The sequence below is a fragment of the Brachyistius frenatus genome, unplaced genomic scaffold, assembly GCF_029030835.1.
Source record: "Brachyistius frenatus isolate BFR_SWC_R1_liver_20210118 unplaced genomic scaffold, ASM2903083v1 Contig_131, whole genome shotgun sequence".
Taxonomy (NCBI): domain Eukaryota; kingdom Metazoa; phylum Chordata; class Actinopteri; family Embiotocidae; genus Brachyistius; species Brachyistius frenatus.
This window is the reverse complement of record NW_027210730.1, coordinates 884,587-1,123,308: the sequence shown is the minus strand read 5'-3', so window position 1 is coordinate 1,123,308 and position 238,722 is coordinate 884,587. Positions and strand designations below refer to the sequence as shown.

The 238,722-nt window shown below is 41.8% G+C and overlaps 6 protein-coding genes across 8 annotated transcripts; 2 read left to right on the top strand and 4 right to left on the bottom strand.

Annotated features, from left to right (window-relative positions):
- Positions 1-985: 985 nt before the first annotated feature.
- pdcd2l (programmed cell death 2-like) lies at positions 986-3,689 on the bottom strand. The gene is given in 4 exon segments (XM_069714471.1): positions 986-1,681; positions 1,684-1,791; positions 1,794-1,919; positions 3,137-3,689. Coding segments are annotated over 4 exon segments (1,113 nt in total). The 5' UTR covers positions 3,633-3,689; the 3' UTR covers positions 986-1,298.
- A 28,642-nt stretch (positions 3,690-32,331) lies between these two features.
- On the bottom strand, positions 32,332-153,552 carry immp2l (inner mitochondrial membrane peptidase subunit 2). Of its 2 annotated transcripts, none has more exons than XM_069714465.1 (6): positions 153,447-153,552; positions 139,359-139,500; positions 133,867-133,970; positions 44,615-44,680; positions 39,620-39,722; positions 32,332-33,695 (listed from the first exon to the last, which is right to left on the bottom strand). In XM_069714465.1, the coding sequence occupies exons 2-6, from the start codon at positions 139,491-139,493 to the stop codon at positions 33,558-33,560; spliced, it is 546 nt and encodes a 181-aa protein (XP_069570566.1). In that variant the 5' UTR covers positions 139,494-139,500; positions 153,447-153,552; the 3' UTR covers positions 32,332-33,557. The 2 variants fall into 2 exon arrangements, with proteins under 2 accessions (XP_069570566.1, XP_069570567.1); XM_069714466.1 differs by having other exon boundaries at positions 153,443-153,463.
- lrrn3a (leucine rich repeat neuronal 3a) lies at positions 48,472-70,617 on the top strand. Its single transcript, XM_069714463.1, has 2 exons — positions 48,472-48,762; positions 65,910-70,617. Exon 2 carries the CDS (start codon positions 66,276-66,278, stop codon positions 68,382-68,384), a length of 2,109 nt encoding a protein of 702 aa, XP_069570564.1. The 5' UTR covers positions 48,472-48,762; positions 65,910-66,275; the 3' UTR covers positions 68,385-70,617.
- Positions 153,553-164,134: 10,582 nt separating the features above from the next.
- On the top strand, positions 164,135-173,901 carry znf277 (zinc finger protein 277). The gene is made up of 12 exons (XM_069714470.1): positions 164,135-164,250; positions 165,604-165,805; positions 167,529-167,617; positions 167,823-167,905; positions 168,103-168,194; positions 169,018-169,128; positions 169,499-169,631; positions 169,960-170,027; positions 170,243-170,339; positions 170,725-170,767; positions 170,955-171,129; positions 173,493-173,901. Exons 1-12 carry the CDS (start codon positions 164,223-164,225, stop codon positions 173,674-173,676), a joined length of 1,305 nt encoding a protein of 434 aa, XP_069570571.1. The 5' UTR covers positions 164,135-164,222; the 3' UTR covers positions 173,677-173,901.
- A 13-nt stretch (positions 173,902-173,914) lies between these two features.
- LOC138630295 (uncharacterized) lies at positions 173,915-183,320 on the bottom strand. The gene is made up of 13 exons (XM_069714540.1): positions 183,201-183,320; positions 182,918-183,067; positions 182,390-182,509; positions 181,552-181,665; positions 181,067-181,180; positions 180,389-180,555; positions 179,084-179,741; positions 177,797-177,939; positions 176,981-177,041; positions 176,165-176,373; positions 175,871-176,057; positions 174,743-174,838; positions 173,915-174,265 (listed from the first exon to the last, which is right to left on the bottom strand). The coding sequence occupies exons 1-13, from the start codon at positions 183,318-183,320 to the stop codon at positions 174,110-174,112; spliced, it is 2,295 nt and encodes a 764-aa protein (XP_069570641.1). The 3' UTR covers positions 173,915-174,109.
- A 7,440-nt stretch (positions 183,321-190,760) lies between these two features.
- Positions 190,761-235,543, bottom strand: LOC138630254 (neuronal acetylcholine receptor subunit alpha-7). 2 transcript variants are annotated; one of them, XM_069714469.1, is made up of 11 exons: positions 235,362-235,543; positions 230,341-230,480; positions 220,319-220,363; positions 213,174-213,283; positions 209,305-209,384; positions 206,824-206,991; positions 200,149-200,343; positions 196,446-196,532; positions 195,957-196,066; positions 192,053-192,442; positions 190,761-191,658 (listed from the first exon to the last, which is right to left on the bottom strand). In XM_069714469.1, the coding sequence occupies exons 1-11, from the start codon at positions 235,414-235,416 to the stop codon at positions 191,518-191,520; spliced, it is 1,521 nt and encodes a 506-aa protein (XP_069570570.1). In that variant the 5' UTR covers positions 235,417-235,543; the 3' UTR covers positions 190,761-191,517. The 2 variants fall into 2 exon arrangements, with proteins under 2 accessions (XP_069570570.1, XP_069570569.1); XM_069714468.1 differs by having other exon boundaries at positions 191,588-192,442.
- Between the last annotated feature and the right edge of the window lie 3,179 nt (positions 235,544-238,722).

Here is a 238,722-nt window from a genome sequence, read left to right as displayed (position 1 = left end):
TATATAAATATATAGATATATAAAGATATAGATATATGAAGTTATATAAATATATATATAAAGATATATAAAGATATAGATATATGAAGTTATATAAATATAGATATATAAAGATATAGATATATAAATATTATATAAATATAGATATATAAATTATATAGATATATAAAGATATAGATATATGAAGTTATATAAATATATAGATATATAAAGATATAGATATATGAAGTTATATAAATATATAGATATATAAAGATATAGATATATGAAGTTATATAAATATAGATATATAAAGATATAGATATATGAAGTTATATAAATATATAGATATATAAAGATATAGATATATAGAAGTTATATAAATATATAGATATATAAAGATATAGATATATGAAGTTATATAAATATAGATATATAAAGATATAGATATATGAAGTTATATAAATATAGATATATAAATATATAGATATATAAAGATATAGATATATGAAGTTATATAAATATATAGATATATAAAGATATAGATATATGAAGTTATATAAATATAGATATATAAAGATATAGATATATGAAGTTATATAAATATAGATATATAAATATATAGATATATAAAGATATAGATATATGAAGTTATATAAATATATAGATATATAAAGATATAGATATATGAAGTTATATAAATATAGATATATAAAGATATAGATATATGAAGTTATATAAATATAGATATATAAATATATAGATATATAAAGATATAGATATATGAAGTTATATAAATATATAGATATATAAAGATATAGCTATATGAAGTTATATAAATATATAGATATATAAAGATATAGATATATGAAGTTATATAAATATATAGATATATAAAGATATAGATATATGAAGTTATATAAATATATAGATATATAAAGATATAGCTATATGAAGTTATATAAATATATAGATATATAAAGATATAGATATATGAAGTTATATAAATATATAGATATATAAAGATATAGATATATAATATCGTTGTGAACCTGAACAAAGGCTGTTTGTGTGAATGTAAAAACGATCTGATGTCAGCTGGAGGTCGAGACAACAGAGAGATTTACAGACATTCTGGAGATGCGACCGAGTTTAGAATATTTAATTCATCGTTTTAATCTCCAAAATCGATGAGTTCATGCGACTATGGTTGTATAGTTATATAACAGACTCGTGAGGTCAGCGGGACATAAAGAGCCGGGTGTCTGTAAGCAGCAGGATGTTTCTTGTTGTGAACACTGAGGATCGTCCTCCTCCGGTCAGTTGAAGAGCCGCTGGTCCGGGTCCGTCTGAACGAAGCAGAACTCCTCCACGGCCGAGCGCGACCCGCTCGTCCAGCAGCTGTCGGCGCAGGTGTAAACCAGCGCCGTCCCGAACTCGAGCCGCGCCTCCGCCCCGCCGTCCCTCCTCCGCAGCAGGCTGACCAAGGCGGGCATCAGCTGCATCTCGAAGGTCCTCGACGCGCCGCAGGAGCCGCACGCCGGCGCCGGCCGAGCCGCGGCGGCCGGCGGCGCCGAGACGAAGAGCGGCTTCCCGCCGCGGCGGTAGCGCAGGATCTGCTGCGGGCAGCGAGAGATGCTCTTCAGGAACCGGGAGAAGACGGCGTCTCCGTGCCGGGCGCCGCTCTTCTCGTACTTCTCCTCCCCCCGCCTCCCCCGTCCAGCTCCCCCACCGCGCCTCCCTCTCTCCTCTCGTACTCCCTCAGCAGCTCCCGGGCGTGCCGCAGCTCCTCCTCCCGCTCCTCCTCCCCCAGCGCAGATCCGACTCCTCCACCACGCTGATGAAGAGCGGACGGAAGACGGCGACGTCGTCCCGCTCGTCTCCCAGACGGAGGTCCTGAAGATGGCTGCTGACGTCCGTCTCGCTGACTGGAGGACTTCCTGCCGGTGATCCGGAGGAAAAGTTCAAACATCACGAGAACCTCATCTCAAACATTTAGAACTCAACATGTGAAAAACAACATTAGTTTTGACCGTGTGTTGCTGTGATGCAAAAATGACATCAGACACAAAGCATGAAGACTAAACAACAACAACAACAACAACAGGAGAGCTTTAGAAATCATTAATACAAACATGTGGCCACATGTGAGTAAATGGCTGTCAGATGATATTATCTGGGCTGATATGATAATATGGTTATAAGTTCTGTATCACAATATTAATAAGAATACGTTATTATTTTAGCCTGAAGCAGGTACATCGAGTAAAGCCTATCGGCTGGTTTTGGGTGAAGGCGGGGCACACCTGGACAGCATGCCCATATAAGGAAACATCATCTACATGAAGAAAATGTATCTTTTCTATGGAGACCAAATTAATGAGTTACAGATTTATATGATTCAACATTTGCGCCGCGTGATTGGACCAAAAAAACTTTAACCTTCAAATTGTAAACATGAAATTTAACAAGAAAAAAAATACCAACAAAACAAGCCAGCTGTGGATGTGACGTGTTTATGGTCCACTAGAGGTCAGTGCTGAGCCTCGGAGCTTTAAGTGGTCAGAAGTTACTGGACGCTCACCTCCTCCTCCGGGACACACTTACTTTAATTAAATCAGCAATACAAGAAGAAAAATACTAAAATAAAATAAACACAAGAAGAAAAATACTAAAATAAAATAAATACAAGAAGAAAAATACTAAAAAATACTAAAATAAAATAAACACAAGAAGAAAAATACTAAAAAATACTAAAATAAAATAAATACAAGAAGAAAAATACTAAAATAAAATAAACACAAGAAGAAAAATACTAAAATAAAATAAATACAAGAAGAAAAATACAAAAAAATACTAAAATAAAATAAACACAAGAAGAAAAATACTAAAATAAAATAAATACAAGAAGAAAAATACTAAAATAAAATAAATACAAGAAGAAAAATACTAAAATAAAAATAAATACAAGAAGAAAAATACTAAAAAAACAGTAAAATCAAATAAACCCAAGAAGAAGAAGAATCCTCCCTGAAACGTGTCTTATCAAGGTGATGTGAAGCTGATGATGGAGGCATCGATGATTAGTTTATAAATATTGATGCAGGGCTGAAAATAATGATTTCATTTTCCATATCGGCTCCCTGTCCAAACCTACCTGGTGCTTCACGAGCTGCCGCCTCCTCCTGAACCTGGACTTCCTCCGTCACACCTCCTCCCCCTCCGCCGTCTCCTCCCTCCCCCTCCGCCCCCCAGTCATCGGCGGTGTCACACCAGTCCGTGGCCGACAGGGCGGGCTGCTGCCCCGCGGCGGGCCGGGGCCGGCCGGGTGTCTGCCCCGCGGCCTCCGCCTCCAGACACTGGGAGCGGAGAACCGTCCAACACTCCGAGCGGCCGCTGCAGTCAGCACCTGCGCACGCGAACAGGTGGAGGTTCCTGTGGTACGGGGACGCCTCCAGGGGACAGTACACCTGCACCACGTGGACTGACGGGGCGCCGCAGCGACCGCAGCGGGGAGACTGGCGGGAGATGACCGGCGGCCAGTCCGGCTGTCCCCCGACCTTGTTGGTCAGATAGGAGGCCCGGTGTCTCCGGGGGTCGATGTCTCCGTCACACACACCGAGCAGGGTCGAGTCCTGAGCGCGTGAGCCCATTTCTCACGTGTTCAAAACACTAACCGGAAATGGAATATCACGTCCCTCACCAAAACATTACCCCCGGCAAGATCGAAGTTCAAATAAAAATAAATTGTGAAACTAAAACTACACACATGTCAATATGTCCGGAGCAAAATGTTAAATCAAGATACCACAATGAAAGCAAAACGACGGTTGAAATCATGTAAAGCTCCATGAATAACTTTATGTAATGATAGAGAACGGTTCCGGCCGGACCAAAATATCTGACAGGTTAAACTAACGGAACAAAACAAACGTCTGGGCAACTTCGCCTGTAAAACAAAGTTGTACAAATACAAATTGTAGTGTTTCACTCCCTTTATTCATGATTTTAAAGCTCGGCAAGGGAGTGAAGATGACGCTACTGCTTATATGGTCCAGGCATTTTTTTTCCCGGGAAAATAAATGACTTGCTTTTTTCGGAGAATCACTTTTATTTAGAAAGATATGAACCGGAAGTCTACATTTGAAGGCTTTACTAGTGATTTCCGGTTTGCGATCTTGTAACTTGAAAGTAATGACAGAATACCCGTTTCACTTAAACTGCTTTAGACAAATATATAGACAATATAGAGGAAAACAAGGACACGTCTCTTGAAAGGAGAAAAGGACATTAATTAAATCATCAAACTGATATTGATCTTTGTTTAACCAACCAGTACATTTGACCTTCATGCTGTCGACTGGTTTTCACTTTTGGTCTCAACACCTAAAATTCAGAGTTTTTGTGTCACATATTTTAACACAAAGTACCAATAATTATTTGTCTACTACAAACTAATGTTTCCAACTTCTCCAATAAAATTCAATGATTGATGTCAAATACAAGAACTTTAACTTTTTGACCACGCCACAAAACATGCATCTAAACAGGTTCATTATGCGCGTGGCGACACCTGAACAGGATGATTTGTGAGTAAATGTGGATGAGAATCAGAGGAGCGATCTATACATACATACAGTTACATCTGAATTGGAGGTAGACGAGTAAAACTCACCGACTTATGTATAAATTAAAACGCGCATGGACGCAAATCTTTCACTCCTCTGCTCCAGATGTGACTTAAAGAAAAGCACATTCTTGGTTTTGGTCTAAAAATGTATAGTTTTGGCAAAAATCATCCAACATCAGCTTTATTGTTGAGCAAGTTGTGTTAAATGTCAATGTCAGACCTCGTTTTTGACTCAAAACTACAGTAAATGTGCCACAATACTAAAACGGTGTTTTACGGATGTGTTTTTTTTTTCCTGAATATAAATTCAGTTTAAAAAAAAAATCAGTTAGTTGAGCTTCAGGTTCATCTTTTCTTTCTCTGGCTAAAAAGACAAACAAGCACATGGTTAGAGAAAGAAAGCAGCTTCAAACTCTCAAAATTTTACATCCTACCTTTAAAAAAAACAAAAAACAACATAGCATCGGCGCTCGCTGAATGTTGTGTTGCCTTTAAGTGCTTTGGGAAATGTGGTATTTACAATTTAAGCAGAAGTTAGTGAAGTAAATGCTGCTGGGAGACCTGATGATGAGACAGACTAATGAATAAATAAACACTGCTGGGAAACATAATGATGAAGTTAAATAACTGCAAAATAAATGCAACACGGGGATCATCACGATAACGAGGTACAATAAAAACTAAATGAGTGGCGAACACAACAATGAGAAGTAATGAAGAGAAATGGATTTTCTTTTGCATGTGACTCAGACGTGTGGGATTTAATGAAAGGTAAGTTTGTTATGAACACAGATTTTTTTGTTTTACTTCTATACAGAGTTTATTGTGTGTCAGCTGATGTTTGTTCTCCTGGCAGGAAGAAAACACGTCGTTTCAAACATACTGGATGTCTGAACATTGATGGACGTCGAGTGGAGAGAGATGTCACTTGATTGACGGCTCTCCTGTCCCGCCCTCCTTCGACCGCCTTCGAATGTGATAATAATCACAATAATATCATATGTCGTCTATGTAGTCCAAAATGTAAACAAAATTCATAGTATAGTATGTCATAAAAAACGGCACGATAATATCATGCTCACGTCGGGGAGCCAGCGGGTCAAGGAATAATTTAAATACAAAATAAGATAAAGTCATGTTTTGGACGACATCCTAAAGTACGACTTTTTTTTTTTTTTAGCACATTTTGGACGACATTAAAGAAGTATGACTTTTTTTTAGCTATTTCTGACGACATGCTGTAAGTATGACTCGTTCATGTTGTGGGAGGTAGTAACACAACAGTGCAGCTGTCAGCGTTGTCGTCTCAGTCTGAAGGTCCTGGGTTCGATTCCCACCTGGGACTTTCTATGTGTAATTTGCATGTTCCTGTGTAAGTAATAACGTAAAAGATGTCATCAAAAATATGGATGACTACCTTATGCATGTAGTCAATGATGTAAAACATGCAACAACATGCAATCCTCCACACGAAGTTCCAGGCCTCCTATTGAACCCAGAACCTCCTGATTATGAGATGACAACGCTGCCTTGGAACTTCAACATTTTGCTCCCTTTATGGGATGTTTGTCTGACTTACATGACTTTTAAACATGTTATGGAGCAGTGATCAATGGTGCATTGATCACTGCTCCATAACATGTAGCAGCAACAACACCAACCACTGCACCAATTGTTAGCATTGTTGCCTCCCAGTCAGATGGTTGCAGGTTCGAGACTCACCTGATGTCTGCATGATTTTTTATTTTTTTTTATTTTTATTTTATACACTTTATTAATCCCCGAGGGGAAATGTCTTCACTACAGCAGGGGGGCTCTCAGGGGGGAGATGCTGCAGCAGGCTGCCACTAGCGCGGCGCCAGGTAACCTGACCTGAGGTGCATGTTTTTGGATGATGGGAGGAAGCCGGAGAACCCGGAGAGAACCCACGCAAGCACAGGGAGAACATGCAATCTCCGCACAGAAAGGCCCAGGACCGGATTCGAACCCGGAACCTTTTTGCTGTGAGGTGACGGTGCTAACCACTGAACCACCGTGCCGCCCAAGATGTTTGTTTTACATTATGGACTACATGCATAAGCTAGTCGTCCATATTTTGGACGACATATTTTACTTTTACGTTATTACTTACGCAGGAACATGCAAATTCCACATATAAATTCCCAGGCGGGGATCGAACCACGGACCTTTAGACTGTGAGACGACAACGCTGACAGCTGCACTGTTGTGTTGCCTGAAATAATGTGAACAAAAGTCATACTTATAGCATGTCGTCAGAAATGTGGAAAAAAAGTCATATTTTAGTATGTCATTCAAAATATCATAAAAATGCCATAATATACTGTCACCCAAATTGTCAAAAAAAAAATCATACATATCCATAATATGCTGTCCAGGATGTCATAAAAATGTCTTAGTATATGTTGTCCAAAATGTCAAACAAATGTCACTATATGTCCTCTCCAATGTCCAAACATCTCCTATGATAGTATGTCTGTCTCTGGTTTGTCTTCCCTTCAGTCTGGTCCATCCCTGCGTTTCTAAAGAGCACTTCTCATGATGTCCATGTTTTCATCTGAATGTCTGCCTTCATGTCCCCTAAAACAGCAGACAATAACTTTAATATTAAGAATAAATACACTGAAAACCTGCAAGTTGCTTTTCAATGGCTGCAGAAAATGTATTGTCTATTACAAAAAAGTATTTTTACGTTCTGTGAGCTGAAGGACTGGAGGTTCAGGTGCTGCTCAGCCCCACCTGAACCCGGGAACCTCCAGACTAAGAGCTCTAGTCAACACAGAGCAAAATAAGGAGGGACAGGAACATGGCTTCAATTCAAAATATACAAATAGTTTATTTAAACAGCTGTTAATATTAAAAACAGCATCAACAATCAGACAAGATACAAATCAAAATGTTTATTTTTTCTTGTTTGTCTCCACAAATCAATGTTGAAGTAAAATAATGTCTTCCCCTGGTTTCCTGCAGGACAGTCTAACTAGCAGAACTGGATTTTAACACTGATTGTCTTTGTCACTGTAAACCAGCTCTGGTCTCGGTTGGCCTTCCCAGCATGAAGTCATATTTAAAATAATCCTTTGCTCTGCAGTAATAATTCCTCTGCATGCATAGATTCTTCTTTACGTCGACCAGTTCCCCCGAAGGCAGTTGCAGGAATTTTAGAATATATTTCCCAGAGTATTTAGCTGGCCCTGATGTCGTCTCTGCTTCTCGTATCTGCTTCTCTGTTCAACATCTGGTGCTAAAGAGCTTCAGTGCTGCGGAGCCTCTGAGCTGTGACTCCGTCAGAGAAACCACAGCTCAGTTTAGGAAAAGACACACCAGTGATTTTGCATGTTTTAGTCCATTTGCTACAAATCACCTGCACTTTATATCACTGCAGAGAGGTTGTTGTTGTTGGTTTTTTTTTATCCTAGATTCATCTCCTTCCTCAGACAGCTGCTGGTTTCTGCTCCCATCAGTGCACCGTTAAAATAAACCACAGAGACTTGACACTGCAGATAGAGAATCCATCACGGTGAACATCCTGCTTAGTGGAAGTTTTCACTGCAGCTTTATGTCTGCTGGACTTTTAAAACTCACTTCAAAATCCAGTTTTATCGATCTACTGTCCTGCATAGCTTCTGACCTTATATTTGATTCACTCTGTCATCTCCTTTTAATGCTTTAGTTCTCCAGATTTGTCATAATTACTGTTTCATTCTTTTATTTCAGCGTTATCACAGATTCATAAAGACAATTCTCATTAAAAAACACAAAGTTATTTTGTTGTTACAATAAAACATTAATACTAAGTGATCCAAAAATACGAAATGTTGCAGTTATCTCAACTAAAATCGAGTGTCTCATTGCACATACGGATCATTCAGGATCCAAACTGTTCACATCACTGAGAGCTGAGCTGTTAATGAGAGTGGCCTCAACTCATCAATGTTTGGAGGGAAGATTTTGTTGTGGGGCAACAGCAGTGTCTTTCCGTTGTCGAGGGACGACCTCTTCATTAAGCGAGCTGCTGATGACATCACTGAGAGGAATGCTGGTCTCATGCAAACTCTGTCAGTATTCTCGGGGGAACCATGTCTTCTCCAGGGGATTCGCAGCAGATGGAAGACAGTCTACTGGCAGGGCTCCAAAGTTTGTGAATTTTCTATATTTCTGCATAATTATGACCTAAAACATCGTTGGATTTTCACCTGTTCTAAACGTAAAGGGTTATTGAGGAGAATGATCCAATATTACACATCTGTGAGTGAAAACAGTGTGAAGCACGAGGAATAGCGGTTCATTTGAAGGTGGACTCTCAAGATAACGTGGGTCATGCAGCCAGAAAATGACCCAAAGCACACAAGTCGTTCCACCAATTATTGGTTCAAGAAGAATAAAGTTGATGTTGTTAAACAGCCAAGTCCTGACATGAATCCAACAGACCTGGAAGGACCTGAAGCAGCCGTTCGTATGAGGAAACCCATCCAGAGCTGAAGCTGCTCTGCAGGAGGAAAGGACTGAAAGTCCTCCGAGCTGATGAGCATGACATCGATATCTACTGTCAACCTTTAGTTGCAGTTCTTGCTGCACAAGGAGGTCTCAGCAGTCACTGACAGTAACTCTTCACGTACTTTTGCCATTTACAGAGATGTAACATTGGATCATTTTCCAATAAATAAATGACTAAGTATAATATTTTTATAGCATTTGTTTAATTGGGTCCTCTTAGCTAATTTTAGGACTTGTGTGAAAATTTGATGCTATTTTGGTTCATAGAATAGAAATGAAATTCTGAAGGGTTCCCAGACGTTGAAGCACCAGTGTGTCATACACATCCTGTACTGGAGGAGAGGGCAGCGGGAGGATGGCCGAGCTGCCCGCTCCACAGGCAGACAGGACTGGGACACAAACTTTGATGTGATTGTATCAGCTAAGTCCTGTATATGGTTGGTTTTCTTATTAAAAAGTGCTTTGGAAATTAAATATGTGTAGGCTTGTTATAAATAATTGTAATTTCTAATAGTTTTTGCCATTGTTTGGTAACAATTAAAAAAAGGACCAGATTGTTTGGAAGGTTTTGAGCTGCAGTTCAACAATAATCGGTTACCAAAAATCACATCATTCAAAAGCAATGTGAGTGTAATATTAAAACAAATACTAATAGTTGCATTAAAGAATGCACAGTGTTACATGTGAGGAGTTCATAGATGTGAAATATGAGATTACAGAATATGATGTGTCTATGAGTGGGACTGAGTCTCTGTCAGTGGGGGTCCCACACCTTGTTGATGGATGGGAGGGATTAAAAAACGTTGGGATAACAGAAGAGTTTTATTATTGGTAGGTGATCAATATGAAGACACTTTAATTAACCTGACAGGAAAGAAAAAAAAGTATGCTGATTCTTCAGCGGAAACGTAGTCTGTAATTTTAATAATTATATTGATAAAAGAAATGTGCTGTGATGAAGTTGGACTCATCCTGAGGACGGCTGCTGTGTTCCACATGAACCTGAATCTGTGTGGCAGCCTTCTGTGTGATATCACTATTGAAAGTTATAGTTGTATCGCGACTGGTCCCGTTATCTTGTCGGAAGATTTAAATCATTCATGAATTATTTACGCGCTGCGTCACGTGCGTAAAAGCGCGCAGCGCCTCTCAGTTTGGAGACGCTCACGTCGGTTCTGCTGCTGCGTGATCAAGTATTTCATGGATTCAAAAGAAAGACGAGAACAACTAAAACAGATCAGGGTCAGCATTTAAAATCTATACGAGGTAACTTTTAATGAAGAGGCAGCTGTGTGTTGTCTGAGTGAGAGCCGGAGACAGAGCGTCATATATGGTGTTGGCACGTTGGAGCCTCTGACATGTAAATGAAGACAATAAAAGACCGATGTGACTGAGGACACAGTCGAAGTGTCCTCAGCCTGATTTCAGGCCTTCGGCTGATCCGCAGGACAGATGTGACTGTAAAAACACAGATGTGCACAAAATGGCCGTCCGGGATTCTGTGGTTGCTATGGGTTGTCAGGTGCGACCGTCCGGGATTCTGTGGTTGCTATGGGTTGTCAGGTGTGACCGTCCGGGATTCTGTGGTTGCTATGGGTTGTCAGGTGCGACCGTCCGGGATTCTGTGGTTGCTATGGGTTGTCAGGTGCGTCATTTAAGGAATGTCGTCATTAGAGCGAAAACAAAGTTTCCTCCGGTGCAGAAAATAATTTTTCTCAACTTTCACTCGACGATTTCTTCCAAATAAACGCTTCTGCTGAGGATCTGTTTCATCCAGACAACAGCTGCAGACCCACAGAAACTGACCAAAGACACTCCGCTAACTTCCATCATGGAACATGTGAGAACTGAGCACTTTGAAAGCCTCTGGTGTTTTCAATGCGTTTTATCATTTACACTCTCAGGACCTGAGGGTCACTGATGTTTACACACTAACAGGAAATATACTGAAGTAGAAATGTGGACTAACACATCTGGAAGAAAACCTCTGAGTTTTAGAAGTAATGCAGCTGCAGGTCGTTTTTACTGTTCGTATCTACGGACTAATCATTAAAAAACATCAGAAATAAACACAAACATGTTTAAATAATGAGTTCTTTATGTGATTAAATAAGTTAAATGTATATTACACAGTTCCAGCTGGGATGTATATTAATACATATTGCTTTTGTGGAGCTGTTGAGGCCAGTTAAAGTTTGGTTGAAATGTGATGGATGTGATTTCTGATCATCAACAGGTGAAATGATCATTTATAATGTGGTTATAAGGTAAGAATAAATGAAATGCATTAAAATAAGAGACAGAAAGTTGCAGTTTTGTATTCATATTTTTCTGTTATGTTGTGTGCAGTTGATTTCTATTTTGTGTGGGTGGAGCGATAGAGGAAACATTTTATTATAAAGTTCAATACATCGTTATAAGACTTTAATGAATTGCTTACGATGATTAATAAATGCTTTGTTAACATGTCAGAAATGTGTTGAAAGTCATCTATAAAGTTTTAATCCTGAAACAATCACAAAGAAATCATTAGTGACGATTATTAAGTAATTATTAGTTGATATATTCTGAATCATTTGTAAGATATTTCACAAATCTGCAGCAAAGATCAGGATATAATTTGATGATGTATCATTCATTATTTGTAAATATGATTCAAGCTATGATTCAATAAATAAACAATGATTTGTTTTTCAGTGGTAATGTAAATAAACATTTGTAAATAATTTCCAGTCGGGAGATCAGAGGATCAGTGTTAAAGACTTTCAATCAGCACGAAGCTTTGGTTTCTGAGTGGAGTTGATGGATCTGACAACATGTTGAACTTTGAACCAGTTATGACCTGACTAATAAATGATAAGTCTAAAAACTGCAGTTTGTTTGTGACAGATAAGTAACATCAAAAACTGCATTTAAAGGCTAAATGTTGAAGAGTTTCCACGTTAGATGAGGAGAATGCAGAAAGGTTTGTAAATGACTTGTATACATGAACACGGAGGACTATTTTTGGACCCGACTTTTTTCCACTCTTGCTCTGATTTACAATTTTTGCGGCTGAACTTGAACACTTGATGTGTAGAAGTGATGATTTAGATGTTTGATTGTTTCTGTGTTTCATCCACACTTCCTGTGCATTATATCATATTATCACCTCTGATAAGTGACTGAACATGAACTGTAATGTTGCTGCGGGATACCAAAGTTAGAAATTGTCAGGAAGAATGTGCTATTATTATTATTATTATTATTATTATTATTAATTGTATCATATTATTGTTTTTTTTATGTATCTTTGTTTTTCTATGCTGTCTCTGGTTTCTGATGGTATATTGTTGATGCATTCACTGTATGAATTGAAAAGCAATAAAAAGTTTACTCACAAAAAATTAAATCTCATCCTTTAAATATAAAAGGCACTCGAGTTAACTACGATGATTCCTGAAGACTTTTGAAAATGCAATGGATTCAAAAAGTGGAAATATTCCAAATAAACTTGACCTTTCGGAGGTTTTTGGATCCAAACAAACAAACAAACAAACACAGGTTGTGGAGCAGAAACACTGGTTGTGAACAGACAATATTAAATGAACTAGTGAGTCTAAAGCAAGTAGCTGCTCCCTCTAATGAGGCTGTAGAAACTCTTCTATTCTTCCTGTACGTCAAACCAAACAAGGGAACGAGAATTGTAGAAACCTTTTCCTTCATGGACCGAACCTCAATGTTAAAAACAACTGGTTTTAATCACAATGAGCTCAACCAAACAGGAAGGAGGTCGTCTGACAGGAAAGCTGGAAGTCAACGGCCTCGAAGAGAAGAAATACTTCACTCTTCAAAGGTTTTCAGTCAAAAGAACAACATGGAGGGAAAGAAAAAGATCTTTCACCAGAAAGACAGTGAAAAATGGTTTCTAACTTAAAGAGGTGAAGCTGCTCTATATCAATGTTAAAGTAGAGCTGCTTATTGGTGATGATGAGCCTGAAGTTTTAAAACCATGGAAAGTAATTTACAGCAAAAACCGTCATAGAATGGAAGCTAAGAGTCAGACATCATTTGAGGCTTCAAAACAACCTTAAAAGAAGTTTGCAGCTTGTGTCAAAGAGAAACAAAAAAAACCCAAATGCTTCAATGCCAAAGAGGATTTCTTTTGTTATTGCCAACACTATAGTTGTAAAGCAGAAAGGGGAAAACAAGGAATCAAAAGAAAGAGTCTCATCTACAAACTTAACCGTGTACGTCAAGAAAGCATAATCACAACTGGTGTAGGATTAAGTAGATCTGCTATAACAGAGGAATCACAGCATCCCATAATCTGGTCAAATCCATGCTGCATTCATACCACAGCCTTGTTGCTGCAGGACGTGAACAGAGCGCCCCCTTGTGGAGAAACTACTCTCTCTCTCTCTCTCTCTCTCTCTCTCCTCTGTCAGGGCTTTTGGATACCTGCAGCACATTTAGCAGTAAAATGTTCCCGCTCTGTAACGTGCAGGAAAAATCAGGCTGAAGCTAAAGAGCTCCAAATGACACTGAACAGAATAATCGATGACAAATCCTTTCACTGACATATAAGGTCTGAATGACTTTGGGCCCGTTGAGGTCAAGAGAGGTCAAGAGATCAGATCTGATCATTTCACAAACTTAGTTGGAGCTGGAAAAGCATCGTGTGTTGACAAGCGTCATTTTTAAACCCTGAACCAGGCTGAAAAATCATCACTGCAGTAGATACAACTCAGAAGTACTTGGATGTAGTAGAATTTAAAGTACATACAGTACGTGATGCTATATTTTCATACAGTATTTAGTGAAATACTTTCCACAGCAGCATTGAAGCACAAAATCAGCTCCTGATCCAAAAGTTTTTTTTAATTTTTTTACTTTGTAATTACATGTTACAAATTTCTAAATGGGTGTTTCTAATCAGGTAATATTATAGCATGTAAAAAGTGTCCACTCAGCACAGTGTGAGGAACAAGCAGCCAGCAGCTCAGTTTTAAACTGGAGCCTCCTGGAAGTTCATTACAGCCTCCATGAACTCTGATAAACTCTCCAGTAAAATTGTCTTTCATCAAAGCCAGGTTTCCTTTTTTCTGCCCACGTTGACCCTCCTTCTAACACCATGTGTGTTGTTGCAGTCTGAGCTTCCTCTCCACCTGCAAACCCAAGACGACTGCGGAGGAAGGAGAATCTCTGCGCGCCAGGCAGAGAGGAAGAAGGCCGGAGCGTTCAGCAGGTGTCCGTGCTGCAGCGACAACCAGGTTACATTTCTGATTTCATATAGAATATAAACTCTACGACTCTAATCAAGAGAAAATCTACATCAGTTGCACTTCAGTGAACCACTTTGTAAAAAACATGAACAGACTCCTCACATGTTGTGTCCATTGTAGAGGTACCACTTGTATTTCATTTTACACCTGGATGGAGGGACATTTGAAATTTGAATAGATAATCTAAATGAACTTAGAAGACGAGCCCCCTACCGAACCCCCTACTGAGCCTCCCCCTGAGTTTAATCCTCTTTTGGACACCAGCTGTTATTTTGATCCAAAGTATTTGATGTTAAGTAAAGTTTACTAGAAGTGTGACATCCTCTGGTGTGTTTGACCTCCCAGCTGCCACAGCACAAGCGTCAACGAGGTGCCACTGCTGCTGAGCCTCCCCAGAAGAGGAGGCGGACCTCCGGGGCTCCTCCTACCGAATCCCTTGCTGAGCCTCCCCAGAAGAGGAGGCGGACCTCCGGGGTTCCTCCTGCTGAGCCTCCCCAGAAGAGGAGGCGGACCTCCGGGGCTCCTCCTACCGAACCCCCTACTGAGCCTCCCCCTGGGTTTAATCCTCACAACACTGCTGACCTGCCTAAGCTGCTGAATTTGGCCCCGAGACCTCGGTCCACCGTCCCAGATGTGGTCCCCGGCCCCCGGCCCTCCACTGCTCCACTGCACCACGAGGAGGAACCTCTGAAAATACACAACATGTCTGTGGAGGAGTACCAGCGCATCTACCACGAAGTAGTCGACGACATGCTGAAGTATGTTTGTGTCCATCATCGCTCCATATTTCATCTTTTTAATCCCGTGTATTGTTCTGAATTCATGTCTTCTGCTCCTCACAGAGACGAACAGGGCCACCGTCGTCCCTACAGTTTACAGCTCGGACGTCTCATCAAGCAGAAATTATGGGAGAGACTGAATCGTCCGACGGTTGCTTCGTCCGTCAGTGAAGACGGACGTGAGCAGGTGGATGTGTCCTTCGGGGTCGGACTCCTTCCTCCACAGTATAAACTTGATATATGGACTCCACCAAAGCCAACAAAGAATCCAAGCAAGAAGAGAAATCATCACTGAACAGTTCAATAAGATGAACTTTGTAAATATTGTAAATTTAACTCTGTAAATATTGTATATATTGTATAGAAGCTGCAGCCTCCAACCTGCAGCCTCCAACCTGCAGCTTCAAACCTGCAGCCTCCAACCTGCAGCCTCCAACCTGCAGCTTCAAACCTGCAGCCTCCAACCTGCAGCCTCCAACCTGCAGCCTCCAACCTGCAGCTTCAAACCTGCAGCCTCCAACCTGCAGCCTCCAACCTGCAGCCTCAAACCTGCAGCTTCAAACCTGCAGCTTCAAACCTGCAGCTTGTGTGTGAATAAAAATGTATAAAGTGCTTGTAAAATATTCCTCTCTGAAATGTTGTCTTTATACGGACCTATGAGTCGTATTCTTCTTGGAAACATAAACAGATGTAAAACAAAGAAAACAGATTTCCGGATGAATTACAACATTTTAGAATCCGTCTGGATGAGAAAGGATCTGATGATACTGATGATTATCATAAATTACTGGATGTAAAAGAAAAAGACTTTCATTAAAATTAGAAAGGCTGTATCAGCATACAATTACAGAAATCATGTGTAGAAGTGAAGCAACATGAATAGAACAAGGTGAAAAATGAACTCAACATTTCCTGCAACTTTAAAAATAAAAATAGACCTACAAACAACATTGTTAAACTTTTGAATGACCATGAAAAAGAAGTTCCATCTATGAATATGACATCTATAGTCAAAGAAGAACAAATTCAAACAAGTGATTTTTCTCAGTTTGACTCTGAGATTCTGTCCTCAATCTAAACTTACAGATGAGCAGCAGTCACAATAAACGAAGCACCATGTAATCCACTGCTTTTAAATTCTGTTGAGTGGTCCAACCTAAATGTTGGGAACTACTGACTTCACTACAAACTGTAAAACCAGCTCCACCTGCAGCAGCTACAACAGGGAAACGCTGCGTACACACTGAAGCATCAGTCTCAATGTCTCCAACAAATGTCCGACCCAATCAGAGATCAGAGTTTCACAAAATCAAGCAGGACGGAAATCTTCTGGAAAAATGGACAGAGTCTTTGTTCTTCTGCTGAATCCTGTCTGCTGTTTCTGGATATATCCAGGTAAGTACAACAAACAACAACAAGCAGCTGACATGCAGCCGTTCAGAATAAAGTGAGAGTCAGTATGAACTCAGCGTGTTTCAGACTCCCTGTGAGCAGCAGCTCTGATGAGATTAAGGTCAACGACCGAGAGGGAAGGTTCGAAACTCTCCAACTCTGTCTGACCAGGAGCTGCAGGCTCGACGCCAACGCAAGCAGTCCACACAACCTGCTCTAACAGTGTCATATATGTTTATATATATCTCTGTGGAGCAGAGAAAAACATTTTTCGACTCAACACTCAAATTGTATAGTTGATGATTCGATGTACATAAGCGTTGAAAGATGTCATTATATCATTTTTACCTTTTACTGATTATAATACTGCTTTTCTGATTAAATTCAAAGAAACCAAAGGGATGTAGGGATGTAATACAATGTGAGTTTTCATTTCAGTGAAATGCACTTAGGGAAAAAAGTGAATAAATTAAGAGATTTTCAGCAGGAAAGTAAAAAAGAGGGAAGTCAACAGGATAAATTAAAGAGAAGCTGTGATTCAAATGCAAAAAATATGAATCTGAACATTTCCAAACAAGAGAGTTCCAGGAAAATAAGATGTTCTTAATGCTGTAAACGGTTGGTTGATATCAGAGATGGGTTTATGGACCCATAACATGTCAACACGTTTCTTTCTTCTTTCTTTTTGTACATATAACTGCCGGACAGTAAAACACGGTATATCCAAACCTTTTTCCAGAACTTTCTACATCTCACGGTCGTCATGATTTTAAAGGTTAAAAAAATGAACATTTATCCTGCAGGATCTGTAGTGAGGTCATGATATTTCATTTTCACCCTGATCAGATCTGCGTCTGTCTGAAACACATCAGTGTCTTTTCATTTTTCAGACTACCAGTGGAAAATGAAGAAATACCTTCTGTTAATAACAGCAACTACGGACTGCTTTAATAATGTAGTTGGATTTTGTGGTTTATGAAAGCAGATGACAGATAACCAAAATAACAAAGCTAAAATATCCATCCAGTTTTATGTTAATATGACAACAGGCAAACAGACTCCATCCTAACTCCATAATCGTCCACTTCAATTTTGTTTTTAACAGATTATCTTAAATGACAAAAAGTATTTCGCAAGCTTCTGGTACCTTGATACGAGGATCAAAATGGAAATATGAACAATTTTCTATCTAAAATAAAACTGTAGAAACCGCTATTTTCATGGATGAGTAACTATTGGCATTTTTCAGCTGTGGATAAGAGCACATTTCCTCAAATTTGTGGTGGAGAGTGACATTAAAATGCAACATGTTTGTGAATACGGCCACTGAAGTGATCTGAAAAAAACAACTCAAAATTAACTTGAAAATTAGCTCATGAATTTCTAAATTCTTAACTGATGTTTTAGTGTAGAGAGGGTGTAGAAAACACTCGTGTTATTTTCTCTGTAGTTGGAAATATATTTACTTTTGCTATAAGTTATTGATGCTTATAATTAAACTCCTTCAGATGTGAGACATGCTGCATCCATGTTTATTTTACACTGTAGAAATTATGACATTTTTACTGATTTGTACATTTACTGAGCACTGATCATCCATCCACATGTTTTCCTTCATCATACAGAGACATCAGTGTTTCAGGTGGTGGAAAACTACAGATTCAAACTTTCCCATGCTTCGCCTCCTTGTGATGCTGGGAGGAACATTAGTGAGCAGCGGGTCCAGATCTGTGCAGGTTTATCAGACCGCAGGTAGCCAACTTCAGAGCTGAAAGGACTGCTGAAGGTGGAGAGCCACAGACCCCTGGATCTGCATTTCTCAGGGAGATTAGAGGCGATCTGGTGAGTTCAGTCAGGTTGTTTTTGGCCTGGACTCCATTGTTTCCCCCCGTCACACGTGAGGCGGTCCATAAAATGCAGTTGTAAGTCTGCGATTGTGGACTCATGCAGCAGCTTTAGAGGACTCAGCCTGTCGGTGGGCAGCGAGTTTCAAAGGTAAGAGCTGCGAGTGTTTAAAGTGGATGAAATAAACTGAAAATATTTTGAAAGAAGAACTCTCTAAAGCCACAGATACACATTCATAAAGGGGTTTGTTTTGGCTGAATACATTTGTGATTCAATACATTTTTACTGACTTTTCCCCCCGTCTTTAAAATGTGGTTCAGTTTTACAAACTAAATCTTATTTTTCAGTATAAATATAGCCTCAAGATGTAAATAAACGGACAGTGAAACATTTTCATGAAGTTTGTCCTCGTGGAAATAGTGAATAAAGTCTTAATCTTGTGTTCTGACTCTTTATAGGACACTTCCTCCGTTACTCCCGTCATAATAAATGCAGCCAGTAGAGGTCGCCTACATAAACATTGCCCGTTGTAACTGACCAGTGTTGTTGTTTGGTGAGCTCAGTCTGGTTCAGGCAATGCAAAATTCAGTTGTTTTCTAATGCGTGCACAGCTGGTGCAGCTCCAGTGTCCGATTTGTGTCACGTGGATCCTGCTCGTCACCTAAAACTCTGTTAAATCATTTTTCATTTTGAGACTGGGCGCACTAATGAACCAGATTATGTGACAATTTTTGTGTGAGGGTAATCTGAAGAAAACATTTAATACTGGTATGCAAAACAGGGCTGAATGCTGCATAAAGGTGACTTTTATATATACAGTGCATTAAAAGTGAATTCTTTATAGTTTTAATGTGTTTATAATTATAACTCATTAAGTAAACTATATAATGTTTAGTAGCTTCCACCTGCATTTGCATGCACTTAATATCTGTATTCAGGTGAGATTTAGATGAATATATTTAAAAACTAAATGAAACATGACTTTCCAGTTCTTTATCATCCTTTAAAGAAGTTGATGAAAGAGGGGACTACATTTATTGACTCTTCTTCAAGACTCGAGTCCTTTCACTGCTCCTACTTTGTATTTAAAGATAAATGGATGTAATTGGCGTCATATTTCTGTCTCCACTAGATTAAAACGAAGGCTCTGCTGCTACGGATCTGCAGTGACCTCCACTGATTCACCACATACATGTTAAAAGTGAACACAGGAGAGTTCATTTAAATCATTCTCATCAGATGGTATGTAACTCAACTCAGATTTCAGGGTCAGAGTCAGAGTTTGAATTTAGGGATTTGTAATCTACAAATTCACTCTGAAACAGTTCAACACAACTGCCTGAAAGAAAACAGTTTTTTTCTCTCTCCTTCTGTCTAATATATCTGAACTTTACACGTTACATCAGCCCTTGAATTTAAGAGCAGAGCAGTGGGGCGTCTCTGCAGCCCATGAAGGGAGGATGCAGATCCTTCACCTTCCTGAAAGACGGCATGATGAAACCACTGATCATCTCTTTTAAAATCAAGATCAAAAAGCTGAGATCAAAATATTTTGGATGTACGAAAAAAAGAGGACAAGAAGCTGGAGAGAGCGGAGATACAAGCTGAGACCAAAGACGTACACGGAACAAGATTAAAGAAAGCTTCTTTATGCAATGTGCAGAGAGACTTTCAGCATTTTAAAATGGTGGCTATATAATGGTACGGTGGGTCATTCTAACATCATTAAACTGTAAAAAGCCAGATGGAGATCAGACAGTCACTGCACATCTTCCACCTTAAAAATCATCTGGTATAACAGCATCAGAGATGTAAGAAGGACTGGATCTCTGCCGGACCTCCCTGATTGGATCTGGCACCTGTTTGACTGAATCTGCACATACTTTTTTAATCAAAATCTGCAACTACATTTTTTTGTAATACATAATGCTATCCCTTCTCTCATTTTTTGTATTTTCCATTGAGGTAACACATTTATTTTTTTATGCATTTTAAATCTCACGATGACAACCGAAGCATGTGGAGTCAAAAACATCGAATCGTGTTAATTGAAATACATTTTAAGATGAGCTCGTGTTTCGAGGGTCGTGACAATAAAAGCTCGTTTTCATCTTCTAACAAAACTCTCTCAGTGCTGCCTATTATTGAACCGCTTGACCTGGAGCTCCGCTCCTCTTTCTCATCCCTCTTCATCCTCTAAAGCACTTAGCCGAGGGCCTCGGGGCTAAACACACTTGCTGGCTTCCTCTGTGAGCGTCTGTGTCTCACTTGTCAGATGATGGTAGAAATCAGAATCCATAATGAAGACGGAGGAAGGCTCCCAGAGGACGAGCAGGTTTAAGAGCTGCTGACCTGCATCTTTAAGCAGCAGCTCTGCCGTCGTCATGACGACTCTAAATAATCACACTGCATGAATTGGTAATCTGTGGGGAACGGATTCAGCCGGCCGAGGGATTTAAACACACTGAATCTCTTATATGACGAATTGTGACTGTATTTTTTCGGTTATTTTTTTTGGGTGGGTTTTAAGCAACACAAATACCATTAATATTATTATTTATTATTATTACTACATCTCACAATCCCTTTGGTTTATCTTGTGACCCTTTAGAGGGGCTGGATCCCCAGCTTAGGAACCGCTGAACTAGACCAGCGAACTATAAAGTAGTTAAAACTAGCTCCACCTTAAACAGCTCCAACAGTCACATCTGCTCACACACTGATGTCTCAGTATTAATAATGTCATTTATCATAACGTGTGACTCACAGGAGCCAATTTCTGAAAAACACAGTTTATTGTTTAAAAACAGCACTTTACACTTCAGACGTACATTAGGTACCGATCAATAACACCCTCCACATGTGGTCTCCGAGTTGATTTATTTTTTCTGCACAGGGGAAATATGATTGTCCTATTCACTGAATGTAGGTTTCTGCTGTAAATCAGGGTAAATTCTGTTTCCTGATTCACATGGTTAGAAATACACCGAATTAGCTGTTAGCAGTTTTGCCATGTATGCAGTGATGTCCTGACAAATATCAAAGGATGACTTTGAAAAAAAAGACAACTTAAAAGGTGTTTTGTCTGAGAAAAGGTTTGTTAAGTTATGAGTATCTTTGTTCTGTGATTTCGGAGGTCATTTATGGATGCTACTTCACGATGGACTTTGAGTTAATTATATCTTAAAGATGCGTAAAATAACACTGAAACTAAAAACGTGTGTATCATGTGACCTGCCTTAAAAGATATGCTCGCAGAGTCAAAGAACTGACTATCCACCCTCACCCTACGCCTCTATTAAAAGAAAGGAAAATATATTAATATTAGAATTAATAGGCTGGGGTATGATATATGGTTAACTGTAAATATATCGATGTTTTCTTCAAACCACTTTTCACCATTTACAGACACCGAATGGAAACAAAACCTCATTTGACACGTTTATGTAACACAACGATTAGACGACAGACAATATCAATCAGGACCTGGCAAAAATCTTTACAATCCAGGGTTCAATCTCTGGTGTCCAAATCTGCTATTAGAGATGCTCAATAGTTACAAAGACCAAGCAAACTAACAGATTTGAGACATTTCTGAATCTGAGGCGTAAACTCGCTGTAACTTGCTGGATGGTGGGATTGTTGATCGCTGCAGCAGCTATTTCTGGTTCCCACAGACAACGTTACATGACTCACAGCAGGAGTCCTTCTATGGTTTGGATTGGAGTGACACTCCAGATTGAGTCATCAGTGCAATCTTTTGAATTGAGTCAGAAAATATCTCGTTCTGATAAGAGGTCAAATGTCCAAGCCGATGAACGTGAAGATGTCTGAATCGTTAAGTACAACTTCCAAGGTGAAAATATATTCAGCAGAATAAATAAATTCACAGTCAGATTTTGAATTATTGAGCAACAATGACAGAGTATTGTTCACAAACTCAACAATAAAGAGTTTTGAATTCACGCACACACTCACACCAACGGTACACCATCAGGAACACTCACACACCAACGGTACACCATCAGGAACACACTCACACCAACGGTACACCATCAGGAACACACTCACACCAACGGTACACCATCAGGAACACACTCACACACCAACGGTACACCATCAGGAACACTCACACACCAACGGTACACCATCAGGAACACTCACACACCAACGGTACACCATCAGGAACACACTCACACACCAACGGTACACCATCAGGAACACTCACACACCAACGGTACACCATCAGGAACACACTCACACCAACGGTACACCATCAGGAACACACTCACACCAACGGTACACCATCAGGAACACACTCACACACAACGGTACACCATCAGGAACACACTCACACACCAACAGTACACACTTGGCTTGGTCAATATTAATAAAACACCAACGCCCTCTTCTTGTTTGTTTGTCTCTCTAATTGTAATCTCTGAAGTCTAACAGCTTCCACAGCATCCACTGTGTCCTGTTGTCCTGTAGTTCGAGGTGACCCTTTGACTCTTCTGTTGAGCCATGAAGTTCGGCCTGCGACCGTCTCGGGCTCATGGGAGATGGTGTTCGTTAAAGGCTGAAGGTTAAAACTACGATGCTCACCTCAGCGCATGAAGTGAGGTAGAGTTTCTGTTCAAAGCTTCTGGACGACAACCTGCGTTTTCACCGGTGCTCTTCAGTGATTGTATTGTCTTTGTATTGATCAATGATTCAGAGGCTTCTGTATTCAACATTTTTAAAACGTATTTAAAGTTAAAAACCAAAGTATTGTTAAAAAGCATGTAATATTGTTGGCTTAACGAGCTTGGCCTGCTACCTCCAATGCCTCCAGTGCCTTTTCACCTGTTCTTTAGGAAGTACTATCTATTCAGAAAATCTACAACTTGCTCCTACAGAGCTTTGATAGGCTTATCACTGAGCAGCATCTCTGTAAAAGACAATGATAACAAATATATTGTTTTTTTGTATTTAGAAAAAATAGTAGGATTATAAAGAAACTGAAACATTTCTATCAACAGTTCTGTGACATTTTTAGCCACATTTCCCCAGACAGCAACTGAAGAGGTCAAAATAACATCTCAATTAAGAGGACGACTTGCTGCGCTCACCGTGATGAGGGATGAACGAGAGCAGCCAGAGCTGGAAGAGAATTTCTGTCTCCCACATGTTTGGATCTTTTCATGACTTTCATTGCTAAAGGAAATGAACCGTCCGACAGAGGAAGAACTGACACTTTAATATCACATATCAAATTCCAGGAGAAAACATTAGACATACACATGAATGAGCTCCTTATGATATATTTAATTATGTGTCTGTAATATTTATTTCATTATCTATTTTCAATATTGCATTACAGCTCACAAAGGATGGAGAATCTCAAAGAAAACTCTGCAATTAGAGTGGATTTATTCAAGCGAACAGATATAAATCTTTAAACCTGATTTTAACATGAAGAGTTTTTCTGGTACTTTAATGTTCGTACTAAAGGCGTTAACATCCAGTAAGGAGGCTTTTTTTCTCTCTTTCATTTGCCTCATCTGTCTACATGGATATCTGGAGATGAGGAACTTTAATTTGTGTCACAGCTGGGGAAAAAGAAAGTCCATTACAAAACTCAGCTCATCAGTTTTCATCTCACTACAGCAGTGTTTTTTATTTTACTGTTGGGGCATATTGATCAGCTGGAGAGAAGAATCGGCTGCGGTCTTGTCTGAGGAGCAGAGGAGAAACGGATCAACGCAGCATGTATAGAAACTTAAAAACGACCACAAGCTCACCAAGAGACGACAGCTCTCCGTCACTCCCTGACATCAGCTGTGCTGCCGCTGTGAATCCCTCAACCTCAACGAAGCTGAGGACACAATCCGTTTTGGCCATCTCCATCTCCATCTCCATCTCCATCTCCATCTGACCCCAAACTCAGCCAACTTTCAGTCCTCTCTTATGGCAAGCAAATTATATTATACGATGATATTCAAAAATGTAAGTCTATTTTTCAGACATTTAACTTTTCAGACAAACTCCTCTCCACAAGTAGTCTCAGATTTTTGGACCGTAACGTTTCTCTACCGGTTTCTGATTCATGTCATTGTTGTTGTGTCTGTATTTCTGAAAAAGTAAGAAGTAAGTAAGAAGTAAGAAAAATTCAATTTTTCTATATGAGTTTCCAATAAATTATTATTCACAAGGGGTTAGTCCTTTGTTCTTGACGTTATCTTTACAAACATGTAGCAAAATGACAAATGGTTTATCAGTTTTTTGAAGAAGGTTCAAACTTTACTTTTTGAATACATTTCTGGCACGGCTCTTCCAAACTTCATGGAGGGAAAACATTTATATAACATGTTAGTTAACAACTAAACAACATAAAACTCTGTGAAATCAAACAAACCTTGTAATGAATGATTGTTCTAATCTTACTGTGGAAATTCAGGTAATTGAGGACTCGTTTCAGGCTTCACCTGATAAACAGGCTGAAGTTTCACATTTGCAGCTGGTGGCTTTTCTTAAATTGCATATTTAAAACATTTCTTAAGTTCTGATCAGTTACTGTTAACATTATAAAGGTAATGAGTAAGTCATTTGAAAAAACATCCTGTAGTAACCTTTCAGGAGATGAACAGGTCGCCAGCAGCTCACTTGGTAGGTAGGCAGGTGTTTCACTACGTGACACTGAACTAATGAGCCACTGCAAATAACTTCTCATCTTATAACACATTCAGGGAACAGCAAAGCCCTGTGTGACTAAAGTGCTGCCAGCATTATATAAATACAAATATTATAAATCATTATTTACTTTCTTAGAAAAAAAACAGCTTAAAACCAGATGAAAATAAAAACAGCATTGATGCAGCCTGTTATGTGACACTGAATCTCCTCCTGACTAGAGCTGCAAAGTGGAACGAGCTATTTCAAAAGTCCCTTCTACCAAATATAAAAGTCCCATTTATATTTGTCCCGAGCAGACGTGAGACTGACTCAGCGTCGGAGCACTTGTACGGTTTGGATGGACATAAAGCTCGCAAGGATGAATCATGAGGACGGAGAACACAGCTCTGACAGATCTGGTTTCTTATGGTTCTTTGATAGAAAGTTGGAGGTCAAAGTCTGCAGACATTTGGGGAACAAGTTCACTACATTTTAGCATCAGCAGCTGAATTTGAGTGTGATAGTAATTTAGTGTAATGTGGCATGTTTTGTACAGAAGTTTTCAAAGACAAAGTATTTTGAATTTACTGCAAACAAGAAGCAACCGAGAGTGAAGTCACTGGTTGGTTTGTGGTCGCTCGAATTTGGAATTTGGTCATCGCCATCTTGCTAATTCGGAGCGGTTTGGAGCAGGTCTTCTTGAATCTTCTTTTCTAATGAATGAGGGATTATTTTCAGATGGACCTCCAGAAAACTAAGAAGAAGGAGTGACTTTAGCTAACAACACCGAGATAACTGATGGACACATTTTATTCACTTTGGATTTGATGAGAGAAGTTGAATGGGAGTCTATGGAGCCGGAGGCTTTTTGGAGCCGACCTCTAGTGGCACTCGCTGGTATTGCAGCTTAAGACATTTCTGCATCGGCCTTGTTTTTCAGACCTGAAAACTACGTCCACTTTTATATACAGTCTGTATATAATTATAAAACTTGGATAGTTAAGAACTAAAACACTCAAAACTTTAAGAAGCTGAATGCATAACTGATATTTGTTATTGTGGAAGTTTTGGTAAATCTTCTTAAATAAGATGGGTCAGCCTGAATAACAGGCTTTAATTAGTAAACAGTGGGAAGTTTCTCTTTATTGTTGCTGGCGGTTTGTAAAGGTGCTTTTGTTTGAAAGCTTTTCTTAAGTGCTGAGCAATTACTGTTATCACTATAAAGGTAATAACTTCGAGCAGCAATTTCACAAAACATCCTGGCGTAACCTTTTAAGAGATGAAAAGGTTACCAGCGGCTCATTTGTTAAGTAGATGTAATCCAGGTGTTTAACCACATGCAGTGTGTTTGGCCTGTCCCTGACACTGAACTAATGAGTCACTGCAAAGAGCTTCAAGACTCAGGGGGGACATCAGTGAAGACCTCTGAGTGCCACCAGGACCAAATAATATGGGGAGACATCCACTCCGTATTTTTATACTCAAACTCGTACTTTTATAATCAATGAGCACAAAATGCATCACGAAGCATCACATCACCTCTGCATCACGTTTCCTTTAACTGGAAGCATGTTGCAGCTGAACCGGACCAAGTTCACGAGGAGCCGAGCAGCTGACAGACAGACGGACGGACAGAAGGAACGGAAGAAGATCACCATCACAAGAACATGAGGAAGTAATCCTCCAAGACGTCCTTGCCGTGACCCTCCGGGGGCTCCGGGCTGCCCCCTGTAACGCTCTCTGGTTGGGTCACAGCGTCCTCCTGCTGCGGGGTACAGGTCTCCGGCAGGGACGACCCGGGGACAGATTAGTGGAGCTGAGAAAACAGGATCAAAGGATCAGACAGGCAGACGTGTGGCTTCTTGTTCAATGTCCTCTCGGGATATATATTTATTTAACATCAACAAATTCAAAATGTTAACAGCAACAACTCAAAGTGTGAAATCCCTCTCCAGATACCTGTTTCAAACACGTCTCTGGACTACATTCAACCACAAGTTACCAAAATAAAACTACAGATTCACACCGTCCTACTTCATCCATTCGTATACGTTGTAGTAATGTACCTCCATCACCTATGTGATGTGGTACCTCCGTGTTCAACACCAGCTGTTGACAGACTTGTAAAATGAACATGTGACTGAGATCAACAACACACTGAACATGTGACTGAGAACAACAACACACTGAACATGTGACTGAGAACAACAACACACTGAACATGTGACTTAGATCAACAACACACTGACAACAACACACTGAACATGTGACTGAGAACAACAACACACTGAACATGTGACTGAGAACAACAACACACTGAACATGTGACTGAGAACAACAACACACTGAACATGTGACTGAGAACAACAACACACTGAACATGTGACTGAGAACAACAACACACTGAACATGTGACTGAGAACAACAACACACTGAACATGTGACTGAGAACAACAACACACTGAACATGTGACTGAGAACAACAACACACTGAACATGTGACTGAGAACAACACACTGAACATGTGACTGAGAACAACAACACACTGAACATGTGACTGAGAACAACAACACACTGAACATGTGACTGAGAACAACAACACACTGAACATGTGACTGAGAACAACAACACACTGAACATGTGACTGAGAACAACACACTGAACATGTGACTGAGAACAAATACAAAATGGCGACCTTATATGAAACTTAATCACTGATTTTGGAAACCGTCCTCTAACACACAAATTAAACAAGGTGATGTGTAAACACTTGAAGTTATCTGGAAGGATTTTCACACATCACTAACCTGAGAAAACAGGATAAAATGATCACAGGCAGATGCTTGGCTTCCTGTTCAATGTCCTCTCCAGCTGTGACGTAGCAGGAGAAGAAGACACGGTCCAGTCACGAGGTGAAACCACAGCGCTGCACTGCCACCTGCTGGCCACTCAGGGGAGGGCAGACTTTTAAATGAGCTTATATTAGAGCACTGCTCTAAAATCAGTTCCTTTCAAAAGTCATAGAAACAATCAATATAAAACAAATTCACACTTAAACAACTTAAACAAAAGAAAATGCGACCATCCATTTTGTGCGCGTCACATGTGCACATCACAGTGCTGCGCTCCTTTCACGCACAACAGGAGAAGTCTCTGAACTTAACCTGTACAGCAGGTTCACAGAAACCTGAAAAGCCTGCAGTATGTATCCTGTTGATAAAGATAGATCTATCTGATCTAATACAGAAGTGTTAATTAAGGTGAAAACAATCTTCAGCTGCCTTGTTGTGATGGATGTAAAAGACATGTTAATGGTTTGAAGTGATAGTGGGAGTTTGTTTAAAAAGATCTATGAGAGCAAAGTAGTCTAAATATAAATCAAGTCCTCCAGACATTTATTAAGCTACTGCACATGACGATACATCTGCGACAGCTGGAGGAAGGAAAGGATTCAGTTTTTCCCTATTTGTAAAGAAGATCTGACAGCAGACTGACAAACATCTGAGGGAGCAGTTAAAAAAAAGCTGTAAGAGCAGCAGCCAGCAGATTTAAAGGTCCCATATTTTACACTTCTCTGTTGTTTGATATGCAGTCTTGAGATCCATAATTTATATATTCTTGTGGTTTAAATACTAAAAAACATCTCTATATATAATTATATATGTCCTTTCTTAAGCTTATCTCTGCAGCTCTACCAAGAACAGGCGGTTGTGTGTCAGTGTCTTCAAGGTGCACTGATATCAGCGACCCTCTTTTCTGATTGGCTGACCATTTTCTGAGTGACGGACACCCTGGCCAATTATAGGTTTTCTTTGCTCTTGCGGCTTGCTAGGTTCACGACAAAATGACCGTTTTTTTATTTGCTCCTACATAAAAGGTTAAACAGTTGGCCGTGGTGAGGTATGATGCTGTATACGGGCTGCGTGCATACGTGGACTAAACGTTTTGACACTTTCACAGTATCTGTATACTTTTGTAATAAAAAAGAAATGGAAATATCATGTTAAATAATATGGGACCTATATATTTTTTCAAGTTGAGCCACTCTGCTTTGTCAGGTTTTTGAAGATTTTGTGCCCCAAGCCTCAGTCATCATCATCAGGCTGACTCAGAGTTGGACGAATGATAAGTTTGCTGCTCCATCCCCCCGTGGCTCAGCGGGCAACCTAAGTTAATTTACATCTCTCTCCTACAAGCAGCAGCTGAGCGCTGTTTAATATCCATCACAGAGCTGGATGAAACACTTCCGTCCACCAGACTCCGGGGCTTAGTTACTCACAGGCAAGGTAAAGGCCCAAAGTACCCGACTGACCCTGCGAGGCTTTATCAGCATAATTGCTTTTCAAAGTGGTCAAGATCACTGTGAGAGAGCAGCAATCAAACAGTCAAATGAGCTGTGGAGTATTTATATACAGCTCCAAGATTTCATTAGGGATCCACGAAAACCTGATGCAGGGCAGTAAGGGGCCAAACTGCTGGAATATGCATGACCACATGACATTGATATGGGAATACATTTCTCCCCCAGATGGTTGGACTGATTCTCTTTCCCAGTGAGACTCACGCAGGGATCATCTCATGTTGTTTTTGAGGTCATTTGAATAAGGATTTATGCAAGATGAAGCAGCATCAGCAATAAAACAGAGTGAAGATAAATGTCATATTGATATGTTCACAATATGACACCCCGATCTGATTCTCTTACCACCTCTTAGATTATTTCCTGCAGATTCAACAAACCAAACAGATGCAGAGAGACAAGTTTGAGCTGGGTAATAAATTTAGCATAAAACTATATTTCCTGAGAAACTACATTATGATCTTACAGATTTATCCGACTATACATAAGTGACTTTAACCCAAGCAGCAACCGACAGCGGCGTCAACGGTTGGTTTGTGAACGTTATGAATCCTCCAGTTCAGATTCTGTCCGTCACCATCTTGTTAGTTCGGAGCGGTTTGGAGCAGGAAGTGACCATATTTGGACGAGCTGGGGGAGGAGCCAGCGGTGGATCTGACCGATCTAATTGGAAACCTGATACTACGTCCCGCCCACCGATAGCTGTAACCTGACTGCACCACAGGCCTGTCAATCAAACAGACACGCCCCCAAAAACAGGTCTTCTTGAATCTTCTTTTCTTTAGTAGAATACCTACAAATTTGATGAGTCTGGACATCTGCTGTGGTCACTGGGGCAAACTGAAGTATTTTGTAATTCCTATGATAGACTATGCTAGCAGGGCAGTAAGGTGTTTTTTTTATTTTTTATCTTGAGTTCTTTGTGTGTATTTTTTATATAACCTGGGAAATTCAATCCAGAGAATTATACAAAAAAAGCTGTTTTCAGCAGGAGTCTATTTGACTCTTAACAAATGGAGAAAGAACGGCCCGGCATGCGGCATCCTTCCTGTTTGTGTGCTAATCCTGAACGTCTAAACAAGGCATTATCTCACTGCGGCGACACCGATATCCTAGCAGCTGCAACCGATGGCGTTCGTTGGCACAGAAACAGAACAGAGGCTTAGTGCTACACGTACACAGAGAAAGACTGATGAGTCCCTTCAGCTCTCAGTAAATAAGGTAAATGCAGGATGCAAAGTAGCGAGGAATGTGCAAACACAAGCTTTATCACCCAGAGTGGATATTACTCTGTCAGAGATGACTAGTATAACAGCTAAGCATTTAAAGATGGTGTAGGAAGTTCTGAATATGGCAAAAAAAAAAAAAGTAGAATTAACACCTAGCGGTCTTACACCTCTACTGGCCAAGCAAATGGTTTACATGTACATCTGGCTAAACATCATACAGACTGCAAAGATATAAACTCTAAAACCTGGATGTTTCACACACAACTTCAATCCTGACAGCACATCTACAAAAACACCACAATTTCTAGATGGACACCAATTTATCTGCAATAAATATGAAATATGGTCTGAATCTCTTCTTCTGGTCCTCAGTTTTGGTGATAAGTAATGGACAGAAAAGAAGAACAATCATTTAATCATTAAATTAATCAGATATTTGAATTATTCAGTTATGGCCACAAATAGGTCACAGTTCCCTTTGACAAACCAAAATGTAATCAGTTCATCCTTCAGTCCAAGTGACTGTCAGTGCCAAATTTGAAGAAATTCCCTCAAGGCGTTCCTGAGATATCACATTCACAAGAATAGGACGGATGGATAGGACTGATCATGAGGTCATGTCATCCTTGACCTCTGACCTTTGATTATCAAAATGTACTCACTTCATCCTTGAGTTCATGTCAATGTGCCAAATTTGAAGAAATTCCTTCAAGCCCTAATATATCATGTTCACAAGACTGGGGAAGATGTGACGTCACAGTAATATGACCTCCGACCTTTGATCAACAAAATCGGATCACTTCATCGTTGACACCTCGGCAGCTTTGTGTACGACGAAGCTAATAGACGGCAACAAAAGAAAAGTCTACCTCAGCTGCAATCCCCACTGCACCAACATAAACATCCAAATCAGTTGACACAGACATGCGCTGCACATTTAAGTGTGTTAATTATGCAGAGCCTCAGTGAGAGGGTTGAGTACACCTGCATTTAGCCCCTTTGCTGCTTCAAGGGTCCCATTACGTCGCGACACAGCTGTCAGCATCACAGACTCAACAGCTACACATTCGAGCTTTATTTGTCTGAATGCTCCAGAGGTGCTCCTTCGGTTTGATTTATGCAAGTCAGCGATGCACCTCGTAAAATATGGAGCTTCTCAGCTGTTGGAGGGCTGAAAAGAAGTCAGCTGGCTGCCAACAGTTTCACTCTAACTGAGATAACCTGGTTAATGTGGGAAGCTAAAAGCTTGTTTTTCCTCTCAGAGCAAGAAAGGAGGGAATAATAAGAGTCTTTGTGAAATATCAGACTCCTCCTGCTCACACTCGACAACACCAGCGACATAAACAACAGGAAAGTGAAGATAGATGTTTAGATGACGACTAAGTGAGAGGCACTGAACATCGTGACCATGCTGAGAGAAGAGACATGAAAGAAGCTTTTATCCTAAAAACATCCTTAAATATAGGTACTGTAATTTTTTTTTCTGTCTGTAGGTAGTTTTAAAAAAATGGTTTTCACTGGAGGGTGTAATCAGGATCTGATGATATGAATGATTCTCACCAAAAGGCAACGTCAGTAATCTGAATCATCTGAAAATGAAAATATGTCATGAGTTTGTGGTGATGGAGGTATTTGTACAGCGATGGTTGAAGCAGTGATTTCAGACACGTATCTTCTTCAGGTTTCATTTGAATACATTTATTTGGAGACGAAGAGCCAAAGTGAAACCAGACCCTGTCGATTCTGTTCCAGACGTAAATCAGAGGAACAATGACATCTGTAGTAACACAAGTTATCAAAAATTAACCTACGACATCACTCAACCGCATGTTGTGTCGTTGAAACGACAGCTTTGTACAGAACAACACTGTCCAGACACTGAGTGTAAATAATACAGAAAGACAACTGTAAATTCATTTTAAAAGTAAAATACTGTGCTTCCACAGCGTTTCACTTTTTATCAGTAAAATACATAAAGCTTTGGAAAAGAATATTTATGCAGAAGTTGCTGTATAATTTCTACATACTGAAAGGATGCATGCACTGACAGTCTTTTCAATGGTTTTTCTACAATATCTGCTGATTGTAAATTATGACTGAGGTTTTTATGGCTGTTATGTACGTTTAGACGAGGAGTGTCCCGTTTTATTCCTGCTAGCAGACCTGCAGAGAGTCATACTTGTGATCTTGGTTTAACAGTGAAAATGTCCACAGTAACAAAAGCAAAACCACAATATTTCCTTAATTTTAACCAAAACTCTTTCGTTGCAGACTCTGAGCTACAAGCAGCACACAGGATGCAAACAGTTCCCAAGTCCTGCAATTTCTATGTTCACCAACAACACAGCTCTTTCTGATGTGGAAAACCTTTTGCCAATGAAAAAAAACATCAAAACATATCAAGCAAAACCATTTAGTAACTAATAAAACAGTGAAACCTTTAGGATGTTAGACATGGATGGCAAATTTAAAGACTCCATTTAAAATATAATTTTTTTATTTATTTAATATTTCTGGTTTTCAAGACCTTTCACGCTTTTTTCAACAAACTCAAGATGGTCACAGTTTAAATATAAGGCTGGGGATAGTTAAGGTGATGAATACAGGTTGATATCAGGTATTAGCACCACACAAGATAATTTACAGTCAGCACTGGAAAAACTTAATGGCATCTTCATTTCAAGACTTCAACTGTCTTTGTGGTTGTAGCTCAGACAAGATGTCTTCGAGAGAAATTTGTTCAAGTCATCTGTAACAACTGGACTGTGGCAAAATGAACATAACACAAAATCAGACTCGCACAAGAGAGTCTATCTTCCCCTGAATCAGAATTTTTGAACAAATAAAAGTGATGTGTGTTTGAGAATGTTTTCATACTGAAACAACGTGTGTGTGTGTGTGTGTGTTTCTTCATCCCTCATCCTCCTCCTCCTCCTCGTCGGTGTCCAGTGGCCCTCGGTTTGGGGGGAGGGATGGTTTGATTTGCTGCCAACGGTTTGGTGGCCAGATGATGTGAGATGCCCGACCGTGAAGCAGCCCCACAGACACCTGGGAAAAACAAACACACCTCAGCCTCAGATCGTGTCTGGAGGTCTCATTAAAGACGTCTGAAGGGCATCCTGTCATGGAAAACTCTAACAGACACTGAAAGCATCAGTAAATTAATACAAAACTCTCAAAACTTTATTTTACCATCTTTCATTGTACTGAGAAGTGTTTTCATTTTATGTAAAGCCCTTCTTTCTACTTAAAAAATAAATAAATATATATATATATTTTATTTACATGTAGACATTTACAAAACAATTTTCATTGCTAGTGTTGCCAAACAAAATGTCCTATTAGTGGTTTAAGCACTTTTACATTATCAGCAAAACAGTTAATAAGCAACATTTGTTATTAAAGTTGCTATAAAAAAATTAAAAGAACAAGTGGTTAGACACTGGTGTAAACATTTTTTAAAAAGGATTTTTGATTTTTTTTTCTATCGTTTCTAATGAGCTACTTGAATGAAAACAAATATGTCTCATTATCAATAATCAGTGTTTTTTCAGTATCAGTAAGATTTTGATTTCATATTATAAATAATTTTATTGCTGCTCCGAAATGAAGAGAGCCTCACTGTGTGCAGAGAAAAGCTGATTTAGAGGGATTTAAAACAGTCTGGTTTACATGCAGGTTGAGGTCCGGAGACGTGCAGACATCAACAGCTGAGATAATCGAAAGTGGCAAGCTGACAGCTGAAGATCAGGTCGCTCACTGTTGTCCAACATCGTCCTTACTGCATCAATTAGAGCTGCTTTGCATCGGGGTCGATCACACGAGCGCCAGCAAATATCAAATGCTTCTAATGATGTCTGTTATCTCCCCAAAGCTGGCAAATATGTTACAAAAAAAAAAATCACCATGTTGCCTTCATCTCCATTTTCAGAGCATCCTTTAGACCGTCTGTGTATCGGGCCGTTAGTCTGATCTGAGCTCGACTGAAGAGATTTGATTTTCAGGGTGACCTGGCAGCTAACGCAGAGTTGTAGTCTCAGCAACAGGAAAAAACAACTCTCAGACCTCAGAACAGCTGCATGTCAAGATCCAGTTTAATAACGTGAAGTAGTGAAGCAGCTGATTAACATTTATCTGTCTGCAGTTAAGGAGCAGGTCAGTGTTCTGTAGCGGCGAGAAATAAATCAAAATGTATTTATATTACACATTTCATACAACTGCAAACATCCAGTTTTCTACAAATGTGGTTAAAACCAGAACTAAAAACTATGATGGAAGACAATGGATGTCCAGGTCAGAAGAGATCTTTTTCTTCCTTTAATCTTATCATTTAAATCATTTTTTGCCGGTTCTGAGTCCCTTGGTTCTGTCATCTGGGTCACAAAATTACTTTGTTAGTTATTTATTTATTTCTCATTAGGGATGCAACAAAGTTACTTTTATATTTGATGAATGTCAATTATTTACTCCATTAATTGCTTAATTGCTTGGTCACAACAGAAAATCGTGAAATTGTCCATTTCATTTTCCAAGGTGACAACATCACAACTGCTTTGTCGGACCAATCGTCCTAAACCCAAAACAAGTCTTTCTAAAATTACTCTCTCATTGGAGAAGTGGAATGACAAAATGTTTTTCAGAAAATTATTGAAAGGATTATTCAAATAGTGTTATTGTGGATTAAGTATTATCCTGTGATGTTCGGGTGACTAAAGTGGTCTTGCTTTGTCCAACTGAACCCGCTAACCAGGATCTCGTCCTTCTTTTTCTCTTCAGACATAGAAACCGACGTCCATGGGTTTTCTATTCCAGACTTGACTTCTGGACCTCACTGGATAAGCTGGTTGGGGTAACTCTAAACCTCTTTTTCTGGTTCATGACTTCCCCCTTGGTTACTTGATTCTTTGTCCCTTTTCTTACTTCTTTGGTTCCTCTGTTCCTTCTTTGATCCACTGATTCTTTGTCCAGTTTTTGATCTTTAATTTGTTCTTTCAAAACTCCTTTGGTTCATTCATTGGTTCTTTGGTTCAGAGCGTTTTTATAGTTCGTTGTTTTATTCTGGGATTCTTTGGCTGCCGAGTTCTGTCAGTTTATTCTTTTCCTCTTCTTGGCTTAGTTCATTCTTCATCTTTATTTGGCCTTTGGCCTCTTCATTTTCGTGATTTCCTTCTTTGGTATTTTAAAATCATGTTCCTTGATATCTGTTCTGTAGCTCTCTCTTTGGTTCCGTGTCTTTATTTTATTTTGCTAAGATCATTGGTTAGCTGGTTCTTTTTTTGATTCAGTGGTTATTTGTCTAACTCCTTGGTTCATCCTTCAGTTCTTTGGTCTTTTATTTTCAACGATTTCTTTGGTTCTTTGGTTCATTCCTCTTCTCTGTTTCCGTCCTCGTCACGGTTGGGTATGAAGCTCTAAAAGCAGCTACCTGAGCCCTGGATGACTCCCTCATATCGAGCAACACACTCATCAACTCCACACAGATGTAGCGCGGTCGTTTTGTGCTTTGGGCGCAGTAAAAATCTTAATTACTGCAGCTTTAAATTCTTTATAGGCCGTACTTCCCACGGCGTGACTGGAATTCTGACTCATCTGTTTTCCTTCATTTCACAATTTTCCAAGTTTTAAATTTCTCCAAAAATGAAAATAAATAAATAAAACGAGAAAAAAAATTAAAAAGTAAGACACTTTACGTAAATTTCGGTCTCTCTATATATATTCATACTGTAGAATATATGCAGACATTAAGGGCTTTTTCTTTGTTTTAGTTTTTTAGTTTTTGACTATTTCTGATGGACCCACAGGCTGAATGCATCATTTGTGGGCGCTGTTGTATGTCTCAGTAAAAGGACAGCGAGGTGGGTGGCAGCGAGCACTGCAGGGCAGGTTTTAAAAAAGGAATATATTGTATTATTGAAATGAGACCTCACTGGATGAGATATGTCCTGAATATACCCTATTGATTGATTCAGCGGTTTTATGTTTACTCTTGCTTCCTCTATCCGGTGATGACATTAAACTGTCAGATGCGTAGACACAGCGTGTCGTGATGTTTTCCCTCCATAAAGAGAAGAAGAATGCAGCCAGGCTGGATAAGATGCTACTGCAGCTTCTGCCATTCAACAAGGATGAAGAGGTAATTGTGATGTTGTGAGGTGCATGATGGTAATGTGTTCTAGAAGGGATGGGAGCTGAAAGCTGCTCTTCAACTCTGCCTGAAAGTGCTGTCTAACAACATGTCTCCTTGGAGAACAACTGAGACAGACAGACCACTATATTCACAACGGCTGGTGAAAATTACTGTTTTCTGTACAGACCTCTGATTTCCACCGACAACTCCAGTTTGGTTTGTAGTGTGTTTGTAGCCCTGTACATCCTGCTCTATCTATCTATCTATCTATCCTATCTATCTATTCTATCTATCTATCTATCTATCTATCTATCTATCTATCTATCTATCTATCTATCTATCTATCTATCTATCTATCTATCTATCTATCTATCTATCTATCTATCTATCTATCTATCTGGTCTATCTATCTATCTAAAATTACTGTTTTCTGTACAGACCTCTGATTTCCACCGACAACTCCAGTTTGGTTTGTAGTGTGTTTGTAGCCCTGTACATCCTGCTCTATCTATCTATCTATCTATCTATCTATCTATCTATCTATCTATCTATCTATCTATCTATCTATCTATCTATCTATCTATCTATCTATCTATCTATCTATCTATCTATCTATCTATCTATCTATCTATCTATCTATCTATCTATCTATCTATCTATCTATCTATCTATCTATCTATCTATCTATCTATCTATCTATCTACCTACCTACCTACCTACCTACCTACTACCTACCTACCTACTACCTACTATCTATCTATCTATCTATCTATCTATCTATCTATCTATCTATCTATCTATCTATCTATCTATCTATCTATCTATCTAGTTCAGATATGTTTAACGATGGGTGTTGTGGTTGGAAAATAACTGAACTAATAGAACTTTGAAGGAAAGACTAGATAATGAGGATTTCATCTTTCTGTGTTAGATCCATTAAGTAGAGACTTAAAAATTGGTTGTGAAAATGGTGAAAAGTGTGGATGACATGGACACAGGTTTATGGTTCATATGAGCTAATTTCTTTCCAATTAAAACATTTGTAATAAAAGCCCTATTAACTCACAGTGTGGCTTGCTAATACAAAACACCATTAACAAACAGAGGCATTTTGTTTTGCAAATACAAAATGTACCTATCAAACAAATACACAGAATATTTCTAATAAATCGTGCCTCAGAAAGAAATCCAGCATGTCTTACAAGTAAAAAGAAATATATCCTACAAAGACACCATCTTTCACTAAGCTCTGGTTTACTGCATTGATAATGCTGAAGATTTTCTTAATAATTACTAATTCTTAGTAATTCACACTACACAACTGCAAACGTGAAAGCTCGAGAGACAATGATGCCTTTTCTTTTTCTCTGCACCCATTAATGATGAAATATTCAGAGCAATATCTGCTGTTTTGTGAGGGTGGGTGTATGTAAGGTCTGTAACAATGATTAATAATCAGCCAATTTGTAAATCTGTGTCTCTTGTGTAGTCACTGCTCTCTGCCTTTGTGAGGCAGAATTGGTTTTCTGTCCCTCTTTCTAAAGTAACAAGAAGCTGCGGCTGCTGTGGTACACAGGGAATTGTCTTGGGAGTAAAATGTAAAACCAGACAAGCTCTGCGGAGCTGTTGGTCCATGTGTTCTGAGTTTGAGCTCTGGGGGGATTTCTTTTGAGCTCCTCAGCTAGATTCATTTCAGCTGGAGATCTGGGCCTTCTATCGAGCCTGTAATGTGTCGCCCATAGCAAACAGCTACTTCCTTGGTGAACATTTTATACTGCTGAACCCAAGAGGGGCAAAACTAAAAACAGCACGCAGAGAACAGGAGTCAATAAGAGAATGTTAATAGTCTTTCTGCTGCGGAGAAGTGAGGAGGAGCCTGAAAACAGCCTTAGTTAAATATTTGTGTTTGGAGGAGAAGCAAACCAATTCTACAAAACCATTCAGATCTGTTAACGCACAAGTCCTCGTTAACGCCAACAAAAATACTGACAGACAACACACACACAGATGCACACAAAATGCAGAACCCATCACCTCCGTTTGCTTCAGACATACTGTAAATCCAAGAAATGTGGGTAAACATCATATTGGAGCTGATGACATATGATATACGGACACGTGTTGTGGACTTCTTATTCATTCATGAGTCTTCACGAAGCTCCTTGTTCTTTTTCAGCTTATTTCTGCTGCACTAACATGTTTTCCATCAGAATCAAATGGCCCCGTTTGATTTCATGCCTTGCACACAGGCACTTTGATGTTGTCATTTTGAGGCTTACTTACCTTCACATTCACTACTTTTTCTTCTATTTAAGCAATACTTTATAAACTAGAGATGGGACATGAATTTTGAGGATTTGCATAGTCGTTAGAATATAAAACAAAAATAACTTTTTATATGCAACTATCGTCCTTCCTTATTTCCCGTGTTTTTACTGCCGCCTGGTTGTCGTGTGTTACTCCCGTCAGAAGGTGGCGATAATGCACCTAAAAGCCAGCCGTCATTAAAAAACAGGGGAAGAAGAACAGGTTGCTACCAGGCTCTGGAGCGCTGCAGGTGAGACTGTGTGGTGCTGTGATGTTAGATGTCACGTTGTGAACAGCAGAAACGTGTAAAGATGACAACAAAAAGTTCTGCGTCTGAATTCTTTCAAAAAATAAATGAATATCCATAAATAATCGAATTTCAAATAGTATTTTTGCTTGAAATGCTCATCCCTATTATAAACCTACAAAACCTCAAATTCTTGGACATAAAATGTACGGAGATCTTTAGAGAGGCACAGTGTGGCCAGTTTGATTTATTTGACTGATATTGTGTAACTGCAGCGTGATCAGTTCATACCGGTCCGAAGCTGTTGCTGTCCAGACTGTGTCCGTGATGATCCCCCTCGATCCAGAAGTGACCGTCAGGAACCCGAACGAATTGGTTCTTGTAGCCCAGAGTCCTGAAGAGATGCCCAGGAGACAAAAGAAGAAGAAAAAGAAAAAAGGTTTTTCAATCAGACTTTTGTAGCAACGCTACAAGTTTCTATTTAAAGATGCCGGACAGAAGAAAACGATGTTGTTTCAAATATCAATAAAATATCAATAATGGGCTGAAAGATTATGTAGAGCTTTCTCAAAACATTTGACTGCCTTTTTCTTTAAATAACCAGAAATATATACTAGACAGACCAACCTGGCAAAACGTGAAATAGTCACGCTTTGGCCTGTCTAGGTGTGAAAGTTACACGTTTTCACGTAAACATGAAACATACTGCATGCGTGGAGCCGTGTGATTCACAGGAAAATGAAACTTAGAGCGACAACACGTGGTCGGATTAGGAAACAAAAAACAAGAAAAACGTTGTCAGACCTCATCGTCCCTCATGGCAGTCTGGGACTAAGAACACCAAGCCACCGTCCTGCCCCCTAATACCGCCTAATGTTGCCTATGTTGCAAGACCTTGGTCACATGATGCTGTGTCATGTGACATTTACGTGCATGTAAGTTTCACTCTTTCACATTTGCTGTAGTGGACTGGTGTGGCTATTTCACCGTGATACTGGGTTGGACAGACAGACATTACATTACAGTCAGACTCGACTACTGCAGTAGCATTCATGCTGCAACATCATCCAAAAATTTGCTATAAACTCCAGTAAATAATAAAAAAAAATCATCCTTAAATTAATGTTTGTCACATTTTGAGAAATTTCCAAATATTTCAGATGATGAAAAACCGGAAAACATTACGGCAGCCATCAGCGTGGACGCATGGATGGCGGATCAAATCTTTGGCACAAGTACTTCAATTTTATTATCGTTAATCATCCCCGTGGCGTCACTTCCTGTCGCCACCTAATCACTCCAACAGAGATCTGATACGAGGACACGTTCAGCCCAATACAAGTGGAGGAGGACGGTGGCGTTCATCTCATCCTGTAGCTGCTTCATCAGGTCGTCATGCTTTATGAGGAGGCGGTTCAACTCCCTTCATCTTCCCTCCGGACTCTTACGAGCCTGTTGTAGCCCTGATTTATCATTTAGCAGGGGAACATTGTGAATTATAGCCTCACTGACTTTTTAAATGGAAATTTGTCTGCAATTCTTTGTGCGTGTGTGTGTGTGTGTGTGTGTGTGTGTGTGTGTGTGTGTGTGTGTGTGTGTGTGTGTGTGTGTGTGTGTGTGTGTGTGTGTGTGTGTGTGTGTGTGTGTGTGTGTGTGTGTGTGTGTGTGTGTGTGTGTGTGTGTGTGTGTGTGTGTGTGTGTGTGTGTGTGTGTGTGTGTGTGTGTGTGTGTGTGTGTGTGTGTGTGTGTGTGTGTGTGTGTGTGTGTGTGTGTGTGTGTGTGTGTGTGTGTGTGTGTGTGTGTGTGTGTGTGTGTGCGCGTCTCAGTCTGGGAGGCCAGCTGACCAAAGAGGCCTTGGACACATAAATATTGATTTAGCCATAGCAGCTGAATTTACTGACTCACAAAGATGGGAAAAAACCCAGAAAACAAGCTGGGACCTTTTTACAGAAGTAAGAAGGTTACAGCCGAGACAGCAATTCTCTGCTGCGTTTGAGGGGAAACAACAATGAAGTCTTCACAGAACCAACGACCTCTGACCTCACATCATTCAGCCTTTCATTTAACTCGGTCTGGTCAATTGAGGTGGCACGAAAAAGTTCTCGTCAGTGTTGCGTCTCCCTTACTGCACCCAAAACCTTGTTAATGCTGTCACTGTTGAGAAGCCTTTAAAAGTGTTCCAGCGTCTCCAGACTAACGTGAGCTACGCAGACAGCATCTCGTTACTGAAGGTTTAACGCAGACACACTCATCTATAGATAGACTCATTAACACCTCACAACACACTGACGCCACAGATGAGCTCCAGATGACTGCAGGTTTATTTACTGAACAAAGGGTCAGAGTGTGTCACCAAGATGATGAAGAGAATTTTTTAACTGAGATACTTAAAACATTCAAATGTTTTCTAATCACAGAGACACAAAAACAAACACACACCTCCTTTCATTAGTGTTAACAGCACACACTGGACTGAAACAGGTGAATATGCTCTGACCTGTTGTGTGTGTGTGTGTGTGTGTGTGTGTGTGTGTGTGTGTGTGTGTGTGTGTGTGTGTGTGTGTGTGTGTGTGTGTGTGTGTGTGTGTGAATAATCGAACATCACTGGATGTAAATATTTTTAAGTGCAGAGATTTTTAAACTTTGTCGAGTTTTCCTCTGATTTTCCTCCTGAGTGACCATGTGTCTGACCTGTCGTCAGGAACTCCCGTGTTTCAGTGCTGAAACTGCACACTATGATGACACATCAATATTAATCCTGTATGTAAATACTAGACTGCAGTTGTCTTTTGTTAAAATGGAACGATCAATGTTTTACGTGCAAACATTTTGGGGCTGAAGTGAGGATTCTTTTAAGAAATAATGTCATTAGTAGGTTTTAATGTGTAAATAATCTCATAAAACTCAGCAAAAGGTAAAAACTGAATCAAATCCTATTTGTTCTGACCACAGCAGCAGGACCGGCCCAGTGCATGTGAACGTGCCACGGACTCCCCGCTGTGACACCTGCCTGCCTGTTCTGTGAGGGCGTCTCGGTTATTTCCAGGCTGCTGGGTGTGTTTGAGTTATGTCTGTCTGTTCATGTTCCTTTACCCCCCCCCCCCCCGCTCTCTCTCACTCTCTCTGCACATCTGCTCATCACCAGGAATGAAAACACCTGCCAGTATTCACGTCAGCTCCACTGATCCCTGCCGGATCGGCGCGCCGCCTACGGTTTGTGCCATGTTTTTAGCCACATTGTGTGTTAGTTTCTCTGACACCCGTCCTACTGCCTCCACGATGACCTGCCTGCCCGTCTGCCACGACCCCCCAATCAAAGATTCACCTTCCCAGCTGGCCTTGTGTCCGCCACGACGTTCTGAATCACGTCCTCTTTCTTGTTACTTTGAGTGCGTACTGCAGCTACCCTACTACTGTTGCATGTAGCATGTTAGCCTACAAAAGAGACATACTACTTCATCATAAGAATGCGCCTTGAACTTTGACCCTCTTGGTCACATACGTCGTAATCTGTAACGCGACATTTGAAGTAAAAAGAAAAAGGATGCGATTTGGAAATGAGTACACTTCCTTTTAATGCCTCTTCTTCTTTTCCATTATTTTGTGGGCGGAGCTTCAACATGAATTAAGGAGCGTCCCAGATGACTGAGGTGGGATACACTCTGGTCAGGTCACCAGCCAATCACAGGGCTGATATATAGAGAAAGACATCCATTTACATTCACACTCAAACCTGCAGTCAATGGACTGTGGAAGGAAGCCAGACATGGACGGAGCTAACCACTGCAGCATGGAGGTCAGCCATAACTCAGGTTTGAAAATGAATATATCATTTCAAAACTGCTGCTTTGTGTTTGTAAACATCAGAAGTACAAGTAACCTGCAGGAATCAGTAACTAGGATACTAGTATGTCTCACGGATCAGCAGAACCGGACTGAGCTTCAGAAGTACAACAGCTGATTCACCATGTCTTCGTGTAAACAGACTCAGTCTAAGATTCTGTGGTTTTGTGCTAAAGTTTCATGTTCTTTTGTTCCTGATTAAGATGAAAAAAGACTCGCAGGGAGAACGACTGGAAACACGACACTCTCTGTAATGAATAAAAGACGGTCCAACAATCAGATGGTGCGTTTCGGTGAAGTTGCTGTATCAGAGGCAGAAGCCCGGTTTGGTCCGTTCCCCCGCTGCGTCTCATTATCTGAACGGTGGAGCTCATTTCCTCACGAGAACACGCTGTCATGGAGAACAGCTCCCACTTCCTCCTGAAGGAAATATCCAGGGGGACGAACACACACACACACACACACACACACACACACACACACACACACACACACACACACACACACACACACACACACACACACACACACACACACACACACACACACACACACACACACACAGTCCCTGCTATCCAGTGCACTTCCACCAAGAATAAGAACACCAATCTTAACCTTCTGAATCCACCTTCCCATCTTTTTTTGATCACTTAACGTTTTCCATCGAGCTCAACGAAATGTGGTTCGGAGACGTCACAGTTAATGTTTTTCAATATTTGTCCGCAGCCAGTAAATATATTTAAACTTCCAGCTGTCCCTGCTGTCGCAGTCCAGACAAAAATAAGCTACAGTTCGTATTCAATATATACTATTATATATATAACAAATGTAGGAAATAAAACACTATAAAAAAATCAGAGCAGAAGCAATAAAAATACAAACATTTTGAAAATTGCTCATTTTGTTGTGGTTTTGGGGCATATTTTTGCTGGTGGTGATAAACTTGAAGGGTCGATCACAGGGTCTGTTTGAAACTTTAAAATATGAACCTTTCTTTGCTCACAAGGAATTCTCACAAAAGAAAAGTTCCCACTATACCCTAGTTATTAAAAAGGTTGGTAATTAGTTAGTAAATTATTACAGCAAAGGATGTATTCTGTCATTAAAAAGATTTTTAAAACTAGTTTTAAATCGTGGGTGTTTTTAACTGTACTGAGTGGTTTGTGTGTGTGCAGGAGCAGAGCAGGGATGTATTTGGACCACCAGGTGATAACAGCTCATCTGATCAGACGGCAGCGTGATGCGATTAGATGTGCGACCGCTGAGGAGTTTTCTGACTAAACAGGCTGCTGTTTCACATCCACCTGAGATCACGTTTGGTTTATTACATCAGAGATGTGATATAAAACACATCACTTTGTTTATCAGTGGTACGTAGTTCTGATGGCTCAGTGGGGTATTCAGTGATTTGTCACTGGAAGGAGAAAGAGGGCCACTTCCGACCTGATGAAGTCTCCCTCCAGGCCGATGACCCGCTTGATGATCTTCTGCTGCGGATTCCTGGGAGACCTGAGGGGACAATAAATATAAATATATAAAAGGCAATAAGAATAAAACCCGAACAGTAAAACAGCCAAATTAAAATTTGACAAGCGTGATGTAGTGAAGTCTGAAAACAGCTCTGTTTAAGGAGCTTGTAACAAGCCGAAGGCTGCAGTCGCTCCTCATTCATTTCTCCTCGTCTTGCTTGTGTGATGTAATCATCTGACGTTTTTAGACAGGCCAATAACCTACTTATAAAGGGGTCCAAAAGCCTGACACCACATCAAAAATCTGTCTTATTTTCAGATGTGCCTGGAAATAATCTGAAACTTCGAGGTTTTAAAAACATTTAAAAAAAAAGCTTCTGAAATTCTGACATAGAAAGTGAAGATGTATTTTTTTTTGATTCTGCACGATTTCTTATTCAGCAATCGAACTGAAGCAAATCAGAGGGTTTCATCATGTTAACTCTTTCACACAGAAAGTCACATCTTCATTGAAGCAGCGTTCAGATGACACTCGGGTGGATTCAATCAACTCATCAAGTAAATCAAGTTTCCAGCTAAACGTTGCTTACAGAGTATCATCGTGATCGTGAGAAACGTGACATCAGAACTCAGTGACTGAAGACAAACTGTTATTATAAACAAAAAGAGACTTTTTCAGCATTAAACCACAGAATGAAAGTTTCGAAAACAGTCCAAGGAAGGACGAGACAGACCAGAAGAGAGCATGGCATCAGAGGCTCAAAGCATTTTCACTTCGACATAAGAAAACAACTGTTACGAACAGATTTTCTTCTCTTCTATCTCTATGCTGTCCTTTTCTCTCTCTGCTCTCCTCTCACTCCAACCGGTCGAGGCAGATGCTCCGCCCACCTCTGATCCTGGTTCTGTTAACAGATGTTCTCCACCTCTGAGCCTGGTTCTGTCGGAGGTTTCTTCCTGTTAAAGGGAGTTTTTCTTCCCTCTGTTGGAGGTTTTTCTCCCTTAAAGAGGAATTTTTCCCTCCTAGCTTATGTGGGAATTGTTGAATTGTTGAATTGTTGAATTGTTGAATTGTTGAATTGTTGTGTTTCTCTGTATAATGTTGTAAAGTTCTGCTGGAAGGACTTTAATGTGTTAAGTGCCATGAAATAACCTGTTTTGATTTGGCGCTTTATGAATAAAGTTGAATTGAATTGAATTTTACAAAGTAAAGATGTCAAGACTCCAGTCAGCAACAGTCCAATCAAATGGTGGTCCAGTTGTGGACGAGCAGCGTCTCTGAACCACTTCTCAGACGGAGAAACGACGACAAACACCTGGACGAAGACATTCCAGCATTTCACAGTGGATGACTGAAACAAATCGACTGTAGTTTAAAAACCCTGCTTGCATCAACCTTCGCTCAGTTACTCTGAATCGTTCCTGTACTGTCACAAACATCTCTGTGGAGCGTCGTCGCAGCAACAGTTGTGGAGTGAACACCAGTTGGAGCGCTGCTGTCAGTGAAGTACGACGGTGGATCAATACGCAGCACCATGACGTGGCCGGAGCAGGAGGAAGGTGTCACCCTAACGAGTCAGTGTTACAGGTGCACATGCTTCAGTGAGCAACGCTGTCGTCGCTCCGCACCACTCCTGCTCACCGGATCGGACTCCTCGCTGCTTCTTTCTGTTCCCCAAACTTTGATGTTCGCTCTCTGCTCACGTTTTAGGTGTGTAAATCATCTCAGAGCGGGACTGCTCACAAAATAGTGTGTAGCTCAGGAACTGACGATGATTAAGCGTCGACATTTCTGACACTCGCTCACTAGAAAGCAGTCTCATTATTGATCCACGCTCGTAAGAAAAAGGGGAGCAGACCCAAATCAGATATTTAAAATGTAGGTACATTTTTCCGTCAACTTTTAAGGTGGACCCCTCTGTTCATGGCAGCATTTCGGTTTTCAGCAATCGATCTCCCCTCTTTCATCTCTGATTCACCGCCTTACTCAACCAACTGCAACACTAAAAACTAAACCATCCAAAATAATAAAAAATTCATCGCCTTACAGATTACACCAGAGCTTCACTGGCTACGATGGTCCAGTGCATAAAATTAGAACTGATGCAGATTTCTGATTGGATGAAAACATATACAGAACGTCATTACTGCATTTTGCATTAGATATGGCACATTTTGGTATTAGCTGCTCTTCATTTTAAACCACCTCCTGAAAACAGGATCCTGCAGCAGTGGGGAAAATAATTTACCAAAATAATGTCCACCAGGAAACACAACAATTGTTTTCTTAAAGTGTCGGTGCTGCAGTGAAGTGGAACATGAACCCATGACACCGGCGCTGAAGCAGCTTATTACCGGGATATAAAACACACTTCAAAGTATAAATCAATCATAAACACTGTCTCACTGAAATCATGTTGCTACACAACTAAACTGCAACAGCAGATATGTTTTGAAGCTCAGTGCTATATTGACTGCAGTTTTGTTCCTTAACTCACAAAACGCTTCATAATTCTGCCTCTCCAATGTTCAATAACATTTAACTAACACAGCGAAGGTGAACGTATCACTGACAACTGATTGTGCGTCTACACCTGCGGTGACTTCAGCATGAATCTGATGTCTAAACCACAGATGGGAGGAAAATAGAGGCAGACGAAATGAAATTGATACCGGTGCTGATCGATTCTTCAATTGTACCATTATTGTTTTGTACGCTTGTCTCTCTTCGGCTTCGTTGCTTTTCCAAAATCAGAGACAGTTGTCATTAAGAACACTTCAGCTCTTTGCATCACAAAAAAATAAACACGGAGATCTTGGTGGTAATTCAGAGATGTGGAACGAAGCTACAAATCAGATTCCTGAACGTCCTCGTGATGTTCCACAATGACTGAAGTGTGTTTTTGAGCAGCTGAAGGTCGTTACTGGAACCACCAGCATCTAAAGGTCCACAAGTTCTCAGTGCTGTTTTGGACCAGTAGAATCTGGATCTGGTTCCTAATGTGAACCCTAAAGAACTCTAACTAATCTAACCCCCCCCCCCCCCCCCACCGCTGCAGTCACAATGACCTCTGTCACGGAGACGGACGAGGCTTCACCTTCCTCCTCTCCTGCTTCTTCTTGTCTCTCTCCTTCCACCTGTTCTTCTGGTTCTTTTTCAACTTCCTCCTCGTACACCGTTTCTCCCTCATCTTCATCCTCCTCCTCCTCCTCCTCCTCCTCCTCTTCCTTCCCTTCTCTTGCTCATCCTCTATCCTCCTCTTTCAATCATCCTTCCTTTCCTCATCTTCTTTCTCCTACTTGTCCTTCTCTTGCTACCCCCCACCCTCCTCCAACATCATCTCCCCCTCCTCTCCCGTTGCCGTGGGGATACAGGGGCTCACGGCTGACAGGCAGCTTGCTAAGCCAATTGGATTCACCCACAGCTTCGGAGCTGAGCACTCATTGGCTGATTCCCAGGGGAGCTGGAATGTATCAATGTGTGGACTTGTGCGTGTGTTCGTGCAGTGTGTGTGTGTGTGTGTGTGTGTGTGTGTGTGTGTGTGTGTGTGTGTGTGTGTGTGTGTGTGTGCATGTGTAATAGAGTGATGGATGATCTCTCCAACAGTGGAGGAGAGGAAGGATCATTCACTCTCAGTGTCTCTCGCCCTCCCTCCCTCTCTCTCTCTCACTCAGTGCCCCCCTCCGCACACACACACACACACACACACACACACACACACACACACACACACACACACACACACACACACACACACACACACACACACACACACACACACACACACACACACACCACTCTCTCTCTCTCTCTCTCTCTCTCTCCCCTACATCTCTGTCGCTGTGGAGAGCAGAAGAGAGAAGACGTTTGTTCTTGGAGATACTCGAGGAAAAACAAGAAAAATAGCTGCTGCTGCTTCTGGATGTTAACATGCAGCGCTGTATGCCTTAAATAACACACACACTCTCACACTCTCACACACACACACACACACACACACACACACACACACACACACACACACACACACATGCTCCATGCTGCTGCAGCCATGCCAGGAATACCTGCTGAGTCTGTGTTGCTGCATGGTGCATGGGACGTGATGGAAACCGCTTCTGCTGGTGAGTGTTTGACTTCTATATGACTTGTTTGTGTGTGTGTGTGTGTGTGTGTGTGTGTGTGTGTGTGTGTGTGTTGGGAGGACTGCGGTAGTCCTTGAGCTCTGTGGCGACTCAGCCTGCGGCTCTGACAGCTGAGGGGAATAAGAAAAGAGGGCTGGGGATTTTTTTTGTCGCAGGTTTTGAATGAGTGTGAGGACGCTGCAGCTCCTCCATCAGTCCTCGTGCTGATGTGAACGATGAGTCTCTGATAGCTGTTTTTGCCTCTTTTTGTCGCGTGCTTTCTTGCTGAAAGAGAGGAAGATGTGTCGGAGGCGGCGGAGTCTTGTCAGTGTCACTCCACAGGTTCATCCCCTGAAGTCAGAGAAAGGTCTGATGTGCAACAAGAGCTGATAAAGCCGGTTTTAGCGGACAGGAGGGGGGCATTTTTTATCTTTCTGAAGGGGGTCAAAGTGATGAGAAGCAGGAGAGATTCAGGGATGAGATGCGTCAAAGGGTGAGAGGCAGGTTTAAAGACATTAGGAGAATACATGGCCCCCTGGAAACTGATGCCTCCGGAGCGCTTTGAGCCGGTGTGGACAGACTGGCGTGTGATGAGGCGACATGTGATGAGGCGACATGTGATGAGGCGACATGTGATGAGGCGCAGCGCTGCCCGCATGTGTCCCGGCGCTGCCCGCATGTGTCCCGGCGCCGGCAGAGTAGAGACGTGCAGGTCACCGGATCGGCTTCAGGGTGATCTGCGCGAACAGGAGGGGGGACGTCCACACCACCGGCTGCCTAATTCAGCAGATCCTCCCCGTGTCTCCCTCCTCACTACTGCTCTATTTAAACCTCGCTCATAATTAATAGCAGAGCTCTAAGTGCTCCCACTGACATCCAGCCCGCTGCCCCCCTCCTCCCCCAAATGGGGGTCAAGTGAAAGAGTTTGAAGCCTCCTGACGACAAACACGCTCTCGGGTTTGCTTACATCGACATGCAGCAGCGCCAGACTCCGACACTAAAGACGCAGCCGTCTTCTCTCCGGAGCTCCACAAGTCGTACGTCAGTGTTCATCCTTGATTTTCCTCTCATGATTTCTCAGAGGGCTCGCTTCACATTTGCTCTGATTAGATGGTACGAGGAAAACAGACTATCCTTATTTAAGTGACAAAAGCGTGAGAATTACTCCAACGTGACTTTGTGCTAATTAAGTAATGACAGTGCAGGCCATTTTCTCAGGGTATTCTCTCTGAATGAGAGATGAACAGAGGAGGATTTCTTTTAATGGGCACAAACAGTCACACAGGAGTTACTGTATGTCGACACAATGCCTCCCTTCAAGAACAAGGTTACCTTACAAATCTGGAGCTGGTATTTGACACACCGCCTGTTAATCACTGATAATCATTTTTCTATTGGAGCAGCCATACAGTAATTTGATGAGTTAAGCTCTCCGGTAATAAAATAAATCTCAATAGAAATTCTGTGTTGAATTGGACCCAGACTGTTCCAGGACACGTTGACCGGACCAGCCTGAGTTTACACCACAAATTACATCCAAGTCGATCAAATATTTAGCACTGAAACATTAAGAATTAGTTGCAGGACTGAAGGTCCAACAAGTAGTGGCAGAATATCAAAGTAAATCTACTCAAAGTAATGTACTTGACTGCTATTTTGTGTCCTTATACTTCAACTGAGTATTTCTCATTCATGCTGTATGTAATGTTCGACATGTGATAACATATGTCACACATTCAACATTAAAATTCCTACATTATTACAACTCAATTCATCAATAATAATGAGTCAATAATATGACGGGGAATATTCTGCACAATGAGCACTTTTATAGTCGCAACAATAACAAAGATATCAGAGAAAATCTGTTTTACAGAACTTTCACTTAAAAAGGAGCTTCCTCCACTCCAGATAATGAAGAAACCTGGAATAATGTAAAGGTTTATATAAATATAAATATAAATATCTTGGATAAGTTGGATTCATTCACCAAACCTATTACATTTACACAAACATGTGAATTTCTACATTTTAGTTGTATATTTTGTCATTTTTCTACATTCTAAAAAAAAAGTGGGTTTTTTTGTGTGTCTATTTTGCCAGGATTCAATTTTGGCAGGGAAATAAGTTGAGTTGTTTTCATGTATATCTCTAATTTTCTGGGCCTAAAAACATTGAATAAAAAAAACCTGTCTGACAATTATTTCTATATTTTTCAAATTTAGATGTAAAAGCAATATTTTCTAGAAAAGAAGGTCTATCTCAAACTTTGTAATAACTTTATAATTTTTTCTGCAATATTTACTCCATTTCCTTGAGATATGCTAAAAGGAGAATTTCTCAAAAAGCAAATGCAGTATGAAACAAATGGTAATACTGTCTATACCAAAACACTTCCGCAGTAAATGCCACTGCCAGAAAAATGAGGATGTCTCAAATGTGACAGTGTTTTGTATTTTCAATCCAAGCAATTTGATGTATTTGCATTTGTTGGGCGAATTTCAAAGAAAAACTGGGCAGAAACAGACACACTGTGGTGCTAATGGGATTCAGAGGACGAGAGCACAATATACTGCATCGTTTGGAAGCTATAAAGGGTTATAGAGCAGATATTAATATAAGGGAATATTCCTCGTTGGTATTCACGCAGAGAGAGAAATCGTAATGAGATGGAGTTGCTTCTGACAAACATGATCACCTTTGCTGAGTCTCCTATTGATATTGAGATGTCAACATTTAGATTTCAGCACGTCTGTTGTTTCCTCTCAGATCCTGATGTTGCTTTAGAAACAACAGGTTCACCTACATTCAAAACCTCTGACAGACCACAGCACTAAAACTCTGCTGTGTATATTTTAATGATCTAAGCACACGGTTTAAAGTGCATCCTGCAAATGCGTTTCAAATGTGTCCATGTCACCTTGTGCTCGTTTATCAGCGGATAATCTGAGCTCAAAATACGGCACATGCTTCAAAGCGGTGGTACTTATTCTCTTCATTAATCATTGGTGTGTTTTGGGCATAACATGAAACAAATCAATCATAGTGTCATCTCCCATTCCCTGTGAAAGCTCGGCACGCTCACACCTTGGCGGATTGCCATTATCACGGCGTATCTGCCAAGTAATAGAAAAGAACTCTGCAGAGGAAACAGATCTGCTTGTGTGCAGATTGATGTTCACAATAATAATCTTTCACACTGGAATCTTTTTATTTTTAGTGTGTGTGTGTAACAAGCAGAGTGTATTCACATAACTATCTTAATAATGTGCGCTTGAAATAACAGAAACAAACCATTTAAAAGCAGGTTTTTGTTGGTCAGTCGTGCATTAGCGTTCCCCTGCCAACAAAATAATAATATGCCGACAATGTACCGGATCACAGCTCCTTCAAAGTCCAACACCAACATGCCAAAGGGTGCTCAGACGGGTGTAGTTACATTTTGTTGGATGCTGGTGTAAAGATGGAGCTGTTAGAGTTGTCGGGCAACTTTCAAAAAAGTTATCTTTATCCAACTTTAAATGTGCAAAAATGTGTTCACTCTTTAAAACGCCATCACATTTATAGAGTCGATATGAAAGCAGCAAAAACACACAATATTCTCGTTTAAATCTTTCCAGCTGCAGCAGTTTTATATATATATATATATATATATTTTTTATCTCTAGTGCAAAAGAGATGAACACGATGAACCCTCGGTTACTTTCAGGGTAATTTCACGACCTTCACTTTTAAGCTCTTATCTTCATCTTTATAAGGGAAAGACATTCATGCTATATCTTGTTTTTTTTCAGTCGAGACTATCTAGATCTTCTATTGTTGGATATGATAACACCTGCAGATATTTTATTGTAGTCTTTTTGTCAATTATGTTTTTGCATGAACTATATCTGACCGTAAAATGTGCTACTGCAGAGTTATCTTTTTATAATTGACTGTGTAGAACCTGCTTACGTAGAAGTGATGGTGGAGACTGACTGAGCAATTTGATAAGAAAATACGTTCTATTTTTCCGTTGTGGCAGGTGAGGGTGTGGAGGTCAGGGTGGTGGTGGTGGTGGAGGTCAGAGTGGTGGTGGTGGAGGTCAGAGTGGTGGTGGTGGTGGTGGAGGTCAGAGTGGTGGTGGTGGTGGAGGTTAGGGTGGTGGTGGTGGTGGTGATGGTGGAGGTCAGGGTGGTGGTGGTGGTGGTGGAGGAGGTCAGGGTAGTGGTAGTGGAGGTCAGGGTGGGGGTGGTGGAGGTCAGGGGTGGTGGTGGTGGAGGAGGTCAGGGTAGTGGTAGTGGAGGTCAGGGTGGGGGTGGTGGAGGTCAGGGGTGGTGGTGGTGGAGGAGGTCAGGGTGGTGGAGGGACGTGTTTTGAAGTTTGTATCTTGTAAACGAGCATCAGGAGGTTTTACGAATACTAAAGTAGATTTCTTTTCTCCACCCTTCTCCACCCTGAACACCCACATGGAGACGGATCACTCGTCACCACACAAAGACCCAGAAACACTGTATGTTTACGTTGAAGTGAAAATGCCTTCGAGCAGTTAAGACTGTTTCCACGGAGAGTAAAAGAGCGACGTGGGACTTCACCGCTGGAGATTGCTGTTTATTTCTCATTTCTACTGACAGTCAACAATGATTTCTAATAATGGCTGCCGTCATTCCCAAACCTCAACCACCTGGTTTTTAGTGTAGCCCCAATGCAGCTACACTAACTTTGACAAAATATGATATTTTAACTACAAATATGATCTTTCCTAACCAACTTGGTCCGTGCCAAACCATCACCAGACCTTCACGACAGCAATACAAGATCAGAAAAGGATTTAATTTTTTTAAACTTAGCGGTAGGAGCGACATTTCTTCCACATATCTTTCTGGAGAGAATGGACCACTGATGTATGATGTTGTTTAATTTAAATGTTGTAGAGTTAACATGTGGAGATGTTGTAGACACAATATTTTAGGACATGTTACATAACATATCATGAAGAACTGGTGCTTTAGTACTGAGCCTCTCTTAAAGTCCTCAGTATGAACCAATGGGCTTTGAGCTGAGAGCCACAGACAGAGGATGGAAATATGTAGAATAAAACCTTTTTTGGACAGTAAGATATTGATGGATTTATTTGTTATGCTTCCGTGTCGGCGACTAACCGGATGTGAACCCGACCCAATATTCACGCATTCCATCGAGAATCGCTTTCAGTCGTTTCATCCAACTGGGCGTCGACCTCGTTAGTTTCAACCAATCAGAATGCGCCGAAACCGGCCGACGCTCTGCTACCGCTGCAACTACCTACGGCATATTTTTAAAATTGTTTTAATAAAAGCTAGAAGCTTCACGCTAAACGTTCGGTCTTTTTTTTCCGGTCAGTGAGAGCTTAACAATGTGTCCTCCTGTCTTCCTCACGATCACCAGCCGTCCAATCACAGTGAAGGAGTGGCGGGACAAATGCAGTTCACCACCGACAGCGGTTGCTGATCGGTCCGTGGCTGTGCAATCGCTAACACCAGCCGAGTTACCAGACTGTATTGAAAGCGAAGAAAACTGAAGCTTTGAGCGAAAGTCGGAGTTCGTTTCTTGAAGGATTTTCTTCAGGTTTGGCTCAAACATCCACCTGGCCACAAGCTCACCTGATTCAATTTTCTGGGGCCAAAAAGGTTACAGTGACCTCACAAACTCGTTTGTAGCCATAACTCCAGAATTCATGCACAAAGTATGAGAAAAGTACACAGAAACATCTGTTAGGATAAAATGATGAAGGTCAAATGTTCTGCAAAAACATGTTTGTGGCCGTTATTCATCGCACCAACTCAGGAACCGGAGACTGGTGACACTCATCTGGTGCCTAACTGGACAGAACGGACGTAAATGTCGGTAAAAGCAGACAAACAGTAATTCTTTGGCTCCTCGGCTGGTTGATTTTTGTCCCAACACTGTTTTATGTAACTGTATTGGTTGAATCTGCCGAAGGCGTCTGCAGCCTCCGGCCCGGCTCACCATCAGTCAGAGCCACACATGAAACCGAGTGTGAAAATATAACGCAGCACCGGCAGTTTTATATGCAGCGACCTGTCGGAGTCGATGTAAAAACCCATCTGCTGCCGCCTCCTCCACACTGAACACTCAGGTGACTGCAGCTTTACACATGTACCATCATGAAGCAACAAACAGAGGTCACGCTGTTCGCCCGTGTGTGTTTGCGCTGTGTGTTCGACATGCATGTGAACGTGAGGTTAATTAAAAGTAGACGGGCGGCTGATTAAAGAGAAGCGAGACTCGTGGGAGTGGAGGCTAAGTAAGAATGCTAATGCTAACGAGCAGGGTGGTGTAGCAGGGGTTGAGGAGGGGAGGGAAGGAATGGGCGGAGAGGTCGTTTAATAGTGAATTGATGGTGGATGGAGGCAGGAGAGAAGGAGGGAGGGAAGAGGGGATTCAAGGTAGAAGTTGTGATCTTATCTTGATGTTCTGGCAACAACAGCCTTTGTGTTTCATGTCAGTAACAGCCAGAGAAATCAATGAAAGAAAACAGAGTGGGAGGAAACAGGAAACGGAGATGTGCACACTGTTCTGCTCACGTCTCTGCTGTGAACTTGAGCCGGTGATAATGAGTCTAATCAATGTATTGGTTCTAAATGATGTTCATTTCAAAGCAAACTGAAAGTCGAACCATTCTCATTGAATGTATTGATATTTTTTCATTTAACCTGGCCGACCATCAACAGTCATTTGAGAGTAAAGTAACCAGTAGATGAACCAGCAATATTACTTGCACTGTCATGCCAATAATGACATTAAAGGACAACCGTGAGTGTAATATTGCAAATATACAAGAAGTTACCAACTAAATAAAACATGTAATCAAAATGTATTCAAATTGTGGAGCAATTCACTCTCAAAATATAAAAAGTTTTCTGTTTCCGTGGCAATACGTATGATAAACAACTGGAAAACAACCAGTTGCGTCTGAACACTCTTATGTAACCTATGCAATGTTTACTACTCCAGGAAGTAGTCCGACCCTTAGCAACCACCTAGCAACAGAGAGGATTTGTGGTCTCCAACTGAATAAATACAGAACATAGAAACACTAAACTGCACAGCTAGCTCAGTCTGGTTGGAACAAAGATATCTGATGAACAAATATATCTGATGAACAAAGACATCTGACGAACAAAGACATCTGACGAACAAAGACATCTGGTGAACAAAGATATCTGATGAACAAATATATCTGATGAACAAAGATATCTGATGAACAAAGATATCTGATGAACAAAGATATCTGATGAACAAAGATATCTGATGAACTAAAATATCTGATGAACAAAGATGTCTGATGAACTAAAATATCTGATGAACAAAGATGTCTGATGAACAAAGATATCTGATGAACAAAGATATCTGATGTACAAAGATGGGTGATTCGTGATTTTAAGATTTTAGCATCGTGTCATATGTTAAAACCAAACCGGTCCAAGTTATTCAAGTCTTCACTGCTTCCCTTCCTCACTATAATGAATTCTAACTGGGCAGACTGGTGCAACATTTCCCAGTCAGATGTCAACATCATTTAATGTTAGATATTCCTGAACCAGAGGAGGCAAACAGTCACATCTCTGCAGAGAGAAGATCAAGAAAAACAAAGATATCCCAAAACAAACAGCACAGATGGAAGGTCCAACACCCCAACCTGTTCGTGTGTGTGTGTGTGTGTGTGTGTGTGTGTGTGTGTGTGTGTGTGTGTGTGTGTGTGTGTGTGTGTGTGTGTGTGTGTGTGTGTGTGTGTGTGTGTGTGCGCTGCTTTTATTCAAGACTGAGTCCAGATTGCATTCAGTCTCATGATCACATAAAGACCTACTTATCTGGTTTGATCACAAGTTTATTAAAAGACGATTAATCAGTAATCTCATTTTATGAGGATGACAGCTGCTCAGTAATGTAATCAATCATAACTTTTAGCACGTTAATGTAGGAGTCTTTTTAAAAAAAAATTTTTAATTTTTTTTTTTAATACAATTTCTTTAAAATGTTTAAACTTTTCATTCAGCTGCCCATCAGTACAATCCTGTCTCCAAAAAAGGTGTGACGCTGTTGCTGCCATGAAATTCAAAATGAGCATATATTTTTCAAAGAACAATAAATGTTCTCATTTTCAACATTTAATATGTTGTCTTTGGTTTATTCTTAAATTAAATATGGGTTTACATGATTTGCAAATCATTGCATTCTGTTTTTATTTACATTTCTTTTACACAGCATCCCAACTTTTTTTGGGAAACGAGGTTGTACATCGAAACAGTTTCTGTTTGCTGTAATCATGTTCATACGGGTTAATTATAGATCCTCTTCTAATGCACTTTTAGAGGAAATCAATAGTCCTTGTTTAGTACAAATAAACATCCCAAACTTAGGCTCATAAAAGGCTTCAGCAGTCTAAGAAAGGAAAACAAGTCTTTACGTTGTAAAACTATTCTGAGTTTCACTTTTGAGCTGCAGTTGTGAGATGGTAGAAAATAAAAGGAAGTTTTGTACTAAACGCTGTAACTTTGAAAGATATCATCTCGATTTCTCTGCAGTCTCTCCTTTCTTAACTTCAATAGAACGTGATCTTTTTCTGATCCAGTGGAGAACAGGTGTTCAGTCACTGCTCAGGTATGAGAGCCGGTCTTTCTGTACATTTTGGTGCTTTTTTCGATGCACTTATTCAAACAGTTTCATTGAACAGAGTGAACTCCCACTGCTCCACTATGCCTCTTCGCTCTTCCCTCGCATGCATAAGTACAAGTTTAAGTAGATGCCAAGATGAAATCCATCTGCCTCCTTATGATTGAGCTTTGACGTCAGCATCATCCGGCGCTAAATTCACTCTCCGTATGAGACTCTCATGCCTACAGATTTACTGCAGCGCTCAGCAGGAACAGGTGGAGGAAATACTCCTCCTCTGCTAATGAATTAGTTCCAGCTTTCTCTTTTTATAAATCATCACTCTGTCTGCGAAGCAGCGGCAGGAATCTGTCAAATCAAACTACAAGGCAACTTTACGTAGTGGTATTTTGTGGAGTTGCTTACGAAGATCTTATCTCAAGTTTTAAATCGTAATCTTTCATTTCAGTACACCCAACATTTGATTTGTTGGTCTTCCTGTATAGATTCAAATAAAAGCAATCACATCCTGGACAGGTAAGACTAGATCACGAATACGTTTTAGAAATAAACCCAGGGTCTATCTATTCTAGTTCCTATTTATATTCTATATTATTATACATAGCCACATTTATACAAAACAGCATTCATCTAAAACAGCCTACATTGAAATATGCCCCAATGATCTGCATGATTATAGTAAATGATATTAGTATAAAGGAAGTTCTGCAAGGGAAATAAGTTTTGCAGAAGATGACAGGAGAAAAATAGAATAAATAAGTTTGAATTATTTGACACATTGCTTGTTAGTCGTTCTGTGTATTGATTTCATAACTAATTCAATGATTCTCATTATTTTTTTTAGTTTTTCAGAGAGGTTTAGTATTCATGTTTAATAAAGCCAGTAAACTGCTGTCCTCGTTTTGTGGGTTTGGAGGTTTCTTGAGTTTGTTGTCATGGAGACAGAGCGCTCCCTCACTCTGAAATTGTGGGAACTTCCTGGTTGGAGAACATTTTCATCAAGACTGAACAACAGAATCTGTTGTTTGCCAAAAGATTTGGCTGCTCATGTTTCATGTAAATCATGACATGAACATGGCAAAAACATACATACCGCGTCACTTGAAGAAACCCCAGGTGTTGTTTTTGTTGCGAGGACAGGCTCATTTCCCTCCGGTGTTGGAAGCACAAAGTCATTTGGACAAAGGGAGAATCCTCAGTCGGTGCCGACACTCTTCAGGCAGATAAAACGTATTATTTTTTACATCAAAATCTTGTCTGGAGCAGCTTAGATAGCACTTTAGAAATAAATTGGATTGAAGCTGAGATGTGCTGCATGAGATGTCCTTGAAAGGTAAAAGTACATGAGCTCATTTCGAGATATTTTTATTCTTTTTTCCACTGCTGATGTGCAAAAGAGAAATGTAGTTTCCTCTCAGCCACGGAGAGGTGAAAGGTCAGCTTACATGAAATCGGTGGGTGTTCGCTATGTTAGTCAGAGGCACTTTTCTCGGTAGGTTGAGGGGTTGAAGGACAGTAGCATGCTGCGAGGGGGGGGGGGGGGGGTCAAACTGAGACTTTCAGCCAGGTCTAATGGAAAAAAGACACAGCTGCTAATAAACATCACAGAGGATCTGACGGTCATTCAACCATCGGGGGGCAGCTGAGTTATTAACAAGATATCTCATCCAAAGGAAAGGTCAGGTGATCAGAGCCATGTTTGGATGCTTGAACAGTAAATGTGTCAGCTCGTGTTTATTTATTCATATTTATCTTCAGCACTGAGTGCTCCAGTCGAATAGAGCAGATATGTGATGAAGCAGATCTCTATTTTAGTTGCAAAAACAAACAGTTACATGACATTCACAGTGTTGTAACATGTGACATTTACCCATTTATAAAATTGCTCTCCCTGATACCGTGGGTAATCCACAGACCTGACGGCAAACAGCTTTTTACTGCAGCTTTTTTTATGGTCTTAAAATGGTCACAAGGAAAATGGCTCAGAGTGATGCAGTATCTACGGATTATCTGCAGCTAAGGGGACGTGTTTTTAGAAAAAGCCGTTGCTGTGCATGTTTTGATGTCATGTTTCCACGCTGTGAGAACCAAAACATTGATTTCATTCACCTGCATTCAACCACTAAAGATAGGCGGCTAGTCTCTGTTTGATGGAAAGCGCTCGGCGACGTGGCGACCTGAACAGAGCAGATCGGCCGGGAGAGGAAGTGTGTCGAGAAAATAAAATAAAATCCCGGTCAATTTTCTAAATATAATACCCATGTGCAAACTCCGGATAGTAAAACACATCACTAAATCACCATCTGCCCCTGCTGTCTTTTAGTTTGGAAAATAAATACATTGTCCTCCTGCTACAGACACTATATGTGAAATAATTACGCAATAAATGGGAGGACTCGTGCTTTTTAATGACTAAAACACAGCAGGCTGTTTTAACTTTGTCTGCAGGATGCAGCACAAAGTAGGAAATGACAACAATAACCACAAAACGGACCAAAAAGAAACCGTCCAACAACGTTTACCCACGACAGATGGAAAAACGAATGTTTCAGTAGGCGTTATAGCACATCGGTGAAGTGGTGATAACCTTTAATGGGACATTATGTAATCTGTGGAATATCTGCTTTGAAAGACTTTGACTCTTTGAAATGCCAACATGTCAAGAAGAGTTTTCATCTGAAGTGTTGAGTGGATCTTTCAGTGTCCTTTAATCACAAATCAACCCATAAATCTGAACCCTGATGATTACTCAGAATCGGAGTCACATGGTTTTCACCTTGCAGGAGCTCAGAGGGGAGTGATAGCAGCACGCCGAGTCCTGAATAAAACATCGGGGAATGGGAGCACTTTATGAAATGTCTGCCACGTTAGGACGGCAGCACCCCGGGAGCTTCAGCACTCGGCTTCTTTCTGCACTCTATAGGAAACATAAATATTTCACATTTGGGGTGTATTAAATCCATTCTCAGAATGTCAATACTCAGCATTTAAATAAGTGCCTCGTCTCACGGTGCTGCTGGTTTAAACACAGCCGCTCTCAGGTCTGTACGTAGGTTGTATAATGCATTACGAATACTTTTATCAACAACGGGATATTTCTTTTCTTTTTCTGTGTGTTGGAGCGTCTCTCGATGTGCTGCGAGTGGGAAAAGCTAATGCCACGGCCAGATAACGCTGACTGTTCCCTCAGTAGGAGATCCGCTCTTTCTCCACGCAGCGAAATAAATGCAGAGACTATGACCTCTGACCTCTGAGGTCATGACGTTTCAGGAAAATACAGCTTTGAGTGACGCTGTGGAGCTTGGGATGTCAAGTAAAAGGCTATGACTTGGAGCTTTACTGCCTCACTAGTCTGCATAGCGAGTAATAATCCTGCAAGGCTGGTGTTCAAAGATAGCGTTTGGTATTTTGGTAAAATTGGACAGTTTGGATTCAGAAAAGAGAAACATGAGCTAAAAGAGAGGGTTTGTATATGTGACATTACTCAATCTGGTTGTCATGTTTCAACCCGGTATCACGGCGAAACGTGAAATAGACACGCCCGTCCACTGCAGAAAAATGTCAAATAGCCACAATTTGGCTTCTGTAGGCGTGACAGTTTCACATTTTCCTGTAGTGAACGAAAATGAAACCTACTGCATGCGTACAGCCATGTGATTTACAGGAAAATGAAACTTTTGGGGAAAACACATGGTTGGGACAAAACTGCCCAGACAGACCAGAGCGTGGCTGTCTCACGTTTTGCTGTAGTGGACAGGCGTGTCTATTTCACGCTTTGCCGTGATACTGGGTTGCATGGTTACATGTTATCAGTGGCCAGTCAGACCATGAAACTACTTCATCGACATACAGAAAGTGGTGATTAACGCTTAGTCATGGCTAACTAACCTGGTCACAAACTGGACAATAAGTCAAACATTTTATTCAGAAGTACCAATAACTGACCAGTATTTTAGGAAAGCAGATGTGTACTTTGAGCCGAGGAAACCTGAATGAGCTCAGACACAAAGCCGACTGCGTGTTGAGTAGAGCTGGCCGTCTTTCACAACCTGTCTGATGTCATTAGAAAGAAGCGTCCAGGCGCTAACTCCCGGAGACAAGAATGTCAACAAACACTGGCGTCCAAAGCAGTGTGTGTGTGTGATACCGACTGTCATGTGTTCAGAGACACTGCACGGGTTGTCTGGCCTGTGTTTTGCTTCACTGTGTTCACAGCTGCTCCAACTGGTAGTAGTCATAAAAGGTGAGAGAAGATAATAAAAATATATATATATTGACAGGTTTGTCTTATTGTCGGGATATCATCCAGGAAACAACTGTGTTTTTTAACTTTCATGGGAACACAATATATTAATAGATAGAAAATTGCATAACTGTTGTGTTTGTGGAACCGAAACAAATTACACTGTTTTTTTTAAATGTTAAATCCACATTCACTAAATACCACAAAACCATACAAATACCAGCATTACCTTCAGGCTTTCTCCGTTTCACAGTTCATCTTATTATACCAAAGATGAAACAAATCTTCAGTTTCAGACATGTAGTGTCAAATTTAAATATACTAATGCTAAAATGACATGGGAATCAATGAATATACCATCCAGTAAGTGTTAGCTTGTATGTAGTATTAATTGTAACATGAAAAATCGCCCCAAGTCGCTGACAAATCCAAGAACACAAACGCAGTGTGAACGGTAGTTCAGCCCTGATAGATGAAGTTAAAGTGAACACAACCTCCGGGACACGTCGCACCTCCCGCTGGTTGGAATCTGAATCCCAGCTGCCAACTACTGTATGCTGCATATGTCGCTGTAAACATTGGATCAAATCTGGAGCTCATTTCCATAAAATTGGCTTTTGAGTAAAAATAAGAACATTTAAAACCTGATGAAGTTGACAAACAATAAACACAAGTTGCTCTTTTTCCTCATCCAACATACACTCATAACAATAACTATATTCAAGCTGTAGCATCATAAGTGTCATTCACCACTCTGCTCTCCATTTTATGTGTCTGCACGAGTGTGTGTGTGTGTGTGTGTGTGTGTGTGTGTGTGTGTGTGTGTGTGTGTGTGTGTGTGTGTGTGTGTGTGTGTGTGTGTGTGTGTGTGTGTGTAAAGGGGAAATGAAGGAAGTCATTGCAGGCTTTTAGAGTTAAGTAATAAGAGGGAAATGAGTGTGTGAGCATCGTGGAAGTAAACAGGAGAAATGAAATTAGCATACGGCAGCGTCTCCTGAGAGCAACGTCTCTCCAACCCAAAGAGAAAACATCCACTATTAAACAGTCCATTTAACATTCAAGCCAGGCTGCTTCATCAGTATGGACGTTGTTTTAGTTGTTACCTTAATACTATACATTAACCTGTTGTTTCCATCTCTGTTATGCGAGGTACAGCACTGCAGCTTCCTCCTCTCCAACGGAGATGGAAGGTTTTATTAAGAGCAAAACAAAGATGAATGATTAGAAATGGAGGGCAGCCTTGTAAGGATGTGTAAATGTGAAAGAAAAAACAAAACAACAACAACAACTGTCTAATGGAGCCTCATCATATATTGACTGGATGAGGAGTTCTGAGCTGAAATGGCGGATTAATTAGTTTTAACGTTATTGTCACTGCAGCTGTAGGGGTGTGTGATGCTTCACTCAGAGGGGAGAGACAGACAGACAGCTCTATATACAGACATTATGTATAGTGGCATGGAGCAGAAGGAAGCCATAACCTTCGTGAGCAAGAAGTCCATTTGACGTTGCTTGATCAACATCAGCACAGAGTTGTATTTGTGACCACCGGTTCAACGCATCTGCAATTTCACAATAGACCTCAGTCTAACTCTGGAAATCCGTCAACAGAGACCCTTGAAATGCTTCAGAAAGTCTCCAGCGATGAAGCAATGAGCCGGGCGAGGTGTTCCCGAAGAAGGCACGTCTGCTGGCGTTCATTAAAAACAACTTTAAAAATATGCTGTGCTCAGGAAAAAACACCTTTGGTGGACATGGCCCGTGGCCAGTTTCGCCGCATGCTGACTGGATAAAATGAACCCGAGGTCTACACCCAGCAGGATGAAATGGCTGCAAACGATTCCCTGTGGAGGGTGGCACCAGGCTACCTAAAATGTGGTGCAATGGCAACAGGGTTCTCCAACATGACATTGCACCAGCTCACAGCATGTTGAAAACACACGAGTTTCACACCCGCAACAACAGAATCGAAGCTCCCCGCCAGCTCAGTGCTTAAAATCTGATGTGTCTGCTCCAGTTTCAGGTCTACGGTCAAAACATAAATGCGCCCAAAGAAGCGCTCACAATAATGTGTGCAACTCAGGCACTGATGTTGATGAAGAAACGTAAAATTGGTACTCACGGCTCTGTGCGTGTCATGCTGCTGCGTTTACATGCAACAGGAACAATCTGGTAACGTTTCTGATTCCTCAACAAAAGTCCTGAGAAAAGTCTCTCAGAATCATGACATGTTCTTAAACCACAGATTTGTTCACACCTGTGTTCTTATATTGATCAATCCCAAGTTGAAAGTGGGTCCATTTTGTTCCTAATTAGCACAAGTAGACGCCCTGCTGAATCCTGTAAAAGGACATGAGAGCGCAGCGCCGTCGAGTCCCAGAAACTGGGAGAGGAAAAGAGAAGTTGAGAGAAACGTAAAGACTGCGGCAATGAAAATCTAAAGATGGTGAAGCACCAAGAGGAACGTTAGTAGTTCTAAGTAGTGCAGAAAGAGAGCAGCAAAAAGGCCATCATGTTTAGTAGAGTCAGTACTGGATGTAAAATAAAAAAGATGGATGGGTTGTGATGCTCCTTCAGTGAACGCTGCATCACGAGAATGGCGAACAGCTGATGAGGTAAAAACAAACAACCACCCTCAGAGGCAGAGACACTTCGCAGGCCGTTCCCTCCTGCAGCAGCACCTTCAGACCGCCTCCCACATCCTGTTCAGCTGATCCCACATCTGATCTCAGATGGAGGAAAAGTCCCAAACACTGACAAACGGCCTCGACACCGGTTACGACCTCCGAAACACTTGTGTTTGTAAAAGTCTTCTGTCAGAGCTCAGACACAGCACGCCGGAAAGTACTGAGAAACAGAGTGACACTGTTGGTCTTTGTGGGATTAAGAAGAGAGTATAAAAAAAACGTATGTTGCTGTAAAAACTACTTTACCACCTCAAATACTGGATGATTCAGCTGCAAGTTTGAGACGCAGACTTCAATGAAACCGTTTCTATTGTGTACGTTAAACGTGAAATACGGTTACATGTTATTTGTGCATCTTATCTTGTCTCTTGAAACAGAAACATTTTCTCTGACGTTGCAAGAATCTCCAGAAACTCCTGCAGGTTAAACTGGGCTAACTCAAACTCTGCTGACTTACACTGGAAGATTCACTAGAAACAGATTAAAAACATCCCCTCGTCCAGGAAACCAGAATTCAGCGCTCAGTTCTCAATCAAAATATAATTGTCTCGTCCTTGAATATGAAACGACGGACATTTAAAAAAAACAACAACATATTATTCAGTACAAATGTTGGATGAAAACTATCATGAAGTACAATGTACTTGAGGAAAAGTACTTAAGTTGTGCCTACTGATGAAGGGACAGATGGACATAGAGAGAGATGACGACGGGGGGCAAAAAGTGACAGAGGAACTCTTTCAGACCGCCATGAACAAGTTAATGTATGCATGAAGTGTCATAGCTCGTTCTCATCAGCAGCCGGCCGCTCCAGCCTCCACCGACAGCTTCATCTACTGTCCTAGACTCCGCCGTGGCTTCTGCACTCAAGGTCACAAATGAATCAAAACATCAATATGTGCAGTCGACAAAGGCAAAGCCCGCCACGGACCTATCACCTGTACCAACGTTGATTCAGCGCCTCATGAATTATGCAGAAAGCAGCTAAGCGGTAGAAGCACAAGCCTTCACAGCAGACATGGACGGAGGATGTACAGCACCATGAGGTGGTGTTCATCAGCTTGTGGAAAACTGTCTGCACGTTGTTGAGTGGATGATTTGATAAGTGCGCGCAGGTGCATTGTTCACAACAGAAGAGAAGTTCAGGGGGCGGCGAGGATCTGCTAATTACAACACGGGGGGAGGGAGGGAGGGAGGGAGGTGGAGACTTGAAATGCTTTTTTTTTTTTATTGATTCAATGACTTTAGAGCTTCCTCTCAGAGCTCCATCTTTTCTAGGACTCTTTTATTTGAATGTTTTGAGTGAAAAGTGATGAAAAACTTCAGCTCATCAGTCTTCTTGCCCCGACGGCCACATAAAGATGCTCCAAAACACAATTTCTGGAACCTGCCAAATGATATACATAACCTCGGGTTAATCATAACTTACAATTCAGATGGAATGAGGAAAGCAATAATGTCAAATGAGGCTTAATATGTCTCAATATTCCTAAATGTCAATATGCCTTTATATCTCAACAGCAGCATGTTATATTGGCCTTTTTTGTGTCTTGTCTCCCCAGATGGAAACTGACACCGGTGACAGCAACAGAGGATAATAATGATGGAAGGCAGAAGGAATCGTCCCCAGCCAGAGCCACGCTATACCTCAACCACCCCTTCACTTCACAGCACCGCTCCCTGAAGGATACATCGACCTTGACATATCGCAGTGTGCATGACAACCTGGCACAGACTGAACGGAAAAGGTTGCCTCCCTTTGCCAAGAGCTGGAAGACAACAGGGCCCGAAGCTTCAGGGACCAGGCGTCAGCAGAAATCCACTCTGTCTTGCTGCAGTAACAAATGAGCTTTTATTTGTGAAGTTAACAGCGCTAACAGCTGACTCCATACGGGCCAATTACTGGCTGAAGGGAATAAGGGGCCAAGATGAAGGAGACGGCAGTTGTGGCCTGTTTGCTGGCTGAACTGTCTCTGGTTGCTTTTGTTCTGGCCTCTGAGGGGCCCACTCATTGCCCCGCATTGTGTCGATGTGAGATACGACCCTGGTTTTCTCCCAGCTCTATTTACACCGAGGCTACCACCGTGGACTGTAATGACTTGGGCCTCTCAGCGCTACCGGAGAGGCTCCCCTCAGAAACACAGGTGCTGCTGCTGCAGACAAACAACATTGTTAATGTGGAGAAAACTTTGGATTACTTGGCCAACATCAGTGAAATCGACTTGTCTCAGAACAACATTTCCTCTGTGAGCGATGTTTGTCTGGGGTCTCTCCCCCAGCTGCTGTCACTCCACATGGAGGAGAATTGGGTTCAGGAGCTTCCTGACAGCTGCCTCGCTTCTCAGCCCAACCTCCAGGAGTTCTACGTCAACCACAACTTGATTTCCTCCATTAGCTCCGGGGCCTTCCAGGGCCTGACGAGGCTGCTGAGGCTCCATCTCAATTCCAATCGACTAACAAGCATCAACAGTCAGTGGTTTCAGCCGCTGCCGAACCTGGAGATATTGATGCTGGGAGAAAACCCCATCATCCATCTGTCAGACAGGAACTTTAAACCCCTGATTAACCTGCGGAGCCTCGTACTCGCCAAGGTGAATTTGACAGAAATTCCAGACAACACTCTGGTCGGTCTTGACAACTTGGAGAGCATCTCGTTTTTTGACAACCTGCTGAGTCGAGTACCCCGAGCAGCGCTGATGAGAGTCCAGAACCTGAAGTTTCTGGATTTGAACAAGAATCCCATTGAGAGAATCCAGAGAGGCGACTTCATGGACATGGCGCATCTCAAGGAGCTCGGCATCAACAGCATGCCGGAGCTCGTATCCATCGACAGTTTTGCCCTGAACAATCTGCCGGAGCTGACGAAGATCGAGGCCACCAACAACCCCAAGCTGTCCTACATCCACCCGCAGGCCTTCCACAAGCTGCCCAGGCTGGAGACGCTGATGCTCAACAGCAACGCTCTGAGCGCGCTGCACCGCAGCACCGTGGACGCCCTGCCCAACCTGCGAGAGGTGAGCCTGCACAGCAACCCGATCCGCTGCGACTGTGTCATCCGCTGGGTCAACATGAACAGGACCAGCGTTCGCTTCATGGAGCCGGACTCCCTGTTCTGCGAGGAACCCCCGGAGTACCAAGGCCGGCATGTCCGACAGGTGCACTTCAGGGAGATGACGGAGATCTGCCTCCCACTGATCTCGCCTGTGAGCCTCCCGGATCGGGTCCAGGTCGGTAAAGGGAGCTCGGTGTCGCTGCATTGTCGGGCGTTCGGTGAGCCGGAGCCCGAGATCTACTGGGTGACGCCGTCAGGCGACAGGGTCCTGCCTGGCAGCGTGTCCGATAAATATTATATGCACCCGGAGGGAACGTTTGACATTTATGATGCCACGGAGGAGGAAAGCGGCTCATACACCTGCGTTGCCCACAATCTGGTCGGGGCAGACCTCAAGTCTGTGCTGGTTTTGGTGGACGGATACACTTCCCTGCCTTCGCGACAACTCCTACATGTGTACATCACATCTGTCCAGACTCATTCTGTTATGGTTTCCTGGGAGAGCGCTGGTGCTTTCCTATCACAACTGAACTGGTCCAGTTCATCAGAGGGCAGCCACTTCTTGATGCCATCTGCAGCCCGGCTCCCTGCTGATGTCAAAGAGTATCGGATCACACAATTAAAGCCGTCCAGTCGCTACCAGGTTTGTGTCGCGACGCAGCCGGGATCAAGCAGGGAATGTGTCAATGTGACCACGAAGGAGACGGCGGTGGTCCCGAGTGATGCGAGCCCACCCTGGGACGGTCTGGTGATGGCTACCTGTGCTGTGTTATTTATCGTGGTTGCTGTGGCTTGCTCTGTGATCTACACGTCTCTGTACAGCCAAGTGTTTTACAGGAAATTGATAGCGGAGTCAACTGAACCGTTGCTGATTCCCGGCACTCGTTCCTCCTCTTCTTCTTCTTCTTCTTCTTTCCTTGACTTTGGTGTGTCCGGCATCAAGGTGAGGGCGACTGTAATAGACTTATCGGACAACTCCGAGTAAGAAATTAACTTTGGGATTAAGTGAAGATGTAGATTGAGGGACACTTGACCAGTTTAGGTGCCCTCTTTCCACAACCTTTGGTCGGTCATTTTGCACTGGAACTCTGCAAGGCGGCTTTAAAGGGAAAATTCATCCACACTCGCATAACTGGCTAAAAGCAGAGACTATTTTGTATTTGAAACTGTGTCATTAGAGTTTAATCAGGCAGATGTTTTGACTATAATCTACATGGCTACTGGTCTTTCATGCAGTGCAACCAGAGTAAAGCACAGCACAGGAACTACTCTGTCTTAAATACCTTGTCCACGCGCCTTTGATGTCTGCAAAAAGCATTTTCTTTGCTGTGTTACATTAAATGGTGCCAAGCAAGATAGTTTATAACAGCAAAAAAAACAAACATGTTAGCCTAGTGTACAATAAAACTGACTACAATGTAAACAATTTTATGAACAAACATTTTTCATTAAACCTGTGTGGTGTCTTATAACTACCATCTTTTCTCTTTAAATTTGTAAAGTTTCTACAACACAACATGTCTTTTGAGATATATCTAAGGCCTCAAAAAAAAAATGTTGTCCACAAAATGCAAAGTACAAATTTGTATGGATGAGACTCGTGTGTCTTGTTGTGTTCATGTCTGAATCATACGGCAGCAGACGTGAGTTCTGCTCTAAACACAATTACAGGGTTTTCCCTTCGAGGCCGTAACACTGTTAGAGAAATGCAATGCAATCTCAAACAGCACAACAAGCGTGAGATGGTTTGTTTTGTGTGTGCTTGTAGGCATGAGTGTAATGTACCTTAATGGGTGTGTACGTGTGTGAGGACACTAGCAAACCCATTGACTTTGAATTGCATTATATTCTCTTTCATTAAAAATCCAATATGGATTCCCAACACAAACCCGAGCGCCGTGATGAATCGGCGTCACGCGCAAACTGATGGGAGGCATTTATCAGCGGGATTCAGTCATAGATCAACCGAGTTTCAGCACCTCGGACAGGGCTTTTAGAGCGGGGCCATTTGTCAATGCCACGGGAGCTAAAATATGACCCATTAGAAGCAGGTAGTGAACAGGTCAGCAAGAACATGGAACCCGAGCCATCCCCATCCCCGTGTGACCCTGGAGAGACGCCGCCAGTGTCGCACAAGTAGCTCAGCAAGTGTTGGACTCGTTTGTTAAGTGCCTCACATCGGGTGGCGTTGGACTGCAACGCCGGGACGATTCAGCCCCAAACGGAACAGACAACACGAATGCCTGATGCCTCACGGCGCTGATGTTACACTCTCCTGTACAAGATAATCAGTCCTGTATTCATTAGAGAGTATACTGTATGGTGAGAAGATCATGGGTGAGAAAGGAAGGGTTTTATAAAAGAGGTGACTTTCTTCCTCGACTGTGCTGCTGCGTTCAGCTCTGGTTCACCCCCGCTGAGAGGAACGAATGGTACGACGGTGTCTAATCCTCACAGCCAAAGAAGATAAAAACTTTTTAAACTCTGTCAAAAAATAAAAACAAATGCCAATATACGACCAAAAGAAAAAGTGAATAATTGCTCACTACCGAGGGTGCACACACGATGTGTTGTGTCACAAGGGGAACGTCTTGGAAGAGGAACGGGTTTCGACACAGCATCCACTCCAACTGGCAGGTTGAATTAAATCCTCAATTCCCAGTGACACTGAAAGCAGGACTCACGAGCATCCTGTCAAGGTTGCAGAATACACGATACTCCACAGCAGCACTACGGTGTTGGATCGAAAATATAACATTTATAATGACACTTTGGTAAGCTGTTAGAGGCCTGAACTTAGCCATGTTGTAGAGAACATGTCACACGGTTATTAAAATCAAAGTGGTAATCAACTGAGGTGCATGAGCAGGCTGGCAGGTTTTGTGTTGAAGACAGGAGACGGCAGCGACTGTGTGGACGTATCCACAGAGGAGACGGAGGTCCCGACGGAGACAACCCAGATCTGGGACAGTCTGGTGATGCACAATGAAAATTTACCAGCTCTTAGAGGATTACCGGCTACCTGACTCGACATAAGTGCAACCTGAGTGGAGTCACGTAGAGGGGAAAGGTCACAGGGGTATTAAATCAACGCAGGAGCATGAGTAGGCTCTGTAAATTGAAATGCAATCGAACAAATATCATTTTTTTCAGACTTCTTGTGTGTAAAGTTGGAAAAATTAATTAAATAATGAATAAATCCTTTTATTTTTATTTGACATGCCTGCCTTAGTGTGGTCCTTACCTAAAGTTTTTGTTGTGTTCCTGTTGGAAAGGATCACCATTTAGGAATATGAGAAAACCTTCAGCACAATCACGGTAAAAAGATCGTGCTGAAAGTCACATGATATTTTTTTCTGTCTTTTCAGGATATAATTCTTTAACTTGTAAGACGTGCTGTAGTCGTTTCTGAAGCATGATGTATCAACATGTTAGGTATTGATGGGTATGATTTGTTTTTGCAGAACAACATGCTACAGTTGTTGGTGCTTTGTAGTCTCAAGCCACATTGTTTGTTTGTGAATTATTGAGGATTTGCAAAACAGGTTTCTTTGTTTGTTTTTGGCAGGAAATGAACTCCATAACGCCGGACCAAAATTAGTGCAGCAACATGCTCATTATGACAATTCTCACACTTGGTTTAGCAGGTGGCGTGTTTACCACGGTACCCATCCAAGGTGAGAAATTCAGTCTGGACTGAAATGGGCGACCGACCCACCAACAATCTCCATGGCAACACTTCAAATATTAGCAAACACAATATCTGAAACCACAAAACCACAAGGTGGTCCGTGACCTTTTTATTAGTCACAGTCTGTAGCAGACGTTTCCGTCTCTCATGACCAATCCAGGAATGGTCAAAAATAAAAAAAAAGTCATTCATTTGCATTTGTTGGTAAATTTCCATTTTACAGATAAAAACAGATCGGTGGTTGTTGTTAGGTGGACCGTTTTTACACTGGACTGCTTCGAGTGTTTTAGGGTGCTTGGTGGAATTTTCACTCATGACCTCAGTATTTATTAAGACTATTAATGTAAAAATAATATAATATAAATATTGTTCTTCTATTTTTCCCTGCTGATCCCTTTACTATCATTTCTCTTTTTACATTTCTTTTCTCTTTCTGTCCGTTGTTGTCTTTCCTGTCTTTGTTCCACTTTGCTTCACTCCTTAATGGCTTTTTCTCCATTTTAACCTTGTTCAATCTTTTCTTCCGTATTTAACAAATCTAAATTCATTAACAATTGAACTAACCTCTACTCTATACTTTTTAACATATTTGTAAGACTTCATACTTATAATAAAGAATAATTGTTACACTATGATTTGATTTGAATAGCTCTTCAAACAATACGATTTAACCATGAATGATACTTCTAAAAATTATTGAGCCATTTCTGAACTCTAAGCACATCTAAGTGTGGTTATTCTCTTTACTATAATATCAGGAAATGCAATGATTGGTTGAGTGAACATATGCAATTGAATTGCAACATTCAATATTTCCCTGCAGAGTGTTAAAACTGCTACTGTACTTCAAAACTGAAACTACCCTCCTCGATAAACTGCACGGAGACATTCACACCTACATGGATATTTTAAGGTTATGAACTGATGAGCTGCCACGGTGAGTTCTTTGCAGCAGCAGGATTTAGGTCCTGAGCGTTTGGATGAGCTTCACTCCTCCTCTACTAGCAGTGCGTGAGGACAGAAGCTTTGCAGCTTGATGATTGAAATTCTTTGGCTGGCGGGGAATCTTTCTTCTCGGAGATGCCACAGTATGTTTGAGAAGTAAAACAAAGGGGGCGTTGGTTGGAGATAGACTGCTTTGTGATTTGAGTCGATGTTGTCAGAGAGGAAGATCAAAACTTCAAAGAAAATGTACAGAGAGAGACTCTACGGAGAAATATAATGAAATGCAGGAAAACAAGCGGAGCTGCTGAGTTTAATGAGCTCTGACTGTACGTTTAGTCCCAGCAGAATCATATCTGAAGTCATTATATATGATTACACTGCCAGTGTTTACCCACCACTCTGTTCAGCTAATAATCCATGAAAAAAGCTTAACGATCTTGGCTGAAGTGAACTAATATTTCTCATTACAACACTTCCGCCTTTAAAATGTCCCATTTCTCTGCAACGTGTTAGCGCGGAAAATAAACCCGGCGAGAGAGCAAAACTGTTTTGTTCATGAATTATTACCCCATTACAGACATTTGGTATTTAAGCAAGGCCTGCAGCTTTTTGCTCGGGGTAAGTAATAAAAAAAAGGCTCCCATTTATCTAGTTTTCCTCAGGCAAAACCTCCTGGGTTTAAAATAATTATTCTCCCACTCACCGGCCGATTAGGCTAAAACAACATGGCTGACTTTGGGCGATCTTGGAACATTGAGCTTTTTGAGCTTTTATTATTGTTTCATGATGGAGAGTTGCAGATGGTGAGGCTGCACTTAACCTCTGCTGATAAACTGAAGCAGAGAGCAGTCACTTACAAGACAAGGTTATTTCCAGGAGAGGAGCAGGAACCATTCAGGTTGATTAATGGCTGCCTCCAACTTATTTTTTTGTTCTCCTTGGCTCTGTGGGTGCTGTTACTTTTTTTTCTATCTTTTCCAGGAAACACTGACTCGGGACATTCAGTTTCACATTAATACAGTTACACACAGTCACAGTGGAAGCTGCCAGATTCAGCCAATCCTCCAGTGATGGTTGCCGAGCCGCTATAACACGGTGTCTCAAAGCATTTACAAGTTTGGGTGCATAAGTGCGTTCACGCTGTGAAGTATGGAAACGTACAGTGCACTCAGACTGAATATAAAAGTGGACATAAATTACAGGTCTGAAAAATGAGGTCGATGCGGAACTGTCTTCAGCTGCAATACCAGCGGGCGCCACTAGAGGTCGGCTCCAAAAAGCCTCCGGCTCCATAGACTCCCATTCAACTTCTCTCATCAAATACAAAGTCAATAAAATGTCTCTAGCAGTTATCTCGGTGTTGTTAGCTAAAGTCGGGGGCGTGTCGTGTTTGATTGACAGGCCTGTAATGCAGTCAGGTTACAGCTATCGGTGGGCGGGACGTAGTATCGTCGGGTTTCCAATCAGATCAGTCAGATCCACCGCTGTCTCCTCCCCCAGCTCGTCCAAATATGGTCACTTCCTGACAGAGACAGCCTGGATCCACCAAAGAACTGCAGCAGGTTCTCAAAGATGGCTGGAACAAGTGTAGGGAGGAGAACTGGTGCCTGATGGTCTCACTCAGCATCAATTTGTATTGTTTTTTTTCCTCTCTTTTCTTCCCAGGCTAACTGAGAAATAAAAGTACACATGATATAATTTCAGAAAGAATCCTCACTTTGCTTTTAGTGTTTTTTGAACAGGACTGGATTTCCCAAATATGTTAGCTCATCCTCAAGCCCGGTGTGAACCGGTCCTAATTTCACTGCATGAATAAGGGTCCAGCCACGTCGTTCCATCCTACTGGGCGCAGACCTCGGGTTCATTTTAACCAATCAGCATACGCTGAAACCAGCTGTCACTCTGACACCGCTGCAACTACTTACCGTGTCCAGTGTTTTTTCCTGAGTACAGAATCTTTTTTTAATGCATTTAATGACCGGCAGCAGCTTAACAAGGTGCTGACTGTTTATCCTGCGCCGAACGCTGAAAGTTTTTGAAGCGAGAGTTGAAAAATATTAACGATGCGCTCGTCACTATCACCAGCCATCCAACCACATCGAAGGAGGGGCGGGACAAACGCGGGTAACCACCGACACTGCTCGCTGATTGGTGCGACTGTTCAAACCCGAATACGACCCGAGTTTCCAGACAGAAAACTGAAGCTGTGAGCGACAGTCAGCGCCGCAGGGCTACTCGTCCTCACCCTTTAATCTACAAGTGAAACAAACAAGCTCCTTCACCGACCACAATTCAGTGATTATCAACATGATGTCAGAGTGAAGTGTCTTAGCAATCATCACAGCAATTTTTTTTTTAGGTGAAACTACGTTTTTTTCTCTCCTGATTTTCGGGGAAGCAGCTTTAGGTCTGATAAATATTCTTGGAAATCTCCACCGACCCCGTCTGCATACAAAGTGACCACCTGTGTGGTTCAGACCACAAACGAAAGAACTAAAACCTCAGTGAGCCGCCGGAGCCAGTCGAGTCTCGGAGGATGTTTTCGAAACTAAAATATCACAGCTGAAAGTCGACATGCGAGTTCATCCGGGTTTTCATCTTCAACATAGAAAGTGCAGATGAGAGGAGGAACGGGTTCACCGCTCCTCCTAATGAGGCCTGCAGTTTATCACCTGTGGATTCCCTGCAGCTCCATCGGCTCTCTGGGCTCCTTTCATCTGTCAAGTTCCTCATGGCGGCCATCAGCAGTGCGGGGCGGGGGCGTGGCCTCGCTCCCGGAGAGCGGGCTGTGAATTTCCCACCGAAGGCTGCTCGGTGATTACATATTCTGTAATGAATAATTTACCTTTTCCTAATCACCCGGTAAGCTGATCCATTTAAACACTGGCTTCCTCCTAGTGCAGTGATTAGAGCTGGGAGCCAAGGTGAGGGAGGAAGATTAGAGGAAAATTAAGACCGGGCTGTTGTGAGCGGCGGCGTGCTGCCGACCGGCGCCACGCCGTTAGCGCTGCTCATTACTGCCTGGCTAAATGTCATCGCCACGCACAAGATGAACAACATCATCAGGACAAATAACACCGCTCTGAGGCTTCAACCTCAACTCATCTTCTAGATCTTCAAAAAAAACGAACCAAAACCTCTGGGCTCGGAGAGAGTTCTCCTTCCAGAGTAATCGCTTCTCTTATGGATGTATTTTGGTCTGAAGTGGAGCTTTTAAGAGCACGTTCAGCTGTGGACACTTCACTGATGCAGGACTACGTAAACACCGGTCTTGACATGAAAGCTTTCTAAAAGCGCCCATCTGACTCAGACCATTTTCAGCAGGCTGACTGGCAGCACTTTCCTCGGCCTCCACACTGACGTCACTCACTGTGAAGACGTTCAGGCCGGAGGAGAGCGCTTCGCTCCGAATCATTCCTCAGTGAAAGGTTTGTACTGGGAAGGTCCAGCTGACCAGTTATAGAAGACTGATCTCTGGTGCTCAGACCAGAAGCAGCACTGAGTGAAAAATAAAACAGAGTTGGTGAGCGTGTGTTGCCACGGCGACACCAGAGAAGATGAAATATGATCCAAGAAGTGCAGTTTTGGTCAAATATCCATAAGTACAAAGGCTGATGCCAAGGAGCAGCACTCACTTTATCATACTAGTTTACTTTTTACTCTACAATGTGTATATTTACATGGACAAATGTTACTTGGAGGTTAATTTGGATCTTTAACTTACAGGTAAAGCAAGTCTCTAGGTCGGCCTTTGTGCAACTGTAAAATGTTGTCAAAATGATAAACATCCTGTCTCAGAACAATGACAGTCCCACGAACCTTTAAACCTCGAGCACAGTAACATCAATATGGAACGACATCTGCCTGCAGTGGAAGGTCGGAGAACGTATAATAATGAGTACATTTCTAATGACCACAGGTTTCACTCTCCTCTCCACCGGGTCCAGACCATAAAACTTTGTACATGTTCATGTACCATTGGTCACAAAACCGCAAACAACACCAACAGTCTCCAAACGTTTCGATGGCACCTCGTATTAGCCTGCTGATTCTGCCACGACATCATCTACGTTATTTTTTGCACACGCAAGTGAAACCAGCTGCCAACGACTGTCCTCTTCCAGGTTTGTTTTGCTCTGAAGTCACGTTTGGTCATTGGAGTTTCTTTGAGATCCGCAGTCCCACTCAGAAACTGTTTGAGTGAGTGAGCTTGTGTCTTGACTGGATTGTCTGGTGTGTATTTTCCTGTGATTAAAATAATAAAGAACGGTTAAATCTGTCCCACGACTCAAGAAGTGTTTTTAGTTTTCATACTTTAAATGCATTTTTTCTGACAATACTTCTGTACTTTTGGTAAAGTAACATTTTAAATGTACAAATTATATATGTCTTATATAATAGAGTATGTTTACATTGTCGTGCTCGTACCTCAACTCAAGTAAAAGATGTGAGTACTTCCAACACAACAGTGTGAGCTGTTCGACAAAGTGCAAACGCCACCTCTTCGGCCAGAAATATCTTAGCGGATGTTTTTAACACCGGCCAGCAGGATTTATATCTAATATTTGTAGAAAACAGCATTTTATCAACTCCTGAAACTCTGCACAAACTGAGCTCATCAGCCAGAAAAACAAACAAAACAATAAAATGAACCACAAACCAATCGATGGACAGCTTAAGCCCCGAGACGGGCGTCCTCCAGACTTTAGCAGTCAAACAGATCATTCACACCAACGATCCATTTATATCCCACCAAATCCCCAATCTATTAGGCAGGAGTCCGGCTAAATATAGAAACCAGTTAATGAGACGGGCGTCTTCGTGCAGCGGCAGCTCAAACCGAGCGTGCGCGTTAGCTCAGCGTAGTTTAATTGGACAAGCTGAAACAGCAATTACACATGTTTCTGTTGTCAGACAATGGCAAAACCTTCTATTTCCAGCCTGAAGTTTCTGGTTGTTACCCGTAGCAACAGGGAACCCACAGATCAACATCTACTGATAGGTTTATAGAAACCTCCAGTGACAAACTTTCAACAAGTTTTCTTTGCTACACCTGGTATCTCCTACCAGACAGCAAAATGACCTCATGTCAGAAATCCAAACTCCACCTGCGTTCCCCGAGGAAACGACTGCTGGAAACAGACGAAGAGAAACAGAACAAGCCGAGTGTGTTTCCGCCGTTCCAGACTAGAGGACGCCGCGGCCGCTGTGGGCTCGCCATTCAATTTGTCACCTTTCGTAACTGCAGGCCTGCGTGATCAATGGGACAGTCTGGACTGTAGTGAATTCAATGCTCCAGGGATCGCTGACACAACGACTCGCCCGAGTTCATCTGCTCCAAGGTGGACTTTCAGAAGCAGAGGAGTCATTTCCTCGTCTCTGAGTAGCGCGAGCTGTAGCAGCAGTCAGTTCTCACTGCCGCCAGATATTCTCCACATTTCCCAGGGAGGCGATGCAAAAAGAAAATAGAGCCATTAGTCTCCATTTAATGCTGAAAACCTGATGAGAAAACATTTGGCCAACATCGAGCTGAGATGTAACAGTTGCTTTCCTGCGGTGAAAATGACCTGAATTCATCACCATGCATATCTAGTCACAGAAAAACCCTGCAGCGCTCCACGTCGGGTCGGACTGCTGCTGTCAATAAACGCTGTGAGGTTTTAGAAAAAAGCTAATTTGAACCTCTACAAAGTCCAGAAGAGGGTGATTTATCTTCGCATCGAGGTAGTGGAGCGTACAGAGAAGGGTGCATGAAGCTATAAACTCAGCTGTCTGGCAGCATCTCTTCCACCACCATGTTCACGTTGTTTCGTTTTCTAATGACATGAAAGATTCATTTTGGGACATTAAAACTGACTGAGCAGCTTCTCTGCACCTCTGAGAAGAGTTTTAAGGTGATTTCTGACAACTGAAACTCAGTCTGGCTGTTTTATTGCTTCTGCTCTCATTAAAAACTCTGTAGAAAGTTGTTTTATTGGTGTGTATTTTAGGATCATGGGAGCAGCTGCAGAATGAAGACTGATAATAAAAGATAATAATAACATTTATGTCAGTTGTAATGTGACGTTAAGGAAATGTTTTTCTGAATCTTTGGCTATCAGTTTTCATAATTTCATGTTTGTTTTAAACCTTTATGTATCCAGAGAACATGTACTTGGATCTTCTACCCTTTGTGCCGGTGATATTCTACACTTTTCCTGTTGTCAACAAATTCCACGAGAAAACCAAAACCAAAAAATAATCAATGTAACCAACTAATTCCTCACGGCAATAGATCTCCATTGTCCAAAAACGATTAAAAACACATCACACTGTTGCCCTGGGTGGTGCGTTACTTCATTACCACCAACACACACACACACACACACACACACACACACACACACACACACACACACACACACACACACACACACACACACACACACACACACACACACACACACACACACACACACACACACACACCGTAGTTTATTTAGATTCGATCCCACAGACTCCATCCTGCTGCTGTTCTCTCAAACACCAAATATGGATTTATATGCTACTGAAAATAGTCCCCAACAAATAGATCCCTCCTGTTTAAGGAGTGTTTATTTGCTGTTGGAGGAAACTATATACATATGAGATGTTTTTAATGTTTTTAGGAGGAACCAGTGGACTCTGAGCTGCAATCAAAGCCATTTTTAATGTAATGTTAAAGTCATGAGAATCTATCGTACAACTTTAATGACAATAAAAAAAAAAAAACAGACTTTGACAACTTCTGTTCAAAATGGAAAGAACATTAAAACGAAGATCTGACCAGGTGAAAGTGTGTCTCCCTTGATGTCAACCATCTGCCTCAGTGGGATCTGTGAGTGATTTTTTTTTTGTTGCTTTTTATTGGGTCGAACTCCAGCTGGCTGCTGTCAGCATCACCGTCAGATTTCAGACTCGGTGAGCGGCGGACGGCTTCACGCTGGACAAGCTCTACCGAGCTCAGCATAATGAAACCAAACATGTTTAAAACATGCAGTCTGAGAGGACAGTCTCCTGAGTCCCAGGGCAGAGCAGCGAGAAAACCTTCACTTGAATTATTTTGTGTTGACTGAACTCGCAAAAAAAAGAAGAAAAGAAGAACAAATTCAGGTGTAAAACACTCACATTTTACATTTGAACACCAGATTTCCTTTCAGCAGCTAGAACAACAAACTCAAGTGTCTACAGTTATGCTGGTGGTGAGGCTGTATGCTCACAATGAATTTATAGTTAGCTGGTAACACTATGTATGTTATCCTAATACACCAAAGTAAGAAACCACCTCGAACAAAGCCTTAGCATCGCTGTGAGAGCGTGCAGTATCTCACTGGTGTTTAACAGTTTGGACCTCGTGATGCAAATGTAAAATTAACCAAACGATATTCAAATTCATCCCGAGAGGAACATGTATGTCTGAACCAAGCGGCAACCAACAGCCTGTCAATCAAACAGACACGCCCCCAAAAACACCTCTTTGAGAAGTTGAATGGGAGTCTACGGAGCCGGAGGCTTTTTGGAGCCGACCTCTAGTGGCACACGGTGGTATTGCAGCTGAAGACACTTCTGCATCGGAACCATTTTACAGACCTGGAAGCTCCGAACTCTTTTTATATACAGTCTTTGGTCTGAACCAGAATTTATGAGAACTGATCAAATGGTTGTTGAGACATTTCACTCAAAACCAGAAACGTTACCGTCATGGTAGAGCTGGAGGAAAAGGTCAGATGATCACGTCACTGGAAGTCATCCTCTGGCGAACACACACGTCTGTACAAATGTCACGGCAATACATATATTGTGAGGGATGCCGAGGTATTTCCGTCTCCCATCATGCGTCATGTACTACTGGACTGTTCTGATACTTCATTTAAATGTGTAAGGAATTATGTGATGTCACATTGCATGTAATGAGACTGTCGAGGTAAACCGTGGAAGGTGATGAACGTATGCTCGGCGCCCTGCAGGATGTCGAGAGATGAACTGAAGGGCATAAGGGAGGAGATGCAACAATTAAAAAGAGTGGAGGTAATATAGAGATGACGGGTCAAAGGTCACACCGGCCCTGACAGGAGAGTACCAGCGACGTTGAAATGAATCAGCGCTGCCTGGAGGTCGGAGCAGATGGCAACCTAAAGCAAACTCCTCCTTCAGTACGACGGATGGACAAAAATTTGCCGACACTTTAACTTTAAAAAACTAAAAGAGCTTAAAAAGGATTTTAAACTTCCAGAGTAAAGTCCCCGAGCGGAGCGCCGTGGAGGCTGACGGGAGCGCAGACAGTTCTGCAAGCAGCACGTTAGAAGTTTTGACACGTTAATGAAAGATTTATCCACACGAGTTTAACATGTACAGTGAATTATGCAGTAAATGACGCACCTAATTAACAGGCTGTACTCTCATTACACAGCAGCACAGAACACAGCAATAATTCAATTTTTGAGGAAGTCTCCTTTTCCTGTGATCGCGCTGATCAAAGCTGCTAAAAGGCTTCAGCAGTAATTTAAGTCTTAAAGTTGCCTCATGCAGCTGCTACGCTGCTAATGCTAACAAAACCTGGTGAGATGGAAACCTGGCTGTATTTAATGTATATTCCACCTCCGTGATTGATTCTGATCGTCACCATCATCACATCCATCTGCATGCAGTCGCCTGCGTGAGGAAATTAAGAAAGGAGCCATCAATTCTTGCCTGAGACAGTCAATGACAGGCGGCCGAGACATGAAATCAATGTTATTAATACTTCACACGGAGGAAGGCGCCACGGCTTGAGTCTCTTGAAGAAAACTGTATTTTCTTGATTCCTGTTGTTCTGAGTTTGTACCCTCATGGCTGAAATGCACTTATTGTAAGTCGCTTTGGATAAAAGTGTCAGCTAAATGAAATGTAATGTAATAATGTAATCACCTGCAGAAGATACGTCACATCGACTGAGTCGCCAAAAGTTGGTGATGCTGATGCTCCGCCCACAAAAGGAACACGAAGAAGGAGCGTTAATAGGAAGTGTACTCGTTCCCAATCGCATCTTTTTTCCTTTTACCCCAGATGTCGCGCTACGGATCACGACAATATGACCAAGAGGGTCAAAGTTCAGGGTGTGTTTCTACGATGAAGTATGTCCTGACTGTAGGCTGTGGTGGATGATCAGGTTGGATTTTGTGTCTGCCTGCACTGAGGAGATTTATTCTGCACTCAACTAAACCTCACTTCTTTTTCCTCAAAAGAGCCCCTGAACACGAGGCATGTTTCCTTTCATGTCCCGTCACAAGTCAGAAAACAGTTTCCATCAGACAGAATAAGGCTGCACTCGTTCCTCTTCCTCCCGCGGGGGACAGCTTATTTATTCAGAAAGCCTCTTTACAGGCCGTACATGGCAGAGCTGTGAATTCATAAATGACAAATAGGCTCTTAACCATCAACCCCGGTGCCCAAAGGAGAGCCGGGCAGTTAGCCTGCTTTCTCAGTGCGTCCACACTTCTCAGAAAGAAAAACAGGAACAGAGCTTGTTCATGGTAAAGAGGGAGAGTGTGCTCGCAGAGAATCAGACGAGGCCTCCCGGGAGCTTCATTAGAAGATCTGCTGCCTAGTTTAAGACCTTGTTTAAAGCAATCATAGAAGCACAGAGCAGAAGCAGCGTCGGCTCCCTGCGGGGGGGAAAGCTGCGTCTGTATCTGCAACCAGCTGCTGAAGTACAGTCACATTCACTGTACATGTAGATGAACCCTGTTAACCGACAGCCTGACGATAGGATGAACTTTCACACTCATCCGGTTTGATTTCTCTGCGCTACCATTAATGGAACGAGACGAGAGTCATAATCAGTGAAAGTTGAAAATACGGCAGAGCGTCAAACCATCAATCATGTATCTCATCCATCATCTGCAATCACACCGTCTACTTGAAGCTCAGAATGATTGAGATCATCATGTGCAACAGCCCTAATTCAAAAGGCTCCACAGAATTTCTCCCCGTTTCATGTCTAGAAAACACATCAGGACTACGAGCTGACTGCTCAGTCCTCTGTGGAATAAAACACCTGATGAAACCCCTGCAGGTTGAACTGGGAACCGCTAAAACAATGACTCCTCCTGCTACATTTAGATTTGATCTGCTAATACAAAATACAGTTTGCAGGAAATGTATTTGCAGCCTTGATTACACACATAAACAATATTTATCTCCAGTACAGAAAGTGCGACATTTTTGCACCCCGGGGAAGTCGTAGGGAGACGTTTGTATTTCCCTCAGTTTGCACCACTTTAGTGAATTTATGTCTCCTCCCAGTCATTTGTTTTTCAATAGACTCAACATGTAACATGCATTCATGTAAATTTGACCGCTGGAGCTACTTGTGTTTGCTCACTGACGACAACTGAACTGCAGCTATGATTTAATAGGAGTAAGTGTGTTTTAGTGTGAAGAGGTTTGAGTGTTATTTTTCCTCCGTATGTATCAGGACCTTTAAATGTCGAGTGTTTCATGTTTTCTAGTATCGAGTGTTGCCTTTTAGCCACAGATTGCATGTAGGTGGTGTTTGTCATCGTCCTCCTGAAATGTTACATACATACACAGAGCTGCTGTTTGTTGTGCTGATACTATGTGTACAAAAATATACCAACATGTATGTGTATTTACAACCCCGTTTCCAAAATGGCGCATTATTAAAATGAAATATATGACAAATGAGACCCTGAACTGTTGAGCAGCTGAAATCCTATATCAGAAACGAATGGGACCACATTTCACTTTCAAAACTGTTTTCTTCAGTCCCCAAACGTTTACAGAGTGTTGTTAAAAGAAAAGCTGATGCAACACAGTGGTAAACATGACCCTGTCCCAACTTTTCTTAAACATGCTGCTGGCATCAAATTCAAAATGAGCACATATTTTTCATAAAACAATAACATTTCTCAGATTCAACATTAGATATGTTGTGTTTGGTCTATTTTTAATTAAATATCAGTTTATGTGATTTGCAAATCATTGCATTCTGTTTTTATTTACATTTTATACAGCGTCCAAACTTTTTTGGAAACGGGGTTATATAATTCTCTCATGATGTCAGTAGAAATCAGAAATAGCCGAGAGGCTGTAGATGTATTTGAATCCAAATGAACTATTATTGACACTAGGAGGTTTAAAAAGTTGAGTTACTTCATCAGTCTGCAGCAACGAGTCTGGTTGCAGGAATCTGGAGAAATATCCAACAAGCAGAAAGTCTGACTGACTCAGACAAACAGTCTGTCTGGTTCTTCATCGTACAGGTTCCGGTTCTTGTGTTCTTCATCGTACAGGTTCCGGTTCTTGTGTTCTTCATTGTACAGGTTCCGGTTCTTGTGTTCTTCATCGTACAGGTTCCGGTTCTTGTGTTCTTCATCGTACAGGTTCCGGTTCTTGTGTTCTTCATCGTACAGGTTCCGGTTCTTGTGTTCTTCATCGTACAGGTTCCGGTTCTTGTGTTCTTCATCGTACAGGTTCCGGTTCTTGTGTTCTTCATCGTACAGGTTCCGGTTCTGCAGTATGTGGGTTTGTTGCGGCATTGAACAGCCTCAGAAGAAAGCAGATCCAGCTGCAGTGAGCTCAGAGGGGGAAACATGCGTCAGTCACCACCTGCACAGTTTCAGGTTGTAATGGTGCCATTTATGTGGGAGGCAATTAGTTCAGTAACATATAAGAACTGAGGAGGCGGCAGAAGGAAAGATTGTATGGATGCTTCCTGAAGCCAGAACATATCAGTGTAAACCTGATGGGCTACGTGTCAAACTCAAAAACGTACAATTAAAAAGGATTTGTGTGTCCGTGTTCACTTCAGCCTCGAACTAAAGCTCCAGCGCTGCTTTTTATTTCCCTTCTCTCTTCTGTTTCCTCTTGTCAGTTTTAGGAAGCAGCTACATGAAGCTCCGGCGCATCGACGTCAGTTTTCATCACGTGGGGCAAATTAACCTGGTTCGAACCAGACCCCATTTCAGTCTGTGAATGTGGGTGTGGCTACGCTCCACAGAGAATAATTCGCAGTTGTTCCATCCTACTGTGCGTAGACCTCGGGTTCATTTGAACCAATCAGTATGCACGCTGCCACCAAAAGTGTTTTTTCCTGACTACAGCATCATTAAAAAAAAAGAAATTTTATGAACGTTCGGCGAAATATTAATGCTGCGCTCGTCACTGTCACCAGCTGTCCAATCACAGTAAAGTAAAGCCCTGCATCATTTTGAGGATTTTTTTTATATTGAATAACGTCATTGTGAAGTGTCACCGAAATCAAATCACATATCTACAATCTCTTGAAAACTCCAGATGAAGCTGTTCTCATTTCCATGTTTTTCTGTTTCTGTTGTCAGACAGAATAATGACTGAAACACTGAGCATAAAGACTTCATGTTAACCAGAAATCACTTCTAAGCTGCAAAGACTCAGATTTTATAACCACAAAATCACCAGATACAGAATTTAGCAACGACTGCTGTGCTGTGATTGAATCACTCGGAGGACAAAGCCTCCCTGTAGCTCGCTGAGTGGATGCAGAGAGAAGTGTTTCTCCCTCGCAGGACACGTCTGGCTCTTCTGCAGGCAGAAGCAAAAATATTTATCCCAAAACTCCCGACATTTGTCATTAGGGGAAATTTAAAACAACATTAAGTCACTCAAGGGGTCTGAAAAGATAATAAATCTGGCAACAAAGTCTAAGTTGGAGACACTGGACTGCAAACGGATGTTCTGACATGAAATGCAATACAAGGAGAGGCACACACACACACACACACACACACACACACACACACACACACACACACACACACACACACACACACACACACACACACACACACACACACACACACACACACACACACACACACACACACACACAGAAAGAGACACAGAAACTCAACAAAGGCCATGAAACAGTAAAAAGCTCCCTGGATGAAGCTCTTTATGATGTTCGAGAGTCTGTCTGGTGACAAAGTAATAACTGATGGACCGTCTGCTCGCTGCTTCACTCTCAAATAACTGCGTTTCTGTGGTCGACTTGAGATGAACCATCTTTACCTGGCAGAGTTTTTATATTTTGAAGGACTTCAACATAAGAACTTTTTGACGGCTGCGGTCGTCTTTGAAAGTTTCTGCTGTTTGCACACGGCACCACATTTGACCAACGCCTGGCAGTAACACCTTCTTCTCCTTCTTTGGTCGCTTAGTGCCAGCTGACAATCAGCTTTTAGGTGCATTACTGCCACCTTCTGGCGGAAGTCATGTGTTACTATCAGGTGCTGGTAAAAACAAGAGGAAAAATATCTTTTAAGAAAAGATGATAGAGGCATAAAGTATTCGATTTGAAAATGATCACAAGGCAGGTACTGTCGGGCAGAAAACACACCTGACCGACTCCTGTTGACCTCCAGCTCAGAGGTCACATGACCAGCAACATAAATCAATACTGGTGTCAGGGTGGTGACAGATTATTGATCTGCAGATTAGCTTTTGTGGAGGAGTAAAAAATACTACTGCTACTATCACCACCTCGACTACAAATACAACTGGTTGTATTGTAATACCACCCACCAGTAATAAGTCCACCTGCATTTACATTACAAATGAACTAAAACTGTAATAAATGTAATGGATTAAAAAGTACCACGTTTGCTTCTCAAACGGGGATCTAGTGGAGTAAAACTATAAAGGGAAAGTACCTCAAATCTGTGCGGCTGCTGAGTACATCTACCGTGAGGCACTTTCTTAGTGTTGAATTGTTTTCTGAAAAAGTAGAACAATGAGAATTTAAATTTGAGTCGGACTCTGAGAGGAAACCCTCAGCTGGAGAGTGTGAATGCTGTTTGGATAATGCAAGGAAGAAAAGGGTGGTGAGTGGGATGAGAGATGCGAGGAGGGAGAGGAAGAGGAGGGTGAGGAAGAAGACGTTCTGGAGGAGGTGGTTGAAGAAGAAGAGGAGGAAGAGGAACTGGAGGCCCCGGCAGGATGAGAACCGCTGTTTCTCTTTCACTGATGATTTCTCTCTGGGTTTAATTACTGCCCAGCATGCACACACACACAGACACACACACACACACACACACACACACACATGCACGCACACACAGACACACACAGACACACACACACACACACACACACACACACACACACACACACACACACACGCACACACACACACACACACACACACACACACACACACACACACACACACACACACACACACACACACACACACACACACACACACACACACACACACACACACACACACACACACACACACACACACACACACACACACACACACACACGCACGCACACACACACACACACACACACGCACGCACGCACGCACGCACACACACACGCACACACACACACACACACACACACACACACACACACACACACACACACACACACACACACGCACACAGACACACACACACACACGCACGCACGCACGCACGCATGCACACACGCACGCACACACACACACACACACACACACACACACAGACACACACTTAGAGAGTCATGCTGCTTCTTTCCCGTCTTTCTGTCAGGTTTTTCTAAAACATAGAGGAGAGAAAACTCGTTCTGGCAGGAAATTAAAGAGTTGGTTCTCAGTGGGGAACTTGATGGAGAGGAAGGTGGAAAATAAAAAATAAACAAACATTTTCCGATGAGTAGGTACACATAAACACTGTCCTCACTGAACTCTGAACAACTTCTTCTCCACGTCCCTCACAGTTTCATTCAACCATCATTTAATTTAATTCATAAAACGTGTACCCGGAGTTTGATGGCGAAAGCGACAGACACACATTTAACTGAAACAAATACAGAAATGCAGACAACAAAAAACAAAGCCTGAAGACTGAACCAGAAATCAATCAGCGTTCACGAAACAGATGAAACTCTATTGATCCACGTGGGGAAATTGGGCCTCTGCTACTGCAAACAGCAAGAGAGGAAAAAATTATAAGACAAATAGATGAGAACAATAGTGGATTCAATCATGAACACAACCGACAATTACAGCACCTCAGGATCGAATAGACTTAAAAAAAAAAAAAGAGGTAAAACCAGGCTGCGTAAGTAGCAGCAGGGCAGACGAGAGAACATCATGTTTTCAGACAAACTGATTACATGTTTTTCTTCTCATTTTTCCATCTTCAAGCTTCATTGAACGGTCGCCGTTGAATGAGAATGAAAGATAAATAAAAGATGATCTATATTACTGTTGTATTTAGAGTTGTTGCCCAAAACATGAATAGTTGTCACTGGCGGCCATAACATAACATATTGAAAGGGTATCTATGAGAGTGACATCAGTGATGTCCCAAAAAACAAAAATTCTGTACAGGACTTCTATTTTATCGGGAAAAAAAACATTTCATTTGAAGATTATCGAGCTTAGTAAAGATAATTCAACGTTTTAGACACTCACTCGCTTTCATTCGCTACCAAGAACTTTACTGTTGGATCCAAAAGTCAGATTTTACATCAGAAATCTGCAGTATTTTATTCAGTAGTCAGATTTTGTGCTCATCAGTTCGCCAGCACCACTTCCTGTTACATTTTCCTTTTTGTTCATGTTAGAAGACCTGCAGGTGTAAAGGAACAAAAGTTAAATTTAAACTGAACTGAACTCTTTGTATCTACGAGGTCTAACTAACACGCAGAATGTTTTAGACTTTAAAACCTTTATTGTTAACATTTATATATTCACTCACTACAGAAGCTTCCTCCTTCCAGCCTTTGTTCAATAATTACGGCGGTCTGTCAGTGGAACGGTGTGACAGCTACAGCACAGTGGGAGGCATCTGGTGGGAGCAGGGGGGCTGCCCACCTCCGATACCAGAACAATTTAAATATTAATGCATTGAAATACTTTGTGAAGTTTGAGTCAAAAGAAAGCAGAACTCCTGCTTGGTGTCAACCAGCAGCAGTGACGTGATGCGCTGTGATTTGGGTGTTTTACACCCAACATGTCCTGTGAACGTTTTAACAAAGAAACGTGCTGGAAGAAATCACAGATGGGACGAACAACAGATGGTTCACTGTCTGTGTTTTTTGGAACTGAATAATATCTCTAACTATTTCTAGTGTCTGCAAGTACTGACAGCGGAGAAGACTAAATGTAGGTTAAAAAAAAAAAAAGAAGATGTTTCTTTTTGGCCATTAAAATATGTGTGTTAATGGGAGACAAATTCTAAAGCCCTTTGAGAAAAAAATAAACGGTATAATTACAACCATTCACCTGAGGGTTAAATTAAAAACATAATAAAGAAACATGATAATTTATTTATTATGAATATAAAACATAGCCTACTGATGATAAAAAAAATATCAGTTTATCTCTCGTGATGTTTACGATGACGACCTTATCCATGTTAAGAAAAACACGCACAGTGCGGGGGTGTGGGCAGCACAATGGAGGCAGCCTCGGACACAGCTGTTGCTATGGAAACTGCTTGCAACGAGAGTCCACACACCAAAACACATAAACACACACACACACACACACACACACACACACACACACACACACACACACACACACACACACACACACACACACACACACACACACACACACACACACACAAAGTACTAGAGTTAAACAACATGCACTTCTTCCTGACATTTGTATTCACACAGGTCGTCCCATAATGCCTTGCAGCAGGGATACACTGGAGGTGCTTTTTGGATATATTCCTTGATGCGGTTTATTAAAAAAAGCCACTTCCAGCAGTGGAAGAAGCATCCATAGCCTTCACTTCATTCAAATAAATACAACAGTAAATTCCCTGCACTAATCATCTCACCAAAGTAAAACTCGTATTGAGGTTAAAAAGTACTCAATGTCCTGTGATATTCTCACATCTAATATTCATTATTTTTACTCATGAATTAATAAGTAAGCAGCATGTTACTGCAGCTATTTTGCATGTGACTGTAACTATTGATTATTTTCAATGTGTTGATAATGTTCTTGATTCATTTGTGTTTTTTATTTTTTTCTGTTTGGCTAAATGTGATTTTCATTTTTTCACAATTTTTCTGAATTATTACAAACCAGCAGCCAAAGTGACTCCTTCACAAAACTTATTCCATCCAACCAAACTGGAACATTATTAAATGTGAATTTAAATTAATAAAGAAAATTAACATTTTTGAAAGAAAAATGACTTTAGCTGTCAAAATAGTTGCCAAATTAATTCAGTCAACTGTTCAGTCGTCAGTTAATTAATCCAGCAACAAATTACTAGTGGAATACATTCATTAAGATGATTTCATCTTTTCTTGTTTACACTGTTGAGTAGTTTAAACTTGTGCTGAAGACCCTCAGTTTGGACACGGAAAACTTTGCTCGGTGGGAAATACTGCAAAGGTTTTAGCCACTTTTTATGTTTAGATTCTTTTCCATCACACTTTACCATCATGCAGCTTCACCACAGAGTCCGACCTCATCATCGTGGAGCCGAGATTACACACAGGGACAGAAGACGCTCGGAGAACCTCAATCTACCGAACAACTGAGCTCTCCAAGATGTTTGGAACAATCTAAAAGCAAAAGACAAATGCTGCTCACCCCAAATACTGACTGTCTGGATTTTTCTATTTATATCACTTTGTATGAAGTTAATTGGTAAATAAAAAGTCTTCATGGCATTAGTTATGGAACATGTACTTTAGTTTTAGCGTATTAAAAGTATTATATAAAATTGAAGACTGTGATTTGTGACCCCGCCCCTTTAAACTCCTGCTCCAATCACCACGTAGTTTTGTTGGTCCTCTGAATGATCAAAAATAAAGTGACCACTAGTAAAGTACACCATGCCAGATTTTGTTTTTTGTTATTTCATTAGACTAGGGGAACTAATGTTAAACTATTCCTACAAAATTATTGATTTTCATGTGCTCTCATCATGTAGTTTACATGATTATTTAATTACCAGAACAACAGTTTGGTCATTCATTTCTCCAAAGTCGCACCACTTGATAAAAGCGAGAAGGGTTTAAAATCTCACATTATCTTGAATCTTTCTTTACTTCTATCTCATTGTTTACCATTAAATACTTATAGTTTGCTCTGTGTGGTTTCAAAAAAACATTATTTGAACTCACTTGTCCTTATAGCTCACAAGTGAATATTGCTTCATTTTAGAGGCCACAAACTAAAAATATTGGAGCACTGCAGGATGTTTTAACTGGATGGACAGATCGAATCCCAGCAGCCGCAGCACGGCTAAAAATAACATTTGCATGTCAACACATTTCATAATGTCTGGAACCGACATCACGGTGAACTGTGGTGTGCTGAGGTGAGTTCAGGTGGGCTCGTGCTCGGCGCTGCTCAGTAACGGATGATGGCTGTCCGGTTCAGAGCCGCCTGAACCGGCTCGGTGCGCTCCTGCATTCAAATGAGCAGCAGCTTAATGGAGAGGGAGCTCGGCCGCCGTACGGCAGCGCTGCGCTGGATTTCTGTCCAATTAGAGCTGACTAATTGCCTCCTTCGACAGGGAGCATCACTAACCGTCCGCGGTACTTGCAAACACTAATAAGAGTGAATGTGACGGGGCCATTACAGCTTAGATTTATAACCAACAATTACAATATGTGTGATGTGCTTTGAGTGGAAATAAAAACAGCTCTGCACAACTGGGCTGAGAGCTGAGCCACGACGGCGCTAGATAAATGAATATTAATATACTATAAAGCCTAAAACCACAATAAATATGATGATGAATAACGGTTCTTAAATGAGCACGGAGTCTTAATTAGCATTATTACAGCAGAGGAAACAGCCCTCCCATACAGCCCCGACAACAGAAGAGTTCATCCTCGCACTGGAATGAACACATAAATGTCAAGTTGGATCTCTGTTGACTTTCAGGAATCTGATGATGAGGCCTTCAATGGTCAGATATGTAGTCAATAAACATTGAGATGAGTCAGTCCGGTTTATTCATCACAGCTCCTCATTGACAGATCTCTAGAGGCCACTCAAAAATAAAACACAAACTTGTTTTCTTCACTTGTGAAATTACCGACGTTTCCAACCAAGAAAATTACATATAAACATGTCTGCAGAGAAATCTCAGTGAAATCTCAACAAAAATGCTAAAAAAAAAAAAGCTAAATCTGCAGTTTACAGTCTGATTTTAGAAGGTCGTAAAGAAACTCAGGCATATTAAGAATCATCCTGAAACTCGTGCTGTTTCTGCAGCTTAATGGACGCCACAAGTCTTCAGTTAGAATAGAAAAGCTGGAGCTCTGGATGAACTCCTTCCCACACCACTATTCTTAGCTTACTTTCACTTCGACATCAGAGCGTTCAGGACAGACGCTTTTACAAAAACAGCAAAAAAGTGACAAGAACCTGATCACTGGACTATTTTTAGAAGAACTTCAGCACCAAGTAGAAGATATTTAACTATGAGATGACGTGACACATTCAGCAGCCATACGATGTGAAAAAGTGACTCCTCACACATCCATGAATTCTTCAACGTGGTTTTCATTTAAATACTTCCACTGAAAAGCTTCCAAGTCACGTGAAACCGTCCGCACTTTGTTTTTCTTTCATCCCGACTTCTAAAGCGGACGCCACGCTCACTGACACGTGCATGATGGCATGTTCATTTATGTGAAAAGTTCCATGGAAGGCCTCTCCCAATCACCGCCGGTCCTCAGGGGAGGAGCGGCTCTGCAGCAGCAGAGTTTGACACCAACACCAAAGTCACATCTGATGTTTAATGCAAAAGGCCGAGATTTCAACGGCGACGTCCAACGCTTTCATTTCATTGGTTTCACAGCAGTCTGCAGCGTCAGCCAGCAGAAGGTCGATCGGCTTCTGAGCCGCCTAATAAGAGTTCTGGAGAGTTTTAAAGGGAAACCGAGTTTGACTCTCTCACTTGCTCAAAACAGGGTTTCATTAACACAGAAAACAAGTTCCATGATGAAGGAAAAAGCTAAATGATGACAGAAAAACTTCTGCAGGATCACATTTACAGCGAGAACACCGGATTTCAGGAGAGAATAACCTGGAACAAAAGATACGATGAAGGTCGGATTAGATATAGAAACAAACTGTAGTCTAACTTTAAACTGCTCTGAAGAGTCGTAGTGAAGGAAGAATCACAGGGAGCTTGAATGAGTCTCTGTTTGGTTCGACACGATGAACAGAGGTTTTAACATGAGAGTCGATGCAGAGAGTTTACAACGAATAAGAAAAGACAGAGGAAGTCAAAGTGTCTGCGCAGCTGTAAAATCTCATTTACAGACAACTATTACTGCTGCAACATCAACTCCAAACTCTCCTGCTGCACAGCACCGCAACAGGATGTATAGTTATGTCCATGATATTTGTAAAACTAACAATATCACTACAAAAAGGACTCCATTACATCTCTAAGATTTGCTGAATATGCTTCAAGAATAATACATAACAATTCCCTGTGCAGGATTTTCACCCCTCTGTTCTCCCCTCTGTTCTCCACCCTTTTCTCCACTCTGTTCACCCCTCTGTTCTCCCCTCTGTTCTCCACCCTTTTCTCCCCTCTGTTCTCCACCCTTTTCTCCACTCTGTTCACCCCTCTGTTGTACTGCTATGAGCAGCATTTCAACAGAATGGCAGCATTTATTACAACTGAAACTACTTTGAGAACTGCTGCTTGGATTTTTCTGCCACCACTTCTGTTACTGCTGCTGTCATCACTTCTGTAAATATTAAATAGATATAAATGGACTGGGTTTACTGGATATAACTATTTCATACATACGCAGCTTTTCATTCAGACACACAGCGACGGTCTGATGCACCAACAGAACAACTGGAGTCATGTTTCTGGTTCAAGGACACACGTTGACGAGGAGAACCAAGCCGCTGATTAAAGGTCGGCCTCTACAACACCACCTCCTGCTCCGAGTCCTGCTGCTGCTGTCAACGCTGTCTGCCTTTCACACACGTCACTCCATTTCCTCCCGTGTGAAGGTGGAGGAGCAGTTAAGGAGCTGCTAGTTTGATATTTACTTGCTTCAATCAACTGATGGACAAACGCAGTGTTTTGAGGAGTTTCAGTATGAAATCTGAGCGGCTGCAGAGTGAAGGATGATATCAGCCATGCAGGCTGAACGTGTGGGGAGTTATGGGGACGTCCTGGCAGTGAGCCGGAGGTGGATGGGCGGTCCAGTTAACTGACCCGCGGGGGGAGATTACACTGAATTGTTGCCCGGCTGAATGTGCTCCTGTGAGAAAGGACCGACTTCAGCAGGACCTCACACACTCACACACACACACACACACACACACACACACACACACACACACACACACACACACACACACACACACACACACACACACACACACACACACACACACACACACACACACACATCTAATACATACAAACACAGAGAGGTGTGTTGTGCCGCCATTTAAATATTTAAAATTCACTTTCATAAAAAGCTGTCAGAAATTCTTCCTGTGTTTTTGGATTAAAACTCTGAACACAGCCGGACTTCAGAATAACTGAGCGGCAGCGCGGTGCCTTCAGTGATTGCGGTCCATCGGGACATTTCATCGCTGCCGTCTACATCAGAAGAATCTAAAGTGATGAATGTGTTCTGCGTCCACAGACTCGCTGCGAGGTGCTTTCTGTCTGCAGTGGTGAGATGCATCTCATCATCTTTTCATCTTCTCTGTTCACCTGTCTGCTGCATCTCTTCATCAACAACCAGACTTTCCTCTTCACATCATTCAGGGTTTTAGTTTTTTGGACAGTTTTGCATTTGGAACTTTGGAACTCAAACTATTTGTGGGTCTTTTCACACCTGTTTTCTCATCTTTGCAGTTTTGTGCCGACCCAGTTGGGACGAGACCGTTTGAGACGTTCCTGGAAGATCCTTTGCTGATTAATCTGTTCAATAATTTGTACGCAGTTCACATGTTAAGATTCTTATCCTTCACACCGAACCACCAGGGAGGCAGCTGATCGGTCCTAAATTAATTCTGCAGCATGACAACGAGGCCAAATATCTGCAGAATACATGAGACCAATTAAAACCACAGAAGAACTGCAGCAAGTTCTCCAAGACGTAGAGAACAACCTGGACAACTGTGCAGAGGAGAACTCCAGTGGTCTCATTAAATATTTATTTCATTTAGGTTTTTTTCTACGAATTTCAGACATGAATAAAAATAGCCTTTTTTTTTTTAAAGCATCTTGATTTAACTTTTAGTGCCTGAAAACCTTTCACAGAACTGAAACATAGTAGAAGAATTCAGGTCCCTTCACTTTCTGCTCACTTTAGGTTACAGATGTTTAATGGACAAGAAGGAGGAGGAGCCAAAGTGCATGAAACTGAGGCAGGAAATCAAAGCAAAGCTGGTTTACAGGAAATAAAGCAGGTCAGTGAACATGGAGGATGTCGTCTGGACCAGAGTATAAAACTCGGCAAAGTCCAAAACCACAAACACCTAAAAACACAATCGAACATGAAGATCTTTAAACAGGGAGGTGAACAAGCTGAGATATATTTACATATATGTATAAACAGGAGGGTACAGAAACGGGCAGATATTGTTTAAAGTCCATTAAAAATGGGGACATAATGACATTAATCTTCCATAAAACATGTTTTTACGAGGTCTCTTTTTCATCCTGTGTCTTCCTGTCATTATTCATAACGTGGAGTTGATTTGGAGCCCAATAATCCTCACAATGCTCGTAATCCGTTATTCCTTCAGGAACTCTTTGTGACTCAAGAAAACATAAATATACAAACATTAATCATTTTTAGACTATTAGCTTCTGCAGGTTTTTCTTCAGGTCCAGATCAGATGTCTTTAACAAGCATAAAAGCATCCTGAGATATTATGTGATTTGGAAATAATATCTATAGTATATATACTTGCTATTTATTCTATTTAGTTATAATTTTTCGATTTATTTAACAGATTTTTAACATGTTATCAGCCTTCATGGACTCACACTACACAGCGTAGCAATTATGCTCATAAGCCAGCCATGTAATTTACTGGGATCCAAATCTCGATGGATATTCTCGCAGAACTGCAGCTGTCGATATCTCACCCATTAAAATATGATTATTTATTTGTTCGGTATTAAATTATAGTGTTTAGTTTGTCTTGATTTGATAAATATGGAATTTGCATCCTTCAGTGTTTCCTAACATATTGCTGGTAAAAATCAAAATCACTCAGCAAGAAATAAAAACACGACTCCCGCACAGTAAGTTTCCCTGCAACGGCTTTTATTACCTGCTGACATTTTAAATTTCAAATCTTTATTGGGACAATTCATGAAGAAAATAGGTGAACATTTTCAGTTTTTCCCTCTCATTATTTTTGAGTAGAAAAAGCACTTATTTAGAAGAAATGAGTGTGAAGTATTAAAGTCAAGGTTTACACACTTGACATCTGCACATCATCATAAAAGAAGAGAAATCTTATATTGTCATGAGAGTTAGAGTTGGCAATAATTTAGCATTCAAATTGTTAAAGATCACAGAGTGAGTTTAACATCTGTTTGATTGTTTTTCGGGTGTAAAATCTTCTTTATTTTGCGATCTGATATTTTCTTCATAGATTTATGATCACATTTCTCTTTCATTTTAAATCGTTCATATTGTTGTGGCCACTTCTGAAAAAGAGATATTTCAGGACAATGAGGTTTTCCTGGAGAGCGAGATAACGTCATCACATGACGTCTTGGTTTGACCTCCACACTGAATCTCCGTTATCCAGCTGAACAATACCTCAGAGGTTTTCCTAGAAGTGGGCTGCTGTAAAGCCGTCCGTCCCCTGAGGAGTAAACCTCCGAGACGGAGACCTCTCTCTGAAATGAAGCTTCCCACATCGTCAGTGAAACACAATGTTCAGCCTCGGCAGCGATTCAGTTTCACATTCGAAAGTGGAAAGTTTTGAAAGTCCTGATTTCACGGATGTCAGTGAAACTTCTGTTTTAGTCTTTTTAAATAACAGAAGGATGAAGGCTGTTTTAAAAAAAATGACTGTTTGACGCAGCAGAAATTGAGAACAAAGATTAAAGAACAGACAGCTCAAAGTTGAAGTGTTGAAGTTTGATGTCCAACAATTTGCCTTCTTAACAGGAGACTCTGTTTTTAATAAACAGCTCCAGTTGTACTTGCTGAGTCACCATGTACAAGTTTACACATCATACCCATTTGGGGCATTTAAGATTCTATTTTGAGCCTATTTTATATTGTTTCTAATGTTTTGGCTTTAATAGAGTGCTGTTGTGTAATAAAAACTTTCATTGTTTAATTTTATTATATACTTTAATCATTTATTTGTATTTTTTGTATTCACGTTCTCAATTTTTTTTACATTTGACCCAAAATTTTAGGTGTTTTTTGTGGTTTGTTTCTTAAAACTATACTTTGTCTATGTTTTATTTTTTATTTTATACAACACGAAGAAGTATTTTTGTTTAAGTTGTTTGACTTGTTTGCATGTGAATTTTAAGCTAACAATAATGTGAAGAGTTCTTAATTAAGTTCAAAGGGTCTAAATGATCACATCTGTGATATTTGCATAACTTTGGACAAATAAGGCTGTAATCTTTGTCATATTTGTTATCCAACATGGTGCCATATTTCTTGTCCGCTCTCTGCAGGCCTCCTCACGATCCCACCAGTGACAAATGTGCAAATGTGTTAATAACCCAACGTGGCTAATGGGATGTTTTATCAGCACACAGGCTCTGATTCATGGCTCCTAATGAGGAAATGATCCTCGCAATAAATCCAGGGATAATTATGTAATGGGACATGATTAGCAAGTAATGCACTGTCACTGTCATCCTGCTGCCCTCCTTTCATAGCTGGGACATCGTAAGGCAGATTAAAAAGATGTCTAAAATAAAACATAATAAAAAGAATGACAAAAAAACATAAAAAAACACCTGACCTCTCCACCTGACCTCTCCACCTGACTCCTACACCTGACCCCTACACCTGACCTCTACACCTGACCCCTACACCTGACCTCTACACCTGACCTCTACACCTGACCTCTACACCTGACCCCTACACCTGACCTCTACACCAGACCTCTACACCTAACCTCTACACCTGACCCCTACACCTGACCCCTACCTGAACTCTCCACCTGACCCCTACACCTGACCTGTACACCTGACCTCTACACCTGACCCCTACACCTGACCTCTACACCTGACCTCTACACCTGACCTCTACACCTGACCCCTACAACTGACCCCTACCTGTACTCTCCACCTGACCTCTACACCTGACCCCTACACCTGACCCCTACATCTGACCCCTACACCTGACCTCTACACCTGACCCCTACATCTGACCTCTACACCTGACCCCTACACCTGACCTCTACACCTGACCCCTACACCTGACCTCTACACCTGACCCCTACACCTGACCTCTACACCTGACCTCTACACCTGACCCCTACATCTGACCCCTACACCTGACCCCTACACCTGACCTCTACACCTGACCTCTACACCTGACCCCTACCTGAACTCTACACCTGACCTCTCCACCTGACCTCTCCACCTGACCTCTACACCTGACTCCTACACCTGACCCCTACACCTGACCTCTACACCTTACCCCTACACCTGACTTCTACATCTGACCCCTACACCTGACCCCTACACCTGACCTCTACACCTGACCCCTACATGACCTCTAAACCTGACCCCTACTTGACCTCTACACATGACCCCTACGTGACCTCTAAACCTGACCCCTACTTGACCTCTATACCTGACACCTACTTGACCTCTCCACCTGACCCCTACTTGACCTCTCCACCTGACCCCTACTTGACCTCTACACCTGACCTCTCCACCTGACCCCTACTTGACCTCTCCACCTGACCCCTACTTGACCTCTACACCTGACCTCTCCACCTGACCCCTACTTGACCTCTCCACCTGACCCCTACTTGACCTCTACACCTGACCTCTCCACCTGACCCCTACTTGACCTCTACACCTGACCCCTACTTGACCTCTACACCTGACCTCTCCACCTGACCCCTACTTGACCTCTCCACCTGACCCCTACTTGACCTCTACACCTGACCTCTCCACCTGACCCCTACTTGACCTCTACACCTGACCCCTACTTGACCTCTACACCTGACCTCTACACCTGACCCCTACCTACCTGACCGACTGGATGAAATCAGCAACTACTACAAATTTAGCTCCGCCTAGATTTTAACATTTTAATTGGAAATACGTTGCTGAGTTTCTTCCAAACCACCCAACAGAAACCCACGAGGACATCACCAAAAACAGAAGCACTCCAGAGTTTGAACACTATTTTCTACACTGCAGAACAACGCTGAAGACCTCAAAACTATCAAAGAACACAAATAGAAGCTTCCTCAAAGACGAGAGCTGTGCGCACTGGTGACGACATCCTCAGTAGCCTCGTGAGGTGACCTGGACTGGTTTTAGTTAACAGGTGAGCCCTGATGAAAGTTGGCTCGTGGAACTTCTTGGCCTCTTCATATGTTTGAGGTTGCATTGCGGTGCTTTCGTCTGCGTCACTCCTCTCTCAGCTCCCTCCTCTTCCTCTCCCTCTTCTTCTCGCCTCCAGCTAGTTGGGCTACATTAACACTTTCTCTGCATTTACATATTACTGACCTCCGGGAAAATCAGAATCATTTTTATTTGATCTTCGGTTCATAATAAATGTAAGCTCTTTAAACTTTACTTGTGTGTAAGATTACCATTTTTGTCATTGATCTTCAGAGAGTTCATGACAAGAGCAACTGATCGTGATGCTCAGAGAAGGAACAGCCAATCAGAGACCTAGATTTATTTAATACCACAGCACTTTAGTTTTAAGTCAGACCCAAAAGATCTCCTGATATCAACTGCTTGGATAAATGATGGATGAACGGGAAAAAAAGAAAAGCGTGTTTCCCAGTTTGGTGTGAAGGAGCCCTACTGATGAGAACAAACCCCTGCAGCAGGTTGGAACTGTCTTACAATCACAGCCGTTTCTGTGTTCTGCAGACTGATGCTTTTAATTTTAAGCAGCAGTAATAGGAAATCATCGGGTATCCTTAATCCAGGTTAATATCTATCTATCTATATATATATATATATGTAACAGTAATGCTGGATTACAAGACGCATTGTGATCTTCTAATTTAATGCTGGGTGTGCTGGGAATTTAAATTGAGAGCCTAAATAGTCATTTTCACCACTAAGAATAAAACCAAATATAAATCCATTGGAAGCCTTTTGGGTCCAATTAAAGGAAGATTCAGGTGTTGCAGCGAGAACAACAAGAATTATTTCTTGAGGCCTTTACGTTTGTTATTCTATACAAATATGATGTTTGTTATTACACTATTCTATTTCATTTCACAAATTTGTGAAGTCTCCATCACCAACACGCTCTCGTCTGCCCTTCAAGCAGATAAGAGAGAGCCAGCGGGGGTTTGACAGATCTCGTGAAGGAAGGACGATCCCGTTGAACAGTAATTAAATTTCCTGACATTTACCAACAGACACAAAGACATTGTTTCATTCGTGTGAACTTTATTTGTTTCGGTCTCTCTGTCTGCCGTCCTGCTCACATGCCTCCCTGCCAGCCCTCACGGGGGGGGGGACCTTCTCCAATCCTCCTAATCCTCACAAACCAGACCAACGTTTTATATCTGCTTCATCGGCAACAAATAACGACTTCAAACTGCAAAGTGCCGGACGTCAAATGTGGCGCACGCTTAACATGGCTGCAAAGTAATACTCCTCTATTTCCTTCATTAGCCCGTCAATTACAGCAGGAGGCCTGATTTCACAGACATTTAATGATGTTTCCCATTAAAACACACGCAGCTCAAAGCTTTCAACAGTGATGAGAGGATTTCAGGAGAAGCGCACATCAAATGCAAATGATATTCAAACCTGTGAAGCTCCATCAGATAGAAAAAAAGAGGAAATAATAATTATAATATATTGGATGTTTGTTTCTGTCCAGATTGCCAAGACGAAACAGACTGATCCAACATGTCCAACACCTGACCTCAGGTACGCGACTAAACACTGAGACTTTAGAAACGAAGAGACGTCTGATAATCAGTGCAGCTGTTTCACTCAATAAATGTAAAAGGACGACGACATGCGAACAACAACGACAGTTCAGTACAGCAAGTTCATCTCCTGTCACTCTACATTATATTCAGCACGCCGTGCAGTAAATATATGCGTAGATTTAAAAGTGGCCTCAGCTTCTATGATGGAGGAGCATTTCACCATATGATTTCATATATTACACTTCAAGTCTGCTCGTGGAAACAATACATCCATACAATACAATACAATCCATTTTTCATTTGCTTCCAAAGTATCCAGTTTTCACTTGACCTCAGTTATGGTGATAAATATAGATCAGTGATGGACGCCTGTCACTCAAAACTGTTTTTAAAACCTGCTCTGGTCCATTAAATCAAGGAAATATATGTATTTTGGAACTTAATTAACTGCACACACAAACAAAACCTAAAACAAATGACATCTGAACCTCATCAGTCTTTTCAGCATCAGTATCGCTGTGATGTTTTACGTGGACTTTGTGGTTCTGATAATCAATAAATCGCAGTTTTAATGTTTAAGTGACAACATAAATGTTAAATAAATGTTAGGTTTTAGCTACAATGACTGATGCTCTCCTTTGCAAAGTTTCACCTGCAACACATTTTGCAGTTTGTTGAAGATGATTTGTTGGCTGAGAACGTGTCTTTGATTTGTGATGGTTTCCAGAAGTTGTCCACTTTATTTGTTTTGAGCTGATTTGTTGCAAAAACACTATTGTGATGCCTTCAATGCTAAAATGAAAAAATAATTTGCCATTTGATCCTGATATGACATTTTTTCAAGTGGATCAAAGCAGTTCAGCCAAGCAGGAAGTCAGTCGAGAAAAATTCTAAAAAACTCTGGTCAATTTTCAAAATAAAACACCCATGTTCAAACTGTACACTTCATCACCTTCATTCTTTCAAATTGGAAAATAAAGACATTTTCCTCCCTGACTTGATTTTGGAGACTGAAGTTGCTGGTCATCCTCCGGTCCTTCATGGACGACGCTTCACCACCGACTGCAGCAGGGAAAGAGACTCACTGTTCCTTCAGTCTCCGTGTTCAGCTTCTTACTGGATGTGTGTTGAAGTGTGCAGTCTGATTGTTGAGTGACAAAAACCTTCGTTTACAATGTTTTCAGAATGTATTTCTATTACAGGAACATCGCAAAGAGGATCTAACGAGCTTCCCCACAGACAGACAGACAGACAGACACACACACACACACACACACACACACACACACACACACACACACACACACACACACACACACACACACACACACACACACACACACACACACACACACACACACACACACCTCCCAGACAGAGAACACAAGGCCACAGAAGAAAACCAAAGATATACAGTCCTATTCACTGGAGAGATGAGAGATGGAAGGAGCGGGAACGATGAAGAGAGAAAGTGTGTGTGTGTGTGTGTGTGTGTGTGTGTGTGTGTGTGTGTGTGTGTGTGTGTGTGTGTGTGTGTGTGTGTGTGTGTGTGTGTGTGTGTGTGTGTGTGTGTGCGTGTGCGTGTGTGTGCGTGTGAATTAAAGCCTTTGGCTTCTCTGTTTGTCCTCTACCCGGCCCCATCCTTCATCAGCAGAGCAGCACCCGGATCGGAGATATTTTACAAGATAAATCACGCTGCTGCAGAAAACTGACCTGCCTCTTGGTCTGGAGAAGTAGGCGCTTACAGTGGCCGGTTACCATGGCAACCCGAATCCACAACTGAAGTCAAAAAACATTTACTTTGCATGCACTTAGGTCTTCCTTCTGCAATGTTCAAGAGTGAGCCAGATAATAATTTTATATTTATCTTGTCATGAATGGTGCCAGATATTATATATCTTATTACATATATTACACTGAACACGCTTTTCTGCTGCCTCAAATACATACACGAGCTCCAAATGTGAATTAATCTACCTCAAAGCAATGCACAAAAAGTTTGATAACAGTCATAATAGTTTTTAGTATATTTGTTCCTTCTTTTCTGCAGCCATCGTTTCTATTTGAACGTTTTTGATTTCCATATTGTAAAGATGGAAGGTATTAGCACTGTTTGTCTCCCGTATGGGAGAGTGCATTCAAATCTTCTATGTTCCCCTCCAATCAGATGGAAAAATTAACTAAAGTAAGATCAGGTCTTCAGTAGGTACTGATGGGCTTCAGGCTCACAGTTTTCAGAGTGGAGGATTTGTTGAGATTAAGTCAAACGGAGAATAACCAGCCTTGGTTGGAGCAGCAGGTTGGTGCAGCAGGCTCCGTGGTACCTGCTGGCTCAGCATGCAGCACAGGGACTAACAACATCTGCTTCTTGGTCCACTACACCCTGCCAGGCCTTCATCCTCACCACACCTCCTCCTCCTCTCTGCCGGTTATTATCAGAAACCCACAAACCATCTTTCTCCTTGATCGCCGGCCGCTCCCATCTCCTGCTCTTTGTCTTGTTTAATTAAAACTGTGACAGGGCAAAGTGACAAAAAAGTCAAGCTGCAATTTATAAATGTGACATATCTCCCTGACGGAGCCCTTGTTTCTGGCAGACCGAGCACTCAACATAATCAAAACTCTGTATGGGAGGGCGGCGGCAGTCTCCAAGATGGATGAGGCTGTGTGACTGCTGACTTCAGGCAGGCAGCTGTCGGAGGGAAACTATCTTCACCTGCCTTCTCAGAAACAACGGAAACATACAGCTGAGCCTCCTGTGCTGGGGTGAAATATTTTGTTGTTACCAAGCGGCGAACCAGCAGTGACGTCACCCGTTGGTGTGTGAACGGCCATGATGAAGCCTCCAGTTGGGATTTTGTTTCTCCGGTGAAATGAAAGCCGTTCTTCCTGCTGTGACTGTTCAGATGCTAAAGAGGCTCTGGGGACTCTCCTGTCACTCCGTCCCAGAGTTTAGCGCTTCAATAACATCACAAGGAAAAGGAACGTTCAAAAATGCAAACACAAATCTTGATGACACATATATTCGTGCTGCTCCGATAAACATGAAAGCAGCCTGACACGCGTAAACTAAAGAGGTATAAAGATTTTACAATAGAAATAAATTGAGTGAATGAACTTTAACTTACAGAAAGGTGACAAATTAAAAGCTCTAACGTTTCCATTGAGGTGATGGACGTTTTCCCTGCAGATATTGCAAGAAACTTTTCTCTTGATTCTCTTCCAGCAGCTCTAAAGATAAGAACTAAATGACTGCTTTGCTGTTGTTTGCTTTTCCTTTTTTTTTTTTTTCTTTGCTCAAAAAAGAAATCTGTCTCCCTGTAAAGAGACGTGGGGTCAACATGCTCCCTGTTTATGGCCATTTGTAAGCAAGTCATTTTCAAACCCCTGAAGGCAACAAAAACAACATCAGGACGTTGTATGAGGAACTCATTCACTTATTTAAGTCCAAAAGTCACTTGTTTTTATTCAGTTTTTGGTCTGAGGGAAATGTGTCTCTGTCGCTGCTAAATGCTCCACGATGTTCACCAACAGGTTTCTAACTGTGTCCATTCAGTTCACACAGGCTGTTTAGAGCTTTTCCCTGAAACCAGTTGTACTTGGACGGTTCCCAGCAGAACAACGTCTACTGAATAGATGAGTAAATTGTTTTTTTTCAGCAAAGAGGGTCTTTTTCTCAGCATCGAATCACGGCTGGACTGAAGGTTTCTGAAGGTGCAGCACACGTCACCGGAAGACTCTTTGCAGAAACTGGATCAGTTGCGCCAAAGCAGAATCAGGCAGAGCAAAAGCGACCACATCATTACAAGATCAAGGCATCAAGCGAGACAGAAAACTAACTTCATCACAGATACAGAATCTGCTCGATAAAAAAACAAAAAAAACAAGGCTCCAATTTGTCTAATAGTGTTCTGAGGATGAGTAACGGTCTGTAAACCTCTCAGGAGGGGCCAACCGCTGGCGCTCTGCTTAGATATACCAGCTTTTACAATATCGGTGGATGATGTATGGCAATAAGAGGAGGGTGCACGTAAAGAGACGAACAGGAGACAGAACGATACCACAGAGTAGCAGAAACAGGGGAACATGGAGATAAGAGTTTTCAGGTTCGGGATATTTTGCCAACTCAGGAGGAGTGATTCAACTCCACGCTGACCAAGAAGAAGGAGCTCAACCTGCAGCAGGATGATGATCACAGACACACCTCAAAGCTTTGAAGAACTACTTGAAGACCAAAGAAGACGAAGGAGAGCCGACTGTCGTGGACTTCCACAGCTGCAATCACATGACCGTCACCAGATCTTTGTCAGATCATGTTGGGATAACATGGGTTATGAGGTTTTACACACATTCATAGAGGCCATATCAGCTGAAGCGCACTTTCAAAATGTATTTTAACTGAACTACACTCTCGTCTATTTCCTGCTTCCGTGGCTGAAAAACAAGGATTTCTGTTCTTCTCTGACAGATTTGTCACTATAATTGTTGAACATCTTTGATTCAGATAAATAAATAAAAAATAAAAAAAGATATTTGATTTGTTACATACCCTGCTAAAAAATGCTGTTGATTTGATTTACAAAGTACAAAGCTGCTTTCAAGATGTCCGTATAGAAAGTAGGATCCTGTTTGATGGGAGCATCAGTGGACGGAGACAAACATGTGACGGTGACAGATGGAGCTCAGAGACTCTCGACAGCCAGACATTCAAAAGGACATTACAGTCCTTCCACCAGCCTGCACGCTGCGGCCCTCTCCAGAGAGGCCTCCTCTGCCTGCTTATCATAATGTGAGCGTCGTCACAAGCTGTGAAGGATGATCTGGTGCCGGGCCGCTGGCGTTTCATGTCCACCAGCGCAACAGAGACCTCCACCGGTTCTGCCTCCTCACAAAGATTTTACCAATATAATCCAACAGAGCGGCGCAGGACGCCCGAGAGGAGCCGAAGGAGTTCTGACCCGACATAGAGATGTATGTTTACAGTGAGCATACCCGACACACCCCGCAGCCAAAAACTACAGTAAATGAATAAAATCAAGGTAAACTCGGTGGCTGTGGGTTTTTAAACACTTTCATCCTGCTGCCCTCAGACGGCTGCAGAGTTAATGAAGTGAAGTAGAATGTTTTCATACAGTAGAAAGTATAGAAACAGGCCTTGATAGATCCATGTAGTCTGCTTTAGGTTTCCTGCAAACTTTCTTTTAATGTTATCTGTTTTCATGTGAATTTCATGTAATTTTCTTGCTGTAAAGCTGCTTTTCTTGTATGAAAGGTACAATACGACTACATTTTATTATTGTTATTATAAGATTTAATATAGCATGGTGAAGCATGAACTTGCCTGTGTATGGGTGCTGACCTGGTATCTTTACCAAGTCATCATACCTTTCAAAAGTGTGCAGCTGCTGTTTCTACTCCTGCTGCTCACCTTGAAGATTTCTGGAGCTCTCTTCAACCATTTGGGAGCAGAAACCAGATCTGAAAACGTTGGGATGTGTTTACGTGGCACCTCTTAAGAAAAAGAGTAAAATGACATAATACCTGGCGCTGCTGGTTTTGCTCACTGCACCGCCACAAAACTTTAGAAAATCTGATGATGTTGTTTTAACAGAGAGAAATCCACATGCCGCTGTGTGCTTCTGTTCTGGAGCTGAAGAGGCCCGTTGGGGAAACAAAGCCTGTCCTGACCTGAAGCCAAACCAGACAATAAACAGAGCTTCCAAAGCTCAGGTTTTTAACTGTTAAACTAAAGCCCAGCGGGTGCCGAGGTGTTTCCTGCCCCTTGTCTACAACTGGGAAAAAAAAAGAAAGTAAAGGAAACAGCAAGTGCCAAATCAAAAGTCTGTTCACAAAAAGAAGTGTGTTGTTCAGTCGGTCAGGGAGAGGAGGCCAAGCAGCGAAATTATAGAGTCGGGTTTTATTGAAAGACGCCAAAAAAATAAAGTCAGGGATTGAGCTTCCTGCGGAGAAGCCTTGACAGCAATCTGCTGCTGCAGTTTCCACCATCAAGCCTCCGAGACGCCCTGCTGTCCGGCTCAGATGAGCTCCCCGCCGGAGCAGAAACGAGAACGGCATAAATCAGTCGCCTGGGAACTCCGACATGCTTAAACATGAGGCCGAGCTGAAGGTAAAGCGGCCGGCCGCTCGGCTGCAGCTCCACCAACAGCAATCCAGCACCTTTATCACCGCGTTGGCAAAAAGAGAGTGGACCCGGACCTGGTGCGTCTTCTACTGGCTTCTCCAGTTCAGCATCTCTAGTGGCTTCTTCGTAATGAGGGGATGAAGCTATTAGTAACGAGCTGGACAGATTTGAGAGTGTTATAAGAGGCGGTAAACAGGTCTCAGCCCACCGCCGCTCCCCCCTGACGGCTGTCACATTGATATAAAACCCACGCGACACTCCAGCTAATGAGGCCAACGTGGACACCATGACTGGGACGAGTGCAGAGCCGGGTCCTGTCACCGCGAGCGCTCAGACCAAACACAGGAACACACGGCACGCCGTCCTGACACCGGCTGCAGCTCGCAGGCAGCCTCGTTACGAGTTGTCACCGAGCCGCCCACACAGGAAGTACAAAAAAAGGATAAACAATAAAACAACAGTCAAACGGTGTGTTCGTGGAGGGAGAGCACGGACCTCTTCCTCCCGCAGAGAAGCACACGGGCGCTGCTGTCTGCATTTACACAGCACCAATTCAGAGATGATGATCCAAATCGTTTTGCTGTTTTGTTTTTTGTTTTATTTCTGAGGCAATTTCTCCTTCCAGGAGGAAAAAGAAAGTTGAGGTGGATCTGACTTCTGGCTGCAACTTTCCAGCTGTTATCCGGCGTCGATCGGTTGAAGGTGGTGACAGCAGATCGCGGCTAACAGCCTCCTTTAGCAGCTAATTGCCATCATTACCTCCTCCAAGTCAGGTTTGGAACGACAGCTGGCAGAGGGGGGTGGGGGTGGGGGGAGGGTCCTCTACTGATAAAACAACACACGTAATTGGTGCAGTAATCACAGGCACAAATGCTGCCGATTTAAAAAAGGCCAAGGTCGCAGCAGCGAGCCACTCTGACGTTGGACGCCACAACCCCCTCCCCCCCCCATCGATCCCCGCCCGCCGCCATCGATGTCCGCCCGCACACAAACACAGCGAGCCTGTGTTTTATGCTGCTGCTGTCCATCGATTCAGGGGGAAAGTATCCAAAGATTTAATTACACAAGTAACCCATAAACTGTCCAGTGCCAGCAGTCGTCACCGGCCGGGAGAAATACTGCCGCGGCCTGTTGAAGTAATGGCCCGGCTTGGATTTGTGAGACGGCTGTGGGGTTTATGGGGGAGAAGATTTGAGGCCCCCCCTCTCCCCCCGCAGCCGGTGCATTAGCCCCCATTAGCAGCATCCACGATGAGGAAAACAAGAGCACCAAGCTGCTGATTTGCAGCTGTAATCTGTCTATTTAGGGACCCGTCTTAATGCCCTGTTGTCTGGTTCAGAGCCCATTAAAGAGAAACTTTTTCTGTTTTCCAGGATCATTTCACAAGAGAGCTTTAAAGAAGCAAACTGGGGTTATTTAGAGTTTAGTTTACAACTCACCTGTTTAGCTCCAGGCTGCATATTTTTTTCTAATATGTGAACGCCTCGGCTCCGACGCCCACATCTCAGACTTTTTCAGGGATTCAAATAGATCTGATGTTTTTTCCCCCCTACTGGAAAAACAACTGAGACTGAGAGATTTATAAAGGGTGTGTTCAAGAAGTAAAAAAAATTAAAAATAAATCACGAACATCAAGGTGACATCTCTAATAACCAGCTGCATCTGATAAATGATTTCTTGGTCCTGATCCTGATCTGAGTCCTCTAATAAAGAGCCTTATCAGATATTTAGATTGAACTAAAAGCGGGGCGGTGCAGCAGTGTTTCAGAGGGAGAACCGACAACAGAGAGGATACAAACCCGGCAACAAACCTGACAACAGCCCACTTATATTTCGGCCTGTGAGCTGACGTCAGTGTAAACCTGACAGTCAGCTTCCTAACAGAGACTTGAACACGTCATTTTCATTAAAAGAAGGAAGGAAGGAAAACTATCAACAAGTCTTCAAAGCTGAAGGGCTGAATGTTATTTTTAATGTCCCTCTTTAATGATCCATGTGAGCGCTGATCCGACGCCCCCGTCAGCAGTTTAATAAGGTCTGTTAGTGTCCTCACAGACGGCTAGATATGAGGTGATATGAGATCTATGGTTAAAGTGACGTCATCATTTTCTTTTCTTCTTTTTCTCTGAAGAGGAAGGTCATCATTTTCTGCTTTTAAATCTGATCCAGTCATCTGCAGCCATTCCTGAGATATGAATGTCTTTGTGTCTGTTCAGCACGTAGTGGGAAATGTTGTACTGCTTCACATTTCCTGTTGCTTATCTGCATTTGGTTCTGAGTCAATGAAAAAGGTCCACTGTGTAACCTCTGAAAGATGTTTTATCGGAGCCATGTTTTGACCCGGAGTTTCAACACCATCAGCAATTTTGGGAAAAGTGTGTAAATGAAGGGAGCTTTGGGATGGTCAGTAATAAAAACAAACTTTAGTTGTACATCACTTTTCTAAACTCAAGTTGCAAAGTGCTTCACATAAAATAAGCCATTAAAACCAAACAACAAGTGAATTGTAACAAGCCTTAACAACACAACACCCAACGACACAATGACCGTATGAAACAACCATAAGAATTAAATTAAAACAGGCTATAAACGAAATAAGATTTAATCACTAAACTCAAATAAAATCAGCAAAGGCTCGCCGATAAGTCTGTTTTAAGAAGAGAATTAAAAGACAGACTATAATAATGAAGAATTTACATTCTCTTTTTCCCAACAACACATGTCCATCCTGAACTGTTTGGTGTGACACATCTGTGCCGTATGACCTCTGACCTCTGACCCAGACGATCACCACAACCACAATCTACCGCCGACATTCTGTCAGCGCACCTGTCGAATCGACAGCTACAGCATGCTAGTAGAGTTAGCCTTGAAAGCGTTGACCGCACGTCTCTGCTCACGTCAACCGACCGACCACGTGGAGTTCACCAAGAATGTACGCACCAATAAGCCGCCACTCGTTTTCTCCACCAACTATTCCAATAAAGAAACAACACAGCTGTCGTTATTGGTTTCACTCAAGTTTAAAACAGATATATGGCACTTGTCTTACTGGACACTGGAAACTGAAGTCCAGTTTGGTCATCCAAGTGTCTCCTGGTTTTAAACTCAAAGTCCCACACTGACTGCTCTACCCTGTTCTGGAGGACGGCTCACGTCTAATAAAACACAAGTTACATTCGGCTTTTTCTGCTTTTTCTCGAGAGCTTTCTGTGTATCTGCCAGCACCAGAAGAGCTCCTGAGGCAAAGAACATCTCGTACTGAGCAGGGAAATGTCTGTCTAGCTCACACATGTTGAACAAATATGAACAATCACCCATATACAGTAACATCACAACAAGAGCTCCAACCTGAGGTCGGACTGGAAGCTGCAGGGACTCACCGTCACCTGTTGAGGTGTGAGGTGGTGATTATGGAGCTAGCTAGTTAGCATGCTCACCCTAGTAGACACCTACACAACATAGACGTCTTTGCCAAAACGTTAACTCTGCTCCTTCCTCTCATTCTGTTGATAGTTTAGTTTAATTGTGGTGGTTTTGAACTAATAAAAGTACGTATTGCTCCTTTAATTGCATTTAAATACACCGATTGTGCCAGTGGACAAACACTGGACCTCCTGGTGGAGGAAACACGATCTGAGGATGAAACAAAGGGGAATGACAGATCTACACATTTTCACTTCTAGAAGGAGTAAAACATTTCTATAAAAAAAACAAGGAGTTGGACTAGAAGAAGTTTCCCAGCAGCACCTCCATGCTTCCAATTTATGATGGTTTTGAGGGAACTATCACTTCACTGCATTACACACCTGTCGTAAGCTCTGCAGCAGCGCTTCCCTCTCGTTATATCCGTATATCAGCTAAAACTCCACCGACAGAAGAAACGGAACCCGAATCTCCCCAAAACAGATTCTGACCTCCACCCTTGGACATTCTCGTCCAGCCCTACAGGTGAGCCGGGAAGCTGACGTGCCAGTCATTCTGCCCCAGGAGAAATCACACCAATTGCCATTTGCAGAATTAATTCAGTGACCTATGTTAATTCCAAGATTCATTTGCTCTGCGTTGGCTGTGCTGAAACTGGGAATGAGAGCTGCTCTCTTGTCCCTTCACTCATGCAAAATTCATTTTTGGATAATTACCTCCAACTAACCCCCCCTCCCGAAAAAAAAGGAAAAAGACAAAAAAGGAACCTCGAATAGACAAATCTTTCCATTTGGGATGTGATAATTAAGATCAAACATTTGATCGTGAGCCACATTCAGCTTCCTTGGCTGAGCGGTGCAGATAGAAATGTATCTACAGGAGCCGTGCTGGAGAACCGGAGAAACTCTGGCCTTTTTCAGAAATGCCTGGAGCCATTTTCTAATCCGGCGGCGCTGACTTCGTTGTTCAAGGTCGACACTGCAGCGGATTGAAGCCCCAAAAAAACTAGAAGAGTCAGCTGAAAGAAGTGTTTTGTTCGTCGAGTCTGAGGTGACTTTTTGTGACGAGGCTGCGTCCCTCCATCTGTCTGTCAAATGTTATTTTAGACATGTCTGATGATGACTCTTAAAAATGACACTAATTGGTCCAGAGGGGGCGCTCGTGTCAAAGGCCATAAGCACCACGTCACTGCATCAGCAGAACATTCCCGGATGGTGCCTTCAGGCGCTCCGTTCTGCCACGTCAACTGACCGACTTGAAATTTGAAACTTGAAATTTGACCTCCAGCAATCTATTTAAACTCATATTTGTCAGTATATAAGCAAAACAGTTTTATTTCTAAGTGAGGTTTTGAAATTGAGCCTAACAGATAATTGGTTGTTAGATCAATTTTTTGGGACACTTGGGTGCGAAACATGACAGCATTGAACTTTTTCAACACACCAATGTGGCTCGCTGTGTGACCACGGAAACCACAGAAACTATAAGAGATGACTTTATTATATATCCGACCTCCCTGATGACATCTTTTTATCAGACTGCAACAATATCAGCTGCACGTCCAGTCTCGGGCAAAAACAACTTTAACAACGTTCCTCTATTTTCAGCCACAACCTTTTCTATTTAGCTGCGGGATGAGATACAGGCTGCTAGAGTCAAAGCAGCCGAGAGCCACGGTGGCAGCTTTCAAAACACTGAACAATGACGGACCTCGGCGGCAGCTGAGGCAGCAACCATGTGCTGTCTAAAAAACACCTTTAAATAACCAGTGTGGGACAATTAACCACCAATCAACACAGAGTCTGAAAGACCTGAAGTCAAAAAGCCGATTTATACCTGAATGTCATCTTAATAAAATAAAATGATACTGAAGTTCTACCAAGTTTAATAATGCCTGAAGATATGTATGTTTTTCATTGATTTAAATGGTGTGCATACAGTCTTCTTGTACATGTAGTGATGATCAGAGGAACCGTATCATCAGACACTAGAATTGTTGGTCCAGTGTTGACTTGCAGTGCTGCTTTTTGGTTCAGACCTTCAATATATGAGGATACATTTTAAGAACTCAACCTAAATATTGAATCTTATTAGGAGCCAACGAGCCGCTGAGAACCACAGACAAGTTATGGAAGTCACAAAATACTGAAAATACTTTGTGCCAGATGAAGACACAGCAGAGCTTCGAACGTCAAATCTATGCATCCATTTCAAATTAAAAGCTTTCATTTCAAATTAAAAGCCCGGCAGCAGCCCTGTGATTAAGTAAATTCATTCACTATAGAAATTCAGAATATAATACTGACAGCGGTCGATACACGCCCACACGTTAATAAGGGCAGTACCGTCCATTATTTTTCCACTTACAGCACTGTTTTAAACTAATAGAAACCATGAACTTAAACACAGTTGCAGTTTGCCTCCTGATTGTCCCTGGACTGATGTCGGAATAAGGATTTAAGAAACAAATCTAATGAATCAGGTGTAATCAACCTCGACAGAGTAAAGGCCAGCGATCATCCCTCACACATCGGCCGCCATGACAGTCGTCGCACCGCCGCAAATCTTAAATTCAAATGACAATATGTTAGTTCCACGACAGTAATTGAGTCAGAGAAAGATGCGAGGCAGGTAAACAGCCGGTGCATTGACAGCAGTGCCGTGACGAGAACACACACGGGGGCTTTATCAAGTCGAAGCATCTCCGGGTGAAAAAATAAAGCTCAATAGTCTCAGCGAGAGCGAGGCTTTCTGTCAAAACAACAGCTTCCTGATGACAGAAAAAAACTTTCTTATTACTGTCAGTTTTCCTCAACAGTTTTTTTTTAGCAAACAGGAAAACATCCCGCGGCTAATGAAGGCAGCCGCACTGTTTGATGTCATCTGGGATGCTGAGGAGAAAACTGACTGGTTTCCATGACGGTGGACGGTTATTCATTACCTCCGAGACTCTCTCACACTCATACATTCACGTTTGGACTCCTGTCTTTGTGAGGACACTCGTTGAAACAAGACATTCCCTAAAACCAGACTCCAATCTGAACCTCGACCAAAGTCAGAGCCTCAAACAGCCGCTGGACCGCAATGTCCTCAACTGCACACAAAGATCCTCATAATTTAAAACTGAAAATCTGTCCTCACAACTATAAACAATCACTAAAAAAAAAAAAACACAAACACACACATTCCACCAGTGCAATGTTTTTCACACATATACCAAATCACTGCAAAGTTTTCAGATGGTTTGCTTTAATATACAGTATAGTATCATGTAACTTCTCCGCCTTTCAGTCAGTCGATAAAACAAAAGAAATGCATGAATTAACATTTTTATAATTTCTCATTATTCATTATTTTGACAATTTTAATTGGCTATAATTTTTTATTTAAGAAAAGCTAGCAGCGGATGCACTGCCAAGTGTTACAAGTTGACAAAAAAGTCTCTGAATGTTGCTTACTGAACAGTTTAGGATGAATAATTTACAATACATCGTTGTTTGTAAATCCTTCGGCATATTGTGTTGTCAAGCTGTGATTTACTCTGTTATAAAAGAGGCTTATGAAAGTCTTCTGAAAAATTGTAGCTGAAATATAATGTGTCGAAGAGTAAGTGGTTTTGCTGAGTAAATAAAAAATAATGTTGCATGCTTAGTGCTCACAAAATATTAACTACTTCATCACTTCCAACGTTGAGTTTATTGCAAACAATATTGTTAAAATACACAATTGCTGTTGTTTATCAAATCTGAACATTTAAAAAGAAACAATAAAGGGCTCAGCGGGGAAATGAGACGCCCCCAAGAAACTTCTGTTAACGGTGCCGGCAGACAGACTGCTCTACATGATCTGTGCGTTCCAATATCCAAACTACCAGACGTTTTAATACGGCAGAAAAAGATTTATTATGTACAAATACATAATATGTTAAACGTACTATGCCCAAAGTACCAGGATCTATGCTACTCTGGCTGCTCGGACCCACAATCCTCAGCAGCAGAAGAGACGTCACGTCGACTGAGCCGCTGAGAGAGTTGGTGGCGTTGAGGCTCCGCCCACAAAAGGAAGAAAAAGGTATGACCAAGAGGGTCAAAGTTCAAGGCACATTTTTATGATGAAGTAGTGTCCTAATTGTAGGCAGTATACATACTAAATGCAACTGTACATACTTTGTAGGCGTAGCTACAGTCTCGCCTACCAAATTGCCTGAAACGATACGTAAACTGAAGAGCCATCAGCAGAGACCTGTGACATGAGAAATTAATGAAGAACGCCTAAAAGAAAATGAAGGAACGAAGAACAATGGAGGTGCAGAGTGAGGAAGAAGATAAGTGGGTACATTTTAAAGCTGGGAGCAGCTGGCTGTCATAGTAACAGTACAGAGCTTTTTATTGACATCAACAAAAACAATCTGTTGCAATTATTTTCTATTTTAATTGTACTGCTGTTGTTTTGGGACTAATGTGATTGAATGGACTCTGCAGGATGTCAGTCAGAGTTGTGTGTGTGTGTGTGTGTGTGTGTGTGTGTGTGTGTGTGTGTGTGTGTGTGTGTGTGTGTGTGTGTGTGTGTGTGTGTGTGTGTGTGTGTGTGTGTGTGTGTGTGTGACAGAAGGAACAGAGAGTAAATCCTCCCGACACGGTGGAGCAACGGGCCCCGATTACAGACTGAAGTAACTCTCTGAGCTCTGGTAGGGAGGGGAAAATAAAATGAGTTTGGCAGAAATGTAACCATAGCAACGCCTGTAGCTAGCATCCATGGGTACAATCCGTACTGAAGGGAAATCCGACAGTACGGAGAGATCACACGGAGCACAACGGCAGCTGCAGTGTGATCTGCCGGAGCTGTCGCTCAACAACAAGAAGCGTCAAACAGTCAACGATAAGCAGCCATGAAAACAGGAAACATGTTGTTGAACTGGTCTCGATTCAGAGGTCTGCAGCCTGGTTTTGTGAGGAGCAGATCTGTGAGCCCAAACTGCACCTCAAGAAGAAGTTGTTGTTGCTGATATTCAGCATCGCTTTTGGTTTTGGTTTAATGAATTAGTTAACGAGAGAAATATCTGTGGCAGCTGAAGGTCCGAGCAGATAATGTCTGAAGTCTTGGACCAGTTTCTCATCTGTTCACTGAGATGAGGCATCAAAACAGCAGGAAGTCATTTCACTGCAGGTTCGGTGTGTCGGTCCAACTAACAGGAGCTGATGAGCAACGGGAGGGAACCTTGAACCTGCCGACTTCACGGAGACGCAGAGTCAGCTCACGGCCTTCGTGTTAAACAGCACATGCAGCAGTGGTCTTGTTACAATATCAAGTTGTTGTTTTTAAGCTAACCATGAATAAATGCTACAGAATGACTTGATGTTTCCGTCTTGTGGAAACACTCATTTATCTTTTCATCATGACTCACATCAGAAACCCTTTCTTCTGACTGTGTTTGCTCACTTCTAGGTTTGTAGTTTAACATGGGTCACACCATGTGGAAGTAGAGATTCAATGCAAAACTACACAATCTCTATTATCTGTATTTAGATTTGAATTTACACCATGAGTGGGTTTGCCTTTTACCAGAAGTACTTCCAGGGCTTTGAGTTTCTGCCCACTGGTTCACTGTTGTGTTCACTGGTTCCCTGTTGTGTTCACTGGTTTGCTGTTGTGTTCACTGGTTTACTGTTGTGTTCACTGGTTCACTGTTGTGTTCACTGGTTTACTGTTGTGTTCACTGGTTTGCTGTTGTGTTCACTGGTTTGCTGTTGTGTTCACTGGTTTACTGTTGTGTTCACTGGTTTACTGTTGTGTTCACTGGTTCACTGTTGTGTTCACTGGTTTGCTGTTGTGTTCACTGGTTTGCTGTTGTGTTCACTGGTTTGCTGTTGTGTTCACTGGTTTACTGTTGTGTTCACTGGTTCACTGTTGTGTTCACTGGTTCGCTGTTGTGTTCACTGGTTTACTGTTGTGTTCACTGGTTCACTGTTGTGTTCACTGGTTTACTGTTGTGTTCACTGGTTTACTGTTGTGTTCACTGGTTCACTGTTGTGTTCACTGGTTCACTGTTGTGTTCACTGGTTTACTGTTGTGTTCACTGGTTTACTGTTGCAGGTTTACTGTTCCCCCAGTTGGAAAAACAGCTGAGCTACTGAAAATAAAAACAGGGGCATAATCTTCCTGTGCTAGAGCCACATAATGAGGTCGCATCCACGAGACAAATGTGACAAAGTTGGAGAAGACACAAATTCAATGTATTCAGATGTTACGATAGTGACAGTAGAGCAAAATGGGAAATGCTGCTTTACACCTGCTGCAGAGAAACAACCCTAACGTGGATGTAAGTGTGTGTTACAGAGGAGAACAGAATAAAGTCCAGCTGTGTTTAAAACCTCAGTCTGTGCACACCAGCTGCCTTAGAAGAGAACATCTTTAACTCTTCTGTGTTGACTTTGCCGTCGTACTCAAGAAATATGACAAACACTTCATCCCGTGGAGGAGCGTCCTCCTCGAGCGTCTTCAGCAGAATCCCAGAGAACCAATGAGCTTCATCGTTGGTTGATCCGTCGGCTGCATGTTCGGTGCGTGTCGACGTGAGAATAGCAGCGATCGCATCGTCATTGAAATATCGGACAAAAGAAACTGTCACGGCGTCTGAAGTTGATGAGAAACTTGATGCTGGATCAGATCACACAGGCTGTCAGGAAGTTTCTGCACGCTGGCAAGCAAGGTGAAACTGCTGACGCCACACACGGGCTCACGCACAGAAAATACAAGAAACCACAGGGGAAGGCAAAACCCAACAGACACGCAAATGAAAGGGAACTGTGGTAAAATACAACCGAGTGAAGCTGATCACTGCCCGGCTGGGAGATCCACAGAAACAGATCTCCCAACGGGGCGTTCAGCCACAGCGAGCAGGAAGAGCCAATGAATGAGCGAAAGAGCAGAAACAAGAACAAAAAGACCGTCCTTCTAACTTTCTGGGCTCCGTGTGTGAAGAGGATGAGATGTGTGAACATGTGTAGATGCTCCTCAGTTCGACTCCTGAAGAGGATCAAACTGACTCTGGAGTCGATGTGAATGTAACAAGTACAGACACGTACCAGTCGTTCACCGAGACCAGATCCACTACAACCAGATGCTGCACTCAACAGCTCCCGGGGTAAACGTCTGTGTCCAACGCTGCAGAAAGTTAAAGATCAACTTCAAAGAAAATGGAGAATAATGGCTTTGAGAGCCTGACAGAACTTTCTGGATCTGTGTGGACCTGAAAAGATGTTTCGTGAAAAGAGAAGAGCACATGCTGCCAACTAATGAGATAACAGCCAAGCTAAGTGGTACAACTGTGTTCCATTGATGCTGTTGAGTTCTGGCAAATCCACCCACATCATGGAGGTAGGAGGAACACATCCGTAACTCCGATTGGCCGGTTGTGCTTCGAAAAACTGCCTTTTGGCATCATCAGTAAACCCGAACTCTTCCAGGAAAAGATGATAGAAGATCTATACGGCCTGGAAGAAGTCATCGTGGACTACAGTACATCCTAGTCTCCACAATGAAACAACATGACAGTAAAGCAGCACACAAAAGAAGTCAGTTTAAAGAGAAATATTCTCTTAAACTGAGTCAGCTGCAGTTCTTGGGTCATCTTACTGACAAATCTGGGATCCGGTCTGACCGAGATATGAGGGAAACCTTTCACCAGCTGCCACTACCATGCAACGTTCAAGGGTTAAAAAGAATATCTTGATATGGTATCAATATTGTGATAGATCAAAGAGAAAACGAACTACTGCACCAGTTCTCTCCCACTGAAATAAGACTGAACAAAGTGCCGTCCCAGCCGATGCTAGCGGACTCAGACTGGGCGGCCTGCTGGTCCAGCTTCACCAGGAGCAGTAGGGACTAGTTGCAAACTGCTGCAGGTGCATTACTGAAGGACAAACACACTGCGGTCAGATGGAGAAAGGATGTGGAGGGTTTGACAAATATCTCAGTGTCATCGGTCGCTTCAAGCTCGTCACCATCCACAAGTCATGAGGGCCCTTAATCAGCAGCCAGTACGGACATCGACTGTGGGCTTAAATCTTCTAAACCACGAGCAGACAAAGACGCTCATCATTGTCGATTCAGGGATGAAACATGCTGCATAGTTACAACAGGGGAACGAAAAGGACAGAATCAGAGCAGCCACAGTGACTGAAGGTCCATCCAGATGCCAGGACATACACGAGATGAAAAACCGAGCTGTCACAGCTTGATGGTTCAGTAGTACGAGGAAGCAGACTGTTGGTACGGAGGCAGACGTCATCCAGAAAATACACCAAGGAAAACAAGAGCTGGTGAAATGTAAAGAAAGGAGTGATGAATCAGGATGGTGGTGTCTCTATAAAGGCAGGACAACCACGCCGTGAATTAAAGACACAACAAAATCCTTAGAATAAGACCGCCGTGAGTATTTACAGTTTCTGGAAATACTGCACCAACACAGGTCACGCAGAGAACTAGATTTACCGCCTCGGTTTTATTCCTCCGCCAGCCAATCAAGTTGCACTTTACACCCATGTTTGTCCAGACTCATCTCATATATTTGTGCCAAATTTCAATAAATACTATCAAGTTATTCATGAGATATCGAGTTCATAGACAGATAATACCTGCTGCTACAGCTGTTAGCGGTGACCGTCCTCACCCGGGAACAGAACGACTAGTTCCACCCCAGAGCCAGGCCACCGCCGGCTCCATGTCCGTGGCTGTACCACGAGAAGACCTGGGATTTCCATATAGACCCCCTTTCTCTTTGTTTAGGGGGTGGGGGTGGGGTGGGAGAGGGTGAGTTTGGACAATATTAATGCTGTAATGATTTACGTATTTGTAAATATTACATTTATAAATGATATTTTTCATCTGCAGGACTTCAATACATGTCTGAAATTTAGATTATATTATTTTAGATTATATTATATTATATTAGATTAGATTAGATTAGATTAGATTAGATTAGATTAGATTAGATTAGATTAGGTTAGGTTAGATTAGGTTGGATTAGATTAGATTGGATTAGACTAGATTAGATTAGATTAGATTAGATTAGATTAGATTAGATTAGATTAGATTAGATTAGATCAGATTAGATTAGATTAGATTAGGTTAGGTTAGGTTAGGTTAGATTGGGTTGGATTGGATTGGATTGGATTAGATTAGATTAGATTAGATTAGATTAGATTAGATTAGATTAGATTAGATTAGATTAGATTAGATTAGGTTAGGTTAGGTTGGATTAGACTAGATTAGATTAGACTAGACTAGACTAGATTAGATTAGATTAGATTAGATTAGATTGGATTGGATTGGATTAGATTAGATTAGATTAGATTAGATTAGATTAGATTAGATTAGATTAGATTAGATTAGATTAGATCAGGTTAGATTAGATTAGATTAGATTAGGTTAGATTGGGTTGGATTAGATTAGATCGGATTAGATTAGATTAGATTAGATTAGATTAGATTAGGTTGGATTGGATTAGATTAGATTAGATTGGGTTAGATTAGATTGGGTTAGGTTAGGTTAGATTAGGTTGGATTAGGTTAGATTAGATTAGATTAGATTAAATTAGATTAGATTAGATTTGGCTAGATTAGGTTAGATTAGGTTTTATTAAACCCACAGTGGGGAAATTTAGTCATCAAGTGATTTCACAAATTCAGGTGAAAAATGAAAGTTCTCAGATGCAGTAGATCATTTTCTTATTCCAACAAACTACATTTTATAATTTATTTCTTTTACTTTACTCCAGACAGTCATTGTCCATAAAGATAAATGTTTCTGAGACTTCACAGCTATACACACACACACACACACACACACACACACACACACACACACACACACACACACACACACACACACACACACACACACACACACACACACACACACACACACACACACACACACACACACACACACACACACACACACCTTGTTGCCGGGCTTTGATGGCCGGGGTGTGATCCTCACCGAGGTCCTCCGAGAGCTCGACACACCGATGTGATGAACCGGCCACAAAGCTGTTATCTGTCATCTGAGCCGGGCAGCGGGGAGTTTGGACTCAATGTGCTGCTTAAACGGTGAAATAGAACCCACAGCTTCAGGCAAGGCAAGGCCAAGCTCCCCCCCAGCTTACACACACACACACACACACACACACACACACACACACACACACACACACACACACACACACACACACACACACACACACACACACACACACACACACACACACACACACAGACAGACAGACGCACGCACGCACGCACGCAGGCAGGCAGGCAGGCAGACAGACACACACACACACACACACACAGACAGACACACACACACACACACACACACACACACACACACACACACACACACACACACACACACACACACACACACACAGACAGACAGACAGACAGACACACACACACACACACACACACACACACACACACACACACACACACACACACACACACACACACACACACACACACACACACACACACACACACACACACACACACACACACACACACACACAGACAGACACACACACACACACACACACACACACACACACACACACACACACACACACACACACACACACACACACACACACACACACACACACAGTCCTCCACTCCTTCAACAATCATGCTGTAAACATGACAAATGACAAAGGCCCACCAAGGGCAGCTCTGTGGTAACAGGAGGACCTCTATACCATCAGTCCAGGATTTATCCCACTAATCTTCTCGCACATTTATATTCCACCGACGCTGTGAAACTTTAATGCCGCGTCTGGCTGGGATAACCCGCAGTTTGAAAACCTGGAGCATCAAAAATTCCCCCTCATTCTGCATGCAGAGAGGGGCGTGTAAACAGGAATAATCCATGTGAAGCAGATCAGGGCTTGTCATGTTGAATCTCACAGCCATCATCTGGAAGTTTCTTTCTTCTCCTCCAAGTCGCAGCACAAACTGCCACTTCCACTCGCTCCGTGTGTGTTCTGCACCAGTTCTGTCAATCATGTCATCCCGGCCGCATCCAGACAAACCTGGCTCCCCGGCACCCTCCTCCCTCGCCCCCTTGTGTTTATTTCCACTAAGTTGCCACGGCAACGGGCAGATGCTGCGCTAACAGTCATCCGTCTCTCCTTCGCCGACGGCGTTCAGCCGTTTCCTGACGCAGCTCTCGGTGAATACAACGTGTAATTTAGGTGCGAGTCAGATGCTGACATTTCAATAGCAGACGGATGAGAGGAGGAAAAGTCCTCATCGTATAAGAGTGTGGAACATCGCTGTCACAGCAGCAGCCGTTCTGCGACTCTCTTCCTCTGCGGATGATGAAGTGTTTAACTGTCCCAGCGTGACGATAACGAGCCGCTCATTTCAATTCAACCAGTGATTTCATCTAGAAAACGTTCCGCCGGTTTCAGGTCATTTACTGCGTCGTTATCACACAGCGGGAGATCTTCTATTCAATCAAACTGTTGCAGCATTTTGAAAAAGACAAAACTGGTCCACTGTTGAAGGCGAGTGAAACAAACTATATTTATAAGTTTATTACAAACTCTAGTGGTTTTAGTAGTTACGATAGAGCCGTGGAGGTGATGGAGTAGAAAGAGGGAAAGAGTGGTTGCATTGCTCAAACAGAGGAGACTGCTTAGTGTCACAGGTCAAACCAAACAATGAGATGAACAATTTGAACTTATGTAATGTACATCACGTAAAATGAATGCCTAATTATTTTTTTTATTTATAAACAATGATTTTTTTTGTGTGTCAATTTAACTAATCTGGAACTGTTTCACACTGTTTGATTGTTACTATGACGACAAAGGGCCAGGCCACCAGGGGCTCAGCACTCCCACTGAATATGTGGTTTTGGGAGTCGGTGGAACGCGACCTGTTGTGTTGTTTTGGTGTGAGGATGTGTTGGTTGTGTAACAACCGTGGGAGGCTGTGGCTCAGTCGGTAGAGTGGGTTGCACACTAATTGGAAGGTTGGTGGTTCAATCCTGGCTCCTCCTGTCCACATGCCTAAGTGTCCTTGAGCAAGACACTGAACCCTAAGTTGCTCCTGATGGTGAACCATCGGTGTGTTGTAAGTCGCTTTGGATAGAAGCGTCAGCTAAATGTAATGTGCTGTCTCACTCAGGGCTGTGGTGTCCTGCACACCCCCTCTTTCAGCCTCCAGGGGGTCTGACTGCCATTACTACATTCAAAAAATCCACTGATTTCCTGTTCCTGAGCCACTGATTTCCATTTGCATTGATGAACGACACAAAGTCGCTCTCTGTGCGCTGACAAAAGCCAAAGTTAAACACGATACTTGCTTTAACACTTTCTCAGCTTTGCTTCTGGTATTTGTTGTCCTTCATGAAGCAGCACGAGTTCACCGGTTTATGTTTGAAAGCCGGCGATTGTTAATTTACATTTTACACAGCGTCACAACTTTTTGGGAAATTGGGCTATAAATGATATAAAAGTGATGTCACTTATATTACTTTGAATTTTATACAAATTCTTTAAAAAGGCGATTAAGCTGAAAACTCCTAAAAACATTCATGCAAACCTGCCAACAGAACTCAACACTGATTACTGTCAAACTTTCATTTAAACTCATTCAATATAACTTGAATTAAGATTAAAGCACAACAACCAAAACAAATCACAAGTATTTAGATGACAACTGACTGCAGTAAATAACCTCAAACAACATGTACGTTCAGACAGACTGTGTGCTGAATGATGACAACTATCAACAGGGCTGGGAGCTGTTTTTTTTTAAAGAGGTTCCTAGATGACTCTTTAAATATCTCTTCTGACGAAACCTTGACACGGTTACTTGGAGCAAAAATTTAAACGAGAGAAGCAATCAAAAACAAGGCTAGACATTTGAGCACATACTTTATATTCTACACGTAAGCTTTTTACCGAAAATATTACATTCAGATGTAATCAACACCATTTTAAACAGTAACTGCACACATTTTTTCTCAGTAACTGTATCTGATTATAATTATGTTTATGTTGTAATTTCATTACAAAACTTATGAAGAACATTTTTGGGGTACTATCTTAATCTACACAGAAAACATTTGTGGCATGGTGTATGTGGGACAAAAATCATTTCAGGCTTTGAAACACACTTAGCACTTTATTTTGGTCATTTTGTTTGATTTGTTGAGATAAAGAATAAGTTAAATATCAACCTTTATTAGCCTTTTCCTTTAAAATGATGGAATTTCTTGTGTAGTGATGAAGGCATACGAAGATGGAGACAGACATCAACCTTCATCTTCATCTAAAAAGCGCCTGAAGGATTCATCATCCATCTTGGTCAGTGAGCTTTTTTTCTCTGGGATCCTCGTTGAACCACCAGCACCGCCTCCAAACAAACCACATGGCCGGCCCATTCATCAACGCTTTCACAGCAGAAAAGCAGGTCAACATGTCGGCTAAACTGAGTGTCGATCCTGAAGATGGAACCGGAGGAGATGGATGATTCTCCGAAGACTCACTTCCTACTGGTCTGGCGCTCGTTTGGAAATGTACAAGACAGACTGACTTGAAGCTGCTCAACACATCAAATTAAATTTATTCATCATGTATATTTATTTCTGATTAGCATAAAACAAAAAAGTATTTCATGTCTCTGGAAGTCTTTATTAAGGAGGGAAAAATAGCCCATTATGTCATCCTGTAGGCTCAGAAACTGGTTCTTCTCACTGAAAGCCTCTGAAACAAACTGAAGGTGTGAAGATATAAAAATAGGAAATTTACAGTCCAGAGATTCTCTTGGAACTTGACCAATGGAAGAAGCTAAAAATGACAATATCTTCACTGCTTTCTTATTGAGCTTTATTTCATCTTTTTTTTTGTATCTGTATTGCTGGACCTGCCTACATGTGAAGAGAAGAAACTCACATTGACTTGTTGTACAGTTTGTGCACAAGTCCAAGTAGTCCAAAGATATGTAAACTCCTACATGTTTAAAAGGTACACCTGTACAGTATTTTGTTCATTATATTGGGGTTTGATGGAGTTCGACATCCTCTCGCTTTAAAGTTAGACTTAAAACTTTTCTTTTTGATCAGGTTTATAGTTGGAGCTGCTCAGGTGGCCCCGAACCATCCTGCAGTTCTGCTGTTATATGCCGAGGCTGCTGGGGGACCTCGTGATGCACTGACCTCCTTTCCTCTCACTCTTTCACTCTCGTTACACTCACATGCCACCATTACATCTTAATAACTTCTCTCTCCCAGAGTTTCTTCTTATAATCTGTTGTCTCCATTCAGTTCCCTCGCTCGCATAGTTTCTGTTCTTTCTTTTCCAGATGTCCCGTCATGGAGCTGCATGTCTCTGCTCTGTGATTGTCGACCCACCAACAGTTCATGTTTTGTATCTCTATGCTGTTCTTTTCGCTCTCCTCTCATGAGGCAGATGCTCCGCCCACCTCTGATCCTGGTTCTGTTAACAGATGTTCTCCACCTCTGATCCTGGTTCTGTCGGAGGTTTCTTCCTGTTAAAGGGAGTATTTCTTCCCTCTGTTGGAGGTTTTTCTCCCTTAAAGAGGAGGTTTTTTTCCCTCCTAGCTTATGTGGGAATTGTTGAATTGTTGAATTGTTGAATTGTTGGGTTTCTCGGTATAATGTTGTAAAGTTCTGCTGTAAACACTTTACTGTGTTAAGTGCCATGAAATAAACTGTGTTGTGATTTGGAGCTATAAAACTGCAATTCAATTCAATATAAAAAACAATAAACTAAAGACTTCTCAGTTTAATTATCTGGCACCTTTTTCTGCACCCTGCAACATATGTACAAAGTAAAGGAACACGTTTTATCTGACTTATTTTACTGACTGAACACAGTGTGAGAGCATGTTGCAAATTTCAGAGCTCATAAAGCTGCTTACTGAAAGCAATGACAGCCCTGAAGAGCGGAAAACGTTCAGCAGTCTGGATTAAAGAATTTAAAGCTGACACTATAATAGTACCTTTAATTTACGAAAGGTTTATGTCATCCTAATTTCTCATTATTACCTTGAAAATGAACTGCAGAGAGCTGTGATTTAATGGACTGGTGCTATGCAGCGTATTGTATTGCAGTAAATTTCCTCCCTCTCCAAAACTATGTATTGATTTAGCAGTAAAACTACACTCAAAATCCCAGTTCTCGGTTATATAACTCAGATATAAAAAATAAATTCCTCGGCTAATTCTACATGATGTATCGCGGCTGGTCTGGAGAGCGAGATGACAGAATGAAAATAAACATAAATCTGAAGAAAACTCTGAAGTTATTATCTCAGTAAAAGTTGAAGAGCTGGATTCTCGTCAAGCGTTCACTTTGTGTTTAATACCCACCGTGTGTTTTTAATGCCGCTCCACCGCAGGACCGGTTAACATAACCGTGTTAAAGCGCTGGCGACGCAAAGCCTGCTGGGAGCTCGGGGTCCGGAGCAAAGCCTCCCAGCAGCAGCAGCATTAGTCGGGATCAGAGCTCATTTCCAGCCCGGGGTTAAAGGATGTGGAGACGCTGCGACTTCCAGCTCGCCTCCACATGTTCTACTTAAACCTGTTTACACATTCTCTTTCACCGATTCTGCCTTTTTCTGTTTTCTCTTCACACACACACGGAGATGACTCAGCAGATAAAGTTTGCTGCTGCAAGACGTGGCTCAAGTACACAGGATGGAAGCCGAACAATGGAGTCCACGTTGTAAAGAACAGGTCCGTCTTAATGATTACATGAAAATGAACGGACTTTGTTTGCTGTGATCGCAATTGCTTCTGTGCAAAAAGACATTTCACAGTTTATCTGAAGCTTCATGATGAAGTGAAAACAATGACCTCATAGCGGCATCACGTCCACCGTCTTTGCGTAGCTGGTTTAAAGTATCAAAATCTAAATAAATAAAAGAAAAGACAACTACAAGAGAAAACATCGGAAAGTTCATGTGTGAACAAACATAAAACCTTCGAGTAAGAATAGTCTCTTTTTCTTTTTTTTTTTGCCTCCACCTGCTGCCTTTAAGTGTGTCGCTCCCTCCGGCGTTAACATACAGCCTTCATCATGCCCTCAATATGTCAACTGAGTAACGGGAGCTGGGAGGAAGGGATCTGCCGCCACTAAACGGGTGGCCGAGGAAGTATTACATGCGGTGGTAATTCTCAGCTCGAGAGATGTGTGAACGGCACGCTGTCAGCTTTGATGTCGGTACGAGGGAGAGGAAGGAGACAAATCCCCGAAGAAGGAGGAAGATCCGCTGTGGTTGGACAAGGCAGACACATCCTGTTACCCAGGATGCACCACAGGAGATAGGAGGGTTAGTTAGAAAGAAAAATTAATTAGTTTGTCTCCTTTAGTGATGAATTTATTTTTATCTTTCTAATTACTTTAATATTGGAAGGGGATGAGTGCATAGTGCTGCTCAGCTGTATGAATGTAAGCAGAAGGCACGTAAAGAACATAAAGAGTCTTTAGCTCTGGACTGCATGGTTCATTTCTATGAAGGATTGTCTTTGGGTTTTCTCGCTGAAAGAGGAAGTGAAGGAGGAAAGAATCGAATGAAAATCCATGCGAGCAGCTCTGTGAGATACATCTATTGACTGGATATAAAAGTTTTCGTAGCTTCCAGGTCTGTAAAATGGTTCTGATCCAGAAGTGTCTTCAGCTGCAATACCAGCGAGTGCCACTAGAGGTCGTCTCCAAAAAGCCTCCGGCTCCATAGACTCCCATTCAACTTCTCTCATCAAATCCAAAGTGAATAAAATGTGTCCATCAGTTATCTCGGTGTTGTTAGCTAAAGTCACTCCTTCTTATTAGTTTTCTGGAGGTCCATCTGAAAATAATCCCTCATTCATTAGAAAAGAAGATTCAAGAAGACCTGTTTTTGGGGGCGTGTCTGTTTGATTGACAGGCCTGTGGTGCAGTCAGGTTACAGCTATCGGTGGGCGGGACGTAGTATCATCAGGTTTCCGATCAGATCGGTCAGATCCACCGCTGGCTCCTCCCCCAGCTCGTCCAAATATGGTCACTTCCTGCTCCAAACCCAAACTGCTCCAAACTAACGAGATGGTGCTGGTTGCTGATTGGGCACAACGCTGTTTTCAGCTAAACCGTAGCATTAGTATGCTATTATGCTCTACGTGGCAATGCTATCATGCCGTTTAGCAGGTATAATTTTGACACCGTTTGCCATCTTTATTGAGGGTGTTAGTATGTTAACATTTGCTAATAAGTAACTGTCGCATTTACATGGGATTTAATGGTGTGTTCCTACCTGGTAAACACACCTGTGTGTCTCCCTCCCTGAGACGTGAGGTCTGAACAAGCCGCTGAAAGACTGAGGAGTGTTTTTCCTTCTTTAAGACCAGAGCCTCTGTGGGCTTATTTAATTAGTGAAGCTTTAATACCAATTTAATGGAAATTAGTTACAGGCCCCCACATGAATTCCATGTGTAGTCTTATAGATTAAGGACTCCCAGCTATTCTAGATTTAAGGTGCTATAGATAGATAGATAGATAGATAGATAGATAGATAGATAGATAGATAGATAGATAGATAGATAGATAGATAGATAGATAGATAGATAGATAGATAGATAGATAGATAGATAGATAGATAGATAGATAGATAGATAGATAGATACTTTATTCATTTATTTATGATTTTATTAATTATACTTCGTACTGTGAAAAAACATGGACTGTTAGTTATTGATGTAAAAATTACTTTGTAATATAAACACATTTATTTAGTGTAAATGTATTTCGCCTGCATGACAACAAACAGGGACTTCAACCATGTCTCCTTCTTCACCTTCACAAACTTACTAAGTTTATCAAATGCAAAATGAGAGCGAAGGACTTTAATGGCACAGGGAGGTCACATCAGCCCAAAAGCAGCTGAAGAAGACCAAGAACAAGCTACAAAGGAACAGCGCCGAGGTGTGAGATGGGACGAAGAGGTTGTGCTGATCAACTCCACATACGGCTCATTTCCAGGTTGTATTAGTTTTCTCCACTGAAAATAGCTCTGCACGATTCACGGTTGTGAAAAAAAAATTCCTTATACTTTCTTATAATCCTTCTGAACAAGCCGTTTTCACTCGTGTCCCTTTAAAGTCTCCCGTCGTTAAAAAGCCAGCTGGCCTCTAATTGGCCACCTCCCAAGAAAGTCTGCCGAGCAGCAACACTTCTACCACACAACAGAGAAACTATGAAGGTATTTTTTTTCCGTTCCGAGAGCAAATTTCTCGCACTACAATCAAAAAGTAATTTCGTTGGTAAAATATATGAACGGAGAATGAAATTATTTGGATTGCAAACCAATTCAGTTTTGTTGATTTTGTTCACAGACATTTGGTTGCAAATCAGAGCTCTTTGGCAAAAGATGCAAAAGTACCTTTACAGAAACTGATCTGCAGCATAAACAGTCAGACATCTGAACAGACACACTTTAAAACAGCCCCTTGCAGAGAGAAATCCATTAAATCTCAATGTTCAGCTGGTAAACAGCGGCGATAACGTCCTTCTACTCTCCGTGCTTCACTGTACAACATCTGATTATTTATTAGCCAATTAGCAACTGCCAAGGCCATAAATCTGAAGAGGACTTCATTTCCTGCTCTGCTGGAATCAGACCAGACATAAATACACTAAATTACAAAAATAGCAGCTGAGCATCGAGACACCACAACCACTTATTTCTTTGTCTTGTTGAAACGCGTTGAAGCGCGACAGCTGATCAAACCGTGTGAGAACATGTGACAAAATGTATGAAGCTCTGTGATCGTATAGTATGAAGGTGTACTGAGTCTGATGAGTTGGAGTGTTGTGGAAGTAAATTATTAATGTGCCACATTGAATTTCTCTCTTTAGATCAACTCTCCGTCAGTACAGTGAATACAGAAACGGACCTTCCTGGAGTCGAATGAATAACCCAGCTGGGACATTGAAAAGTTTGAATGTGAAGTCCAAACAGCTGGTGTGAAACTCCCCGAGAAGGCAAATGGTTTTTTTAAGGCATGTTGAACCTGATGGCTGCAGAGCGCTGAAAGACTTCTCCTTTGATATCAACTCTAATGCAGGGATATAAAACTCTAAGATCAACCCTAACCCTCAAGTTATTAGTGAGACTTACAGAGTTACAGCAGTGCTCTGTACGTTAATATGTTTGACGGTAGCTCGCTTCATTTAGAGTTAAATTCATCTGGTAGGTTTATTAAACTTAAAATTGCAGAGCAGGAAGCAGAGTATGTATATTATGCTCGAGGGTGTACTTTAACATCATTATTACGGTTATATATGTGGTTGCTGAGGTCAGTAAGCATCACTCTCGAGTAATATTGCTTCAATATACGAGTAGTTCAGAGAAATCTGATCAACTGTACATTTGGCACCTCTTGTGTAATTTTGCTTTATTCAAAAATTACTTTGTGCTAAAAGATTTCTTTGAATATGAATTACAAAATAATCTGATTGTACCTTTTTAAAGTGACATGATTACAAATATTTATTAGTGGTGGAAGATACGTTCATTTGGATAAAAGTCTTGTGGCGTGTGTCGGCAGGTGTCTTTCAAACATTTCTCTGTTGACATCTCAGTAATGTTATCAGAGAACTGGGGTTAGACAATGAGTAACCTGAAGATTTAATCATTCATACCTTTAGACAAACCAGCTGCTGCGACACAACGCGGAGGAGTTGTTTCAACAGAACGCATCAAAAATGCAATTTGTTCCTACAACTGTTATTTCAGCTACATAGTTAGAAGGTCATTACCGCACAGACACGGCGCTCATTTATTTTCTTCCTTCACTCCTGCATTGTTGTTTTTCCTCCCGTGTTCTTCTCTCGTCATTTGCATCTCTATTTGCTGTCTCGTTCAGGTTGAGACACTTTTAGAAACCCCGCAGGCGCTTTTTGTTTTCACACCTGAACAGTTTGTACTTTTTGTTTTTTGCTCTCCCACAGTGTGTTTTAGGATCAGAGAGAAAAAACACAAACTAAAATAATTATAATAACCATGAGGTTTTAACGTCGGTGCTGATCTCTGGGGATCTTAGAGAAGGAGGTCTGTGGGAAGAAAACATTATTTTTAATGCACTGACTTTACTGATTAAAATGAATTGTTGCAGGGTGAAGACCTGCTCACAGGGTCTGAACGCTGTCAAGTACAGGAAGAGTTTTAGCTCCCAATTTACCTCTGAGCCTTAAAGCCCTCGCAGCCTGCTGTCGGTGATAAAGAGTAGAGGTGGGAGTGAAGTCTGTCATTAAGTCAACTTGTATTATACTTTTTAATTTGAAACATGGGCTTTTAATTTGAAATGGATACAGGAAGTCGCAGATTTCAGCCAACCGAACTTCATCCATCAGTCATGTTGCATTTGGTCTGCTGATCGTGAACTCCATATGAGCTCCAGTGTTAGTAAAGAAATGTAAATAATTAGGTTGTATTGTGTGATTGAATATTTGACGGTGGCATAAATTCAGCAACAATAACAAGACGGAGAACAACATAAAAGGCACCCGTATGTTCTGGGGTTGAAGTGTTTCTGTTGATGCCAACGGTTAATGTCACGTTAACCGTCTCTTCACTGCTTCCTGCTGCTGACCTGCATTCAGTCCTGGCTGGAAAGGATTCCACGTTCGCCACTTCTCACGCTGGTTTTAAAGTGCTACTGAGCCACTTTCTGACATGCTTTCAAAAGGTGACATTCATTTTGACTGTTGGACCATTTGTAGGTAATTTACAGAGGTTATTGTATCCAGCACCCCTCAGGTTCACCTCTCCCAGAGAGAATCACACTTATAACCCCGGCAGTGTTTGTGCCTCCGCTCACTGACTGCAGCGTTAGCGTCAGTCGGACAGACGGCGACGGCAGGAGGTACCGATGTTTGTCTGCTGTCGCGCAGATCTTCGACTCAAAGCAAACAGCCACGTGACGACGCCACCGAGGAACGAAGCTCGGCTCTTTTGAAGGTTTCCGAGGCTGCCGAGTTTTCCCATGAATATTCACACTGTGGAACTTCACCAACACTTTCCCCCGATTCCCTGCTGATCCAAGATGGCTGTCATCAAACCCTTCAACGTAAACAAAAGCCGAGAGAGCCGGGACTCTATTCATCTCTGGTGACGCAGATTTATTACCCGCGAGAAACATTTCCTCCTCATCCCGGGGAAAATGATATTTTGTAGGAATCAGTTCTGAGGCCGCTCAGAGGCAAATGGTTCTGTTCACAGTCGAACATAAAATCAATCAGGTTCGTAATGGTCTGCACTGAGAGCATGACAAACAACCATGGCAGCGCCGAGCGCTCCAGAAATACAGGGACACAATCATTTCCCTCAGTCAGCATGCGCTGAAATGCGAGGCATTCTGTAAATAAGATATTACTCCGAGGATCGGCATATTCCCTTGAACAATTTCCCTCTAAAATAAGTGCCAATTATAAGCAAGAGTCAGACTGCTCTGCAGGGTAGCTGTATCATATTTGAAATTTAAATCCGAGGCAGCATTGTTGGAAGACGATAAATGCGGCTTCATGAGAGATTTTGATAAAAGAATCCCCGACAATGAGGGAAGCTGATAGCCATCTGTTTCACATGCGGTGGGCTTACTATCTGTTGCTTTGTGGAAAAATCCCCTTCTTCAAAGGGACGCCGGGTAAACTGGGCTTTAAGATCGGAAGAAGAACAGACGAAAAGGCACAGATGATGATAACGCTACAAGGACGCTGGGTTGAATCTAAATGTCAGAGAGCTTCTGCAGTCAGATGAACTTTAGAGAAACCACGGCCTGCATTTCACATTCAGCTCTATTTGCGTCGCGCCTGTCCAGCTGTGTGATGCTGCTCTGCTGCATCATTCCCCTCAACCAGAAACAGGAATTCAGCTGCAATGCAAGAGCAGCTCTCAGCCTCAGATTAGGCTGAATTACCTGCTTTCTGCGCTGACAGCAGCAGAGCTCCAGAAACATCTCTTTTCTCACCAAAACACTCCAGCATGTCCCAGACGGACAGATGTAATTATGCCCTCCTGTCATTAGTGTGATGCTCCACAGTCCGCACAGCAAACGCCTCAAACAGAAGCACTGACAGAAGCATCACTCAGCAAACGTCTGAGAACTTCAGTCTAATCTGTCATTTCCTCGAGTGAAATCTCCCCCGTGTGCGTCTCGGAGCAGCCGGCGGGGCTGCAGCGTCTCCAGGGTGGACGAGCTGAATCAGTGTGTGTGTGTGTGTGTGTGTGTGCGTGTGTGTGTGTGTGCGTGCGTGTGTGTGTGTGTGTGTGTGTGTGTGTGTGTGTGTGCGCGTGTGTGTGTGTGTGTGTGTGTGTGTGTGTGTGTGTGTGTGTGTGTGTGTGTGTGTGTGTGTGTGTGTGTGCGTGTGATACTCTCAGAGAAACATTAAAGGAACAGCAGACACCCGAGACGTATGGTTCGTTCCTGCGCCACATTAGGACAGAAACACTCGCAGAGCTTTGACTAATGTGGAGGGCGTCTTCATCACTCGTCTGTCTCGTCTCACACTGAACCGTCACTTCTGCAGCAATGCCGTGAATACAGGCGACCGACTGTAGTGAAGTTACAACACAAGAAAAGAGTGGTGACTTTAGCATGAACCTGAACAGCTGCAACACAGCGGTTACATTCGACTGCACCATCAAACTCAGGAATCCCAGAGCTGGTTGAACTCCACAGACACGACTGCTATTCATTCACATCTTTCTGTTTACGAGCTCCTGACTGGCTGAAAGTTGAGACAAGTAGATTTTCCTGCTGCTTTCCCCCCCGATTTCATTTACAATTTGTTGCTCAGCGTGAAATAGTTTGATTACCAAAAGGAAAATGTTGAAATGAAGCAAAATAAATGCAAAAAAAAGTACAGTGCATCTTCAATGTGTTTCTGAGCCACTTTGTTTCATCAGGGTTAAAGTAGGACAATACAACTGTTAGACCGACAGCTCGGCTTTGACAGTTTGACAAAAATAAATGATATTATTTATATGGATTACTCATCCCATTGTAGTCATGAAATGTCAGATAAAGACCGGTCCTTTTGTTCTCACAGAACAAAGCCATCAAAAGCAGCTGCCATTAAAAAAAAGAAAAAAAGAAAGGAATATAAAATGTCTGTCACAATCAGCGCTCAGGAACTTTTTAAAACGCTGCTCCTGCAGTTAATTACACGGTTGTCAGTAGTTAGTCTGATAATTGATTGAATCTCATCAACTGATATTCAGAATTTCATAGAGCTGTTAACTGCAGTAGCAGATTGTTTTGTTGTCCTCGTTACTTTTTCTTGCCGAGCATTTTGTTCAACTGTACGTTTGAGCCTCCAAATTAATGTTCGTCTTACGCACCAATTAGTCTCACGGGATGCAATACAAACATACTTTGTAAGGCGCTTGCTAGAAGGTTAAATCAATATCTTCTTCAGTGGATCAACAAGGATCCAAAAAAAAAAAATCGAAGGTCATCACAACATTAGAGGAGTTTTGAATACATGATATGAGAGACATGATGTAAAAGACACAATAGATGCATCACGAGCATGTGACAGGACAGAGTGAGATTATCTTTCTGAAGCACTCCCTAAAAATATTCTCAAACTTCTTCAAGCCGAGAGAGCCATTGCACTAATGTGGAAGAGTATTGAAGCCCCGTCACCGTGGATACGGGAGATCTCAGATTGCATCGGCCTGGAAAGCACCAAGACTTTGCTGATCTCTGGGAACCGTACAGGAACATTACAACAACTGGACATGTGGACGGCAAACAGCCCTTTTTTTAAATTTTTATTTCTTAGTATATTTACAGTATATTCTAATACGATGTTCTTAAAGTACTTGTGTAGAATGACATGTTTCAGGAGTTCTGTATAATCCAGATGGTTGTTGGACAGTTGTGATGCTACAAATCAGGAAGATATTTGTTTCTTTAAGAGCTGCTACAAACGTCTGGATCATCGTCCAGGTCGTCCACAGTTTCATCCACAGAAAACAGAAACATACTGAAAAATACATCTGGGTTGATTGAGGTGGATTTTTTCTTCCCTGCAGCTGCATTTTGTGTGTCGTTTTTTCTTATTTACTCACATCACGGAGACGATGTCCCCTCGTTGGACTTGGTAGTTCCTCACACTCCAACGGTTCAGCAGGACGACGTCACACTCAGACCCCCCCCTTGGGTTGAGGAATGGCTGCAAAAAGAAATATAACATAAGTAGAGGAAGGAACCAGAAATAATTGTGAGCCTTTCTGATGGCACTAGTTCTCCTCACTACACCAGTTTTTCAAGGTTGAAGATAGTTTTTAATCACTCTGTCTGCGTGCTGGACTCATTGTCATGCTGCACAATGAATTTTAATTGGCTCCTTTTTCCTGCCTCGAACACATCAAATTCAAGAACTGACTGTTCACTTCCCTTCACAGGTGCTATGGTAACAAGATACACAATGTTTGTCACTGCAGACCTCATTGGTTTTAATGTTGTGGCTGATGCTGTGTATGAACATATGTCAGCTATTCAGTGGACACTGCTGCTGGATTTCTGTTTCTGTTAACCAGATATAATATTATGAAGAAACTGACCTTTTTAAAAACATTTCAATTATGGATTATGGAAAGTCAGAAACTTAAATATCTGCATTTAAAGGCGACTTGCAGCAGTTTTCATATTTGAACCCATTAATGGCAGACAGTGTTTATTGACTGCTCTACAGAGAAAATAATGTGTTTTTAGACTGATCTCTTTCCTTTCACAGAGCAGAGCCATGGGTTCAGTTCATTTAGTTGGGGGAAAAAATGTCTGAAAACTTGCAGCAAATAATCTAGGACTTTTTAAATCAAAGTTTTGGTATCATGGGATGCAGCTGCGTGCATCTGCTGTTCTGGATGAAGGTCTCTTCAGTGTTTGAGCTTTAAGAGCGAGCTGCTGTTCAGCATCACAGATACCGACCAACCCTTGATGCATATCATTTCTTTTTAGCTTTTCATTAAGGCTCCATTGTTTTATTTATTGTTTGGGTTTTAACAGTTTTTTATCGTTTCATCTTTGTTCTACACTTCTCTAGTTTGTATTCTATCTTAAGTTTCTTTTATCTTTCTTTGTGAAGCACTTTCAGATGCATTGTTGTATGAAAGATGATATATTAATAAATCTGAGTTTAGTTAAGAGTTGAGTTTAAACTGTGTACATCGGTGTAATGAAAGAAAACAGAATTAGAGCTAAATGTTCTATTTACATCCACAAAAAGAAACTACGACCGAGGTGACGGAGCTCCCTCCTTCTCCGGGTGTTTCCGGGTCTGTCAGCTTTAATATCCAGCTGACAATCTGCAGAAATGATGTGATGTCATCATATCATGACCAGAGACTATAAATAATATTTCCTTGTCATGAAACATCGAGTCTGTTTGAGAGCAAAGGGACACGCTGGTGTTAGTATGGTGCTGCCAACAAACAGCCGTGTCCTGCGTAACAGCTCTATCACGCTCGTCTATGATCTGAAAACAGCAAAATCCTTATTGCTACAACTCGGTTTGTGTCGCTTCGACGAAGCTCGCTCACGTTGGCGCGCGACTCGACAAACGACGACCGTTTCATTAAACAGGACGCGCGCAGACCATTTCACGCTCGTCGGGGTAATTGACAGAAAACTTATTCTCTGTCGTCGCCAAAATAAATATCGCTGTCGGAGCTGTCAGCCTGCAAGTTGAGTTGATCAGTTAGAGTTGGATACTTCATCAGCTGCAGTCGTATTTCATCGTGCCGTTTCTGAAACTCCTGCCGTGTCAAAATTTATAGGAAAATATAAAAGTGGGAGAGTTTGATTGATCATTCGTTAAATGTTTTGGATGCATGAGTTTGAAATCTGGAGTATTAAAGAGAGCAGTTGATGCAGAGTTTTCATAGAAACAATGAGAGCAGTAACCACTGATGTGATATATTCCTGACCTCTAATAATGAAATGAACCTCCTCCACCCTGCACAACCAACCTGTGGCTTTTCTGTAATAAATACATGTTACAGACTCAAACATTGTTCAAACACAGAACTCTAGTTTAAATTACAAAGTCAAAATCACAGGAAACAGTTGTAGAGAGAAAAGTTGTTTGAATTTCTGAAGGGCAAAATGTCGCTGTCCAAAACCGAACAAAAGGTGCCTCAGTTCAGGTGCTTTCCTTTGACATCGATGGGATTGTATCACCGTGAATTCGTCCCCCAGAGTCAGACAGTCAACACTGAGTTCCACTGGGACCTTCTGAGGGAAAACATTCGCTGTAGAGAAACCTGAACCGTGGCACGATGGCACTTTGGTCCTCCAACATCTCCCCGTCACCAACGCTCTCCAGACTTGGCTCCCTGCTGCTTCTTTCTGTTCCCCAATAATTCGTCACAAACGTTGATGTGTGCTCGCTGCTCAAGTTTCAGGTTCACAAAAGCACGTTGAACTCGAGAGCTGATCCCGATCAAGTGACGTACTTACTAATGAAACTCGCAGCTTCTCGGCGCTCATCGTGGTGTCACACCGTTTGCTCCACCCTCCCATTGCTACATCACAACATCAGAATTTTGCTGATGAAGCCTCTTTATTGTGTCACAAAGTGAAACCTTTGGTTGTGAGTTGGTTGGACTTTGATCCACAGCCCGGCTTACACACACCTCGCTGCGACAGCAGAGGACTGACTGTTGACCTACATGGAGGTCAGCTCACATTATTTGACTTTTTTCCTGTTGAAATGCTTTCAAATCAAGCAGCACGACTTTCACTTTAATATTTAATAGTGTCATCAGCACAACACTGAAAGGATCTTCGGCAAACCGTATTTGTAACCACGTCAACTTGCACATTTTTGTTTTTATTTTAAACCAAAAAACAGCAAAATTCTGATGTCTATGACTCAAAACTAACAAAACCATGAGGAAGGATTTGTTTGCAATCCAACTAATTTTATTCTAAGTTCAAAAATGTTTTACTTACAAACTTAATTTTTATTTGCAGTGCGAGAAATCTGCTGTGAAAACTGTCTTTTATACTTTAAACAGAAAAGACAGAAAAGCCTTCACAGGGAGCTGCAGGCTGCTGCCAGTCAAACCGACCAGCGTCTCCACGCTGCTGCTGAAGCACGCCGCCCCCCTCCGGGGATGATTTCAGACGGACCTACGACCCTGAACTCTGCGGGGTGATTAACTTCAGCCAAATAACAAGGAAGTCTGAAAAAAATACATCTGAAGTGCGTTTTCGTAGGTAAATATCTACACCAGTGTGGATCTGGACCATAGTGACCGTCAGCCAGCAGAGATAGACGATGACATCATCCATCAGCCTAATGCTATAGGATACCATATTTATCTATTACGGAGTCCTCTACAAAACCAGCTGGAGAAAAAGTAGTCAGGTCATTACAGCGTTTCTGATCTCTGACCGTTTACAGATGTCCAGAAAACTGAACGCACCAAACCTCCTCTGTTCTCCGAGCACGATGCGCTTCATCAACACACCGATCCCTGGTGTTTCCGTTATAAAGTCTACAGGCAGACCACGCAGTCATCAGCAGCAATCGCAACCACAACATCTCTCATCCGGTGTACTATCAGAGAGCATTATGGGAATGTTTTCATGCGGAGCAAACACGACAGCAAATGACTCACTGGTGATGTGGAGGTCATCTTCACTTTTCAGAAACAGCAGCTACTATTCAGAGAAGAAATGGTTCCCTGCAGACTTCCTCGCTGTGGTCGGGAATATTGTGTTTACTTGTTTATTTGTGCGACAGAAAGACAAAAATCCCAGAAGACCAAAGCTTCATATCAACGGATAAACAATTATAAAACCCCAAACAGAGCAGCAGCCGTCTAAACATCCAGCCAGCCAACCACTTTCCTCCTTTACACACGAGCACAGGTTGATTTCATTAATGACTTTTGATCATTTGATCAGAGTCCTCAGATCTACTCAGCGAGTTCGGTTTCGTGACCCAACGTATGCAAAAACATGAATATACAACACAAACCAAAGAGCAACATGCCGCTTTAAAATGCACGCTCATTAGAAACGGGTAGCAGATTGTTTTATGCATAATTCAACACGTGTGGCGGATAATGAGCGGCACGAAACAAATTCGCTTATTTTTTCTTTACAAATGTGCTTCTGAGATGAGAAGCGAGCAGCAGGTTGCTCGGAGGAGAGAAGAAGTGTTTGTGGAGTTACTTCTCCTCCAACGTGTCCACCTGAGCAGCAGGAAAGCAGGTTACGACTCATTAATCACATCCAGAAATGAAACCTTTTTTTTTTAACTTTTTGAAATTTGCCTCCTGATGACGAGTTCAGTTTCGTCTCAGAAGAAAGTTTTTTTGTTTTAGTCAACAGAGTCAGTCAGTTTCCATCAGTATCATTTAAGTGGCCATTTTCTTTTTACACTGTTTCTGAGTCACCAGCTTAGTGTGTGGTTACCATGGTAACATGTATTATTCTCATCCAGCGAGAGATTAAACAGAAAAGTAATTGTTTAAACATTCACACACACACAGACACACACCTCTCTCACTGTCCATCCTGCTAGCTTTGTATTGGCATTAGCACAGCTGTTAAAAGAAGAGCAGCAACCGATTTAAGGAACTAGAAATACTCAATTTCTCTAAATTGTTGGATAATATGAATATCGTGATACGTGGTTTGAGAAAGAACGCTTTTCTCATAATGTATTTATATACATATATAGAGATGTGTGTATATATATATATATTCATAAGCAGTGGAGGAAGAATTACACTTATAATTATGAATCAATTAAAAGTGCTGATTCTGAAGAACAACCCACTGGAAGTATATAAATTATCTTAGTGTTTCATGTGGATGCATTCATGTAAATGTAATTTATTGTTGAGTATCTAAAGATGGAGATGATTTACGTGTTGACTATAACGTTTGTTGAATTAACAATCTGAAACGTGCCTGAATGTCTTGGAGTAAAAAGTGAATATTTGCACCTGAATCCAGAGCAGAGGAGGAGTGTCGTAAACTAGTAGTTCAATATAAAGTGTCATAAAATGGAAGTACAACTACCTCAAAATTGTAATTAGGTTAATTGCTTCATGTACTTTACCATCTCGTTTTTCAAACTAAATCCAGAGAGTAAACAGGGTTTTAGTGAATCATTCTCGGGATGAGTTGCTGCTCTTCAGTGGAGAGAAAAGAAACAGCGTACCGTCGCTGCACGGCCGAGTGAAGATGTTCTGTTGTGTCACTGCAGAGCTGAAGGACGCTGAGACGTGTCCAGTAACCATGTGGTAGTCGAGTAAAACCCGTCGCCCAAATGATTCAAATATGACTAAAATAAAGTCACATTGTTGTCAGAAGACTAAAACTAAATCAAAATCCAGGTGCTTGAATTAACACGAAAGGCTGAGGAAGCGTGAGCTCGTCCGTCTGCCTGTTGTTGCTCCCAGAGCTCAGCACGCTGTCAACATGCCCAAACCTCTGGACCTTTCATCTGCGTCCCCTCCTGTCGACCTCAGAGATGTCTCTGCAGGCCGACAGCTGGAGGTTTCCCTCTCTGACCGGTGGATGCGTTGGAACGTCTCACCTGCATCGACGCTCCCTCCACTCGGGCCACGTACGCGATTCGATCCAGGACGGTGACGGTGACGGGAACGGCGACGAAGAATCCGCTGACGAAGGCTCGCAGGTAGCGCCGCCCCGTCGTCACCTGTTGAGCCATCAGGACGCTGGAGACGAAAGAAGAAGGAGAGGAAACCAGAATAATGAGAAACACGACAACATGCAGGGAACTGAACTGGGATTAGAACTCATTAGATGAGACTTTATTGATCTCTTTCCATGGAGAGTGAGTTGATTAAAGATCAGGCGAGTAACAGAAATTCACAAAGGAAACACATCAGAGCAGAATTAGAAAAGACGGTAATAACATGAAGCGAGTTAAATACTAACACATTTGTTGGAAGACCCAGGTTTCATGATTGAGACCTTAATGACTGAAAAAAATGTCCTGATTAAATACTTCTAAACAGAAGTTGATGCTTGGATGAGAACAATCATCAACCATCAGTGATGTCATCAACCATCAGTGATGTCATCAACCATCAGTGATGTCATCGTTGGTTTGTGAACGTTATGAAGCCTCCACTTCAGATTCTGTCCGTCACCATCTTTGCTAGTTCGGAGCGGTTTGGAGCAGGAAGTGACCATATTTGGACGAGCTGGGGGCGGAGCCAGCGGTGGATCTGACTGATCTGACCTGACGTCGGGTTTCCAATCAGATCAGTCAGATCCACCGCTGGCTCCCGCCCACCGACAGCTGTAACCTGACTGCACCACAGGCCTGTCAATCAAACAGACACGCCCCCAAAAACAGGTCTTCTTGAATCTTCTTTTCTAATGAATGAGGGATTATTTTCAGATGGACCTCCAGAAAACTAATAAGAAGGAGTGACTTTAGCTAACAACACCGAGATAACTGATGGACACATTTTATTCACTTTGGATTTGATGAGAGAAGTTGAATGGGAGTCTATGGAGCCGGAGGCTTTTTGGAGCCGACCTCTAGTGGCACTCGCTGGTATTGCAGCTGAAGACACTTCTGCATTGGAACCGTTTTTCAGACCTGGAAGCTACGAACTCTTTTATATAGTCTGTGGATGGGAGTCACTTGGATATGGATCTCTGAGACCAAATTTCTTGAACAACAATAAACCCAGAAATCTTCTGTTCAAAACCAAATACAAGAATAAAATCTGGCAAATGTTGTTATATTTTTTGTTTGAAAATGCACTGAAACAATCCATTTATTATCAAAATATATGCTGACTTATTTTTTTCTCATTCAACTAACTGATCAATCAGTGCAGCTCTAAACCAACCGCATCATTTTTCCATGGATTTTTCAAAATAAAAGAGCAGCTTTGTACCCGTTTAACCCACATGACAGCAACACCCAGGAACTCAGGCGTCACAAAAGAAGTCCTCCTCCTGCCAACTTTCCCCGCAGCTGAAAACACATCACACTGAGCCGCCTCTCCCCAGACAGACTTTTTCATCCACTTTGCTTTTCATGGCGCGCTGCAGGAAGCCCAGACAGGCGTGAAATGACCGACCAGCAGCAGCCGCAGCCATGCACCGCTGCCTTCGGCTAACAGCTAACAGCCTCGTCTCCACGTCCACTGTCCTAACTCTGGAAATCTGCTACAGCTATTACCTTCACATCACCACATCAGAGGCACACCGTGCTGCTTCGACAGCTTCCCCATCAGCAGGCAGAGAGCGTCGGGCACTGCTCGGGGATAGAAAAAGAAATTAATCTGTCTTTCTCATAATTCAACATGTCAACCGATTATTTCTGATGGTTCCCCAAGACACACGGCGTGTTAATATCAAGTGAGGTACTTTTCTTTGAGGGGCGATGCAATAAGTCAACAGTCACCAGCAGACAGATTACAGAAACCTTCTTAATATCTACATTGATGTCTTGGTTAGCGACACGGGAATCCAGGTTTTAGGAGGAAGTACACAAGCTGCCATCACCACTGAATGACATTTAAAGTACAGCTCTTTTGAAGTGAGACGACTTTAGAACCTCTTAAATTATAAAAAAAAAAAAAATATCATCAAATGTCGTTCGGATATTTTTTTTTATCATCTAAAAGATTTAACGTCAAGGAACGCAGTTCAGTTAACAGATAACTAGACGTCTACAAGGGAAAGCAAAATGAATCCTCAAGTTCTGCTGGCACTTTGATTGGCATCCCGACAACCAGGAAATAAACACTGAGCAGTCTAAATGGAGTCGATGGTGAACCACAGGGTTTTACAGAGAGCGCATTCAGACAGGGGAGCATTTGGTGCATATTCAAAATGATTAAATTAAACTTCACCTTTATAGTTTCTAAAGTAAAATCTGCCTTTCAGCTGGAAATAACATTCAGCACACATACACAAAAAAGCACAGACTAAAACCTCTCAAAAGAGCCAAATGTGCTAAAATAAGCCTCACTGTCAATTTTTCATGCATTTTTAAAAAGCCCAAACAGAGAATGCATCGGTACCGAGGTCAGAGTAGAAACATCTCAATATTTAGAAACATTTTTGAGAGTTTTCTCTCAAAGTGAGAGATAAAAACGCTGACTTCAGTCTCAGCTGATGTCGTTGGTGAGTGTTAGACGTGCTGATAGATATAACTGTAAACTTTAAGCAGAGTCAGACTTGTTTTGTCCACCTGCTTTATGCTAAGCTAGGCTAACCTGCGTAATCAAAACAAACACGAGATCTGTCAATCTTCTGACCTCACTTTCATTATAAAGAGAATGAGGATAGCATGAGCTATTTTCCTCAGATGAATACTTCTCCCCCATCATCTGGAAAATAATTACGATTGCAGCAACATGCTTATTTTGATTATTGGTCATTATTAGTAATTTGTTTGTATATTTTGTGAAACGATTTTGTATATTAAATGAATTATTTCATATCTGGTTGGTGCAATTTTTGTTCACAAAGCCTGAGGCAAAAATAAATGTTGTTTTTTTATTGTTCCAAATGATTAATGCTAATAAATGGCTCTTCATTTTTTAATAAGGTGTATGTGCACATTTACACAAAGAAAATTGAATTATTAATCGCAATTATTTGTATGACATTTCAATGACACTTCCATAATCATGACAGTTCAATGTGGCTGCACTAAGTGAAAACCAGTATCTGACAGGAAAACACCATCGCTGTATTCAACACCAATATAACCACACGCATGCACCAATGCACAGTACTATGCGCACACACACACACACACACACACACACACACACACACACACACACACACACACACACACACACACACACACACACACACACACACACACACACACACACACACACACACACACACACACACACACACACACACACACAGGGCTTCGGCCTCCTCCAACAAGGCAGAGTTGGCTGCACACGTTACATCTTATTAACCAGTGATGTGACTCAGAGACATCAGTTCTCCACCATGTGCTCGAAGGAGGAACCGCCAGCAGCAGAGCAGAACACCTCTCCCACCACAGCGATCCATCCTGACGCCAACACACTGCCGCTACACTTCCACACAGCTGGCCGCGTTACTGCTGTCACAGGAGGACAAATGAGCGATGAGGCGGAGGCCGACGTGGAGCTTCAAGGTTCCCGCTCAGTTTTACGGTCAGGTCGTTTGTGCGCTGAAACCTCGGCGCCCCGCAGCGCTCCCATTAAAACCGCCTGGAGCTTCCTATCGGCACATTTTAATAATGTGGCTGGCACAGCGGGGCCCACATCAAAGTCACTGTTAAATGAAAAATGAGCTTCTCACCTTGTTAGCTAAATGTCCAGATCATAACATCAGACTGCGTGTTCCTTGCTGGGTTTTTAATAAAAGAACTCATGTTAAGAATAGTTCTGGACTTTCACACGGTTCTGCTGATGTCAGGTGAAAACCTGCATCTCTAACATATCTACATTTATACACCGCAATCAGAAAATGTGCAGTTCTCAGAGTAGTTTAACAAACAGATTTACGTCCTCGTTGTAATAATTGATCTACTGCTACTAAACAATTCTGTTAATTTCTGTCATACAACATCCAAACTATGGAGTAACACATCTGGATTTATGTAGTCAGTCAAAACAGCGTAAACAAAGTCCAACATGTTCTAAACCCTCATCGTTTCTTTCAACAGTCTGAAAGGAGCTCCTGATGGAGCTCTTCTTCTTCAGGTTTTCAGGACTGATTGATCTTCATGTCTTAAAGTCACGATGGTCTGTTGTTTCTTTGACTGAATGCAGTGATTTCTGCCATAACAAGGATCAGTAGAGTCGAACAGGGCTGCATGACTGCTGTCGATCAACACTACGTCAGCACAACACAACCTCGTGAAGCTGGTTAACGATGCCAAATGCGCAAAAATGTGCAAAAGTGTGCAAAGCTTTAATCAACTTAAACAGTGTAAAATGTAAATAAAATCAGATTGAGATTAGGGATGGGCATTTCAAGCAAAACTACTATTCGAAATTCGCTTGGAACAATTCAATTATTAATCCAATATTCATGTCAATCCATATTTAATTGAAAATAGGCCGTAGACAGCATATCAAATGTCGAAACTGATCAATTTTGATTGTTTTTTGGAAAACGTATTGTCCATTTTTAATTTGATGCCAGCAACATGTTTCAAAAATGTTGGTTGACATGATTTACAAATCATTGCATCCTGTTTTTAATCTATATTTTACAAAGCGTCCCAACTTTTTCATCAGGGTTGTATTTTGTTTTCATATTTTTTTCATCCTAAATAATTTGTCTTCACTTTTATTCTAAAATGTCAAAAAAAATGGCCCCAAAAAAATGATGATAAACGCTCGCAAATCCACTGAAGAATGATGGAATATCAATAACAATAATAATAATAATATATCAATAAAACAAGTCCAGATTTGAATCCCATTGAAGTGAATTGGGCTGTAGATGCAAAAAAAAAACCTTCCATCTGGCAACTGGAAGAACTTTGCATGCAGGAGTGGAACAAAAATACCAAAAATATCAGTCTGAAATTAAACTAACATCCAGCTGTTCAAGTCACACTTCAGAACTTCATCTGACCAAGCACCTCGGCTGACTGTTATGTCCCACGTCCCTTCTTTTAAATAAAGACATAATTTTTTTTTTTTTTTTAAACTGTCAAGCTGCATCAGTCTCAACCACCCTCGTCATCATTTTGTTGGATTTTTCAGTTCTTATATTTTATCGGATCTTTAGAGACAGATAAGTTCAGTGAACACAATATCCGGCCTGTTTGAATTACTGGAAAATATCAGATTACTATTGGTCAGAAAGGCGACTGACTTTCAAAGAAACATTTCATTCAGTAGTTTCACATTTGTGACTCGCCATAACAAAACCCTAAAAGTTACTTAGTTTTTCATTTGTTTGTAAAGTGGAGCGAGAGGTGGAAGATAAACTCACAGCTGCTATTGTATCAAAACTCATTCATGCTGAAAATTCTAAAAAAAAACAACAACAAAGAAATGATGAAGTCTAGACGGCGCACCTGAAGAAAAGCGTGAAGGGAATGAGAATGAGACTTGATGAAGGGCTTTGTTTTTAGACATCCTCTCTGGTTGTCGCTGTTTACCGGCCTGAGTAACACATCTTCATGCAGGTTGTGGTTCCACAGGCTCTGAATCGACTGCGGCTTTGTTTATGACACGGTGACAACGCATTAAAGTGAACTCCGCCGGGGTAACGGTCTTTAACAAGTCTGTAGAAAAGGCATTAATATTGTCGACATAGTGACAAACGAGTTAATGCAGCACATCTTTCTCAGCATTGGTATTCATGCCGGCGCCCAATATGCAGAAGCAGCTCTGTAACAAGCTGTGGCAATAGACTGGACAGGTTATCATAAACAAATACTTATTGGAGGTTATTAGACTGCGGCAGCAGAAGAAAAAGTTTCTGCTTTTTTATCAGCAGTCTGTGGAGTGAGGATGGAGAGGCCTCTTTATGTCAACAAGAAGCTTCTCAGAGATCTGTCAGGAGTTCAACAGACTCTCCCACTAACCATTTTCTATTTATTCAGATGAGTCAGATAGAGAAGGTGTAAATATGAAAGTCAGTGAGCAGAGAGCCCCAGAGCAGACCTGAGGTCAGCGTATCAGCCACTATCAGGCGTTGGGGGTGTGCTTTTCCTCCAACTGCTAGAATTGAATTTCTGGGTCTGTGGGCTGGACTTCATCTCAGCCGGTGACTAATGTTAGCGCCCCGGAGCTTTTCCAGACCGATAAATCCACAGGGAGGATGCAGCGGGGCAGCAGGGATGCTGATTACAGCCGGCCGGCGAGAGATTTCCTCCAAACCGGCTCCACTTCTGCCTCTGCAGCACTTCTGGGCTTTACAGGGCGGGCGGCGGGGAGCTGTGAAAGCTCTGACCCGCAAATAAGTTGGACGGAGACTTAACAGAGTGAGAGCTGTGGCACTCAGAGGACGAGGGACACTTAAAGTTACTGCTGCTAATTAGAGTGTTCATTATGATAACATGTCATACGAACACAGCTACCGAGCGCTGCAATCATTGAAAGGAAGAGCTCAACATGTTTCGGGTATTCTTATTCAGTGTTTCCGTTACCACCGTCTCCAAAAAAGGAAACAAAATACAAACGTACTCGTAGAGCTGCAGTTACGTCCACTAACTACGTATTTACGTGCACTCGTTTAGTTTCTGCTCAGAACGAGTCGTGCATGCATCTTTCTGTCACGAAAGCTCGTGCTGATTTGTTTCTTTCTTTCTGCTCTGCTGCGTGTCTGTAGATGTCAGGTGGGGGCGGAGCCTGGGCTCACGCAGCCACGCAGCCGTGCAGCCGTGCAGCCATGCAGCAACGTAGGTCAAGCTATCAATGGACAAACTCCGACCTCAAGCTGTTGAAAACCAGACCAGAGTGTCAACATTTTTACTACACACCTTCTGTGTAGCGTAGCGAGCTCAATTCATCAGCTGTCCATCAAACTGAAGCAATTTTGTAGAGCAAACCAACCAGGCGTACTGACCTTGTTGGGATAATTCAAAACGGCTTTTAGTGCAGCTCATGACAAAACAACGATACCTAAAAATATTTCAACTGGTGACGACATGGTTGTTTTCTAAAACAGACGTGAACTATGGACTTTACCAATCACTTTTTCTTTTCTTTTTTTTGTGCATCGACTGCTGGATGCATTCAATAAAACTTTACAGTCATCAGTTACAGAAAGAGCCAAACGACTATCCAACTACAAACTGCTAAAACTTCCCGAGCCCTCTCACTCTGAGCTGCCCTGATATTCTCACTCCTGATATCCAAACCTAATAACATTTAAAACACTGGCAGTCACAGATTTTGGTGAAACAGAACGTTAAACAGCCACAGTGATTCACTACTGCTTCTTAATGTACAAAGTGGTATTACAAGATGAGAATCAACTTTTTACCCATTCCAGCCTTAAATATAAGGATACAGCTGGCAGGCAGTTATCTTAGCATAAAGACTGGAAACAGGGGAAAACAGCTGACATGGCTCTTTCAAGCGGCAAACAGAAACCTCTAAAGCTCACCGATCAGGATTATATATCTTTTGTAAAAAAAAATTAATTTTTTTTTGCCTTTTGTGTCCTGAACTGCCGACGATACGAGATTTACATGCAAAAATAACTAACCTGTATTGTATTAAAAAAAAAAATCTATTCTAATCTGTAGACCGTTGTTGTTTTTTTTATCTCGGTATATGATGAGTTTTGTAGCTCAGTCAATGTGAGATTGGCTGAATGTCTCATTTAGACAGAAGCCGACCTCACGGTGTGTCTCAGTTCATGTCATTTGTCCGTTTCCTATCAGGTGTACGTGTTTGTGTTCCCGTATAATGAGAGCTGTGAGAGTCTACGACAAAGAAATAATCTGATGTTCCTGAGGACGGAGAACGGGACGATAACATCGGTAATGTCTGACATTAATGAGCCGTCCCGTAGCTTTCAGGTTGATCTACATTTGGTTGAGCTCAGTCGTACCTTCAGGCTGCATTCACATGACGGAATGAATGTTAGAGATAGGAGAGATTTCCATATTTACAACTGGTGAATGTTGAAGTTATTAGACAATTTAACACCATTAAACGTGGGATTAATTACCTTGAGTGATATATTTTGGCTGTCTGAAGGAGTGAATATGTTTTGGACTTATCAAGGAAAATGATCAACTAACTGATAGTTGCAGTATTATACAGCCAGGAGAGTTACAAATTAAGATTGCTTTCCTCTTTGAGAAATTGTAATGACACAGGATCAAAAATATGGAAAACAATCATGTATATGTATAACTCATGGAAAGTAAAACCTGAAGACACAAAGTTAGAAGAGGTGACCTTAAAACCGTCGTTACATAAATAAAACTCATGATAATTCAAAAGAATAATTTTCACTTAAATCGAAAATATGCCTCAATATCACAATGACTCAGTATCACATGATTCTTTTCATCATCAGAGTTTCTAATATTTTCCATATTTTCTTCTTGGCTTCAACAGATGAACAGCAGATGGAAGAGAAGCTGCCTTCATGTTCATTAGCATGTAAAAGGCCACAGCTCCAGTAACCGTGAGTCGGACCCGGACCCAAAGTGCACCTCCACCTGTTTCCATGAGTACAAGATGGTCTCTGAAATGGATTTCTTCTTCAATATCACCGAGACGTCTCCAGCAAATTATACATAATTACCAGGTGGGTCAGTCCACATCATCCAGACAGGCCACCGGTCCGTCCTCTGCACAGCTTTTATTCAGACTGAAGTGTCTTCGCTCAGCGCTGCACCACAGCCAACATAACGCCACATAAACAAGCCGATTCTCCATCAGTCCTTTAATATGAACAAACATTATTCCGCCACTGTTTTGATCATCAATCAATCGTCTTAAAGGGAAAAATGCCAAACATATAATCCAGCTCCTCAAACGTTAGAATTTGTTGTTTTTACTTATTTTTGTTATGAAAGTAAACAAAATACAAAATGTATTGAGTTCTAAACAAGAAAACAAGAAACTTTAATAAATCATTTTGAGTTGAATTTTAACCGTTTTGGTTTTTTTTTAAAGATTTTCTCACAATTTTCAGACCAAAAAAGTAATGGATTAATTGAGAAAATAAGATTAAGTTAATAATAAAAAGAAAATTGTCAGTTGCAGCTCTAAAGTCATTTCTGTTTGTCTGCCCACAACACAACTCAAGCAGTAATTACAGAATCCCATTATCAATATGAAAGAGATGTATTATTTTTCATTAGAGGGCCTGGAGCTGGCAGCAGATTGATTTTTCCTGATGAGTGCTTCATTAAGAACCAGAGGATCCTGCAGACGGAGATCTGATGGCTCCTTGGCCGAGGAGGAGATGGTGCAGGGAGAAACCCCACAAAAAAAAATAAAGAGAAAAAAAGCCTGGAGGCTGCTGTGCTCACAAAGGAAAAACAATGAAAAAGTTTTGGATGGAACAAACAACAAACTGATGACTTATCTGTTCATATGGGAAAACAAGTGGAGTTAGAAATCTAAATATTATCAATAAGCTTTTGCTAAAATGAACGAATGACTTCATCCTCTGGGGAATATGGTAGTGATAGAGGTCTTACTTTAATATTTTATTATTTTATCACATATGTTTTCGTGCTGAAATGATGTCCTGCAGGTGACAGAAGTATCATGAAGCGTAACATTTTTTTAAATTTTTTTTTAAAGGTGCATCATCTGGGGAGCATGAATGTGCTCATGGCATTTCATGCTCGCATTCACCTGCAGGAGGTTTGTTAGACCACATCTAAGCCCCGCCCCTCGCTGCCAGGACTTCCTTAGAGGACGCTGACTGGTCCAAACCACTGGTTCGGCCACAAGCGCATACTTGATCTCACAAATCCAAACGATGTCCCACAAGGAAACCATGATCATCCCCAACAGATTATATATTAATATATATAGTAATTGCCGAGATTTTATATAAGCTGGACTGAAGTGTTGAACACTAACCGGCTGACATCTTCACGGGGAACCTAAAAGTTATTTCAATGACATTTTGTCCGACTTTGTATAAAATAGGTCATTTGCTGGATTATCTCTTTAACCTTATCACCAAATATTTATTCATCTCCAGTCCACCAAGCCCGGCCGTGCTCACTCAGCCAACACTAAGGTGATTACTGGACGGGTGTCCTTGTTGACTGTAAGCTGGGAGGAACCGGGCCCGCTGCCCCGGATACAAATGGGATTCGTCTCTCATGCAGAACATCAGACACGGCTTTTTCAGGCCACAAGGGCAGAGAACGAGTTACAGAAATCAACGCTCCCGTTCACCTCGGAGGCCTAATGGGCAGTTTGGGCTGCTGACGATGCAGTCATTAGTCTGGACACAAATACAGGCTGAAAGCTGTTTGACAGCACAGAAATCAAACAGACAGAACCGGGCTGAGACACCACTGAACATCTTCCTCCATGCAGAGCAAATACCAGATGTCAAAATCTACGCGTCAAGAAAGGTGACAGCAAAGTCAGAAATGATGGGACTAAAAGAATTTCTCTAAATGGAGCAACAGACAGGATGTTACTCTGGTTTGGATATTTTTGATTGAAATGTGACTTCTTTTTTTTCCACAACGTCGAACACGTCCTCCAGAGCTCGGCAGCTTCCTCCCTGCTGAGATTATTTAGCAGCCAGACAACCACAAAGCAGCTTGACTCTCCACCGCATCACACGGCAGCACTGGTTAATACCAGATAACAAATAACACAACAGGTGCAACACCACTGCAACACGGCACAATATGCTGAAACACCAGATAACACCAGAGAGCAACGCTTCCTGACACACTGGATCCCCGGCTGCTCGCCGGCTCAAATCCAGGATCCAGCTTTTATTCACAATTTGTGGGAAATCAGAGACTGTGATGCATAAAGACGGAGATGTATTTACTAAAATGTAGAAAGATATAAAGATAAATATGGAAAAACGAACTACAGGCATGTCACAAAACAAAATTTAAACCAAGAGAAATTCAAACCACCAATCTGATGCTCATTTCAAAGTTGGGCCCTCCCTGAGAGGAGTTTGATTTTAACGGAGCTGTTATCAGGTGGTAGGAGATGAAGCGGAGAAGACAGAGGGCTGGGCAATAATAGAGCATGGAGGGAGAAGAGAGTCATCAAAAGACCGAAGACACTGATGCAGCTCAAAGAGAGACGAGGAGGAGATAACGTCAAGAAATTACAGCAACGTACACGGTTCACCAAATCCCTTAAATTGGAGAAGAGCAAAGAAATGATATCTGCAGTAGGAACAGAAGAGTGCATAAATCACTACATGGAGTATTAAACGGGGGAATACCCCCCTCCCCCCTCCTCCTCCTTCCAGTTTGAAAAATGGATCATAGGTACCGAGCAGTTTTTGGTCCGTCGCCTGCTGGTGTGCATAAATTAAATCCCGGCATTGTGGGTCCTGCACCGCTACTGAGGAAGATCCCGGAGGAATCACTGCATTGTCAACGCCATTAATATTCTGTCTTCTGTGTTCATATGCAATTTGTCCAATAAAACATGCTCAAAATATGCAGTTCTTTTCTTTATTTAGTGAGCATATTGTTTGGGGTCTGTGTTAGCAGTGCACCTATTGAAGCAGGGAGACGTAGGAACTGTAAAGATGGTGATGCACACTTTCATTTTCTATTTATCGCATTGCTAGGCATGTCACAATAATTACAGTATCGCCCGATTACAATTATTTGATATGATCGTTAGACTTGTCTCCATTCATCTGAATTAAACTCAATATTTCCATGGAAGTTTTCACCACTTGTGGTTTGACTGGTGCTCTGTAGCGCCCCCTTTCTTCTGCAGCGGTTTAACGCACGAGAGGAGAATTAGCTTCACCAGAGTACGTTGTTAACATTGTCAGTAATTTCTTTATAAATGTCAGTCATAGGCTTTGTAATATAAAGTTGTTCTTTTTCATATCTGCCTTGTGTAACTTCAATGTTCAACTTCATCCAGTGTATTATTGGACTATCAGGCTTATATTATAATAATGGCAAAAAATGAACAGAAAAAGACCTTTTTTTTTTAATGACAATTGATGGTAAAATGTCATGATCGTGACAGACATTCCTAATTAATGCAAATCAGACTTTCCTCATATCATGCAGGTCTCACACAGATGTCTTTTTAAATCTGGAGCTGTTGTCCCACAACTTTTAAATTATTCTAGAAGCTGTAATTCCATTTTTGTGAAGTGACATCTATCCTGAACATAAAATAATGAAACTGAAGGATTGCTGAAAAAAATTATGCCACAGAAATCACTCTCCACTTCATACTGTTAGATTTTAATGATATAAAGAGCCAGAGTAGAAGAGTTGAGGTGCTTCCATGCCACAGGATCCCTTTTCTTTTTTCAGATTGATTTAGTAGGTGGTCCAGTCTGGGGATGCTAATATGTCCCGAGTGTTGCTCATGTGTTTGTCAATGAATATTACTCTGATTCTTTTCTCTTGTGGTTTTCATTTTGTCACGTATTTGTTTTCAAAGTTTGTATGATAAGAATGTGTGTGTGTGTGTGTGTGTGTGTGTGTGTGTGTGTGTGTGTGTGTGTGTGTGTGTGTGTGTGTGTGTGTGTGTGTGTGTGTGTGTGCCCACAACAATAATCTGATGTTCCTGAGGAGAGAGGACAGAAGACTGCTGATTACATCTGTAATATCTGACATTTAATCAGGCATGCTGCTCAGAAAGCCTTCCACCACCATGACAGCATCACGTTATCTGCTGTGGTGGGAACTCTGTTGCAGCTCTGCATGTTCAATGAAAAGAAATCTAGAATTACAAATCAAATACGTTTTGTTGCAACATAACAAAATGATCATCCCGCAAACAAAAGCACAACTGGATGCTGCAATTACTGCAATCAACTTCCAGAATGAATCATCTCACAACTGCTTTTGGGATTAATCTTCAAAATGTCAGAAAATAGTACAAATGCCCATTAAAAAGTGATAAACTTCAAAAGTCTTCCTTTGTCCAACCGACAGTGATAAACTCAAAGAGATTCAGTTTACAATTGAATTCAACAAACGAACGCACCGAGCAGAGAAACCGTCACGTTTCAGTCATTCAGCTCATCCCAAGTTGATTGACAGGTCTTTTAATATGACAACATCAGACGACATGCTAATGAGGCAGCAGGTAGGGAGCTGAATCTCTAACAGAGAGATGATGATCCTTTTTTACATATTTCAATTACAACTTAACAGAAAAACACAATCACTCAAACTCAGTCCCACGACACAGTCATCTCAGGAGAGGCAGGAAGTGTTGATTTTGTGGTTCTGTTGGGCTGTAAGCTGTAACCCAGTATCACGGCAAAGCGTGAAATAGACACGCCGGTCCACTACAGCAAAACGTGAGACAGCCACGCTTTGGTCACTGAAGCGTGACAGTTTCACGTTTTGTAAGCTTCAAACTTACACGTACGTAAAAGTAACCAAGAACAAAATTTAAAAAATGTTGGGTGGAGGCGGGGCCTAAATCAGAGCGGCCAAAGCGTGGCTATCTCACGTTTCGCTGTAGAGGACCGGCGTGTCTATTTCACGTTTTGCCACGATACTGGGTTGTATGATGTTATACTGAGATGTGTTCCTATTATTCTGTCCACCTCATCAAGATGAATCAGACTCCATATTAGAAACAACTGTCAGTATAAAGAGGACAGAGTTATGTTGGTCTTTATTAGAAAGAAAATACCAAGAGTCCTCCTTAAATTACGGGTTCATCCAACAGGTGATTCACATCCTCCAAGCCCATGAATGAAAGAGGAAAGTTGTGTTTTCATAACCACACGTGTGGCTATGAAACAACACGTGTCCTCTGAACCCTGCTGCTGTCAGTTCACCCACGTGTGCTAACAGCTAGCCGCCGCGGCTAACCGGGAGACAACTTTTCAAACAGTGTCGCGATCACGTGAAACGTGTCGGTGACTGCGGGTCAGCGACACGTGAAGGAAAGAAGCTCGAAGTGTTTCCGCCATCGTTTCAAAAACCACAACTCACATGTGAAACTAACGTTAAAGCAGCTAACACACCTACCAGCAGCGTGACTTCCGTCTTCTTATCCTGCCACACGTGTTGCTCCTCCGGGCCCTAAAGCCCGCCGGGTTACCCTCTCTGTGTTCGGTAGACGAGCCAGTGAGGTCCGGAACTGACAGACGGAACCGACCATTGCCGCCATAATAGAAAACAAGAAATAAAGCCTATTAGGTCGAGATAACGGATTTTTTTTTTTAATTCATATTAAGTCAAACATTTTAAAAAAAATTTAAAAAAAAAATCCAAATTAAGACAATGGTTAATATTATTAGATTGTCCAGAATTGTCCCAAAATCTCATCATTGACTTGCCTTAGCAATTTTCATGATATATGTCTTAAATTTGATTTCCTCCTGCAGTTTCTTAAATGAATGGTTCTTTACTACTACTTAAGACACGTAATGGTTTTGTCTGCTCATTATTCCACTTTATTGTGAAAATGAAGACTAATACCTTAGTTAACATGTAAACTATTTCCTCTGAGTTCTTGCCAAGAAACTGGAATGATTTCATCAGCAACACTTTGCTTTCAGAGATAATCCCAAAAGCCTCTTTCTGTTGGTTAGGAGGCGTTTGCTCTGCTCAGTTTCCCGCTGCACTGACTGAACATTTGAGAAAGGCAAGACATTTCTATCAGCAGCTCTCCCTTGTTAGCCAGACTACCTGGTTATAAACTAACATTATCTTAACCATTTTAATCATGCTTGTTGGATCAAGTTAGACCTCCACAGAGGCAGCACCACGTCAACCAGTCAAGGTGACAAAACAGTCGTCTATAAATCTACTAGCAATGAAGTGGCCATCAACTTACAGTCTATGCATAAAAATATCAAGCAAACTTTCCCTTTCATGGATGTGCAGTAGTTTTACTGAGCAAGGCAGCAGCCAGTATGTGCAAGTTTCCTCATAATTACAAGATCCTCTCTCAAAATTATGAGCAAATTCTCTTTTAAATTAGATTCTTTCTTGTAATTGTGAAATAGTAACTCATAATTACAAGATAAGGCGTCAGTCTTTTTTCCTGTGAGATTACAATGCACAATGTTCAATTGTTACGTGCTACAGTCAAAACACTGATGTTATTTTGAGTTTGATTGACCAAACTTTTTATATCTCATTAATTTGATTTAGGAAGTGAAAAGTTAGTGGGTTTTTTTTATTTAATAATGTAAACTTTTCCTCAAAACCAATGGACTTCAGAACTGAGTCCCAACTTTGATTTTTTTTTTATCTCCGAATTTTGACTTTATCATATCCGTGGGCTTCAGAGCTCAGAGCCACAGACTGAACAGGGAAGTCAGAAAATATTGACAGATGGACTGAAACCCTCTTCTAATCAGAAAAATAATGAAGCCAGCCAGCTTTATTCCTCAGGAAACCTTCCTCAGAAGCTCGAGGACACTCCAGATTGTTAGATAGCCTCTAATTTCACACAACAGCCTTTATATTTGCATTTCAGTCATTTAGCCATTTACAGAGGCGTTCAAGGACTCGACGCTGTGAGCGGACACACGGGACAGGCTGCGGTGGGAAATGAATGTGTGATCTCAGCTACAGGACAGAACAGAACCGTGGCGCTGCCCGTCAGGCAGCAGGGAGACTTCGGATCCAAGCTGTGACTCAGGGAAATGAACAGTAATGACTTACTGCAAAGAAAATGTCTCTAAAGTGATGTTGTTCAACTTTTCTATTCACACTGATCACAGACGTTTTTACTTAGTAACATGTTTTTTTTTTTTTAAATGTCATGTTTTTTTAAAAGATACATTGAGTGTGTACACTTTATGAACAGATATCATCATACACTGGGATGAAGTATGGTATATTAAAGAAAGGCTGTGTTTAGATTTTTTTTTTTTAAAGGGCCATTACTCTTTTCTTTTTTTTATATATATTATATCAAGACATGTTTATTTGACTACGACAGCCTAAAGAGACCATCTAAATAATATATTAAACATCCTGTGCCCTTGTTTGACAAATGTGGGTCTTCCAAATACAAGCTGAGTCACAAATACACCTGACTTTCTGACTGAATGCAAAAGTGGTATAAATAAAAGACACACTATTCAATATGCAGAACTGTTCAAACGCATAGATGTTTCTCAAACACTCTTGATTAAGATAGTTATTTTGTATCGTGAGAGATGAATTTCCTCAGAGGACATTTATACTTGGACGAATCCTATCTCACTCTCTTAGCACGCAACCCTCCATGCAGTCTCAATGAAGCAATGATTCGTGCCAGCAACACGAGGAGACACAAACTTTTCAAAAACAAAATGTATTGACTACATATGTCAGGAGATATGTTTGAGGATTTCCTAGATTATTTCACTGCAGTCCAGCAACAGCTGTAACGTGAGTTTATCATCACAACAATGGTATAATAATGATGGTGAAACACAATGAATCCATTTGAGCCGACATGTCCTGCGGTACCGGTCCGACAACGAGTCGTGGTGGGACACAGAGAGACAGCTAGCTTTGGGAATTGTCCAATCAGAGGAGGTCAAAGAAATAAAATCAATATGTTACCTGGAAAATGTAAAGCAGCCAATCAGAGAGGAGCTTCAAGTCACCTACTTGCCAAAAGTTGAAAAACATACATAGACATTTATTGGGAGAACCAAATTCAATATGAAAACTAGAATTAAAGATTGCTGATATGACCACTAGGAGCATTTTAGACCAAACAACTTATATTTAATTGTTCTTTTTTTTAAATACATAATTAATTCATATTTGACATGTTTAAGAACAATTGAAAGTGTAGTCACCACTGATAGAGAGACAGTTCACAGATACACACTGTACAGGATCAATAATGATGACCAGGAAAACTAAAAAAGCATCACAATGGACTAAACTACTATAATCATTAAAAGTACAAAGTTGTTCACTCTGCTGCGAGGTCTCATTTAAACTTGTGATTTATTACATTTAGGAGATTTTATTCATCAGGATAACTCAAAGTGTCTCTGGAAGAGGAACTGATTACACTTCAGAAAGAGAGGTTTGGAAGGCTCCAACAGCTTTAACAAACAGGTGCTGATGGAGGACTGAACGTCTCATCTGAAGACACGGTGGTTAGACACAGGGAAAGTACAAACAGCTCCTGCTGCAGAAACAAAGAGCAGCGGTGGAATCAGAGATGAAGGACGGGACAGTTTGAAACGGGAAGCAAACTCTTACCAGTCTGAGTTTTAAAGGAGGCGGAGCTCTTGATAAGGACGCTGCTCTCCTTCAGGGCTTAATTAAAAGTGGAATGTAGAAGCCATTATCAGACAGGGTGCCCGGTCCTTCAGCCACTAATTCATCCACTCCACAAAATGTGTGGAAAAACAACAAATGAGAGGTTATATAATATTATTGATGAGGACTGGTTACAGGGCACATTTAGGTTAAAAGCAGAATGTAATAATAATCATTTTTTTGCTTGGTTCCTTTCAAAGTGAAATAACAAATATCTAGAAATCAAATTAAGTAAAGGAAAAAAAAGATAATTGATGCTTTCTGTCGAAAATGAAAGTCGATTTAATAGAATAAAAACAAATTCTTGACCCTAAACTGTGGAACGGTCTTCCTTCCTTTGAAGACTTAGTATTTTAAAAAATTAATATTTTTAATCTGGCTGCAGCTTTGCCTGAAAGACAAGTAATGTTATTATGATCCTTAATATATCATACAGAAATAGACATAAAGTACATAAATGTATCGGGAAAAAAAATAAGAAATGGAAAAAGGTAGAGAACTCTATTTTTCCTACTCGACACGTCACTCGTGGAAGCAACAAAAATCAATACAGCTAAACGGTTTTCTGTTTCCTTGGCGTTTCTTTGACTTTTTTATGGCGTCAGTTTGCATCTTTGAGGTTGTTTCACATCTTTTTGTGACCATTTTAAATCTCCTCATGGTTGTTTTGTGTCTTTTTGCGGTTGTTTTGAATCCCCTTGTGTCTGTTTTGTGTCCCTTTTTGGTTATTTTGAGTCTGTTTGTGGCCTTTTTCATTTCTTTGGGAGCATTTTTAAGTCTCTTTGCAGTCTTTTTTACTCTCTCTGTGGCCCTTTTGCATTTCTCCGTGGTCAGTTTGTGCCTCTTTTGGTCGGTTTGCATTTCCTTCTGACCATTTTGAGTCTCTTTCTGGTTGTTGTGAATCTCTTTGTATCTTCTGTCGTCTCTTTGTGAGCGCATTGTACATCTTTTAGTGGCCATTTAACTTTTCTTTGTGGTCATTTTTCTGTTTATGGTTATGGCTCTTTAGGTTTTGCACTTCTTTGGGTGCTTTTATGTCTCAGGGACATTTTACAGGTGAGGGGCCCTGGACTCCTGGTGCCCAGGAGGCCTGTTTAGTAATCCAGCCATGATTTGCACTTAAGGTGGAAGTGTAGATCTTTTGTCATTTGATGGACTTCAGCTTTCAGAATCTTCTTTTACATTATGAATCCACTTTAACTGGACATTCTGGGTGCTGCTCACATCTGTAGACTGTGGTAGGACACACAGTAAGCATGGATATTATTATTATTATTACGGTTCAAATTGAGCAGTGTAGTGCCGTTGGACATTGGATGGGCTCACTATGTTCACAAAGAGGAGTTGGTGTGTCCATCAAAGACTTCAGTACAAAGAAAGATATCTCAAAAAAAGAATAAGAAAAATGCAATATTTTATTTGTTTCTTATGACATGTATTTTCTACATTCACCAACTGTTGAGAACAGAATTATGAACACAATGGACCCTGATATATTCTTATTTAGTTGAATTTAGTGTTGTAAGTTATTGTCTACATGTCTCTGCAGCTACTTCAGTGTTTTACAGCTGAAGTGTGTGTGTGTGTGTGTGTGTGTGTGTGTGTGTGTGTGTGTGTGTGTGTGTGTGTGTGTGTGTGTGTGTGTGTGTGTGTGTGTGTGTGTGTGTGTGTGTGTGTGTGTGTGTGTGTGTGTGTGTGTGTGTGTGTGTGTGTGTGTGTGTGTGTGTGTCTCCAGACAGAGAACGAGCAGAAGAACAAGAGTCCTCGTGGCTATTGGTTGACATGAACCCATGTGGGCGCCTCTGCCCACATAATGACATCGTTTGAGGTTCCCTACAACACTGTAGGTGCTGAGCTGGCAGTTGCTATGCAACAATTCGTCGCAGGCAGCATTCAGGTTGGACCTGAGTGGAGAGCAACAGTCGTGCGGAGGGGGTGGTTTCAATGCGTGTTTTGAAAAGCCGGAGGTAACCGGTGTCTCTGCAGATCCCTGGTAGGCGAGCTGTCAGTGGACGTGATTGTTTTAAAGCTTGGTGTCGGGAGCGGGGCCGCTGCAGGGTGAGGTACGGTGCAGATACATCAAAGAGCAACGGGACGTCAATATAGTAGAAACAGGCAGAGCTGAGGCGTATAAACAAATGAAACTGACACTAATTTGAAGTGTGACTGAACAGGCTGATGTAAGACAGCTGCAGTGCTGTCAGCAGAACTGACCGTGTTAAACACTTTACCGTGAAAAACACAAACTGAAAGCTGTGAACATGGGAGAGTTGGAGTCCAATGTCACTCTTTATACAGTACTGAAATGCCATATTTAGATTTAAAAAGATAAATAGACAACTGTAATCATTGAAGTCATCTCTTTGTAAAGCGATCACTTCATTAGAGATTGTGGGAAAAAATGTAGTCCTCCTAAAATGAATGTGAGAGTTCGACAAATCAAGTGGAGATGTTTCAAAGTTAGTCTTGTAAATATCAGCTGCTTGAATTGTTTTCTTTTTTGTGTCTTTGTGGATATTTTATATCACTTGGTGGATGTTTGCATTTTTTGCAGATGTTTTGTGTCTCAGTCATGTTGCATCTTTATTTCATCGTGTTTGTGTCTTTTATCTGTTATTGACACAGTTTCTGTTATAACACACCAGAAGAGTTCATACAACGTATGGGTTCCTGCGCTCGCATCGGCTTTCTACTTTTGTGGCTCAACATGGGTGGAACGGTTTCATGCAACACAATTTTTGGTGTAATTTTTTAGGTGAAATCATGTTTTCACTTTCGCCCACTCAAAGCAGACGTCCGTACAACGAAGCAGGTTCAACATACTCAGGTTATCTTTGACTTATCCGGCTTAACTAAACCTAACAAACAAGATCAGTCTCACGAAGCTGGTTGTAGGATGATATACAATAAGATCCCGATGCAGTTTATTTATTATTTATCAACACCGTTACGTCATTGCTCTTCATCAGTGTTATTTATAAATAAATCACATCTGGAGATTTGACAGCGTTCAATTTACTCCTGCTCACTCCTCAACATCGTTCCAGCACCTGATTTCAGTACATCGGACGAGTGTTCTTTGTTCACATCTATTAATGATCGATTAATGATTAATGATGAAATAGCAAATAACATTTTGAGTTAAATTATCCATATTTCCAACACATCACCTCGACGCTGCCGTACTGCTACATCCTCTGCTGGAGTTTCTCCGTCACCTGATCCAGCTTTAACTTTAAGCTTCATCAAACAGGAATATTTTAAGGCTAATCTTAAAAGTAGAGCGGGAGTCACACAGAGGGCGAGAGAGGGTGAACCACAAGCAGACTAGCGCTCAGAGAAATCTGGCAAGGTTGATATTCGAGAGCAGATATGAACCTCAATGAGAGAAACTCAGGAAACTTGTTGTGGACAATTGTGTTCACTGCAACTGCAGCTGAAGACGAGGTATTGTGAGGCTCATGTGTCACCCCTCCAACACCCACACTATTAAAATCCCTCTTCCTCTCCTGCAAAGGCACGTTGTCGCACTGCTCTGTAATACAGCTCTGTTTATGTGGGATGCTGCTGGAGTTACAGTTTGCAGTTTTGGAGAGCAGAACCAAAAAAAAGGAGGCTGTTTGGAGCTAAAAATTGATGCGGCTCATGTGGGAGTTGTTGTTGAATTCAGAAACCCACATCGTATCCTGTGTGCAGCTCCGTTCCCTCACCTCTCTCCGGGGTTTAATTAGAGCCGCTGAGCTGTGTGTGAATAATGCAGCACCTGAACGCACCTGAGCGGGGTTGCTGGAGCAGAATGGCCCGCCTCCAGAGAGGGTGGGGGTGGAGGGTGGAGGGGTAGGTGGGTGGAGGGGTGGAGGGGTGGTCTTAAGGATAATCATCAGGATTTGCAGGTTTTCACGTCACTTTAATCCTGTAATGGAATCAATCCTGTAATGGACCGAATCAACATCTGAAACTGCATCTATCTCTTTTGCACTGCACTGATTTATATTGTTTATTTACTATCAGGGATAATATTACTGTTCATCTGAATTGTTTTGATTTGTGTTTGTCTCTAGTTTTCTTTGTATTAATACTGCATGTTTAATGTTTTTGTGCAAACAGCCGTCAGCTGGGACCTTTCTGTGAGGAGTTTGCATGTTCTCCATGTTCTCCCGGTTCTCCATGTTCCCCATGTTCTCCCGGTTCTCCATGTTCTCCATGTTCTCCATGTTCTCCCTGTTCTCCATGTTCTCCCTGTTCTCCATGTTCTCCATGTTCTCCCTGTTCTCCCTATTCTCTATGTTCTCTATGTTCTCCATGTTCTCCCTGTTCTCTATGTTCTCCCTGTTCTCCATGTTCTCCCTATTCTCTATGTTCTCTATGTTCTCCATGTTCTCCCTGTTCTCCCTGTTCTCCATGTTCTCCATGTTCTCCCTATTCTCCCTGTTCTCCATGTTCTCCATGTTCTCCCTGTTCTCCATGTTCTCCCTGTTCTCTATGTTCTCCCTGTTCTCCATGTTCTCCCTATTCTCTATGTTCTCTATGTTCTCCATGTTCTCTCTGTTCTCTATGTTCTCCATGTTCTCCCTATTCTCCCTGTTCTCCATGTTCTCCCTGTTCTCCCTGTTCTCCCTGCACCTCTGTGGATTTTCTCTTCAGTCCAAACACATGCGTGTTTTAGGTTAATCGATGGTTTTAAATTTCCTGAAGGTGTGAATGTGAGCATGAGTGGTTGTCAGTCTTTCTACGTTGGTCCTGTGATGGATATTCGTAAAGGTGTAAAATAATAAACTAATTATAAATAGTATTTTTATGACCTCATTTTTTTAAATGATAAAAACAACAACATGCTGGTTGGCATGTCGGCAGAATATCTGAAATGCAAATAAGAAGAGAAACCGGTTTAAGAAGGAAAGCTGCCGGTGTGTCTGACTGCAGGAGGATGAAGACGTGCTGTTTGCGCCCCCTGGTGGTGTTTGTTCGTAACACCTTCACGACACTGACAGACACTTTACAGTTTGGACCTCCATTTAATTCCTTAATCAAGACTGGAGAATGAACTGTAGACAAATCCCCTGGAGCCACAATGAAAACTGGCATGACTGTTTTTCAAAGGGCTGTATGTATATATGATTGTAAGTTTATTAAAAGAAGTTGCACCATTTGTGGCTCTTATACAAGGACCTCGAGTCAAAATGTAGTTTTTAGACTTTATTTTTTAGTTATTTAGTTCCTAAATAATGTTGAGTTTTATCGAAGCGCTTCAGATTTTCCCCATAATAATGTTATGCAGCTGAACTTGTGATTAATTTTCTTATTATCTTATTTCTTTATCTTCTTTTTACTAGTAAAGGATGAAAAAGTAATGCAGTGGAATTAGTTGAGTCTTACAGGAGATATTAGTAGACCTTTGTAAACATGTTTCCCACAGGTTAGAGGATTGACTTGTGTTCAGTGGGCAGCTCCTCTCTCAGCACCTCTGATGTGGCAGGAAGTCCTCGTCCTGGCAGATGACCTCGTTGTTTGCTGTTCAGTTTTCTTCATTTTATGGTTCTGTGCTGGATCCTCCACACTGTTTCTCCATCGAGCGTCTGAGGGAGCTCCATAATGTCCCGAACCAGAGCTTCCTCCAGCTTGTCAGCGAGCGTCTGTCTGTCGGCTGACAGCGTCTCTGTGACTGTTCATTTTTTAGAAAAGTGTAGCAGTGATTTCATCAGTTTGTTCCTCTCTGCCCTCAGTTCCTTCTCTTCCTCGGGCTGTCAGGGAAACTCTTTACAAAAGGCCTCTTCAGAGTTGAAGTGCTGGAGGTTTTCAGCCTCTTCCTGTTTCCTCAAGTCTTTTTCTTTCCACAGCTCCTGAATCTCAAGTGGAAGTTTGTCCTCTTTTGTGTGTTTTCAATCTGAGCTCAGCTGAATGTCTCTCTGAAACCTGCAGAGAGGCTTTTCATGAAAATGAAAAGAGAAAAATCTCGACAGCTTGCAGTTTTTCCACCTCAGTATTTCCTCTCTCTGTATTTCTCTGTTGAGATGCTGCAGGTTCTGACATGAGCTCGGGCGGTAAGCATACCATTTCCACCTCCTCAAGTTCTTGGACAAGTTCATCTCCTGTGAAGAGGAAGTTCATCTCTTCACTCTTCTGGCATTTGTTGAAAGCTTCATCTCTCTGCAGCTCCTCAGTTTTAGGAGCTTCCTCCTTCTTCTCACATTTTAACCGATTTAGTTTGAAGCAACTTCATGATGATCAGTTATTCATGAATCTGTTGTGATTCACTCATTACATGACATCATTTGTAGAGGCCGATCATGCACAGTGGTTTTACAGTCCTGTCCAGTGGCATTACTTGTCGCTGAGCTTGTAAACCCCAGTTCAGAAAAAAAAAACCTGTGGAGCCAGGCAAGAGGCTGAAACTATTTATTGCAAAACTGAGAAGATTAACTGGATGAAAGGGGACGAGGAGCCCTAAGCTGAGCGGGAAGCTGGTAATGGGCAGAGTAGTGCTGAGGTGTGCAGGTTCAGAGATCTCCAGGTGAACGGCGGGAGCTCGGATCAAAAACTGAGTGGCAGGGATTGAAGCCGGGCAGCAGAGGAGGACCGAGTTTGTGTAACATAATTTGCCACGGCGTAAATATATTCCTGGAGCCCCTCCACTCGTCCCCCTCTATGAGGTCGCTGGACAAATAAATTAGCATTTCCCAGCATAAAGCACCCAAAAATAAATGGGCCTAAGTGATGGGTTGAAATGATACTTATTTTGAATGAAACATGCAGTTTTGGAAGATTTCAATACAGAAAAAATAATGATAGCCTTCACAAATAGGATGTCATTCAAAACCACAAGTACACAAGGAGGGAAGGTAGTCCATGTACCTATTATAATCATTCATTATTTAAATATCATATGTCAACTCCAACAGTCAATGATATAGGCAACACATCTCAGAATTTCCTTTAAACAGACTTTAACATGGAAGAAACCTCTAACAGGATCTGACTCGGGATGAGCGAGCATTTGCTTCAAAAAGAGCACCGAGCAACAATGAACACTAAACTCTGAGCAACAATGAGCACTAAACTCTGAGCAACAATGAGCACTAAACTCTGAGCAACAATGAACACTAAACTCTGAGCAACAATGAACACTAAACTCTGAGCAACAATGAGCACTAAACTCTGAGCAACAATGAACACTAAACTCTGAGCAACAATGAACACTAAACTCTGAGCAACAATGAGCACTAAACTCTGAGCAACAATGAGCACTAAACTCTGAGCAACAATGAACAACAATGAACACTAAACTCTGAGCAACAATGAGCACTAAACTGTGAGCAGCTTGTTGGGCCGGTAACCTCAGATCTGAATCAGAGATAACTGCAGAAAGTTGGCTTTAATCTTGCATCTACACTCCGGACCAGAAGGGGGCGATAATGAGCCCTTAATGCGCTGGTAACGAGTTCAGAACTAAGAAGACGAAGAAGAAAATCAGCGGCTCTTGATTGGTGCCTAATCTGCCGTTGTGGATACGTCACAGCGAACATGGCCGCCAGCGAAGCAAGTGAAGACGGTATGTTGGTATCTTAAACGTGTCAGTGGCTCGAATTAAGTCGTACAGGACTCCGGGTGGATCGTCTGCGTGTTCACTGACACCGAGTCTGTAGAACTGCAAACTCAGCAGAAAAACGAGCCGGCTTCGGTCGGTGGCGGTGCTGAACGGCCGGCAGGTCCCCGGATGTTACCTGCTGTTACCTGCAGGTTCAATCCGCCGTGACGTCCTCCCGTTAACCGTGACGTCCTCCCGTTAACCGCGACGTCCTCCCGTTAACCGTGACGTCCTCCCGTTAACCGCCGTGACGTCCTTCCGTTAACCGCCGTGACCTCCTCCCGTTAACCGCCGTGACGTCCTCCCGTTAACCGTGACGTCCTTCCGTTAACCGTGACGTCCTCCCGTTAACCGCCGTGACGTCCTCCCGTTAACCGTGACGTCCTTCCGTTAACCGTGACATCCTTCCGTTAACCGCCGTGACGTCCTCCCGTTAACCGTGACGTCCTCCCGTTAACCGTGACGTCCTCCCGTTAACGTCCTCCCGCCGTGACGTCCTTCCGTTAACCGACGTCCTTCCGTTAACCGTGACATCCTTCCGTTAACCGCCCTTCCGTTAACCGTGGCGTTAACCGTGACGTCCTCCCGTTAACCTCCCGTTGATGTCCTCCCGTTACATCCTTCCGTTAACCGTGACGTCCTTCCGTTAACCGTGACGTTCTTCCGTTAACCGTGACGTCCTCCCGTTAACCGCCGTGACGTCCTCCCGTTAACCGTGACGTCCTCCCGTTAGCCGTGACGTCCTCCCGTTAACCGTGACGTCCTTCCGTTAACCGTGACGTCCTTCCGTTAACCGTGACGTCCTTCCGTTAACCGTGACATCCTTCCGTTAACCGCCGTGACGTCCTTCCGTTAACCGTGAACGTCCTCCCGTTAGAGGGACGTCCTCCCGTTAACCGTGACGTCCTCCCGTTAGAGGGACGTCCTCCCGTTAACCGTGACGTCCTTCCGTTAACCGCCGTGACGTCCTTCCGTTAACCGTGACATCCTTCCGTTAACCGCCGCCTTCCGTTAACCGTGACGTCCTTCCGTTAACCGTGACGTCCTTCCGTTAACCGCCGTGACGTCCTCCCGTTAGCCGTGACGTCCTCCCGTTAACCGCCGTGACGTCCTCCCGTTAGAGGGACGGTGCTCGTTCACATGTTAACGGTTGTTTTCCTCCTAAATGTACCGCAGCTCGTTTTAACGGTTCTGACCCAAACGTGCAGCATTATGTTCCGTGTTGTTCCTTCCTGGAGCACGTGGAGCCTCCTGTATCCATACTGGTGTTGTAGATGGACCACCTCCTCCTCCTCCCCCCCCCCCCCCCCCCCCCAGGTATACTGGAGCCCCTATGTTTTCCGGAGCTGGCCTCCGACAGCTCGCCGTGTCCCGGTTCCGGTTCCGGTGCCGAGCTGCTGGTCTGTCTCTTCTGCACCGAGTCCGTCCGTCTGCCGCAGAAGGACGTCGTCCTCAAACACCTGCTGCTGGAGCACAAGCTGGTGATCGCAGACGTCAAACTCATCGCGGACCTCCCGAAGTAGGAAACTGACATTCAAACCTCGACATCTATTTGATTTCTTTCTAAAGAGTGACCTTCCTCTATTTGATTTCTTCCTAAAGAGTGACCTTCCTCTATTTGATTTCTTCCTAAAGAGTGACCTTCCTCTATTTGATTTCTTCCTAAAGAGTGACCTTCCTCTATTTGATTTCTTCCTAAAGAGTGACCTTCCTCTATTTGATTTCTTCCTAAAGAGTGACCTTCCTCTGTATTTGATTTCTTCCTAAAGAGTGACCTTCCTCTATTTGATTTCTTCCTAAAGAGTGACCTTCCTCTATTTGATTTCTTTCTAAAGAGTGACCTTCCTCTGTATTTGATTTCTTCCTAAAGAGTGACCTTCCTCTATTTGATTTCTTCCTAAAGAGTGACCTTCCTCTATTTGATTTCTTCCTAAAGAGTGACCTTCCTCTATTTGATTTCTTCCTAAAGAGTGACCTTCCTCTATTTGATTTCTTCCTAAAGTGACCTTCCTCTATTTGATTTCTTCCTAAAGAGTGACCTTCCTCTTTTCTTCCTAAAGAGTGACCTTCCTCTATTTTCTTTTCTTCCTAAAGAGTGACCTTCCTCTATTTGATTTCTTCCTAAAGAGTGACCTTCCTCTGTATTTGATTTCTTCCTAAAGAGTGACCTTCCTCTAAAGAGTGACCTTCCTCTATTTGATTTCTTCCTAAAGAGTGACCTTCCTCTATTTGATTTCTTCCTAAAGAGTGACCTTCCTCTATTTGATTTCTTCCTAAAGAGTTTCTTATTTGATTTCTTCTAAAGAGTGACCTTCCTCTGTATTTGATTTCTTCCTAAAGAGTGACCTTCCTCTGTATTTGATTTCTTCCTAAAGAGTGACCTTCCTCTGTATTTGATTTCTTCCTAAAGAGTGACCTTCCTCTATTTGATTTCTTCCTAAAGAGTGACCTTCCTCTATTTGATTTCTTTCTAAAGAGTGACCTTCCTCTGTATTTGATTTCTTTCTAAAGAGTGACCTTCCTCTGTATTTGATTTCTTCCTAAAGAGTGACCTTCCTCTATTTGATTTCTTCCTAAAGAGTGACCTTCCTCTATTTGATTTCTTCCTAAAGAGTGACCTTCCTCTATTTGATTTCTTTCTAAAGAGTGACCTTCCTCTATTTGATTTCTTCCTAAAGAGTGACCTTCCTCTATTTGATTTCTTTCTAAAGAGTGACCTTCCTCTATTTGATTTCTTCCTAAAGAGTGACCTTCCTCTATTTGATTTCTTCCTAAAGAGTGACCTTCCTCTGTATTTGATTTCTTCCTAAAGAGTGACCTTCCTCTGTATTTGATTTCTTCCTAAAGAGTGACCTTCCTCTATTTGATTTCTTCCTAAAGAGTGACCTTCCTCTGTATTTGATTTCTTCCTAAAGAGTGACCTTCCTCTGTATTTGATTTCTTCCTAAAGAGTGACCTTCCTCTATTTGATTTCTTCCTAAAGAGTGACCTTCCTCTGCTGTATTTAAATGTCATCAGTGCCGTTTAATTCTTGGCTACTGACCAATAGTTTCATTTTGATTTGAATTCATCAGGATGTCTCTGGATTTATATTCAGACTGAATTCTTTATTGGATAAAATGACCTAAAATGATACATTACAGTAAATTGACTACACAATACATAAATCACCCTTTATATATTTAAAGAGTCTCGTAGATCATCTGGTGTTATATGTTTCTGTGGTGCGTTTCCTCCTCCAGGTACATGTTGTACTGGAAGGGAAGATTCCTGGAACAACCCGTCACAGATTTCTGCAGCGTGATCAAGACCAACTCCACCGGACCGGCTGGTGGGTGACATTACATTCAGCAATAAAGACTAAACTGGAAACAGAAGCTGACATTTCAGATTAGACGAGATAAGAGTTCAACTGTTTACAGTGAATCTAGACGTGTCACACAATATTAGAAATAAGGTTAAAGTGATAAATCCTGACGTCCTCCTTCTTAGAAAAGCTCTAAATAATGTACAATACATCGTTTGGGGCCTTACAGAGAAGCAGGAGCACTACTTCCTGCTGTGTGATGTCCTCCCAGAAGACCGAGTCCTCAGAGAGAAGCTCCAGCAGAAACGACTGGTGAGGATTTATTTCACCAACGAAGCGATCTGCGGAGCAGCAGATCCGTTTCCTGCTCTGACACGGATGAAACACGATGACAGATATCACTGAATTTTAGTTTTTAAGAATTACATTCAAGCTGTATATCAAACATAATATCAGAGGAGCTCTTCGTCTTCTCCTTGTGTTTGTCTGCCGGTTGTGATCTCCTGCAGGAGGAGGTGCTGGACTGCCAGCAGAGGGAGCGAGACGACAACAGCTTCCATCGTCTCTGCATGTTCTGCAGTGAAGAGTTCAGCGGGAACAGGTGGTGCAACGTTCATATTCATCCTCCAGAGCAGCAGCTTTTAGATCGACAGCTCTGATTCGACAGTCACATAAACTATTCGATTTTTTTATTTATTTTTGTAATGACTTCTCAAAAATCCTGAGCCATTCGTAGTTGTTAAGATAGTTTGAGTTACTCTAGGAAATAAAAAGGGTTCCTAGAGTTGCAGTCGCTGATAGAAAAGAGAGAAAGACTCAGGTTGGCCCTCCATAATAAAACCATGACCAGCTCTTCTTTTATTCTTCTTCTTCTGTATTTAACAGTTTTTAGGAACTTGGCAGGTTTTTCTTTTTGCAGAAGTTCATCTTGGTGTCTTCATACAATCACAGACTGACTGTGAAGCTTAGATCAAGGCTCTGTGGGGAACATATGATCTGCTGCATATTATTATCTGCTGCATATTATCCTTGTGCTCCTTGTTGCTGTAGGTCATTATGACTCCTCCAGGTTTAAACAGAGAGGAACTCATTGGTCATGAGGTTGTCACACCAGCCTTGACGGACTGGGAACCCCGACATGTGATACGAATTAGACTCTTTTTAATCAGAATAAACACGCTATCATTATGTTGCAGGATACTCTAGGAAGAAATGTTTAAAAAAAAATCTATCAGAACTGAACAGTACTGATTGGAGAGTTCTCTTGAATCACTAAAATGTGTTGTTCACTGTGTTTTTGTTCTTTCCTCTCAAATATAGAAAAGGGAGTTTTATAGAACGTGTTCTCGGTGTGTAATGTGTGTTAAAAATGTCCCTCTGAGAGATTAATAAAGTATACATCTATCTATCTGCTCTGTTTCCAGGTCGTCTCTGCTGAACCACATGGCCAGAGAACATTCCTTCAGCATCGGCCTGCCGGACAACATCGTCTACAGCAGCCAGTTCCTGGACACCCTGCAGGACAAACTGGACAAGTGAGGACCGACCGAGAGACGTGTGTGTGTGTGTGTGTGTGTGTTAAAAATTATGAATTTTATTTAAATTGAGACTTCAATCGTCTAATTATAGAGTTTAATTATATAATATTACAATTTATTTAAAAAGCACTTTTCAAACAGAATAATTTTGATAATTAGATCCTCATTGAAATTGAGGCCACTAAAAGTACAAAAAAGTGACAAAGGATTTGATTATCAGACTAGATTCATTTTCTATAAAATGACCAATTAATTAATCAAATAATTGTTGCAGCTCCATCAGTCCACCAGTGTTTTAAAAAGGTTTACAGAAGTTAGCAGAGTTCGTGACTCTTTTCTTCTTCTGTTTTTCCCGTCCTCTCGTCAGTCTGCAGTGTTTGTACTGCGAGAAAACATTTCGAGATAAAACCACGCTGAAGGATCACATGAGGAAAAAAGCTCATCGGCGCATCAACGCCAACAACCACGAATACGACCGCTTCTACGTCATCAACTACCTGGTAACGAATTACAAACACAAACTACTTTAGAAAAGGTTGGTGTTGGTTCCTTCACGGAGAAAAGCAGCTGTGATCAGTTTACAGTTTTCATGTTGGGGAAAAATAAATACAACGTTTCAGAGGAAATCATGTCAAATTTTTCTATAAAAAGTATTTCCTACTTTTCAGTTGTTGTTGTTTTTTTTTTGCATCTTTTCTGCTTTTGTCTTCAGAGACTGAAGAAAACTTGATCCCATGATTCCTCTGATGGTTCCTGCAGTAGACATTTTGTTGGCCGAGTATTAGCTGCTGTTTTTCTCTATTTAAAATGTCTCCACTCTCCTGTCAGGAACTGGGGAAAACCTGGGAGGAGGTCCAGAGTGAAGATGACCGTGAGCTGCTAGATGATGAAGATGAGTAAGTTTCCCTCGTTAAAACCGCAGCCAGAACACTCGGATCCACCCGACCGCTTCACTTTCTTTTATGTCTCTGGGGGAGATGAGAGTTTGAAGTGAGCCACCTTGTTGTTCTCTGCACATCCAAAGTCCATCAGCTCCTCAGTTTTCTCAGATGTGGTGTGAACTGCTTCTCTCTCGCCTCCTGGCTGTCTGACATGTCTGTGCTCTCTGCAGTGATTGGTCGGACTGGCAGGCTCATCCGGTCTGCGCTGTGTGTCTGTTCTGTGATCATCAGTCAGAGACGATGGACCACATCTACACACACATGAAGGTACAGCAATGTAGAGTTGGAGGGCGTGTAAAAAAACAACAACAACAACACTTTTGCTAGTTTACGAGTGGATATTCTGAGCCCGGGAGGATCTAAGGAAGGAAGGAAGTAAGTAAAGTTAGCTGGTTTGGAGCAGGAAATGACCATATTTGGACGAGCTGGGGGAGGAGCCAGCGGTGGATCTGACCGATCTGATTGGAAACCTGATGATACTACGTCCCGCCCACCGATAGCTGTAACCTGACTGCACCACAGGCCTGTCAATCAAACAGACACGCCCCCAAAACACATCTTTTTTAAGCTTATTTTAAAAAAAATTTTTAAAAAACAGTCACCTTTCGTTGTACCGTGACTCTAATTCTGTTGTTTCATGATTATTTCGTAGGAGGTCCATGGCTTCGATCTCCATCACCTGAAGACAGAACTCAGTAAGTACAACAAATCCTAGCATCCAAGTGTGGAACAGTATCATCTTTAAAATCATCATCTGTTGTACCAGCACACACACTGGTGAACAAACTGATGATGCAACAGTTTGATTTGTTATTGGAGAAACACAGTAAATATGTCTGAGGCTGACATCATCATCCTGCGCCGGTGTGTCTCCTCCCTCAGACCTCAAGTTCTACCAGCAGGTCAAACTGGTGAACTTCATCCGGCGGCAGATCCACCAGAGCCGCTGCTACGGCTGCCAGCAGAAGTTCGACTGCACGGCCGACGTCCTGCAACACATCGCTGCTGAAGGTCACGTGATGAAGCTGCCAGAGATTTCCACCTGGGACCAGCCGCAGTGAGTCCGACTCACAGTATTCAAGTTGTGTTTAACGTCTGGTCTGTTATCCTCTAAAATAATTTTCATAGATTGTGTTCAGAAACCAAAACCCAATGTACAGTGCATCCGGAAAGTATTCACAGCGCTTCACTTTTTACACATTTTGTTATGTTACAGATTTATTCCAAAATGGATTAAATTCATTTTTTTCCCCTCAAAATTCTGCATGCAATATCCCATAATGACGTGAAAATCATTTGTTTAAAATTTTTGCAAATCTATGAAAAATAAAGAAGGAAAATATAACACGTACATAAGTATTCACAGCCTTTGCTCAATACTTTGTTGAAGCACCTTTGGCAGAAATTACAGCCTCAAGTCTTTTTGAGTATGATGCTATAAGCTTGGCATTCTTGGGCAGTTTCTCCCGTTCTTCTTTGCAGGACCTCTGAAGCTCCATCAGGTTGGATGGGGAGCGTCAGTGCACAGACATTTTCAGATCTCTCCAGAGATGTTCAATCAGGTTCAAGTCTGGGCTCTGGCTGGGCCACTCAAGGACATTCACAGAGTTGTCCCGAAGACATTCCTTTGTTATCTTGGCTGTGTGCTTCGGGTCGTTGTCCTGTTGGAAGATGAACCTTCGCCCCAGTCTGAGGTCCAGAGCGCTCTGGAGAAGGTTTTCATCAAGGATGTCTCTGTACATTGCTGCATTCATCTTTCCCTCCATCCTGACTAGTCTCCCAGTTCCTGCCGCTGAAAAACATCCCCACAGCATGATGTTGCCACCACCATGCTTCACCGTAGAGATGGTGTTGGCCAGGTGATGAGCGGTGCCTGGTTTCCTCCAAACATGATGCTTGGCATCGGGTTCTTGGTCACCTCCCTGACTAAGGCCCTTCTCCCCCGATCGCTCAGTTTGGCCGGGCGGCCGACTCTAGGAAGAGTCCTGGTGGTTCAAACTTCTTCCATTTACGGATGATGGAGGCCACTGCGCTCATTGGGACCTTCAATGGTGCAGAAATGTTTCTGTACTCTTCCCCAGATCTGTGCCTTCACACAATCCTGTCTCAGAGGTCTACAGACAATTCTTTGGACTTCATGTCTTGGTTTGTGCTCTGACATGTCAACTGTGGGACCTTATATAGACGGTGTGTGTCTTTCCACATCATGTCCAATCAACTGAATTTACCACAGGTGGACTCCAATCAAGTCGTAGAAACATCTCAAGGATGATCAGTGGAAACAGGATGCACCTGAGCTCAATGTTGAGTGTAATGGCAAAGGCTGTGAATACTTATGTACATGGGATTTTTTTTTTTTCGTTTTTGATTTTTAATAGATTTGCAAAACTTCCCAAAAAATGTATTTCACGTTGTCATTATGGGGTATTGTGTGTAGAATTTTGAGGGGAAAAAATGAATTTAATCCATTTTGGAATAAGGCTGTAATATAACAAAATGTGGAAAAAGTGAAGCGCTGTGAATACTTTCCGGATGCACATATTTCATCAACAAAATCTGAACAATCCATTCAGACAGAAGTATGAAGGAAAACATGACTAATGGAAAGGAGTTATTATGAACATCTAAACAATCATAGGTGGAAAACAGGGTGTAGGCCTCAGTGACTCGATGGCAAATCAGGTTGCGACCTAATAACTGTTATTGTTAGATAAATTCTTTGCCTCTGCGACCAGTATTTAGACATGTCGTTCATTTATTTTAGTATCGGATCAACCGGAGAGGCGTCTGGCAGCTTGTTTCTAACAGAAATGTTTCTTGTCACTCAGCACAACGGCAGCATGTTTCTCTGTTTATTAAAGGTCATCAAATTTTGAGCTTTTAAGTCAGTGAAAGTCAGAGAATTTGACTTAGATCAGGAACCTTTAATAAACCTTAATAACAACACACTCCTTCAAAAAACCAAACACACACCAATCCAGACAGCCAACTGAAGGTGTCGACCCTCTGAACACACACACACGAGAAATTATTGCTGGCAGGAATTTACTTAATTATTTGCATCAGAATGCTTGGCATTAAAATACTTGTAAAAAAATTAAAAATAAATGATTAAAGTGAAATTATTAATGCATGAGCACAACTTTGTTTTTTTTCTCACTTTCCTGGCTCCCCAAAAATCTAAACACAGACAGGCTGAAAAACAGGGTGCAGGCCTCTGCTAACTTACTTACTGCTTGCATCCCCCAAAGCATTATGGGAACTGTAGTTGCAAAGTGTCAGACATTATGAACCCACAACATACTCCCCTGAATCAGAACCGCACATGCAAACTGCTGACATCACTGCAACAAAACGTACATGGTGCACCTGGATAAAAGCAAAAACCTGAGTAAACCTCGGATCTCCGTCTCTCCGCAGGTATTACTTCCCCACATACGAGAACGACGCTCTGCTGTGCACGCTGACCGACAGCGATGAAAATGACGAGACAAATCACAGCGAGGACATCCCGGTCATCGCAGAGGACGTCTCCAACCTCAGAGCTCTGAAACAGAGCAGTGTCCTCAAGCAGCTGCTGAAGAGCGGAGGATGCTGCAACTAAGAGGATCAACGCACCGACTCTTCTGTTGTTTTTGGACAAATCTTTGTCTTGTCAGACTCGACCTCGGTGCACCTGGACAACTGATTATTCTAAAGACAGTTCTCAAACATGCACTTTTAAAGCCATCAGAAGACGGTGGTGCACTTGTTTGCAGTTTAGATTATGAACTTTAACCTGCTTCTTATTTCTATTCAAACAATAAAAGCAGCTGAAACAGCAGTTTTTCTTGCATATTGACTTTAATATTTAAACAAAAAAATCATATTCTATTTGAATCTACAACCAGTGATGACTGACAATACTTATGTTTATGATTACAAGTGTGAATTGATGGCAGTTGCGGAGCAGACCGAACCCTGAAGTCAGACTGAGCTGTGACACTCACTGAACACACAGATGAAAGAACAGAAAACATCTGAAACCTAAACAAGCTTCAGGTCGACTTGCCGGTCTTGTTGTTCTTCGTCGGTACGATGTTCTTCGTGGCTTTTCCGAGTGAAACTTGTCGGATGGTGGAGCCGAACTGCAGCGTGCTCAGAGTTTCCATCACGTCCGTTACGTCAGGACTCACGTTCACGAACACGCAGCACTGCAGAGAAACAGGAGGACGCCGGCCGGCCACAAAGAAAATGCAGCTGGGTCAGTTTGCTGCCTGTAAGACCGTCACTGCACACGGAGCTGTCGGGGATTATGAAAATGTAAACGGTCCCAGAGTCTATCGCCAACCGCCCTCCACCTTGATAATAATTTCAAAGAGTTGCCAATCAATCAATCAATGTGGAGAACTACAACTCTTATCATTAAACTGTTATCTCTTCTATTATTATTTTATTCAACAAAACATCGATGCCTGACTCGGCTGAAATGTCGGTTGTTACAAAGCAATAAATTCCTCATGTTTGCTCACATGAATCACCATAATGATCCTACCATGAGCTGCCTGACCTCTGAGCCATGTGAAGAGAAGAAGGGTATATTTGAACTTCTGTAAGAGGAAGAGACTTACGCAATCTCACCAAAGAGTAAACTAAAAGACCCAGAACCCGTTGGAACAGCACTGACTTACCTTGGCGTCTCCGCTGAGGCAGGGCTGGAGGAGGTGGGTGAGTTTAGAGTTCCTGAATGGGATGTGGAGGGCGTTACACTTCAGAGCCCCAAACACCTGAAGGAGAGACAAATTAAATGCACTTATTTAATGCTTATTTTGTGACCATAGCGCTTCACGATTGTTGCCTCTCATTCACACACACACTCTCAGACCAATGGTGGCGCAGCTGGCACATGGAAACTTCAGCATGTGGACAGAAGGAGCTGGACACTAAACCTTGGACCTGACTGACCACTTATTCACTACACAAGAAAAGCTGATAGTCTGGTGTAGATCTAGTATGTGTTTCTCTCCAGTAATATTTTGATTTCTATCTTGTGGAAAAACTTTGAACCTCATTATTGTATTGTAACGCAAAATTGTATTGTAACAGAAAATTTAAAATCAAAAAAATGCAAAAAAGCCGATTCTGATATCTATCATCTTCAAAAGTCTTGTTTTGTTTGACCAACAGTAAAAAAAAAAAAAAATAGTATAAATTTCCAATAATATTAAAAAGAGATGAGTATCATTATTTCATTCAATTATCTAATTCAGTCAAGAAAACCAAAAAACTGAAAATTAGGTCCAAGTGAAATGAGATTTTTAAAGCATTTTTATAATTAAGGTACATTTTAGGAATGAAAAAAATCTGACCATGTTTTTGCATTTCCAGATCGAATGAATTAATTGAATTGTTAGCAAAAATAAAATTGATACACAAACCTAAAAAAAAGCAGCAAACAGTGAATAGAGACGAACTAGTGAATGTTTGGATTTTTTCTCGATACTTGAGAATAATTCAACTAATCAACCAATGGACGAATGGTCTGAGTACTAGAAGAACAACACAGTGAAGCTATTTGAGTCTAACCGACAACCAAACATTGATATTATTTGTTCAAATAACTTCCATGGTTACACCATAAGAAACACCATAACGGCTAACAGCAGTCCTGCCGTTATAAAAGCTTGACTTAAGGGCGCCTGGTTCACGTGTAAAAGGCTCAAAGTGACACCAAAATCTCGTCTTTAAATGGATCAGGGCTCAAACCACGACACTTGAGAGGTGCGTCGCTGCAGATGAGTATCAGAATGTCCTCGTACCTGTCCCAGCGCTGTCAGCGATTTATTGATGGCAGCGGCCTCCACCAGCCTCTGACCCTCAGCCTCCGTCTTGAAGATCCGTTCAGATCCAGCGAGGTCACACAAGGTCAACGTACCACGATATGTCAGTCCGGACACTTTGTCTGAGCCCTCCACCTCCAACGCCACCACCAGGTGAGAACGAGAGCTGGGCAGGAGAATAAGAAGATTAACAACTGATAATATGATCAACAAGAAAACATTAATTTTATTTAATTATTAAAAACATGTTGGTCTGAAGAGAATAAGAAAAACCTCTGTATGTTCATCTTGGTGGAGGCAATCTTTCTGTTCTTTTCACCCATCTCTATGATGTTGATGATGTCGGCCTCCGTCTGGACCTGGACCTGAGTCAGCCCCGGGACAGACACCGACTTCCCCTGGACTCTGAGGTCCAGCAAAGCGCCGGGACTTTTGGTCAGCAGGTCGTTTAAAGAGTCGTTATAAATCTCCAGCATGGAAATCTGAAAAAGAGCATTTTTACATACATCAGTGTTAACTGCTGCACCACCGTTCAGCCTGAAGTCTAAAATATGATGAAGCCTCTCTTTAAGTTCCATGTCATTGTTGTAGGACAGTCTTGGGTCCTTTTGTTGTAAAATCTCTTATAGTTGTAAGGGCCTCTGTGGAAATTCAGCCCACCTGGTCTGGTTCCACTATATAAGGTGGTGGCAGTCATCCAGTCTCTCACTCTGCTTTGGCTTCTACCTTGTTTGACTCATGATTGGTCCCCTCTCATTTGTCCAGCCTTGAGCCTGGTTGCGACAATTGGGGGCTCGTCTGGGATACATTTGTGAAGTAAATTAACTTGACCTTAAAGAGGCCTTTTCTGGTAATTGGACCAGATTAAGTTGGTGTGTTGTTACTCTGGCAGACAGTAGCTTCTGTTTGGTTTGTCTCTTTGAGCAAATTGATTATAGTATTTTTCATTTTACGGTACCAAAACAGTTTCAATTAATCTCATGGCATTTTACACAGCAAGGTCAAGAGTTCATTCATTTTCAATATATTTTCATTATGTGGTTTTCAGGGCTCTGTAATGAAAATCAACTGGAACTAAATCAGTCGTACCTTCAGAGTGTAGGACACCTCCTCTTTTTCTGCACAAATACGTAGCAGCTCTCGTATAGACCTGAGAAAAACAAACACATCACTGCCAGCTTGCAGCACCGCTCCCTGTAAACATACTGGAGGCAACAGGACACCGTGGTGAGGTGGGTTTTGTGTTGCTGTTGTTTGTCTCCTCCCTGACAAGAAACTTGACCTCTCCGTAAACTGACCCGCTTCTGTAAAAGCTTAGCTGTTGGCTCGCCTCATCACGTATTGATGAAGGGTTGTCAAGTGACACGTTGTACAACGAGCTGCAGTTAGTGTCATTTGGCCCCTGAGTGAAAACGTTCCAGGCAGGCAGATAAGCACCTGGAGAGGGATTTTAGTCAAACCAGCTTTAGCTTTTCACAGATTTTATTCTTCTGTAGAATACTTAGAGATCAAATCTGTACTTTGATTTTGAAGCTTATTAGTACATTAGTAGTTACTTCAGAAAGTATTCAGACCCATCAAGCTTGATGTAACCTTAAATTGATATAACCGTCATGTCTTTAGAAATTTTGAAAAGTATTCAGACCCATAATTCAGCTCCTGGTTGCACTTTTGGCAGGGAAAGCACAATAGTCACACACTATTTATGTAAACATCCTTAGAATAAAGCTGAAATATGGTGCTTTAATTTTATTTTAATAGAATGTGCTGAAGCACAGAGCCTAAAGAATGAAGACAATGTGCAACTATCCAAATACTTATGACTGTAAAACATGGTAGGAACCCTTGCACTAAAATATTTAACTACAAAGCATCAGTTTACATTTTTAAAAAGATCAAATTAACCTGATGTTGACTCCGGGGTTTTCCTTGCTGCCCATCATCGTGTATGTCTTTCCCGAGCCGGTTTGTCCGTAAGCCAGTATACAGACGTTGTATCCATCCACACAGGAAGTTATTACTGGTAGAGTTCCTGCGAACACGTCCTCCTGCAGACACAAGAAGAAAAAGCAGAAAGGATATGGGCAAGAAATTAAAAAGCTGGCACACAATGAGAGGAAGAAGACATAGACTGTTTGATGTAGTGTTGAAACATGTCTTCCACCATCTGAAGTAAACAAGGGTTGATGTTGGACTTTAGTCTGCATTCATTTTATATTTTGGCATCTTGATTGTGTAAATGCTTCATACCGTACATGCTGTTTTCCTTTGAGAGAGATCCATTAACTCACCATGATCTTTAGATAAATCTTTAAATTAGAAATTAAGAGACACCATATCATTTTGTTTATGTGGTGTTAAATGAATGATATAAAAACCAATCAGGTTCAGTAAAAAGAGGCCAAGAACTCGTTAAGACCAAGAACTCGTTAAGACCCAGAGCCTCATTAAGGCGGAGAGCTCGATAAGGACTTGAGCTCATTAATGTCAACTGCTGGCCGTCCCTACAGGCAAATGAACACTGCTTTGGAATTTAAGAACATGCAGGATTACATTTAACCATGAGCTCTCTGTTAACTACCTCAGAAACTATTATATAACTTAACAAACTGCACACATCTAATCAATCTCTGAAATACAAAAGACATGAACTTAGGTTTGGGCAACAAGGAAAACATCAATATGACGATATTTGAAAGAAAATTTGTCTGAAATCCATAGAAATCATTAAATGGCAATGTATGCAAACTGTGTGGTGTTGCTACACAAACTTTTAATCACACATGTAAAACAACAGAACTAAGAGTTTACAGCGATGCTAGCAGCTCGCTGACAGTTTGCTTCTGTAGAGCAGCGATTCCCAAATGGTTTTACGAGGCTCCACCTGGTGGTAACGCAACAGCACAACAACTGCACTCCAACTGGCAGTTCAATAGAAGCAGAAGCAATGAGACAAGGGTTGATCACTTCTCAAAATTTGACATTGGCAGCTTTCAGTCTAACATACTATGTCTCTGCTTTACATTGTACTCTGACATAACTGCAAAATGGTGCAATTATTGGTTAAACATCCAAAGATTCTGGACTGGACTAAACCCCTCCAATCTTTCCAGATCCTAACTGTGTTTGATCAAAGCTGCAACATGACTTTGTGTGTTCGGGAGAGTTGAAGCAGTACTGTTAAGGTATTACCTGTGTGCTGCTCGGTGGGTAGATTTTGTCAAACTGGAACTTCTTTTTACTTCCCTTCTGGATGACCACCACCTCCTGGTCATCGGTGGACTCCAGAGAGCTCGAGGCTGAGCTCTTCCTGCAGCGGCAGAACACCTGGATGTTCCCCTGCAGCTCCAGCAACTTGTTGTAAAGGCTCTTCCTCTCCACTGCCTCCTTCCTGTAGAGGGATCGCAAGTTCTCCACCTCTCTGGCAGCCTCCTGCTCCACTGTGGCCAACTTCCCAACCGTGTCCTTAAACGGCTCCAGCTGGTTCTTCATGTCAGCCAGTGCTTGGTGAACTGTGGATCGAAGCTGCTTGTTGGAGACGTTCAGCTCGCGGGTCAGCTGTCTGACTTGGTGGAGTTGGCCGGGGTCCACTGCGGGGTCGCTGACGGTTTTGGCAGGTAGGACAGCAGCAGCTCGGCGGCTCAGGAAGGATCGGATCTTCTCCCGTGCCTCCTGCTGGTCCGCCTCCAGCTCGGCCAGCTTCTGGTTCAGGTGCTGGACGATGTCGGTCAGGTAGCGAACATCCCTCCCCAGGTAGCTGTTCTTCTGGAAGAGATTGTCCACCTCCTTCTCTTTGGTCTGGAGCTTCTGCCTCAGATCCTCGATGACCCGGTCCCTCTCCAGGAGGGCCCTGTTGGGTTAGAGCCAGATGTTAGGTGAGCAATTCAATGGAGCAACTCCTGCTTAAAGATGGTGTTGCTTTCATATACAACTCATGATGAGTGATGACTGTTGAGGTGTAACATGGAAGAGCAAATGCAATCTGAAGCCCGGCTCCGGACCTCCAAATCAATGTCAAAAGATGTTTTTTTCATCGACCTAGTGTCAGGCGTTGTGGATACTGAGTGGTTGTTTGCATGGATGGAAAACAACCAAGTAAATCAGAGCTTTGTAGGCAGGAAATGGAATCAGCTTTCTGTAGCCAGAAAAATGGCAAAAGTATTGGCACAGAGTACGGACGAAGATTTTGCAGCTTTACGCCACATTCTGAGTCTCCATACAGAAATAACATATTAAGATTCAGGTAGCTGCGCTTTGCTACACAGCAGCAAACAGCAGCATACAACTGTAGAAACTCTACACGTATTACTGGTAACAGCTGAAGCTGACATGGTGGGTCTGAGATTTACTGACATGGCTTCGAAGCAGAAAGTAAACAATACTTGTTTTGCCCCACAAGTGGAAAGGATTTAAGATGCAAGTTGTTTTTCCATGTGTCCCTTTGTCTTCATACTTCTCCACATGTATGAATCTGTTCCCATGGTAACCCTTGCTGACCTGAAGGAGTTGAGGTCGGCGTAGTTCTGATGTCCACTTTGAGAGGCCTGCAGGAGGATTTCACCGAACATGGTGAGGTAGACGGAGATGACCTCTTCAGGGTCGTAGTTACACTGTCTGAGAGCTGCCGTGATCTCCTTCTGGTCCACCAGGCCGGGCAGGGCCGACTGCAACGCAAAACCACACTGTTGTTTTTCTGAGTAAACTACACAGACAGAAGTTGAGTCTCAAATTGCACACGTCTGTTAGAAAACCTACATTTAGCACACTTACCGAAAAATAACCGTAACATTTGAATGATTTATTTGGTTGATATACCAAAATATGAACATGCTGTCTTTTTCATGGACACAATAAACATAATATTGTCTTCTCTCCAACTACAGTATGGTGGTGCTTAGCAAAAAACCCCACTTTGTGTAGACATGTACAACTTCTATTTGCATAGTGCTGCAGTTTGAAAATAGATCAGTGGTCTCTCCCACAAAGAGTGGCTACCATAATGGAAACCACTGAGGGTGAAAAGTATGTCCTTCCAGAATCCATAGACAATAAATTTGGTGCTAATAATATGGGGAAAAGAAAGTGTTGCTATCTTCGTTAAGTACCTATCCATCCATTATATTAGAACTCTTAATTAAACATTACAACATAGAGCAGCATCCGAGTCTTCCTCACCAGGACTCGTTGGACTCGAGCTTTGACGAACTCGACATTCATCTCCCACTGCAGCGGCAGCAGCAGCCAGACACCTGAGTAAGGATCCCAGAACCTGCAGACATTCACCCTCTCCTGGAAAACAGCCGTGGATTGTAGAATTCAACACATAGAGGCTGCAGCTGTAACTTTGGTTGTAAAATCGTATTAACCATGCTGGCGGTCTGGCTCTGTGGAAAGCCTTCTTTGTTGGCAGACTTTTTCTTCTTTCACACCATCTGTAGGTCAGTTTTTACTTCTCTGCTGATGAACTGGCTGAGAGTTTTCGGAGAGCTTCCAGCAGGTTCACATTTGTTTCACACAGTAAAATGTCTCAATGACTGCTGGACGGATAGCGATGCAGTTTGGTCCAGCAAATCTTGTTCTACGTGAACTTGGGTTTTCAGCTAAAGCCCCCATCAAGTCCAAATTTCAGATTGTCCCTGGTGTATCTGCTCCTGTCTCACCTCAAACATGTAGGTCATGACGGTTCCTTTGCCTTGGATGTAGATGCTGCCGGTGCGGTCGTCCTCCATGACGACCGGCTGGCTGCTGGCAGGAGTCTGCAGCTGACCAGAGCCCTGAAGGAAAAGAAAACACAACGAGAGATGGTTTTATCCTTCAGTGTGTTTCTTCCTGCACTGCTGCCAACTCTGTCAAACCAGACCCTCTCCTCAGAGACCAGAGTCCATACTGGGTTTATGCAGTACACTCAGCATTTTTACCACCTTTAATTCAAAGCAACTCATTTTTTAATTTTTTTTTTACCTCAATATCACAGCTGTGGCTAAAAAGGGGGGCGAACCTGCTGCACTTGAGGTTGTCAGAGCTTTATTTAATTTGTAGAGAAACTAATTAACAGCAGTCAGACCTCATTGTTGAAGGTAATGAAGCGTCCCTGATTGCACCACTCATTTGGAAACGGCTGCAGGTTCTGGAAAAGACAGAGAAGCAGTTAGATGTTTGAAATAAAGCATATTTTTTTTAAAATTCAAACATAATTTTAAACAGTGAAATCAAGATGAGATGCTGAACTTGACAAATGTGGACGAGAACCAAAGAGGCTGATGGGAAATGTGGTCTTAATGTAAAGAAACATGAGACGAGAGCAACTGGTTGATGCCCAGTCTTAAAGGTGGAGCACACATGTTAAATCAAAGTGTCTGAGTGGAATCTGGAACCAGATGGTTAAACTGAGATGATATGGGTTTGATTGTCTGGATAGTAACGATCAGACATGTATAATAATCATTACTTCCATAGAACATGCTTTTGTTTGTTTGTTTCTAGTACAATCGTTGCTACCTGTGACTCGTCCACATAAACTCTGTTCCCGTAATGGCTGAAGCAGCTGTAGAGAGTCCCGTTGCTGTGGAGGAAACTCTCAAAATCCACAGATACTCCTTCACCCTCTGCCACAGTTTCCTGACCACAGAGCCAAACATTTATATCACTGTTTACTGCTCACTGTTCAACCAGAGTGCTATCTGTGACAAGTTACATAAAAAGTGTTACTGATGTTAAAATCTTGTTAGTTAAGTATTATTAATGTTAAAATCTTGTTAGTTAAGTGTTATTAATGTTAAAATCTTGTTAGTTAAGTATTATTAATGTTAAAATCTTGTTAGTTAAGTGTTATTAATGTTAAAATCTTGTTAGTTAAGTGTTATTAATGTTAAAATCTTTGTTAACTAAGTGTTACTTATGTTAAAACTTGTTAGTTCAGTATTATTAATGTTAAAATCTTGTTACAAGTGTTAAAAAAATCTTGTTATTCAGGACTGGTTAAAATCTTTGTTAACTAAGTGTTACTTATGTTAAAACGCTGCTCACAGTCACAGCTGGATTCAGGACTGGTTGCCTTGTTTGTTGTTGTTGTTGTTCTTCTTCTTGCTCTTTTTTTCTGGGCGTGACGCTCTCTTCAGTCTTCAGCGACTGGATGTCCACAGTGTGACTGTCAGGTTTGGCTGCGTTCACATCTTCCTGGAAACACACACAGGAGCAGTGTTTGAAGACTTCCTATATCCCTGACTCTATTATGAACAGTGTGGATGATGGATGGATGATTTTGGCTCCTTCGTGCTCCCTAAATGAACGAAGTAAACATTTCACCAACCTGCAGTCTGTCGTTGCTCTGTCCTGCAGGCGTGGAGGGTCGGGCGGCTTCAGGCTCAACCTCCCCGACCTCCAGCCTCTCCGGCCGGGGTTCTTTACTGACGGACGCTCCGCTGCCCATCGTGACATCCACAGACACACACAGAAACATCCAGAGCACAGAGAGAGAGAGATGGCAGGGCAGTGATGTCACTACGACAGGTAACAACAGGTAATCCGACACACCTGGCTATGGTGCAGAAGCTTAGACGTGCTGTTTCCAGTTATTTGCTGACAGATTTGATACGTGGTTGTAGATAACAAGCAGGGAGGCCGACTCTGATCCATCTGCTGCCTTACTGCAGTGAGATCAATAATACAATATTAGAAATACAAAAAAAACGTACATCTACATCTGGATGTAAATGAATGAAACTTACTGCACAAACAAGATGGGAAAAAACCCCTGTTTTTTATGTAAACTAATCAGCAGAGTGGATTGGTACATCTTTAACATGAAGTATGTAATTCTGCACTGCAGCCAGCTGCAACATTAAAAGGCTGTTCACACATAAATTACTAATAATAGCAATAGAAGCACCCTATCAAATGCTTTTTTTAAACTTTTAATTCCAGCACAATTGGGAAAAATACACGTCTGCATTCAAACCCATTGTAGAAATCTGTGATAAGAAATTAGCCGCGTGTTTCCATCACTGTTTCCACTGATATGTTTCATAAACCATATTTCCAAATAACAACTTCTAACTGCAGATACCAACCTACGGGCACATCACCCATTGGTTTGGGAGCTGGAAGTCAATTGGAGACGCACCTGTTTTTGAAGCCAGCCCCTAGTGGCCCCTCAGTGGTATTAAGGTATTTCCTCATTGGTGTAACAGCAGGGGAATACAGACTGGACCCAAAAGCATGGTTCAGGATACAGAAGGTGAGTTCAGGCTCTTTACTTGAAGTTTGCAGGTAGCACAAAATAAGAAGAAGATCTCCAGAGGGATGCGAGAACACTCTGGGGAAATACTGGGAAGAGAACGCCTGAAACGATGAGTAAAAGGAAACAACAAACTGACAACAGACAAACAGAAACACAGACTATATACACAAGAGGGCAGGAAGACAATTGGAGGCAGGTGGAAACAATCAGGGTGGAGGTTGGTAATCACACAAGAGGGCAGAAAGTCAAGACACCTGGAACGAGAGGAGAGTAAGTAACCAAAATAAAACAGGAAATCAAAATGACAAGAACAGAAGAACACCGGTGGAGGGTTGGCTGCTACTTCCCACTCAACTCTGGAATTTCAGATTTAAAAGAGTTTTATGACCTCTCCAAATACTCCAGGTGACACAGCAAACGCTGCTGCACAACAAGTATCAAGATGCCACAACCTGAGGGACACACACACACACACACACACACACACTAAATAATAACTGTCCATCTATGTTTTGATGAAATTCATATTAATGTTATTGCTCTGTCCAAACAGTATTTTGATGCTTTGGCAGAGTTTTGTTGTTGTTGTTGTTTTTTAGCTCTTAAAGCCAATAAAACCTGTTTTAAAAACTTAATTAATAATGACACGTTGTAATTGCATCTTCAGTGTTCTTGTGCTGCACTGCTGAAGCTCATCACTAGAGGGCAGCAGCTGCATGTTGCATTATTGCAGTATGGCTGTCAAAACCGTAGACTGTATAGAAGTCAAAACACTGCAGCAGAGCTCTAAACTTTTTACAAGGAATCAGGTTTTCTGTGATTTATTCTGAGAATTTTAAAGGTAAAATCCCCAAATGTAAGTAAATTTATAAACTCCAGCTGTTGACATAAACAATAAAATCTTATAGGGTTAATGTTTTCCATTTGGTTCAACTACAAGGTCCGTTGTTTCTACATTAAAGTCTGTCCAGTGCACCCTGAATATGTGTCCATGTACTGAGGTGTCTTAGAAAGGATGGCATATGTAATCAAATTCATGACTTCCTGCAGAGTTGATGCACATCGCTGAGAAGTTGAACAATTGTGTCTCCTGGTGCGAAAAAAGTTAACACAAAGTATTAAAAGTGCAAAGAGGAGCATGAATAAGATATGATAAGATAAGATAAAATAAGATAATCCTTTATTAGTCCTGCAGTGGGGAAATGTACAGGATTACAGCAGCATAGTGGATAGTGCAAACAAGAGACAGTAAAAAACGATGTATCAGGAAGTATCATAAATACGTAATACAGTAAAGGACATTGACTAAGAAAAAGTACAAATCCACTATAACTAAAATATAACTAACCAGACTAAAAAATATGATATATACAGACAGAATAATTGTTGTATTGCACAGTGAATTTATATTGTATTAATTATAACTACAACTGAAAATATACAGACAGAATAATTGTTACATTACATTTAGCTGACGCTTTTATCCAAAGCAACTTACAACACACCGATGGTTCACCATCGGGAGCAATTTAAGGCTCAGAGTCTTGCTCAAGGACACTTAGGCATGTGGACAGGAGGAGCTGGGGATTGAACCATCAACCTTCCGATTAGTGTTCAACCCACTCTACTGTCTGAGCCACAGCCTCCCTAATTGTTGTGTTGCACAGTGAATTTATATTGTATTAAATATAACTATAACTAAACATATACAGACAGAATAATTGTTGTATTGCACGGTGTATTTATATTGCACAGGTTTGTTTTGTGTTCGGTGGTCTACTGGGAGCACAGCTGGTTGTGCAGCCTGACAGCAGCAGGGAGGAAGGACCTGCGGTACTTCTCCTTCACACACCGGGGGCGAATCAACCGGTGGCTGAAGGAGCTGCACAGAGCCGCCGGGGCGTCCCGCATCGGGTGGGAGGTGTTGTCCATCAGGGATGATAGCTTGGCCATCATCCTCCTGTCTCCCTCCACCGTATCCAGTGGACATCCCAGCACACTGCTGGCCTTCTTAATGAGCTTGTTCAGTCTCTTCCTGTCAGCCGTCGAGATGCTGCTGCCCCAGCGGGCCGATCCATAAAAGATGGCTGATGCCACCACAGAGTCGAAGAAGGTCCTCAGGAGTTCTCCCTGTACCCCAAAAGACCTCAATCTCCTCAGCAGATAGATCTGCTCTGACCCTTTTTGTAAATTGCATGAGTGTTATCAGTCCAGTCCAATTTATTGTTCAAGTGAACACCCAGGTACTTATAAGATCTCACCATCTCAATGTCCATTCCCTGGATGTTCACTGGTACCGGAGGACAGTGTTTACCCCGGAGGAAGTCCACCACCAGCTCTTTGGTTTTACCAGAGTTGATCTGGAGGCGGTTCCGCTGGCACCATCCTATAAAGTCCTGGTTCAGTTCTCTGTATTCTGTCATCACCGGCGGAAATGAGGCCGACAATTGCAGAGTCATCAGAGAACTTTTGCAGGTGGCAGTTAGCAGAGTCATATTTGAAGTCTGAGGTGTAGATGGTGAAGAGGAATGGAGCAAGAACGGTTCCTTGTGGGTTCCCCGTGCTGCAGGACACCAGGTCGGACTCACACTCCCGTATCCGCACATACTGTGGACGGTTGGTGAGGTAGTCCAAGATCCATGCAGTGAGGTGGTGGTCCACTCCGGTCTGCTCCAGCTTGTCCCTCAGAAGTAAAGGCTGGATGTTATTGAAGGCACTAGAGAAATCAAAAAACATGATTCTCACAGTGCTTCCAGTCTTTTCCAGGTGAGAAAGGCATCTGTGTAGCAGGTAGATGACAGCGTCATCCACCCCGATGCCAGATTGGTAGGTGAACTGAAGTGGGTCCAAAGATGAGCTCACCAGGGGGCAGAGATGTACAAGGACCAGCCTCTCTAGCGTCTTCATCAGGTGGGATGTTAACGCCACCGGTCTGAAGCTGTTGAAGTCCTTGGGTCGCGAGGTCTTTGGGACTGGTACCACGCAGGATGTTCTCCACAGCTGTGGTACTCTCCCCAGCTTCAAGCTCAAGTTGAAGACGTGCTCCACTATCCTGCACAGCTGGTCTGCGCTGGACCTGAGGAGCCTTGAGCTGATATGGTCTGGACCCGTGGCCTTTCTCACCTTGATCCTTCTCAGTTCTTTCCTCACCTGGTCAGTTGTGAGGGACAAGTTTGGGGATGGGGTGTGTTGGTGTACCACACTGGTACCTGTGACTTAAAAAAAAAGAGACAGCAGTTTCTAATATTACAAGACAGGATTATTCTGCTACACACAATGTGATGCATTATTTTTTTCAGCATCCAAATGTCATGAATGTGGTTCCACTTCAGGACAGATCAAAGTCAGAGCAGCTGGTGATACCTGGCAGATATATTGTCTCCCGATCTGTCTTTACCATTGAGCAGTAAAAGTCTTTGCTGATCGCCTCTTTTTAAAGATGTGGACATATTTTAATCTGTTGGAGGAGCTGCTGGTTCTTCTGGCTGCTGGTTGGAAATCAGTGGGACTCTCCTGCTCCGGCAGACGCTCCACAGCGGGCCAAATTAGAAACGACACACAATAAAAGGAGGAGTGGAAACGACTTCCACCGGAGAACAATCTGGAAAATTGCCCTCCATTCACTCAGACACCGAGAATATTGACACACACACTCATAGTCACACACTCTCACAGCCAATCAGCTTTTTGTTGCTTTTTTATCACAACAGTCTCAGAACATCTGCTGCTCCTCCGTCGCTCTGATTGTCTGTCTCTTTGGTTCAGCGGTCTCTCTGCCAAGTCTTGGATTAATCCAGGTTTTGGCATCAACAACTCCTCAAACACAAACAATACATCTCCCTCCGTGTCCGTGTGGAGCTCAGAGACTTCAGCTGGGACAGGTGGCAGGTCACTCATCACCTGATCTAAAGCCGACCCTCAGACATGATTAAGATGTCATTTCAGGTGATGATCACACAGCAGCACGACCTCACTTCAGTTTGGAGAAACTCGAAAATCACAGCAAAAAGCCACAATAATCAAACTGTATGAGCAGAAATGAACAGCTTCCTCTCTCACAGCACAACACAAACAAACAGCTACTGCCTGAAGCTTTGTTTCTGTGTGTGAACAAAGTGTTCGTCTTCCCGTTATCTGAGAGGATGTCAGAGATAACAGTGTTGTTTATCGGGCAAAATACTAGGAAAAAAACTGCGTTAAATCAAAGTGTTTCACTTAGATTAGATTGTCCATGGTGGGTGTCTGGCCACTGGCAACAGTGTCTAACACTATGGACAGAAATTAGTCACAGTAACTGAACAATGCACTTGTGATCAGTATAAATTTACCATAAATCATAAAAAGAAAACATTTTTATAGACACACATTTGGCCCCATTATTGAGGCTATTTCTCTCCATCCAACACCATCACAACTGTAGAGGAAAGTGTGATGGGGGCAAATGTAAAGAATGTAATAACATAATAATATCAATGTAAAGGAATGAATTCAATAGATAAAGCCTGTTAGTGGAACCTCTCACCAGTCAGATGCTCATCAGACAGAGCGGGTATCATCCAAACCTCCAGTGTTTATAGTGTAAACGGATGAAAGGATCCTCGTTGATGTGTAAGAAAATACATTTATTGAACAGAAATCCAACTGTGACTGAACAAACCACGACTGACGGATCCGCTTGGACACCCACATCATGATCCAATGAACCACCATCCTTCAGGTCTCAGACGTCACTCTCAGAGGGATCACTTTACATTTACATTAGAATATTTAAACACAATTAGCCTTTTTTTTTTCTTGACTTACCATCAACAGTAGTTTAAATAAAGTGGGAACAGTATCTGTACATAACAGAGCTGATTGGAATCACTCACACGTTCCCGCAATGCTCATCTAAGGTCTAAAAATATTTAGTTTTTCCTCCAACAAATAATGAAGAACATATATCAGGTCTGAGATTGAGTCACATCAATGTGTATCTGCTGATATAAAATCATATTTCCCTACTGTTCACCATTTCAGGAATAAAAGCACAGAATAGTTTTGTGTCTTCTTGGACTGAAGTATTGCTGTTAGTTCACGTGATCAGCTGACGTGATGAAGGGATAAACTGTTGGTCATTTTATTTTATTGCTTTTTAATGCTATAAGTTTGCTTGCAAGCAATTAAGAATATATCTGAACACAATAAATATCACATGAGCTTTTGTTTGGCACAGATCACGGGGAGCTTTCTGAACTGCATCATTAGAGATGCACATGGAGGCAGGGAAGCAAAAACAAACCAAAAGAAGATGAACATGATGTTTTTGTGCCTTCAACTGTATGAATCAGAGTTAAATGTTGCCAGAGCCACAGACAGACTTATTTTTTTTAAATTTTGGATGTGATGCTTCTGCACACAACTCAGTTAGGAGGAAAAGGTTTCCTTAAATTGAGACAGCTCACACTGCTACTGCATCTTTACAGCTGCTGAATGAATTATGTGAATACTTTCCAGGCTCTATGATCAATACTTTGGTGATCAGTTCGTCACACATTTAGAGTTTTACTGTACAACTTAGTGACATCTGTGTAAACTGATGGTTTTGGACAGAAAATGCTAAATTTGTTACAGTTTTTAAGAGAATAATAAATAAAAAAGATGTTTAGAGGTTTAATATAATACTTATAACACATATTAAATTTTGTTTCAGGTCAGGGAAGTGGGAGCCAAAATGTAAACAGTTGTTTTTAAACTTTTGGATTTGCAAGAGTTTAAAAAGGAAAGAAATTGAAGCCGTGTTACGCCTGATGGAAACTCACAGTAATAAACTCCTCACCATGTTTTCAGGACGTACCAGGAGCGTCATGAAGGCTTTACGTGCTGCTTTGTTTCTAAAGACTGGCAGCTCACAATAATGATTCAGTACCAAGTTATCATGACATGGTGGTGGAAGGTTTTCTACCCCCGTGCTGCAGATGCATCCCATCATCAGACTCACTCATGTTCTATTTTATTCAAAGACAAAAATCCTAAAGAAAAATGGTTAAACTTGAATTGGTGAATAAATGACTTTACTGCTCTATTGTGGACAGATTATTCTCTGTGGACTTCTGTGTGAGAATAACTTTCAGATCAGTTTTAGATGAGCTGTTATTGCTGAGTGTCACAAAAACATTCAGTTATGTTTGAACTTGAAACAGTTAAAAGAGGTTTCTGATCCGTTTTTCTTGAGTCTGTTTCCAAAGTTGTTTTTCTTGCAGGAAATATTTTTTTCTGAAGGAAGAAAAAGGAGCGCTGACATCTGCAGATATTGTCGATCACGAGCACACAGCATAAATAAACAGTGATGCGCACATGTGGTGCCAAAGACCATCCTTAAACTGAGACAGTGATAACAACCCTCCAGTGTTTGGCTCACAGCTTCAGGATAGCATGTGTCCGACACTCCTCAGGTTCACCTGTTGACGCTGGAGCCAATTCCATAATGAATATCATGATATCATGACAGACTCATTATGATTAGATTAGATTTATGGGAGACTGTGCTCTGACATTTTCTTGCTGGGAATCAGATGAGAAGTTTAATAGCACTCATGTCTGGAGTATTGAATATAATTGGAGTCAGTTTAGCATGAATCCTGGAATCAGAAGGAAACGGTTAGCATGTCTCCGTCTGGAGCTCAATAATCTCCACTGAAGCTCCCCGATGAACAGAAACTCAAAAACAATTAGTCAAGAAATACTTTCACTGTGTAACTCTCTCAAATCAGAACTTTTCCTGTGCACCAAGTGGTTTATGTTTATAATAATGATAAACATGGCTACATATATATGTTTTTGCTGAACACTGCACCAACAGGAGATGGATTCAAGCCGGAGATCTACTTTCTGTTAAATCACGCATTTGCGTTGACAACTGTTTGCGTCGTGAACGTATTTGTTCCCATACTTGACTATGTACTCGGCGTGTTACTGGAGGACTCCACCAGAGGGCGCACCAGTGAAACGAGGATACCACCGCCCTTACCGGTCACGTGTATTTTTGCATTTTGGGGACGAGTTGCGTTAATTTCTGAGGACGTGCACAACCAACGCTCCAAACAGACGCAGGATACGCGAGGCAAACATCCTGCAAATGGGAACGCGTGATTTAAAGCAAGTGTATCTCCGGGATGATACTGAAACTACGCGTCAACTATCACAAAGTACAAGAGTTGGTCCATTGGTACCAAACGTCACTTGGAAACTACGGAACGATTTTCAGTCTCAGTTAGTTTTTACTGAACATCCACATGTTGCAGTCGTTATCTTTTCGTTGTAATTGTAAAAACTAAAAGTGGAATTTCCAAAATGCTTTCAGGTTTCAAGAATTTCTTTAAACCTGCCTCGACAGCTCTGATTGGCTCTAGTTGTTTTTGAACAAGGCGATGCTGTCATCACTGAGATCAAGACTCACTAAATCAGTGAAAGAGCGATGAGGTCGGGAAGCAGGCAGGAAGTCGTTTTTTCTCTGAAAGGTCACCGTTGGAATCGATTGTAATTGAGCCTGAAAAAAGAAAACAGAAACAATATATTTGTGAGATTTAGGCCTCGCAGAGGAAACTGAACTGTGAGCTGAGAGCTGCAGGGAGAGTTTGGAAGTACTAAAACTAACACTGGTTGGGGTCTGCACATGGGATTTGTTGGCAACAATAAAAAAAACAACAGCGGACATGTGGGTCAGCTGTCACTTCCTGTGTTCCTCCTCAGCTGAAGAAGTCTTTGGAAATGGCCTCCACAAAGTTGGGAGCCGACATGAGGATGCCGATGGTGCAGAGGATGGTGAAGAGGGAGAACGCCACCAGACAGAGCCGGTCGATCACCGCCGCGGCGAACTTCCACTCGCTGCAGACCGTCTCCTCCTCGTCCTGGCCGCGGAAACGGCTCGCGATGTACCTCACCTCTTCCAGGATCTGATTTAGCTCCGCCTCCAGGGTGGAGCCGCCCACCGCCGCTCCTCCTCTTCCTCCTGCTGCGGCCCCGCCTCTGGCTCTCAGGACCTCTTCCTCGCTGCCGATGCTGGCTCCCACCAGTCTCGAGCAGAGGATCTCCGGCTCCGTGGGCGAGCCGTAGTGCAACCCCTCCATCCCTCGGAAGCCCACGTAGAGCAGGTTGCCGTTGGTTACGTGCGGGTGGTGCCGCAGCGACCCCTGGCTGACGCTGAGCTCCAGGCTGGACAGGCTGCCGCGCCGACGCTTGGCGGCGTTGTGACACGCCAGACGGACCTTCGCTTCACCGGGACGCCGCATCCGCAAGAACCAGGCGCACCAGTTCAACAAAATCACACGAGTCTGAAGAAGAAGGAGAAGAAAAGAATTTTGGTGAGAATTTTCTCATTGAATTGATAAAAAAACAAAACATCGTACCTGCACAGATGACCAAAACATTTTGAATTATTTAGATTTTTTTTGTAATGGATTTCATAGCCTATCACAATTTCTGATTTGCTTCTATTTTAAAGTGAATAAAAAAACATTCATGTCTTGGCCAATCAGCAACCAGCAGTGACGTCTCCCATTGGTTAGTTAACAGCCATTATGAATCCTCCAGTTCAGATTCTGTCCGTCACCATCTTTGCTAGTTCGGAGCGGTTTGGAGCAGGACGTGACCATATTTGGACGAGTTGGGGGAGGAGCCAGCGGTGGATCTGACCGATCTGATTGGAAACCTGACGATACTACGTCCCGCCCACCGATAGCTGTAACCTGGCTGCACCACAGGCCTGTCAATCAAACAGACACGCCCCCCAAAAACAGGTCTTTTTGAATCTTCTTTTCTAATGAATGAGGGATTATTTTCAGATGGACCTCCAGAAAACTAATAAGAAGGAGTGACTTTAGCTAACAACACCGAGATAACTGATGGACACATTTTATTCACTTTGGATTTGATGAGAGAAGTTGAATGGGAGTCTATGGAGCCGGAGGCTTTTTGGAGCCGACCTCTAGTGGCACTCGCTGGTATTGCAGCTGAAGACACTTCTGCTTCGGCCTCATTTGTCAGACCTGGGAGCTTAACTTTTATATCCAGTCTGTGAACTTGGCACATCTGTATATATGTACATACAGCAGATCGGGACATAATGTTTAGTTTTCAAGTTATCGTGTTCATGAGAAAATCAGATTTCTCATAATCAGGCCAAATAATTTACTTCATAAACAAATATTTTTTTTAATTGTTTTTTGACAAAATATTTGTCTACAAACTTAACACATAAAATCTGAATTCATTAGCTTAACGTGTTCAAGTTTTGCGGAGTTACGGTGTTATCAATGCAAACATTTATGCAGAAAGATAAATCTAATGAGACAATCATAAAGTGTTTGTGTGAAGCTTCTGGTATCACGATCAAAGGAGACAAACAGGAACTGTAGTGAAGTTATCAGGAAGTTGACTTTACAATGAAGGAGTAAAAAAACATTTACATGAAAACAAACTACTTAAAATTAATTTATGCAAAAACTTGTTTATATGGAACCAATGTGCGTGAGAAAGATAAGAGTTCATGTGTGACGAGTTCATGTGTGTGTGTGTGTGTGTGTGTGTGTGTGTGTGTGTGTGTGTGTGTGTGTGTGTGTGTGTGTGTGTGTGTGTGTGTGTGTGTGTGTGTGTGTGTGTGTGTGTAGGCAGATGGAAATAGAGCTTGAATAAAGTGGATGTGTGCCTGCTCAGCTCTCAGAGGAAATCTTCTCCTCCAGTCCAATATTTCAGTTCACACTCACACAGTCGCTCATTAAATATTTAGCTGTCAAACTCTTGGCTGTTGACTGTCTGAGAGTCTGAACATCAGTCAGACCTCCAACATTTACTGCTTCAGCCTGGGACTCATCTGGAGGAAGTTGGACAGCAGAGTTTAAATCCCTTAAATTCACCAACACCTTCAAATGTTTGGACACTTTTAATTACATTTCTTTCTTTTCCTTGCTGTTACTTTTCTCATTTTCCTTCAAATTGCACCAGTTTCCCATCCTTTTTGTTTTTTATGCATTTACATTTAATTTTCTTTAACATTCGTTTGTTTGTTTTTTTGGAACATTTTAAGTTTCCTGATCTTCTCTTCAATTTTCTCTTTTCTGCTCTTTTTATTTTCCCTCCATTTATTTTTGTGTTTACTTTCCTACAAAGCACCTTTTTTTGACTCTAAGGATGGAAATACATTTTCTCATTGTGTCTGTTGGTCCACCACTTTGCTCCCGTCTGGAGCATCTGGTGTACCATGAAGCTCACAACAGACGATCATGTTCCCGTCAGGATGAATCCTCTTGAAATCACAGAAAGAGCCGGACCTCATCCACCGTCCCTCCTGTTTTATTTGCCAATTATTTATTATAAGCCAATTTGTATATTGTTCTTTGCCTAATATCTTGTCATCTCCTAATTTAATCTTTTTGTTTTTCCCACAGCAGTGACTTTCTTGCTGATAATCTCCCATAAAGCATTTCTTCACATTATATTTGTATTTCTTTGCTTCAGCTAAACAATGTGCCTATTTGCCTCCTCCATTAGTAACTCTGATTCAGTGGGATGAAATTTCCTTTTCCTTTTCTGTTTTCCATGGCTGGAATCATGTTAAAACACACAAACCCCTCATTTAAATGATTTCAACCAGATATCAATGACACACTTACTCTTTGTCTCAAAACAGGTGCAAAATAAATGTGCAAACTGTTGGAATAAACAAGCAATTGAATGCCCTTTAGTTGAGATCTTATTAAATCAGGCCTCAGTTTTTAATGCTAACTTACAAATGTCTGGTATGGTATACTAAACAGCTAACCTGCTACACATCGACACAAAACTGTGGGAACTGCTTTTGTATCAGCTGACCAGTTACCATGGAGTGAACCAGGATTATATGAAAACCCTGCAGCAACCGGTCGGCAACGCTGCTTTGAACTGTCAAGTAATAGCTGGATCATCTGCGGTGGCTTCAAGGTTAAAGACTTAAGATGAAAACTGAAAGGTCAACAGTTCAAATCCTGTCAGAATAAATCTCAGTGTACAAATTAGTGAGCGGTGACAGAAGGCAAAGTGAAGAAGAACAAACCTTATGAATTTGGACTAAACTGGTTCTTACACAGAATCACAGACCTGATTTTAAAACTTGTTTTCTTAAGTTGAAGATTGACTGTAAATATTTTCTGCAACATGCTGCTGAGCTCCACTTCTCACAGAAGCCGGTCGATTTGTCCTTTTAGTGTCGCAGCTTCACCTTCACGGTCATCCCTCCTCTTCCTCAGCAGGAGCGTTCAAATTCATAACACACATCAGAGTAGGGCAGTCACACACACACACGCACACACACACACACACACACACACACACGCACGCACGCACGCACGCACGCACGCACACACACACACACACACACACACACACACACACACACACACACACACACACAGACGAAAGAGCTCTGACCTTCAAACTGAAATCCACTTTAATGGAAGTTCTTTTCTTCAGATTCCCAAAGGGGTGTGTGTGTGTGTGTGTGTGTGTGTGTGTGTGTGTGTGTGTGTGTGTGTGTGTGTGTGTGTGTGTGTGTGTGTGTGTGTGTGTGTGTGTGTGTGTGTGTGTGTGTGTGTGTGTGTGTGTGTGTGTGTGTGTGTGTGTGTGTGTGTGTGTGTGTGTGAGCGGCTGACAACAGCTAGATGTGTACTTTTCTTTGAGCATCTCAAGCTGTGAGATAAAGAGGAACGACTTAAGCTCTCGTTGAAACACAGATCTCGTTTACTCATTAACGCTGATTCAGCAGAATGCAGAGACCACGCCGGACTCCCGGAGGAGGAGGAACCGAACACTGACCCATTGTGGCATGTGTCCTCCGTCAGGGTCGTGGTGATGATACTGCAGAACAAGAACTGTGGCGATGACGGACAGTCCCACGATCACCATGGTGGTCGCAAAGTACTGCGCTGAGAGACAAAGGGTCAAAGGTCAGTTCATCTAGAGGAACATAAATGCATGCTCAGCGTTTATAAAAGAGAAAACACACACCAGAGTCGAGTCAGATCAGAATACTCAGGTGTCATTCTGTCTGATTGATCCATTAATCCATTGATCCATTTCTGTGATGGAGGGAAACAGTGATGGAGGGAAACTGTGATGGAGGGAAACTGTGATGGAGGGAAACGGTGATGGAGGGAAACAGTGATGGAGGGAAACTGTGATGGAGGGAAACAGTGATGGAGGGAAACAGTGATGGAGGGAAACTGTGATGGAGGGAAACAGTGATGGAGGGAAACAGTGATGGAGGGAAACGGTGATGGAGGGAAACTGTGATGGAGGACTCACCTATGAGAGGAACAGAGTCGGATGTTGCCGGCATTATCTCAGCTACCAGCAGCATGAAGACCGTCAGAGAGAGCAGCACCGTGATACCTGCAGACAGAAGCAGTTATTCATTCCTCACAATAATTACACAAAATATTATTAATTACAAAAAGTGTGATTGTGTGTGACGTCCTAAAATATCATAGAACTTTAGAATTGAAGAAAACACAATAACCGATTAATTTACACAAACATGTCAACAATCAAACGTGTGTCAGGGTCATGTTTATATTACTACATCATTTAATCTTAAATAAGATTATACCAAAATCATAATTTCAGAATATTAAGCACCAACTATGGAGCAACGATTTATCATCACTGTCAGTCTGCATCTTCAAGAACTCCAAATGGCCGATTCAAAAACATTCCTCAAAGGACAATATGAAATATAATTCCCTGTAATTTTCTAAACTTATCACCAGATGTTTCATAAAATCCTGAAATATGGTGCGGTTCTGATGGTGAAAGGAGCCTTTTGGTGGTTTGGCTCTGCATGACTATAACCTTAAGTTTGAATAATTAATTTTCCAAATTATGTACATAAATTACATATTTTTTTTGTCAGATATGTATTTTATCTGTAAACGAACAAATAGATGTAAAGGTTATGTTCTATGATTTGGATCAAATTAATTGGGTAATATCACTAAACTCAGTTTATTGTGTCACTGGATGTACATCTACATGATCAGACTGTTTGTTTGACCCATCAGTGACATCGCTACAACATCTGTGACATCGCTACAACATCTGTGACATCACGACAACATCAGTGACATCACGACAACATCTGTGACATCACGACAACATCAGTGACATCACGACAACATCTGTGACATCACGACAACATCAGTGACATCACTACAACATCAGTGACATCACTACAACATCTGTGACATCACTACAACATCAGTGACATCACTACAACATCAGTGACATCACTACAACATCTGTCAGGCTCTGCGGTTGTTGTTAGTTTACGACCAGTTTCCAGTCCTGTTAATGTGTCGATATAAATTCGAGGTAAAACTACTCCATTCAGGTCAAACAACACAATGAACTGTAATTATATGATCACCTGTCAGGAGGTGAAGAAGTCAAAGGTCAGAGATATATAGACCACCTCTCTGCCTCTCAATGTTTCCAAATAAAAGGATCAATAGATGTGACAAAACCATAAAAGTTCAGACACACACAAACACACACATACATGAATACACCCCCCCCCACACACCCCTCCCTCCAACGCACACAAATACACACACACAAAGTGGAGCGAGGTGAATATTATCATATCGTGTCATCAGAATCAGATTTATTGCCAAATAAGTTTTCATATTGAAGGAATTATTTCTGGTGTGGTGGTGATCAACTCTCAAAAAACCAAAGAGAAAGACCAAATGATTGAGTTAGAAAAATATAACGAACTGGTACATAAACAAAAATTCCCGTTGAAGTACAGAAATATGCAGAGAGGATTACAAAGTTCAGAGACTGTTCCTGTTGCGCGTGAACAGTGTGCCGCGCCGTGACGTCGCTCGGAGCGTCGAGACGCTGAAACCTTTGTGAGTAGTTTTATCACTGGGTCAAAATCAGCACTTGAGGTTGTTTATTTTGAGCACATGGTTTTATGAGCAGCGGCTCTGATGCGTGTGATGTGTAAAGTCCATGTCAGTCAAACTGCAGTCGAAAGGAAACTGTTCGAGCTGTCAAAACAGACCTGCGCCTTCTAACTGGCATACTTACATACTAACACTCGCTAACGAAATAACTGCGTTCACACTGACGAGTACGGAAACATGCAGCGAACTAGAAATACACGGATCACGTAATCAAAGCGGTCAAAAAACAGCGCAGAAGGAGGAACCGTCGACATCACACAAAGGTGTTTATCTTTCACTGACTGCTGCTGGATAGAATCCACCAGTGATTTTTATGTGTGCGTTAACCAAAGAGCAGAAAAACTGGTTCAATTCTGGGTGACAAAATTAAGCTGTCAGATATGTTGGCAGGTGATGTGTCCAAATGTTTCTGTTCTTTCCAGTAATTGCAGAATGACTGAGCAACCCTGTCAAAATCAAGTTCTACACAAGCAAGTGTACTAACATCTAAGAGGACTATGTGCTCGGGTACTAAGGGAAGTACACTGTTTGTAACAAAGTCCAGGGTGGAAGGGGTCGGACAAAATCTTTCCTTCAGTGTCCTGGAGGTGTGCAGGTCCTAAAATGTGTTCGTTTACCAGTATCGATCTTTTTTCTCTTCTTTTTCTTGTAAAAAATAATATTAAGTCTGCTTTTACATAAAAGATGTCCTGTTGAATCTCTTCCTGCCGGCTCATTAACGGTAGCTCTAGATAAGAGCGTCGGCCGGACGTCGGGAGGTGGAGACCGATAGTCCCGTTGACAGTCAGGTTTGACTGAGTGTGTAAATTACATTCCTACTGAAAGACACTGTATCTGATCTCAGCAGCTGGAAGCCTCGCAGCAGCTTTAACTTACTGTTTCAGGATGTTTTATGGCTGATGAATATCGACTCTGAGACATCAGTCATGTGAGGACTCGGCAGAGGAAGCAGCCACCTGAAATACCTCCAGCAGCCACCTGACACCCCAAAACTGCTTGGACAGAGGATATCTTAAAAGGCCAGCTCAACCAAATTACATAAACAGATCGTTTCCAGCTTGTCTATGTTCAGGTATCTGTTTCTCATATTTCTGCTGTTGTAGGTGGTGATTATGTGTGAATTTTTCTATGCAGGACATGAATCTATAAATGGAGACATTCAAGCACCAACATGTGCAAATTATAACGAGCTCCACCGAGACTTATTTGGGAGTGTCTACTGTAGACTGTGTACAAAACTGGACGTAGTTTCTGGGTCTGAAGAATTATCATTGCAGAAGTACCTTCAGCTGCAATACCAGCGAGTGCCACTAGAGGTCGGCTCCAAAAAGCCTCCGGCTCCATAGACTCCCATTCAACTTCTCTCATCAAATCCAAAGTGAATAAAATGTGTCCATCAGTTCTCTCGGTGTTGTTAGCTAAAGTCACTCCTTCTTATTAGTTTTCTGGAGGTCCATCTGAAAATAATCCCTCATTCATTAGAAAAGAAGATTCAAGAAGACCTGTTTTTGGGGGCGTGTCTGTTTGATTGACAGGTCTGTGGTGCAGTCAGGTTACAGCTATCGTCAGGTTTCCAATCAGATTGGTCAGATCCACTGCTAGCTCCTCCCCCAGCTCATCCAAATATGGTCACTTCCTGCTTCAAACCACTCCGAACTAACAAGACGGTGACGGACAGAATCTGAACTGGAGGATTCATAACGTTCACAAACCAATGGGTGACCTCACTAATGGTTGATGACATCACTGATGGTTGATGACATCACTGATTGATCTACCAACAGGACTGTCTCATCACTGCATGAGAGACAGTCCCAGAAGTTTCTATATTACTGCTAGAAAATCCTACGAGTCTGCATCACGGTTCTCTTTCCTGCCGCCTGGTCCACACAAATGTGAAAGCATTTTGCTTTTTGGTGAAAAACTGCTGAATTTGACCAGGTGCTGGTTCGAAGAGTCTTTGAGGATCCTGAAAATAATAATTTTTTTCTGGGATGAGGTGAGAACTTGTCAGCATCAACAGAGAGATAAGTCCTCACCCAGGGAGATCTTCTCTCCGGAGTCGGCAGGCAGCAGGAAGACGAGGAGCGCGAGCGTGGAGATAAGGACACAGGGGATGAGGAGGTTGAGCCCGTAGTAGAGCGTCCTCCTCCTCATCACCACGGTGAAGGTCACGTCGGGGTACGGCTCCTTACAGCAGTCGTAGAAGCGCTCGTTCCTCCGTCCGGGAACCTCTGCAGAGAAAACAGCAGCAATCAGACTGTGGCTGAGTTTGAGAGTCACATCTGACATGTGGAGGTTTTTTAAAGGGATCTCCAGACTGAACAGGGAAATAACATCCCATCATAGTAACCTCCACTGTACCATAGCTGTATCTATCTTCTTTTCTTTCTTTATTTCCTTCACACTTTTATAACTTTAATTGTCCTTTTAGTCACTTTAACATACTTTTATTTTTTTAATGCATTTCATTGTCCTCATTTTCATTCTTATTTTTAGTTTTTTATCCCACTGTTTTACTGCTCTTATTGTCATTTTCGCTTTTAATCTATCGTCTACATTTCTTTTATCTCTATCGTCGTTTTTTTATTGTTTTCAAATTGTTCTCAAATTTATTTCATTTTTCTGGTCTACAATTGTTAAGTTTTATTATTAGCCTGTCAATCATCTGTCAAGCACTTTGAACGGCACCAAAATGTACGAAAAGATATTGATTGATATCAATAAATGCATAAATACATAACGATTTGTAATAATACAGCTCAGTCTTTTCTCTGTGGGTCAGATGAGATGCAAATACTAATGCAAGGTAACACCAAAATAGTCCAGAAAAAAAATCCCTCTGATGTTTTAAAGGCTTTTTTTTTTTTTTTTTTTTTTTAAATACAAAGTGCAATAAAGACAAAAAACAAATCCATATTTTGTGTGAACACACTTTGAGTTTTAAACAGCACCAGTACACCGACACAGTCTCCCCAGATATATGACAATTAGTTTTTTCCTGACGATACTACGTCCCGCCCACCGATAGCTGTAACCTGACTGCACCACAGGCCTGTCAATCAAACAGACACGCCCCCAAAAACAGGTCTTCTTGAATCTTCTTTTCTAATGAATGAGGGATTATTTTCAGATGGACCTCCAGAAAACTAATAAGAAGGAGTGACTTTAGCTAACAACACCAAGATACAGCAGCTTGAGGCACTTCTGTATCGGAACCATTTTTCAAAGCCTGAAGCTGCGAACACTTTTATATCCAGTCTGTAGAAATCTTATCTGGTTGCAGAAATCAGGATTCCTCTTTAAACCCGGACGGTTTCTCTCCATAATGACTATTTACACTAAAAAAAGATCCTTTATTTTCTTCAGTTTGTCTTTCTGTGATGTGATCCGTTATTTTGTGTTTAATTTGCTATATTGAAGTTGAAGCTTAAGTTTAAACAATGAAGACTAAAACAACAAAATACACGACTGAATGAAACGACTAATATTTGCAGCACAGTAACGAAAACCAGCGTCTTCATACTCTGATTTGATGCCACAGTTCTGGTTGATCTCAGCTGTCTGGTGAGTTGATGCTCAATCAAAAGATGAGAAACAAGTTTTGGAGCGTTTAGGGATTTAAATGTCAGTTACAAGAACTTCAGGATCGACTCTGTAGCAGATAAGAAGCGACGCGGAGATCAGAGAGATTGACTGATGTTAAGTTGTCTCTGTTTTTAATGAGACTCGAGCAGCCGCGTTCTCGATGAACTGCAACTGTCAGGCAGCTTTTCTATCGATCTGAAGAGAAACCTACAGAAGATAAACGCGCTGTAAGTAATATAAGCTGCTGTTTCAAGTGTCAAAGTTATAATTTTCTCATGAAAACAGAAACTCAGAAATTCATCCACTGGGTTCAAGAAAAATAAAACGGATGACATACAACAGAGATATTTTCCTTCAGTTAAATGCTAAACATTTGCTTCAGTCACATTCACTAAACCTGCCGGTAAATGAGACTATTTCACCTCAAATAGCTCACAGAAAGTAATTTATTCCTCTACAGGAAAGATATTTAAACATTTCACTCAAAATCAAATCCTGCATCTGTGTTGCAGCTCGGAGGCGTGAAGCTGAGGATGACTGACATTAATGAGGTCTGCTTGGATTTTATTACTGGAATGATAATCTGTTGCCATAATGTCTGAGCCAGCGATGGATCTCAAAATCAAAACATGATCAACTCAAATGTGCCCATGACAAGAAGTTAATAAGAACAATCTGAGTTTATTACTTCCCCGAACATTTCTCCCCATCGCCTGTCATTATTCCTCACAGGATTATTGTACCGTGTGTCTGTGACCTCTGACCTTTGTAATACAAGTGAACACATTGGATATTTCATTGAATAAAACAATAAGCGTGTAATATAGCCACAGGGGACGCAGTCAGACCTCAATATATGAAAAATGTGCCTCTCCTATCTGGAATTATTAGTCAATAAATGTCTCGAAAAGCTAAAACAAAGATATATTTCTGCTCTTCATATTCAGTGTTAAACATGCTGGATTCTCACTACATTGGTCCTGCATGATGTTGGTGTTCATGTCAACACAACAGCTGTGCACAGTTAAAAAAAAGTTGCAACCATACTCACATTACATATAAAGCACTCTGTTACTGCTGCTGCTGATGGACGCACATAGAAGTACGTTTGACAAATGTCTGATTCCCTAAAACCATGAGAGCTTTATTTTATGTGCTAATGACTGTTAATGATCAGATCCATCTTACACAGTACAAATGCACAGAGAGCTGTTCTTAGAGCATTATTGAGACTCTAAATGTCATGAATTCACGGCCCTCTATTTCAAATTTACATTTAGTATAAATGTATTTTTACTTCAATTTGACATGAGTATGTTTCTGTTATGTTTACACCAGAAGCATTAACTTGAGTAACTCGCACAGAAAAAGGCCTTTAAATGACTTAAAGCCGTTTCAATCTCAATGTTTCATCCTCAGGTTGCAAAATCTTATTTCCAGACAACATCAAAACTCGACCTAAATTATGAGTCTGGATGTCGGCCAAAAAGTGTTTTTTGGTTACAACTCCTCAGTTGTCGAACCTCTCATCAACGATGTTTGACACTGAAGTCAATGTGGAAATAAAAAATTGGAAAGAGCTCTGCAATATAAAGCAGAAAACACGCTGGCAGTGGCCTAAGACCACCTCGACCATTTCAATTTAGACCACGGATAAATCATATTTGTGGCTCCAGTGAGTCTCTCCTTCCCCTTTTTTTTCTAGTTATTGTTCTGATTAATTACTGCAGGAGGGAACAGATAAAAACTTCCTGTTTCTATTGTATCCGTCGCCCATAGAGCGCCGTACGCCCGGCTGCCTTTCATTCGCCTATACATTGCTACTGTGCTCAGTACATTGGCTTTAATCTCTGGTGGGTGATGGAGGGGAGTAAATGGGAAACATGCTGTTGAGATTTTCAATTAGGTTTCCTCTCAATGGGCCATTGGCTGAGCAGCTTCTGTAGAGGAGGTAGGCGTTCATCCTCTGTTATCTCTGTCTCCGGTTCATACTCTCTTTGAGCCGGTACAAACAGAGCAGCTTCAGCTCCCCGGAGACTCTGGACGATCCCACGCTCCTCATTCATCTCCAACTGCAGCTCTGTGGAAGAGGAGGGAACCTCTGATCTTCAGAGGCTTTGTAATCTGTGTGGTCCTGAACCACATTAACACAGTGACATCTTTTTAATAATTAAATTCTCCTACCTGCCTTCTCATCAGAACAACCAGGGTCAAAACTAAGTCCCAGGAATAAAGTTTACCCCAACAAAGTCCCTGCTCGGGGTGTGGTCCTTTCTTAAGATTCAAGAACTTGCAGCGTCACCACTGGTCAAGTATGTTAGCGTTTACATTGTTACAGCCAGCATTTAAAAAAAACCTGCAACTGCAAACATGCAGTTTTGTGCGACACGCTGAGATTAAAACCTGCTTGGTGGTATGTCCCTCCAGGAACACCGTGTCCCAGTCCTCTTCAGCGGGACATAACTCCTACGTACTGATCCCAGGAGAAAACAGCTCACGCTACAATAATAGCAACTGGATAATCACTCAATGTATTTACGGTGAATAATAAATATGACGCCTGATTGATGTTCCACGATGAGTTTTATCTGATGTAACGTGTGAGCGTGTTCACTAATAAATCCAACACGTTAGCCTTTTTGGTGATTACCGTGGCTCGGCTCACATCAACTCCGTTAACGAAGTCCAGCTCTAATATTTACTGTGGGTACGTCGTATGAACGGGTAGAAAAGGAGCAGCATCCCACCATGTTTCAGTACATAGGAGTGGTATACTGCTGAAAGAGATCGGTGCACGCTGCACCTGAAGTGACGTACCAACGGACACTTTTTGATCTCAACGTTGATGCGCTTTGTTTGTGTTTTGTGGAACATTCCAGTCCAGTTAGGTCAGATGACAAAAGTACTGCAAAGCATTGAACACAATTTTAACAAAAACAGATAAAAAAAAAAAAAAAAGAGAGATTTGAACACTGAAAGTGAAGCTGATGACCTGATCTGGAGTTGGAGGGAGATCCCGTGTTTTGGATTTGACACAAGAGAGGAGTCTCTGTAGGGAACACAGAATTGATCAGCAATATTGGTGATAAAATCTTGATAAATCTTAACCTAGTTTGAGCTGGCGGAAGCGGAAGTGTATTTTCACCTCAGGATTGACACCAACATTGCATCTTTACTGACACACCCCTCTCGGCGTAGCGGCGTTCATGTTGAGCCACAAAAACAGCAATTAGGTACAAGAACAGAGAAAGAGCCCTTCGCTCTGCTCCACAATGCAAATGCACCTGGACCTGCTCTGAGACCAGCTAAAAAAAAAAAGGATAGGGGCCATTGTTAGGGAACAAATACGAGTCAGGGAAATGGTCAAATTCCTGTCTAACAGTTAGATTTAATGAATGACATCATTTTCATTGAGTTTAATGAGGCTGAAGATAAACCTCCAGAGCTTCTCATGTGTGTTCTCTGCACCAACATGCAGCAGTACGAGTGTGATGAGACATCTTTACGACTTTATTAAAACACTAAACTGGGTTTCATCTGCTCAGGAGACACCAGGAGCCCTCGCGTCTCCGCATCACAGCATTTCTTCCAGGATCCAATCAGAGCGGTGAAAGAAATCGGAGGGGCAGTTTGATGGAATAAATGTCACTCAATCATCACGCTCGGTTGTGTGTATCAGCCTGCAGTATAAACTGTCTGCACGGGACGGCGGCAGCAGCGCTCCCATCAGCCCTCAGGTCCACCGGGCTGCTCGCCCTGCAGGCTCGCCCGGCGCAGCAGCAGGAGGGTTTAATTAGCAGGAGATTGATGCTGTGATGGAGGCGCTGATAGGAAACCCTTTGACTCCACAGCAGACAGACGGGCTCGGTTGACTTTTAAGTTGCTTGTCGCTTTGAGGATTTAAGGGCCGAGTGAAGCCCGACGTATTCTTGAACAAATACGAACTGTCGCTGTGGGGGAGAGAGACTCCTGAATGGAAACTTTTTAAAAACTAATTTAAAAACTTGTCTCACCATGAAACAAGCTTAAAAAGGTTTCTATCCGATGAAATCAGGCTTCTTTTGGGCCTTTTTCCTCCTTCGCCAGGTTTGATCAGAGGTTCTGTTCATTGTTGATCAGTTTGATCAGGCGTATTTTATCTTTCTGTCTTATATTATTTATTTTAGGCACATCCAGCTCTTCCTGATCATAGATACAGAGTAAAGTAAGTCCTCATTAAACATCTTAAGTCCTTAAAAACATTGGTGGCATTGAGACATGAGGTGACTCCATAATCAAAACTCTAAAATGAAGACTTGTATGAGTTATAAGACCAGCTATAATGTTTTAGAAAAAAGGAAATACTGTATACACTGTATATACCGTTTGACTGTTTTCTCTGTATTTACATCAGGTTTTGCCGGCTGCTGCTGGAGGTCCCGGAGCACTGAGCATCGACTTCATCACCTTATCACCCAAAATCAGTAGTTATGTTCCCAAAAAAATGAGTTAAAGGGACAAACAAGAGTTCAACAAGGTGCGTCCGGACTGGAGATTGTAAACCGATTCTTGGCCAGTTGGATGCAGGCAGAACTTTTTATAACTGTTTCAGTTTCTTTTCTTTTTTTTTTTTTTTTTAAGTTTTTTTAACTCAGATTTGTTTTTGTTTTCTTATTGATTAATTATGAGAAATGGCATTTCAGTGCATAACAAATTTATAAGCACTCCCTTTTTGCACTCACTGAGCACTTTGTTGGCGTGTCTCTCAAAACAACCTCAGTGCTTGGTTACATGAAATGGATTCTGCAAGATCAGACTTATTAAACCAGGTAGATGAGACAGGATTTATTTTGCGACATCAGCGTTTTCTACATAAGAACAGCATAATATTTAGTTTCTTTTTCAGGAAGATCCCTCGTTCAAACCCCAAAATATTCCCCACATCGTTACACCAGCAGCAGCAGCAGCCTGGACCGTTAAAACAAGGATGGTTGCATCGATGGATTCAAGCTGCTGATGTCAAAATCTGATCCTAACATTTTATTATCTCAGCAGAAATTGAGATGATCGCGTTCAACTGTCCAGTTTTGGTGAGATTATACACTCCTGTGAGTTCTTCACACTAACTCTCGTCTGAGGAGTCTTACCGACGAGGTCCCACTCTCCGTTGGCGATGTATCCCGTGACATCCGCCTCAACCATCTGCAGGTCCAGAGACCAGCCGCCGTACGTCCACGAGCCGAACTTCAGATCGCAGCGCTGCACGTCGAAAGGGAACCAGCGGACGTCGATGTAGCAGGTGCTCTTAAATATTCCTAAAATAAGGACAGACATTCAGATGAGTGTTGGTGAAGATCAGCTTCATTCTATTTAAACAATTTAAACAATCACGTGTGGAAAACTTGGTCATTTATGTCGTTATAACATATTTGGAAAATACATAAAGAATTGACAAAATAAAGATTCAAATTAAGCACTGAAGGGAAAATGTAGAGGACAAAAAAACAGGTCAGTCAGCACAAAGTTATAGAAAAGCTGAAAATATTATTTGTGTTTATCATCAAAACATAACAAACAAACACAAGGTGTGTGTGTGTGTGTGTGTGTGTGTGTGTGTGTGTGTGTGTGTGTGTGTGTGTGTGTGTGTGTGTGTGTGTGTGTGTGTGTGTGTGTGTGTGTGTGTGTGTGTGTGTGTGTGTGTGTGTGTGTGTGTGTGTCCACACACTACTCCCAGTACATACAGAGTAATCCGTCAACATGAGTCACCTGATGCTAATCACATCCGTCCCTGGCACTGTTTCCAGAACCATTTCCACCATCTCTCCCTCTTACAGCTGACACACAACTGGAGGAACCGTCCGGCCGAACCTCCTCCTCTCCTAACACCCCCCTGTGACCTGCTCTGTCCACCAGGACCGGATCAGAGGCACCTGTTTGGGTCAGACCCGTCGGGGCACCGACCACGTCTGTAAAGTTGAGATTGAAACGCCACTAATAACCTGTCAGGCACCAAAAAACACCTCACTTCTCTTTTGGACTTGGGCAGGTTGCTATGGTTTTCCACCAACTGAGAACAAAGACTGTTGTTGTCTCGAATAAAATCCTCGGCTGCATTCTCCTTCACTGGTTCCATTATTTAGTTTTGCCACCATTGTTTTTATTTTACTTTTAGGTGATAAACTAACTCCCATCATATTTCATTTCTCACTGCTCAATCTCAAACGTCAGCTTTGCTGTTTTAGTCATTTAAAAGGTTTCATGAGTTAATCATCAAAGGCTCCAGTGATTCGCTGCAGGACTTTTCTGCAGAAGCTTCAAAGATCAAACATGAACTCATCTCCGTTACCACCGCACCCCCCCGCGACACCCCCGACGCACTAATCAAAGTCAGCTGTCAGCGGTATTCGAGATGTTTCCACTTTTATTGGTTATTGATTTCTGATCGACTGATGGCTTCTCTTCCTCTTCCTGCCATCTTCTGGTTTCGCTCTAAAATACTGTTCAGTCTGCTTATTTATATTGTTTGTTTCACAGCAACAATAAATTATCTCACATATTTTGATGATGTCTTTACTTCCTGTTAACCTGTGCTGGTTGTGTCCAATTTAAACAGACATATTTTTTTTAAATGACAGTGTTATTAACTGTGAGTGTTAAAGTCTGACTTCCATCAGCAGCCAGGCTGAAAGTCATGATGAGTCTCACATCGTTTATCAGGACTATTACTGCTCCTGACTTCCTGCTGAACCCTCGAACCCCCCCCCCCCCACACACACACACACACACACCACCATAAACCTGGGTTGATGGAGTCATTTACAAAAACTATGAAGAAGTGTGTGTGTAGACAGATGACTAAAATCCATCTGCCTTTATTAAAAAGTATTTATTTGACATCATCCCTTTGATTTTAAAATACAGGCTGAATCAAAAAGTCACATTTCCAATGAAAAGACCCTTTAAATTTAAATTTGTATTTACAATATTGTATGTTTATTGAAATAATTGGACATTTTTTAGTAGCAGGCCAGCTTGTAAGCACCAACCTCTTTCTGAGCAGTTACATCACATCTTTGAGCATAGAGGTACATCTGTATTAAAAGATTTTAAACTTAATGTTTATTTTTTTGAGTTTGTCTCCATTTTTCCTTCAAAGTATGTCAGCAAATACATCTTGAATTTATATCACATTTGTTGAAGAAAGTTAAGATGCAGTTGAAAACTTATTAAAAAAAAACTCAGATATTTCATCACAAACAAACTTCTATTGATTTTGTGTGTTAATAAAAGTCATTTTGTGTAAAAACAAACAAACACAACAACAACCACCAAGGGTTTCAGAGCATAAAGGAGCCTTTAGGCTTGAAATTTCACTTACATTATTGAATATTTTTGGCTCGACCGACCGACCGTTCATCCATCATCTGGAATATTGAATGTCTACAGCAAATTGTATTGCAGAGCCAAGGTTGTTGAGATATTCATATATTTCAGTCTTGGCCATGATTGACCTCCACACTAGAGAAAGCTCCCATACGCTGAATGTTTGATCTGTCGAACCACGAACGGGGTCTATAAAACCGGGCACGTGTCTCTGTATTAGTGGGAGGAGCCTGTGAGTGCGTTACCTGGCGGCAGGTACTGGCAGTAGCCGGTGGAGTTGACCAAGACGTTGGTGTGGAACGAGGCATCGAACCTTTCATCGGCGCTGCGGACAGAGACGGAGACAGGTTGACAGTCACGATCCATCAGGAGAGTAAATCATAGTTTCATGAAGCTGAGGCCGACTGAGCCGAGGCTGCAGCTCAACACACACACACACACACACACACACACACACACACACACACACACACACACACACACACACACACACACACACACACACACACACACACACACACACACACACACACACACACACACACACACACACACACACACACACACACACACACACACATCTGGACACGAGTCATTATCTAAACCCTCTGACCTCAACTAAATCTCATTCTGTCCTGAACCCTAAAACAAGTCTTAAAATAAGAAATGTCTGCACTATTTTAAAAAGTCCAGCATTTTCTCCAGATACTGCGTCTGTGTATTTGTATCCTCACTTCTCAGAATGTCCTAATTTTCCCAAAATGTTCTCACGTTCAGCCTTTTTCAAAATGTTTCCACTTTCCAAAATTGCATACTTACATCCTCCAGTTTTGAAAATGATCCTTATTTTCCAATTTTCATTGTGTTCTCACTTGTTCTCAACACGTAGTTTTAAGTTTTAATAAATTGCCATCAGATTTGAAAAATGTCTCACAACATGCTCATTTAAAAAAAAAAAACATTTTTTTAATTTGACAGACAAAAATCTATGTTTCCTCTTTTTAAAATCAGTTTCTTTTATTCAGATAGTTGAATTTGACTCCACAGAGGAACCATGTAATACTTGAATGTGGCTTCATATATTATTGTGTTTTTAGTTACATTAAATTCATTTGAGTCTGACTTCTTCGCATCGTGAACTTCTGATCTCCTCTTTCAAACACAGAAACAGATTTCAACAAACAGACGAGTCCCTGCAGCTCTCTGCCTTTATGCTGTTTACTTGGAAAACAGCTGCTGTGCTGTGCCCAAACAATAAATGTGGTGTTGATGATCACAGTGAAGGCAGCCTGCTGGTGTGCATCACCCCCGCTCAGGTAATGAACACGTTTTCCTGTTTTCACAGAGGAAATGGAGCAGATCTCGTTTAGATTTGATCACTGTTGCAGCTAAAATTTTGGAAACAAATAAATGTTGTAATATTTAGGACAAGAAGCTGACTGTGAATACATTATTTTCTTTAGTACTGAACACAAGTCTAACCAAACTGTTTTTATCCAGACCTTCGACCAGAACTTTAAAACTGACAAAAAAATAAAACAACAAAACCACATTTTGATTAATTTCTGTGATCCCAGTATGATGATGCTGCCGGTTAGAAAAGAGGACGGTTAGTTTGCATGCAGCACCCTCCATCTGTGTGACACTTGATACAGGCTCCAAAACCAGATCCATCCCTGCTGATCTCTGTGCTCAGATGTCCAGAAATAAACATGTTTACCACCGGGTACAAAAAATGGTTAGCTATTTTCCTAATTCCTGAAAACGTTAGTGGGAATAAATTTGTATACAAGTCATTCATTTAAAATGTATAAAGGATTAAAGTTACGCATGAATAAGACGTGGCTGCTTTGATTGACAGGTAGGTACTGTGACAGTTGGCGAGCTGCCTGCAGGTTTCAGCATCCACGTTTCATTTGGCATCCCTCTGCTCCACCAACACCACCTCTTTCCACATTTTTGGATTAGTCAGCAGTAAAGCTGGCTGAGTAAGGCACTGCTGAGATGGTGACCCGGAACTGAGTTTCCAAACAGCTCTTCAGGAAACCTTCGGGTGACGTCACCGAGGTTACATCCATTTTTTAAACACAGTCTGTGGTGCCATGAAGGGGTTCCTTGGTGTGCTGCTTTGTTAAGCAGTCGCGGCCCCGATGTTAAGTAGTCTTTGCGGTGTGGTGTTCCCGAGGTGAAGGCTGAAAGAAACCCGTCACTCCTTTATTCTCTGCAGATTAACACAGTCCACTTTAAAACTAATTTGCTTTGTTCGTCCTCTGCTAACAAGGGATCTACGGCTGGTTCTCACGCCATTTGCCAATCAGGGCAGGAGTCGTGTGCAGAATTTAGGAGAAGGATCTTCTCTGGGCGTGGGCCCTGGGGAACGACTAAATCACGGATAGAAACAGTTGAAATTCCTTTTCAAGGTGTCTGAGTTGAGCCTCTGAGACAGTTTGAGGAGCTCAGACAGAAGAAGAAGAAGCTCAGAGTAGAACATCTGTTCTAGCCAGCTGAAATGGTTCAGACAGCAGACAGGATACTTCTAACAAGCTTTCTTTTGGAGGTTTTCTAGGTGATGAAGATCTAACTGGAACCTGGAGCATACAGGATTATATCTCCTGGCCTGAGATCCAGAGGTACATCCATCAACCAATAACAGCTTCAGCAGATGTATCAGTATCTGTGTATAATATGTCCGCCAACATAATCAAGAAATATCAATACAGAAAATGAACTTCAGAAACTGTTTCACCTTTAGAAAGTTTGACCTGCAGAAGTCAGAGAGCAGAAGACTCAGAAGTGACTACAGTAAGTTTGCTGCACAGGTTGACCCAATAATAACTCAAAGTCAGGCTCCGGTTCTGTTCATCGGTCGGCTCTCATTAAAGCCAGCCGGGTCAATATTCCCTCTGACAACCCCGCCCTCCTTCCCAGAATCAAACTCTGCTTCTGAGCGCTGCTCAGTTAATGAGCTGAAACGCTCGTCAGCACCCTGCAGAGAGCCTCCCACAGCCAGCGCTCTGATGAGTGTGTTAACGGAGAGGTATTAATCCTGACGCGGGGAGAGGAACTATATTTAGGGCCAACAGGAAACAGGAGGGAATTAGCTGAATTAGCTTGTTTACTGAATCACAACTGAGGGATGGAAATAAACCTTTGAACAGCCTGTTGGCTTCGTGCAGCGTTCATCACGGTGAACTCAGACATTCTCAGACATCCTCAAACATCCTCAAACATCCTCGATCCTCCAGGAGACACTCAGATTACAGGCTCATTGATTTTCTAGCAAAACATTATGAGTCCTCTAAGAGACAACCTGATCCTGGTTTCCTTCTTTTTTTCTGACATGTTACTCTCACAGAAGAAAACCTGGCTGAATTGATAATTTCTCTGAACTACAGAGAACATTTGCTCTGAACATGGAGAATTTTACAGAACATTCAGTAAAACAAGTGACTGCAAGTAATTCTACCGATTGTCAGTAATATATCCAGCAAATAAAATAATAATAATAACCTAATGCCGTGTACGATGAGCAGTTAACAGTCCGTTTACATCGATTCAAATACTTTCTTAAATATTCAATTGTTGCCTAGTTTTCATAAAACTGCAGATGTTCAGACTTTCCATTATTTTATTCCTTAACATGAACATCCATCAAAATCCTATTTGGTGCTTTGAAGGTTTGGACATGAAGTGTTCAATGGAAATTCGTCCAACCGCTGCTCATGAAGACCAGGTGATACTGATGAAAGTGGATTTTGTTTTGTGAACTAACAATTATTGCAAAGGGAAAGCTTTGTGTAGAAAACAGAAAAAATTGTGGTTGAAACTGGTAACGTGTTGCTTTCAGTCTATTTATCTTTTGAGTACCGGCACGTACCACAGTACATTTTTTACTTCCCAAAATGTTGCTAATGTAAAAGAGTATCATTCTTAACACAATAATCATTATTAACAATTTCCCCCAAAAAATTTCAAAGAAGCCGACTCTATTAAAATGTTATAAAGCTCAGAGATAAATCACAGCCGCGGGTTTAAGTAATTCTCTGATGTAAGTTGGGTTGTGTCTCCTGTGGTTGGCGGGTCAGCTGTTCGTCTGCAGCTCTGAGGTCAGTACCTGTTGTACAGCAGGATGTCGGGCCTCCAGATCTGGTTGTCGGGGAACCGAACGTTGGCGACACCCGGATAGTCCGACATGTTCCACTGAAGGTAGAAATCTGTCCAGTACTGCAGACACATAAACACACATTAATGTGAGTACTAATACACACACAAAATAAATAAAAAAAACCTTCAGTCATTTACAGTATTTCTGGAGCTTTCAACTACATGTGTGCATAAAGTAACAACCGACTTTAAAATGAGGACATCAAAGCAACAACTTGGATTCGTCTGCATCTGCTAATCACTGAAACTATTACGAAACCTTTCGACGGAGGAAGACTTCCCCTGAAAGTCGTTATCCACGTGGCCTCGAAGCTCTGGATGTTGAAATCTCAAACTTATTGTGACTACTTAATTAAATAAAGTTAAATATCACCAAGATTGTTTTCTCCACAATGTGGTGCATGTTTTTTGTGAAATCTACACAGAGAAATAAAAAAGTAAAATTGTCCTAAAGTGGCCATTTGATGAGCAGCAGCTCGTCTGTGTTCGACCTTCATATTTCAGCTGATGACATCCAGATTTCTCTGATGACTGTGATGTAACAGCTGTTGTTATTTCTCTATCTGTGTTGTTTCTACGAAGCTGAGTGAGGAAGACGAGCGCTGCTGCCAGGAATCATCAGCAGTGTTGATGTCTCATTAGCATACAAGTCTCCGTCCTCATTACATTTCACAGCCTCTCTTTGGTTTGTGTTGATGGTTCGAGGCTGTGATGGTGAAGGTCATGCAGACATCTCCCTCTCTTCTCTCTCCCTCTCTTCTCTCTCTCTCTCCCTCTCTTCTCTCTCTCTCTCTGTCTTGTTTACTTCCTGTCACCGAGAGTTGAAATGTTTTTCTCAGAGGACTCTTTTGGAAGTAGAAACTGTCTCAGTAGCTGCAGACACGACCCTGAAAATCACAGGACAAGACCCTGAAGTTCACGTCCAAAAACTAAAAGTGGGATGGCTTCTCAGAAATGTTTGATTTGATACTTTGGATTTCTCAAGAATGTATAACTTTTAAAATAAGAGACAAAAAGAACCCTAAAATGATCATTATGTTTCCGGTAGTCACTTTATTGAAAAGCTCTTCTTTAGTCGTTGTGTCGTCTAAAAAACAGTTAACGAGTTAAAGGTTTTAAAAGTTAACGAGCCACGGTGACCTGGATCTTACATTTAGTGTACAAAGGAACACACTTATGATTTAATCAATCACATCGTTTTTGTGCGTAAAATATACCCACAGATTTACTGCAAAAATCCAGAGTTTGTTTTGTCAGGAGTTTAATATTTAAACTTTTATGGACCGAGCTGTCGGTGCTTCAGCCACAGAGCTCGATGCTCCTCCACCTGAGCCTGATGCCGGGGATTTAGAGAGCAGAGCTTTCATCATGAAATATTCTTCACACTTTGAAAAACAGCCCTTCGTCTGCAGTACAGACAAGGTTCATCTAATTTATGTAATAAGCTTCTGAATATTCAGGAGAGTCCAGAGCTACAGCCACCAAACGTGTTTCTTTGTGGGATGCGTGTTAATGTTGAGGATGAGTTGTGAGCTGTGTCTTAGGGATGTTTATTTGTAGGGTTTTAGCGACACATTTTAATTGTGTGTTCAGGAATGTTTAGATAATTAACTTTGCACCCTGGACCTGACAAACTTAATCTCATCCCACTGTATGCGTATTAATATGGATGTGGTAAGAATGACAAATTAATTAATCTTGAACCTCGTTAATCACATCCTGACTGAAGCTCTTTACTGAACACACAGACATGAAAGTTATTATCCGTCTTAACATATAAATCTTACAAAAATGTTGAATATATATTATTCAATCACGAGATGGTAATAATTTTTTATGAGTTATAAACTTTCAACAGATGTTATTTACTCCATAAACAGTTACACTAACTAAACAGTTACTAAACAGTAATCAGGCTGTTTCCTCCGTTTAATCATTTATATTTATGAATCCATGATTAACAGACATTTAAATGTTTACTTTACGCTTCAATATCTTCAGTTATTTCTTTTATTAAAGTTGGGATCCCGGCTCCAGTATTTCTTGTGTAATTATCTGTATTTTTCCAATATGTTATCCTTTTATTGTTTGTTTTCTTACGCTTTCCTCGTTATATGGTGACGAAATTACAATTACAATAGTTTACAATTTTACCATGAATTTCCATAAAGTTGAATGTCACGACTAATAGGAACAGCACTTTGGTTGAATGACATCACAGCCTTCCAGCTGAAACAACAAAGACTTGAAGAGAAGAAACACGCATATCAGAAGCATCATAAAAAGATGGTTTGATTTTCAGTGTCTACATGTATTTTTAATAAGCAGGTGAGAATGTCTCTGTTCTTTTTTTCTGTCTAAAAAGCTTCAAAGGCTCCAAGAGTCAGAACAGGATGAGACCAAAGCAGGCTGCACGATATAAAGCCAAACTGATGCAAAGAAAGGAAAAGGAAGGAAAAAACATACAAGAAAAAAAAAACTTTCAAACAATGTCATCTAACAGCCACTTCTGAACTGAAATTGGTTTTGTATATCATCACATTTATTTTGGGATTGTCCACATTTTTAGTCTGATACAGAATCATTTTCTAATAAGAGAGATTATCCTCCCTGTCGGAGCTGTTGGTTATTTTGGGATCTTGGCAGCAGTTTAAAGCTTCCTTTTTAACAAGACTAAAAATGTAAAGACTCAACACACGCTGAGGATTTCGATTTAATACAGGGTCATTAAAATCAAAAGGAAAGAAGGATTCATCCTTGTTTTTTTTTTCAGGAGAGGGTGTGTGCGTGTGTGTGTGTGTGTGTGTGTGTGTGTGTGTGTGTGTGTGTGTGTGTGTGTGTGTGTGTGTGTGTGTGTGTGTGTGTGTGTGTGTGTGTGTGTGTGTGTGTGTGTGTGTGTGTGAGAGAGAGAGAGAGAGTTAAATGATGACCTACTAGGGACTCTAAAAGGAGTTGTAGTACTGTTGTTGTTGTTTTTTTTTATCACAGACCTACTTGCCACAAATGTTTCTCTCCATCACAAAAACAAAAAAATATTGTGAGAGCCATTGATTGAATGCTGAGGTGCTGCTGCAACAATGAATGGGATAAAAATGTTTTTTCCATGAAGGGAAACTAACACGGTACAAACTTTAACTCCTGGTGAAGTCTCTATGAGTCATTTCCTGTAACCCGGTATCACGATTTGATGGTGAATTTTGTTTTTACCTTTCTTTGTACTACATTATAGTATTCTGAATATCTTTGATTTATTTTACTTCTCTTTAGAGAAAACAAAACACTTGTTTATGTCAAATTTGTGTGTACGGTGAGTATTTTTTTATATAGATCAAACCATCAGTCAGTTAATCATAATAATCATTGGCAGATTAATGGATAATGAAAATAATCATTCATTTCACCCCAAAAACAAAGACCTGCAAAATTAGGACAATCCCACCAGAATTGGCTGAACTTTGTGTAAACCAAGATGTTGGACAGGGTAAACATTGTGCAGTCGGCATCCCATAATATATAGATGTTGTATTGGTGTCTTCATTCATTAAATAACTGTTCAACTATTAAGGTACTGCATCCTTTACTATTATATTCTCATCTCAGATTTGTGTAGTTTATCTTTTTATGCTTATGTATGTGTTTAGTTTTCAGTGCTCAAACAGCCTTTAAATGACAATAGTCAACAAAATAATTCAACGATATGAAATACAAAACCCCCTAAAGGTAAAAAAAAATCTGAATCCAAATGTTGATACTGAGGCAGTTTTTATTCCCAGTGAGTCAAAGTTTTCTCGCTTGCCAGGAGAAAAACTTCCAAAAAGCCGCAGTAACACTGACATTAAAAAATCCACACAGCTCCCAGTGCAGAAATGTTTTCTCTCGCTTAAAGACATTCATCCCCTGCTCAAAAAAAAGGCCCTCGATGACTCCAGCAGCAGCAGCAGTGGAGGAGGAAGAGGAGGAGGGGGAGGGGGAGGAAGAGGAGGAGGAGGAGAGGAGAACGCCAAATTAAATTAAGCCAAAACACTCATTGTTCCTGGGAGGGTGCTGCGGGGAGGAAATGCCGAGCCCCCCGGGAGGAAGCAACCTTTCCATCCGAGAGGAGCAGATTAGGCCGGATTAGTGCATCGCCACTTTACAAACACACATTCCACAGGACCTGATATGAAAGCTAATTAAATTTGGACAGCTGCGTGAAATGGGTTTAGGAAGCTCTCTTAATGAATTCCTACACTCTCCATTAGCTCTGACATTCACACCACAGTCAGTCCGGGCCGACAACCGGCAAAGAAAAAGAAAAACAGCTTTTCAGGGAATGAAACCAATTCGAAGTGAACAAAGAAGCAGCGGTTGATTTCAGCAAGGTGTGAGGCGTCAAAGAGCACGAGGGACCGACTCTCACAGAGGAAGAAGAACAAGTTTGTACTCTGCCGACTTCTGGATCGAGTTTTTCTCCACCGCTGCAAACTTATCTGGGTCAAGCAGCAGAGCTACAGATTCCTCTCGGTATTGAGCTGGAGGACGGATGGGATCATGTGGCTGCAGGCTTTTATTCTTTATCATATTTACTTGGTTTCTTTCACCAGAGTCAGTTTACTCCTCGTCCCCGGTGCCCTGACTGACACAAATATCCATCTGCAGCGGCCGGAGGTGATTTTGTGATGAAGATCCAGCACATATTTTAACCTGCTGACGAGACAAATAATCCATTGACAATAAAATACAGATTATTGTTTCTAAATGAGCACTGCTGTTACTAAATGCTGAAGCAAGCGTTTAAAGAACCATAAAGGAAAAGTTTGACATTTTATATGCTTTTCTACTTTCTTACTGAGACTTGCAGAATATAAAAAGCTTGAGACCACTCTCATGTAAGTGGAAACGGGCTACATGACCGGAGATGACTGATGACCCTGAGCAGATCCGAATCATTGGCATCAATCTGAAACAAAGATATTTAAAGATATTCAAAACAGATTTGAAAGTGTGGTAAATGAATAAGTGTATGGGGGCACAGTACTGCCACAAGTCAAGAGCATGCTCTTCCAATTTGAGAGCGTGACTTCTTGTTTTCACATTGAAATATTGTAATTTTCTCTCTGGAAAGTCTTCGCTCGCAGCTCAAACAGTTACTGCTCACCTGTGGACCTGAAGAGCTCTTTTAAAACTGAATGTCTGACCTCAGCTGGCGCTCTTGGATTTGGATGAAATGACTCTAAATGACCCTGTCAAAATTCCCCAACCGACAGGTATGACGTCGACCAATGAAATCCTCACTGCCTCCTTGTGTGTGCGTCCCGATTGGACCGTAACGGTTGAAGCGGATTCATCCCTTCCTTCAGCGCCGTGTTAAATGAACGTAGCAGCAGCGACTGTTTGAGTCCGAGGGAAGACTTTCCAGAGAGAAAATGACAATATTTGATGATAAAAACAGGAAATCCGGCTCTCACATTGAAAGAGCATGCTCTTGATTTATGGCAGTAATGTACCCCAGAGCGGTGTAATCACTTCCTACCATGTGATTAGTGTCATGAAAATGACTTCACCTTTATCTGTAGTCACAAACAGTGTTTGCTTGTTCAAATGTGTTGAAAACATCAACGGTTTCTGTGTGCTCAGATTCATTTTATTCACCTGACTGCCTCTTAGGCTCCCGAGTTAACGTGGGAAATCTCATCCTGTTGTTTAATCCCAACATAATCCACTTCTCTATTCTGGCTGGATTGATGCCAAACTGTTTTTTGGCTCTGACCCAGCGAGGACTCCAGAGACCTGGACTACGCAGCAGGTTCAACACATCCAGGATATCTTTCTCTTATCTGGTTTAACTAAGCTGACAAACTACTAAACAGTCACATGAAGGGATCCCAGAGTTTCTTGATCCTTCCATGAATGTGTTTCAGCATCTGACCGAGATCACCAACACAGACAGTCGACAGGCAGCAGTGACTTATTGTACAAACCAAGAGTAAACTATAATATCAGACAAATACAAACAAGTTAAACTCATAACCGCCGTTGTCTTGAAGCAGCTCAGCTGCAGCTGTTGGATGCAGGAAGGACAGGAGTAAAAAAAAACACAAAAAAAACGCTGACCCTGTGACTTTGCAGTTAAAAGGTTTATCAGCGCCCTGTAGGGCAGCAATGCACGTGACCATGATTACATTTGTGGTTTCCATTAAAGAGATATGTTGCTTACATGTTTTTTTTTCGTATTCAGAATTGGATTTATTGCCAAGTATGTTTTCACATAAAAGGAATGTTGGGCTGCAAAAAACTAAATACTAAAAAGTGAAAGAAATATCAAGCAGCGAGAAAATTAAACTCAAAAGGTAGTTGGTAGAAATAAAATTTCACACTAAAGTACAAAAATACACAGTATAAACCGATTATGTGATGTGAAATGTAACACCACAAAGAATACTAATAAACGACGCAATAACACCTCGTTTTACATGTGATGAGTTCACAGCTGTGCAAAATAAGATTACAGATTTAAATGTGACGGGTAATCTTATGATGTGTATGACTGTATTATTCTTGCAGCTCCAAATCCAGTGGTGCAAATTAGGAAATAAAAAACATAATTTAGAGGTAGGTAGGTTTACTTCCATTTGAGCACAACAAGAAGGCTGCAAGGCTTCAATCAGTGTCTGTTGTAGGATGATATCCACAAACAAAAACACCATGAAATGGAATCTATAGCCACGAGGTTTGCTCGTCTCTGAAGCCTCTGAACACTGCAGAGACCCTCGGAGACCCATCAAACCTGACATCAGTAAGCCTGACGAACCTCCCCACTGTGGGCCACAGATTTCAGAGTCACAGTGAAGTGATGTCGGACTGACTGAACACCACAGTGACTCCCGATCACCCCCTGAAGTACACAGTGGGGGGATTTTTTTTACAAACGCAACTTTAAACCCCGGAGGATGTTCGGTAGTAAAAGAAACACTCCAGACGGTTCAATGTATTTTACAAAGTTTGCAGATAAAAGATAAGAAATGAGGATGAAAGCAAATACAAAGTTAAAAGTTCAAACTGAGCACAGATTAAACAGAAATCAGAGTAAAGCGACAGAAAAGTTTGAAAACTCACCAGCTGCAGCCAGATGTTGGTGGTCAGTACTTGGTTCTTCTCATCCTAAAAAACACAAACAACAAAAGCAATCAGTGTCTTCGCCCCATTTCCCCAAAACACAATCAGTCCCTGAAGATTTTTATCAAGTACCTCATGTTTATTAAAACAGCACTTGAGAGTGAGCGCACATAGACAATGTGGACTTGCTCTTTATGTTGGAAGAACATAAATCTCAAAAAGTAGGTGTTGTTAATGAGTAATCCTTCATAAAAGTAAGGTCTACTGTAGAATTTGCAATCTGCAGCTTTAAACTCGCTGCTACCGAGTGGGCATCAGATAAGAAAGTCAAGTTATTTTCAGTGCTGCTCGGCTGTTTTTGGTGTCAAAGAAAGAAAGTCAGAACAGAAAATATCTTTTTTTTTTTTATTAAACAGTTTGCGTAACAGCTGAAGCATGGACGTAAATACAAAAATAAACGGTCCGTTACCGTTATCTTTACCGATCTCCTCAGCATGTCCTGATAATTAATCAGTATAAATAATTAATGAGGCAACAGCTGCTGTGCGACTTGAGTAAATAAGCAGAGCTTTCACTTTAGAGATGCACATGTGATTCCTGCTGCTGAGTGATGCTGCAGGAATTTATTCAAATCAGAGTCTCAACCTACATACAGCGGAAAAATAACAAAAAGCTTCAGGAGGCTGGATGACAATTCACAGAAACTCAGGATTTCACTCAGTGGCGAGAAGAGGCAACGTCGGAGAGCCTGTTGAGTCTACACATAAATATGACTGTCATACGTACTGTATGCACGGAGAGGTTGGCTGATAAGCAGCTTGTATTTGCATGTTACAAGCAGCCAGAAGATCAGTTTTGCAAATCAGGTATTCAGCATCAATCATTTTTCACCAAATGTTTACAAGGAACAGTTTATGATAGAAGTATGGACCGAAAATGAGCAAACAAATGAATTAAATCCAAAGTTTAAGATGTTGAAGATGCTCTTGGCTTGTTTCAAAAAGTCAGGAGCTGCATGTTAATCTAAAAACTAAGTCATGGAAAAAAAAAAATTCGGCCTAAAGACGCTGTTGGGAAACAGGAGCCTCGTCTGTTTGCAGACGTCCGTCTCCTCTGAGACAAAGTCTGTCCATTCTCCACTGTTTGTTTCATCCCTTTAAATTAATCTTAAACATGGCAGCCAGCCATCAGGGGGGGATACGAATAATGTCAGTTTGATGAATGTCCAGTCTGTTAATATATTCTCAGGCAGCGAAGCATAGAGAGATAATAAAAAGTTTCAGGACTGACCTTCACTTAGTATCCTAAGGATGCAAAGCCAAGACACAATATGTGAAAAATTAAGTGCATTCTATGGAAACTATTGACTTTTTCTGTGTACTGTATTTGAATCAGCAAACACGAGACCCTCTTCAAAACAGGAAGTAAAATCAGACCAGTCACAGTGATGCAAAAAGCACTTAAAACTAGAATCAGAGCTTCAGAGGTGACAATGATTAGAACCTGTCTATTTTATATCTCTGAGATCATTTCCAAGGATCACCAGATAGTTGTGGAGAAAACCAGGTGAAAAATCCAGTTTCAGACTGGACCGTGAAAGAAACGCGACAGGGCTTTTAATTTGAAACAGTTTGAGCCGCAGTATCGAGCTTCACCAAGCAGCTACAGCCAGTTAGTTACCACATGAACGACCTGAGGGATGGCTTCTCAGATAAAGTATTGCAGCTCAGGACTCTTGCCAACAGGAGATGTCTCCATGTGTTTCACCTGAAAGTTCAACAGCAGCTTCTTCACCTCAGAAACACGAGGATATATCAGAAATATCACTCTGACTTCATGCAATATTGATTTACATGCTCAGCCAATAGCAACATGAAATATCCACAGTGTGTTATTTGTTCAGAGGGGCTTGCATATGAAAGCATAAATAACCTATGGAGCCAAAAGACAGCGATGAGTGAGCGAGACAATTTTCATAAAAGTATAAAACTGGTCCAAGAGTGAATGCGAGTGAATTTGCAATTTGTCACAGCTCAAGGAGCTTTTTTTATGCTTGCGTGAACCTTTTGCAGCTCAACATGAGCCCGGCTGCGCCTAGATGGGTGGAGCAGCTCTACGAGGGGCGTGTCCATAAAGGTTTGCTTGTGCAATGCAACTTTGGTGTCACTTTTGAAGTCACACTTGTGTTTCCACCAGTTTAAACCTCAGCAGCAGGCACTGAGGGAGATGGTGGAAGCAGCTGAACAGAGTGTTTTCAATGATTGACAGGTCTGGTCTGCAGGCAGGCAGTTCAGCACCCGGACTCTTCTACTAGAGAACCATGCTGTTGGAATATGTGCAGAATGTGGTTTGGCTTTGTTTTGCTAAATAAACAAGACCTTCCCTGAAAGAGACGTTGTCTGGATGGCAGCATATGTTGCTCCAAAACCATCATTCAACATTAAAAGTATCCTCCAAGATGTACAAGCTACCCATGCCATGTGCACTAATGCACCCTGATACCATCACAGATGCTGGCTTTTGAACTGTGCGCTGATAACAAGCTGGATGGTCCCTCTCTTTAGCCCGGAGGACACAGCATCCATGATTTCAAAGTGGACAGCTTTCCACTTCACCTCAGTTCATCTTCAATGATCTCGGTCCAGAGAAGGCGGCGGTGTTTCTGGATCATGTTTCTACCTGTTTTTTTCTTTGGAGAGTTTTAACCTGCATTTGTGGATGCAGCGATGAACTGTGTTCACAGACGATGGTTTTCACAAGTGTTCCTGAGCCCATGCAGTGATTTCCACTACAGATTCATGTCTGTTTTTAAAGCAGTGCTGCCTGAGGGCCATCCCATACAGGTAACAACACATGCTGCAAAAACTTCCTGGAAGTCACACACACACTCAAATCTAGTTCACTGTTAATCCCAGGGTTTGGATTAACAAGTGGAGGTGGAGGAACATCTGGCCGCATCCACCCACCAGCTGGCCCATCCTCAAGAAAAACATGGACTCCTTCCACCAGCAAAGCCAGACACACCGCAATGCACACTTCCCCCTGCACCACATCTTCAAAGAGATGCAACATCTCCACTTGAGCAGACGAGAAGAACAATCCCATATCCCAAAGTAACGCTGAATCCCCAAAATCATATTACTGAACTGACGCCAGGATAAGTGAATCCAACGTGCCTGTTTATCTCTGGATTTTAACAGCCACCATGCGTCCTGTCAGGGAAACAAAAAACATTTTATCCGAAAGGCAAACAAGCACCATCACAGAGAACTTTCTCACACACCCCCACACTCCCAATATGTCACAACCAGTTCAGAAACTGTGACAAATAATGAGCGGTAACACCAGCAGTCAAATCCTCCATTTATTTTAGAACAAACAAAAATAACTGGAGTTGTTGAAATGAGGTGTGGCAGTTAGATACTCTTCTCACAGACATTTTACTATATTAAAGAATAAATGTAGTCATTCTTAAATAATCTGATGAGACAAAATTCTTTTTTTTTTGCATTTATTTCTGGGAGCCAATAATTGTAACCAGGACTTTACCACGAATGCACACACTGACTCTGAATCTAAAGAACGTATATTGTATTTTATATCGTATTTACACAGCATGCTAGAAGTACTCTAAACTCTTCAATCAGTCCCTCCAGGATATTAATGAGTTTTTTAGTGATTGTTGCTATCAAAAAGGTTGATTTTGCTGCTAATTTCCCCCCAAAATCGTGATGTAATTTGTGAAGTTTTAAAGGATTTTTATGCAGTAAAATTGCAGGAATTAGAAAACATTGGAAATTGAGGGGAAAAAAAGCGATTTTAAATTTTTTTTTTTTTAAAGCAGTAACTGATAAAGAGTCAGATGTTCTCAATTCCTTTGATAATAAGCATGCTGCACATCGCAGATATACTTCAGTACTAATGATGTTTAGCTCTGATTCGGTCTCCACCAACTCCTGAAAAACAGCTGCTGGAAATACTGAAGCTGAATCAAACTGTAAATGTGCCGGAAAACAAGAAGCAGCAGCTGAAAACTCTGCAAAGCTGCAGTTGGTGAGAAATCTCTGTGGGTTTGTCACCAAACAACATTTTTATCATCAGACAGTCATCTGAATCATCATTAGTATTAAAACATTAATTAGGACAGCTCTTAAATTCATCACCTCCTGCACAGAGTCAACAGCTGCAGGGATCATTTGTACTCTGCTGATCCTCTTCGCAGTGTTTTGGATGATATTTGTGTATTTTTGCCAAAGCAGCGTCTCACTGGGCCACGATGCTGATCATTAACAGTACCTGAGGGAAACCTCTGCTGATGTTCACAAAGACATTCAGGAACAGGTTATCAGGGTCAGAGAGGCAGCAGGAGGCTGCATCTGGTTTTATAGCTCATTGTTCCTGCATGTAGAGCGAGCCGAGGAGCTGCAGTGTGACCTCCACTTCACCTGCGAGTCACAGACCAGACCGCCCAGCGAGCCGGAAAGAGAAGCCACTGGTCTGGAGATAAAACTCTGGAGCAACGGGGCAAAACAGCAGCAGCTGTGAAACTGCAGCTCAGATGATACGAGTTCATGACCGCCGCTGCCCTCCTCACAGACGGGCTTCTGTTACCAGAACTACAGACGTCGGACAGACACACAGACCTGAAGGACTGTCTGTAACTCTCCTTCATGGACGCACACAAAAACCACAACTAGTAAAACTCTGTTTGAAATTTTAAACAATATATTCTGTAAAAAGTACGACTCTCTTTGAGTTTGTTGGACAAATAGAAGTTATAGCTTGTTCAATCAATGTTATTTGTTTCTGTGAGTGATCAGTTGACTCACTGGTGAGTATTTACTGGGACTTTAAGTCCACTGGAGTCCATCCAACTATTCAGAACAGCCTGTAGCTTTCATTATAAAAGGCACGGAATTGTTCCGCTTCAGACACTTAAATATCAGCATTTAAAGCAAATATTGAAATGATGTCACCAAATCAAACCAGTCTCATGAATTTAACTTTCTTGACTTTTACTACATTAACAGAATAAAACATTTTGAGTTGTGAAAATGTTGTAAGTGGGACAAACATAAAATATAATCTTAGGGAAATTAAGTCAAACTGCTTAGCTTTGATTTTTACACAGAATGGAGCTTTATTGCAAGAGACACTGATTGTAGTTAATTAACAAACGAGCAATTTGGAAGCGTTACGTTCAACATATGAAATACCATCATTCAAAATCTGTGTCTCTGTAGTTCCTCCCTGTGCATAATATTGTGGATGTTCCCATGCGGTGCTGGAACGTCTGAGGAGCTGATATGAGTTAAGTATTATATTTGGCGGCAGCTCCCCTGAGTTTCACAGCATTCATAAAGACTTAGACAAAGGCTGCAGCTTCGAGTCCGGAGCAGACTTACATCAGGCAGGCTGCGTTTCAACACAGATGGAGGATGAAGGAGATTCTGCTAGTATCCAACAACAACAAAAAAAAATCACCTGAAAACAGTCCAAAAAAATTAAAATAAGAGAGCAATGAGGTCAGACCTCTCCAGCGTCTCCCCGGGAGAACACAGAGTCTGCAAAGAGGCTGCAGGACAGCAAAAGCTGCTTCTTCAGCTGAATCTGTGTCGTTATCTGATATTAATAAGTAATGAATTACAAGGCTCGGTAATGAATAAGGACTCCAAGACTGTGAATGACAAAAACAGAAAATAGACAAAGCAGTGTGTCTCCAGAGAGCCAGAAAGATTAAAGGTCCAGTGTGCAGGTTTTAAAAGGATCTACTGGCAGAAATGGAATCAAATAATTATGTTTTAATTAGTGTATAATCCTGACGGAGTATCGGTATGTTTTAATTACCTTGAAATGAGCCCATCATATTTACATATCTACACTTCCACAGAGCTCAAATCTGATATTTGTCTCACCAATTGTCTTTTAGATGGGTTTTTAAATAAGACAGTGAATTTTTTGTTTTTAATCAATCAGATTCTTAATGGAGATCATTGAATCATCACACTTAACATGTGGACTAAGAAAAGAGAAATCTAGGAGATAACAGCAGGAACGTGATGAAAAATCCAGATGAAAAGTTAAGAAGACTCACATTTCAGAAACTACAAAACACTCACTTTTTCCTAAAGGAGAACAAAAACATGACTAAATGAAACTGAAAATGGCAAAAGTTCTCAAGAGTTAAATTAAAGCTACAAAACTTTGACAATAATGTGATTAAACAAGAGTCTACTGAGTAAAGTTTGTAAAAGCTGAGCCCTCAGCATCCAGCCGAGTTCAGGCTGACTCACTGATATTGATCAAGAATCCTCTGAAGCCCACGCAAAATATATTCTGTTCATTTTGTGGTATTGAACACTGAGAGAATCTTTAATTAAACGTCTAACTAATTACCATAATTACAACATTTTGTTTGTTGTTGTTATGAAGAGTCATATTGTAAACTGTGCCATCCTGCTGATATGTATCTTTGTTGTGTGTTTCTGTGCTGTCAGACTCAGTTTTACCCATTTTCAGAGCATATTCTAAACACACACACACACACACACACACACACACACACACACACACACACACACACACACACACACACACACACACACACACACACACACACACACACACACACACACACACACACGGGGTAAACAGTGAGTTTCAGCCTCACAGAAACAAACAAATAAAAAACAACTCACAGATGGAGTGAAAAGTGGAGTTAGATCAATCAATGATTTCACACAGAACAAACATCCACACCTGTTTCATCCTGCAGGATCACAGGAGGGCTGAAGAACTTTACAGATGACGTTTCAGTCCATTACAGGACCAACACACACACACACTCACACACACACACACACACACACACACACACACACACACACACACACACACACACACACACACACACACACACACACACACACACACACACACACACACACACACACACACACACACACACACACACACACACACACACACACACACACACACACACACACACACACACACACACACACACAGACAAACAGACACAGACAGACAGACAGACAGACAGACAGACAGACACACACACACACACACACACACACACACACACACACACACACACACACACACACAGACAAACAGACAAACAGACAGACAGACAGACAGACAACCACATGCACACCTACGGTCAATCAAGAATTGCCAATCGACCTAACGTGCATGTGTTTGGTCGGAGGAAGCTGGAGAAAACCCACGCAGCCACAAGCAAACTCACATTATAAATATCTCTCCACTAAAATAGTTTTCAATGCACAAAAAAAACTTTCCACACATATAAAAAAAAAAATCCGGTTCACAGATGTATTTCTGATCCAGACAGAAATATTTCTTGTTTTAAATATGTGTAATATAAATTCACAAAAACTGCAATAAAATATGCAATAATAAATATTAAGATGTGTCGCCGCCCTACAGGTGGATTGTTGTTTCAGCAGTGTGACACAGGTGGAATTACTCCGGATGGAGGTATCAGCCATCCTCACCAGTGTGGAAGCTCCGCCTTCCTCCGTCACCATCGACGACAGGACAGAGCTGACGTCGCTATAACAAGACTGAAGAAATAAATACATTTAAAAAAAAATCCCCATTTCGTGGGATGATGACGGAGGAAGCACCGTGGTTCTGAACGTAGGGGACGACCCGGCCAAAAGGAACTGACTCAGCAAATTGAACAAGGCAGCAAACAACAACTGGAAACAGACAAACCATCATAGAGGATATTGAAGCTGCACTCAGACACATCGTCAGCAGCTTTAAGAGAGCAGGACACTGATCTTCTTCACTGATCCCAGTCTCTGGTTTGGGAACGTGGATGACACCCGGGTCAAAATCAAAACAGGAAGTGGAAGTCTTCACAGAACAGATCGGTGCGGTGGACCGCAACATCACGCAGGAGGTTGTCAGAGGAAATCGTCTGGTCTGTTTAGAAATTGAAGATGACAAAAGCCTCAACATCAAAGTGTATTTAACCCCCACACACACACACACACGCACGCGCACACACGCACACAGACACACACACACACACACACACACACACACACACACACACACACACACACACACACACACACACACACACACACACACACACACACACACACACACACACACACACACACACACACACACACACACACACACACGCACACACACACACACACACACACACACACACACACACACACACACGCACGCACACACACACACACACACACACACACACACACACACACACACACACACACACACACACACACACACACACGCACACACACACACACACGCACACACACACACACACACACGCACACACACACACACGCACACACGCACACACACACACACACACACACACACACACACGCGCACACACGCACACACACACACACACACACACGCACGCGCACACACGCACGCACACACGCACACACACACACACACACACACACACACACACACACACACACACACACACACACACACACACACACACACACACACACACACACACACACACACGCGCACACACACACACACGCACGCACACACACACACACACACACACGCACGCACGCACGCACGCACGCACGCGCACACACACACACACACACACGCACGCACGCACACACACACACACACGCACGCACGCACACACACACACACACACACACACACACACACACACACACACACACACACACACAGATCAATATGAATCTTTGATCCTCACCATCTACTAGATCAAAGCTAAGTTTTTTCTGAACCCTCCATCATCGGACCAACAACGCGTCCCCGAGGAAAAAGGAGAAGCAGCAAAAACACATGAAATATGCGGCTGAAGAAACGAGACCTGAAGCAGACGGTCGGAGAGGAAAAGGGGATTTTCAACAATCAGTGCATCTTTGTACACTTCAAGCCAAATAACAGTCTGAGACAGAAGCTTGTCCACCCGAAGACAGTCAGACATCAACACGGGCAGCAGCAGAGCAGTGAATGCAGGAACTACTTTTCCTTCCGCCTGTCGTAGGTAAACGTGCTCGACGGAGAGCAAACAGTCACATGGGGATGTAGGTTCGTTTGTGATGGCAGCAACATAAAGTCGATAAACAGACGACAACAAAGAATACGATGAGGTCATAGAGCAGGTAGAGAGAGAGTCGTAAACCAGTGCTACTGACCAGCTCTGTTTGTTCAAGATTGATGTGTCCATGAGACGACGGGAATTCACCGCAATCTTAAAACCACAGGATTTAAACTGATGCAAATAAATGTAGCTAAATAAATAAATAAATATGGTCTTGAGGTACGTACTGAAATAGATAAATGCTACAATAAATAGCGATAAAGCAAACATCAATAAAATAGCCTATTTCTCAGTGTGTCATGATGCTGAAACAGCTGTTTTATTGCTGATTTTAACATTAAACTAACTATTTATTCTATAAGCAACAAACCTGACCTACTAAATGTGCCCCTGAACAGCCAGTGATGTTCACTGCTGACAGATTATTTCAAAATGTATTGTCTGATTTATACATTTATTATGGCATTTATGGATTTCATTTCATTTCAACGAGCATTTTAAAGCGGTCAGCTGTCAGTTCCTCTCCTCTGAGCTACAGTACATTTTGAGAGGCTGCGTCTATAACTTATTATTTACCTTTTCTGAACACAAAGCTTTAATAAAAAGTGTCTGCATCTGCGATATCAGTCCACATTTTTACTTGCAGTCGGATCGGACGGGAAATTTGTCTCTAGTTTGAACTACTAGTCACTCTGACACATGCTGATGTACATGCCCGTTACTACGGTTACAGATATACAGATCACTTTGGACAGCTCATGTCCAAAAGATACATGTTGACTTCCATTATTTGCTTTAACACCTCAGATGAACCTTCTTCTACTTCATCTGGTATCATCGTGTTCCGAGAAACACTCGACTCAGCCGTGTGTGTTCTTACCACGTCCATGATCTGCAGCAGGCTGAAGCTGAAGCGGACCGTCAGGCTGTCGGAGTCGTTGCTGACCGGCCGCTCCAGCGGGTTGTAGTTCCTCATCAGCTCCTTGTAGAGACGCCGCTGGTACAAACCCTGCAGAGAACCTGCAGCAGGAAAACAGACCGTCAGCACGTTTAACTTCACTCAAGGAGACATGATTCAATCAGGGCTTCAGATCAGAGGTACAAAGACTCCGTTGCTGTGTTCCAGATGTTGTACGAGTGTTCCAGATGTTGTACGAGTGTTCCAGATGTTGTACTTGTGTTCCAGATGTTGTTCTTACGAGTGTTCCAGATGTTGTACGAGTGTTCCAGATGTTGTACTTGTGTTCCAGATGTTGTACTTGTGTTCCAGATGTTGTTCTTGTGTTCCAGATGTTGTACTTGTGTTCCAGATGTTGTACTTGTGTTCCAGATGTTGTACTTGTGTTCCAGATGTTGTACTTGTGTTCCAGATGTTGTTCTTGTGTTCCAGATGTTGTTCTTGTGTTCCAGATGTTGTACTTGTGTTCCAGATGTTGTACTTGTGTTCCAGATGTTGTACTTGTGTTCCAGATGTTGTACTTGTGTATTAACTCTCTCTACTCTGAGTCCATCAGTGTGTTCTCTCTGTCAGTACAGAACCATCAGAACACTACCAGTACCAGGATGAATCACTCAGAACGCTCCAAAGAAGAAGTGAGAAACACTTTTCACCCTAAACGGTCGCCATCTTGGCTCCGTAGAGGAAGGGGCGGGGCCATGAAGGATTTTCAAATTAAAGGTATGTGATGAAGCTGCAGCTGTTCCTGAACACAACATGTTTCTTCTCTGCTGCTGGACAGAAGAATCAGTGTGTTTATTGAGTGTTAAACAGAGGACACAAAAACGCACTGATTTCTGGGTAAAATAATTAAAGCTGCAGATGTTTGAAGGTTGATGTGGTCACATGATGAGGTCATTTCCTGTCAGTGCAGAACAGCAGTGTGCAGATTGAAACAAAACTACTCTTCCTGCACTACAGCAGTACGAGTCCTGACATGTAAGAGCTCTATTTGTTGGTGAACTGAGGGAATTCTGTCATCTGCAACACAACACAAATGTGTCCTGTCACTATTTACAGAGTGAATCGTACCAAAACCTCACCATCCACTTCATAGAGAGAAAGAAGCTGTTGTTTGCAGTGTCAGTGATCCACAAAGTTCTGATTGGCTGCGTTGTCGTCGTGGGTTACGGCAGCACTCATTGTGAGATCTGAGACCCCTGTTGGGACAAAGATTTCACCACATCTCTCTTACGACCGTCTCCTTTCATCTCAGCCCGTCCGTCATCGCACCGTTAATATGGGCTTTAAAAGGCTTTACGGACGCGGGTTACATCAGCGGGGTTCAAGATGAAAGCTCGTCCTGATGCCTGACAGGTGATCAGCGAGACGGACAGCTGACTGACTGACTTCTTATTGTCAGTCCTGAGGATCAGAGTTTTTATGACACAGTGACGGCAAAACAAAATTACAGTCATGATTCAACCAAGTGTCACGGCAGAGCGTGAAATAGCCACGCTTTGGCCTGTCGAGGCGTGAAACTTACAAGCATGTTAATGTCATGTGATGCTGGATCATGTGATCAAAGCCTCACAACAGAGGCAACAAAGGACACGTTTTTAGGCAGCATCAGGAGGCAGGAGGGGTTGTTTGGTGGCATTCGTCACAGACTGCTGCCATGCGGGACGATGAGGTTCGAATGCAAGAGTTGACAACGTTTTTGTCAAGTTGTTTGTATTTTTCCAACCATATGTTTCATTTTCCTGTAAATCACATGACTCTACGTGCAGTAGGTTTCTTTTTCGGCCACTACAGGAAAACGTGTAACTTTCAGGCCGAGACAGGCCAATGCGTGGCTATTTCACGTTTTGACGTGATACCGGGTTGCATGATTAGTCCCTTCTGTGTAGCATAATAAACATATAGCGTACCAAACATATAGCGTACCAAACATATAGCGTACCAAACATATAGTGTACCAAACATATAGCGTACCAAACATATAGCGTACCAAACATATAGCGTACCAAACATATAGCGTACCAAACATATAGCGTACCAAACATATAGCGTACCAAACATATAGCGTACCAAACACATAGCGTACCAAACATATAGCGTACCAAACATATAGCGTACCAAACATATAGCGTACCAAACACATAGCGTACCAAACATATAGTGTACCAAACATATAGCGTACCAAACATATAGTGTACCAAACATATAGCGTACCAAACATATAGCGTACCAAACATATAGCGTACCAAACATATAGCGTACCAAACATATAGCGTACCAAACATATAGTGTACCAAACATATAGCGTACCAAACATATAGCGTACCAAACATATAGCGTACCAAACATATAGCGTACCAAACATATAGTGTACCAAACATATAGTGTACCAAACATATAGTGTACCAAACATATAGCGTACCAAACATATAGTGTACCAAACATATAGCGTACCAAACATATAGCGTACCAAACATATAGCGTACCAAACATATAGCGTACCAAACATATAGCGTACCAAACATATAGTGTACCAAACATATAGCGTACCAAACATATAGTGTACCAAACATATAGCGTACCAAACATATAGTGTACCAAACATATAGTGTACCAAACATATAGCGTACCAAACATATAGCGTACCAAACATATAGCGTACCAAACATATAGCGTACCAAACATATAGCGTACCAAACATATAGCGTACCAAACATATAGCGTACCAAACATATAGCGTACCAAACATATAGCGTACCAAACATATAGCGTACCAAACAAACATCACACCCGCATTTTTGTTCACTTCAGAGATTGGATTAAAAAAACAATCTTTGGTGCAAAACTTTTACGGTATTATCTTTAATTTGACTAGTTTGTGGTACAATAATAATGATAATAATAATAATGGTACCATGTTATGGAAATCTGGACTGTTTATACTGGTGTGACTTGAACGACCACATTTAGGCAGTTTATTCTGTTTTTAATCGGATTATTATAAATAATTCATGAATCACTGACACATTCTAAATTCACTAATATAATAGTAAACATGTTTTCTCAGAGCTGCAGGTGAACAGATGTAATTCGATCCAGTGTGTAAATAGCACTGAAGGTTTGTCAGACTGCTGAACAAAGTCTTTCAGCTCGACGCGTCACTCTGTATGTTAGTTCATCAAATATTTGTTTAAAAGAAGGAGTGACATAATCACGCTCAACAGATATCAACAGACACAATATGATCCACTTCCACTTCCACAGTAGGAAGTTCAAGGAAAAAGAGTCGGAGCACTTCCTCGTCGAGCTGAAACGTTTCGTTCTATATTTAGTCTGAGTTGCATTTCACGTGTTTGTGAATCCACTTTAGCAACGTGTCTCTGCGGAGGAAACACATCTGCTTGTGTGCAGATTGAGCAGCTGATGTACACAATGATAATCCTTGTGTGTGTGCCTACGTAGGTGCACATCACTATTTTAATAATGCACTTCTAAAACGAGAGGTTTATTCACCTGAGCCCGTAAAACAGTTGTGTAATGTCCCGATGAGCTTCGTCAAGTCTCAGAAAACACTGTTTTGTGGTTATTCTACTGATAAACGCAAAAACGCTCCATTTACCAGGCAGCACAGGTTTAGAAGCTATATTGAGTAACATTAAAATAAAGGTGCCGGTGTTTGTGGAGTTCAAGTCTCCATCTCTGCTGCCTGTGAAGGCAAGGTACAGCTGGACAGCTCAGAAATACATATATACACTGCTCTATGTATTAATCCATATCTGTTCTGGTCACAAGCCTGTCTGTAAATGTTTCCTTCAAAAGGAACATTTTATATCACGTTGTGAATGTTGAGTTCAGGTTTCTGACAAGAACAAAATTCGGTCAGAAACATTAGAGACGAAATGATTGACGACCTTTTAAAAACCAGCCGACAGTAAATTACCCAGTAAAAAAAACATTTGATTTAATGGGTGCCGGCGTCGGGACTATAAGTGATTCTGGAAAGTGTGAAGTGTCTTTTTATTAGTTTTGGCAAAAGACATAAATTAACATCTGATTTTAAGCTTTAATATTCCAAAGCATTAATATTAAAGTTAAAAAGTTTTCCTTTTCATTCTGAGAATCAGCACTTCACAACATTAAATGGTTAAAAACCACCAAGTACACTATTTAACTGTAAAGCAGCTTCTCCAGCAATAAATAATGTGAAGCGTGAAACCTGCAGGAAGACGATCAGACTGGAGATTTATATGCTTCAAGATACAACGATGATTGTAGACTGTAATACATGACAATACAGCAGATATCAACGTTTTAGCCTGCAGAGGAACTACAGAGCTGAAAGCGGCTCATCGGCTGTTGTTTTTCACTGTCTGAGAAAGCTTCAGTTGGATTTTAGCTTTTCAAACTGAAATAAAGCTGAAAATAAACACTTTCCAAAGTGAATAAAAGACAAATCTGCAGAGAAGTTTTTACAGTAAAGAGCTTAATAAATTCACTGGTAATGAAAATAATGGTTTATAGTTACATTAAAGATAATGGTGTGTCATGAATCTGTTTACACTGTGTGGACTTGACTTTGGGGTCATTCGTTTTCAGGTGAAGACCTGGTTTATAGTTGGTTTTGCTTCAGATTCAGTTTAAGTTTAGCTTCAGAGGGACCTGATGGTAGAATTGGACATTTTAGTATTGAAAGTGAATATTTTTCTTTGACTGGCTATAATGTCAGTGTGTTAGAATCAGGCAGAGAAAGGCATTTAGTTGTGATGGTTAAGGAGAGTTATCTGAAAAGGAGAGTCCTCTGAGCGATAGAAAGACCAACAGGAGTGTGTGTGTGTGTGTGTGTGTGTGTGTGTGTGTGTGTGTGTGTGTGTGTGTGTGTGTGTGTGTGTGTGTGTGTGTGTGTGTGTGTGTGTGTGTGTGTGTGTGTGTGTGTGTGAGCCTACCGTGAACGAGGCAGCAGAGTATCAGGATGTGAAGGGAGAACATCCGAGTGTCCATCCTCAGCGACCGCGAGTCACACGGACGGGAAACTGACCAGAGTTCCTCCTGAAGCAGCCGCAGATACCGGAGACAGAGAGAGACAGAGACAGAGACAGAGGATGAGAGAGAGACAGAGACAGAGAGACTGAGAGGCAGAGGGAGACGGAGGGAGACACAGAGAGAGAGAGAGGATGAGATTGCTCTGAGGGGGAAACGGGATGCTCCTCCCTCCATACAAATCCAAAGCAGCAGAGGACTCAGCAGCTGGAGAAGCTGCAGGAGAGAGAGAGTTGTGTGAGTGTGTATTTGTATTACTGATGTTGTGAGGACATGAATCTGTTTACACTGTGTGGACTTGACTTTGGGGTCATTCGTTTTCAGGTGAAGACCTGGTTTATAGTTGGTTTTGCTTCAGATTCAGTTTAAGTTTAGCTTCAGAGGGACCTGATGGTAGAATTGGACATTTTAGTATTGAAAGTGAAAACACACCAATTTTGCAGTTTAATACCAAATTAAAAGCAGTCAGAGAGCTCAGAGTGACTCTACCGAGGCTGAACAACCTTCCAAATATTAATTTAACGCTACAAACTGTGAATCTGACAGCATCGAAAACACACCCAGTAAACTCCACTGAGACAAACAAAATGTCTTTCACATTTTATTCATTCTAGAAATCTTGTTTTGAAGAGTCTGTATTTAATTATTTGTGTAGACAAGTGACCAAAACCTGGAGAGGCCACCGGTTTTCTAAAGGTATGAATGCAGAATGAGACACGAGCAAACTGATCGTAAGACTCTCACACCTGGAAACAAAACGCATCCTGGCTGATTCAGCTCAAAGAACATCTGTTCACACACACACACACACACACACACACACACACACACACACACACACACACACACACACACACACACACACACACACACACACACACACACACACACACACACACACACACACACACACACACACACACACACCTAAATAGATTTGAGGTTATTTGCAGTTTGCTTTGGTCCCACCAATATAAACTGGTGTGATTGGAGCTCTGTGCTTTTTGTGCTTTCATGGGTTTCTGAATTTTGGAAAGTTGGAAATGTGATTTATGCCACTGAAAGAGCGAGAAGGAGAGCGAAGACGTGATTGTGTTGTGAAAACTGACGACTAAGGTTGAGCACAGGAGTGTTGAATGTCTATTTGCAGTTGTTGGAATATTTGTCTCCCCAGGGACTATGACGTGGTGATGGTATGTCATCTTATTAAAACGCAGCTGTTGATGGAAGAGGTTTGTTTTAAATGTTCACGTTGAGAGATGGAAGTGGTTTTCACACCAATAAAATCACTACACCGCACTGTAAACTTGCTTTAATATTTGAGATACGTTTGCTATATTAAAAGCCGCCATGTTATTTGCAGGACCAAAATGTGTGTTCATTGTGAATCACAGGAAATCTGACAGTCAGAAAGAAAAACCTCTTTTCCTCAATCCAGGTCATTTTTGTTGTGCAAACCTGAAGACTTTGTGATAAACACTGTCTGGTTTGATGAGATCGTTCAATAAAAAGTCTTTATTAAGAAAAAGAGAATATTGTTGTGAGTGAAGGGAAAGGATCGTCTCCTATGGAAAGACTTCCTGGTCTGAGGATGCTCAGAAAGATAAAAGCAGATTGATGTTCAACCATCTCAAGTTTCAGATTTGGTATTTCAGGTTTGTACTTCTCTGCAACCCGAAGAATAAATCCACTTTGTATTTTGAGTAGAGTTTTGTACTTTCGTGTCTCCGTTTTAGTTCCTATGAGCTTGAATGTGGTTGTTTAAATTTAAACACATTTTCGATTGGCTGACTAAAAGAAGAGAAGAAACCACTTCATCACCAAACTCCCATTTCACACACTGGAGGATATTGAGTTTCATCATTTTGAGAATAAACCCACTTCTCACGGTTTCCTTTCCCGTCCCCTTTTTCATGCTGTGCTGCAGCGGTGTGGATAATTAAATGTGTTGACTTTCACTTGTTACGATTGATCTTTGCCAGAATATTTCTTGGAGGAGACTTCCAGTTCTCCCTGAGTCTCCGGTGACTGACAGAGCAAAAAAAACACGCTGCAGCTCAGAGTCGAGAAAAAACTAAAAACGTCACGCTTCCTGCATGAATTCTCTCTTTTTAGCTCTTTGAAAAATAAATTTCATACTGAACACAAATTAAAGGGTTTTTTGTGTTTTTTTTCTGAAGAGGGAAAACAAGCCCTGATATTTTTAACTACTCTGACTTCATGGAGAAAAATGATCAAACCTGCTAATGACGTAAAAACTGGTATTTTCCTTTAAATCTACTGAACATGTTCAAGTTATTTCTTTAAGGATTAAATAAACAAACCCTCAATATTCAATGAAATAATGATTTTCAAGGTCAAAATATCATGCAATTTGTTTTGAATGAACACATTAAGTTGATGTCCTTTGTAAAAGCTATTCTCTGCTCTGCTAAGCATGATACAAACTCCTGATTAACTTAATTAGGGCTTTATAATGAGATCGTTTTCTGAATGACTCTTCATTAAAGATTCAATTTGTGCTGATAAACAGGCAGCTGGCAGACAGAAGAGGGAAAGCTGCTGTCAAACACTGAACTGTAATAATAAAACATGTTCATCTCAGCTTTATTTTCTAATTTCTGTTCGAGGCCTCTGTGAAACCTGTTGGAATGAAAACGCCTGCTTGTCACTGAGGATATTGTTTTCTGCAGTTGTGTGTTTACCTGATAGCAGGAACGTTGTCATGCGCACTGCGTCCACAGATAGATGGATTTAATTCCTGCATGCTTCCCACCACCCTGCAGCTCAGCATGCTCAGTCTACTCTCTGCAGTTTATTACCAGCGCTGCCTGCAGCGGTTAATGAGCAAAAGAAAAAGAACAAAAAAAGGAGTGAGTCTGCAACTTTCAGCAAGTTTAAACTCCACAAATTCACATTAAAGGCTGAAGAAAATTTAGCAAAAGCTGATGGAGTAAAAAAAGAAGAAGAAATTCCACACCTGCTGGAATATTGTATTTTCTAAATAAAACCAGCATCATAAACATATTTCAGCATATGATCTCTGCAGCCGGAGTCAGGACTGTTACATTAATGATAAATCCTAGAAAAGTCCAAACCAACATGACACATGTCATGAAATGACAGGAGACACGTTCAGAGCTGAGGAACAGGACACTGAGCGTAGACCACCATCTAGTGGAGAAACAGAGAACTGCATCCTCCAACAGCAGAGACTTTACTCACGTTGGAAAAGTGGCTTCAGGATCATTTCTCCTTCTGATCTCC

Excerpts from the sequence above, each read along its gene's own strand:
- LOC138630295 (XM_069714540.1), bottom strand. The coding sequence starts at position 183,320 with ATGGGCAGCGGAGCGTCCGTCAGTAAAGAACCCCGGCCGGAGAGGCTG. Across the intron at positions 181,181-181,551 it reads TCATGACCTACATGTTTGAG|GAGAGGGTGAATGTCTGCAG; the intron begins GTGAGACAGGAG and ends GCTGTTTTCCAG. Across the intron at positions 174,839-175,870 it reads CGCTGACAGCGCTGGGACAG|GTGTTTGGGGCTCTGAAGTG; the intron begins GTACGAGGACAT and ends TCTCTCCTTCAG.
- znf277 (XM_069714470.1), top strand. The coding sequence starts at position 164,223 with ATGGCCGCCAGCGAAGCAAGTGAAGACG. Across the intron at positions 167,906-168,102 it reads AGCTCCAGCAGAAACGACTG|GAGGAGGTGCTGGACTGCCA; the intron begins GTGAGGATTTAT and ends GATCTCCTGCAG. Across the intron at positions 169,129-169,498 it reads CTGCAGGACAAACTGGACAA|TCTGCAGTGTTTGTACTGCG; the intron begins GTGAGGACCGAC and ends TCCTCTCGTCAG.
- lrrn3a (XM_069714463.1), top strand. The coding sequence starts at position 66,276 with ATGAAGGAGACGGCAGTTGTGGCCTGTTTGCTGGCTGAACTGTCTCTG.
- immp2l (XM_069714465.1), bottom strand. The coding sequence starts at position 139,493 with ATGGCTCAACAGGTGACGACGGGGCGGCGCTACCTGCGAGCCTTCGTC. Across the intron at positions 44,681-133,866 it reads GGGGACATCGTCTCCGTGAT|GTCTCCCAGGAATCCGCAGC; the intron begins GTGAGTAAATAA and ends TTGTCCCCTCAG. Across the intron at positions 39,723-44,614 it reads CTGGAGGGAGACTTCATCAG|GACTCTGGGCTACAAGAACC; the intron begins GTCGGAAGTGGC and ends GCATCTCTTCAG.
- LOC138630254 (XM_069714468.1), bottom strand. The coding sequence starts at position 235,416 with ATGGACACTCGGATGTTCTCCCTTCACATCCTGATACTCTGCTGCCTC. Across the intron at positions 220,364-230,340 it reads TGCTGCAGATCATGGACGTG|GATGAGAAGAACCAAGTACT; the intron begins GTAAGAACACAC and ends TGTGTTTTTTAG. Across the intron at positions 196,067-196,445 it reads CGACTCTGTTCCTCTCATAG|CGCAGTACTTTGCGACCACC; the intron begins GTGAGTCCTCCA and ends TTTGTCTCTCAG.